This window comes from Ovis canadensis, chromosome 3 (genome assembly GCF_042477335.2).
Source record: "Ovis canadensis isolate MfBH-ARS-UI-01 breed Bighorn chromosome 3, ARS-UI_OviCan_v2, whole genome shotgun sequence".
NCBI lineage: Eukaryota > Metazoa > Chordata > Mammalia > Artiodactyla > Bovidae > Ovis > Ovis canadensis.
The window spans coordinates 95949714-96234230 of record NC_091247.1 but is presented as its reverse complement, the minus strand read 5'-3'; the positions used below and the strand labels follow the sequence as shown (position 1 = coordinate 96234230).

At 44.4% G+C, this 284517-nt stretch overlaps 4 protein-coding genes and 2 long non-coding RNA genes across 8 annotated transcripts; 2 read left to right on the top strand and 4 right to left on the bottom strand.

The window, feature by feature from the left end:
• The first annotated feature begins 25228 nt into the window (after nt 1-25228).
• MOB1A (MOB kinase activator 1A) lies at nt 25229-51080 on the top strand. Its single transcript, XM_069580512.1, has 6 exons — nt 25229-25574; nt 28476-28642; nt 40285-40378; nt 41775-41908; nt 46300-46463; nt 47400-51080. Exons 1-6 carry the CDS (start codon nt 25561-25563, stop codon nt 47475-47477), a joined length of 651 nt encoding a protein of 216 aa, XP_069436613.1. The 5' UTR covers nt 25229-25560; the 3' UTR covers nt 47478-51080.
• Nucleotides 51081-59733: 8653 nt separating this feature from the next.
• BOLA3 (bolA family member 3) lies at nt 59734-67714 on the top strand. The gene is made up of 4 exons (XM_069580511.1): nt 59734-59886; nt 62762-62885; nt 64658-64746; nt 67450-67714. Exons 1-4 carry the CDS (start codon nt 59833-59835, stop codon nt 67513-67515), a joined length of 333 nt encoding a protein of 110 aa, XP_069436612.1. The 5' UTR covers nt 59734-59832; the 3' UTR covers nt 67516-67714.
• A 35063-nt stretch (nt 67715-102777) lies between these two features.
• On the bottom strand, nt 102778-111239 carry LOC138437094 (uncharacterized). Its single transcript, XR_011255766.1, has 3 exons — nt 110182-111239; nt 109964-110078; nt 102778-105725 (listed from the first exon to the last, which is right to left on the bottom strand). It is a non-coding gene; the product is annotated as an uncharacterized lncRNA (long non-coding RNA).
• An 8859-nt stretch (nt 111240-120098) lies between these two features.
• On the bottom strand, nt 120099-226435 carry TET3 (tet methylcytosine dioxygenase 3). Of its 2 annotated transcripts, XM_069583715.1 has the most exons (12): nt 226210-226435; nt 224678-225405; nt 209327-209383; nt 172786-174907; nt 149653-149743; nt 142568-142661; nt 135061-135269; nt 133449-133599; nt 130801-130890; nt 130018-130155; nt 125435-125771; nt 120099-124885 (listed from the first exon to the last, which is right to left on the bottom strand). In XM_069583715.1, the coding sequence occupies exons 2-12, from the start codon at nt 224978-224980 to the stop codon at nt 123096-123098; spliced, it is 5382 nt and encodes a 1793-aa protein (XP_069439816.1). In that variant the 5' UTR covers nt 224981-225405; nt 226210-226435; the 3' UTR covers nt 120099-123095. The 2 variants fall into 2 exon arrangements, with proteins under 2 accessions (XP_069439816.1, XP_069439817.1); XM_069583716.1 differs by lacking the exons at nt 224678-225405; nt 226210-226435 and adding an exon at nt 209697-209764.
• A 16077-nt stretch (nt 226436-242512) lies between these two features.
• Nucleotides 242513-248919, bottom strand: LOC138437095 (uncharacterized). Its single transcript, XR_011255767.1, has 4 exons — nt 248775-248919; nt 247572-247813; nt 243537-243653; nt 242513-242942 (listed from the first exon to the last, which is right to left on the bottom strand). It is a non-coding gene; the product is annotated as an uncharacterized lncRNA (long non-coding RNA).
• Nucleotides 248920-250266: 1347 nt separating this feature from the next.
• Nucleotides 250267-284023, bottom strand: DGUOK (deoxyguanosine kinase). 2 transcript variants are annotated; one of them, XM_069583718.1, is made up of 7 exons: nt 283803-284023; nt 273394-273506; nt 261115-261302; nt 257128-257275; nt 251625-251740; nt 250939-251038; nt 250267-250506 (listed from the first exon to the last, which is right to left on the bottom strand). In XM_069583718.1, the coding sequence occupies exons 1-7, from the start codon at nt 283942-283944 to the stop codon at nt 250480-250482; spliced, it is 834 nt and encodes a 277-aa protein (XP_069439819.1). In that variant the 5' UTR covers nt 283945-284023; the 3' UTR covers nt 250267-250479. The 2 variants fall into 2 exon arrangements, with proteins under 2 accessions (XP_069439819.1, XP_069439818.1); XM_069583717.2 differs by having other exon boundaries at nt 250267-251038; nt 283803-284011.
• Between the last annotated feature and the right edge of the window lie 494 nt (nt 284024-284517).

Sequence of the window (284517 nt, the reverse complement as noted above, 5' to 3'; positions counted from 1 at the left end):
GATAAAAAGATAGGAAGACGGAATAGCAGCTAGTATATGTAGAAGAAAGGTGCAGTTAGAAAACAACTATTTGGCAAAATCATAGTAAAAATTGAGACATAAGTGAATGTCAAAACAACTGAAGTTGGATGAGGAACAAGTGATCTATATATAGATTTGCTAGATCTTGCAAACAAAAATACAAGATGCCCAATTAAACTTGGGAGGACGAGTCATACTTTACTAAAAAAGCTTTCATCTGGCAACTTCCCTGGTGGTACACTGGTTAAGAGTCTGCCTTCCCTGCAGGGTGCCAGGGTGCCCTCTCTGGTCCAGGAGCTAAGATCCCATGTATGGCAGGACAACTAAGTTGGTGCAGAGCAACTACCAAAGCCTGCCAGCTCTGCAAGAAGAGAAGCTAGAGCAATTAGAGAGTAACCCCTAGCTCACCTCAACTAGAGAAAGCCCTTGCCTAGCAACAAAGACCCAGCAGAGTAAAAAAAAAAAACAAAACAGTATTTATCTGTTATCAGGAATTCAGATTAAACTTGGCTTCCTGTATTTTATCTGTCTGGCAGCCTTATTTGCATAGTCTCAAAGTATCTCTCCCACAAAGTATTTTTATTAATAGCAAACGAGGGAAACGGCACATTTACAGTGGAGAAACCTGACAGTCATTACCTTAAACAAGTGATCAGAATTAACACCACCAGTAACAGGACAAGCACACATTATATGAAGGAGGACACATCACTTTATAAGTCATAGCCAGCCTGAATATTGAATGGAGTGATTTTCTTAAACCATTGAATTCCCTAAACTCATTACAGATTTCTTATTTACACACATAGAGGAGAGATCATAGACCTGGAATGTTAAAACAGGAAAAAGCCACAGTCCTGAAATTTTGGAAGGTATTAGTAAATCTAAACACAAGAAAGTATCAGACAAGTCAAAACTGAGAGAGGTTCCACAAGAAAAGCACCCGGTACTCTTCAAAAACGTCAAAGTCACGAAAGACAAAGGATGAGGTACTTTTCTAGATCAAACGACCCTGAGCATGATACTTAACTGTAACACGTGATTCCAGCCCCACCCCACCCCCAAAATTACTTTTCTTTTTCCTTCATTCTTCTTTTTCTCTCTTTTTTTTCCTATAAAGGACATAGCAAACTCTGGGAGATGGTGAAGGATAGGGAAGGCTGGCATGCTGCAGTCTGTGGGGTCTCAAAGAGTCAGACACAACTGAGCAACTGAACAAGAACCTCGATATTCCACATTCCAGGATCTACTAAGGCTTCTACTTTAGCTTTAGATTTTCTTCCTTTCCACTTTCTGTTAGAATCATTAGATGATGAGTGTGGTTCTCTCACCCATCCAGAAACAAAAGTGGCTCCTAACATAGTTAATAAACCTCTTCCCTTTAAAGGGATGGGACAATCAGGCACAAACAGCAAGGAATGTAGAAACCATTGGCCACTGATGTTGCACATAAGGCATTCCAGGAAAGTGAACCCCTGCCTCTTCCCTGACACCCCCTCACTCCTTATGATTGCTAAGGTTTCCAATTCTTCAGGTTAAGACTGAAAATGTTGCACTGTTACAGGAAAGAAAATCCTTTCTAGGGCCCCTGTGTGGGCTCTTAGCGAATACTCAGAAATTGTCTAAGGAGACACATGTACTGACAAGTCAAGAGACTTTATTGGGAAGTGTCTCCAGTCAGAGCTTCAGGGTAAGGGAACCCAGGAGAACTGCTTTACCATGAGGCTCACAGTCTTGGGTTTTATGGTGATGGGTTGTTTCTGGCCAATCATTCTGACTCAGGGTCATTCCGGGTAGCGCACAAATCGCTCAGCCAAGAGGGATCCACTGAGAAGATTCTGGGAAACTGGTAGGACATATGAACTAGTGTCTCTCCCTTTGACCTTTCCCGAATTCTTCCGGTTGGTGGTAGTTTGTTAGTTCTAGGTTCCTTACCAGGACCTCCTGTTGTAAGCGGTTAATGTTGTGTCCAGTCCAGGCAGACAGCGTTTGTCAGTGGCTCCCCTAACAGCACTAGTGTCTGTAAGGAATTCTTTCAAGTAGCCTGCTACATCAATGACCACCTGAGGCAAGGCATTAGTTATGTAGATGGTATCTCTAGGCAGAGTCTCTTTTGGCCTTGGGCCCCCTCAGTCTTCTGATTGCAAAACCCTCAATGGCTGCGGGGGCCCGGAGGCTCTCTGGTGTTTGAGGCATTCCCTCTTCCAACTCCCCACAGGGCATGTTTATTACTATCCTCCCTCCCATGCCCCTTTTGTCCACACAGGGTACACTGATCCTATCCAGGTACCCATGGGACTAAGGGTCTGCAAGGATCAAATCGGTCCTGAAAAACCAGTTTCCCCTTTGTTGGCCTTTGAGTGATCAAAACCACTGCCATCATCTGAGCCTTTTGCATATTTCTCTGGGTGTGTTCAGTCTTTTCAGCCAGATCCCTATTATTGAAAAACAACTAAGCCAATTGGAAGAAATCATTCATCAGGAGTCTGGGGATCAGCAGTTGTTTTCTGAATTTTGTGCCTAATGTCTGGGGCACTGTGGGCTATGAAATTCATAGCCAAAATATTTTGTACCTCAGGGAGGAGGGAGCTTTGTTTGTATGGGATCCTGACCCTGTAGGCTGGGTCAGTTAATATGTCCTCTGTGTCCTTCCTAAAGTTATACCTCTGAGCTACACATGCCTTAAAGTCCTTTTGGGTTCCATTGCCAAGATACAAAATTTGAATATCTCACTCCATTTAAATATCCTAACTCATATTGTGGCCAAATCAGATTACATAAGCTAGTAAGTTTTTTCTGTTTTAATTCCTGTTGTCTTAATTTTTCCCAATCCCATCCCAGAGTATATGGCCCAGAGGGGACAGGATTGATACAGCCTGACCCATTTCAGGCCTGAACCTGAGGTGATTTGCTAACTCCTGTGCTATCTAGAGGTTTCATTCTGCCGTCAAAACTCACCATTTCCTTCCCTGGCAGTCTAGTAGTCAGGACTCCACACTTGCAGTGTAGAGGGTGCAGCTTCAGTCCCTAGTTGGGGAACTCAGATCCTGCAAGCTGTGTGGTGTGGCAAAAAAGAAAAAAATCCACCAGGCACTTATGAGTTTAGATGTTATCCCTTCCAGGGTAGTCTCCCAATCAGATGTTAGTGCCCAAAAAGTTGTTGCAAAGGAATGGTACAGAAGCTATCACTCAGTGTGGATGATCAGCAGGAGTTGACCTAGCTGCAAGTTGGAAATAAAGGGTCAGCACTTGTCAACAGAGGGCTTCCCAGGTGGCGCTAGTGGTAAAGAATCCACCTGCCAAAACAGGAGACATAAGAGATGCGGGTTCGATCCCTAGGTCCGGAAGATTGCCTGGAGGTGTGCGTGGCAACCCACTCTAGTATTCTTGCCTGGAGAATCCCATGGGCAAAGGAGCTTGGGCTACAGTCCATGGGGTCACAAAGAGTCGGACATAATTGAAGCAACTTAGCACACATGCACTTGTCAACAGAAAGTACATCTTGGTAGCCACGCCAGTGTTCTGGGGTTAAGAAAAGAAAGAAACGGAATAGGAATGAACACAGAAGAAAAAGTTCAGAGTCAGAAGAACAGTATAAATTATCAAAACCTCCAGCAATATTTCTGTCCTAGACCTGCTGTTGAATGTGCATAAGCATAGCCATTCCACACCATCTTTCTATGATAAACCATGTTAATTGCCATCATTCCTCTAGTCTGGACCTAGGTTCTGCATTAGAGCCCCAAAGCATTCTCGGTTGACCAGTCTGATAAAATGGGTACACATCAGCAGAGCGTCCTCCCTGGTACACCTGGCTCATGTGTCCCACAAGCCCATCTAGGACCAACCCCCAATTCTCAATATTTTCTTATCTTATCATTGTCCCTTCATGGCTTGCCAGCTGAAAACCTGCAAGCTAGATTGGGACTTGAACCCATGGTCTTTTTTCTTTTATTTACTTATTTATTTTTATTTTTGACTGTGCTGGGTCTTCATTGCTGTGCACGGGCTTTCTCTAGTTTTAGCAAGTAGGAGCTACTCTTCATCGCAGTGTGCAGGCTTCTCATTGTGGTGGCTTCTCGTTTCAGAGCACATGCTCTAGGGTGTGCAGGCTTCAGCTGTTGCAGTTCAAGGGTTCTAGAATGCAGGCCCAGTAGTTGCGGTGCACTGGCTTAACTGTCTTGCAGCATGTGAAGTCTTTTTGGACCAGAGATTGAACCCATGGCCCCTGCATTGGCAGGCAGGTTCTCAACCACTGGACCACCAGAAAAGTCCCCCATGGTCCTTTAATTGAGATCACACACCTAGTCTCAGGATCTGATGAAGTTCAGGTTCTTGATATCTTGTCACAGGACAAATTCAGTGAGACACAAACTGATATGTAAGAAGAGGACTTATTTAGAAAGCAACAGACTCCACAGACAAGGTGTGGGCCATCTCAGAAGGCAAAATACAGCATGATTGGTTTTTATGGGCTGGGTAATTTCATAGGCTAATGAGTGAGAGGATTATTCCAACTATTTCAGGGAAGAGGGGATTTCTAGGAAATGGACCCACTTTGGGGCCTCTTCCAGTTGGTCTCAGAATTGTCATGGCACCTGTGGATGTGTCACTTGACATCGTAATGTATTACAATGACTATATAATGAGGCTTAAGTTCCATTGGAAGTCCAATCTTCTGCCATCTTGGACCTAGCTGGTTCTAACCAGTTTTTCTCATATCCTATGGCTATGTCAGGGCTCCCCTGGTGGCTCAATGGTAAAGAATCCACCTGCCTATGCAGAAGATGTGGATTCAATCCTTGGGTCGGGAAAATCCCCTGGAGAAGGAAATGGCAGCCCACTCTGGTATTCTTGCCTGGAAAATCCCATGGACAGAGGAGCCTGATAGCCTACAGTCCATGGCGATACAAAAGTGTCAGACAGGACTTAGCAACTAAACAACAACAGCAACATGGCTATGTCATTCTTTTAAAAGTTGTGCCGTGCCCCCTTCCCTCCTGTTTCAATATGATGTGGGCTTATTAAACCGAGACCATTCATATCTCCTGACTCATTTCATTTATGCAAGTACAAACCTCCTTTATAACCAAACAAATATCTATTAATAATCCTTCTAATAATAACTAAGCTTTACTGAATACTTGCAATGTGTCAGGCACTGTTTTATGACCTTTGCATATATTATCCTATTTAACTTTCACAGTAACCCTATGAAGTAAGTGCCATTATTACCTCCATCTTAAAGATAGGGAAAATGAGGCATAGGAAGTTTAAGGAACATGTCCAAGGTCAGGGAGCTAGTAAGGGGAGGGCAGAGATTGATGCCAGACAGACTGGCTCCAGAGCCCATGCTCTGCTATTAGCTACAATTTATTGAGCACTTCTTTGGTGTCAGACACTGGGTTCAGTCTCTTGGACTGCAAGGAGATCAAACCAATCCATCTTAAAGGAAATCAGTCCTGAATATCCATTGGAAGGACTGATACTAAAGCTGAAACTCCAATACTTTGGCCACCTGATGCAAAGAACTGACCCACTGGAAAAGACCCTGATGCTGGGAAAGATGGAAGGCAGGAGGAGAAGGGGACGATAGAGGATGAGATGGTTGGGTGGCACTACCAACTCAATGGACATGAGTTCGAGTAAGTTCTGGGAGTTGGTGATGGACAGGGAAGCCTGGCATGCTGCAGTCCATGGGGTCACAAAGAGTTGGACATGACTGAGCAGCTGAACAGAACCGAATTGGGTTCAGAAGCATCTTCTTTGATCCCAACAATCCTGTGGGGTATATATTATGCGGAAAGAGCTGAGGCTCAGCTCTTGCCTGAAGTCATTCACCAGCAAGATAAGCTAGATGGGCCTGACATGGAAGCCTTGCCTCTAGCCCTCCACTTCATGTGGCGTGAATATTTAATAAACAGATAAGGAGAAACCCAGACTACACCCAGGCAAAGTAACTTAGAACAATAAATGGGTGAGAGAGAACAGTGGGGCAGACAAGGCCATTGTGGTAGAACCCACAGAGTTGGTAGCTAAACTCTAACAGTGTTCCATGTCTAGAAGGAACCCACAGAGATTATGAACACCAACCCATTCCACCACCCATCAAACCTTCAGCGTAACTGATTTACTTGAAGAAATCAAGGACTCATTATCATCCCAGAGCAATTTCTAAGTAAGGATTATGCCAGGCATCCCTTGTGATCTGGAACTCATAATGGCACCAGAACAGCCACTACAGTTGTGAAACATTGAAATATTTCTGTATCAATCCGTGAAACCTGCTCTCCTAAGCTCTCTGATTGTCTACCACACCCTGGCTTCTCTCCCTAGGGAAATCAATATTGACACCCAGACCATGATCCTGTTTTCACAGTAGGCCAGTTTAGAACACGTCTATCCATCTCATATCCCCTGAATTTCTCTCATCTTGGAACATACTATTTTTTGGCCAATGTACCTTCTATTTTAATACCACTAAAGTAGATAGCACTAAGACAGGCAGACCAGTCTCTAGAACATTCGACCAGAGAGAGCCGTGACTTTTTTCTTACTATGACAGCAATGTGTGTTCTTTATTTAAAACACACACACAGGTGTAGAGTTAGGTTGTTTATTTGACTTTTTTCTTGTTTCTTGAGGTATGCCAGGATTGCTATGAACTTTCCCCTTAGCACTGCTTTTACAGTGTCCCATAGGTTTGGGGTTGTTGTGTTTTCATTTTCATTTGTTTCTATGCATATTTTGATTTCTTTTTTGATTTCTTCTGTGATTTGTTGGTTATTCAGTGGCGTGTTGTTCAGCTTCCATATGTTGGAATTTTAAATACTTTTTCTCCTGTAATTGAGATCTAATCTTACTGCATTGTGGTCAGAAAAGATGCTTGGAATGATTTCAATTTTTTTGAATTTACCAAGGCTAGATTTATGGCCCAGGATGTGATCTATCCTGGAGAAGGTTCTGTGTGCGCTTGAGAAAAAGGTGAAATTCATTGTTTTGGGGTGAAATGTCCTATAGATATCAATTAGGTCTAACTGGTCTATTGTATCATTTAAAGTTTGTGTTTCCTTGTTAATTTTCTGTTTAGTTGATCTATCCATAGGTGTGAGTGGGGTATTAAAGTCTCCCACTATTATTGTGTTATTGTTAATTTCCCCTTTCATACTTGTTAGCATTTGTCTAACATATTGCGGTGCTCCTATGTTGGGTGCATATATATTTATAATTGTTATATCTTCTTCTTGGATTGATCCTTTGATCATTGTGTAGTGTCCTTCTTTGTCTCTTTTCACAGCCTTTGTTTTAAAGTCTATTTTATCTGATATGAGTATTGCTACTCCTGCTTTCTTTTGGTCTCTATTTGCATGGAAAATCTTTTTCCAGCCCTTCACTTTCAGTCTGTATGTGTCTGCTGTTTTGAGGTGGGTCTCTTGTAGACAACATATATAGGGGTCTTGTTTTTGTTTCCATTCAGCCAGTCTTTGTCTTTTGGTTGGGGCATTCAACCCATTTATGTTTAAGGTAATTATTGACTAAAGACCTATATATAGAAAACTAAAACACTGGTGAAAGAAATCAAGGAGGACACTAATAGATGGAGAAATATACCATGTTCATGGATAAGAAGAATCAGTATAGTGAACATGAGTATACTACCCAAAGCAATTTATAGATTCAGTGCAATCCCTATCAAGCTACCAACGGTATTTTTCACAGAGCTAGAACAAATAATTTCACAATTTGTATGGAAATACAAAAAACCTCGAATAGCCAAGGCAAACTTGAGAAAGAAGAATAGAACGAGAGGAATCAACCTGCCTGACTTCAGGCTCTACTACAAAGCCACAGTCATCAAGGCAGTATGGTACTGGCACAAAGACAGAAATATAGATCAATGGAACAAAATAGAAAGCCCAGAGATAAATCCATGCACCTATGGACACTTTATCTTTGACAAAGAAGGCAAGAATATACAATGGATTAAAGACAATCTCTTTAACAAATGGTGCTGGGAAAACTGGTCAACCACTTGTAAAAGAATGAAACTAGAACACTTTCTAACACCATACACAAAAATAAACTCAAAATGGATTAAAGATCTAAATGTAAGACCAGAAACTATAAAACTCCTAGAAGGGAACATAGGCAAAACACTCTCCGACATACATCACAGCAGGATTCTCTATGACCCACCTCCCAGAATATTGGAAATAAAAGCAAAAATAAACAAATGGGACCTAATTAAACTTAAAAGCTTCTGTACAAAGGAAACTATAAGCAAGGTGAAAAGACAGCTTTCAGAATGGGAGAAAATAATAGCAAATGAAGCAACTGACAAACAACTAATCTCAAAAATATACAAGCAACTCCTGCAGCTCAATTCCAGAAAAATAAACGACCCAATCAAAAAATGGGACAAAGAACTAAATAGACATTTCTCCAAAGAAGACATACAGATGGCTAACAAACACATGAAAAGATGCTCAACATCACTCATTATCAGAGAAATGCAAATCAAAACCACAATGACGTACCATTTCACACCAGTCAGAATGGCTGCGATCCAAAAGTCTACAAGCAATAAATGCTGGAGAGGGTGTGGAGAAAAGGGAATCCTCTTACACTGTTGGTGGGAATGCAAACTAGTATAGCCATTATGGAGAACAGTGTGGAGATTCCTTAAAAAACTGGAAATAGAACTGCCTTATGACCCAGCAATCCCACTGCTGGGCATACACACTGAGGAAACCAGAATTGAAAGAGACACGTGTACCCCAATGTTCATCGCAGCACTGTTTATAATAGCCAGCACATGGAAGCAACCTAGATGTCCATCAGCAGATGAATGGATAAGAAAGCTGTGGTACATATACACATGGAGTATTACTCAGCCATTAAAAAGAATACATTTGAATCAGTTCTAATAAGATGGATGAAACTGGAGCCTATTATACAGAGTGAAGCAAGCCAGAAAGAAAAACACCAATACAGTATACTAACGCATATATATGGAATTTAGAAAGATGGTAACGATAACCTTGTATGTGAGACAACAAAAGAGACACAGATGTATAGAACAGTCTTTTGGACTCTGTGGGAGAGGGAGAGAGTGGAATGATTTGGAGAATGGCATTGAAACATGTACAATATCATATATGAAACGAATTGCCAGTCCAGGTTCGATGCATGATACTGGATGCTTGAGGCTGGTGCACTGAGATGACCCAGAGGGATGGTACAGGGAGGGAGGAGGGAGGGGGGTTCAGGATGGGGAACATGTGTATACCTGTGGCGGAATCGTGTTGATGTATGGCAAAACCAATACATTATTGTAAAGTAATTAACCTCCAATTAAAATAAATATTTATATTTAAAACACACACACACACACACACACACATACGCATGCACACTGGAAACTACCCAAAAAAAGACTAAGAAGGAGAGACAAAATAACACTCCAGCACCAATCAGAAACACTCAGGATTAGGTAAATGGCACTGTGCTTGGACGTAAGGATATTTTTTTATTTTTTTTAAGGATATTTTTTTAAAGTTGAAGAAGTTGCACACTGGTTCTAGCCCAGTGAGGTGGAAGACAAACGTGTTAATAGTTGAGTAGGTAAGTGCCAGAGGTTTGCCCAGGGGTCTTGAGAAGCTGAGTAGAGGGACCCCTGACTCTAGGCAAAGTACTATCCTTGCTTTTAGACTGGAGTCATCTTTATGGCCATCAGTAAAGTGTAGCCTTGGGGAAGCAGGCTGAGGAGCATGTTCAGCCTTTTTGAAAGGGCCATAGAGCAGATAGAAAAAAGGAGAGCTTACAGCTCACAGGCAGTAATTCACCTCAACTCATAAAAGCTGAGAACTTTGTACAGAAGACTGCACAGAAGGCTTCAGTGATTTACAGGCCCACTTTGTATATCCCCTTCATAAACCATTATGGGGTGAAAGGCATCTGGTCAAGGATCCTGTGGCTGGAGAATACCAGTCTCAGAATTTCCAGGATTTAGGTTCTTTCTTCAAGTCTTTTCTTTCTTATCTTTGAACGGGGGGTGACTTCTGTAAGGCATTCCAGATACTGGAGGAGTATGTTTCGCACCCTGACTATTGCAGAGAGGAGTCTATTCTTACTCTATGATGGATCTGTTCCTTTGACTTTAACCTTTGCTTTTTGTTGCTTTTGTTATTATAATCATACATAATAGCCTGCCTTTTCATACTGTTCATGAAGGGAACCCTGCCCCTTTGCCTGGCTGTAAACTAATTGTTCAGCTCACAGGGAGATGATCTGACCCTGCCACCTGTGAATGACTGTAAGAATGAAGAGATTAACACATCCTCTCCCTGAGGCTGGCCATTCCAGGAGGTATTGGCAAGATAATGGCTTCTACTTTACTTCCTCAACTCATCCCCCTCTCTGTTCTATAAGAGAAACTGGGATCCAGACCCCCCACAAGATGATTACCTTGAAACGTTTGTCTGCAATCTTTTTGGTCAGTTGACTAAAGCCGTACTACTTGCCTCAACAGCTCATCTCTCGGATTTATTGACCTGCTGAGTGGCAAGCAGAGCAAGCTTGGACTTGGGTAACATGAGGAGATGCAATTCAGTTTTCTTCTAATTTCAAAAGGAAGCAAGGGAACCTTATTTGACAGGATGGGAAAGTGGGCAGAGAGTCAGAGTGTGGAGAAAAGGGAACTAAATTTGTAGACAACCATGAGCAAGGAACTGTGCTAGAAACTTTTCCTATATCTACTCATATAATCCTAATATTTCTGTGATGTCAATATGTTATTATAACTATTATAAAAGAAGCAACAAACTCACAAAGTTAGTTTGTCCATGACCACCAGCTAGTAATGGCAGTGCCAGGATTAAACATAGGTCTGTCTCCATCCAAAATTCATGTTCTTTCAAAAAATGTGTCAATCACAGCTGTGTGAGGTCAGTTTGAAGAGAGGTCTCTTGTCAGAATGCAGTGGTTGTGTGAGAAGAAGCACACTGACTGAAACCATCCACCCTGGTCAGACACCATAATAAACATTTGTGTCAATTATTTTACTACAGGAGGTCCTGGTAAGGAACACAGAACTAACAAGTCACCACCAACTGGAAAAGTTCAGGAAAGGTCAAAAGGAGACACCACCTCCCACCTACCAGAATTCTCAGAGGCATCCATCTTGGCTGAGCAATGCGTGCACCACCTGGAAGGACCCCTGAGTCAGAATGATTGGCCAAAACAACCTGGAAACGAACCCCATTATCATAAAACTTGAAACTGCAAGATACATGGCAGAGCAGTTCTCCCGGGTTCTACTAGCCTACTGCTCTAAAGAACCCTTCCCAGTAAAATCTCTTGCTTTGTCAGCACGTGTGTCTCCTCTGACAATTCCTTCCCAAGTGTTAGACAAGAGCCTACTCTTGGGCCCTGGAAGGGGTCCCCTTTCCTGCAACAGTCGGAAGGGAGCAACTGGAACAAGGACGGCTGACAAGCTTATGGACCATTTAAGGACATGATCCTCCATGAAGGTTGTATTAGTACTTTACTAGCCTGCCTGCCCTCCCGACTTCTTCTTTTTCTTCTCATCTTTTTCCTCCTTTTTCTTCTTTTTGGCCTGCCAAAAAGAACTCTTACCAAATGTTTATCATTTACAAAAGTTTTGTATGGTTTTTTAAAGGAGAGAGATGATTTTTAATCACTTTAACCAAAGTGGTTAAAAATTCATGTTTCTGACAGCAGTACTAAAAATTGTTATGAAAAATATTGTTTTCCATTTTTTTCAGACTTCAGTACTTATTGCCAATTCATCATGTTCTTGTTTATCTCCTTATAATTAATTACAAATAAATCAAAACATTTTATCATGAAAAAAATTCTACACACTTTCTACTTGTCCTCATTTTATTACATTCAAGATTAAAGGTGGTGGTAATAATGAGGGAGATGATTAGCTGCAGACAGCAACATAACTAACAAGTAGCACTTACTATGTGCCAGCACTGTTCTAAATGCTTTATGCTTCATAACTCATTCAATCCCCACCATAATCCCGTAAAGCAGTATACTGATATTATCCTCATTTTGCAGAATATGAAACTGAGGCACAGAGTGGTTAATAACTTCCTGAAGATCACACAGCTAGTAAATGGCAAATCTAATTTTCAAATCCATTTTCTTTCTTAAGAAACTAGAAAAATAGCTTTTGAATCTTAGTAGAAAAAAAGTTGTCAGCAACACAATCTTTAGTTTCTGAGACTAATAATAATAGCCAACATAGACTAGCACTGTTCTGAGTATTTTACATCTATTGTCCAATCCTCTTATCAGTCCTATTATTGTCCCTATTTTACAGACGAGAAACCTGAGGTACAAAGAGATTAAATAACTTGCCCTAGGTGCATAGCTAGTAAGTGGCAGAGTTAAAATAGCAAACGAAAAGGGCAAAAATATACGAGAAAAGGCATTAAAAACTTTATAGAGTCATTGGGGTCTCTGTGACTGAGGACAATATGACCCAAATTCTTGTCACCTTTTCTCACTCAGGAGTACACTTTCAGTGGGCTTATATGAGACCATGTATATGAAATTTTTGAAATTGTAAAGAACTACAGAATTTAAAGAATCTTTCGTGTGATTAAAAAGACTGATGCAAAAAAGAATGCACTTTCAGAGAAGGCTGCTCTTCACCGCAGGACATGCCTGGGTGACAAAGGTTTTCATCAGTACATTTGGTTTCTGCCTGACTCTCTTCCCCCTCACTGATGGCATTTACACAGCCTCTCACCTAATCACCACAATGGAACAAGAAGATGAAAATGCACTCAAAAGATTTCCCCAAGGTCACCACATTTATAAACTCTCCCTTTGGTTCTCTTCCTGGAACTTTCAAGATTAGTCATAAGTTGGGATTTCTCTTTCACCACTTGTGGTCTGAGTCCTAAGATAACAGGTAGGGACAGCTTAGCTACTTCACTGTCTTGTCTTTTTTCATCCACTTGTGACAGGGACTAAAACACAGGCTGCCAAGAGCACAGACATGCTGGGAGGGGTAGGAACTTTGCTGTGACCAGAGGGAAGGCAGACCGGCTTGAGCAAGGTTGTGTTCAGGCAAAGCTGGAGTTTACCAAATGATGAGACAGGGCATGAAAATGCAAGGTTGCAAATCCTGCCCGAGGGAGCTGGAAAGGGGAACTGTGTGATGAATAGGGGTGGGCAGGGGAGGTGTGGGAGAGGTTCAGAAAAGGCAATACTGGCTGCGGTATAATTTGCTGCTTAGCTTCTGCTTTCAGCATCTGCTGTGACCAGATGGTGTGCAGTGATCTCTCTGGCTAACTGAGCCAAGAAAGGAGGAAAACCTCACCAGTATTTGTAAACTATAGACTGTGTCTGCGGGGAGCAAATTACCCTGTAGCAATTAGCAATTTCTATTTCAATATTTTACTCTTTCTCTCTCTCAGAAGTCTTATCATTTTTTTAAACTTTTTACATTTATATTTTATTATTTTTGAAATTGAAGTGTGATTGCCTTACAATTTTACATTAGTTTCAGGTCAATATTTTTATACATAAATGATCACCACCGTAAATCTAGTTACCAAGCAAAGTTATTAAAATACTATTGACTATATTCCTTATGTCCTGCGTTACATCTCTATGACAAAATAAATTATTTTGACTGGAAGTTGGTATCTGTTAATCTTCTTCATCTATTTCACTCATCTCCCCCTACCCTCACCCCTAGCCCTGGCAACCACCAAGTTGCTGTGTATATGAGTCTGTTTCTGTTTCATTACGTTTGTTCATTCTGAAATCTTATGTTCGGTCCCTAAGTGGTCTATATTGATACCCTGGTCAAAGTTTGACCTGGGATGTTTCCCGAATTCTTAAGGCTCCCCCACCTCCCCTCTGCTCTCAAATCTAGCTATCTGGAAAGGTTTTCTAATAAACGGCTGGCTTTTCATATCCTCAGTGATTCTCCAACTTAGAGAACAATTCCAGTAAAAGGGAGGAAAACTTTCATGAATTTCCTTCTCCTCATGTTGTCTGGAAATATTTTTAACAACAATTACATTATTTAAATAATACAAATTATTATGAAAGTATAAATTTCCAAATGTACTTATGTTTATAGCTTTTAAACAGTTATCAAATCACGCATTTATAAATTAAACACCAACAAAGCTAATAAAGGAAAGTTAACCAAATCAAAATAACATCTGTCGACTAAAAAAAAGGTGCAAAATGAGGACTGCAGCCCAGGAGACAGCACCTCAGATAGCTCTAAGAAACTGCTCCAAAGAGGCCGCCAGGGAAGGTCAATATCAATATAAGTGGTGAGGGGGGAGGTTCAGTGCAATCAAGCATATATCTTACAAAAGATTTTTTTGCTAGTCACGAGGAACAGATGTCACTATGAAGGGATTTACTGCTTTTCTACATATGAAGAAATGCAAGGATTGTGAAATCATGATCATGAAACTGATCATGAAATCAGTTCCTGAAATATCTTAACTATCTAAAGACCTGTTCCACCAGTTTTCCTGACACACAAAGTGCCTCATTCTCCACCCTGAACCCCCTTCAGGGCATGCCAAAGGTCAACAGCTGCAGCAGCATAGGATTCAATCCCCTAGAGGCAGATGGCGAATGTCCTTGGCAAGTGCCAATTTGTAGTTGACACATCATTACTCAATGTGACAGGTAATATTTGGGTGAAATAAAATCACCTGCAGTAAGAATGCAATAGTGATAGATACATAACAAACACTTTTGCACTGGACATCCAGAACCACTATTTGCAGAGCTATCCTTCAGTTCAGTTCAGTTCAGTCGCTCAGTCGTGTCCAACTCTTTGCGACCCCATGAATCGCAGCTCGCCAGGCCTCCCTGTCCAACACCGACTCCTGGAGTTCACTCAGACTCACGTCCATCGAGTCAGTGATGCCATCCACAGTTATCCTTTCTCTTGATTTCTTCATTCCATGGATTGTTATGTGGCTGTCCGTTGGTACTGAGGCATTGTTTTCCCATTGTTTGCTTCTGTTAATGTTTCATTAGGTCATAACAACTTGGTACTTTGGTACCAACAAAAGCAAGCACAAACCAAAGTATGCTATGAGAGGGTCAAGGAGAAGATCTAAAGCTTTCTTGTCCAACATGGCAGCCAATAGCCATATGTGGCTACTGAGCACTTGAAATGTGGCTAGTCCGAACTGAGCTATGTGTAGAGGTAAATACATCCATATCATGCTTGCAAAAAGAAAGTAAAACATCTTATTAAAATGATTAAACTGACTCCATGTTAAAAACAATTATTTTAGATACATTAGGCTAAATAAATTATCGAGATTAATTCCACTCAAGTTTTTTAATTTTATTTTTGCCTTGTATATATACATGTAATTACATATATATATATTTTTTTTTTCTACTAGAAAATTTAAAATTACATATGTGGCTCAAACTCTATATACTAGACTGCACCTTTCTAGAATAATTGTGTGTGTGTGTGAAAGAGAGAATGTGTACAACAAACTGAAAACACCATATTAAAAAATTCTCACAGAAAACACATGGGTAATGAAGAAGTTTCCAGTTTAAACCACTGCTCTACCATTTAATCCTTGCAATCTTTCTCAGCAGCCAAGGTTATAGAACCAGCATGGGAGTTTCCCACAGCTCTCACTCTAGTAGCTTACTGGTAATAATATCTCTGTTGTTTTCCCACATGGCTTCTTATAAAAAAATATTTGGGGGAAGGATCCAGGTACTTTCGTCCCTTCCAGAAAATATGTACCCCCTTACCTGGTTATTTCACTACCATTTGATCAAAGGTTGTTCTCCACTGAGGAAACCTGAGGTAGATAAAGAACAACAGAAAAAAGTGAGACTGTATTCTTTGGGCAAGCAGATGCAACTACTACTTCCCAAGGTACACAAGAATTGCTGCAATCTAGGGGCTGTATCAGTTTTTAAAAAAACCAATAAAGTAAAAAAAATAAAAAAATTTTAAAACGCAAAAAAAAATTGGTCTAATATAATATTTATGTACAGCAGAAACTAATATGACATTGTAAAATAACTATGCTCCAATAAAAATTAACTTTAAAAAAGTAAAATAATATTTAGCTGGGAATTCCCTGGTGGTCCAATGGTTAGGACTAAGCACTTTCACTGTTGAAAGCCCAGGTTGGATCCCTAGTTGGGGACCTAAGATCCCACAAGCTGTACATTCTGCCAATAAGTAAATAAGTAAATAAATAATACCCAAATATTCAGTTACATTATTTAGCAAATATCTGCTAAATACCTGATACACATCTCCACAATAGGCATGATTAAAATACAAAGATAAAGAACCCAGGGATTTGCTTTCAGGAAGCTGGTCATCCAATAGAGGTAATAAAACACGTAAAAATTTCTTCCTTTTTATGTAGAAAATATTGATTGAGTAAATCTATGTTCTAGAATTGTCTAGGGGCTTTTCAGGTGGCGCTAGTGGCAAAGAATCTGCATGCCAATGAAGGAGACATAAGAGACCCGGGTTAGATCCCTGGGCTGGGAAGATCTCCTAGAGGAGGGCAGGGAAACCCACCCCAGTATTCTTGCCTGGGGAATCCCATGGACAGAGGAGCCTGGTGGGCTACAGTCCATGGGGTTGCAAAGAGTCCGACACGGCTGAAGCAATCTAGCACACAGCATAGAACTGTCTAAGAGAATTCTATACCTTAATTTATTTAATTATCACAACCCTATGAGATTGCCCCATTTTACAAATAAGAAAACTGAGGCAAAAAGTGATGAAAATACTCAAGGTTATATGGTTATTGAGCAGCATTCAGGGTTCAAATACAGTCATCTCCAGAATACGAGTTCTTTAGTCACTATTCTATCTTTCATTTCTTTTCAGAAAAAAAAAAAAAGAAACTAATATCAGTATTGTCTTCTTAGAGAAAAATTAGAATTATACAGAAAAATAGAAAAGATACTCTCAAAGTCCTACCACCTAACACAACAGGTGTTAAATATGAAAATACTACTCTTTAAAAAATGTTTATTTACTTATTTGGCTGCACCAGTCTTGGTTGGAGCACCCTTCGACCTTTGTTGCTGCAGTTAGGATCTTTAGCTGCAGTGTGTGGGGTCTAGTTCCCTGACCAGGGATTGAAACCTGGCCCTGTGCACTGGAAGTTCAGAGTCTCACCTACTGGACCACCAGGGGAGTGTCCACAAATACTACTTTTTAACTTGAACTATAATAATATATTATAAGAAGGATATAGATAAAGGGCTACAAGAGTTCAGAGGAAGTAAAGAGGATTTCTGCTAGATCTTGAAGGATAAAGTAAGATCTGGATATTGGGGCATTCCAGGCAAAAAGAACTGCAAGAACAGGAGTGTGGCCTGAAGGAGGTCCAAGGGTTATTGGAGAAACAGCAAGAAGTAGTTTGGCTGGAAAACCACCTTGAACAATGAAGCTAGAAAACTAAAGGGCAAAAAATAAAGACTAGAATTCCACTACCTGTCATCTTATCAGTACTGGTAATACTGTACTAATTACCATTGATCCCTGTGTCTATTTCCTTTATTAGCCTGAGAATTCCAGTCTATATCTTTCTTCATTCACTGAGCATTTATTGTGTGCCAAGTACTGTGCAGAGCACTGGGGGTGACAAGAAAACAAGGTATATCTTTGCCTCCAAAGGAAATTCACAGTGTAGCAGTAAAGAAAACAGCTCTATTGTGAATATAAACAGTGTGGTTTTCTGTCAGTTGCTACCAAGTCTGGCTAAAGTAGACTATTACCAATGTATCTGGCCATGATCTCCTCTTCTCTGTACCCTACTTGTACCTTGTAGAAGCCTGGTTATGGGGAAAGACAATCAGATGCTTGGAAAATAGAATCACTGATCAAATCAGGAGTCTAGCAGAATGGGCTTGGAGAAGGCAATGGCACCCCACTCCAGTACTCTTGCCTGGAAAATCCCATGGATGGAGGAGCCTGGTGGGCTGCAGTCCATGGGATCGCTGAGTCGGACACGACTGAGCGACTTCACTTTCACTTTTCACTTTTATGCATTGGAGAAGGAAATGGCAACCCACTCCAGTGTTCTTGCCTGGAGAATCCCAGGGACGGTGGAGCCTGGTGGGCTGCTGTGTATGGGGTCCCACAGAGTCGGACACGACTAAAGTGACTTAGCGGCAGCAGCAGCAGAATGGGCCAGATAGAAGTGGCAAGTAAGTAAGTAAGTGGTAAGTAAGTAAATGGCAAGTAAGAGAATGACTGAAAAATGCCTATGGGATCTGAAAACTGACACTGGAGAGCATGGTGAGAAACATTTCCGTGGGAGGGCCGGCACTCTGCAGAATGTGGACTGGTTGGAGCTGAGGAACAAAGGAATTGGTAATGTTGTGAATGAAGACTGTGATTGGACCAGGACCCTTTTTCAGATGGTTTTTTGGGGGGGTCTAAGTTAAAGGACTTTACTCTCAGCACCAGACACATCCAAAACTGAACATCATTTCTGCTGTGGCTGAGCTGCTTCATTCTTTCTGGAGCTCTTAGTAATTATCCTCCACTCTTCCTCACTAGCAAACTGGACACCTTCTGACCTGAGGGGGCTCATTGTCCAGTGTCATATCTTATTGCTTTTTCATACTGTTCATGAGTTTTTCCTGGCAAGAATACTGGAGTGGATTCCCATTTCCCTCTCCAGTGGACCATGTTTAGTCAGAACTCTTCACTATGACCCATCCATCTGGGTGGCCTTGCGTGGCATGGTTCACAGCTTCATTGAGATATATATGCCCTTTTGCCATGATAAGGCTGTGATCCATGGAGGGAAAGTAAATTCTGATGCTATAAAGAACTACACTGCATAGGAACCTGGAATGTCAGGCCTATGTAGCAAGATAAATTTGATGTAGCCAAGCAGGAGATAGCAAGATTGAACACCAGCATCTTAGACTCAGTGAACTAAAATGGATGGGAATGGGAGAATTTAATTCAAATGACAATTATATCAACTACGGTGGACAAGAATCCTTCAGAATAAATGCAGTAGCACTCATAGTCAACAAAAGAGTCTGAAATGCAGTACTTGGGTGCAATCTCAAAAACAACAGAATGATCTGGGTTCATTTAATCCAAGACTATGCCCCAAACACTGATGCCAAAGAAGCTGAAGTTGACCAGTTCTGTGAAGACCTACAAGACTTGCTTGCTGCTGCTGCTGCTGCTAAGTCACTTCAGTTGTGTTCGACTCTGTGCAATCCCATAGACAGCAGCCCACCAGGCTCCCCCATCCCTGGGATTTTCCAGGCAAGAACACTGGAGTAGGTTGCCATTTCCTTCTCCAATGCATGAAAGTGAAAAGTGAAAGTGAAGTAGCTCAGTCATGTCCAACTCTCAGCGACCCCATGGACTGTAAGCCTCCAGGCTCCTCTGTCCATGGGATTTTCCAGGCAAGAGTACTGGAGTGGGCTGCCATTGCCTTCTTCCACAAGACCAAGTTAAACTAACATCAAAAAAAGATGTCCTTTTCATCATAGGGGACTGGAATGCAAAAGTAAGAAGTCAAGAGATACCTGGAGTAACAGGCAAGTTTGGCCTTGGAGTATAAAATGAAGCAGGGCAAAGACTAACAGAATTTTGTCAAGAGATCACACTGGTCATAACAAACACCCAAGAGATGACTTTACACATAGACATCACCAGATGGTCAATATTGAAATTAGATTGACTATATTCTTTGCAGCTAAAGATGGAAAGCTCTACACAGTCAGCAAAAACAAGACCTGGAGCTGACTGTGACTCAGATCATGTACTTTTTGCATAATCCAAGCTTATAATCACTAGGCCATTCAGGTATGACCTAAATCAAATTCTTTATGATTATACAGCAGAGGTGATGAATAGATTCAAGGAATTAGATCTGGTAGACAGAATGCCTGAAGAACTATGGATGGAGGTTCTTAAACTGCACAAGAAGGGGTGCCCAAAACCACTCCCAAGATAAAGAAATGCAAGAAGGCAAAGTGGTTGAGGAGGTTTTACAAATAGCTGAGAAGAGAAGCGAAAGTCGGAGGAGAAAAGGAAAGATAAACCCAACTGGATGTAGAACTCCAGAGAAGAGGAAGGAGAGATAAGAAGGCCCTCCTCAATGAACAATGCAAAGAAATAGAGGAAAACAATAGAATGGGAAAGACTAGAGATCTCTTCAAGAAAATTAGCGATATCAAGGGAACATTTCCTGCAAGGATGGGAATGATAAAGGACAGAAACAGTAAGGCCCTAACAAAAGCAGAAGAGATTAAAAAGACATGGCAAGAATACACAGGCAAACTATACAAAAAAGGTCTTAATGACCCAGATAACCACAATTGTGTGGTCACTCACCTAAAGCCTGATATCCTGGAGTGTGAAGTCAAGTGGGCCCTAAAAAGCATTCAGTTCAGTTCAGTCACTCAGCTGTGCCAGACTCTTTTCAACCTCATGGACTGCAGCAGGCCAGGCTTCCTTGTCCATCACCAACTCCCTGAGCTTGCTAAACTCATGTCCATCGAGCTGGTGAATGTTCATCGAGTCAGTGATGCCATCCAACCATCTCATCCTCTATCGCCCCTTTCCCCTTCTGCCTTCAATCTTTCCCAGCATCAGGGTCTTTTCCAGTGAATCAGTTCTTTGCATCAGGTGGCCAAAGTATTGGAGTTTCTGCTTTAGCATCAGTCCTTCCGATGAATATTCAGAATTGATTTCCTTTAGGAATGACTGGTTTGATCTCCTTGCAGTCCAAGGGACTCTCAAGAGTCTTCTCCAATACCACAGTTCAAAAGCATTAATTCTTTGGTGCTCAGCTTTCTGTATAGTCCAACTCTCACATCAATACATGACTACGGAAAAACCATAGCTTTGACTATAGGGACCTGTGTCAGCAAAATAATGTCTCTGCTTTTAAATATGCTTTTTAGGTTGGTCATAGCTTTTCTTCCAAACAGAAAGCGTCTTTTAATTTCATGGCTGTAGTCATAATCTGCAGTGATTTTGGAGCTCCCCAAAATAAAGTCTGTCACTGTTTTCATTGTTTCCCCATCTATTTGCCATGAAGTGATGGGATCGGATGCCATGATCTTAGTTTTTTGAATGTTGAGTTTTAAGTCAGCTTTTTCACTCTCCTCTTTCACCTTCATCAAGAGCCTCTTTAGTTCTTCACTTTCTGCCATAAGGGCGGTGTCATCTGCGTATCTGAGGTTATTGGATATTTCTCCCATAATCTTGATTTCAGCTTGTGCTTCATTCAGCTCAGCATTTTGCATGATGTACTCTGCATAGAAGTTAAATAAGCAGGGTGACAGTATACAGCCTTCTTGTACTCCTTTCCCAATTTGAAAACAGTCACTTGTGTCACGTCCGGTTTTAACTGTTGCTTTTTGACCTGCATACAGATTTCTCAGGAGGCAGGTAAAGTGGTCTGGTATTCCCATCTCCTGAAGAATTTTCTACAGTTTGTTGTGATCCACAGAGTCAAAGGCTTTGGTGTAGTCAATAAAGCAGTAGATATTTTTCTGGAACTCTCTTGTTTTTTGATGATCCAACGGATGTTGGCAATTTAATCTCTGGTTCCTCTGCCTTTTCTAAATCCAGATTGAACATCTGGAAGTTCATGGTTCATGTACTGTTGCAGCCTGGCTTGGAGAATCTTGAGCATTACTTTGTGCAAAGGACAAAGTTACTTTCCTTTGAGCATTACTAATGCATTACTAATTAGGAAGCATTAGTATGAACAAAGCTAGTGGAAGTGATGGAATTCCAGCTGAGCTATTCCTGATGGAGGTGATGGAATTCCAGCTGAGTTATTTCAAATCCTAAAAGATGACACTGTTAAAGTGCTATACTCAACATGTCAGCAAATTTGGAACACTCAGCAGTGGCCACAGGACAAGAAAAGGTTAGTTTTCATTCTAATCCCAAAGAACAGAGATGACAAAGAATGTTCAAACTACCATAAAATTTCACTCATTCCACATGCTGAGCAAGGTTAAGCTCAAATCCTTCAAGTCAGGCTTCAGTAGTATGTGAACTGACAGCTTCCAGATGTTCAAGCTGGGTTTAGAAAAGGCAGAGGAATCAGAGATCAAACTGTCAATATTTGTTGTATTATGGAGAAAGCAAGGGAATTTCAGAAAAATATCTACTTCTGCTTCATTGAATCTGTAAAACCATTGACTGTGTGGATCACAACAAACTGTAGAAAATTCTTCAAGAGATGGGAATAACAGATCACCTTATTTGTCTCATGAGAAACCTGTATGTAGGTCAAGAAGCAAGAGTTAGAAACAGATGTGGAACAAGTGACTGTTTCCAAATTGGGAAAGGAATATGACAAGGCTGTATATTGTCACCCTGCTTATTTAACTTCTTTGCAGAGTACATCATGTGAAATGCTGGGCTGGATAAATCACAAACTGGAATCAAAACTGCCAGCAGAAATATCAACAATCTCAGATATGCAGATGACATCACTCTAATGGCAGAAAGCAAAGAGGAACTAAAGAGCATCTTGATGATGGTGAAAGAGGAAAGTGAAAAAGCTGGCTGGAAACATTAAAAAAAAAAACACTAAGATCATGGCATCCAGTCCCATCACTTCACAGCAAATAGAAGGGGGAAAAGTGGAAGCAGTGACAGATTTTATTTTACTTTTGTTGGCCTTCAAAATCACTGCAGATGGTGACTGTAGCCATGAAATTAAAAGATGCTTGTTCTTTGGAAGGAAAGCTATGATAAAACTAGACACTGTATTAAAAAGCACGGGCATCACTTTGCCAACAAAGATCAGTATAGTCAAAGCATGGTTTTTCCAGTAGTCATGTACAGAGGTGAGAGCTGGACTATAAAGAAGGCTGAGTGCTGAAGAATTGATGGGTTGGAACTGTGGTGCTGGAGAAGACTCTCAAGAGTCTCTTGGACTGCAAGGAGGTCAAACCAGTCAATCTGAAAGGAAATCAACCCTGCTTATTCATTGGCAGGACTGACATTGAAGCTGAAGCTTTAACTGACTCATTGGTAAAGACCCTGATGCTGGGAAAGATTGAAAGCAAAAGGAGATGAGGGTGGCAAAGGATGAGATGGTTAGACAGCATCACTGACTCAATGGATAGGAATTTGAGCAAACTCCTGGAGGTAGTAGAGGGCAGGGAGGCTGGTGTGCTGCAGTCTATGGGGGGTCTCAAAGAATTAGACAGGACTTAGCAACTGAATAGTTAGACACGACTGAGCGACTTCACTTTCACTTTTCATTTTCACGCATTGGAGAAGGAAATGGCAACCCACTCCAGTACTCTTGCCTGCAGAATCCCAGTGACGGGGGAGCCTGTGGGCTTCCGTCTATGGGGTCACACAGAGTCGGACATGACTGAAGTGACTTAGCAGCAGCAACTGAACAAAACAAACTTGAAGATAAAAATACGCTTTTTTCAAAGATCAATAAACACATGAAGATTCTCAACATCCGGCAACAGGGAAATGCAAATCAAAAGCAAGAGAAAGTACTTCACACACACTGCTGCTGCTGCTGCTGCTGCTAAGTCACTTCAGTCGTGTCCGACTCTGTGCGACGCCATAGATGGAAGCCCACCAGGCTCCCCCGTCCCTGGGATTCTCCAGACAAGAACATTGGAGTGGGTTGCCATTTCCTTCTCCAATGCATGAAAGTGAAATTGAAGTCACTCAGTCGTGTCCAACTCTTAGCAACCTCATGGACTGCAGCCTACCAGGCTCCTCCGTCCATGGTATTTTCCAGGCGAGAATACTGAAGTGGGTTGCCATTCACTAGGCTGGCAATAATAAAAAAAATACATAATAGCAAATGTTATCAATGATGTGGAAATATCAGAATCTTTGGATATTTGCCAGTGGGAATGTAAAACGGTGCAGCTAACGTGGAGTACAGTCTGTCAGTTACCCCAAAGGTTAAACATACAGTTATCTGTTTCTGCATGACACAGCCGCTCCCAGGCATATACCCAAGAGAAAGGAACACATTCATCCACACAAAAACTGTAGCAAGAGTATTCATTATAGCCAAACAGTGGAAACAACCCAAATGTGCATCAATAGATGAATGGATTAAAAAAATATAGTATATTCATGCAATGGAATAGTGTTCATTTATAAAAAGAATAAAGTACTGATACATACTACAATGTGAATTAAACTTAAAAACATTATGGTAATTGAATGAAGGCAGTCACAAAACAACCACATATTGTATGATTCCACTTATATGAAATATTCAGATTAGGCAAAGTCATATAAAAAGAAAGTAGATCAGCTGTGCCTGGACTTAAGAAGAGGGAGGCACAGGGGGCAACTGCTAATGGGTACCTGTTTTGGGGGGCACGTATTGGGGAAAAAAAAACCTAGGACAAGATAGGGGTTGAAGGACTCTGAATACTCTGTGATAAAAAACACAAAAGTGTACTTTTTAGAAGCGTGAATTTGGGGCTTCCCTGGTGGCTCAGCGGTAAAGACTCCACCTGTCAATGCAGGAGACACAGGTTCCATCTCTGACCCTGACCCAGGAAGATTCCCATATGCTGAGAAGCAACCAAGCCTGTGTGCCACAACTATTCCGCTGTGTTCTAGAGCCCACGAACCACAACTACTGGGCCCAGGTGCTGCAACTACTGGAGCTGGTATGCCCCAGAGGCTATGCTCCCTCCACAACAAGAAAAGCCACCACAGAGAGAAGCCTGTTCATCACAACTAGAGAGGAGGCCCTGCTTGTCACAACTAGAGAAAACTGGTGCTCAGCAACGAAGCTGCAACACAGCCAAGAAATGATAAAATAAATAAAATTACTCAAAAATAGATAAAGAGTGAATTTTAAATCTCAACTTAAAAATCAAATTAAAATTTAAAACACTTTTTTTAGGGAATGAAGACTCAGGGCTTTCTACGCCTTGAGCCCAGGTTCCATCCCTGGTCAAAGAACTAAGAGTCCACAAACTTCACACCACAATGGAAAAAAAAAAATTAAGGTTTCTGCGCTCACAAAGGCCTCTTGCCACCTAGGGAGACAGGAGGCACACAACAGCGACAATCAGAACCAAGCGCAAGGTCAGCCATTCTTCCAGGCCAAGGACCGTGAACCCACCACGACTTCCGGAGCGGAAACCCGACCTTAGAGGCCCCTGATTGGCTGAGGTGAAGGAGCGGGCGGTGCAAAAGGGGGTTTGTAGATACGCTCTAGAGGTGGGGGGCGGCGCCTAGATGGGGGAACGAAACCTTAGATCGCGAGATTTTGCTGGTTCCGCATTTTGGGTCTGGAAGGTGGGGGAGGAGTACTAGGCGGGCTCAGTTGCTCACACCCGCTTGCACCGGCTCTGCCTCGGTTCCACCCGGGCTTGGAGCTGTGGCGGCGCCGGCTTCGGCTGTCCGCCGGCTTCGGACCTTCTGCTCCTTCCCGGTTCCGCGCGGACTCCGAGTCCTGACCGCGGCGGGGGCCAGCGGCCCCTCCCCTCCGAGGACAGAAGATGAGCTTCCTCTTGTGAGTGTGGCCGGGGCTCCGGGGCTGAGTGAGGGCCGGAAGGGGCGATGGGGCGCCTGAGGCGAGGGCAGCCCCCCGGGCCGGGGTAGGGGTGCCAGGTGCTTGCTCTCCTAGCGCTCGGAGTCTTGGGGGAGTCTAGAATGTGGGCAGAAGCCGACGGAGATGAAGGTCGAGGCAAAGGAAGCGGAGCGAGAAGGTTGGGGTGTAGAAAGGCCCCGAGGCCGGTAGCGCCTCGAAACTTTTCCGCTCGAGTGCACCTGAGGGCAGAGAAACGATCCGGGGCTCCCAATTTCTCTCAAGTCCCCAGCCTTTTAGAAACGATGCATGCTGACTAAGCTTTTTATTCCACCGTACGCCAGCTTTATTATCGTCAGGATTAAATTTCCCCCGCGGAAAAATGCCGCCCCTGGAAAATGTGGGAGTGTCTCTAAAGTTAAGCTGCGGCCTTTACAAACAGTTCTGATTCAGCCCACTTTGTGAATTTGTGTAATTAACTAACATCTTTTCAACTCAGTAGAATCCTGTTTTAGAGATAGCTGTTGGACCCAAATGAGCCTTCAAGTGGGAAAAGTTTGTAAATTCTCTGATGATTCTTAAGCACATTAACGTTTGGGAAACATTGCTGTAACACCTTTTTTTCCTCGAGTGGCCCTCTCTACCTAGTGTATTGCTTAAATATCTATTGTATGAGCGAATCCATTTTTAGTTATGGGCATCACCCACATACTTGATATCTAAGTGTATCATAACCAGAGTTCACCCCGTTTCTTATTGTGAGAAATTTGGATTCTTTTTTAGTATTTTGCTATTGTAAAATACGATTACAAAGCTTTGACTAACAATCGCTTTTCCCCTTTGGATTATTTTTTAAGCGAATAGCCTTCAAAGTGTGATTACCATGTCAAAAAATCTATGTGACCTATATTTTAATTGAAAGTTTCCTTATTACCAGAACAACCCCCCACCCCATAACCAGTCTTTTTTTCTTATGTTAATGTTTAGTTGGTGGTTTGTGGATGCACAGTTCTTATTTGTTTTTTGGATCTAAATATGGCTCTGTTTATTTCTTTTAAACTTTATTTTGTTGATAGACAATTGAGTTTGCGCTTTTTGGCTATTATGAATAATGATGCTGTAAAACTTGTGTATAGATTTTTGTTTTGGATTTATGTGTTAATTCTTTTGAAAATTTCCCCACAGCCTCTCTAGCACTTGTTAATTGAATTTTTGATTATAGCACATCCTAAGTGGATGTGAAATGGTATCTCATTGTGATTTTAATTTGTTTTTCCTTAGTGATTAATGATGTTGAGCACCTTTTTGTGTGCTTTTTGGCAATTTGTGTATATTCTTTCAAGTAATATCTATTCAAACACTTCGACCATTTTTTAAATTGGCTTGTCTTTGGTTTTAAGTTGTAAAAATTCTTTATCCTGGGTATGTCCCTTAATCACATGAGTTTTACAAAATTTTCTCCGATTTTGTAGATTCTTTTCACTGTCTTGATGGTGCCATTTGAAGCACAGACGTCTTCATTTACATGAAGATCATACAGAACCTTGAGACATCTTTTCTTGCTAGTTTTCCATATTTAGCTTCCTGTCATTCAGCTTGTTTTTATTGTAAAGGGCCATTCCCTCTAATGTAATACTTCCCTATTAAATTTAGCTCTTTATTATGTTAAACACAAGCTTCCCATGTTAGATTTTTATTGTTTTCATAACTCCTTTTTACTTAACAATCAGTCTTATTTAAAATTCAGATTACTCAGGTAAAGTGAAAGTCCTCAGTCTTGTTTCCTTCCCTTCCTGGAAGTAATCACGAGTATCAGTTTGATGGGTGGCATTTTCTATGCATTTACAAAATAGACTTCTGCTGCACCTTTCATACTGTAATATGTGTGACCATGTATTGAAATCTGTGTGAATTCATGTAGCTCTGTCTTGTTCCTCTTAATTGCCGTGTGGTATCCGTGATACAGATGTGTCATGCCCATTTCTCCACTAGTAAGCTTTAGGATTGTTTCCAGGTTTTTCACTATTAAAAACAATCTTGGAAAACACATCCTTATCAAGGACAGATGCCTAGAAGCAGAAGGGACGGATTGAGGAGCATTTCACATCTGTTCATTTGTCACTGTTTTTCTTTCTGAATTATATAATCATCTCTTTAGCCCATTTTTCTAAAGCCTTTTCGTAACCAATTATAAAAGCCCTTTATTATGTAGTTCATACTTTGTAATATGTTACAAGTCCTTTTTTTTCCTGAATTATGGAAGTTTTAATTGTTGTAGTTAGAAATCTGTCCATTTTTTTCTGAGCTTTGTGTCATATTAGGAAGACCTTATGAATGGTGTGAGAGAGGAATGAAAGCTTGCTTTTCCCCTCCAAAACCTGTTGTTTATTTTCCCTGCCATAAATTCCAAATGTTAGTGATTCTTCTGTAGTTTGCTTTGATGGCACCACAGTATTTTGATACAGAAAACTGGATTTTTAAGCTTTCAGAGCCTTAGAACTACCACTCTCGCAGCACTGCTTTCTGTAGATGAAAACAGGCCAAAAGGAGGTTAGGTTTCTCAAGTCATTCCAGAGTTAGTGGCAGATCAAGAACTAGAATCCAGGTTTTTTCTTCTTTTGGTTAGGTTGCCCTTTCTGTTATACCAGACTGCTTTGTGCAGCTTAATAAAATTGCCCTTTATGCGAAATTGTGCTGCTATTCCTGTTTCTGTGTAGGGGAAACTTTTTAAAAATTTTAAGTCTTTACTTTATTGTATGTCCCCCACCACCACATTGTCACACTTTTCAGGAAATGTTCTTTAATTTCAAAACAATTTATATGCCTAAAATGTTCATTCTGTGTCCGGTCCTAAAAATGGATATACTCTTACTTTTAACCTAACAGTAGTAGCCGCTCTTCTAAAACATTCAAACCAAAGAAGAATATCCCTGAAGGATCTCATCAGTATGAACTCTTAAAACATGCAGAAGCAACTCTAGGAAGTGGGAATTTGAGACAAGCTGTTATGTTGCCAGAGGGAGAGGACCTCAATGAATGGATTGCTGTTAACAGTAAGTTTTTAAATAATTTTCAACATTACTAGTTGATAAGATTTTGCTAAAATCTTTTTGTTAATGAATTTTCTTTTATGCATGTGAGTGAAAGTCACTTAGTCATGTCCTACTCTTTGCGACCCTATGGACTATACAGTCCATGGAATTCTCCAGGCCAGAATACTGGCATGGGTAACCATTCCCTTCTCCAGGGGATCTTTCCAAACCAGGGCTTGAACCCAGGTCTCCCGCATTGCAGGCAGATTCTTTACCATCTGAGCCACCAAGGAAGCCCCTTTGAGTGTTTAAGTATCATAATAAAACATTATCTGTGAAGAAACAGGTAAGTGCAAATATGTCCAAAGTGTTTTCTCTTCAGAGTGTAGTTGTGTGGTTGAGTAGAGAGACCTGAGGAGAAATGAAGTGTGCTTTGGGGTAATCTCTGAGAATGGTCTGAATTGCTGAGTAAGGGCAAATGAAAAATTGATAAAATACAAAGATCCTACCTGTGATGGACATGACTTTGTAGGGATCCATCTTCACAGTTGTGCCCCCACTCCCAGCACCTTTCATTTGCCTGTGTATACAGAAAAGTCAAGTATAGTTGCTTTGGTCAGTCACTTGATTATTGTGACTTTGGAGTAGTCAGAAGGAAATTGAGAGACTGGGAGAAAGCAGAGTGATCCATGAGCTGAAAGTCACTCTGAATTCAGGAAGGTAAGGGCATGACATGGGAGGATGTGCTGAGACTGGAGCATCATTTTGGAGTCCATCATTTTTGAGATGAGATCAGTCCTGGATGGTAGAGTTTAAGTCTACTAGGAATTTTTGTTGTTCCAGGGATCTTTAAAACTTTTTAATGGAAATTTTCAGACATATAAATGTAGAGAAACTAGTAGAATGAATTCCCAGGTGTCTGTTATCCAGCTTCAGCAATTATCAATACATGGCCTTATGCTGTTTCTGTATACTACCCTGATTATTTTGAATGAAATCCCAGACATATTTCTGTGATAATAAAAATGTGTATCTTCACTATGGCCATTTAGCACTTGAAATGTGGCTACCGGGACTGAAAGTGAATTTTAAATTTAACTTCATTTTAATGTAAATTGCCCTGTGTGTCTAGTGGCTACCATGTTAGTACAGATTGGGAGCTTTGGTCAAATTCAGGTTTGATTTTGTTTAAGACTACTTCTCAAGTGGTGGTACATACTTCCAACAGTGTAGATGCTTCTGGGTTGATAATCATTGCCTTGGTCAGTGTGGCCTAGTAGGAATATATTGTAAGTTATAAATGTAATTTAAAAATTTCCAGTAGCCACATTAAGAAAAATTTTATTTTATTCAACTCATTAAAAAATATTATTCATGTTACTAAGAGAAAAAAAACAAGGTGCAAAACTATATAATGTGTTTTCTTTTGTGTTAGATGGGATAAGGAAACTTACGGGGCAAGAGACAGAGAAAATTAGTAGTTACCTGTGTGTAGGGGGGAAGTTGGAATGGTTGGGATTTGATCTTTTTTAAAATTTATTTATTTATTTGGGTGTGTTGGATCTTAGTTGTGGCATGCAGGATGTTTCCTTACCACTTCTCTCTAGTTTTGGCGCATGGGCTCTAGAACTCGTGGGCTCAGTAGTTGCCCAGTGGCATGAGGGACCAGGGATTGAACCTGCATCCCCTGCATTGAAAGGTGAATTCTTAATCCCTGGACCACCAGGGAAGTCCCTAGATTTTTTTCTCTGTATATTTTTATCTCTCTTTTGTTATGTGAACCGTGTTAAGTATTATCTATTCGGAAAGGACCCCTTTTTTATAATGTTATTCAAATTATTATCTTATTCTTTTTTAGATTTTTTAATTGAAGTATAGTTGATTTACCATGTTGTGTTAATTATTGCTTTACAGCACAGGGATTGTTATATATACATATATTCAGTTATGTGTATGTTTTTTATATTTTTCAGTATTGTCATAGGATATTGATTCTCCCTACTATTAGTAGGACCTGTTGTTTATCTGTTCTGTATATAAGAAGCTTACAGATGCTAATCCCAGCTTCCTAACTGATCCTTCCTCCATCCCCTCCCCCCTCCCTTGGCAACCACCAGTCTGTTCTCTATGATATTTGTGATATCATATAGTATTATGTCTTCCTCTGAGTTACTTCATTTAGTGCGATAATCTCTAGGTCCATCCATGTTGCTGCAAATGGGATTATTTCATTCTTTTTTTTCGGGGAGGGGGCGGAGCCAGCATGCAGGATCTTAGTTCCCCAACCAGGGATTGCACCCATGCCCCCTGCATTGGGAGCACCTGGTCTTGACCGCTGGACAGCAGGGACGTGCCACATTTGTTCTGTTTTATGGCTGAGTAATAGCCCATTGTGTCTATGTGCCGCATCTTCTTTATGCATTCATTTGGACTTTTAAGTTTTTTCCTTGTCTTGGCTATTGTGAAGTATGCTACTGTGAACATAGGGGTGTGTGTATCTTTTTGAATTACAGCTTTGTCTGGACATATGCCCAGGAGTGGAATTGCTAGATAATATGTTAATTCTATTTTTAGTTTTCTGAGGAACATCCATAATGTTTTTCACTGTGGCTGTACCAACTTACATGCCCACCAGCATTGTAGGAATGTTCTCTTTTCTCCACATCCCTTCCAGCATTTGTTATTTGTTGACGTTTTAATGATGGCCATCCTGACTGGTGTGAGGTGGCACCTCATTGTAGTTTTGATTTGTGTTTCTTTAATAATCAGTGATGTTGAGCACCTTGTTTGTGGTTGTTTCTCATCTTCATCTGCGTCTGTTTCTTTGTTTTGGGCTGCCCTGGGTCTCTATTGCTGTGTGTGGGCTTGCTCCGCTGTGTGTGGAGAATGGGGGCTGCTTTGTAGTTGCAGTGCTCTGGCTTCTTGCTGCAGTGGCTTCTCTTACTGCATAGCACTGGCTCGGTGGCTCACAGCTTCAGTAGTTGTGGCACATGGGCTTATAGTTAAGGCATGTGGGGTCTTCCCAGATCAGGGATAGAACCAGTGTCCCCTGCATTGCAAGGCAGATTCATAACCACTGTACCAGCAGGGAAGCCCCAGTGTTGAACATCTCTTCATTTGCCTATTGGCAGTCTGTGTATCATCTTTCATTCTAAAGGAATCTGTTGGCCTTCTTCAGCCTTAGACTTTTCTTTGAGACTTACTGCTCTAATCAGCTAGTCTCAACCTTTTGGTTCCAGGATCCTTTTATTCTCTTAAAAATTATTGAGAACCCAAAGAGTTTTTAATTATATGAGTTGTGTTTAATGATCTTGTGTTAGAAATTAAAACTGAGCAATTAAAAATATTTATTTTAAAATTCATCTAAAAATAGCAATAATAAACCCATTACAATACCCATTAACAAATGTATTTTTATAAACATAGTTATTTTCCAAAATAAATGTTAGTGAGAAGTATGGCATTGGTTGCAAATCTTATTTAATATCTGATGGCTGGATTCTCATACTTGGTTCTGTATTCAATCTGTTGTGGTGTCACACCATGGAGCCTCTGGACAGCTCCACCGTGCCTCCTAAGAGAGTGAGAATTCAGAGCAATTAAAATATTTCTGACCTCACCGTTTCCCCTATGAAACAGGGAATCTCTGGACCATATTTTGAGAACAGACCAATATAACCAGCACTCCATCTAGGTGCATTCTTTGTTTTGAAAGAGTACTCAATGTATTACTTTCCTAGAAAACATGACTAATTTAAGAGGAAAGTTTATAAGTGAGGGGGTTTTGTATAAAACTCCTTTTGACGTGGTGCTTTTTTATGCATTTGTTTTTTAAGAAACTTGGAAAAGCCCTAGTTGCATTTAGGTAGTCTTTTAGACAGGGAACTGAGACATTTTAACAAATCTTTCCAAGGCTTATGTGGTTTTTTCTGTGCAAAGCAGTATGTTTCAGTCAGTTAAGCCTGAGTTTCTTACCCCTTCCTCTTCTGTTTTCTTAAAGAAAAGAAAAAAAAGCTGAAAAGAAAAAAAAGCTGAAGCTCTTTAAGAAAGTACTCCTTGACTGTCTCAGCTTCCCAAGATGTTACTTTTTCTCTGAATTCTTCTAGCACTTTTTGTTGGCCTTTGGATGCTCTCTTATATGTTGTATTATCCCTCTCTTGATTTTGTCCGTTTTGTTAGCTAGAGACTCTAGGACAAGGGACTTTATCTCATGTATTTTTTATGTCCTCAATATGTACTGGGTCTCAATTTTTTATAATAAATTAGATTTTTTAAATGCCTGATATAGCTGAAACACCTCCCTCACAGTATATTCACAATACTTTTCTTCTCTTTCCTAACACAAATGGTATTGTCTGGTCAAGACTGATAAGAAGGTATGGCTTTTCATTTGCTTGAATATCATCAAATTGTATATTCTAATGTAATAATTACCTTTACGTTAGAATTTTTGTTTTTAAATTTATTTATTTTTAAATGAAACAAAGATGAGTGTTTTTAATGATAAAAGGTACAATTCACAAAGAAGATAGACATCATTAATCATTAGACACCTAACAGCAAAGATACATAAAACAAAAATCAGAAGATACATAAGGGAAAAGAAAAAATATATAATCATAGTGAGACATATTAACATTTCTCTGAGAATATCAAGTGCAAAAAAAATAAGAATAGGAGCATCTTGAATAATGTCATTAATAATTTAAATACAGTAGATTTTATTTATATTAATTTGAACATTTCATACAAAGATAGGCACAGTAAAGGACAAAAATGGCAAGGACTTAACAGAAGCAGAAAAGGTGGCAAGAATACACAGAAGAACTGTATAAAACTCTTAATGACCCAGTTAACCACGATGATGTGGTCACTCACCTAGACCCGTTCATCTTGGAGTGTGAAGTCAAGTGGGTCTTAGGAAGCATTATTATGAACAAAGCTAGTGGAGGTGTTGGAATTTCAGCTGAGCTATTTCAAATCCTAGAAGATGATGCTGTTAAAGTGCTGCGCTCAATATGCCAGCAAATTTGGAAAACTCAGCCATGGCCACAGGACTGGAAAAAGTCAGTTTTCATTCCAATCCCAAAGAAAAGCAATGCCAAAGAATGTTCAGATTACCATACAATTGCACTGGTTTCACATGCCAGCAAAATCCTTCAAGCTAGGCTTCAGCAGTACATGAACTGAGAAATTCCATAGGTACAAGCTGGGTTTAGAAAAGGCAGAGGAACAAGAGATCAAATTGTCAACATACCCTGAATCATAGAAAAAGCAAGGGAATTCCAAACAAACATCTACTTCTGCTTCATTGACTGTGCTAAAGCCTTTGACTGTGTGGGACACAACAAACTGAAATATTCTTAAAGAGATGGGAATACCAGACTACCTTACTTGCCTCCTGCAAAACGTGTATGCAGAATAAGAAACAACAGTAAGAATTAGACATGGAACATTGGACTGGAATCAAGATTGCTGGGAGAAATATCAACTACCTCAGATATGCAGATGATAACCACGTTAATGGTAGAAAGTGAAGAGGAACTGAAGAACCTCTTGATGAAGGTGAAAGAGGAGAGTGAAAAAGCTGGCTTAAAACTCAACATTCAAATAACTTTAAGATCATGGCATCCAATCCTATCACTTCATGGCAAATAGATGGGGGAAATGTGGGAACAGTGTCAGATTTCATTTTCTTTGACTCCAGAATCACTGCAGATAGTGACTGCAGCCATGAAATTAAAAGATGTTTGCTCCTTGGAAGAATAGCTATGTCAGTACTAGACAGTGTTTTAAAAAGCAGAGACATCACTTTGCTGACAAAGGTCCATCTAGTCAAAGCTATGGTTGGTTTTTCCAGGAGTCATGTATTGATGTGAGAGATGGACCATAAAGAAGGCTGATCGCCAAACAATTGATGCTTTTGAACTGTGGTGCTTGAGAAGACTCTTGTGAGTCTCTTACATCAGAGATCAAGTAGGTCAATCCTAAAGGAAGTCTACCCTGAATATTTGTTGAAAGGATGAATGCTGAAGCTGAAGGTCTGATACTTTAGCTACCTGATGCCAAGAGCTGACTCATTGGAAAAGACCCTGTTGCTGGGAAAAATGGAGAGCAGAACGGGGCAACAGAGGATGAAGTGGTTGGATGGTATCATTGACTCAATGGAGATGAGTTTGAGCAAACTCAAGGAGTTAGTGATGGACAGAGAAGCCTGGTGTGCTGCAGTTCATGGAGTCACAAAGAGTCAGACATGACTTAGCGACTGAACAATAACAATTTTATATTCTAGACAAATGTATTTAAAATTTTGTATCTCATACATTGTTACTAGATGTTCATAGGACATTTAGAAAAACTGGTAAAAAGATAAATGTTACTAAATTTCAAAAAGTAGAATGTTTTTTGTGATTCAGTTATATATGTATACATATTAATTTTGAAATTGTTTTCCATTATAGATTATTTCAAGATATTGACTGTACTTTGCAACACAGTCAATAATCCCTGTGCTATACAGTAAACCTTTGTTGCATATCTTCTTTTTTTTTAATTAGAAATCTAGCATTCTATTCATGCTGAATCAAACAAGTAGAATCAAACTAAACCAAGTCAAACAGACTAAATTTTTTAGTTAGGCAAAAATTCAGAAGTTTTCTAAAATTTATATGTTATGCACATTATATATATGAATATAAGAGTTTTCTACTATGTTTGATAAAGGCTTAAGAAAGAAAAATTAAAAAAAAAAAGAACAGATGGAGAAATTGGAAAACATTAACTAAATGGGAGCACTGAATAAGAAATAGAAAAAGTGAAACAAACTAGATAAAAGTAAAATTTCCTCGTATGGTCCAGTTGTTTTTAAACATGGTTGCGCATTAGAAACATATCTGGAACTCTGGCGCAAAAAAAATCTATACCTATGTATTTGTATTTTTCAAAAAATTCCAAATTCTGATAATGCGTCTGGATTTTAAGAAGTGATTATAGGTTTTTCTATTAAATGGTAATTTTGGTAATACAAAATTCTGTTATTTTTCTTTTGACCAATCATGATACAGTGGTATTAAATAAGAGATAGTTACATAATCATGATAGTGGGAGGTGTTTATCAGTTTTCACACTCAATAGCCAGACAAAAACGATAATTACAATTGTAAGCCATGATGGGGACATGATTAACCTGAGAACATAATTACACACAATTTGAGGGGTCAAGCAGAGTGATGTGGTGAATGGAAGTGCATACATGCACACGTTTTCATCCACCCAGCCAGTCTGTCGTTTTGTTGGTGCATTGAATCCATTTACATTTAAGATAATTATTGATTGTGTATGATCCTGTTACCATTTTCTTACTTGTTTTGAGTTTATTTTCTGTAGGTTGGCCTTTTCCTTCGCTTGTTTCCTGCCTAGAAATCTTCCTTTAGCATTTGTTGTAAAGCTGGTTTGGTGGTGCTGAATTCTCTTAACTTTTGCTTATCTGGAAAGCTTTTGATTTCTCCATGAAATCTGAAGGAGAGTCTTGCTGGGTGGAGTATTCTTGGTTGTAGGTTCTTCTTTTTCATCACTTTAAAATATATCTTGCCATTCCCCTCTTGCACATAGAGTATCTGTTGAGAAATCAACTTGATAGTCTGATAGTAGTTCCCTTGTATGTTATTTGTTGTTTTTCCCTTCTTGCTTTTAATGTTTTATCTCTGTCTTTAGTTTTTGTCAGTTTGATTACTGTGTCTTGGTGTGTTCTTCTTTGGGTTTATCCTGCCTAAGACTCTCTGTTTTCCTGGACTTGGTTGACTACTTCCTTTCCCATGTTAGGGAAGTTTTCAGCTACTGTCTCTTCAAATATTTTCTCAGTTTTTTTCTCTCTCTTCTCCTCCTGGGACCCCTATAATCCGAATATTGGTGCATTTAAATGGGGAAGCCTGGTGGGCTGCTGTCTCTGGGGTCGCAGAGTCGGACATGACTGAAGCAACTTAGCAGCAGCAGCAGAGGTCTCTTAGGCTGTCTTCATTTCTTTCCTTCTTCTTTCTATATTCTGTTCTGCAGCAGTGATTTCCACCATTCTGTCCTCCAGATCATTTGTCCGTTCTTCTGCCTCAGTTATTCTGCTATTGATTCCTTCTAATGTATTATTCATCTGTTTGTTCTGTAAATCTTCTAGGTCTTTGGTAAACACTTCTTGCATCTTCTCAATCTTTGTCTCCATTCTTTTTCTGAGATCCCGAATCATCTTCACTATCACTCTGAATTCTTTTTCTGGAAGGTATCCTGTCTTGATTTAGTTGTTTTTCTGGGGTTTTAACTTGTCCCTTCATCTAGGACATAAATTTCTGCTTTTTCATGCTAATTAACTTCCTGTAATATGGTTTTTGTTTTAGTTGCTGGGGGACTGTGATTCTTCTTACATCTTCTCTCTGCCCTGTGATGGAAGAGGCTTAAGAGTCTTGTGTAAGCTTCCTGATGGAAGGGACTGGTGGCGGGGAAAAAGTGGGACTTGGTCTGGTGGGCAGGGCCTTGCTCAGTAAAGCTTTAGTCCAGTTATCTGCGGATGGGAAGGGTTGCCTGGGGAGACCTTACAAATAACTGTGAAAAGAAGAGAAGCAAAAAGCAAAGCAGAAAAGGAAAGATATAAGCATCTGAATGCAGAGTTCCAAACAATAGCAAGGAGAGATAAGAAAGCCTTCCTCAGGGATCAATGCAAAGAAATAGAGGAAAACAACAGAATGGGAAAGACTAGGGGTCTCTTCAAGAAAATTAGAGATACCAAGGGAACATTTCATGCAAAGATGGGCTCAATAAAGGACAGAAATGGTATGGACTTAACAGAAGCAGAAGATATTAAGAAAAGGTGGCAAGAATACACAGAAGAACTGCACAAAAAAGATCTTCATGACCAAGATAATCACAATGGTGTGATCACTCACCTAGAGCCAGACATCCTGGAATGTGAAGTCAAGTGGGCCTTAGAAAGCATCACTACGAACAAAGCTAGTGGAGGTGATGGAATTCCAGTTGAGCTCTTTCAAATCCTGAAAGATGATGCTGTGAAAGTGCTGCACTCAATATGCCAGCAAATTTGGAAAACTCAGCAGTGGCCACAGGACTGGAAAAGGTCAGTTTTCATTCTAATGCCAAAGAAAGTGAAGTTGATCAGTCGTGTCTGACTCTTTGCCACCCCATGGACGGTAGCCTGCACCAGGCTCCTCCATCCATGGAATTTTCTAGGCAAGAATACTGGAGTGGGTTGCCATTTCCTTCTCCAGGGAATCTTCCCGACCCAGGGATCGAATCCAGGTCTCCCACATTGTAGACAGACGCTTTACCATCTGAGCCACTAGGGAAGTCCAATGCCAAAGAATGCTCAAAATTCTCCAAGCCAGGCTTCAGCAATACGTGAACCGTGAACTTCCTAATGTTCAAGCTGGTTTTAGAAAAGACAGAGGAACCAGAGATCAAATTGCCAACATCGACTGGATCATGGAAAAAGCAAGAGAGTTCCAGAAAAACATGTTTCTGCTTTATTGACTATGCCAAAGCCTTTGACTGTGTGGCTCACAATAAAGTGTGGAAAATTCTGAAAGAGATGGGAATACCAGACCACCTGACCTGCCTCTTCAGAAACCTATATGCAGGTCAGGAAGCAACAGTTAGAACTGGACATGGAACAGCAGACTGGTTCCAAATAGGAAAGGAGTACGTCAAGGCTGTATATTGTCACCCTGCTTATTTAACTTACATGCAGAGTACATCATGAGAAACACTGGGCTGGAAGAAGCACAAGCTGGAATCAAGATTGCTGGCAGATGACACCACCCTTATGGCAGAAAGTGAAGAGGAACTAAAAAGCCTCTTGGTGAAAGTGAAAGAGGAGAGTGAAAAAGTTGGCTTAAAGCTCAACATTCAGAAAACGAAGATCATGGCATCCGGTCCCATCACTTCATGGGAAATAGATGGGGAAACAGTGAAACAGTGTCAGACTTTATTTTTGGGGGCTCCAAAATCTCTGCAGATGGTGATTGCAGCCATGAAATTAAAAGATGCTTACTCCTTGGAAGAAAAGTTATGACCAACCCAGACAGCATATTCAAAAACAGAGACGTTACTTTGCCAACAAAGGTCCGTCTAGTCAAGGCTATGGTTTTTCCAGTGGTCATGTGTAGATGTGAAAGTTGGACTGTGAAGAAAGCTGAGTGCCGAAGAATTGATGGTTTTGAACAGTGGTGTTGGAGAAGACTCTTGAGAGTCCCTTGGACTGCAAGGAGATCCAACCAGTCCATTCTGAAGGAGATCAACCGTGGGTGTTCTTTGGAAGGATTGATGCTAAAGCTGAAACTCCAATATTTTGGCCATCTCATGGGAAGAGTTAACTCATTGGAAAAGACTCTGATGCTGGGAGGGATTGGGGGCAGGAGGAGAAGGGGACGACAGAGGATGAAATGGCTGGATGGCATCACTGACTCGATGGACATGAGTTTGGGTGAACTCCGAGAGTTGGTGATGGACAGGGAGGCTTGGCGTGCTGCGATTCATGGGGGTCACAAAGAGTCGGACACAACTGAGCAACTGAACTGAACTGAACTCAACTGTGCTCCCTTCTTGGAAGCTTTTTGGCTTGAGGCAACCCAGCCCTGGGTTTTATAGACTCTATGGTAGGCTTTACTGGGGGATTCCTAGAGGGTTTACGCCAAGGGGGACCTGCCAGTGCCACCGACACTGTAGTGAGCCCCTGTTGACCTATGCCTCCTCAAGAGACCCTCCAACACCAGCAGGTAGTTTTGGTTCAGTCTCCTGTGGGGTCACAGCTCCTTTCCTCTAAGTCTGGTGCACACAAGGTTTTGTTTGTGCCCTCCAAGTCTGGAGTTTTTGTTTCTCCCAGTCCTGTGGAAGTCTTGTAATCAAATCCTGATGGCCTTTAGTCAGATTCCCTGGGGATTCCCAGCCCCTTTGTCAGATCCCCAGGTTGGGAAGCCTGATGTGAGGTTCAGAATCTTTACAACAGTGGGAGAACTTTTGTAGGTCACCCACCCAGTGGCTGTGGCATTTGATTTTATCATGATTGCGCCTCTCCTACCATCTTGCTGCAGCTTCTTCTTTGTCTTTGGACATGGGGTATCTTTTGGGAGGTCCCAGCATCCCCCTGTCTATGGTTGTTCCATAGCTAGTTGCAACTTTGGTGCTCTTGTAAGAGGAGATCTAAGTGCACGTTCTTCTACTCTGCCTTCTTGAACTGAAAGCTCAGTTGCCATTGTTATTAATATCTCTAATATTTTCCTGCTTACAGGCTGTTTAAAAGCTTAGTATATTAAAAATAAGTGTATATTAAAAGTTTACTTAAGGGAGTTCCCTGGTGATTTCAGTGGCTAAGAGTCTGAGCTGCCAGTGCAGGGGGCTCAGGTTTGATCCCTGGTCAGGGAACTAGATCCCACATACCGCAACTAAAGATTCCACATGCTGCAGCTAAGACCTGGCACAGCCACATAAATAAATAATTTTTTTTAAGTTTACTCTAGGTGTGACAATTAAAAAAAGAGAATTTATAGTGCCCCTGGATTGTTGAATCTCCTGAAGATTCTTGACTGAATCCTCCAGTTGAGAGATGTGATGTTTTATTGTGTTTACATAAACATTCTAACACAATTCTGCTATTAATTTTCCAGCTGTGGATTTTTTCAATCAGATCAACATGTTATATGGAACTATCACAGAATTCTGCACTGAAGCAAGCTGTCCAGTCATGTCTGCAGGTCCAAGGTACTTATACTGGCTATTATATAGGTGTTTGAATTACTAAATAAAGCTAATCATCAATTGATATAAATTAAATAGTAAAGACATTGTTTTTCTTGCCTGTTCGCTTGTGAAAACAAAAGCTTACCTTTAGCCTTTTAGTTATTGAATACTTTGGTATGTGTTTCCCAGTGTTTTGATTGTTTATAATTGCATTGTAGTAAGTATAAATGTCCAGTAGGATCGAAAGTAAAGAAATTTAGGTTTATCTTGCTTTTGCAAAAGTTATTTTTTCAATTTTGTTAAATTTATGGTTTTGTTTCTGTTTTTTAAATTAATTTCATAGAATTTTTAGTTGACCCTTTAATATTTGATTTTTCTCCTTGTGTTTATTTGGTATTAATTACTTCCAAATTGTGCTGCTTTAGTTACCTGGCTTAAAGATGCTAGATTAAAATTTTTTGACTGTAATAAATTTCTAGAAATATTGACAAAGAGGTAGAACCCTTTATCACCCACAAGATTAAGATGTTATAGAATTAACGTTTTAGTATCCTTCCAGTCTTTTTTCCTATAACAATTGATTGCTTTTATGTGATAATAGATGGTATTAAGATATTTACCTCTTGGGAAAAAATAGTCCTTTCTGAATTTGCTGTCGTTTTTATGTAAAGGTGAAAAAGGTCCCCAGTGAATTTGAGTTACATTATTTTAAGAAAGATGTGTTTTATTTTGTAAAGTGTTGCTTTAGTCCTCAAATTTCCTATTTTCGGTTTAAATGATTCGTAAAGTGAGGTTTTATTATTAGTCATTCTAGCTTAGCAAAGGTGAGGTAGAAAAAGATGCATGCATAAGATTTATTCTTTAGAACCCTCTCAAAGAAACAGGCTCTATTGATAATTACTTAATGGCCAACAAGCTCAGAATATGGAGGATCCATCAGCACCTTACCCACTCCTCAGCACCCTCTGTCTAACTGACAGGAACTCAGTTCCTTGGCCTTTCTCAGGGCTATGTTGTAAAACAAATTCCGGCACAACCAGCTGACATACTTTTTTCTTTTCCATTTATTACCATCATATTTCAGAATATTGTGTAAGTTGAGTTGGCCCTCCATATCCATGGTCCCTCTGCATCTATGGATTCAACCAACTGTGGATCGTAGAATTTACTATTGAAAAGTATCTGTGTATAAGTGGACCTGTGTGGTTCAAACCCATGTTGTTTAAGGGTCAGCTGTCTTTCTGCAGGGAGCTCCCAAGTAATCTTCAGTAGAACTTTGGTTAATTTACTAAAATTAATATGTGTGTGTATGTGTGTGTGAACACACTTAACAACGTAGACAAACTGTGAACCTACTATGATTATAAGTTGCAACATGTTTTTTAAAACTTTATTATTAAAACTTTTTTCTCTCCAGATATGAATATCATTGGGCAGATGGTACTAATATTAAAAAGCCAATCAAATGTTCTGCACCAAAATACATTGACTATTTGATGACTTGGGTTCAGGATCAACTTGATGATGAAACTCTTTTTCCTTCTAAAATTGGTGAGTTAATGTTGTAGAACTAATATTGTTTTTAAACGATAAATGTGTTATGTTCTTTTTAATGCTCTATTAGTATAACAAAATCTAATAAAGATTGCCAGATTTCTCTGCAAAAAGGTGGTAGATGTATACTCCTTCCAGCCATGTTTGTGTCTGCCTGTGTTTCTTCATCAGTACTAGTTGCCTCTCAGTTTTTCTTTTCTAAAATGGGTAAATAAATTTCTAGTATAATCTTCATTTTACAAAATATTGAAAAGATTGAGCATATTTTGGTTTATTGATCATTGTTTTCTGTTTATATCCTTTTTCTGTTTCTTTATGTTAAGGATATATTAGATCTTTGTTGTGCATGTTGTATTTTTCTTTAGGTTGTCTTATTGACTTGTTTTGTTTATGAGGGTTTTTTGGCTATGTATGTTATCTTGACATATTAATCTTTGCCTTTATGATGATTGGATTTCAATACAGTGATCAGAAGGGACTTTCCTACTTAAAGATCATAAAAATATTTGTCGATGCTTTTATTTAGTACTTTTGTGGTTTTGTTTTTAAATTTTTGTTCTGTCAGGAATTTTTTCCCAATTATAAATGCGAGTCAGTTTGTCCAGTACCATTTATCAGATACATGTGTCTTTTCTCCCCTGACTTGTGTGTGTACAGCAAATTGACATATGTTTTGGAGTCTTTAAATGTCTTTATTCTTATAGAAATTCCACACTGTTTGAACTACCACAGCCATGTATCTTTGAACATCTTGTAGGGCTAGTCTCTCTTCCTTGCTCTTCTTTTTCAGAATACTCACGGCTATTCTGGAAAGTTTGTTCTTCCAAAGAATTTATAAACATTTTGTCAAGGTAAAAAGAAGACCTGTGAGATTTTTTATTAAGATTTCATTCAGTTTCTAAATTAACGTAGGGATTCTTGTTCTCTAGACAATACTGAGTCTTTCTATCCAAGAACAGTCTTTTAATTATTTCTTATTCCCTCTTGGAGAAATTTTGTATTTTACTTTAGTCCTTCATGTTTCTTAAGTTTATTCATAGGCCCTTAATGTTTTTATTGATAACCTGGTTTCTAACTGGTTCTTGTTTAGTATATAGGAAGGCTGTTGATGTATCTATGAATTGTATAATTGACCATCAGTTTCTGACTATTTCTTTTGGATTGATTTTCTTGAGTTTTTAAAGTTTATAGTCACATCAGACTAAGATAATACTAATATCATCTATTCTTTTCTGATAAATATACTGCTTGTGTACTCTTAACTAATTGCAGTAACTAGTACTTTCAGAGCAGTGCTGAGTAAAGGTGATGAAGGCAAATATCCTTTTCTTTACTTTCATGTGAGTGCTTCTAGTCTTTTAGCATTAAGCAGGAATCTTACTTTTGGTTAGAGGTTTGTGAATTTTTATTTTTTATTTTTTTTTGCATGGTTATAGAAGGTTGTTTTATTTTATTTTATTTTTAATTTTTTTTTTAGTTTTTTATTTTTAAAATTTTAATATCTTTAATTTAAAAATCAAATTGATTGTAGGGTTTTATCAGATGCTTTTCTATTTTCTGTTGTTGATCATATGGTTTTCTCTTTTTTTCAATGTTCTGCTGCAAGAGTTTTTTTTTTTTTTCTGGATATTTCTATTAAGATTTTGGCATTGATATTCATAGATGTGATTGGTCCCTGTCATTTTCAGTATAAGGTATCTAATGAACAACATATTGTTAGATTCTGTCATATCTGTTTGGGTTGCTATAACAAAAAGTACCAGAGACTGGAGGTCTCATAAGCAATAGAGATGTGTTTCGTAACTTCTGAAGTCTGGAAGTCCAAGATCAGAAGCCAGCATGGTCAGGTTCTGTCATAGGTCCTATTCCTGGTTTACAGATAGCAAGAAAACGGTCTTTTTGTTGTATCCTCACATGGCAGAGCGGGAAACCATCTCTGTTTCTTCTTATAAGGGCACTAATTCTAGCCAAAGGGGCAGAGGCCTTATGGCCTTAATCACCCCCAAAGGCCCCACCTCTTAATACCATTGTCTAGGGTGTTAGAATTTCAATATGATTTTGAAGGAGGCACAAAGCCTGCAGTGTGGGAGACCTGGGTTTGATCCCTGGGTCAGGAAGATCCTCTGGATTAGGGCATGGCAATCCACTCCAGTATTCTTGTCTGGAAACTCCCCATGGACAGAGGAGCCAGGTGGGCTGCAGTCCAGGGAGCTACAAAGAGTTGGACACACCTGAGCAACAAAGTGCGTGCACGTGCCTGCACACACACATTCAGAACATAGCAGATTCCCTTTTGAAATCTAATCGGAGGCTCTTAGGAGAAAACTGTATGTCATGTTGTTAGATTTGGTCTGTTTGCTGTTGGTCAGTTTTTCTGTTCTATAAAGCCTTTTGTTTCCTTTCTCATAGATCCTTTATTGTGTATTGGCTGTGCTTGAATGTTAAATTCAGCTTGGAAAGTGCTTAGATTAAAATAAATCACTTGTATTTATTGAGAAGGCAATGGCACCCCACTCCAGTACGGAGAAGGCAGTGGCACCCCACTCCAGTACTCTTGCCTGGAAAATCCCATGGACGGAGGAGCCTGGTAGGCTGCAGTCCATGGGGTCTCTGAGGGTCGGACATGACTGACTGACTTCACTTTCACTTTTTACTTTCATGCATTGGAGAAGGAAATGGCAACCCACTCCAGTGTTCTTGCCTGGAGAATCCCAGGGACGGGGGAGCCTGGTGGGCTGCCGTCTATGGGGTCACACAGAGTTGGACACGACTGAAGCGACTTAGCAGCTTAGCAGCCCTCTTATGGAGGTAAAGAATACTTTTGTCATTATTCTCTTTTTTCAGCTTCCCAATTCTTCAATATTTTATCCTAATGTTCTGGAATTATTTCCCCCTTCATTAGACTATTATACAGATCTTAACTTACGCCATTATGTATTGTTTTAGACAAAACTTGATTGTCACTCATTTTTAAGCTAATATATCTAGCTTATTAATATTCTTTTTAATAGCAAGGTGCCCATTTGCTAATTCTGAGAGAAAAAGGATTTGACTTAAATATCCATCTCTTCAATACATGAATATAAGACCAAATCCAGAAAAACATGTCCATAACTCTCAGAATAATGTGAGAAAAGGCAAGCTGTTACAAAGACTGGGGATGAGGGGTGGAGGAACACATACGCATACATCAGCTTACAAGAGCAAAATACACTAAATTTCAAACTGTTAAGGACTGGTGGAGAAGTCAAGAATACAGAATGCAGGGAAGGAGAAAGTGTTTTAACTTTTGTTTTCTGAAAAATTAGAGAAGGGACATGTTCAAGAGTAGTATAGTGTTATTAGGCCAACTATTCTAGGTTATTTGGGAAGCAGTTACCTTCTTGTGTGTTTGTCAACTGTACTCCGTGCCTGTTGTATTGTCTTCTGTGCCTGTTTCCTAAGAAACATTGATCTTGTCAACCAAAATTCTCAGAAATGCAGCCAGTCAGATCCCCACCTGCACTGCTTGGAGAGAGATGACTACGATGTCTCCCAGTTCTTTTATGAGGAGATATTTATTTTCTTTGAAAAATAGGGAGGTGCCATTCTTCCCTTTTATTGAAAGTATTATTCCTCTTCTTACACTACAGGAAAATGGAGATAACACCTTAAAAATTAAATATAAAGTTGGGGACGCCTAGTCTAAGAAGGAAGACTAGATTTTCAGAGTACTTCAGAAGATAAAATAATTTTTATTTGTAGACAGTAGATAATAATGACTCAAGTTGTGCCTTTTTCTTTTGCTTGGGAAAGTTTCCAGTCCTGGTAGAGAGAGAGAGAGAGAGTGTGTGTGTGTGTGTGTGTGTGTGTGTGTGTGCGCGTGTGTGTGTAAAATCTTTTTAGAGTTATAAATTCCCAAAAGTAAAAGTTTTCTATTTATAGTCTAAACTGTAAATAGAACTTCCTGGGAGTTCCCTGGCAGTCCAGTGGTTAAAACACGCTTCCAATGCAGGGGCTTCGAGTTCGATCCCTGACTGGGGAGCTAAGATTCCCCACAGGCTGCATGACAGGGCCAAAAAAACAAGAAACAAACTTGTTGCTGTTAATTTTAGGGGGAAATTCTCCAGTGTTAAACAAGTAAAATTCAACTTTGATTTAGTGTCATCTTCCATAACTTGTCACTTGTGACTGCTATTCTAAGGCAGTCAGCAAAAGTGTGGTATAAAGATACCTCACATACTTAGGTTTGGGTGGTTTTTTCCCTTGCATTTTTGAAATATGTATATGGATAGAAGCTTGTATTTGTGAATTTGTGTATTGGAGATGTTCATGGCATTGTCTAAATTTTTCTGCTATTTATTTTCCTCTTACTGATAAAGACTGATTGAGACATATATATATTACAGGTGTCCCATTTCCTAAAAACTTTATGTCTGTGGCAAAGACCATTCTAAAGCGTCTGTTCAGGGTTTATGCCCATATTTATCACCAGCACTTTGATTCTGTAATGCAGCTGCAGGAGGAAGCCCACCTCAACACCTCCTTTAAGCACTTTATTTTCTTCGTTCAGGTAAGTTGAATTTGGTGTGTCCTTTGACATGGACGTATTTGAATCGGTAATTAATAAAGAGTATTTATAATGTCTTATTTATAGATATAGAGGTAAGCATGCAGAGTTCTTCTGTTTTATTCCCTTTTTCTTGTTTATTTCTTTGATGTACATAACAGAATAGAAGGCCTCACCCCCATTTGGGGCCTTTTGCCTCTGGAGAGACCTGCCCTCTGATTGGAATATGGCATGAAGCACCAAACACCCAGGGAAGCTTATAACACCCTCATGTCCCGTTGCCACCGCTGAATAAAGGGATGCCATGGGGAAAACATCTAGGGTTGTGTCATTTCATGAGATGTCTATGCCTGGAGGAGAAACTTTTGGAAAAACTCATTAGCTACTACTATCTTGAGTTAAGTTTCCAGAAGTCTACTTCAGGCCGAATCTTACAAAATTGGCAGCTAGAAACGTCACAAGGAACTACCTCCTTCAGAGGTGTGGCCTATTTCCTTGTGGGCCCTTAGTTGAAATTAGAACTTTTTAAAGTAAAAATAATTCACATTGTTTGAAAAAAATGATCAAAGAATAGGGACTCCTTAGCCTAACTTTAGAAATATCTCTCTATAGCTATTTTGATGGGAAAATCAGTAGCTTTTAGAGTAGATACTATATATCCAATTCTGTGTACCACACATAGGAGAATGTACTGTGGTTTCTTTTTTGTCTTTCTTAGAGATTTTTGCCTGATAGTATGTAGATGTAGGTATGGAGGCCACTGTCAAGTCCCTTGTATTTTAAAATAGGGAGTAAAAATGATCCTCTTTTAAAATATTCATAGAGATTACTTCATCATTCTTTTGGATTTCAGAAAGCTAGAGTTGGGAATCCTTTCTCTGAGTGACAGAGTTTTAATTTTAGATCTACTTTCTAATTTTATTTGTCTTCTTTTTTTAGGAGTTTAATCTGATTGATAGGCGTGAGTTGGCACCTCTTCAGGAATTAATTGAGAAGCTTGGATCAAAAGACAGATAAATTTTTCTTCTGGAACAGTACCTTCTTGCTTCATCTACTGCTAGAGCTATCTCATTGCTTTCTGTTATAGACTAGTGATACAGACTTTAAGGCAGGATAAAAAGACACCAATTGTCTCTGTCTACTGATAAAATTGTCCCAAAGGTAGGTTGGCCTAATACCTTCAGAGAGAAATTCAGGACATGGCTGAATTCGAGGCACTGTATGATCACTGCTGTTACTACCACAGAGTCATTTTTGGTTGTAGTATATGAGGACTAACTTGTAGTTTATTAGTTTACTTATTCATTTACTGAAGAAGATGACTGAAGTCTGATTCAAGTAACAGCATGATGGATATAAAATATTTCTACCAATTTGTTAACAAGCTTCAGAACAAATTTCCTAATAATGCAATCAGATCAGTTTTATTCTGCTTTTATTTTACAAATAGAAGAGGCATTTTGAAATTTTCTTTAGATTAAAAACATTTGTGTTACTTTGGATAACCTTTTAGTTTGAAGTTTGTATGCTCTTTTTTTTATAGGTTATATACATGTATTTTTTTTTCAAAATCCATGATTACAGTTTAAATCGTAGTAAGACATGGTATGGGAGCAACCAGAGTTATTTCTAAAATGACTTTATTTTTTAATCTTTATTTGGGATTTTATTTGCAGCCTATCTAGATTTTTAGTGTGTATCAAAGAATTTTTTTAAGGCATCTAAGAATTAATTTTCTTGCAGATTTTTATTTTGAAAAGCTTCATTCAGATTAATTTTAATATGTAGGTTTTGGCTGAGAAAAGGGAGACTTCCAAAAAAATTATAACAAATTTTGGTCTCAAAAACCATTATTTTCATTCATGTTTTTGGTTTTGGAGGCCTTGAAATTTGGATAGGAGAAGAGAAGAAAGTACTCGAGTACTTGATTATTTTGTTTTGAGTTTTCCATAAATAGAAACTACTTCTATGTATTTTTATTGTGTCTTGAAACTTAGTTAAGAGTAGTGTAGAAATGCATGAACTTTATCCCAATAAGGTTAAAACATAAGGAAAACCATAATTAAAAACCTTAAAGGTATGCACATTTTATAACCCAGCTCAAAGTTTGGTGTGCTACATGTTCTTTCGTGTGTGTGTGTGTGTGTGTGTGTGTCGGGGGTAGGGGGGTATATGTTTAAAGGACACAAAAATGGGATAAGTAAAAAAAACTTCATTCTGTTAATAGTCAAAGGATGGATTGGCATTTAATTTGTTTTAATTGTTTTTGTATCAAAACTTGAAATTATTCTGTTGGGGTAAAAAGAATCTCCTTAGTGAAGAAAAGATCTAAGTTTCGTTAGATTTTTCAGATCGAGACTGAAGTGTATTGAGGCACACATATTACTAAAGACTTGCCAGACTGGCAACACTTGAAGTTCATCAACATTTGTTTCAGAGCTATGATTTTTGCAAAGTACTCACCATGTTCCTTGATACCTTTGGTTAAGGTTAAATTTTGAAGGTTTTTTTTGTTATTTATTTTTATTATTCTACTAGATTGTAAAGAAAAAATGACTTAGAAACTCCATTTTTGTAATAACTCAATTTCAATAAATTCTTAAATATATATAGAATTTTAAAGGAAACAAAACATTTTATCTGATTTAGGCTGAAACCATACATCATTGTTTTGGGAAATAGTGGGAAAATCTCTTATTAAAAAAAGTCCTCCAAGAAACATTCCATAATCCTCATTTTAAGATTATCCGAAAGAATCATCAGGCATTCTGTATGTTTATGTTGATCATTTCCAAACAAGAAGATTTTTAGAATGTTAGGATGTTACTGCCTCTTGACTTTTAACATTATTGGCTTTAATTAAGTCTGCTAGGAATGAAATATTTCTCAAGTAAGATTGTATTTTTATCATTTCTAATATTTCAAGTATCATCAAATAAAAGTGTTCTTACTTTCCTTCATTTATTTTCAGTGGTAGAAATCATCCCTCTCTGCATGACTTAGAGCCCTAAAACTAAGTAACTAAAGTAACAGTAGTAGAGACAGCTTAACAATGGAACATAAATTTAAAAATTTGTTGGTAATTAAGAATTCAGGTAATTCAAAATGTCCCTTTTTTAAAAAAAAACTAAAAGCAATACCAAAAAAAAAAAAAATCATTCCAACAGTGCAACCAAACATCAGTGTTAACATTATTTATTTGTATCCAAGGCCAGTAAGTAAACAGAGATGGAGCAAAGGGCAGAGAACATGGAGAAGATAGCACCTTCTTGGCTTGGCTGGAAGGCCAGCCTTTGATTAAAGGTGGAAGGAGTCAAGTCTTTGACTCCTCTCAATCTTGATTTATCTCTCTGAGTAACACTCACTCCCCTGGCTCCTCCTAATCAGAAGCCCTCTCTCAGTGTCTCATCACTGCTCTTCATACCTGACTAAAATCATGGGTTGGATAGTACTTGCTGAATTACATGGTTAATCCTCTGGTGCTTTAATTTCCAGGCCTTAAAAAAAAAACTTTCGGACAATGATGTGCAGATTTTTGTTTAAATGGTAAAACTTCCTTGTTCTACAGTTCTTGTATTGACAACTGAATGGCTCCTTTATTCTTTGGCAAACTGTGAAAAAAGTGGTTTTTAGTAGGCTGCCGGTTAACAAAGCATTCCCTGTCATCTTAAGACCTGTAGATCCTTAGCTCATGTAGCTGCCTACTTGAGAAATGCACATCTGTATTCATCATGACATTGATAACAGCAAAAGGAAAGGTTTTCTAGTAGAGCAGAGGCAAGAGGAGCAGTCCTGGTGGTGATGTTAATTTTTCAGATATTTTTGAGATTTTATGATTATGCTGTTTGGCCCTCTCTCTGAGCAGTGAGGTCACATTAGAAGTGGAGAAGCTTCTGAACATTACATCATTACCTCATATGCATGAACAAACCAGTCCCAAAGAGTGTAAGTCCTAGAAATTTGTTTCTAAGCAGCTTTAGTCATGCTGCTGGTGTCACCTTTGCCTGATTATAGGAGTCTGTCTCTGCTTTCTGTAGAATTCTGGCCTGAAAATATTAGCTGGGACACCAAACTAAGCAGCTTCAACAGGGACATTATTTCCTCTTAATACCAGTTCAGTGACTGGTTCAGGATTTGGTTTTAACTAGTGCACACTTCTGGCAAAGAGGGAAAATAGTAGCTCCTCAGTCTTCCTGTGCTTTTGCGTTAGATTTTGACATTTCAGATTGTAATGGGCTTTGGGGGATGATATTATCTGTGGTAGCAGTAATTTTACTGAAGTAACTGTGTTGAAATTCACTTGGGTTTTCTCTCATCAGATTCTGTTTCAAACAAGTATTCTGTAAATCCAAATGGATTACCAGTGTGCTATAGATTTATTATAGGACAACATTCTGTGTTTGGTCTACATTGAAAATAACTTGCTTAAGTTAGTCTTGGTTATCTAAAGTATTTTTAAATGTTCTTTACATGAAAATTTATTTTGTATTTTTAAACCTTTAGGGGCTTTATCTATTTTTCTAAGTCGGTTAACTGTACTTTTTAAAAAAAGTGTTTTGTATCTACTTTTGTAACTTCATCAGAATAAAATATATTGAAAGAAAGAAAGGACTGATGAAAGTATGTCTCAACACATTTGTTTCTATTTAACTGTGAAACTTGAGAATTTTGCAGGGTCTGTGGAAGGTTACATTGGCTTATCATTTAGGAGTGAAAATGTTTTCTTAACTCTTAGAAGAAAGGGAAGTTCCTAAGTGAACCAAATATATTATAATACCAGGGCCCCACCCCCAAGAAACAAACTGCCTTGGGATGCAGTGGCTAAAACCCATCCCAGAGAAAAAATAAGTTGTCTCCTTACCACACTGGACAAGCTCTTGACCTCTTTTATACATTGCTGATTATGAGATTGAGAAAAGGGAAGAGGAAAGACTAGACTCATTAATTTTCTGACCTTGAAAGGAGTACTCAGCATATGTGTAAGATACTCCCCCACACCCTAAACAGCCATTTTTCATTATAGGAGAAATACTAGTTATTTTTAGAGGTTCAAATTACAGATGCCTAATTTTAGGTCTATTTAATATAGCATTGCTAAAATTGTTTTGACCTTTTTTGAGTGGAGTTAATGAAAATGAATGTGGCTAAATAATATGGCTTAACTCTCATTTTATATAGAGGTATGGGTAAACTAGTAATCAAAATTTGAACTTTCTTTTTTGATGGTTATATTTCTATAGGCTTGAAACCTGTTGCTAAAGTGTTGAGTTTGTAAAAGTGTCTAGTGGTTAAGTTTGAAAGCACTTTAAACTTCATGAGTGAGTAGAAGAACTCAAATGATATTTGGGAAAGCCAGAGTCTGACTTTGAAGCCACACAGCCAGAAACTGTCCAAACCATGCCTTGGACGTTTTCTAGCAAATACCCCAATGCTATTGGGGTAGATTTGTACCCTATAGCTTACCTTCCTGTTACTGGCCACTAGATGTTAGTGAACCGTGAAAGCGAAGTCGCTCAGTCGTGTTGGACTCTGTGACCCCATGGACTGTAGCCCACCAGACTCCTCCCTCCATGGGATTCTCCAGGCAAGAGTACTGGAGTGGGTTGCCAGTGAACCTTAACTCCTCCCCAAAGCTGGTCAAGCATCTGCCTTGACCAGAATAAAGGACTTTACTTAGTACCTCCTCCTGTTTCAGTCTCTTCCTAATCAACTTGAAATTGTCGGTTCTCTTTGGCAGACCCTCGGTCACATAGCTCTCTCCTGGCTGCATGTGGGGCTAGGAAAAGTTTCTGGATTTTAACTTGGGGTGCAGAGCTCATAGCAAACTATTTGAAAAATCCTGGATGGTACAGAAGCCTGGACAGTCTGCTGTTCAGTGAACTTTTGTTCCTGTTCTGTGAAAAGATGAGTTTTCACTCTGATGTAAGTATCTGAGTGCACTGTTTAGTTCAGCTGACATTTTTTTGTAGCAGATTTGCTAGTTGAAGAAAGTAGATTATTGATTCACAGATAAGGCCAAGCTCTTTATCTGTGGCTGACCAGTATTTTGAATATCACTTCCTTAGAGGAACTTACTTACCTGGTTTGTTTTTGTTTTTTTTTTTTTTTTTTTTTGAGCAGGGAGGAGGGGGAATACTTTGAACAGTTTTATTGCATTTAATCCTTACAGTGACCTATTGAGGGAGTGGCAGTTGAGACGTACATTAGGGATTTTCAGTATTTTGTAGAATATGTCACAAAAGCTCAGACTTCAAGTACATAGCAGGTGGGTCTTTTTCTCTTGGCTGCATTTGTAAAAGTTCTGTATGCTCAAGAGTGCTAGGAGGCTCTATAACATAAAATGACTGCAATTAAAAAGTCATGCAAATGAGTTAAGGGAAAAGTGAAAGCCCAAGATAGATTGTTTTGTTTTGAAAATCCTTTTCTAAAAAGGTTCAAATTCACCCACTGTCAATCAGTGCATGCTCTTTTTGTCCTGTGTCATGCTGGGCCTTTGACACAGGTTAATAAAGCAAGATCCTGTCATGGAGTTTATGGACCAGTGGATAAAAAAGACATTGGGTTGTCCAAAATGTTCCTTTGGTTCTTAAGTCAAAATACACATTTTTCATTTCTACCAAGAACTTGACTGTAGAATGTAGTCACCGTTTTGTTCCACTTCCTTTTGCCATTTTTCAGGCAACTTCATGATTCTATCTCTGAAAACTTTCTATCTTTTTGAGCAAAGAACTATGCCAGCTTCCTTTTACAGTCTTCCAGGGAATTGAAATTTTCTTCCATTCAGAGAATTTAGTAAAGACTGAAATACATGGAAATCTGAAGGTGCAATATGGTGAATATAGCAGATGAATCAACTTCCCAGCCAATCTGTAACATTTTTTACCTGGTTATCAAGGAAACCTGGAAGATTGAGTTTTCTGTTGACTAAAGTCCCGGTTGGTCTAATCATTTGGTTTTCCAGAAACCGCTCATAATAGAGGACTCCCAAGAAGGCTTTTTTTTTTTTTTTTTTTTTTGCTTATGTGGAACCCAAACATCAAAGTGATTAACCAAGCTCATGCAAATGATTTCCAGTGATTGATTTGGTATTTTGAGTATGTCAACTATGTCCCTCATGGTGTAACATTATTCTCAATTGATGTCTTGATCTGATCACTGTCAACTTCAACTAGTCTACCCAACTGTGGAGTATCGTCCAGGGAGAAATCTCCAGCACAAAACCTGACAGACCACGTTCAATATTAAAATTGCAAAAATTCACCAATTTTGATAGTGTTTTTTTTTAAATGCAAGCTACAGCTGTCACAGTCTAACAAAACTTTTGAATGAAGTTAAAGACAACTTCATGGGTTACATCCTTGTTGTGGCAAAGGGGCTTGCATAACTCAATGAAGCTATGAGCCATGCTGTGCAGGACCACCCAAGATGAATGGGTCATAGTGGAGAGTTATGACAAAACATGGTCAACTGGAGGAGGGAATGGCAAACCACTCCAGTATTCTTAGCAGGAGAACCATGAAAAGGCAAAAAGATATGACACCGGAAGAGTAGCCCCAGGTCAGAAAGTGTCTGATATGCTACTGGGGAAGAGCAGAGGACAGTTACTAATAGCTCCACAAAGAGTGAAACCGCTGGGCTAAGGGGGAAATGACTCAGTTGTAGATGTGACTGGTGGTGAAAGTAGAATCTGATAATGTAACAAACAGTATTGCATAGGAACCTGGAATGTTAGGTCTGTTGGACGTGGTCAAACAGGAGACAGCAAGAGTGGATGTCAACATCTTAGGAATCAGTGAATGAAAATGGACAGGAATGGAAGAGTTTAATTCATATGACAATTATATCTATTACTGTGGACAAGAAACCCTTAGAAGAAATGTAGTAACCCTCCTAGTCAAGAGAGTCCAAAATGCAGTACTTGGATGCAATCACAAAAACAACAGAATGATCTAGGTTCATTTAATCCAAGTCTCTCCCAACCACTGATGCTGAAGAAACTGAAGTTGACCACTTCTATGAAGACCTACAAGACCTAGAAATAACACCAAAAAAAAAAAAAGATGTCCTTTTTATCATAGGGTATTGGACTGCAAAAGTAGGAAGTCAGGAGATACCTGGAGTAACAGGCAATTTTGGCCTTGGAGACAAAATGAAGCAGGGCAAAGGCTAACAATTTTGTCAAGAGAACACACTGGTCATAGCAAACACTCTAGCAACACAAGAGATGACTCTACACATGGACATCAATGGTCAATACTGAAGTCAGTATTGATTATATTCTTTGCAGCCAAAGATGGAGAAGCTCTGTACAGTCAGCAAAAACAAGACTGGGAACTGACTGTGGCTCAGATCATGAACTGCTTATTGCCAAATACAGACTTAAATTGAAGAAAGTAGGGAAAACTACTAGGCCTTTCAGGTATGACCTGAATCAAATCCCTTATGATTATGCAGTGGAAGTGACAAGTAGATTCAAGGGAGTAGATCTGGTAGACAGTGCATGACAGGAGGCAGTGACCAAAACCATCCCCCCAAAAGAGAAGTACAAGAAGGCAAAGTGGTTGTCTGAGGAGGCTTCACAAATAGCTGTGGAAAGAACAAAAGGAAAAAGCCAGGGAGAAAGGGAAAGATATAGTCAAATGAATACAGTGTTTCAGAGGATAGCAAGGAGAGAGAAGAAGGCCTTCCTCAATGAAAAATGGAAAGAAGAAAACAATAGACTGGGAAAAGACTAGAGATCTATTCAAGAAAATTGGAGATATCAAGGGAACATTTCTTGCAAGGATGGGCACAGTGAAAGACAGAAAGGGGAAGGACCTAACAGAAGTAGAGAGACTTCCCTGGTGGCTCTCGCAGTAAAGAATTCACCTGCAATGCAGGAGACTTGGGTTCGACCCCCGAATTGGGAAGATCCCCTGGAGGAGGGCATGGCAACCCACTCCAGTATTCTTGCCTGGAGAATCCCCAAGGACAGAGGAGCCTGGTGCACTACAGTCCATGGGGTCACAAAGAGTTGGACGTGACTGAGCGACTAAGCACAGCACAACAGAAGCAGAAGAGGTTAAGAAGAGGTGGCAAGAATACACAGAAGAAGATACAAAAAAGGTCTTAATGACCTGAATAACCATGATGATGCAGTGACTCACAGAGCCAGACATCGTGGAGTGTGAAATCAAGGGGACCTTAGGAAGCTTTACTACAAAAAGCTAGTGGAGGTGACAGAATTCCAGCTGAGCTATTTCAAATCCTAAAAGATGGTGCCGTTAAAGTGCTACACTCAATATGTCAGCAAATTTGGAAAATTCAACAGTGGCCACAGGACTGGAAAAGATCTACAAGCTGGGTTTAGAAAATTGTCAACAGTTGTTGGATCATAGAGAAAGCAAGGAAATTCCAGCAAAACATCTGCTTCATTGACTACGCCAAAACCTTTGACTGTGTGAATCACAACAAACTGGAAAATTCTTAAAGAGATGGGAGTACCAGACCATCTTACCTGTCTCTGGAGAAACCTGTATGCAGGTCAAGAAGCAGCAATTAGAACCTTACGTGGAACAACTGACTGATTCAAAACTGGGAAAGGAGTACAAGGGTTTATACTGTCACCCTTTTTATTTAACTTATACCCAGAGTACGTCATACAAAATGCCAGGCTGGATGAATCACAAACTGGAATCAAGATTTTCAAGAGAAATATCAGCAACCTCAGATACGCAGATGATAGCACTCTAATGGCAGAAAGTGAAGAGGAACTAATGAGCCTCTTGAAGGTGAGAGAGTAAAAAAGATGGCTTAAAACTCATTCAAAAAACTGAGATCATGGCATCTGTGCCATTACTTTATGGCAAATAGAAGGGGGGAAAGTGGAAGCAGTGGCAGATCTTGTTTTCTTGGGCTTTGAAATCTTTGTGGACTGTGACTGCAGCCATGAAATTAAAAGATGCTTGCTCCTTGGAAGGAAAGGTATGACCAACCTAGACAGTGTATAAAAAACAAAGACATCGCTTTGCCAACTAAGGTCCGTATAGTCGTAGCCATGGTTTTTCCCGTAGTCTTGTGTGGATGAGAGAGTTGGACCAGAACGAAGGCTGATCGTGGAAGAATTGATGGGTTCGAAATGTGGTGCTGGAGAAGACTCTTGAGAGTCCCTTGGGACAGAAAGGAGATCAAACCAGTCAACCCTAAAGGAAATTAACACTGAATATTCACTCAAAGGACTGATGCTGAAGCTAAAGCTCTAATACTTTGGCTACCTGAGGGAAGAGCTGACTCACTGGAAAGGACCCTGCGTCAGGTGGCTCCCTGGAGAAGACAAAACTGGAACTGCCTTAAAAGATGGGTGGTTGCAGCATAACCATTTTCCCACAGTTTGTATAGGGAAGTGAAGCAGTCCAGTATTAGTGAAGGATATGTTTCAATTGGACAGATAGGTAGAGGTAAGTCAAATGAAGGGACTTGGGTTTTTTGCTTATAGGTGATGACTCTGAAAGATTTTAATTAAGCAAATAATGGACAATTTTCATTTCAGGTGGCTCCAACAGCAGTTCCAAAAACTGAGGGTAGAAGAAAGATACTAAAACGGATAGTCCAAAATCACTCCCCAGGTGATCCAGGGGTTAAGAAATTGCTTTCTAATGTAGGGAACATGGGTTCAATCCCTTGTCAGGGAACTGAGATCCCAGTTGCCATGGGGCAGCTAAGCTACTGTGCCTGCATGCTCTGTAGCAAGAGAGGTCCGTAGGCTACAATGAAGACCCAGCACAGCTGGGGCGGGGAAAAAAAGTGAGCCACTGTTAAGTTATGGGGTGAAGACTGTTGGAGCAAAAGTACTGATTTTCAGTAAGGGAAACAAGGAATTTTGCAAATGCAGTTCAGTGAATTTAACACTGGTCTCTTCGTTAAATAACTAAACCAATTAAAATTACTTTAGTGTTCAGTTCTGGCTCTGCTTGTTTCCAGTTACACAAACAATGTCAAACATGTGTCTCTTCTCAGCTCTCCTTTATTCTTTGCCTGCTTCATTTCCACTATGGCACTAACCCCATGGTTACAAAGATGGTCCCCAAGAGTACATCTCTACCAGTTTAGCAATCCAGGTGCAAATGATCCTTTATTTTCCTTAGTTCCCAAAAGTCTCTAGACCAATTCTGATTGGTCTGGCTCAGATCATGTGGCCAACTAAGCCAATCCCTAAATCTGATCAACCTGCCTAGGTCATGGGATATGGTCTGCCTCACTCAGACCACCCTGTTTTGAGTAGTAAAGAGGTGATTCTCCACTATACTCTGGAAGAAATATCTTTGGCAATTTAGTTACATCTCTGAAGAAAAATTGAAAGTTTGTAAATTATCCCTAATCCCACCAACCCTAATTGTTAAAGAATCAAGCAAAGAAAAAAAAAAAATGAGGCTATTAATAGTAATGCAAAGGAGAAACTGGGGCTTCCCAGCTGGCTCAGTAGTAAGGAATCTGCCTGCCAAATGCCAGAGCTGCGGGAGACATGGATTCAATCTCCGAGTCAGGGAGATCCCCTGGAGGAAGTAATAGCAACCTACTCTAGTATTCTTGTCTGGGAAATCCCATGGACAGAGGAACCCATGGGGTTGCAAAGAGTTGGATGCAACAGAGCATTAGCACTGATGAAAGGAAAAATTATGAGGGTCAAAATAGTAAAAAGACAGAATTCAACAGTAAAATTTAAATTTTTAATTGGCTTTATTGACTCTTAATTCAGGCAGCATCTCATCTAGCCAGTAAAGGGGAGTTCCAAAGGGCTGCAGAAATGAAAAGCCCTAAAAGCCAAGTAAAAAGGTTATTTCAGGCTTAGGCAACCTACCCACAGGAGACAAAAGGTTTTTCTGTGACAGATTATTTTATTGGTGCTGAACAGAATATGATCAGAAGACAAGGCTTGAACTGACTTTAAAAGATGAGTTGGTTACCACATAAGCCATCTTGTTGCACAGTTTGCATAGGGAGGTACACGCAGTCCAGTAATAAGGAAGGCTATATTTCAATTGAGAAGGCTAAGTGCCAAAGAATTGATGTTTTCAAATTTTGGTGCTGTAGAAGACTTGAAAGTCCCCTGGACAGCAACGAAATCAAACTAGTCAATCCTAAAGGAAATTAAACCCTGAATATTCATTGGAAGGACTGATGCTGAAGCTGAAGCTCCGATAGTTTGGCCACTTGATGCAAAGAGCCGAGTCGTTGGAAAAGACCCTGATGCTGGGAAATATTGGGGGCAGGAGGAGAAGGGGGTGACAGAGGATGAGATGGTTGGACGGCATCATTGACAATGGACATGAGTTTGAGCAAATCCGGGGAGATAGTGAAGGACAAGGAAGCCTGCCTGACATGCTGCAGTCCATGGGGTTGCAAAGGATTGGTGATGACTTAGTGATCAGACAGCAACAAGTAAGGAGAACACAGTATCTCCCCAAGAGCAAAAGTGGAGAAATTTTAAGCTAAGGTTATATACACATTCATGAAGGGTCTTGGCTCAGGAGAATTCAGTCTGGAACGGGGGCAAAAGTTGTCAAAGTTTTAGTTGATTCAAGTCAGGAGGGTCAGGAAAGGTCAATATCATTTCTTAGCTTCCAGTTAATGGGTTGGTTGAGCTTTCCAGGGGATGGGAGTGGTTGAATTTTGCAAAACAACTCAAGAGTTTGCCAGGCTATGCAAGATCTGTGGCTCAAGTGGCTCTTCTGCTGAGCCATTTCCTGCAGGCACCTTCAATTCAGAGACATCCAAAACTGAGTTAGTCGACCCTCTTCACCCCAAACCTAGTCCTCCTCTACCCATTTCATTGTCCAAGCCAGAAACCTGAGAGTCATCCCTGACGCCTTCATCCCCTCTCCCGCCAATACCGTCTTCCAGTCCATTCATTCACCTCCCAGGTGTCCGAGTCCACTCTTCCGATTCTTGCTGCTGTTCAGGCCTTTAGTCTCTGGACCACTGCGACTGTCCCCGCTCTTCGCAGGGACCAGTGATCTTCCTAAAGCTCAAATCTGAAAACGACTCCCCTGCTTAAAATCCTCCCCCGGGTCCCTCATGGAGTGAGAAGTCGAAGCTCCTCCGTTTAGCAGCAGGTTTTCTGGTGGAGAGTAGGAATGGGGGCGTTCCACCTAGGGCACCAGGGTTCTTGGGACAAGGGAAAGTCCGAGCACCGGCTTCTAGGCCGAGGCGGAAGGACCCACTGGGGGCGAGGGTTGGGAGGCCAGGTGAGACTGGGCGTCCTGGGCGTGCGGGGCGGCTCGCGGCCTCCGGACAGCAGGGGGCGGCCTCGCCTGTGCAGCGGCGGCTCTGGTCCCGGACTCCGCGTCTTTCGGGCGACGCGGCGACCTCGGACGGCGGGCCGCGTCGGCCGGGCATGGCGGCGTGGAGCCCGGCCGCGGCAGTGCCTCTGCTTCGCGGAACCCGCCGGGTGAGCGCGGACGGGGACCGAGCCACTCTCCCCGGGGCAGGAATTGCGCTGGGACCGCGGGGCGGGCCGGGTTTGGAGAGACGGCCTGCGGAGGGCGACGCGCCGGGCCAGGGGCTTCGCCTTCCTTTCTCTCATTCATTGATTTGCTGGTTCATTCATTCAGTGGCCCCGGCTACGGGTACTGAGAGAAGTGTCAGGGCCGGCGCGTGCTGGGGGAGCTCCCCAACGGGGTGGGGGTTGAGGCCGAGGGGAACGGATGCATAAACAGTCGTAATACAGCAGGCACGGAAAAAGCAATGTTGCTTTACCGAGCCGAAGACATGGAGTCAGAGCCTGGAGTCGCGGCGTGCGTGCTGGTTCCTGTGACTGAGTCAGGGCTCCGGAACGTCCTCCTGGCTTCTGTGACCTTGACCCTTTCCAAATCTCACACTCCTGTAGTAGGGAGCCAGTAGAGGGCACTCACCATACGCTCTCCTAATTTTCTCTCCCCTTTGCCGATTCATTCTCCCTTCACTCCATCCGTTTCTTTTGCTTTCCTTTCACATTCTTCCTTCTCTTGGACCTGCCTCCCCCGAGCATGAAGGGCACTGCTGCTGGAGACTTTCATTGTGGACAATCGACATTCCAGGGGTTTTGTCAATTGATTGCTGGTTTAAAGGCCGCTGCCTGCAGATCAGCAGAGATGAGGGAAAGACTTCTCCCAAGGAGTCATAGTGCTAACCCCACTGTCACCCTTTAGTGACTGCTGCGCTGCCTGCCACCTGGCTACCCTCTGCCTTTGCCCCCACCCCCACCCCCAGGGCACTGTTTTCAGAGGAGGTCTCCCGTCCACCCAGTCTTACCCAGGTCCACAACATAGGATTCTGTCCCTCTGAACAGCACTCAGTCTCCCTCCAGATCTTTCTCCTGACCTGCGTTTCAGCTGCCTGCTAGGACTTCTTTGCGGGTACCTAGTACATATGCCCGGAGAAGGCAATGGCACCCCACTCCAGTACTCTTGCTTGGAAAATCCCATGGACGAAGGAGCCTGGTAGGCTGCAGTCCATGGGGTCGCCAAGAGTCGGGTACGACTGAGCGACTTTACTTTCACTTTTCACTTTAATGCCTTGGAGAAGGAAATGGCAACCCACTGCAGTGTTCTTGCCTGGAGAATCCCAGGGACGGGGGAGCCCGGTGGGCTGCCATCTATGGGATCGCACAGAGTCGGACACAACTGAAGCGATGCAGCAGCAAAAGCAGCAGTACATATGCCGGTTTTCTCTGGTGGCTCAGCCGGTAAACAATGCACCTGCAATGCAGGAAACCTGGCTTTGATCCCTGGGTTGGGAAGATCCCTTGGAGGAGAGCATGGCAACCCACTCCAGTATTCTTGCCTGGAGAATCCTCAAGGCCAGAGGAGCCTGGCTGGGCTACAGTCCATGGGGTCGCAAAGAGTCAGACACGACTGAGCAACTGACCACACAGTACATATGCCCTGAATTGTGTGGATTTTCCCCCCTGCTCATTCATTCATTCATCCATCACTCAAGTTCTCCTGGGGGCCTGCCCTGGGTCAGTTCTGGAAGACTGCAATAGCAGGACAGACCCATGTCTTGGCCTCTAAGACCAATTGTTGAAAGAATCAGTGCACAAGGTATTTTAAAGACTGCTCTGAGGTTCTATAACACAGGACCCTGCTCTAGGCCATCAGAAAAGGCCTGAGGATGGGCAAGACTGAGGGGGTGAACAGATGGTACCTTCAGCACTAGCATGTGAGCAGCACTCCGCCCACCATCCTCCTCCAGCCAGGGAACCTGGTACTACTCCCTTTTTAAGGATACTCTTATCTGGGAATCTTTCCTGACTTGCTTCAAAAGGCATTGTTACACTGGCATCAGGAAGCCTGTGTAAAAAGTCCAAAGTCTTTATCCTGGCACTGAAGCCCTGCCATACTCTATTTTCTTTTTTTCAATATTTATTTTTACTGATTTGTTTGGCTGCACTGGGTCTTAGCTGAAGCATGCAGAATTTTTGATCTTTGTTGCATCATACAAGAGTCTTAGTTGCAGCATGCAAACTCTTAGTTGCTGCATGTGGGATCTAGTTCCCCCACCAGGGATCGAACCCAGGCCCCCTCCATTGGGAGTGCAGAGTCTTAGCCACTGGATCTCCAGGCAAGTCCCTGCCATGCTATTTTCAGTCTTTCTTTTCAGCATGTGCTTGACCTAGCCAAGGGGCTGCTGACATGATTTTCTGCATCTGCATCCCTAAGGGCTGACACATTCCCATCAGAAGCACTGGCTCCTTAGGGTAGCTATTGGGGGAGGGAAGAATGTTGCTTCCAATGGTAAATAGTCTAAAAATGTTCCTCTTTCAGGTCCTTTCATAGAATTCTGTTTCTTCTTTCCAGTAAGGATTGCAGAGAATAGCTGCCTTATTGAGCAGTAGGTCACAGGGTTATACCCCACTGGAGAGAATGTGGAATGTTAATCAGGCCTAAAGGGTGGGTGCTATTTGGTCCCATTAGTACATGGTCTGCAGCATGCTTGCCCAAGCAGGGCATGCCTGGCCTCTTCTGGTCTGCATCTTACTAAGGGATCCAACCTTGGGCATATCACTTGGTGCTTTAGGCACCTCACTAAAGCTGTCTTCATGATAGTGTCTCACTATCATGAGGAATAAACATCTGTTGAATTAACTTAGGGACCTTGTTATCTCTGGAGTCTAAGTTAGTTATTTACAATTCCACTCCTCCCTCAAAAAAAGTTTATTCTGCATCCTGAGGAACTTAAATGGGCATCCGATGCCATGCAGTGCCCCCGGTTTAGCCCAGGGCCCTACCTTGCAGGGGAGGTCAGAGGGGCCTGCACAGTGACTCTCGTCTGTTCTGTGGCAGCTTCCTCTTCTCCACTGGGCCCAGCGCATGTTTGCCTCACAGACCGAGGGGGAGCTCAAAGTGACCCAGATTCTCAGAGAAAAGTTTCCTCGAGCTACAGCTATCAAAGTCACTGACATTTCAGGTAAGGTTTCCTCTCATCTTTCCCACAGAGTTTGGTAGGATTTTACTTGCTGGAGGGGAAGAGGGTAGGGCACTTGGAGGATACCCACCACCAGTGGCTTTTCAGGATGTATGGATTTTGGACAGATAGACCTTGGCCTCTTCTCCCGGAAAGGGTGGAGATGGGAATGCAGAGACTTAAGCAGGGAACTACTTAAGGACTCATGGTTGCCAACCTGGCCCGGCTCAGATTAGATTCCTCTCAGTCACCGTGGGGCTCAGCTCCAGTCTTTAGTTTGACTTTGAGATGAGCCAGACTTTAATTTCCCCACATTCTTCTGATACCCTAGAATGCCAAAGCTGGAACAGATTCCAGGAAGAATGAGTCCAGAGAGGCCAAAGAACTTGCCTGGCCCTTCACAGGGAGGTGGCCGCAAAATCAGGACTCAGGGAGACTGTCCTGAGCCCAGTGACCAGCCCTAGCCAGGCCCTGCCTTTCTCCAATAACCCCTGGGGCCTCAGAAGTTCAGGCTGACTGTGTATTAGGAACAGGCTGGGCAATCAATGTCTGCCCCCTACTGGACAGGAAAGATAAGGCCTTTATCCAGACACGCCTGTGGAAGAGTTGGTGATTCCCACACTCAGATAGTCTTTATCACTCTCCATTGCTCTAGGGCTCACTGGCTTCTCTGAGAACATAACTTTTACAAGGATTAGGAGAAAGTTCAGAGAGTCCTTTTATCCTGGTCACTATAGGAAATGAACCAATCTAAAGATCTGTTAGAATGGCAGGTTGAGTGAGCCCTCTGCAGGGATCCCAGGGCAATGCTGAGGTCTTGGCGTCACCAGTCCTGTACCTGCCACAGGCCCAGTTAGGGCAGAGCTGGAACTTGACCTCTGGTCTGGCTCTGCCTAGTCCTGGGTAGAGTGCAGAAAGGGGATCAAGGCTGGGAACCTTGGTTTAGCCAAAGCTTAGTCTCCTAGAACATATAAGAAAAGCTTAACAAAGCCTATTGAATGAATGGCACTTTCTTGCTGAATTGTTTCATGCTAGAGCAGCACATTTCATCAGCCCTAGCTCTCTAGCCACATGGAGACAAAGATTGGTCTAGGGGTAGATGGGTCCACACAAACTCTGCCTTGAGAGCTGTCCCTTACCTGCCATAGCCCGGAGGGAAACCTTTAATTCAGCTTGTAGAGCAGGGGTGCTGGAGAGCCCAACTCTGTGATTAGCACGTCTTCACTGTCTATTGTAATGCTGTGTCCATATCATTCAGCTTTCTGCTGAATGATAGCATTCAGCTCATCTCTCACACTTCCTGATTCCTTTACTTTCGGATACTACTGCATGTGGTTTTCAAATCAGATTTTAATGTGTTTTTGCATTTTTAAAAATACCAATTACTGGTCCTTTGGGAAGTGGGACATTGAAATTCAGTCCCTCCCACCTTCTTCGATGGCATTTGCTGGCTTAATAAAAGGCACTAGTAGGACAACCGACATTTCTGAGGCTCTGCATGTTTTGTGCCTTATCTTTCCCGCCTGGAAGCAGTAGTGCTGGGTACCAGATACAGGTGCTTTGCAGAAGGAAGAGCACATTTGGGATTGAGGCAGCCTGCCAGGGGGAGGCAGGGTCAGATCGTAAGCCATGATTGTCTAACAATCTTAGCAGCTTTCTGCTGCATGATGACATTCAGACCTTCTTTGGATTGTGTGGTACTTATTCAAGGACATAAGTAACTGTGGCTGCTGTAACTTAATAACAGAAACACTTTCAAATGACATTTATTTCAGGAGGCTGTGGGGCAATGTATGAAATTAAAATTGAATCAGAAGAATTTAAAGAGAAGAGAACTGTCCAGCAGCACCAGATGGTGAATCAGGTCAGTAGAGGCAGCAGTGCTTCTTTGTCACGTTACTGCATCTGAGAGGGCCTGCGAGCGGAGACAGAATCGCACTGCCCGTCCTAGGAAGGCATAGTGCAGTACCGCGTCGTGTGAGCAGGACTCAGGACCTGAGAAAAACATAAACTGAAACGATCTGGGGTTGTATTGTAGGCAAATACGAATTTTATTCAAAATGGAAAACAGGCCACCCAATAGTTATTTTATATTCCCCTGTATATTACTATCAATGTTTACTGTTATTATTGCGTATTGAATAGTGTTTGTAAACATAAGACCAAAAAAGATGCATGTTCTTGTAGATTTGAAGGTTTCGTTTAAGCCTCTTTAAGGACTCCTTTACAGGTGGGTAAACTGAGGCATGGCCTGATTGAGAGCTGCTCCAGCTGTCCCAGACCCAATGACAACAGCAGGGGGCTGGAACATCAGATTTAACCTGACTAAGGCCCAGTGTATTCATTATCTATGCTTATTTCACTTGAAATTTATACCAGCCTTGACCCTTGCACCTGTGTCTGTAAACTCACCCCTCCATCAGTGTGTTTATCGTTCTGGAAAGTTGGACTTTGTAAACTAGTTTAACTTTTGTAAAGCACAGTTGTGGCCATGAAAGTCAAATCCAGGTGTTCCAAACGACTCTTCCAGGCCTTTCCCATCCTTCTTGGCATGGACCCTCCCTCCGGCCCCGGCCCATTGGTCTCTCCATGCTTCTGGCTCTTTGCCCAGATCAGATCTCCTGCCTGGGCTGCCCCTCCCTCACTTCTTTGCTGGGCTCAAATGCTGCCTCACTTTCCTAATTTGTAACAGGGAGAGTAACAGGATTTGCCTCTTTGGAGGCATTAGTGGTAAAGTCCTATAAAGCACTGAGAAGAGCGTCTGACATATGATGAGCCCTTCGTAAACGTCAGCTGCCATCACCATCACCATCTTACCTGTAAGCACTGCGAGGAACCTGCACCAAGTCCAAGGGGCAGGACAGCAGTCTCCTCCGCTTGGGAGAATGTCACCTGTATCATCTTGGGCTCAAAGTTTCCTTTGGGCCCCTGCTGAACACGTGCCTTCTCTGGTCCCATCCTTGCTGGGGAACCTTGCTTATTTGTCTGTCATTGCCCTAGGAAGCCGACTCTGCAGGCCAGCCCTGCGTCTGTTTTCTTTTTTCATAAATTTTATTTTATATTGGAGCATAGTTGATAGAGGGAAAGGAGAGCTGGCCTGGGTTTGGTTATTACTTTACAGAGAAATTAAATGTTTAATGCCTGAAAGACTTTCCACTTTGGAGAAGTCACCTCCTGGTACTGGTGTACTTTTAACCTGGAGCAGCTACATAGCAAGGCCCACACCACTGCAGCAGGGTTGGCAGGGGAGGAAGGCCTGAGCCTGACCTCTGGCCTCATTCAGGTCCTGGTGCTGCAGGGACTAAATATCTATTTGATTGTGGTTCCTCATTTATGCTGGGGCCCTGACATCATTTGTGGCCTTAAACAAACCTCCTATTTTACAACTTTATTTATTCTGATCTAGAGTAAAATTGGGGAATTGGTGCGGATGAGCATGGTTTTATTTAAAAAGAATATTTTTACATGAAGCTATATATATATTTTTTTTTCTTTTATTCAAGTAATTTTTAAAAATTTTGGCTGTGCTGCTCAGCTTGCAAAATCTCAAGTTCCCCAACCAGGAATTGAACCCAGGCCTCTGTAGTGAAAGTGCTGACTCTTAACTACTAGACCACCAGGGAATTCCCAGTGTGGGTTTTTTTTTAATATAATTTTTTTCATTTATTTATTTTTGGCTAAGCTGGGTCTTCCTTGCCCCTAGGGCTTTTCTGTGGTCATGGAGAGCAGGGACTACACTCAGGCTCTGGTGGGAGGGCTCCTCATTGTGGTGGCTTCTCTTGTTGTGCAGCAAGCCTCTAGGGTGCACAGGGGTCAGCAGCTGCGGTCCTCAGGCTCTAGAGCTCACGCTCAGTAGTTACGGTGCGAGGGCTTAGTTGCTCTGCAGCGTGTGGGATCTTCCTGGATCAGGGATCAAACCCACGTCTCCTGCAAGGGCAGGCGAATTCTTTACCACCGAGCCACCAGGGAAGCCTCCTCGGTGTGGTTTTAAAGAACAGCTGTTCTTTGCTCAAAGAGCAAAACACAAGGAGCAGTCTAGAAGCTCTTCACTGGGGCAGTCTAAGAAGTTAGAATATGTATAATGGAACACTGTGCTGATACCGAAAAGAACGAGGGTGTGCTTTATGCCTGAGATGGAAAGACCGTGTGTTAGGGGAAAATGCAGAGTGTGGAACAGTGTGTTTGACATGCTATCATGTGTGTTTTTAAAAGGTAGGGGGGTGGAATATATATTCATATTAGCTTGAATATGCATTTTTAAAATTCTCACAAAGATACACATGCAGGTAACAAGTTTTATATTTGGGAGGGAGGTGGAAATGGGGACGGCTGTGGAAGGGAGACTTCAGGACATGCCTTTTTATGCCTTTTGAGTTTTGAGCGAACTTAAATAGTGATTCCAAAAAAAAGTGTTTTCCAAAAAAAAAGGTGAAGATTGTTTAAAGGGAGTGTGTGTCCAAAGTGTCCTACAGAGATAAAGCTATTAATATATAAAACTATTCCAGTAGAGACTTACTGTAATCAGTGTCAAATACAAAACAATGACGATGCTCTTCTGCTTCCTTAGGCACTAAAAGAAGAAATCAAAGGTATGCATGGATTGCGGATATTTACCTCTGTCCCCAAACACTGACCATACTCTGGCTGCGTTGATGCTGCTGCTAAAACTTTGGATGAATCTTACTACCACCATTCTTTCCTCAGCATATGACAAAAAAAATTATCTATTTTGTTCATAGACATTTCCATATTGTAATTATAGAAGAATATGGTATCTATTTAGATATTAAATTAAAGGCAACGGATAAGTAAAAAATTTTTTCATTACAAAATATGTACTGAATCCTGCTGTGTGCCTAGGCAACATTCTTAACATGGGGATAATGTAATTAATAGAAGCAGACCAAGAAAGACTGTATGAAATTTTTGAAGGGTCATGAGTTATGCTTTCAGTTCCTTTATTTCAGAAACATGTCCTTTTATTCAAAGTGGTCTTGTTTTTTGAACAGTTCTGTTCTGATGCTAGAGGCAGAATGGACTGCAAGCTTCCTTGTCAAGAAACTTTGTTTTTCTTCTCTATGAAACTGCTCAGGTCCCTTAATCTTACTGAAAGGAAAGGAAAGACTTTGGTTTTGCTCTTCCCTTAGTTTACCACTCTCTTTCCCTTTCCCTCCAAACTTCGTACCAGAATGATCCTGGTCCCTCCAGCTTCTTACTTCCTGAGTAGACTCTGAGGAGTGTTGGCTGCCTGGGTCAGGGTCTAGAGTCTGAGGATCCCCCACCCTTCGCACCCCCACCTCCCATAACAAGCTGAAAGGCTTGCTTTCCTAAGCTCCTTGGCAAGCAAAGCAGAGGTAGATGATCTCGACTTAGCCAGTCAGATGGATCTGCCTTGAACTCGGCACTGGGAGCAAGTGACGCTGTGAAGCAGGGGCAGTGGCCTGTCCGTTTTGGCAGCTGTGGCAGCAGTGTCCAGTGTTCTGGGAGGTGTCTGTGTCATAGGCCACCGTCTCTGGAGTCCGCGGCGGTAGTCACACTGTCTGCAACATGATTTGGGCTTTGTCTTCCTCTTCCAGTCCATTTTCAGAAGCTGCTTCGTCAGTGTTCCCAGAAATTCTACGATTATCCCCATGTCCTTTCACTAAATTCTTTTCTGCTCACACTGGCCTAGTCAGTGTCTGATGCTTACAAACAAGAGCCCTGATGGGTTCACCTGCCCCGCACAGTGCGTGCAGCTCCTGCCCGCCTGCTCCCGCCTCCCCGCTGGAAAGCTGAGAAATCACATCCACTACACTGTCTTCCACGTGACCCATCACCACGGCGATGGGAGGTTGACCATCCACTCCTTCTTCAAAATCCTGTGTGTTCCATGGGATTGACCACCAGAGAAATCATTGGTCACTATTAGTTCTTAAGATTCCCCTTACCTCCCTAAGAGTATGTAGGTAAAACAACTTTGTGCTCTGGAGCAGCACAAATGTTAAATATTCCATTCATATACTGCACCCTCATTTTGTGGTTTAAAATTGTTCTCTAACCCCACAGTATAGGGGAAGGATTGGTGTCCTGCCAAGGCAGAACAGATTTTACAGGGAATAGATTCATTCAGTTCTATCAGAGTTGAGAAGGATAAAAGAGAACTCCTAAGGGCCCAAGGCACCCCTGAAAGAGCTACACCCTGGAGGACAGCTTTTAGGTGGTGTAGTGAGGAAACACCTAAGTCCCAGAGATAAGGCAGGGGTCACAGAGAGACCACGGAATTAGATACATGTTGATTACTTGTGTGGAGCCTAATTATCCTCTTGAGGGTGGGCTGGACACAGTGATCTGCTTCTAAAGAACAGATTAAGGTGGGAGTGACTGTGCAGCTTCAGAGACTAGGTCATAAAAGGCACTGTGGCCTCCTCCTTGCTCTCTAGGCCAGCTTTGCTCTGGGGGAAGGCAGCTGCCATATTGTGAGGACACTCAAGCAGCCTGTGGAGAGGTCCAGGTGATGAGGAACCACGGAGTCTCCAACTGTCTGAAGCAGGCCTGCCAGCAGCCCGCAAAGAACTGAGCCTTCTGCTAAGACAAGAGCCATTCATCTTGGAAGTGGATCCTTCCAAGTCCATTACAGTGACGTCTTCAGAAAACTACTCCCAGGTGACACCTTGACTGCGAACAGAACTACTCGGCTAGGCTACTCCTCAATTCCTGACCGATAGAAACTGTGAGATAATATTTGTTTCCAGCTATAACATTCTGGGATACACTTTTATGCAGCAATAGATAACTGATACACACGTGCATTACTAGGACAACCCTGGGGATTACACATATTAAAGGAAGGGCTGCAAAGCCAAACTGCAGAAAGGACAGGGCTACAGCTAAATGTCAGGACCACCGCCACCACCACTTGGGGCTCCTTGCCACTCCTGTCCGCTCTCTGCAGATCCGCTTTATCGTCTCTCACTGTAAATCAGCGTTCGCCACATGCTGTCAGTATACAACTGACTATACTGCCAGTAGCTCTTAGTTTTAAAACCTTAATGTGTACCTCCTGAAAAGGACAGGAGAAGGCGATGGCAATTGCAGGAAAAGGTGAGTGAGAGACTAGGGAGAGAAAGTCTGGTCAGGAGCATGGTGGCACTAGAGAAACGACGATCTTCCCTCTGCTTCACCACATCCCTGCCCCAGAGGACTCCCCTGCCCACCCCCAGTTGTTCTTACTCCCAAATTAAAAGGCAAGCTGGGAGAGGAAGCACAGTATTTCTTTTTAGCTGACTGAATAGGAAGAAACTGTTGAATGTTAGCAGCCACAGTATATATTACACTGCATCTGATACAGCCAATTCCTAGAGCTTAGATTAAGGGCTACTTATGGAAACTGCTGAATTAAGACGGTACATTTTCTGAGTGAAATGTCCTTTTAAAAACAGTGTATAGTTTTCCTGTGGAAAATCCAAGCTAACTAAGCAAGTCAGCCTAAGTAAGGGACATTGCCAGGTCCACTGGCCCTCCCTGTGTTGTTAAGAGGGGTTCCTGAGGTGCCCCTCTGACTGGGATTAGGGCGCCCAACTAGCAGTTGTGGGACAGACGGGCCTGCAACCTGGGAGAGGACTAGAGCCACAGAGTCCCACCCAGACAATGGCAGTGCCAGGGGGTCAACAGATTCAATTTCCTTTCTTGGGAATTCTGACTGGAAAAGGTAAGATCAAAGGACAGCTACTGGCTGATGGAAAACTCTGGGCAAATAAATCTGGTTCAAATCGGGAAATATGAAGAGAGTCAGTCAAGGAGAAGCGGAAATTGGAAACAGCGGCCTAGGAGCTGTCATGAGGGGCATGCTCCGAGTTAAGAGCAAGTCAACACTAGGAAGTAAAGACGGCGACTGTCAACCTAGTGCAAATCAGAACTACCTCGAGCAGTATTTTAAAAATACCCATACCTGGCCCCTCCCAGTCAAACAGACCAGCTAGTGGATGCCGGAGCCTAAGTTAAAGTCAGACTCGACGTGAACCGCCACGGACTCCTTAGAGGCTCGGCGTCGGCACCCACCCCGCAGCCCGTTTTGCCTGCTCCCACCCGGAAAGGCCCGCCCTACCCACCCCCTTGTCCCTCCAGGGAGCTGCTGCGCATGCGTCAGTCGGCCAGCTCGCCTCGCGCGTCCAGGGGCGCGACCCCCAGGCCCCTAACTGCAGCGTAGACGGCTGCAGTGCGCGCCCCGCGCCGAGCCCGGCGCAGCCCCGACCCGACCTGGGCGGAGGCCACGCTGCCCCGCGCGGAGTCAGACCCGGGGCACCCGGGGCCAACGGGCCGGACCTCCACTAGCCTCCACCCTCTCCGGGGAGCCGCAAAGAGCCGCCGGCAGTGGAGCCAGTCCGTGTTCCCGCCCTGCGCTCGCTCGCGACAACTCAAACCCGCCGCGCCGCGGCGCCCCGGGCTGAGGTCCGCGGCGCCCCGGGCTGAGGTCCGCGGCGCCCCGGGCTGAGGTCCGCGGCGCCCCGGGCTGAGGTCCGCGGCGCCCCGGGCTGAGGTCCGCGGCGCCCCGGGCTGAGGTCCGCGGCGCCCCGGGCTGAGGTCCGCGGCGCCCCGGGCTGAGGTCCGCGGCGCCCCGGGCTGAGGTCCGCGGCGCCCCGGGCTGAGGTCCGCGGCGCCCCGGGCTGAGGTCCGCGGCGCCCCGGGCTGAGGTCCGCGGCCACGGCTCAGCGCAGCCCCCGGGCCCAGCCCCACCCCCTCGCGCGGGCTCCGGACCTCTCCGCGGCTCCGGCGCCCCTCCCCTGGCTGCGGCGGGGTCTCCAGCCCTCGCCCGGGGGCCGGCTTTGGACGCCTCTTTGTTTGCTCTGACAGTGTTTATAGGTGCAAGTCTTCCGTTTGGCACCTCATTTCAGGGAACTGATCCCTTCTTAAGCTGTGATAAAATACTCTGATGCTGTGAATTTAAAGGAACATTTATGTACTTAAATTTTTTGAGAAAAATGTAATATTTATTAGACAGAAGAGGATACAAGTAAAAGGTGCCAGACGGTTTATTTCTTTTAGAAAAAGAATAAAAAGAAACAATCATCTTGACCTTTGTTCAAACGCAGTTTATTCAAAACCCAGTGTCTATGGTAGCCTGGCGTCTCAGTCAGCAGGCAGCTTCCCTGGCAGTTATGAAAGCAAAAAGGTTGTTAGGGAGCAGAATAACCAGATAAACAAATGGATAAACGTGTAAGAAGTTAAAACAACTGAAGTTCAATCAATCACTTTGTTGTTATTCAGTTGCTCAGTCGTGTCCAGCTGTTTGTGGACTCCATAAAGCGTTCCAGGCTTCCCTGTCCTTCACTATCTCCCAGTTTGCTCAAACTGGTGTCCATTGAGTCAGTGATGCCATCCAACCATCTCATCCTATGTTGCCCCCTTCTGCTCTTGCCCTCAATCTTTCCTAGCATCAGGGTCTTTTCCAAGGAGTCGGCGGTTGTCATCAGATAGCCAAAGTGTTGGAGCTTCAGATTCAGCACCAGTCCTTCCAATGAATAGTCAGGGTTGAATTCCTTTAGGATTGACTGGTTTGATCTCCTTGTAGTCCAAGGGACTCTCAAGACTCTTCTCCAGCACCACAGTTTCAAAGCATCTATTCTTCAGCGCTCAGCCTTCTTGTTTCTACTCTCACATCTGTGTATGACTACTGGCAAAACCATAGCTTTGACTGTACAGATCTTTTGTCAGCGGAGTGATGTCTGCTTTTTAATACACTGTTTAGGTTTGTCATCAGGCTTTCCTCGTAACTCAGTTGGTAAAGAATCTGCCTGCAATGTAGGAGACCTGGGTTCCTAATCCTGAGTCAGGAAGATCCCCTGGCAAAGAAAATGGCAACCCACTCCAGTACTCTTGCATGGAGAATCCCATGGACAGAGGAGCCTGGCAGGCTACAGTCCATGGGGTTTCAAGAGTCGGACATGACTTAGCAACTAAACCACCACCACCTAGGTTTGTCATGGCTATTCTTCCAAGGAGCAAGTCTTTTAATTTCACAGCTGCAGTCACTGTCCACATTGAATTTGCAACCCAAGGAAATGAAATCTGGCCCTGTTTCCACTTTTTCCCTGTCTATTTGCCATGAAGTGATATGCCATGATCTTTGTTTTTTTGAATGCTTGGTTTTAAGCCAGGTTTTTGCTCTCTTTCAGCTTCATAAAGAGGCTCTTTAGTTTTTCTTCACTATCTGCCATTCAAGTGGTATCATCTACATATCTGAGGTTGTTGATTTTCTCCCAGCAATCTTGATTCCAGCTTGTGAGTCATCCAGCCCAGCATTTTGTATGATGTCCTCTGCTTATAAGTTAAATAAGCAGGGTGACAATATACAGCCTTGTATATTCCTTGTATACTCCTTTCCCAATTTTGAACCAGTCCACTATTCCATGTCCAGTTCTGTTGCTTCACTTTAGGTTTTTGGCTTTTTATAAGCAGCTTCAGAAAACGAAGATCATGGCATTTGGTCCCATCACTTCATGGGAAATAGATGGGGAAACAGTGGAAACAGTGTCAGACTTTATTTGGGGGGGCTCCAAAATCACTGCAGATGGTGACTGCAGCCATGAAATTAAAAGACACTTACTCCTTGGAAGGAAAGTTATGACCAACCTAGATAGTATATTGAAAAGCAGAGACATTACTTTGCTGACTAAGGTCCATCTAGTCAAGGCTATGGTTTTTCCTGTGGTCATGTATGGATGTGAGAGTTGGACTACAAAGAAGGCTGAGCACCGAAGAATTGATGCTTCTGAACTGTGGTGTTGGAGAAGACTCTTGAGAGTCCCTTGGACTGTAAGGAAGTCCAACCAGTCCATCATAAAGGAGATCAGTCCTGGGTGTTCATTGGAAGGAATGATGCTAAAGCTGAAACTCCAGTACTTTGGCCACCTCATGCGAAGAGTTGACTCATTGGAAAAGACTCTGATGCTGGGAGGGATTGGGGGCAGGAGGAGAAGGGGATGACAGAGGATGAGATGGTTGGATGGCATCACCAACCATCTCATGACTCGATGGACGTAAGTTTGAGTGAACTCCGGGAGTTGGTGACACAGGGAGGCCTGGTGTGCCACAATTCATGGGGTCACAAAGAGTCAGACACAACTGAGCGACTGAAGTGAACTGAACTGAAGCAGTTTTTAGCACAGTTTATCCCTGGAGAAGGGAATGGCAACCTACTCCAATACTCTTGCCTGGAGAGTCCCGACAGAGGAATCTGGCAGGCTACAGTCTATGGGGTTGCAAAGAGTTGGACATGACTGAGTAACAAAGCACACACACAGCACAGTTTGCCTAACTTTCCTTTTGTTTTTTAAGCTAATTTTATCAAGACCTTTTAGAACTAACACCCCAAAAAGATGTCCTTTTCATTATAGGGGACTGGAATGCAAAAGTAGGAAGTCAAGAAACACCTGGAATAACAGGCAAATTTGGCCTTGGAATGCAGAATGAAGCAGGGCAAAGACTAATAGAGTGTTGCCAAGAAAATGCACTGGTTATAGCAAACACCCTCCTCCAACAACACAAGAGAAGACTACACATGGACATCACCAGATGGTCAACACCGAAATCAGACTGATTATATTATTTGCAGCCAAAGATGGAGAAGCTCTATACAGTCAACAAAAACAAGACCGGGAGCTGACTGTGGCTCAGATCATGAACTCCTTATTACCAAATTCAGACTCAAATTGAAGAAAGTAGGGAAAACCACTAGACCATTCAGGTATGACCTAAATCAAATCCCTTATGATTATACAGTGGGAGTGAGAAATAGATTTAAGGGCCTAGATCTGATAGATAGAGTGCCTGATGAACTATGGAATGAGGTTTGTGACCTTGTACAGGAGACAGGGATCAAGACCATCCCCATGGAAAAGAAATGCAAAAAAGCAAAATGGCTGTCTGGAGAGGCCTTACAAATAGCTGTGAAAAGAAGAGAGGTGAAAAGCAAAGGAGAAAAAGAAAGATATAAGCATCTGAATGCAGAGTTCCAAAATCTGGACTAGCAAGAAGAGATAAGAAAGCCTTCTTCAGTGATCAATGCAAGGAAATAGAGGAAGACCACAGAATGGGAAAGACTAGGGGTCTCTTCAAGAAAATTAGAGATACCAAGGGAACATTTCATGCAAAGATGGGCTCGATAAAGGACAAAAATGGTATGGACCTAACAGAAGCAGAAGATATTAAGAAGAGATGGCAAGAATACACAGAAGAACCATACAAAAAAGATCTTCATGACCCAGATAATCATGATGGTGTGATCACTCATCTAGAGCCAGACATCCTGGAATGTGAAGTCAAGTGGGCCTTAGAAAGCATCACTATGAACAAAGCTAGTGGAAATGATGGAATTCCAGTGGAGCTATTTCAAATCCTAAAAGATGATGCTGTGAAAGTGCTGCACTCAATATGCCAGCAAATTTGGAAAACTCAGCAGTGGCCACAGGACTGGAAAATGTCAGTTTTCATTCCAATCCCAAAGAAAGGCAAATCCAAACAATGCTCAAACTACTGCACAATTGCACTCATCTCACATGCTAGTAAAGTAATGCTCAAAATTCTCCAAGCCAGGCTTCAGCAATACATGAACCGTGAACTTCCTAATGTTCAAGCTGGTTTTAGAAAAGGCAGAGGAGCCAGAGATCAAATTACCAACATCCGCTGGATCATGGAAAAAGCAAGAGAGTTCCAGAAAAACATCGATTTCTGCTTTATTGACTATGCCAAAGCCTTTGACTGTGTGGATCACAAGAAACTGTGGAAAATTCTGAAAGAGATGGGAATACCAGACCACCTGACCTGCCTCTTGAGAAATCTGTATGCAGGTCAGGAAGCAACAGTTAGAACTGGACATGGAACAACAGACTGGTTCCAAATAGGAAAAGGAGTATGTCAAGGCTGTATATTGTCACCCTGCTTATTTAACTTCTATGTAGAGTACATCATGAGAAATGCTGGACTGGAAGAAACACAAGCTGGAATCAAGATTGGCGGGAGAAATATCAATAACCTCAGCTATGCAGATGACACCACCCTTATGGCAGAAAGTGAAGAGGAACTAAAAAGCCTCTTGGTGAAAGTGAAAGAGGAGAGTGAAAAAGTTGGCTTAAAACTCAACATTCAGAAAATGAAGATCATGGCATCCGGTCCCATCACTTCATGGGAAATAGATGGGGAAACAGTGGAAACAGTGTCAGACTTTATTGTTTTGGGCTCCAAAATCACTGCAGATGGTGACTGCAGCCATGAAATTAAAAGACACTTACCCCTTGGAAGAAAAGTTATGACCAACCTAGATAGTATATTGAAAAGCAGAGACATTACTTTGCCAACTAAGGCCCGTCTAGTCAAGGCTATGGTTTTTCCAGTGGTCATGTATGGATGTGAGACTTGGACTATGAAGAAGGCAGGGCGCCGAAGAATTGATGCTTTTGAAGTGTGGTGTTGGAGAAGACTCTTGAGAGTCCCTTGGACTGCAAGGAGATCCAACCAGTCCATTCTGAAGGAGATCAGCCCTGGGGTTTCTTTGGAAGGAATGATGCTAAAGCTGAAACTCCAGTACTTTGGCCACCTCATGAGAAGAGTTGACTCATTGGAAAAGACTCTGATGCTGGGAGGGATTGGGGGCAGGAGGAGAAGGGGACGACAGAGGATGAGATGGCTGGATGGCATCACTGACTCAATGGACATGAATCTGAGTGAACTCCGGGAGCTGGTGATGGACAGGGAGGCCTGGCGTGCTGTGATTCATGGGGTTGCAAAGAGTCGGACACGACTGAGCGACTGAACTGACTGACTTATTTGTCCAAGTGAAACCTTTTTTTGGAATGGCTACACTGGGTCTTCATTGGGGCCCTCAGGCTTTTTCCAGTTGCTTCAAGCAGGGTCTACCCTCCAGGTGCAGTGTGCAGTCTTGCTGCGTGGCTTCTCTTGTTTCACAGCATGGGCTCTAGACAAACAGACTCTAGAGCGCAAAGCTCAGTAATTGTGGCTCATGGGCTTAGCTGCCCTTGGGCATATGGAATATTCCTGGACCATGTCATATCCTCTGCATTGGCAGGTGGATTCTTTTACCACTGGACCACCAGGGAAGTCCTATATAACTGTTTTTAGAACAGTTTTAGATTTACCAAAAAAAAAAAAAAGATAGTATAGAGATTTCTATATCACACTTTCCCCTAGTATTAACAGCTTACATTATTATGGCACATTTGTTACAGTTAGTAAACCAATACTGATAACAGTATTACAAGTTAAAGCCCAAAGTTTATTCAGATTTCCATTGCTTTCCCCTGATGTCTTGGCCAGGTAGCCCCTCCACCATACCACATTATTTTTAATCATACTGTCTCCTTAGGCCTCTGTCCCTCAAGACAGTTTCTCAGAATTTCTTTGTTTTTGGTGACTCTCTGAATAGCAGTACATACAAATATATTCTGAGGGGTAAATTATAGATGTGCTTGATTGAAAGCAATTTGAAAACAAAAACAAAACCAGTCACAATCCAGTTGGCCAATTGAAAATTATTCTAAACATTTTGGCAAACGTTAGGTAATCACATCTTATACACCACACACACACACACACACACACACACACACACACATATACACACACAAGTGCTCTAACATTATTAAAAAGAAAACAAGTGCCCTGAGTTTCAGACCTTAGGAAGTAACAGCTTCACCCAAACAGGATGAGTTTAAAGGAAGGTGTTGTCTGGGGTAGGGTTTGATAGATTTATAAACAAGGTTCGAAAGGAAAGACTTTAACACACGCATTGTTAACCGTAACTGAAACTGCGGAACACATTTTGGGACTTAGAAGAGCATAAGTTCTTCTGTGCTGGTGCTGAATGAATTCAGTGACAGGCAGAATGACAGGTAAGAAAAGAGTTTATTAGTATAGGACACTCGTGAGGGGGTATAAATGGGGAGGCAAGGGAGTACCTGGCCGAAAGCTGGGTGAACTGCATTTCCATAATCAAAGGAAAAATGGGGAGAGAAGGACCACCACCAGAATTCTTCCTCATTCTTGATTAGATATAAAACTTCCATCATCAGCTTCTCCTCCTTGCCAAGTGGGGGAGTTTTCTAGTCCCTACATGGTCAAACTAGGACTGTCATGGTGCAAAGGAAATGGGCAAAAAGCCTGCAACATATACTAAAACTGGTAAATCATCTCAGGTTTCAGTATAATGTCATCTTTTCCCTATATTTTTGTTTTTAATGTTCTCAGAGGAGCCTGTCCTAGGAATCATCAACTTACTGACCTCACAGGGCAGGATGTGGGTCTCATTCCACCATTGTTTTATTGTTCAGGGGCATATCTCATGCTACTGTTGCCTGGTTTTGTTGCTACACAAGCCTGCTTTCTTGAGTGATCATTAACTTACAGGGGTCTCTCATACTTTTTTTTTTTTTTTTACCTATAATCCTCTAGCAGGATTAACTATTTAATCACCTACTTTGCCCCTTCACTCTGCACCTATCATAAATGTGTTACTATTAACCTGTAAAATAAAGGAAGAAAACTTTATATACAGGCTGAGATTTTCCTTTCTTTATTTAACAGAGAACTGTTGGAAGAAAATAATACCTTGGGTAGAAATGGAAATTCCTGATGCTTTGAAAATTGTTCAGTAATTTTTCTGACACTCAGGCACTGACCAAAGCAACTGAAGCTACAAAATATCTTGAACTATTTACTCACTGTCCCATATCTTCATCTGGTTTTGGTGCAGAGGCTACAGCTTAAAATAGTGACCATAAGTTTATGCACACAACACTTGTTCTGTACAAGCCAACTGAGCTATTTTCTGAATCAAATTTGCAAAGTCCTAAAGAAAAATAAGCTTCAAAGAACAGGATGTTTTTCAAGTCAGTCTCTTTGAAAGCTAATGTTAACTTGCTCTATTCTAGACTTTTTCTGGTAGTTAATAGTTTGGAAATGAGCTTATAATCTGATATAAGAAGGTCAGATTTTAATATTTTTGGTCTCCATTCATCTGATTAAATGCCAGAAGCAGTTAATATACTAGTTTAATGAGCATGATGGCTCATTAAAACAAATATCCATCATTTAAGTGTCAGCTGATTTTCCTTCTGCAAGACTTAAAAAAGAGAACTAAAACAATCCCCCGAAGAGGTCTGGATCTCTTTTATTGATAAAGTGGCTTTATCAATATCATGTCAGTAAAGGCATAATAATTCAAAAGAAATTTTAATTATAAAATTTTAGAAATTATATTAAACATAGTTGTAAGTTGGGCTGTCATTAAGTACAGTGCACTACATTTCACTTTGGTAGCCAGTGTAAAAGATAAGCGATTGCAACTAACTTACCTTGAAACACAGGCCACCCTGAGCAACAAGTCTGAGGTCCTCCTGACATCTTCTGGTCCTCTGATGTGTGCTTATGAAATAAGCCCATAAAGTGGAGGCAAAAAGGTAATTTTCCTATCTAAAAGTAAGACAGACATGAGTAAATATTTTTCAAAGCCAGAAAAAAAAAAAGAATATGTCTCAACCTAACCCTTCCTTCTGACCCATTTATAACTGGTTCTCTGTGATCTCTGGGTAGATCTCTTTATTGAAAATAAACACTGGATTTGGTAGCTGACTATGCATGTGACTATTTCACTATCCATCCTCCTACTTCAGTGCTAATTTAAGAATGCAAATCCTATGTGGTCAGATTTCTTTGAAGACAGTGAGAAATGTTTATTTTATCCTGGCTAAAGTTAATCACACTTTCTGAAGTGAGCCCTTACATTTACTTCTGTTTAAAAGTTTCAGTAAGCTAAAAAAAAAAAAAATTAATTTAGGTCTTAACTGTAGTTATCACCACACTGCATTCAAGCTGTAGCCCAGGCTGGGAAAACATGAGCTGAACACAGCTGCTTCTGCCGCCAAACTTCCAGCTGAAACAGCACCAAGGTGACTGAGAAGAGGACATACGCTGTTTCCATGTCTAGACTGTCTGATCTACGATTTGGTGGAGAGCTCAGCTGGTGCCATACATAAAACTCAGCAGGTTGATTGACCAAACTTTTACAGATTCCAGTTAGTCATTTGGGATCGCATAGACATGCTGAGAAAATCACGATGAACTAACCACGATCTTCACCACAGTTATCCATTTGGTACCAATGTAAGTATTTTCTTACTTTACTTGAGTAAGATTTCGTTTTGTTCAAGATTTCCTCCAAGTGAATAATGGCAAAGTTTAGCAAACTAGCATAGTTCAGTTTATTAAGTTACAAAAAGTAACATTCATGCTTCAATTTATGACAAACTCTGCATATAAATAAAGGAGCAGAAGCACCCTACTATGCTTTTTCATTCAGAAATAATGATTAAGAGGTAGAATCCAACTTTTTTATTATTTATAGATGCTGTCAAAGGTAGAAATGTTTATCAGATTTCAAATACTGTAGGTTGGAAATTGGCACTTGGCAGCTTTGAATGTAAAACTTCATCTTACCAGGAGAAACTTTACTAAGGGTCAAAATTTAGTCAAGGAATATTAATAAATATAATAATTTATTAATAATTAATAAAATATGTATTCCGATGCTATCCATCCATCCAGTATTTTTTAAAATTTATTAGTTATTTATTTAGCTGAGCTGGGTCTTAGTTGTAGCATGCAAACTCTTAGTTGGGGCATGCGGGATCTAGTTCCCTGACCAGGGATCGAACCTGAACCCTCTACATTGGGAGTGTGGAGTCTTAGCCACTGGACTGCCAGGGAAGTCTCTATGCAGTATTTTGAAGAACTTCCAGTAATAGACACAGCTGTGGGTAGAAAAAACTCCAGTGTTGTTGATTTTTTTAACCTTTTTAAAGTAATATTAAATATAGGCATGCTTTGTTTTTATCTCTCTTCACTTTATTGTGCTTTGCAGATATTGCATTATTTGCAGGTTGAAGGTTTGTGGCAACCTTGCATTGAGAAAATCTATAGGCACCATTTCCTAACAGCATTTGCTCACTTTGTATCTCTGTGTCACATCTGAGTAATTCTTACAATAGTTCAAAAGTTTTTTTTAATTTCATCATTGCTGTATTTGTTATGATGATCTGTGATCTTTGATCTTTGATGTTACTATTTAAAAATTTTTTATTAGAGTATAGTTGATTTTAAAATGTGTTAATTTTTGCTGTACAGCAAAGTGAACCAGTTATAGATGTAAATATGTACATTCTTTTAAAACTTCTTTTCCAATATAGGTCATTACAGAGTATTGAGAAGGGTTTTCTGTGCTGTAGAGTAGGTCCTTATGAGTTGTCTATTTTATATAGTAGTGTGTATATGTCAATAAACTTCTCCAGGTTTATCCCTTCCCCACCTTTCCCTCCTGGCAACCATAACTTTATTTTCTACATCCGTGACTCTACTTCTCTTTTGTAAATCAGTTTTTTAAAGGTTTCATATATAAGCAATTATCATATGAGATTTATTTTTCTCTGTCTGCCTTACTTCACTCAGTATGACAATCTTCAGGTCCATCCATATTGCTGCAAATGACATTATTTCATTTTTTTTATGGCTGAGTTGATGTTACTATTGTAATTGCTTTGGGGAGCCATGCACCTCGCCCATATAAGACAGCAAACTAAACAAACTAAACGTTGTGTGTCTTCTGACTGCTTACCGACAAGCCATTCCCCATCTCTCTCCCTCTCCTTGGGCCTCCCCATTTCCTGAGACGTAACAATATTGAAGTTAGACCAATTAATAACCCTAAGATGGCCTCTAAGTGTTCAAGTTAAAGAAAGAGTTGCACATCTCTCACTTTAAATCAAAAGCTGGAAATAATTTAGTGAGGAAGTTATGTCAAAAATCAAGATAGGCCAAAAGCTGAGCCTTTTGTGCCAGTTAGCCAAGTTGTGAATGCAAAGGCAAAGTTCTTGAAGGCAATTGAAAGTGCTACTCCAGCGAGCACACAGATGATAGGGAAGTGAAACAGCCTTACTGCTGACATGGAGTTTCAGTGGTCTGGATCGAAGATCAAACCAGCCACAAAAGTCCCTTAAGCCAAAGCCTAGTCCCGAGCAAAGGCCTAACTCTCTTCAATTCTATGAAGGCTGAGAGAGGTGAGAAAGCTACAGAAATAAAGTGTGAGGCTAGCAGAGATTGGTTCATGAAGTTTCAGGAAAGAAACCATCTCCATAACATAAAAGTACAGGGGAAGCAGCAACTGCTGATGTAGAAGCTGCTGAGTTATGCAGCTCTAGCTAAGATAATTCACTGAAGGTGGCCTCACCAAACAACAGATTTTCAATGTAAATGAAACAGCCTTATCTTGGAGGAAGATGCCATCTAGGATTTTCACAGGTAGAGAGGAGAAATCAATGCCTAGTTTCAGAGCTTCAAAGACTCTCAGTTCAGTTTAGTTCAGTTGCTCAGTGTCTGACTCTTTGCAATCCCATGAATCGCAGCACACCAGGCCTCCCTGTCCATCACCAACTCCCGGAGTTCACTCAAACTCATGTCCCTGAGTCGATGATGCCATCCAGCCATCTCATCCTCTGTCGTCCCCTTCTCCTCCTGCCCCCAATCCGTCCCAGCATCAGAGTCTTTTCCACTAAGTCAACTCTTCGCATGAGGTGGCCAAAGTACTGGAGCTTCAGCTTCAGCATCAGTCCTTCCAATGAACACCCAGGACTGATCTCCTTTAGAATGGACTGGTTGGATCTCCTTGCAGTCCAAGGGACTCTCAAGAGTCTTCTCCAACACCACACTTCAAAAGCATCAATTCTTCGGTGCTCAGCTTTTGAAGACTCTAGTTAGGTGCTAATGCATCCGGTGGTTTTATGGTGAAACCAGGGCTCATTTATCATTGTAAAAACCCTAAGGTCTTTAAGAATTTTGCTAAATTTACTCTACCTGTGCTCTGCAAGTGGAACACTTAAGCCTGGATGACAGCACATCTGCTTATTACATGATTTATGGAATATTTTAGGCCCACTGTCGAGACTTACTGCTATTAAGAAGAAAGATTCCTTTTGAAATATTGACAATGCACGTGATCACCCAAGAGCTCTGATGGAGATATACAATGAGATTAACATTGTTTTCATACCTGCTAACCCAACTTGGGACTTCCCAGGTGGCTCAGCGGTAAAGAATCTGCCTGCAATGCAGGAGGTGGGTTCAATTCCTGGGTCAGGAATATCCCCTGGAGGAAGAAATGGCAACCTATTCCAATATTCTTGCCGGGAAAATCCCATGGACAGAGGAGCCTGGCGGGCTACAGCTGGTGGAGCTGCAAAGAGTCGGACGTGACTGAGTACACACACACAACACAACACAACACTCACTCTGCAGCCAAGGGGTAATTTTGACTTTCAAGTGTTAGTAGTTAAGAAATACATTTTTAATTTTATTAGTCATAGTTGATTTTAACTAAACAAGAAAATCTTGGCAATATCTATTAAAGTTCAGATAGAAAATAAAAGGAATGCATTTTGTAAGGCCATAGCTGCCATAGTTAGTGATTTCTCTGATGGATCTGGGCAAAGTCAGTTGAAAATCCTCTGAACTGGAAAGGCTTTGCCCTTCTAGATGCCATTAAGAACATTCATGATTCACGGGAAGAGGTCAAAATATCAACATTAATAGGAGTTTGGAAGTTGATTCCAATCCTCACAGATAGCTTTGAGGGGTTTAGGATCCTGGAGGAAGTAACTGGAAACAGCAAGAGGACTGGAATTAGAAGTGGAGCCTGAAGATGTGACTGAGTTGCTGTAATCTCATGATACAACTTTTCACAGATGAAGGATTCCTTCTTATTGATGTAGGTATGTTGTTCTTTCAGACATAAAGCTATTGCACACTTACTAGGCTACAGTATAGCATAAACATAACCTTTATATGCATTGGAAAGCCAAAAAAAGTCTTGTGACTTTATTATCATATTCACTTTATTGCAGTAGTCTGGAACCAAACTTGCAATATTTGCAAACTTGCAAAGAAAGGGGTTTCCCGAGATGGAATCTGCTCCTGGTGAAGATATTGTAAAGACTGTTGAAATGACAGCAAAGAAACTAGAATATTACAGACATAGTTGATTGATAAGGCAAAGGCTGGTTTGAGAAAATTGACTCCAGTTTTGAAAGATGTTCAACTGGGGGTAAAATGCTATCAAACAGCATTGCATACTACAGAGAAATTGTCCATGAAAGGAAGAGCCAATAGATGTGGTTAATTTCATTACTGTCTTATTTTAAGAAATTTCCATAGCCATCCCCCTCTCAGAAACTACCACCCCAGTCAGTCAGTAGCCATCAATATTGGGGCATGATCCTCCACCAGCAAAAAGACCTAACTTGCTGAAGCCTCAGATGATGGTTAGTATTTTTTAGCAATAAAGTATTTTTAAAAATTAAGATATGTGTGTTGTTCTTTCAGACATAATGGTATTGCACACTTACTAAACTTCAATAGAGCATAAACATAACTCTTATAGGCACCAGGAAACCAAAAACAAAATCATGTGACTGTATTATCATATTCACTTTATTGCAGTGGTCTAGAACCAAATTTGCAATATCTCTGAGGTTTGCCTGCATACATCTTAGCACCTTTGCTATTTTTATCCAAATAGACTTTGACAAAGTAGGAAAATAATCCTTTTCATATTCATTTCTTCAAATGCAGAATCACTTTCATTTCTTCTATAACATACAACGTTTCTGCTTCAATTACCAAAAGAATTCCTTTATTCTGAGCTTCTAATATGTAGAACTTTACAAGTCCTTGTAGGGAGAAGAGATTCCTATCAAAATTCATGGCCAAACCTGGTCCATGGCCAAACCTGGCCCTCACTCTCCTGACTTTGCTTCTCTGTGTAACTGGTGTCTGTGTTCCTCCAGTCTTGTGCACAGTTATTTGGAACTGTGATTTATGTGTGTTCCACTCTGTTGTCAGGCCTGTTCACTTGGTGCTGGGAGCTTACATTCAACCTCAGTCAACCACACTTTAAGTTTCTGGGCCTCTAATCACAGTCTTCCTGTGTACATGCTTCATATATATATATATATATATATATATATATATATATATATATATACACACACACATACATACACTCTTTCTCTCTATATATAGAGAATGTGTTTCATATACATATATGCATATATTTAATATGTGCCCCAAACTGGTTGGGTCTCCCATTTGAGGATTTTTTAGACAGTCACTCTTCGTTTTTGTTAGGCCATTTGGATCTCCATTTGGATTTCTTTATTCAACTCACTGACTTTATATAGCTTTTTTCTTCTTTGTTGAAGGGAAAGATTGCTGGAACTCTCTCGTGTTGCATTCCTCCCAACCCCCCACTGCACCATACTTTAGGTTTTTAAAGAAGTGAATTTGAGGTTTGAAGATCATGAACTCATTGGAGCAATGAGTTCCTTTTACTGTATGAGAGATTTACTTAATTTATTTTTGAATACTTTATTATTTTATCAGCTGTGTTGGGTCTTTGCTGCAGCGTATGGGCTCAGTAGCTGCCTCGTGCAGGCTTAGTTGCTGTGGGGCGTGTGGGATCTTTGTTCTCTAGCCAGGGATGAACCCATATACCCTGCATGGGAAGGTGGACTCATAACAACTGGACCACTAAGGAAGTCTCATGAACAGCTGTGACTGTTCTTTGGATTTGCTATCAGATTTGACTTCTGATTTGCCTGCTCTGCAATTTGAAAGACTGTTATCAGACACATACCTGTCATTGGCTGAGTGTCATCCTCAGATGTCTCCAGGAGGCTCAGTCTCTGACTTGACAGTTTCTATTATCAACCGTGTCATTTATTTGATCATTGATTCAGCTGTCTTAACTATGGTATCCACAAGCATTTCACACTGACTGCTATTGTCTGTTGATCAATCTCTACATGTCTTCATTGATTTTCTAGTTCTCACTATTCTTCTTTCCTCCATCTCTTGTATTTTCTGAAATATATGTGAATATGGATATAAGAGGATAGGTATATATGGATATATGAGTATGATAATATTCATACAAGTCCTGGTCAAATTTCTCTCTTTTTAATTATCTGAAACTGGTCTTTATTTCAATTTGATTTGTGTGTGTGTGCGAACTATGGGTTATTTTTTTAAAATTATTTTTAATTGGAGGATAATTGTTTACAATGTTGTGTTAGTTTCTGCCATATAACAATGAATCAGCCATCAGTTCAGTTCAGTCACTCAGTCGTGTCCCACTCTTTGTGACGCCGTGAATCACAGCACACCAGGCCTCCCTGTCCATCACCAACTCCCGGAGTTCACTCAGACTCACGTCCATCGAGTCCGTGATGTCATCCAGCCATCTCATCCTCTGTTGTCCCCTTCTCCTCCTGCCCCCAATCCCTCCCAGCATCAGAGGCTTTTCCAATGAGTCAACTCTTCTCATGAGGTGGCCAAAGTACTGGAGTTTCAGCTTTAGCATCATTCCTTCCAAAGAAATCCCAGGGCTGAACTCCTTCAGAATGGACTGGTTGGATCTCCTTGCAGTCCAAGGGACTCTCAAGAGTCTTCTCCAACACCACACTTCAAAAGCATCAATTCTTCGGCGCTCATAAGCATACCTATATTCCCTGCTCAAATTTCGTGAAGATTTGGTGAGTAATCTGCCCTGTGTCCTCTGTTATTGAGGAGTTGTTTGTGTGCCTTTTAAGTTTGTTGGTGTGCCCTTTCAATACCTACCTTTTAAAATACAAATGGTGGTATGATTCCCCCCCGCCCCCGCCCAAGATACTGCTGTGTTCTGTCAGTCTTTGGGAATCTCACAGATACCGGCTTTTACTTAATTTACGTTGCTTACAGCAAGTGTCTAACGGTGGCTCTGCCTTCTGTGCACCGCGAAAAGTGCGATTTCCACTCTTCTCTGGTCGTCAGCACAGCGGACTAGCTCCACCGTGCCCTGCGAGGTCAGGTGCTCCGAGGTAAGTGCATGCTGTCCGGCGGGGCCACTCATTTTCTCACGGGATGAGAAAGGACGCTTTACATGAGAACATACTTGTTTTCTTCGTCCTCCTTCTAGTTTTGTGTGTGTGTGTGTGTGTGTGTGTGTGTGTGTGTTTTAGGTTGCTATTTCTTCAGAAGATTCCTGACTTGCTTTGTATAGCTGAGTTCAATCTCTGTCTGACAAATGTGATGTATTTCTTAAGAACACCAATTCCTCACTGCATATGTTTTCCTAAGTCAAACGAATGCCCGAGTTCGGTGCTCCAGTCCGGGCGTAGGGATCGGGAAGGGGCTCCGGGCCCGGCAAACGCGCAGCCTGCTGCTGGTCTCTCCGGGGACCCCACTCCCCGGAGCTCCGCACCGAGATGGCCGATCCACCGCCTGCCACGGTCCCTGCAGCCTCTTGCCTGCTTTTGTTTGTAAATGACTCGGTTGTTCTCCCAAGTCCAGAAGTGCGAGCTGAAGCTTTGTCCAGGCGAAGGGTCACAGGTTCTGGAAGGAAAGACTGAAGATAGGTAGGTATGGACGTCGCCTGTCAATGCCCTGGAAGCTTCGCCCTTGGCTCCAGAGCCCAGCAGGATGGAACGCCCCTGAAGGACGTCCTACGGATCTCTGGGATGCAACATCCTGGGAGGAACCCGAGGTCCAAGAGGCCCTCTTAGGTAACAAGGGAGGTGGTCCATAGGAGGCCCAAGGGAGGTGGTCCCAGGGCTCCTGGACCACTATTGGGCCTTCTAGCTGGCACTTCAAGCCTAACTAACCTCTACCCCATTCCCTTCTCTCTTGGCCACCCCTAAACCAGACTGTGTCTTGCAAGCTCCTCACCCTCTTCTGGGTAGAAGTGGACCAAACACATTCAGTCCATATGGCAAAATAAATGTTAAGTCAAAGACAAGCATAAAATGGAATGCCATCATTGGAAAATTAGCTTCAGAGATAATTATCATCAATAATCTGATACGTTATGGTTAAAAATTCAACTGAAAACTTAAAATTATATAATAGGGTGTACAGACAGGATCTCAAATGTGTCAGGCTTAGATTGTTCCTGTGGTCCTCATATTACACATTTTTGGAATAAAACAAATGTTTATGTTCACATCATAATATCACATCATTGATCTCATTAACCTTAATCCATGAAGGACTTTTTTTTTATGAAGGACATTTTTTAAGTAAAATATTCTAGAAGGAACTTTGTTCCTAGGATTCATAGCTTGAATTGAAGCTTTTAAAACCCTTCATTTTTTGCTAAAAAATAGTTGGCAAACTGTAAGTTATCTTTTGTTTATTTAAAATTTTATCTCCCACAAGAAGCCAGAAAAGGACTAATCAAAGAACAAACAAAGAAGTAAATCATAAGCATAAAAGCCTAATTAATGAGGTAGGAAACAAAAGATAGTAGAAATAATAAATCAAAATGCTGGTTCTTTTGGAAAAAATTAACAAGATCAACAAATCAATAGCTAAACTAATTAAGGGGAAAAGGAAGTAAACACAAAAAATACACAATAAGAAAGTGCATAGGGGAAATAACCATAGGCACAGAGGAAACAAAAAAAAAAAAAAGAGACTATTTTGTACAACTTTATGTAAACAAATTTCAAACTATAGATAAAATAAATAATTTCCAAGGAAAAAAAATTACCAAAATGTACCCTTGTGGAGGGAGAAAACAGACCAGTCTCCATAAAATAATAGAGAAATTTATCAAATAAATACACCTATATATATGATATATCAGACTTCCCTGGTGGTCCAGACCGTAAAGTGTCTGCCTACAATGTGGGAGACCCAGGTTCAATCCCTGGGTCGGGAAGATCTGGAGAAGGAAATGGCGATCCACTCCAGTATTCTTGCCTGGAAAATCTCATGGACAGAGGAGCCTGGTAGGCTACAGTCCATGGGATCGAAGAGTCAGACATGACTGAACGACTTCACTTGCAGTTTACTTGCAATATATACCATATATAGGGGAATTCTATTAAATTCCTCAAACACCAGATAATCCTAACATTATGCAAATTGTTCCAGGGACTAAAAAATGAAAAGAAAAAAAGCTAAATCCTTTTGTTAAGCAAGTATATAAATTAATTAATAAAATTAAACTTGTTTTTAAAATCCTGAGGGATCCACAAAGAACTATATTAGAACCAGTAAATGAGTTCAGTAAGGTTGTAGGATACAAGATCAATTTATCAGTTGTATTTCTATACACTAATAATGAATAATCTGAAAATAAAATTAGAACAATTCCACATACAATAGCATAAAAAGAATAAAATATTCAGGAATAAATTTACTTAAGTAAGTATAAGATTTGTACCCTGAAAACCATAGAACATATTGAAAGAAATTGAAGAAGATCTACAATAAATGGATAGATACCACCTCTTCATGAGTTAGAATATTGTAAAGACGGCAGTACTCTCCAGATTGATATATATAGATGCAACACAGTCTCTATCCCTGTGGCTTCCTTTGTGGCTCAGCTGGTGAAGAATCCGCCTGCAATGTGGAAGACCTGGGTTCGATCCCTGGGTTGGGAAGATCCCCTGGAGAAAGGAAAGGCTACCCACTCCAGTATTCTGGCCTGATAGTTCAGCTGCTTTGGAAAACAGTCTGACAGTTTCTCAAATAGTTTAATATAGAGTTACCATCAGTTCAGTCGTTCAGTCATATCCGACTCATTGTGACCCCATGAATTGCAGCACGCCAGGCCTCCCTGTCCATCACCAACTCCCAGAGTTCACTCAGATTCATGTCCATCGAGTCAGTGATGCCATCCAGCCATCTCATCCTCGGTCTTCCCCTTCTCCTCCTGCCCCCAATCCCTCCCAGCATCAGAGTCTTTTCCAATGAGTCAACTCTTCTCATGAGGTGGCCAAAGTACTGGAGTTTCAGCTTTAGCATCATTCCTTCCAAAGAAATCCCAGGGTTGATCTCCTTCAGAATGGACTGGTTGGATCTCCTTGCAGTCCAAGGGACTCTCAAGAGTCTTCTCCAACACCACAGTTCAAACGCATCAATTCTTCGGCACGCAGCCTTCTTCACAGTCCAACTCTCACATCCATACATGACTATTGTAAAAACCATAGCCTTGACTAGATGAACCTTAGTCAGCAAAGTAATGTCTCTGCTTTTGAATATACTATCTAGGTTGGTCATAACTTTTCTTCCAAGGAGTAAGCGTCTTTTAATTTCATGGCTGCAATCACCATCTGCAGTGATTTGGGAGCCCAAAAAAAGAGTCTGACACTGTTTCCACTGTTTCCCCATCTATTTCCCATGGAGTGATGTTACCATATGACCCAGCAATTCTAGATATCTACCTGAGAGAATTTTGAGCATTACTTTACTACCATGTGAGATGAGTGCAATTGTGCAGTAGTTTGAGCATTCTTTGGATTTGCCTTTCTTCGGAATTGGAATGAAAACTGACATTTTCCAGTCCTGTGGCCACTGCTGTTTTCCAAATTTGCTGGCATATCGAGTGCAGCACTTTCACAGCATCATCTTTCAGGATTTGAAACAGCTCAACTGGAATTCCATCACCTCCACTAGCTTTGTTCGTCGTGATGCTTTCTAAGGCCCACTTGACTTCGCATTCCAGGATGTCTGGCTCTAGATTAGTGATCACATCATCATGATTATCTGGGTCATGAAGATCTTTTTTGTAGAGTTCTTCTGTGTATTCTTGCCACCTCTTCTTAATATCTTCTGCTTCTGTTAGGTCCATACCATTTCTGTCCTTTATCGAGCCCATCTTTGCTTGGTATCTCTAATTTTCTTGAAGAGATCTCTAGTCTTTCCCATTCTGTTCTTTTCCTCTGTTTCTTTGCATTGATCGCTGAAGAAGGCTTTCTTATCTCTTCTTGCTAGTCTTTGGAACTCTGCATTCAGATGCTTGTATCTTTCCTTTTCTCCTTTGCTTTTCGCCTCTCTTCTTTTCGCAGCTATTTGTAAGGCCTCCCCAGACAGCCATTTTGCTTTTTTGCATTTCTTTTCCATGTGGATGGTCTTGATCCCTGTCTCCTGTACAATGTCACGAACCTCATTCCATAGTTCATCAGGCACTCTATCTATCAGATCTAGGCCCTTAAATCTATTTCTCACTCCCACTGTATAATCATAAGGGATTTGATTTAGGTCATACCTGAATGGTCTAGTGGTTTTCCCTACTTTCTTCAATTTGAGTCTTAATTTGGTAATAAGGAGTTCATGATCTGAGCCACAGTCAGCTCCCAGTCTTGTTTTTGTTGACTGTATAGAGCTTCTCCATCTTTGGCTGCAAGGATTTTAATCAATCTGATTTTGGTGTTGACCATCTGGTGATGTCCATGTGTAGAGTCTTCTCTTGTGTTGTTGGTAGAGGGTGTTTGCTATGACCGGTGCATTTTCTTGGCAAAACTCTATTAGTCTTTGCCCTGCTTCATTCCGCATTCTAAGGCCAAATTTGCCTGTTACTCCAGGTGTTTCTTGACTTCCTACTTTTGCATTCCAGTCTCCTATAATGAAAAGGACATCTTTTTTGGGTGTTAGTTCTAAAAAATGTTGTAGGTCTTCATAGAACCGTTCAGCTTCAGTTTCTTCAGCGTTACTGGTTGGGGCATAGACTTGGATAACTGTGATATTGAATGGTTTGCCTTGGAGACGAACAGAGATCATTCTGTCGTTTTTGAGATTGCATCCAAGTACTGCATTTCGGACTCTTTTGTTGACCATGATGGCTACTCCATTTCTTCCGAGGGATTCCTGCCCGCAGTAGTAGATGTAATGGTCATCTGAGGTAAATTCGCCCATTCCAGTCCATTTTAGTTCACTGATTCCTAGAATGTCGACGTTCACCCTTGCCATCTCTTGTTTGACCACTTCCAATTTGCCTTGATTCATGGACCTGACATTCCAAGTTCCTATGCAATATTGCTCTTTACAGCATCGGATCTTGCTTCTATCACCTGTCACATCCACAACTGGGTATTGTTTTTGCTTTGGCTCCAACCCTTCATTCTTTCTGGAGTTATTTCTCCACTGATCTCCAGTAGCGTGTTGGGCACCTAATGACCTGGGGAGTTCCTCTTTTGGTATCCTATCATTTTGCCTTTTCATACTGTTCATGCGGTTCTCAAGGCAAGAATACTAAAGTGGCTTGCCATTCCCTTCTCCAGTGGACCAAATTCTGTCAGTCCTCTCCACCATGACCTGCCCATCATCTTGGGTTACCCCACCCATCTTGGGTTGCCCCGCCCATCTTGGGTTGCCCCGCAGGCATGACTTGGTTTCATTGAGTTAAACAAGGCTGTGGTCCTAGTGTGATTCAATTGACTAGTTTTCTGTGAGTATGGTTTCAGTGTGTCTGCCCTCTGATGCCCTCTTGCAATGCTTACCATCTTACTTGGGTTTCTCTTACCTTGGCGTGGGGTATCTCTTCATGGCCGCTCCACCAAAGCACAGCCGCTGTTCCTTACCTTGGACGAGGGGTATCTCCTTACCGCCACCGTTCCTGACCTTCAACGTGGGATAGCTCCTCCAGGCCCTCCTGTGCCTGCGCAGCCAACGCTCTTTGGGTTACTCCTCCCGGCCGCCAGCCCTGGCCTCGGGCGTGGGTGGCTCCTCCCAGCTGCCGCCCCTGGCCTTGGGCTCTGGGTGGCTCCTCAAGGTCACTGCCCCTGGCCTTGGGCGCGAGGTGGCTTCTCCCGGCTGCCCCTGACCTCGGACGCGGGGTAGCTCCTCTCGGCCTGGCTTAGTGAGCCGGCTAGCAGCCGCCTGCGCTTAGTGAGCCAACTCGTGAACTCCCTGATGTTCAAGCTGGTTTTAGAAAAGGCAGAGGAACCAGAGATCAAATTACCAACATCCGCTGGATCATGGAAAAAGCAAGAGAGTTCCAGAAAAACATCTATTTCTGCTTTATTAACTATGCCAAAGCCTTTGACTGTGTGGATCACAATAAACTGTGGAGAATTCTGAAAGAGATGGGAATACCAGACCACCTAACCTGCCTCTTGAGAAATCTGTATGCAGGTCAGGAAGCAACAATTAGAACTGGACATGGAACAACAGACTGGTTCCAAATAGGAAAAGGAAGGAGTATGTCAAGGCTGTATATTGTCACCCTGCTTATTTAACTCATATGCAGAGTACATAATGAGAAACGCTGGACTGGAAGAAACACAAGCTGGAATCAAGATTGGTGGGAGAAATATCAATAACCTCAGATATGCAGATGACACCACCCTTATGGCAGAAAGTGAAGAGAAACTAAAAAGCCTGTTGATAAAAGTGAAAGAAGAGAGTGAAAAAGTTGGCTTAAAGCTCAACATTCAGAAAACGAAGATCATGGCATCTGGTCCCATCACTTCATGGGAAATAGATGGGGAAACAGTGGAAACAGTTTCAGACTTTATTTTGGGGGGCTCCAAAATCACTGCAGATGGGGATTGCAGCCATGAAATTAAAAGACACTTTCCTTGGAAGAAAAGTTATGACCAGCTTAGATAGTATATTCAAAAGCAGAGACATTACTTTGCTGACTGAGGTCCGTCTAGACAAGGCTATGGTTTTTCCAGTGGTCATGTATGGATGTGAGAGTCGGACTGTAAAGAAGCTGAGTGCCGAAGAATTGATGCGTTTGAACTGTGGTGTTGGAGAAGACTCTTGAGGGTCCCTTGGACTGCAAGGAGATCCAACAAGTCCATTCTGAAGGAGATCAGCCCTGGGATTTCTTTGAAAGGAATGATGCTAAAGCTGAAGCTCCAGTACTTTGGACACCTCACATGAAGAGTTGACTCATTGGAAAAGACTCTGATGCTGGGAGGGATTGGGGGCAGGAGGAGAAGGGGATGACCCAGGATGAGATGGCTGGATGGCATCACAGACTCAATGGACATGAGTCTGAATGAACTCTGGGAGATGGTGATGGACAGGGAGGCCTGGCGTGCTGCGATTCATGGGGTCGCAAAGAGTCGGACACGACTGAGCAACTGAACTGAACTGAACCTGAGAGAAGTAAAAGCATGCCAACACAAAATCTTCTATGTGAATGTTCATAGCTTTGTTTCTAGAAGTCAAAAAGTACAAACAATAGAAATGTCCATCAGCTGGTGAATGGGTAAACAAAATGCGCTATATTGAAAAGGAATGAAGTACTGATACATGCAACAATTGTGCATGAATGTTCAAATCATTATGCCAAACGAAAGAAGCCAGAGAAAAAAGACCACATAGGATTCTATTTACATGAAAAATCCTCAATAGACAAATTCTTAGAAAAAGAAAGTAGACAGGATTAGGGATAAGATGTGACTACTAATGGGTATGGAGTTTCTTTTTGTGGTGATGAAAATATCTGGAGTTATATAGTGTTGATCCACACACAACTTTGTGCATAAACTAAAAGCCACTGAATTGTACACTTTAAAATGGTGAACCTTATGTTTTATGAATTATATCTCAATAAAGCTGTTAATTTTATAACCTATATGAAAGTGGAGGTAACAGAATAGGAAAGAACTCTATAAAGTGATAAGAAATTCCTTCCAGTTGATGCTGTTAGAATATAAAAGTGCAATCAACTGGAAGCAAGGCCATGAACCAGTAGAAGGATAAGTAAATTGTTCTGGCCACACAGCAGAATAGTATACAGCAATAGAAAGGAAGAAACAACTCGTGCCGGAGTCCGGCTCCAGCAGCCAGGGATGCAACCTGAAGAGACGAATGGTGTCCGTGAATGAGACAGCCTCTCAGCTTTCTTTTGGACTGCCTATTTATTTCAAGTTTAAGATTCTCTTTTATACTTTTATAAAAACATTAGGTCAGAGGTTTGACATTTTCAGTTCCCCCTCACCCAGGTTTATTATCTCTACAAATCACTGTTGCTCTTCACACAGAGTTCCTGCTTCAGTGATTCTCTCAGAATCAGCCTTACCATCTATTATCTACTTCTTCTATAGTTAACTTGTGATTTCATTGTAACTCATGCTACATTCCTCAGTTTACTACTTATCTTCTGAAGTCCTGTTTGCCCCTAACCTCCTGAGCTCACTATCTCTTAATTAGGCTTCTAATAATGAGTGATGTTGAGCATCTTTTCATGTGTTTGTTAGCCATCCGTATGTCTTCTTTGGAGAAATGTCTATTTAGTTCTTTGGCCCATTTTTTGATTGGGTCGTTTATTTTTCTGGAATTGAGCTGCAGGAGTTGCTTGTATATTTTTGAGATTAGTTGTTTGTCAGTTGCTTCATTTGCTATTATTTTCTCCCATTCAGAAGGCTGTCTTTTCACCTTACTTATAGTGTCCTTTGTTGTGCAGAAGCTTTTAATTTTAATTAGATCCCATTTGCTTATTTTTGCTTTTATTTCCAGTATTCTGGGAGGTGGATCATAGAGGATCCTGCTGTGATGTATGTCGGAGAGTGTTTTGCCTATGTTCTCCTCTAGGAGTTTTATAGTTTCTGGTCTTACGTTTAGATCTTTAATCCATTTTGAGTTTATTTTTGTGTATGGTGTTAGAAAGTGATCTAGTTTCATTCTTTTACAAGTGGTTGACCAGTTTTCCCAGCATCACTTGTTGAAGAGATTGTCTTTAATCCATTGTATATTCTTGCCTCCTTTGTCAAAGATAAGGTGTCCATAGGTGCGTGGATTTATCTCTGGGCTTTCTATTTTGTTCCATTGATCTATATTTCTGTCTTTGTGCCAGTACCATACTGTCTTGATGACTGTGGCTTTGTAGTAGAGCCTGAAGTCAGGCAGGTTGATTCCTCCAGTTCCATTCTTCTTTCTCAAGATTGCTTGGCTATTCGAGATTTTTTGCATTTCCATACAAATTGCAAAATTATTTGTTCTAGCTCTGTGAAAAATACCGTTGGTAGCTTGATAGGGATTGCACTGAATCTATAGATTGCTTTGGGTAGTATACTCATGTTCACTATATTGATTCTTCTGATCCATGAACATGGTGTATTTCTCCATCTATTAGTGTCCTCTTTGATTTCTTTCATCAGTGTTTTATAATTTTCTATATATAAGTCTTCAGTTTCTTTAGGTAGATATATTCCTAAGTATTTTATTCTTTTCATTGCAATGGTGAATGGAATTGTTTCCTTAATTTCTTTTTTTTTTTTTTTTGAGTTTTGCTGAAAACATTTACTTAATTTCTTTTTCTACTTTCTCATTATTAGTGTATAGGAATGCAAGTGATTTCTGTGTGTTGATTTTATATCCTGCAACTTTACTATATTCATTGATTGGCTCTAGCAATTTTCTGGTGGAGTCTTTAGGGTTTTCTATGTAGAGGTTATGTCATCTGCGAACAGTGAGAGTTTTACTTCTTCTTTTCCAATTTGGATTCCTTTTATTTATTTTTCTGCTCTGATTCCTGTGGCCAAATCAAAACCACAATGAGGTACCATTTCACACCAGTAAGAATGGCAGTGATCCAAAAGTCTACAAGCAATAAATGCTGGAGAGGGTGTGGAGAAAAGGGAACCCTCCTACACTGTTGGTGGGAATGCAAACTAGTACAGCCATTATGGAGAACAGTGTGGAGATTCCTTTAAAAAATTGCAAATAGAACTGCCTTATGACCCAGCAATCCCACTGCTGGGCATACACACCGAGGAAACCAGAATTGAAAGAGACACGTGTACCCCAATGTTCATCGCAGCACTGTTTATAATAGCCAGGACATGGAAACAACTTAGATGTCCATCGGCAGATGAATGGATAAGAAAGCTGTGGTACATATACACAATGGAGTATTACTCAGCCATTAAAAAGAATACATTTGAATCAGTTCTAATGAGATGGATGAAACTGGAGCCTATTATACAGAGTGAAGTAAGCCAGAAAGAAAAACACCAATACAGTATACTAACACATATATATGGAATTTAGAAAGATGGTAATGATAATCCTGTATGTGAGATAGCAAAAGAGACACAGATGTTTAGAACACTTTTGGTCTCTGTTGGAGAGGGAGAGGGTGGGATGATTTGGGAGAATGGCATTGAAACATGGATACTATCATGTAAGAAATGAATTGCCAGTCTATGTTCAATACAGGATACAGGATGCTTGGGGCTGGTGCACGGGGATGATCCAGAGGGATGATATGGGGTGGGAGGTGGGAGGGGGGTTCATGATTGGGAACTCATGTACACCCGTGGCTAATTCATGTCAATGTATGGCAAAACCAATACCATATTGTAAAGCGAAATAAACTAGAAATAAAAATTTTTTTAATAAATTTTAAAAAAGCTTCTAGCTATAGTCTCTAAAAATTCCTAACTTCTATAAGCTATAGTAAAATATGCTAACTTTGCAACATTCCTTAAATCTTTAACTTCTAACTATTTTAATTATTTCTAAGTCCCAAATTCAGTAAACTCCTTTGCCATCAACATTCTCCTCACAAATAAGCTTCATATAGCAGTCCCTCCCATGGCCTCAAGCTACAGCCTATGTGCTCATCCTGGAACACTCTTTTGTAAAAGTCCTTAAACAAATGTCAACGATTAACTTTATGAATTATTCTCTGAGCACAGCTACAGAAGGCTTTGTGCCTTCTCATGCTCCTCTCAAGAACAATAAGCACCCTAATATTCCTTTTCAGTCGACTCAGCCAAGGAAAGGATAAGACAAGTCAGAATAACAAGGCCTAACTCTTTCATCCCGAGACTGTGCCTGTGGAATGAGGAGAGGGGTCTGGGGCCGTGCCTCCATTTTGTCAGTAATGCCTAATGTGTCTCCCAACAAACTAGTATTTTTAACAATTATGAATCCACATTCATTATGCTACATGAAAGAGGCCAGAGAATACAAAGGGCTAAATACCATCTGATCCCATTTGTATGATATTCTTTTTTTTTTTTTTTTAAGTAGCTCAATAGTGTCCGACTCTTTGCGACCCCATGGACTCCAATCCAGAATACTGGAATGGGTAGCTTTTCCCTTCTCCAGGGGATCTTCCCAACCCAGGGATCAAACCCAGGTCTCCCACATTGCAGGCAGACTCTTTACCAGCTGAGACACAAGGGAAGCCCAAGAATACTGGAGTGGGTAGCCTATCCCTTCTCCAGCAGATCTTCCCAACCCAGGAATTGAACTGGGGTCTCCTCCATTGCAGGCAGACTCTACCAACTAAGCTATCAGATAAGCCCATGATATTCTAGAAAAGGTAAATTAATAGAGAGAGGAATTAAATCAGTGCTTGCCAGAGGGTAGGAGTGGAAGAAGATTGACTGCAAAGGGCCAGGGAACTTATTGGGGTGATGGACATGTTCTGTATCTTGCCTTTGGTGCTGGTTACTTAGTGTGATACAGCAGTATAAATCAAACTATACACTTAAAAAGTAGTGAATATATCATACTTCAATAAACCTTCCTTTTAAAAAAAAGTTTGAAAGTATACTTTATATGCTGACTTTTGTGTGAGGGAAATAAAAGTCTATATACAACCCAGCAATCCCACTGCTGGGCATACATACTGAGGAAACCAGAATTGAAAGAGACACATGTGCCCCAGTGTTCATCGCAGCACTGTTTATAATAGCTAGGACATGGAAGCAACCTAGAGGTCCATTGGCAGATGAATGGATAAGAAAGCTGTGGTACATATACACAATGGAGTATTACTCAGCTATTAAAAAGAACACATTTGAATCAGTTCTAATGAGATGGATGAAACTGGAGCCTATTATACAGAGTGAAGTAAGTCAGAAAGAAAAACACCAATATAGTATATTAACGCATATATATGAAATTTAGAAAGATGGTTAACGACGACCCTATATGTGAGACAGCATAAGAGACACAGATATAAAGAACAGACTTTTGGACTCTGTGGGAGAAGGCGAGGGTGGGATCATTTGAGAGAAAAGCATTGAAACACGTATATTACCACATGTGAACTAGATCACCAGTCCACGTTCAATGCATGAGACAGGGCACCCAAAGCCGGTGCACTGGGATAACCAAGAGGGAAGGGATGGGGAGGGAGGTGGGAGTGGGGTTCAGAATGGGGGACACGTGGTGGATACACCCAAGGCTGACCCATGTCAATGTATGGCAAACCCCACCACAATATCATAATTAGCCTCCAATTAAAACAAATTAATTTTTTTAAGTATATTGTGTCTGTTTATTTTTGTAAAAGGAAAGACTGGAAAGATAGACCAGAAATTTAATGAGATTGGCTTACCTAGAGGGGCTAGGTGGGAATTCAGAGAGAGGAAGACAGGAAAGAATGAGACTTTTCTGAATACAAACTTTTTCATATAGTTTTGACTTTTTAACTATGTTAATATTTTACACATTCAAAAAACAAGAGTAAATCAATGAGGATGGGGGAAAATACTTAACATTTTAAAATGAACTTAGCTATAAGTCAAATTGGTAACAAACTCATAAAGAAAAAATGATTAGTTCAAGAACTTTGAACACAGTCCTCTTTTTTAAAAAAACCCTTTTTATTTTGTATTGGGATATAGTTGATTAACGATGTTGTGATAGTTTCAGATGTACAGCGAAGGGACTCAGCCATACTTATACATGTATCCATTCTCCCCCAAGCTCCCCTCCCATCCAGGCTGCCACATAACATTAAGCAGACTGTATAACACATTCCCTGTGTCATACAGTAGGCCCTTGTTGGTTATCCATTTTAAATATAGCAATAAACACAGTTCTCTTAATTGGACATATTTCTGAGAGTTTAAAAAATCTACAAAGAAATCTTGAATTTTACTTGATATTTTTGTGTTGACAGTGGTATGAGTGTAACAATTCTGAAATCATTTTGTGTGTATTGTAGGATTGAACAAATGACCTAAATATATTGATATTGTTGGGAGTGAATGTTTTCACTGTGGAAAAATGAAGATACCGAGAGAGAATTAGCCCCTGGCTCTGGGAGCTAAGCTGTGGAGTTTATTAAAACACTTATATTATTAAATTATTATAATTAAAAATTATAAAGTAAACAATTTAAATTAAAAGTAAACAATTTCACAGAACGGCAACATCAGAGAAGGTCACTCTGTGATGGTGATAGACCCTAAAAAAAGCAGAGTTACCTTATAGTCATGTCCACCGCTTCCCGGTGGCTCAGATAGTAACGAATCTGCCTGGAATGCGGCAGAGCCAGGTTTGATCGCCCTGGTTGGGAAGATCCTCTGGAGACGGGCAAGGCAACCCACTCTAGTATTCTTGCCTGAAGAACTCCCTGGACAGAGGAGCCTGGTGGGCTACAGGCCCTGAGGTTGCAGAGTCATACACAACTAAGCAAGTACACTTCACTTTCACTTATCATCATGTCCAAATACAGACAAAAAAAAATTAAAAAAACGTGAAAATTGTTTTTTGTTCTAGTTGGTTTTTAAAAATTATTTATTTATTTATGTTTTTGTCTGTGCCGGGTCTTGTTGCTGCATGCAGGCTTCTCTAGCTGCAGCGAGCAGAGGCTACTCTCTAGTTCTAATGCGGGGGCTTCTCACTGCGGTGGCTCCTTTTGTTGCAGAGCACGGGTCTAGGCCCATGGGCTTCAGTAGTTGCAGCACGCAGGCTCGGTAGTTGTGGCACAAAGGCCTGGTCACTGGCAGCATGTGGAATCCTCCTGGACCAGGGATGGAACCTGGTCCCCTGCATTGGCAGGTAGACGTCTATCTGCTGGACCAGGGAAGTCCTTGAATATTGTTTAAACCACAAAATGGCCTAACACTGTGATTGGTAGCCTTGTTCCCATGCTTCTCTCTTTCTAGATTAGAATTAAGATACCTGCCCATAGAATTAGTTTTGCCTCCTTATCAGCCATATTCAGAGCAAAACCCACTCCCTCAAACCTTTCTCCATAATAATGCAACACACACCCGAATCCTGCCAAGTTCTTCCTGACACCCTCCCCCGGGACATTCCATGGCTCCCCAAGTTGAGCGGTTTCCCTTGTCGCAACAGGTCAATATACGTAACTTTGTTCAACTACAGGAGGGTTTCTGGTGGCCTTTGGTTGATGAAGGAACTTTACAATACAGATGGAGAGCACAGAAATGAGAGGAAAAGTCTTGTGGTGTTAGAGTGAAACTAGGGTTATCCATTCGAATGCCATGATTTTTTTTTTTTAATGTGTTCGTGTATCTTCTAAATCTGTCCACTGGGAAATGATAATCCAGTAGCACTGGACATGAATATCTCTCAGATTCTGATTTCTAAATATTTCCCATTTAAAAAGAGCCAGGGCTTTTTGGAGAAATGGTCGATTCCAGGACTGGGGCAAGAAAGTGTGAGGTAAGCCTGGAATATGTTGTGTGACAGAAAACAAGAAAAACACGAGGACATGTCAAAGGTCACAGGCATGAGCTTGAGAGGCTGCCACTGGTTAAACATGAGACAACTTCTGTATCAAAAATGAATAATTTAAAAAAATGCAATTATAAATAATCTATGAGTTCACAGTACTAATAACATTAACAATATAAAAGGAGAAGGAAAAATGTTTTTTAAAATAAAAGAGTGCCAATCAATAAATGTAGGAATTATACCATTGAAAAATTACCCCTTTTGTAACAACTAGGCTTAATGATTGATTCACACAAGAATCAATGGGAAATAAAACCACTGGGTGGGTACCCTGGAATAAACACTGCATTTTCCTTCACCACAAACAAAACCCTACCCCAGGGCGCAAGATTGTTGGAGAACAGGTTACTCATACAGTTTCAAAGTATCTCCTCACAAATTACTGATGTATTACAAAGGGGAAAGTCTTCAGGCACTTCTGCAGCGGAGAATTCTCCTGGACACTGCCTGAGCTGAATGACAAGTCTCACAATACCATTAATAGGACAAGAGTACCTCCCCCTGTGAGGCATTGAAAAAGACACATTGTCTGGGTAAGATTCCTGTCAAATGGTCTTGGCTTGAACCTAATAACGAAGAAACAGACAAACCAAAATCGAAAGGCACTCTGCAAAGCAATTGACTTGAACTCTTAAAAGATAACAATATCACAGAAAAAAGGGATAGACAGGGCAACAGTGGCAGCAATAAAGGAGATGAAAGAAACATCACAACGGATGCACTGTGTGATTCTGGGTTTATGGGGAAATCGTAGTTACAAGGGACATTATGACAACCACTGGGTATGACTTAATATATGATGTTTATATTAGATAATATTATATTGACGCTAAATTTTCTGAGCGCAATAATTATGTCGTTACGAAGGATAACCTTATTCTTAGTAGACACAGGCAGAAGGACTTAGAGAAGAGTGTCCTGATGTTTGCAATGAATTCTCAAATGGCTCATCAAAAAATATGTATAGGTAAATATATGCATATGACAGAAACGGCAAGGACCTAACTGAAGCAGAAGACATTAAGAAGAGGTGGCAAGAAGACACAGAAGAACTATACAAAGAAGGTCTTCTTGACCCAGATAATTACCATGGTATGGTCACTCACCTAGAGCCAGATATCCTGGACTGTGAAGTGAAGCATGCCTTAGGATGCACTACTATGAATTAAGTTAGTAGAGGTGATGGAATTCCAGCTGAGCTATTTCAAATCCTAAGAGATGATGCTGTTAAAGTGCTGCATTCAATATGCCAGCAAATTTAGAAAATTCAGCAGTGGCCACAGAACTGGAAAATGTCAGTTTTCGTTCCAATCCCAAAGAAGGATAATGCCAAAGAATATTGAAACTACAGAAAAAGTGTACTCATTTTACATGCTTAACAAGGTCATACTCCAAACTCTTCAAGCTAGGCTTCAGCTGTATATGAACCAAGAACTTCCAGATATACAAGCTGGATTTAGTGAAAGCAGAGGAACTAGACATCAAATTGCCAACATAATGGCCTTTATAAAGGCCATTGTATAGAAGTCAGTTTAGTAAAACAAATGAGAACTTTTCCCAACAGTTTCTCTTTTTATCATATTCTTTATTATGTTTGGATTGAAGCTCACTGAACATGGATAATGGTACATAATCTTGGAGTTTTTTCTCCTCGCAATGTTTTGGAGGTAGAAATGTATATTGATGATGTTTTAATTCATCCAAATGTAACCTACAGAATTCCCAAATAGTATTTTCTCTTGAAAGCCTCATGACCTAAATGTGATTAAATAAAATTAATTTAGTTCTTAAAGATTAGCATGTCCAAAGTTACCAATGTTAGTACCAAACAATTCTATAAAGATTAGAATTAAGATTTAATCTTATTTTTATGCTTCACATTATTTCATGTATTTATTTTTATTTATGGCTGCTCTGGATCTGTGTTACTTCGGGTAGGCTTTCTCTAGTTGTGGCAGGCAGAGGGGCTACTCTCTAGTTGCGATGCATGGGCTTCTCGTTGCCGCGGCTTCTCTTGTTGTAGAGCACAGGCTCTGGAACACAGGCTTCAGTAGTTATAGCACACGGGCTCAGTAGTTATAGCACACGGGCTCAGTAGTTAGTTATAGCACACGGGCTCAGTAGCTGTAGCACACGGGCTCAATAGTTATAGCACACGGGCTCAGTAGTTGGGATGCATAGGCTTAGCTGCCCTGTGACATGTGGACTTTTCCTGGACCAGGGATTGAACCTGCACTAACAGGTAGATTCTTAACCACTGAACCACCAGGGGAATCCCACATTATTTTAAAATCATAAAAGTATAAATTTTTTCTTTAAAGTATTTTTTATAAAGACCATTGTTTGAAGTCAGATTAGTAAAATAAAATGAGTAGTTAATTTTTTTTTCAACAGTTTCTTTCTCATCATATTCCTTCTTAGGTTTGGATCGAAGCTCACTAAGAATATTCTTTCAGTTCAAAAAGAATATAGGTTCTTTCTAAGGTTATCCAATTAACACTGTCTTTCAGTCTTTGTACTAACTGTCATTAAATTTATAGTTCTTTGTAAATTATCAACAATTGATTTTATGTAATTCATAGCATTCACAACCATTAGTCATTATGGCATATTACTTTTGTAGTAATAAATGTACATTATTTAATCTGCTACATATACATACATTTGTACATATAAAACTTGGAAGCATTTTATATTTGGAAGAAAATGTAAAAAAGAAAAGTAAAGTTATAGCACAAAAAAGAAAAAATGGATTAATACTTTTAAATTATAGTAATATATGCCTTTTAGAAAGATGGCAAATTTATACCTACATGTTGGTCTATCATGGTAATAAAAAATAACATTACAATTTCTTTTTTATGTCTTTAATTTCTGCAAATTTGTCAAAAAGATTTTCTTTGCATTTTCATGTTCAGTTAACAGTATAGCCAGATATGTCATCTTTAGTCATAACTCATGGAAAAAGAATTCCAATAGGAAGAGAACAAACAAATGACTAAGTGTGGCGGAGATTCATGAAAGTGTCTTTCACAATGAATTCCAGAAATTGCAATTATATCTTTACCTATTTTTTTTTCAGGACTGATTCTAGTGGGTTTAATTTGTCTTCAACTGAAAAGTTCTAACATACAAGGCATTTCAAAGTGGCCACACAGAATGACAGGATTGAAATGTGTCTATTTCTTCATCTGTACATTTTATTGTGAGGATTTTATTTCAAATGTATGGTTTAAAGAGGTGTATGGTGGGAGGGGTTAGTTAGCAGCATGAAGGAGCTCAAAGCCAGAGCCAAAGACGCAGAACTCACAAAAGTATGTGGTTAATGAAATGTGGTATGCATATTTGTTGCGGTAAGTCATGTCCGACTCTGCATACCATAGAATATTATTTGGCCTTAAAAAGGAGTGAAGTATTGACACGTTCTAGTCCATGGATGTATCTCTAAGACATTACTACAAAGTGAATGAAGCCAGAAGCAGAAGGACAATCACTATGTAATTCCACCGGTAAGAGGAACCTAAGTAGTCAAGTTCATAGCGGGGGAAAATAGAAAGGCGGTTGCTAGGAGGTAGGAGGGAGGCAGGTGAGGAGTTATTGTTTAGTGGGCATGGAGTTTTTGTTTGGGATGATGAAAAAGTTCTGGGGATGGACAGTGGAGATTGAACTACAATATGAGGTAATTAATGCCACTGAAATATACATGCGTAAACAGTTAAAACTGTTAACTTTACTTGATGTACATTTTACGGTAAAAAAAAAAAGGTCTTAAAAATTGCTAAGTAGCAATATAAAAGATAAAACAATAAATAAAATAATTTTAAACTGCTAAGTAAACAGAAGCCAAGGGGGAAAACCACTGTAGCTCAAATAATAGTAATAATTAAAAAAAATAAAAGCATGCTGCTGAGCATGCATGTCATGGGCTGATTTGGTACTAATTTGCCTGCAGAGTGTAATGTTTATTAAAGAGTAAGTAATTTTAAAATGTGCTAATCTGAAGGTGCTTTATTGTTAAAAAGAGTAACTATAATTGTTAGACCAACAACGTGGGCTTCTCGTGGAAGAGTTCCCCAAGCGCTCGTTGAAAACAGAGACCCCGCCTGGAGACTCCAGGCCACCTCTGACTTGAAGTCTCTTCGCAGTGCTTCTTAGGGTTCCTCCAGCCGCCAGGAGCACGCCACCAGCACACAGACTCCGCGCCGCATCTTCTCGCTAACCCGCCCCTGCCCCACTCCTGGCTCTGCTCTTCAATGCCCCGAGCTTCCTCAGACCTGGCGCTCTGTCCACACCAAACACTTCACTGCACACCCACAGAAACCACTCTCTTCCCTCCCTTTTTCAACATACACGTTCATGCAATTAAAATATGTCGATTCCAGCAATAAAAAGAAATGAACTGTCAAGCCACAAAAACACACGAGGAACCTCAGATGCACACTTTAAGTGAAAGAGGCCAAGCTGAAAAGGCTGCACGGTGTGGGATTCCGACTGTACGGCATTCTGGAAGAGGCCGAGCTGTGGAGACACCAGTGAGAAAAGGTAAGAGACTGGCTGAGGCTGGAGGGGAAGTGGGGATGAACAGGCGGCACAGAGAGGATGTTTAGGGCAGTGAAACTATTCTGTAGGAAGCTGTCATGGTGCATATATGCCAGCACACAGTTGTTAAAGCGCTTTGAGTGTACGGGACAAAGAGTGATGCCTATTGTAAACTGTAGACTTTGGTTCATATTTTTATATCAATATTGACTCATCTGTCATAACAAATGTGCCACACTAATGCAAACTGTTAACAATAGGGAAAATAGCAGGGGATGAGGTGAGTATATGGGAACACTATGCTTAGTTTTTCTATAAACCTAAAACTGCTCTGAAATGCTAAAGCCTTTGCCTGTGTGGATCCCAACAAACTGTGGAAAATTCTTCAAAAGATTGGAATACCAGACCATCTTATTGATTTCTGAGAGACCTGTTTGTGGGTCAAAAAGCAACAGTTAGAAGCAGACATGGAACAACAGACTGGTTTCAAATCGGGAAAAAAGTACATCAGGGCTGTATATTGTTACCCTGCTTATTTAACTTATATGCAGAGTAAATCATGTGAAATGCTGGGCTGGATGAAGCACAGGCTGAAATCAAGATTGCCAGGAGAAATATCAACAACCTCAGATATGCAGATGATACCACTCTAACGGCAGAGAGTGAAGAGGAACTAAAGAGCCTCTTGATAAGGGTGAAAGAGAGTGAAGAAGTTGGTTTGAAACTCAACATTCAAAAAACTAAGATCATAGCATCCAGTCCCATCACTTCATGGTAAATAGATGGGGAGAGAATGGAAACAGTGACAGACTTTATTTTCTTCGGCTCCACAATCACTGTGGATGGTGATTGCAGCCATGAAGTTAAAAAATGCTTGCTCCTTGGAAGAAAAAGCTAAACAGCGTATTAAAAAGCAAAGACATCACTTTGCCAACAAAGCTATGGTTTTTCCAGTAATCATGTATGGATGAGAGAGCTGGACCATTAAGAAGGATGAGTACTGAAGAACTGATGTTTCTGAATTGTGGTGCTGGAGAAGACTCCTGAGAGTCCCTTGAACAGCAAGGAGATCAAACTAGTCAATTCTAAAGTAAATCAACTTTGATTATTCACTGGAAGGACTGATGCTGAAGCTGAAGCTCCAATACTTTGGCCACCTGATGAGAACAGCTGACTCACTGGAAAAGACCCTGATGCTGGGAAAGACTGAGGGCAGGAGAAGGGGCGACGGAGGATGAGACTGTTTTGGATAGCATCCCTGACTCAATGGACTTGAGTTTGAGTCGACTCCAGGAGTTGGTGAAGGACAGAGAAGCCAGGTGTGCTGCAGTCAATGAAGTTGCAAAGAGCTGGACACAACTTAACAACTGAACAACAAAACCTCACTATAAATGAAATTTATTAATTTAAAAACAAAATGTTAATTAATTTTTCCTTGTTATACCATAATATTACCTCGTTTATTGCCTTACCACTAGACCATTCAGGTATGACCTAAATCAAATCCCTTACAATTACAGTGGAGGTGGGAAATATACTTAAGGGACTAGATCTGATAGATAGAGTGCCTGATGAACTGCGGATGGAGGTTCATGACACTGTACAGGAGACAAGGATCAAGACCATCCCCATGGAAAATAAATGCAAAAAAGCAAAATGGCTGTCTCAGGAGGCCTTACAAATAGCTGTGAAAAGAAGAGAAATGAAAAACAAAGGAGAAAAGGAAAGATATACCCATTTGAAAGCACAGTTCCAAAGAATAGCAAGAAGAGATAAGAAAGCCTCCTCAGTAATCAGTGAAAAGAAATAGAGGAAAACAATAGAATGGGAAAGACTAGAGATCTTTTCAAGAAAATTAGAGATAGCAAGGGAACTTTTCATGCAAAGATGGGCTCAATAAAGGACAGAAATGGTATGGACCTAACAGAAGCAGAAGATATTAAGAAGATGTGGCAAGAATACACAGAAGAACTGTACAAAAAAGATCTTCATAACTAAGATAATCACGATGGTGTGATCACTCACCTAGAGCCAGACATCCTGGAATGCGAAGTCAAGTGGGCCTTAGAAAGCATCACTATGAACAAAGCTAGTGGAGGTGATAGAATTCCAGTTGAGCTATTTAAAATCCTGAAAGATGATACTGTGAAAGTGCTGCACTCAATAGGCCAGCAAATTTGGAAAACTCAGCAGTGGCCACAGGACTGGAAAAAGTGTTTTCATTCCAATCCCAAAGAAAGGCAATGCCAAAGAATGTTCAAACTACCGCACAATTGCACTCATCTCACACGCTAGTAAAGTAATGCTTAAAATTCTCCAAGCCAGGCTTCAGCAATACATGAACCGTGAACTTCCAGGTGTTCAAGCTGGTTTTAGAAAAGGCAGAGGAACCAGAGATCAAATTGCCAACATCCACTGGATCGTCGAAAAAGGAAGAGAGTTCCAGAAAAAACATCTATTTCTGCTTTATTAACTATACCAAAGCCTTTGACTGTGTGGATCACAATAAACTGTGGAAAATTCTGAAAGAGATGGGAATACCAGACCACCTGACCTGCCTCTTGAGAAATCTGTATGCAGGTCAGGAAGCAACAGTTAGAACTGGACATGGAACAACAGACTGGTTCCAAATAGGAAAAGGAGTACGTCAAGGCTGTATATTGTCAGCCTGCTTATTTAACTTCTATGCAGAGTACATCATGAGAAACGCTGGGCTGGAAGAAACACAAGCTGGAATCAAGATTGGTGGGAGAAATATCAATAACCTCAGCTATGCAGATGACACCACCCTTATGGCAGAAAGTGAAGAGGAACTAAAAAGCCTCTTGATGAAAGTGAAAGAGGAGAGTGAAAAGTTGGCTTAAAGCTCAACATTCAGAAAACGAAGATCATGGCATCTGGTTCCATCTCCTCATGGGAAATAGATGGGAAAACAATGTCAGACTTTATTTTTCTGGGCTCCAAAATCACTGCAGATGGTGACTGCAGCCATGAAATTAAAAGACGCTTACTCCTTGGAAGGAAAGTTATGACCAACCTAGACAGCATATTTAAAAGCAGAGACATTACTTTGTCAACAAAGGTCCGTCTAGTCAAGGCTATGGTTTTTCCAGTAGTCATGTATGGATGTGAGAGTTGGACTACAAAGAAAGTTGAGCGCCGAGGAATTGATGGTTTTGAACTGTGGTGTTGGAGAAGACTTCTGAGAGTCCCTTGGACTGCAAGGAGATCCAGCCTGTCCATCCTAAAGGAGATCAGTCCTGGGGGTTCATTGGAAGGACTGATGTTGAAGCTGAAACTCCAATACTTTGGTCACTTGATGTGAAGAACCGACTCATTTGAAAAGACCCTGATGTTGGGAAAGATCGAAGTGGGGAGGAGAAGGGGATGACAGGATGAGACGGTTGGATGGCAGTACCAACTCAATGGACATGAGTTTGGGTAAACTCCGGGAGTTGGTGATGGACAGGGAGGTCTGGCGTGCTGCAGTCCACGTGGTTGCAAAGAGTCGGACACGACTGAGCAAATGAACAGAACTGAATTGAATGATATTCTTCAGAATTGCATGGTGGCTCAGTTGGCAAAGAATCCGCCCACAATTTGGGAGACCTGGATTCAATCCCTGGGTTGGGAAGATCCCCTGGAGAAGGAAACCACAACCCAATCCAGTATTCTGGCCTAGAGAATTCCATGGACTGTGTAGTCATGGAGTTGCAAAGAGTTAGACGTGACTGTGCAGTAAAAGCTCATCTTTGGTTTCAGGTAACTCGACTTTATTCACTTTCTTGAGTAAAACCTTGTTGATCTTTTTATTCTTATTGATAATTTATTTGGAGTAGTTTTATAGTTTATGTAAATATTTTAAGGATTTCGAAATTTCGAAAGGAGTGAGCTCATGGTGGTATTATTTGCCCTACCATTAGCCTGAAAGCACCTTCATGTGTGAGAAGCCACTTGGCTCGAGTGAGGGGGGCCACTGAGGAGATCGTCAGACAGAGAGTGAGCTGGGGCCAGAGCCTGCAGCGCCTCTGACAGAGTTAGGGTGGTGCACCTTAACCTGAGAGCTATGCCAGGTGGAGAGCTTTGAGGAGTGTTATCGGGAAATAGTATCATCTCTTTTGGTTTAAGGAAGATTATCTGGATAAGGAGATTGTCTTCAGTGAGGTGAGTGGAAAGATAAAATGGGGGCTAGAATGCAGACTTTCATGTATTGATACCTGTCAAAAAGCTCTGAAAAGCTCGTCTTCCTGCAGTCGTCCTGTCCTATGTCTCTTGTGCTCGTCGACCCTCAGGCTGCCAGCCACGCCTTAAGCTCAGCTTGCGGGTAGATTCCTGCCAGCGAGAACAATATGTATCCGTTGGATACATGTCTCTTAAGGTACAGAAGAAGCGGGGGTATATTTGCACAGGGCACAGGCTTTTCTATCAGACATACCTGGTTTGAGTCTGGGTTCTGCCACTTCCTAGCTGCTGGTCTTGTGAAAGTCACTTAACTTCCTGCAAGTTCTCATTTTTTAGGCCAGAATGTGAGAGGCCTCTGCCTGGGCCCCTGGCTCTAGAAGGCCCTGCTGTGGTCCTCTCCTGGCCGCGGGGAGTCCATGCCAGTGATCAAGGCCCACATGTTGGTCTACGTCAGTGTGCAGCCTGGGCAACTGCGCAGTGCGGACCGCTAACAATCTTGGAAAGGGGAGGCCGGATTGAGGACACTAAGGTGAAGCCCAGCCTTGGCAGGTGTCAGGATGTGGCCAACAGAATGACGGGGCCATCAACAGCCACAGGAGAAAGAACATCACAGAGACTTGAGAGGTCAATTTTATTACTATTATTAGCAATTTAAAAAACCATTTGGCTGCGTTGGGTCTTCGCTGTGGCACACAGGCTTTCTTTCACAGCCACACACAGGTCAGTTGCCCTGTGGCACTGTGGCATGCGGGATCTTAGTTCCCCTACCAGGGATTGAACCTGCGTCCCCTGCACTGGGAGGTGGACTCTTCACCAGTGGACCACCAGGGAAATACGAAGAGGTCAGTTTCAGATGTGTTAAGACTTTGGCCCTGCCAAACAGCCATCCAGAGCTTCTAGATACAACTTTGGCATTAGGGGTCATAGTTGAGGCCTGGTGGTTGAACAAGGCCTCTGAGGGAAAGCCTAGTCATAGCAAGGCTTGAACCTGTTCTCCTGGGGGGGCATCTATGTTTAAAGGACATGAGGGGCTGTGAGAAGAGCGCAGGGCTTTAGGCTTCTGGGATAATGGGATGTCACCGGCAGTATTAACACATTCCAGGAGTGGAGGGTTTTGCAAGATCAGTGAAGACAGAATCACGGGCTTGGAAGACAGCATTTTCTGGAAGGACAAGGATAGAGTGAGTGAGTAGTGTGGATGCTGAAACCAGGAGGTTGTCTATACCTGCAGGAACATGCTGGCGATAGAAGTGGGGAGCAAAGTGGTGACTTGAAGGCAGAGAAGGATCAGGCTGATGGTCCTGAGAAGGCAGTGAGGGAGGAGCTGCAGAAAGAGGATAGTTGAAGACGCACGGCCCAGAGACAGAGCAGAAGATGCAAATCCAGAGAAAATGGCATGGTAGGGTGGGGGCGAGCAGTCCCAAGGAACAGGAATCAATGAGCATGAGGAAAAGACAAAATAGAGGATGCCGTTTGAAGGGGAGGGAAGGGAAATTGGGCCTGGGTTTGGGCTTCTTGGAAGGGGAGGACAGCTAGTATCTGCCAAGGCTTCTGCAGGTGGGAGTCGGGATGGCATTGAAGGACCTAGATTTTTATGGAGCTTTATGTCTCCTATCTGTGGTCCTCTTGTATCTCCTGTGGTGTCCTTGTGTCTCTGACGAGAATGTGCGCTGAGTTCCATGTGTTGAATGTGTTTTAGCTGATCCCCCCCCACCCCCCACTAAGGGTATTCATTCATTTGATGATGAGTGCCTATTGTTTTCAGAGTACACTGGGAGACATTAAATGACTAACAGCTCTGTTAGGTTAAGAAGTCTACAAGAGCATCAGCAGAACTGGTGATAAGGTTGTGAAAAAAGATTACGATTGTGTTAGTTCAGTTGCCAAGTCTAGTCTAACTCTTTGCAGCCCCATGGACTCTAGCATGCAAGCTCCTCTGCTCTCCACTATCTCCCAGAGTTTGCTCAAATTCATGTCCACTGAGTCAGTGATGCTATCTAACCATCTCATTCTCTGCTGCCTCCTTCTCCTTTAGCCTTCAGTCTTTCCCAGCATGAGGGTCTTCTCCAATGAGTCGGCTCTTCCCACCAGGTGGCCTAAGTATTGGAGTTTTAGCTTCAGCAACAGTCCTTCCAATGAACATTCAGGGTTGATTTCCTTTAGGATTGACTGGTTTGGTCTCCTTGCTGTCTAATGGACTCTCAAGAGTCTTCTCCAGAACCACAATTCCAAAGCATCAATTCTTCAGTACTCAACATTCTTTGTGGTCCAACTCTCACATTTGTACATGACTACTGGAAATTCAAAGGACCATCCCCATGGAAAAGAAATGCAAAAAAGCAAAATGGCTGTCTGGGGAGGCCTTACAAATAGCTGTGAAAAGAAGAGAGGCGAAAAACAAAAGAGGAAAGGAAAGATATAAGCATCTGAATGCACAGTTCCAAAGAATAGCAAGAAGAGATAAGAAAGCCTTCTTCAGCGATCAATGCAAAGAAATAGAGGAAAACAACAGAATGGGAAAGACTAGAGATCTCTTCAAGAAAATTAGAGATACAAAGGGAATATTTCATGCAAAGATGGGCTCGATAAAGGACAGAAATGGTATGGACCTAACAGAAGCAGAAGATATTAAGAAGACGTGGCAAGAATACACAGAAGAACTGTACAAAAAAGATCTTCACGACCCAGATAATCACAATGGTGTGATCACTCATCTAGAGCCAGACATCCTGGAATGTGAAGTTAAGTGGGCCTTAGAAAGCATCACTACAAACAAAGCTAGTGGAAATGATGGAATTCCAGTTGAGCTGTTTCAAATCCTGAAAGATGATGCTGTGAAAGTGCTGCACTCAATAGGCCAGCAAATTTGGAAAACTCAGCAGTGGCCACAGGACTGGAAAAAGTGTTTTCATTCCAATCCCAAAGAAAGGCAATCCCAAAGAATGCTCAAACTACTGCACAATTGCACTCATCTCACATGCTAGTAAAGTAATGCTCAAAATTCTCCAAGCCAGGCTTCAGCAATACATGAATCGTGAACTTCCTGATGTTCAAGCTGGTTTTAGAAAAGGCAGAGGAGCCAGAGATCAAATTACCAACATCCGCTGGATCATCGAAAAAGGAAGAGAGTTCCAGAAAAACATCGATTTCTGCCTTATTAACTATGCCAAAGCCTTTGACTGTGTGGATCACAATAAACTGTGGAAAATTCTGAAAGAGATGGGAATACCAGACCACCTGACCTGCCTCTTGAGAAATCTGTATGCAGGTCAGGAAGCAACAGTTAGAACTGGACATGGAACAACAGACTGGTTCCAAATAGGAAAAGGAGTACGTCAAGGCTGTATATTGTCACCCTGCTTATTTAACTTATATGCAGAGTACATCATGAGAAATGCTGGGCTGGAAGAAGCACAAGACGGAATCAAGACTGCCGGGAGAAATATCAATAACCTCAGCTATGCAGATGACACCACCCTTATGGCAGAAAGTGAAGAGGAACTCAAAAGCCTCTTGATGAAAGTGAAAGAGGAGAGTGAAAAAGTTGGCTTAAAGCTCAACATTCAGAAAACGAAGATCATGGCATCTGGTCCCATCATTCCATGGGAAGTAGATGGGGGAACAGTGGAAACAGTGTCACACTTTATTTTGGGGGGCTCCAAAATCACTGCAGATGGTGACTGCAGCCATGAAATTAAAAGACGCTTACTCCTTGGAAGAAAACTTATGACCAACCGAGATAGCATATTCAAAAGCAGAGACATTACTTTGCCGACTAAGGTGCATCTAGTCAAGGCTATGGTTTTTCCAGTAGTCATGTATGGATGTGAGAGTTGTACTGTGAAGAAGGCTGAGCGCCGAAGAATTGATGCTTTTGAACCGTGGTGTTGGAGAAGACTCTTGAGAGTCCCTTGGACTGCAAGGAGATCCAACCAGTCCATTCTGAAGGAGATCAGCCCTGGGGCCACCTCATGCGAAGAGTTGACTCATTGGAAAAGACTTTGATGCTGGGAGGGATTGGGGGCAGGTGGAGAAGGGGACGACCGAGGATGAGATGGCTGGATGGCATCACTGACTGGATGGACGTGAATCTGAGTGAACTCCAGGAGTTGGTGATGGACAGAGAGGCCTGGCGTGCTGCGATTCACGGGGTTGCAAAGAGTCGGACACGACTGAGCAACTGAACTGAACTGAACTGAACTGGAAATTCCATAGCTTTGACTATACAGACTTTTGTCAGCCAAGTAATATCTCTGCTTTTTAACATCCTGTCTAGGTTCATCATAGCTTTTCTTCCAAGGAGCAAGAATCTTAATTTCAGCTGCAATCACTGTCTGCAGTGATTTTGGAGCCCAAGAAAATAAAGTCTATCACTGTTTCCATTGTTTTCCCATCTATTTGCCATGAAGTGATGGGACCAGATGCTAAGATCTTGGTTTTTTGAATGTTGAGTTTCAAGCCAGTTTTTTCATTCTCTTTCACCCTCATCAAGAGGCTATTTATTTGCTTCTCACCTTCTGCCATTGTAGTGGTATTATCTGCACATCTGAGGCTGTTTATATTTCTCCCAGCAATATTGATTCGAACTTGTGATTCATCCAACCCAGCATTTCGCATGACGTACTCTGCCCATAAGTAAGCAGGGTGACAATATACAGCCTTGATGTACTCCTTTCCCAGTTTGGAACCAGTCCATTGTTCCATGTCCAGTTCTAACTGTTCCTTCTTACCTGCATACAGGTTTCTCAGGAAACAAGTAAGATGGTCTGGTATTTCCATCTCTTTTAAGAATTTTCCACAGTTTGTTGTGATCCACCCAGTCAAAGGCTTTAGCTTAGTCAATGAAACAGATGTTTTTCTGGCACTTCCTTGCTTTCTTCATAATCCAACAAATGTTAGTAATTTGATCTCTTGTTCCTCTGACATTTCTAAACTCAGTTTGTACATCTGGAAGTTCTTGGTTCAACCACTGCTGAAGCCTAGCTTGAAAGATTCTGAGCATAACCTTGCTAGCATGTGAAATGAAATAAATTTTATGGTAGTTTGAACATTCTTTGACATAACTCTTCCTTGGGATTGGAATGAATACTAACCTTTTCTAGTCCTGTGGCCACTGCCTAGTTTTCCAAATTTGCTGACATATTGAGTGTAGCACTTTCAAAGCATCATCTTTTAGGATTTTAAATAGCTCAGCTGGAATTCCATCACCTCCACTAGCTTTGTTCGTAGTAATGCTTCCTCAGGCCCACTTGATTTTCACATTTCTGGCTGTAGGTGAGTCACCACGCCATGGTGAATATCCGAGTCAGTAAGCCCTTTCCTGTATAGTTCTGTGTATTCCTGCCATCTCTTCTTAATCTCTTCTGTTTGTTAGGTCCAACCATTTCTGTCCTTTATAATGCCCATCCTCACATGAAATGTTCCCTTAATACCTCCACTTTTTTTAACAAGATCTCTAGGTTTTCCTATTCTATTGTTTTCCTCTATTTCTTTGCACTGTTCATCAGGAAAGGCCTTATCTCTCCTTGTTATCCTCTGGAACTCTGCATTCTCTTGGCTATTTCTTTTTCTTTCTCCCTGGCTTTTCATTCTCTTCTTGCCTCGGCTGTTCACAAAGTCTCCTGAGACAACCATTTAGTTTTTTTGCATTTCTTTTTCTTGGAGATGGTTTTGGTCACCATCTCCTGTACAAGAACTATGAACTCCGTCCATAGTTCTTCAGGCACTCTGTCAGATCTAATCCCTTGAATATATCTATCACTTTCACTGCATAATCATAAGGGGTTTGATTTAGGTCACACCTGAATGGCCTAGTGATTTTGCTTACTTTCTTCACTTTAAGCCTAAATTTTGCAACAAGGAGCTCATGATCTGAGCCACACTTAGCTCCAAGCTTCGTTTTTACTCACTCTATAGAGCTTCTCCATCTTTGGCTGCAAAGAACATAATCCAATTTCGGTATTGACCATCTGGTGATGTCCATGTGTGGAGCTTTCTCTTGGGTTGTTGGAAAAGAGTGTTTGCTATGACCAGCACACTTTCTTGACAAAACTCTGTTAGCCTTTGCCCTTCTTCATTTTGTGCTCCAAGACCAAACTTATCTGTTACTTCAGGTATCTCTTGACTTCTTACTTTTGCATTCCTATCCCCTATAATGAAAAGGACATCTTTATTTGGTGTTAATTCTAGAAGGTCTTGTAGGTTTTCATAGAACCAGTCAACCTCAGCTTCTTCGGCATCAGTGGTTGGGGCATAGACCTGATGATGTTGAATGATTTGACTTGGAAACGAACCAAGATCATTCAGTCATTTTTGAGACTGCACCCAAGTACTGCATCTTGGAGCCTCTTTTTGACTGTGAGGGCTATTCCATTTCTTCTAAGGGATTTTCCCACAGTAGTAGGTATAGTGTTCATCTGAATTAAATTCTCCCATTCTCATCCATTTTAGTTCACTGATTCCTAAGATGTTGATGTTCACTCTTGCCATCTCCTGCTTGACCACAGCCAGTTTACCTTGATTCATGGACCTAACATTCCAGGTTGTTCTGCAGTATTGTTCTTTACAACACTGGACTTAACTTTCGCCACCAGATACACCCACTACAGAGTGCCATTCCTGCTTTGGCCCAGCCACATCATTCTTTCTGGAGCTTTTAGCAACTGCCCTCTGCTCTTCCCCAGTAGCATACTGGACACCTACCGACTTGGGGGCTCATCTTCTGGTGTCATATCTTTTTGCCTTTTCATACTGCACATGGGGTTCTCCAGGCAAGAATACTGGAGTGGGTTGCCATTTCCTTCTCCAGTGGATCACGTTTGTCAGAACTCTTCACTGTGACCTGTCTTGGGTGGCCCTGCACGTCATGCTTCACAGCTTCACTGAGTTACACAAGTCTCTTTACTATAAGGCTAGGATCCATGAAGAGGACAGTATTATTGTTTTATTCCATTTTAAAAGTTATACATGCATATGGTTATATTTAAGTACTCTGAAAATGTTTGTGATCAATAATATGTGATTCTCTTGTAGTGGGATTTCAAGCTGTGGCTTTTCCAGTAGTTGTGTATGGATCTGGGAGTTGGACCACAGTGGGATTATAGGGAACCTTAAATACCACAATCGGGGCCCAATTCAAGGTGGGGAAGAAGAAGCCACACAGAATTTGAGTGCAAAAAATAAATATAAAATTTATTAAAACACCCACAATATTTTAAAGATACCAGGAGTAATACAGTTCACAAACCCAGTTGTTTGTGTAAATTATAATAAAATACAAATCAAAAAAGGATACATACTTGCAATTTCTAGGCACCCTAAATTAAATCTGCTGAAACACTGGGGGAGAAGGGAGGGCAAGGAGGGTAGCTCAGGAGGCAAACCAATAAAGTGGGAGGAAAAAATATTAACAAAAAAGTAAAAATTATACAAAATAAAATTATCAGCATAAATTTACTGTACTAAGAATATCTACAGTTTAATAATACACATCCTATTGCCTTGAGACATTGCAAAAATCTACCATTCATCCATCAACCCCAGATAAACTTCATTTCAAGTAGCCACAGTTACAAAGTCAAGACGGAATATTCAAGTATGGTTGTTAAGTTCACCTCCATTGGAAGCCAAGTAACCAAACAGGAATTCAAAGAGAGAAGAAATAAAACACATCAAAAAGCTACAGGGGTTCTAGATTAAGCCTAATGCATTAATATGCCACAATATGACCTGCCCTTGTTTCTTTAATTAGAACAGATGAAAAAGAAATTACATCACTCCTGTTTTTCTCCTCCTTTTTTCCCCTCAAAAGAAAAAAATAAAAGTACTGGAACCAAGAAAATTTGGATATTCAATGAGCCAAATAGAATTTTTAAAATCCTCATGTGATAATGATGAGTTATCCCTGAATGACAGGTAGTCAAAATGAGAAAAGAGAGCAAACAACACCACTACAAAAAGCATCCCTGATATCAGAAGAGGAGCAAACGAGGAAGTAGGCCAATTCTCACTGATTCTTAGGCAAAAAGCGACTGTAGACCTTGCATTTCTGTGCTGCAATCTCTGCTCAGGGAAGAAGCCTATTGCTTGTCTCTTGTTGGCAGCTCTGCTGAAGGAAGGGCTGGGAGTGCCAAGACGGGGCCTCGCACATGGAAAACTCTCCTTGTGCATGTGAGTGCGTGCGGGACTGTATAACCTATGCTGGGGGTACAAAACTCGAAAAATATGCAGGTTGGTCCAGGGTATGTTGAAGTTGGCCATGTACTACAGCAGATGCAGCTGGTTAATAAAAATAGGTTGTGAGGGAGTCATTTCAAATGACAGCAACAATGACTGAAAAAGCTCAATGAGATGGGCATAGGAAATTCACATTTTATTCAAAAGCAAAACGTAAAAGGAAACAAAATAAAAGTCAACCACAGTCCTTCCTCTAAGCATTCTGCCATTTTAACTGAAGAATGAAAAATAAAATGACCCCAGATTCTTCAAGGTCAAGTAGGTCATCAAATGGACAACCTGTATGTATCAGACCCTCCTGGAATCTACTTTACCAAAGTTGTCATGATGTCCTGTTTTTGAGGTATTTAAAAAAAAATTATTGTGACAGTGGATGACACAAAATGGAGCTTCCTGTTGAATTTTTAAAATATCAACTTTTGTGGACCCAAGAAGAAATTTAGAATAGCACCAACTAAAAACAGCCTCAGGGGCACCGAGTGAGCAAAGCTCCTTCCTTTTGAACACGAGGGGATACCAATGAGAGGCAGAAGCAATGCTGGGGCAAAGGCTGGGGGAGCAAGGGAATGAGCCCCCTGCCCACCACGGTCCTGGCCAGTGCTGGGGAGGAAGGAGGCCCATCCGGCCCACCCTGGCCTGCAGAGCACCTTTGGAACTCTCAGAGACATCTAGTCAGCACCCTGGACAGCGGAAGAAAACCGTGTCGGCTATGAGAATGCCTGCTATGTTAGAAGACGCAGGAGCACCCGACTCCTCTTCCTCCAAAGAACCCCCCAAGACCCCTTCACGTTTCCTTTCTTGATAGACCCAAGAGGACACATGTAAAATCAGCGTGCCCGCCACCTCCAAGACAGGCAGGCCCACTCCCCACCCCAGTAAGAGGGCTGGCTGCCTTCGAGACATGCCTTTCTGTCTGGCCAGCAAGGGAAGAATAAAACAAAACAGAAAAACTGCTCAGAGCAGGTTCTAGCACGTAAACAGAAGTCTAAGGAGACAGCACCAAAAGGGGGGCGGGGGAAGAAGCCAAGAGAGACTGGAGCCCACCTTGTTTTTGGTTGGTTGTGGTTTCAGAACCTTGATAGCACCTCAGCAGGACAGGATCAGGGACAGTCACATTAAAACACCATAGCACCATTTTATTTAGACTATTTCAATTCATAAAAATGCTTCCTAGTCCATAAAACACACTTCAGTAACAAAAGGAGAGAGATTGGTTGAGGCACGTCGGGGCTATCATTTTAATTTTCCGCAGCACTGCCCTGGTGTGAGATCTGGCGGTGGTCAACTTCATGAAGCCTAGCTGGGTTCTCTTAATGGAATCAGGTTACCATCTGCTCACTGTCACCCGTCCTCACATACCCAGTGCTGCCGGGTACAAAGCAATTAAGATCTGCTCCTTCTTTCCTTGCTTCAGCACTTTTAAAGTCCCCAAGCTCTGCAAACTACTGTTTCCAAAAGAGGCTGGTGAAAGGACCAAGAGGGGCGGGTATGATCTCTTTCCATATGCACCTGTCATCTCAGTGAGACGACAAAGCAGTACCCATGAAGCCAGAGTGTGGGAAACCTAGGCCCTGCCAGAAAACACACCAAACAACAACAAAAACAAGAAACCTCAAAAGCCATGAAACACTTCAGTCAAGATTTCTGATGGTTAGATAATGGTTTCTTGAGCTAGCACCAGTTATTTTGCGAGAACCTGCCGCAAAGCGATTTTTTAATTTTAAAAACTTCTTAGCACAAAACTTTGCAAGTACTTTCCTTGCACACAAAAAAGGCAGGGAAAACAAAAGAAGAACCAACTGTCTGCACTGCATGTGGATGGCATCTGTGGACAGGGCACACTGGGGGAGATGACTCTAGGACTCCATCATTTCTGTTGCTGTACTATTATTCCTAAAACTTGGTCATGCTGTTAGGTTCTTTAGTTGCAATGGCTTTATTTTTCTTCTCATGATAAAAATGTCTGTTAATCATCTTTCAGACTTAAAAAATGATAGTGCCAGTAAAAAATAAAAATTCGATTTTTCTCTTTAAGAAACCTTCAGCAGCAAGGGGGAGGGGATAAAGAGCTGTGCATAGTTACTTTTTAAACATACGTCTAAAGCATGCTAATTTAATGACTGAGATTTGAGGTAGGTTATACATGTAGTGTGTAAAAATCAGCATGGGCTTGAGCATGGCAACAGCACCACCTAATCTCTGAAACACCATTCTGGAGGGCATGGGGACGTCCAATGGAGACTGCCTCTTGACTCACTTCTCAGCAGCCTATTTGCTAATCTAGAATTTATGAACCAAAGGCTGTTTGGGCTGGGGTGGGGACAGACATCACATGCTTTTGGATTGTATTGGTTTCTCCTTTCATCTAATGGCTTTGCTACCAAAGGGTGATGAGGGGAAGAGTCTACTGAGCACACATCAAGGAGATTCATACATGCCAAGTATCAGAATCACCTGGGTTACACTCGGGACCTTCCAAACCAACAGCCAACCTGGGGCTTTCCCGGGTCATACAGACGGTCACATTCTCCAAATGTTTTGTAAAATATTGTATTTCTTGTTTAAGATAATTTAAAATGAAGTTTTCAAGGCACCCCCGCATCTACCTAAGCACGGAGTCAAATGAGACCTGCATAAGAGTACTGATGCGTTAAGCAAAATAGCATTTAAAGGACCCAACTTTTCCTCAAAACTAGAAAATCAGCATGCTCATTAAAGACTCTGCTTCCTTTAGCTTGTCAAACTGAAGGTCAGAGGTTTTCCTATAAATCTGAGTTCTGAATAATTCGAAATCCTGATAAGCTCTTGGGTATTTATTTCAAAAGCAATAATATTTCATTTTTGTCCTGTAAAATAAATGCAACTTTACAGAATATGGTAAAAGTGAAGGCTAGACAAAGCACGTTAAATATTCAGCTACTATTTACAATTTCTCCCACAATTACATGTTAAAACATACTTTTTTCAAGTTGCTGTTTAAATCTAGGCAAAAGTGCTTAAAAATTTTTTTTCACTATTTACAATTAAAACCAGACCACATAAATGCTTAGGATATCTCACAGCGACTCTCCGCCAGTGCTTCTGGGACAGTTACAGTAAACACCCAGCGGGTCAATTCTCAGCTCTTACACAAGGCACCTGGAAGCTCAGGAACTTGCCTTTAGCATCGTCATCTGATTGTTAAACTCATTTTATGAAGACCCACATCTGAATAAAACTGCTCAATAAATATCTGATGTTTATCTCAGGGTTTGGCTGTCAATCACTGTGTGGCCATATTCCCCTCTGTGTCCTTATGAAGCCTCTCACGCACCACATACATCCACATGGGTAGCTGGACATCATTTCTGCTAATACCACAGGAAGAACAAACACTCCAAGAAGTCTGACTTGCTGTCGACGGATGTTGCTTCCTACCTGTCAGGCCCAACCTCTCTTAACAAATGTCAAAAAAATTAAGCACCACATTCTCATTTCAAAGGACTGAACGAATGCACCAGAATTTTAGAGTGGGCATGTTCAAGTGGGTGGAGAGGGGAGGAAGGAAAGGAGAAAACGACCAAATAGAGAAATGGCACCAAATAGGGAGGAAAATCATAGCTACCTGCTGAAAATGTTTGACTCTTGCATTTAAAACTTGTTAAGGATAGGCCCACTCCTCAAATGATAGCATGGAGGGGGTGGGCTCAGGTGTGAGGCATGCACCATTGTCCAATGTGAAATCCAGGGATAAGGAGATGCGTTCCTGCTGCCACACTGCTGTGCGGGAGTTCCCGAGGGTGCAGCCTGCCCGACCAGGGAAGTCCCAGCACAGCACTACAGCACCAGGCTCTGCCGGCTTTTCACAGCTTGGGTTCGACTTCTTGTTCTTAAAGATACAGTAGCCCTTTTCAGTATCAGCATCGACTTTGGAGGCATTGTTTTTGTTTTAAAACCTGCCACTAAGACAAATTCCTTCAGCCAGTATTCATTGGCTAGTCAGCTTGGTGGAAAAAGGCTCCTGAGAACCTCTCGATTCCAGCTCCGTCCTGAGGTGCTGCCGAGGGGACCACGGTACCACGTGACTTGATAGCTAACGGACAGAGAGGATTCAGTGTGGAGACTAGCAAGCTTGAAGCTATCTACTTCCAACCTGGTTTCGGGGGAAATCTATGCCAGCATCTCAGGTGCCTGGCCTGGGGTGCGCCTGCCCCCCATACCCGACTCCAAGCCGGTGACTGGAAAAGGGACCCCAGGTGTTCCTCTACAGATTCTCCCATCCTGCTGAAGAGGATGGAAGCTGTCCTGAGGGCTCCCTCCCCGAAGGGAAGGGTGTCTGTCAGGGGGACGCAGTGGGTGGCTACAGCCTGCACTTGGCTCATGAGGGGCCGATGGCTGAGAGAACCTCGTCATCTCCCAAGAGGGCCAGGCTCACCGGGCCCAGCACAACTGGGCAGGAATGAGTGCTTCTGGCCTTTCCTGCCGATCGTTTACCATTACAATTGTCACTTAAAAAAAATCCAATAAATACACATTTTAAATGGAATTTAAAACTACTCCTTTGTGAAAGGACACTATAAACTTTCTTTCCATTATTGTGATATACAAGGATAGAGTTTTAAAAACAAGAGAAAATAAAAGCCCCCCAAACAAGGGAGGAAAAAAAAAAACCAATGTGGAGATATAAATATTAAGATCACGAAAAAAATCACCCGACAGCCGTAGTTTCTTCTTCAAAGTGCTGGGGAAGTTGGGGGGGTGGGTAAGGGTGGGGCGGGTCAGTTCTGAGGTTTGGACCATAAATACATATATATGCGTATCTATATATGTATATATAGATAAAAAGACTTCTGCACCCCCAACCCGCCCCCAGGCGTGAGGGCGAAAGCACCACAGAGGCAGCTCGGGCCGGGCCCGACGCTGAGGTACGCTGGCTCCCTGGCACCCTGGCACCTAGATCCAGCGGCTGTAGGGGCCGGTGACCTTCGTGTAGGCGTAGGAGGACACGGTGACTGCTGAGTCCGTGGGCACGGCCAGCGCCTGCCGGGTGGGGACCATCCCCTTCTTCTCCTTATGCTGGGACTCAGGGACCACGGCGCCCCCCCACTTGCGCTTCTTCCCGTAGAGCTTGGCCTCCTGATGGCCCAGGCCCAGCCGGGCGGCCTCCTCCTGTCGTGCCCGCGCCCTCTCCGCCAGCTGCTTCATCTTGGCCTCCCAGAGCGCCAGCCCGTGGTTGGGCTGGTTGAGGTTCTTGTGCTGGTAGAAGACCAGCGAGATGCGGGTGGGGTGGCAGCGGTTGGGCTTCTTGAGGGGCGTGGTGGCGTGCAGCTCCCGCCGGGCACACTCGATGAGGATGGAGCCGTGGGCGGGGGCCACGGCCACGCCGCCGATGTTCTCGTCCAGGAAGTTGTGCTCGCTGTCCGACCACAGCTCCTCCTCCTCCTCCGCCCCACCGGCGCCCTTCTCCTCCTTCACCATCCCCTTGTTCGGGGACCCCTCTGCCGTCCCCTCCTCCAGGCTGAAGGGATCCCACAGCTTCTCCTCGGACTTCAGGGCCCCAAACAGCTTCTCACTGGGGCCCAGGGGCATGCCGAAGGACTGCCAGGCTTTGTCCAGCTGGCTCGCCCCCGGGGTTGGAATCCGCCCCTCCTCCCCTTTCAAGGGGCTCCACAGCTTGTCTTGGAATCCAGGACCACCTTTCAGGGCGGAGCTGAAATCCCCTGCCCCTACCCCCCATGGCTTCTCAGTCAGGCCGGGCCCAGCCAAGGCCGAGGCGTTGCTTCCAAACTTGCAGGGGCTCCACGGCTTGCCTCGCAGCCGTCCTCCAGGCTGGGGGGCTGGCTGCTGTCCCTCGCCAGGAAACAACCCCCACTGATGCTGGCCATCAGGGAAGTGGGAAGGGGTCAGGCAGGCACCCCCAAAAGAACCGAGCTTATCAGGGATAACAGCAGAGCTCTCCACAGGAGGGAACACGCCCCAGCTGCCACCCACACCGTTAGTCCTCTTGGGGGACATGCTTGGGCCTCCTGAGTACTGTCCCCATAGATGACTGGGACCCCCGTTCTGAGATGCCTCAGGCAAAGGTGTTTTGCCCATCTTGCCAGGCTCTCTGGATACAGATTCAGTGTGGAGCAGAGGGTCTACTGGCTCTTGCTTGATGGATCTGTTGTAGCAATTGGAGCTCTGTGCAAAGGGAGACGGGTCCCTGGACACTGGGTGGATCTGGGGGGCCTTCGGAAGCAGATACTCCTTGGGGCCTGGATAAGCAGGCTGCTGGTGGTGAGAAGCGGGGTGGTGGGTGTCTGTGGGAACAGCCTGACCGGGCAGCTCGGCAAACTCAGCACCACCGTAGGCCGGGCTCAGGCTGTTGTGCAGAGCGTGGAGGTCTGGCTTCTTCTCAAAACTGCTGCTGCTGCTGCCACTGTGCCCCCAGGCACCAGCACCCAGGAACTGAGAGGGGAAGACCGGGTTACTGGATGGGAAGCCGTAGTAGCTGAACGCCGGAAGCGCGTACTTGGAGTGGAAGCCGTTGACGGCAGCCAGGCCAGGCTGTGCATAGTGGGAGTGGCAGGAGTACACGCTGTTCACGCTGTACGGGTCGGAGGGCCGGCAGCTGCCCAGCACCGAGTAGCTCTCCACCACCGTGTTGCCGCTGTACTTGAAGGAGCTGAAGGGGCTCTGCGGCTCCACCTTGAGGGAGGGTTTCAGGCTTTGCTGGGACAATCCACCCTTCAGAGAAAGGCCTGAGGAAGACAGGAGGTGAGACAGAGAAGGAGCACAGAGAACCACCGCCACAGAAGCTTCCTCTTCTCCTGAGAGATTTCCTCAGCCAGGCAGGCAAGACGTGTGAGGCTGGGCTTGCTCCTGGCACCGCTCAGCTTGGCCTGGCCCCGAGGAAGCCCTGGGAGAGCGGCCGGCAGAGCTCTCGGCCCCCCAGCCCAAGCAGACCCCCACCTGTCCTCACTGAAGCGCCCCTGTGCCAGCTGCTGCAGAGATCAGGGCTGCCCCACACCAAAGGCCCTGCTGCCCCGCTGCGAGGGGAGAGGGCGGGCTGGGGGACACTCAGCTGCCCTCTGGGAAGATGGGGGACCTCCGTACACTTGTGTCCCAGGTGCCTCCCATTGGGTCTGGGGTCCTCTGTTGCTGACTGACGAAACTGATGGTTCACATGGCTGAGAGATTCCAGTACTTTTCTGTCTGGAATTCTATCTCAAGGCAGGAGGAGGGGTCGTAAGGGGCCCCTGACCCGACGGCGCTGTGCCACCCCTGCTGGGCACCCTCTCCCCACACACCTGGGTCAGTGGTGATGCCAGCCAGCTCCAGGGCCTCCTGCTTGATCTTCTCAGGAGTGCTCAGCTTCTCCTTCTGAACCTTCTTCTTCTCGGCTGCCGCCTTCCTGGCTTCAAGCTGCCGCTGGCGGCAGGACTTGGCAGGCTCGGGCAGGCGCCGGACCTCGCGGGGGAAGGCGGTGAGCACCTGGATGGCCCCACTGCCCACCTTGGCGTTCTGGTTCTCCTCACTGCCGAACTCGTCTGTGCTGGCCATCTTGTACAGGGGGAGCACGTGCAGCTGCTCGTCCTCCGGGATCTTGCCCACGCAGCGATTGTCTTCCTTGGTCAGAGTGCAGACCTGCCTCAAGCAGAGAGAAGGGCTTGGGGGAGCCCGACACTGAGAGGGAGGGGCTGAGCAGCCCACATACAAGGCTGTCCCCTTCCCCAGACAGTCCCAACCCCAGCTATCCGTTATCACTTTTCAGAGTATCTAAAAAGCACACTTGTCTTGGTTTATGCAGTAACGGTATCACCAACATTTAGAGTTTGCTTGACAGTTTTCAACACACATCCATTCACTTTGCCTAACAAGGCTGAGAGGGGATGAGATGACTGGCTCTGGGTCAAACAGCCAGAAAGGGACCAGGTCAGGACAGGGAGACGTGCTCTGCCCTCCACTGTCATCACTGCCAGGACATGTTATTTCCCAGACCTTGGACCTTCAACCACTGTCCTTCTTGCCCTCAACACTCATCTCCTTTTCTTCTTAAAACTGAAAACTGTACGTGCTGGTGGTAGAAAATTTACAGCAACACAAAGGACATGAAAATTAGCTCCATAATCCCACCCACTAGAAATAACCCATACATATACTTGGTCATAGACGTGTTCACTGTTTAATAATTAAATAGGATCATTTATGCTATGTACATGCTGTGTGCTTAGTCACTCAGTTGTGTCTGACTTTTTGCAACCCCACGGAATGTAGCCCACAAGGCTCCTCTGTCTACGAGATTCTCCAGGCAAGAATACTAGAGTGGGTTACCATGCCCTCCTCCAGGGGATCTTCCCAACCCAGGGATCGAACCCAGGTCTCCCGCATTGCAGGCAGATTCTTTACTGACTGAGCCCCCAGGGAAGCCCATATTATGCACAGTTTTAGAATAACCTTTTCTTACACAGTATATCTTCTTACATGTTAGATATTCTTTCCCAATACGATTTAAGAGCCACACTATATTATTCCATTATATCAATGTGTTAATCTCCTTAACTAATCCCTCACGACTATTTAAACCTGTTTCTTATTTTTTCCTATCGTAAGTAATACTTCTATTCTTTCACTGAATTTTCTAAGATACTTAATTCCCTGGGATAAACACTATGAAGAACCCAACTGCCACATACTACCAAACTGTGCTCCAAAATGATTTAGCATCAATGCTTCACTCACACTGGCAGAATTTTCAAATTTCCTACACTTTTGTTGACATTTTTGCCATTCATTTAAAACTTTTCACTTGTTATCAAAATGTATCTCGCCACTGGAATATGCTTCTCTGATTACTAAGGCGGTCTGATTTCTTTCTGTTTACTCTTTTTACTCTCGTATTGACTATATTTTATTTTCTGAATTTTTGATGTTCTAACATTTGGGGCCTTGATCTTGAAGGGACTGACCCTCCCTAAGACTGCACGCTCAGTTGCTTTAGTTGTGCCCGACTCTTTGCGACCCTATGGACGTAGCCCGCCTGTCCATTGGATTCTCCAGGAAAAAATACTGGTGAGGGTTGCCATGCTCTCCTCCAGGGGATCTTCCCAACTCAGGGACTGACCTGCATCTCTTACGTCTCCTGCATTGGCAGGTGGGTTCTTTACCTCTAGTGACACCTGGGAAGCCTAGCTTACTCCTAAAGGCAGCAAATGACCCCTGCCAATGCAACTTTGATACATAAACCAACCTATCCCACCCCAACCATCTCCTTTATCAAACTCTCACACCCCAAATACTCCCCCCGTCTTAAATCACCCCATAGAGACCACCTCTACAGCCCAGAGCCTGAAGAAATTATTCAAACTATCCACCCTAAACTTACTCAGCTTATTTATCCTGCTTTACTCATTCCGCTTTATGAAATTCCCAATAAAGCTGTGGGCCATTCTCTCCCCTCTCTGCCTCCTGACCAACCCTACTGCTGCCCAGTAAGCTGCCAAATTAGCACGCCAAAGGCTGTAAGTGTCCTTATCCTGGGGCCACTGCACAAAGCTGTATTGAGGACACCCTCCCTGTGGTTTACGGAGAGGAGTCTGAAAGTACTGTCCATCCGCAGGGGACTGGCTAGTAAACGGTGACAGGGCCACACACAGAGCCTTAGAACATGCTGAAGTAAACTGATATCCACCAGCCCAGAAAGCTATCCACCGCATGCTCCTGAGTTCAGGGAAGCAAGGTCATGGAACAGCACATCCACCTGTGTAAAATGTATACAGCTGCGCACACACACACATATCCAGGTATCTGAATGGATGGCCATCACAATGCTAACACAGGTTATCTATGAGACGTCAGGCAATTTTTACTTCATACTTTCTCATGTTATTAAATTCTTTTTATAATAATTGTTCAGGTAGGAAAAAAAAACCCATTATTCATTTTGGAAAAAACTTATTTTTCACTTCATTCTGGAAGCGATGGGATCCAAATAACCTGACTGTGCTCTTATCTCCCAGTGGTCTGTCCTCCTTCCCTGCTCCTTTCCTAACCCTGAAGGGCGCCCTCCTTCTCTCTATTTCAGCTACAAAATCCTCATGGTGCAGTGTAGACAGAAGCCTGCCTCATCTTGCTTTTTGGTCTTGAACAGGGGAAAGGGGGACAAGATGGGGAAGTGAAATCCTAGGGTTGGGCCGTTCATCCCATGGGGGCAGAAGCTATACTGATTCTAGGAGTTCCTCTTTAGTTGAACATGCCAGCGCCCTTGTCTCTTCCACAGCCCCCTGGGGGCCCTGTCTCCCAGGGCCGAGGTAAAAAGCAGAGAAGAAAGCCACATCACTCCTTGCAGGGTGCCCCCACCCAAGCCCAAACCTCCTCCCTTCTCCATCTCGTGCTCACTCTTCTGGGACCTGCATCCAGGCTCATGGCCCTGATTATGCACTGAGTGCTCTCTAGTCTCACCTCCATTTCTCTAGACCCTTCTTTTTCCCAGCCTACTCTACATCTCCGCCTGGACATCTAGCAGGCGTCTCAAAACAGAATTTTCTAACTGTTTAAAAGAACTTTCTAGTTTTATATTTGAGTACAGCCAATTAACTATGTTGTGACAGTTTCAGGTGGACAGCAAAGGGACTCAGCCATACACATACATGTATCCAGTCTCCCCCAAGCTCCCTTCCCACCCAGGCTGCCGTAACATTGAGTAAAGTTTCCTCTCCTATATGGTAGGTTGTTGGTTACCCATTTTAAATACAGCAGTGTATACCTGTCCACCCCAAACCCCCCGACTATTCCTTTCTCCCATCCTTACTCCCCAGCAACCGTAAGTTTGTTTTCCAAGTCTGTGAGTCTGTGTCTGTCAAAACAGAATTCTTGATTTTCACCCCAAACTGGTCTTCTCCTGATATTCTACATCTCAGTAAATAACACTAACACTTGCCTAGTTGCTCAAGCAATTCACATAGCCCATGTCCAGGCCATGAGCAAAAAATACCCTCAGCTATGCCTTCAAAATCATCTCAAACCTGTCCAATTACTACCCACCCCAATTCTCACTTCTGCCCAAGCTCTGTCTGTCACCTCTGGACAACTGTCCCAGCCTCTACCTGGCCTGCTTGCTCTGGTTCTCCCCCACCCATCCTTACTGCAACATATTTTATTCTCCATCTGCAGAAGCAAGAGAGTGCTTCTGACTTTATAAGTGAGATCTTAGCATTCCCAGCTGAAAGGCCTTCCAGGGCTTCCCATCACACTCAGAGCACAACCCAGAGCCCTGCCATCCCCCCATGCTCCCTGCGACCCCAGCCCTGCCTGCCCCTCTAATCTCACTCCTCTGAGCCTTCGCCTGTGCTGGTCTTGGAGCTCCCCACCCCCACCCCCACCCATTCGGTCCCTTACCTCCACATCTCTGCTCAGGTGCCCCTTCCCAGACAAGGCTCCCTCCACTTAATCTAAAATAGCGTCTGTGCTCATCTCATCCCTTACCCTGCCGTATCTTCTCCTCACAGCCTTCATTGTTACTGGACATTATATCACATACTTGGGCAGCACACTGTCCATTTTATTCCCCAGCATCTAGAGCAGTACCTGGGGCACAATAAACATTTGCCCAATGAATGAGTCAAGAGACTGTTTGGACTTAAATCCAAGTGTTCAGAGAGACCTGGAACCACACTTCAGCTAACTGGGGCACACTAGGTGCCCAAGAGGCTGCATTCTGCAGCATCCACCCAAACCAGCCCTGTCCCTGCATTTCCCAAAGAAGCTGGCAGAAGCAGGCAGTGTGGCAGGGTCACGCCCAGCCTTGAGCCCACCTATCCGCACAGAGCAGGTGTGTGCCCCCTCCCAGGATCATCTCATAGGTGGGGCTGTGACAGCTCACAGGCTTTCTTACCACTGTGCACCCGTTGTAGAGGTTATGCTGGTCCTTGTGGGCGTGGGCACAGAAGTCCATGCAGGCTGTGACCCCTGAGAAGGGCCGCCCTTCCTTCAGCCCCAGACGGCAATCAATCGCTATTTCCTCATTGGTCACCTGTGTAGATTGCCAAGGAGAGCTGCTCAAGCGACCTGAGATGAACGGCCCTGACTTGGCACGGGGGAGGCCAGGGGCACAGAGGGAAGGACGGAGGGAGGAGATTAAGGAACACAGCTGTCTTGTACGTGGGCTGCAGGAGGGAAGTTTTATGGCTGAAGCCCCTGCAGGGGTTACTTCCTTCTGGGTTATCTCAAGTTCCCCTTCCCTCATCTACGGAGTGCAGAGGTGACTGGTGAGAGAAACTCAAGCCTCCTCAGTAGAAACCAGAGCAGAGGACATGGCGGATTATGAAGGGGACAGAGATAAAGACTAAGGACAGAGGAAAGACAGTCTAGGGGGTGGTGAGCCTGGTGTAAACAAGAGGTCTTAACAAAGACCTACATCGCTGCTGTAGCACTGGCTGGGCTTTTCCCGTCAGGAGCCCACTCTGCCACTGCCACACAGCAGGGAGCTGGGCAGAGATGGGGTGCCACGTGGGCAGAGATGGGGTGCTGAAAGGCCTTCCAGGGCTTCCCATCACACTCAGAGCACAACCCAGAGCCCTGCCATCCCCCCATGCTCCCTGCGACCCCAGCCCTGCCTGCCCCCACGTGGGCAGAGATGGGGTGCCACGTGGGCAGAGAACAGCCCAAGACCCAGTACCTGGTTCTGATAGGCCTGGGGCGCCAGCCGCTTATACAGGGGAGCAACTTCGGTGGCCAGGTCCTGGAAACTCTTCCGGAGCACTTCTTCCTGTGGAGATAAGAATAGTCACACACCCCCAGAGCAGCTCCGCCTGGTAAATTCTGTACCCTGGAAATCCACCTCCATTCTAGAACCTCTGCTGGGCTCCCAGTGGCAAGGTGAGAAGTAAGGGGCCATCAGGTATCTTAACAGTGTTTCCTCCGGGAAGGGTATGGGGCCAGGTCTGATTTAAAGCTGGAGATGCTGAAGCTCACCAGAGAAGACACTCCTAAGAGTCTGGTTGCCTTGACTACCAAGCACCTGCTCTGCCAGGCTCCAGCCCAGTGCCGCTCAGAACACCTAGAACAGGTTCCTGCTCTTACTAAGCACTCGCTCAACACCCCCGGTCAGAGGGGGGATGGCAGGCGTGTACGGGCATGAGCAGCAAGTGTGGATCCTTCCTGCAGTGGTCCAGACAGGTAAACAGAGGCAGGGAGGGGCGGCTGAGGCCTGCGCTAGGAGTCCCACAGCCAGCCAGGCCCAGCGCCCGTCATGAGCCAGGTACACAGACAGGCTCAACGTTCTGTCCTTTAGGACGCGCATCATGTCAGGTGTTTAGTTCACAAGCCACGTGTGGCTACTGAAGCATAAGTTAACTTTAATTAAAATTAAATGAAATAAAAAATTCAGCCCCTCCACTGTATTAGCTACATTTCAAATGCTCAGTGACTACAAGTGGTTCCTGTGGCTGGCTGTTCTCTACAGAGAACATTTCCATTATCACAGAAAGTTCCACCAGACAGTGCTGACCTCAATGAAGCAGCCCCCAAACACAGAGTTTAAGGTATTCACAGCCTTTCTCTAGCCCACTGAGGGTAGCAAGTAGGGCTACAGGGGCTCCGAGCCAGCCTTGAGCACAGGATGAAGAGTTTACAGAGAAGAACGAGGAGGAAGGGGGAAGGAAAAGGTCAAACTCACAGAATTAGAAATAGAAGGGTGAGACCAATGGCTCAGCTGTCTGTCCAGTGGGGCAGCAGAGCTACCAGCCAGCCTCACCGCACCTCCCTGGCTACCTTCCAGATGCTTCCACAAGCACAGGGGGCCTGAAGCCAGCTCAACATAGGGGTGAGGACTGCGAGCTCTGGGGAAACACAGGCCAGGGTTAAATGCTGACTTCACCATCACTGCCACACAGTCTCAGGCTGACTTCACCATCACTGCCACACAGCCTCAGGCAAGCCATCTGCCTCACCTGTAAAGGGAGCAGTAACAGTGCCTAGAGTCTCAGGTGCCGTAAGATTAACTGCAACACTCGTGAGCTTCTGGGCAGAGTACCCAGCACTTAGTAGGCACACAGGAAATGGTAGCTGATGGAACAGAGGAAATATTTGCTTTCCATGTACCGCTTTCATTCATGATAATTCCTAGTTCCTGGTGGCTCTGAGACTCCTTCATTCATTGAAGCAACTGCATTTGCTGCTTCTGAGGGAGGCAGGGTGCTGCCATAAATAAAAGTCTAGCATCAAATTAGACTCAGACTAGGTTATGTAACAGTCAAAAAAGCTGGCTTTGAGAGAAGAAAAAAAGAGCTTCTAAATTTGGACGTGCTGCTTCCTTTTATTTCTGAAAAGCAAAGCTTGGAAGTTTGAGCATAGAAATTTATATGTGGTTTAGGAAAAAAAAATGTACCCCAGGAGTCCTTGCCCCCTGAAAAGGGGGGAAGCCCTTCTGGTACAAGGAGCTTGGAGAGAGTTGGAAGGTAGAAAGTGGGATCAAGGTACTGCCCAGATCCAGGACCCCCGTCCTTGCAGTAGCAGAGGCAAGGAGGGAGGGAGGCTCGGCAGGGAGGCAGGATGGGGAGCCCACTGCAGCCTATGCTTGGCTTTGCCTCTGGACTTCTAGGGGAGAGCCCCTCAGGATGGCCTGCCCAACCAAGGCAACAGAGGGGAAGTGGCAGAGGAGGAGGCAGCCTGGCTGGACACTCCTGGCTCCCAGCCTACGCTCAGCCTCCGGAGGAGACCCTGAGACACTTGTCCTGTTGTTACTGGGTTGAGGAAAAGCTCCGGAGGGCAGAAGGAGGCCTCAGGCCTAGAGGCAACGTCATGTGGCTGCCAGTCCAGTGCCCAAGGACCACACCAGGTGTCCAGCAGGGGAGAGCAACGACCTGGACAACTGGACAACTGCACAGAGACGTGTCCCCAGCGGCCAAGCAGGATGAGGGAAGTCTAGCATCAGCTGAAAGGTGGCCTGAGGCCCCTCTTCCTGCCACACCTCACACCCAGGAAGATATCTTGCAAAGAATGGACGAAAGCGATAACCCTTAAGAGGGCCACATTCTAATGAGGAATCAGAACATTTACCTTAAGGAGACTTTTCTAACTGCAAGAGCCTGAGGTACCTGTAATTGGTAAGTCTAATTTTTCACTTGTCATATCCTTCCATATCACATCACAGAACTTATTTCACTGCAAGATAAGGTCAGTTAAAAAAAAAAAAAAAAGGAAGTTCCATTTTCTGCACATCTGAGCCTCAGTGCACTAATCCTGTGTGCCATCTGGACTGTTAGAGGCAGCAGGTGGAACAGGGTGAGTGGGAAGGTCCTGGGCTCCCTATGGGGCTCTGCTCACCTCTTTGGGGTTGTCCCCTGCGAGGCGGAACTTGCGAGGAGTCTTGCTCCGAGCATATTTGCAGCCATTGAAGTACATGCTCCAGGAACAACCGAAGGAGAAGGAGGCACCACAGGTGTTTGGGTCTTTGCCTTGGCAAGCGCAGGTCCGGCTGCAACATATAACACGTTAGGCATCCAAAGCACATTTTTTGTTCTGGAATTTTCCCCTCCCTGAGGGGGAGGCCCTGCTGTTGCCTGGCATCCGCCAGCCTCCCACTATTGGGATGACATCATTCCCTCCCCTCAACTCCTTTCCCAAGTCTCTACCCTTGTGGGCAGAGGACCAGGTCTGAGTAGCCTGTTGGGCTCCCACTCCTGAGTCTGAAGGTCTGAGAGTCTGCTGCTGGGAGAAGCACCTGGGTTGTGTGAGATGGCTGAAAGGACCTAATCAAAAACCCACTCAGGTTTACACTTTGCCATGACTTTAATATCTTGACCAGCTTCAAAACAGACCACTCAAAGAGGAGAATAACGCGAACCACAGAGTTTGAACATGCCTGTTTCCTGCAGGCCCAGGTGCTGACAGGCCTTTAAAGAAATTAACACTGACATTACCGTTCAACACTTAATAAAATCCAGAAATAATCTAAATACCCCTCAATTGGGGAATGAATAAACAAACTGTGATGCATCCACATGGTGGAATACTACTCAGTGGTGAAAAGGAATGAGCTCCTGATACACACATCCATAGATGAAACTGAGAAACACTGTGCTCAGGAAAAGAAGCCGGGCTCAGGAGGCTACCCGCTGCACGGTTCCCTGCATGTGACATTCTTATAAAGGCAACCCTACATAGACAGGAAACGACATGTGTGGTTGCCAGGGGTGTAGGGGAGCCCCAGGCTATAGAGGGCATGGTGGAGTTTGGGGCTGAAGGAGCTGTTCTATGTCTAGACTGTGGTGGTGGCTGCTGCTGCTGCTGCTGCTAAGTCGCTTCAGTCGTGTCTGACTCTGTGCGACCCCATAGACAGCAGCCCACCGGGCTCCCCCATCCCTGGGATTCTCCAGGCAAGAATACTGGAGTGGGTTGCCATTTTCTTCTCCAACGCATGAAAATGAAAAGTGAAAGTGAAGTTGCTCAGTCGTGTCCGACTCTTAGCGACCCCATAGACTGCAGCCTCCCAGCCTCCTCCGTCCATGGGATTTTCCAGGCAAGAGTACTGGAGTGGGGTGCCATTGCCTTCTCCATGGTGGTGGCTACACGGCTATAAACATCTGTCAAGTTCCTCAAACTGTATACCTCAAAGGATGAATTTTACTGTAAGTAAAAATACCTTAATTTAAAAAATGGGGAGGATCCTGTAAAGATAGGTCTTATGACTATCTCTGATGCCTTATATTAGCGGGACACTCACACACGTTTCCACACTTGTCATCGTTATTAGAGCCTCAGAGCCCATTTGGGGCAGAAAGTAGAGCTAAGCTGAGTCAAGAGACCCTCCCCAGCCAGGGTCAGACCTCAGGCCAGCTCTGTGGGTGAGCACTCTTTCCACCCCAGTCCTAACTCTGCGGAACACACAGGGTGCTGACCCCATGTCCCACCCCCACCACTGGGACCATCCACATACTCATCGTTGAGGCCGCATCTCCGGCTGGTGGGGTTCCCGTACTTCCGGAGGGTGTCGGTGAGCTCCTGGTAGAGGGTGTCTCCGAGGCTGCGGGGGATGCCCTCCCAGGCCAGGATGAGGATGACGATCACGGCATTCTGGCAGTGGTGGCCCGCCCGGTGCCGCACCAGGCAGAGCAGCTTCTCTTCTAGCGTGTGCCTGCGGATCACCTGTGGGGAGGCAGGGCGGGGCGCTGGGAACCACAGGAGCCAGCGGCTGTGCTTGGCCACAGCGAATGCCACACCCCCCTCCCCTCTGCCCAACAGACCCAGGGTGCAGCTCTTCCGGGCATGGTCCCAGGGGTGTCACACCCTGGTGACAGCAACTACACAGGCTAAAGGAGCATTGTAATTCAGAAAACAAAAACATTAAACTGCAAAATGAAAAATTACTACTATAAAACCTAAGTAATTGGTGATTTACAAAGACTTAGGAATAAAAATAAAACTCAGCAGTAGCCACAGGACTGGAAAAGGTCAGTTTTCATTCCAACCTCAAAAAACGGCAATGCCAAAGAATGTTCAAACTACTGCACAATCGCAGTCATTTCACATGCTAGCAAGATAATGCTTAAATTCTTCAAGCCAGGCTTCAACAGTACAAGAACCGAGAATTTCCAGATGTACAAGGTGGGTTTAGAAAAGGCAGAGGAACCAGAGCTCAAATTGCCAACGGCCGTCAGATCACAGATTAAGCAAGGGAATTCCAAAGAACATCTACTTCTGCTTCACTGACTACACTAAAGCCTTTGACTGTGTGGATCACAACAAACTGTGGACAATTCTTAAAAGAGATGGGAATACCTGCCTCCTGAGAAATCTGTATGCAGGCTAAAAAGCGTCAGTTAGAACCAGACATGGGACAATGGACTGGTTCAAAACTGGGAAAGGAGTTCATCAAGGTTGCATATTGTCACTCTGCTTATTTAACTTACATGCAGAGTACATCATGTGAAATGCCAGGCTGGATGAATCACAAGGTGGAATCAAGATTGCCAGGGAAAATATCAACAACCTCAGATATACAAATGATACCACCCTAATGGCAGAAAGCAAAGAGGAACTAAAGAGCTTCTTGATGAAGGTGAAAAAGAAGAGTGAAAGAGCTGGCTTAAAACTCAACATTCAAAAAATGAAGACCTTGGCATTGGTCCCAACACTTCATGGCAAACAGATGGAGAAACAACGGAAACAGTGATAGACTTTATTTTCTTGGGCTCCAAACACACTGCAGACAGTGACTGTAGCCATGAAATTAAAAGACACTTGCTCCTTGGAAGAAAAGCTATGACAAACCCAAACAGCCTATTAAAAAGCAGAGACATCACTTTGCCAACAAAGGTCTGTAGAGTCAAAGCTACAGTTTGTCCAGTAGTCATGTATGGATGTGAGAGTTGGACCATAAAGAAGGCTGAGCACCAAAGAAATGACGCTTTCAAACTGTGGTGCTGGAAAAGACTCTTGAGAGTCCCTCAGACAGCAAAGAGATTAAACCAGTCAATCTTAAAAGAAAATCAGCCCCGAATATTTATCAGAAGGACTGATGCTGAAGCTGAAACTCCAATATTCTAATTACCTGATGTGAAGAGCTGACTCACTGGAAAAGACCCTGATGCTGGGGAAGATTGAGGGCAGGAGAAGAGGGCAACAGAGGATGAGATGGTTGGGTGGCATCATTAACTCAATGAACATGAGTTTAAGTAAACTCTCGAAGATAATGAAAGACAGGGAAGCCTGATGTGCTGCAGTCCATGGGGTCACAAAGAGTCAAACACAACTGAACTACTGAACAAAAGGAATAAAATCTATAGATAAAATTATAAGCCAAAATTTCATAAATTTTTACATTGTCCTAAAACGTTTGCAGAGAAAATGGTGCATATCTGCATGGTTTTTGTTAAAAACCAAGGGCCTGGATGCTATGGAATACAGTTTTTGGTAGTTTCTTAGAAAGTTAAACCTATATGACCAGGCACACCTAAAAATACAACCAGAGTTTCAGGTTGGGATGATGAGAAAATTTTGGAAATAGGTAGTGGTGATGGGCTGCATAACAATGTGAATGTAATTGATGTCACTCGATTGCACATTTAAAATGATTAAAATGAAAATTTTATGTTAGGTATGTTTTAACAATTTGCAATACCACTGAATTGTATACTTTAAATGAGTGAATTTTATGGTATGTGAATTACATCTCAATAAGACTGCTAAAAAAAGCACAGACCATGGGGTACTGCTCTGCTCCTCAGGGTCCAGCTGTCCAGTCACCCAGGCTCTCACCTCACTCTTCACCCATACCCTAAACACTGTCCTGGCTCACACAAAGTGCACAGGGTCCAGGAGTGGGGGGTGAGATGGCTGAATCTCCCCTCCAAAAATCCCAAGGAATTCTGTGACTGGATCAGAGGTGGGGGCCTGTGAAGAAGGAAGACTGGGAAGGGCTCTGAGTGGCAAGTGGAGGGACAAGGACTTGAGACAGGACTTCTACAAAGTAAGCAGGGGGCTCCCTTACATTCATAGCTACATGCTTTAGAAGGGGGAGCAGATGGTTGGGAGAGGGGTGAAATGGGGAGGCCACTGACATAAGACAAGCAAAACGGATAAAGTCTGAACTAGAACAATGGGGAATGAACAGGAAAAGACACGGACTCTAGAGACTTTCAGGAGAAAGGGGACTTTGGGACCACCTCACTATAGGAGCTGAGGGCCAGGCACAAGTCTTAAATGACATTCCATGATGCAGACAAGTGCGTGAGTGTGGGCAGTGTTTCCTGGTAGGGTAGCAGGGAGCACCCCGAGGTGGAGGCACTTTGGAACACTGGGGTGGCTATTCTGGGCAGAATCAACAGAATGGGTCTGGAGGTCAGGAGGTATCTGGGCTGGAGGCAGGCTTGGTCATGAGTACATCAGTGCAGGCTGATGCTGAGGGAGCCACCAGGCAGGCACTATCAGTAAGGAAAGCAGGCCAGAGGTGCAACTAAGGAGTTGAGGGTACATGGGAAGCCAGACTCTCTCCCTGGGTCACTGCCAGGTGAGAATTCCAGCCAAGGGCACCTACCCCTTCCAGTTTGGGAAGAAGAAAACAGAAATCCAGATTTTCATATGAAATCTCTCCTTTTAAAGATATGAACACAAAATTCATTTTTTAAATGGTGGGAAATATATATATAATGCAAAATTTAGCATTTTAAGTATACAATTCATTAGCATTAAGCACACTGACGTTGTTATATAAACTATCACCAGAATTTCTTTCATCTCCAGAACTTTTAATTTTCCTAAACAGAAACTCTCCACCCATTTAATACTAACCCTCCATTCTCCCCTGAGCCCAGTCAATGGTGACAATCTTTTGCTTTCTGAGTCTATTAATTTGACTATGCCAGGTACCTCACATAAGTGGAATTGTACAATTGTCCTTCAGTGAGCAGCTTAATTTCACTTAGCATAACATCCTCAAGTTTCATCCATAAGGCAGCATGTACCAGAATTTCCTTCAAAATTTAAAGGACATCTTGTATACTGAACAAAACATATCTGGGCCAAGAGTTCCTGCTTTGAGCCATAGCAGTAATGGTGCCCACCACCTCCACCCTTTGTGGAAGCATTGATTGCAACATTATTTGTAAAACTGTTTTTGTGGATCAGTAAATATATGAAATGACAATCATCACATCCCCGTGCGGCTGGCTTTCTGCAGACTGAGCCGGGCATTTCACGGGCGTCTGCACACATAGCAGGTACTAGGGTTTGCCCCAGAAGAGCGCTGGCTAATTACGCTCACGTGTGCCACACGTCTGGAGAGCGCAGAGGCAGCTGCACTGTCATAGCTCGGACTGCGGCCGTGCCCTAGGGGTTTCCAGTCCGCGCTTGCCGGCGCGTGCGTACTCAGTCATGTCGGACTGCTTTCGACCCCATGGACGTGGCCCGCCAGGCTCCTCTGTCCATGGAACTCTCCAGGTAAGAATGCTAGACTGGGGTGCCACTTCCTCCTCCAGGGGATCTTCCCGACCCAGGGATCAAGCCTGGGTCTCCTGCACCAGCAGGCAGATTCTTTACCTCAGCCACCTGGGAAGCCCTAAATGTCTCTGCTGCTGCTGCTGCTAAGTCGCCTCAGTCGTGACCAACTCTGTGCGGCCCCAGAGACGGCAGCCCTCCAGGCTTCCCCGTCCCCAGGATTCTCCAGGCAAGAGTACTGGAGTGGGTTGTCATTTCCTTCTCCACTGCATGAAAGTGAAAAGGGAAAGGGAAGCTGCTCAGTTGTGCCTGACTCTAGCGACCCCATGGACTGCAGCCTCCCAGGCCCCTCCATCCATGGGATTTTCCAGGCAAGAGTACTGGAGTGGGGTGCCATCGCCTTCTCCGAGTCACACATAAATGTACTGAAGCACGAGCAGACAGCCCTGTGGCCACACCCTCACAGGCCTCAAAAAAGCTGCGACAAAGCGGAGCTCCCATACTCTATGGAGGGACCTAGCAGGAAGGAATACACAAAGTGCAGAAGTCAAAGGCCAACATAAGGCGCGAACACACCAACACCCAGAGCACAGCAACAGAGACGGCTCACGCGCCATCACAGGATCATAAACAAATCACCTGGACTTGGGGCGGGGACTCCCTGAGCACGGAGCCTAAAGAGCACCGGGCAGAAACCCCAGCCTGTGCCCCCATGACTCACCCTCGGTCCTAGCTCCAGCACTGGGGTTCCCCAGTTAAGTCTGCTCCACCATGCTGCCAGTGGGCCTTCAAGTATCTGCCTTCTGACTTGTTACCATTATAGGCTGGCCCGAGCAGCATCTCCATGGCTCTTCTACCAAAAGCCCATTTACGTGTCTGCAGCATTTGCGTCTGGTGTGCCTCCATTTATTCTGAGCCTTTGGAATGCTACCTGCATTGCTCCCTCATCTCCACGCTTGCTGACTTCCACACTTTGTACAGGCCACCTTAAAATCTGACATTGCCAGCAGGCTCTCTGAGGGGGGGAGTCCCCCACTGGTTTCTTAGATCATTCTCTGAACACACATCTGCTGGGCACCCATGATGCACCTCAGCTTTGTCACCCAAGATCCCAGCTGGTTAAATCTAAAGCTTGTCGGGCACACTGCTTGTAGCTGAAGGTAATGGCTACAAACACAGACACGAACCCTGGCTGGAAAGAAAACCCAGGACCTAGACCTGGGCTGGGGCGGCAGGGAGAGCACAGGAAGCGCTGCCCAGCCCAGGGAGCTGGACGCTGCCACCCCCACGGTGACGGACCACGGCCGTGCTGCCACGGAGAATCAGCTGTCCTTAGCATTCATGGGCCATTTCCACGCGGGGGCAGAGAAAGGGAACCTCTGTCCCTTCTCCAGCTTCCAAGGAGGTGGAACTCTAGATGAGCCCTACAATCGTAATACACAGGGTATTTGGTGGCTGTGTAGGCAAAAATTAAGGGAAATTCACCACACTATGCGATTTGGTTAGAAACCAAAAAACGACACAGCGGTGCCATCTTCTTGCCACCGTAACAGTTCTACGATCTACCACTCTACTCATCAACAAAATTTCCCTCCTCTCATTTCATCCTCACTCATCAGATGTGGAATTTCCTCACCTCTCCGTCACTGTGTATTCCCTTCTATATGAGCTTTTCTTTCAAAAAGAAAGAAGATGGGCGCTGGTAACGGGCACTCCACCAGGCTTGGTGATATCCACAAGCTATTCCAACCTCTGGACAAAGCACTGCGTTCATGTGCCCAGCTCTGGGCATCTGTCCGCAGAGCCTGGAGGGACCAGAGTTCTGAGGACCACGTTCTTCCTGCCTTCATTCCGCTTTCCTCTCACAGCCCCAGACACGGATCTCACACTTCACCTGGGCACCTCCCTCCCCAGCCCTCGGCAGACACACATGAGCGCTGGTCAAGAGCTAGAGTTTCACCATGGGTGTCTGAGGACTAAGATGCATATTCTTATCCTCAACACTGTCCACAGAGCCAACTGTTTTCTTTAAGGTGGCAACTGTTTCTGAAGCTGAAAAGTCTGCCAATGCCCCAGGGATCTTTAGTTTCTTGCCGGATACTTTGGAATTCCTCATAAATTACTACATAAATTAGCAAGAGGAAGGGAAAGAGACTACTTCCCTGATGGGTTCTCTGGGAGGGATAACACCCCACCCTGATCAGCCAGAGAAATAACTAACCTCCTACTGTAATGACCATCTTTCACAAGGGTGGGGAAAACATTCTTCCTGTGAATACTCTTATGTATTTCAGATTTTTCCAGATCATTCTGTGCTACTGTCTGAAAATTGCTACAAATAGATACGTGGCAGTTCAGGTTTGCTGCTGTTGCTGCTGCTAAGTCGCTTCAGTCGTGTCTGACTCAGTGCGACCCCATAGATGGCAGCCCACCAGGCTCTGCCATCCCTGGGATTCTCCAGGCAAGAACACTGGGGTGGGTTGCCATTTCCTTCTCCAAAGTTCAGGTTTAGATACCTGTTATTTTCATTAAACGTAAAGGTGCAAAGGGATGGGATATAGACCAGATAAAAACAGAGTCTGACAAAGCTCATGTTACTACTATCCTTCACTCGGTGAGCTGAGTGCATGTTCACCCTACCTTTCTGCCTTTGCCCACATGAGTCTCCTCACCAGGAATGCTCCCACCTTTCTCCTTGCCCATTTAATGTGGCCCCATGCCTATCCATCTTCTCTGGAAGACCCAGCCTGAACTCCTCCTGCCCCTCACATCCCTTGCCCCTGAACTCAACAGCACCAAGCCTGCCTCTCAATGTTAAACTTTGATTATTCAAGTCTCCACGATCTTACTTCCTGCTGTCTCTACATTACAAGCAGTTTGAACACAGGGACAGAGCCTTCTATTTTCCATGCATAGTCTCCCTATCAAGCAGTGAGCAAACAGCTGCCTGATAAATTTGCTGCTGCTGTGGGCACAGGTTCCATAGTGGTTCTAAAGTGCTCTATGAGGGCTGGAAGGACGGGTCAGAAAACTTTGGGTGAAACTGGGGTCTGAGTTACTGGTGCTCCCTCTGCCATGAAATGCAGGCTGCCTACAGGAAATAGTGGCTCAGAAGTCAGCAGATGCAATGCTGTCCTGATTGTACTCAGAGGCTTAGATCTTATGGACGAGAGACAGGGACACCCAGCGCCAAGGTACACGGAGGGGACAGAGGAGTCACGGTGGGGCCCAGCCTTGAGCAAGATGATCTCTCTAGCTAGCTTCAGCATCTCCTTCCCCTGCAGCCCTGAACCACAGGGGCAGTACAAGTTGAGCATAACAACTAGAGAAGCTCCAAGGCCAGCCTTGGACATCAGGAGCTGGCATTTAAACAAAGTGAGGACCAGCAGCTGAGGCTGGGGGAAGATAACCCTGACAGCACCAGATGCTGGCTCATAGCTCCCCGGGTAGTGCACACGTCTGCCCCCCACTCCCCAGTCCAGTTTGGGCTGTGGAGCTTTGACACGTACCCACTTTGCGATGGGGCAGCCACGTGAGCTCTTCCCTTCCTTCCCCGTGTAGATGACCTTCTCGATCCGGATGGCTTTCCCCTTCTCTCCGTACCTGGAGAGCAAGACAGAAGCCACCATTAGCACAACTGAATCCCAAAGGAGTCCTGGTAAGAAGGCAAGTCTCAGGGTTTTTCTGCTTGGGTTTCTAGTTACTATGGGGGCAACAGAGAAGGGAGAGAAAGATTTAAAGGTTTATTCTGAGTTCGAGCCTCTGAGAACACAGCTCCACTTACAGACCTCAAGGCCTCTAGCCTACCTGGCTCCATCCTGCCCCAGGGCACAAGTTCTCTGATGATTCTCTCTGAGCACTCAAACCAAATGCTCAACACAGGCATTTGCATCAGCCCTGTTAGCAGTCTTAGCTACTTATGAAGTCTATAAAATTCAATAGACAAAAGAAAACAAACGGGGAAATCCTTATTACTCTCTTTCAACAATCCCCAAATGACATCTGAACAGATGAGGAAAGATAGCTGAGGCCAGGGGGAAGTGGCCTCCCAGTACAAACTGCCTCCGAGATCCCCTTGGACTTACAGTAAACACGTCTGGTTCCTGAACACACCCCTGCCCTGGCTCACACACGTGTGCATACACTCAGGGATTCGCCATGTTCAGAGGTGAGGAAACTGTGGCCCTCAGAGCCGAACTGACTTGCCCAAGGGCACACAACTACCCCGGGGGCAATGCTTGCTACAGCACAGCCTCGGGGTCAGAGAGCTGCGGCCTGAGAGCCCACGCAGCCCTTCTGTTACAAGACTATGGCCAAACAGCTGAACTTCTCTAAGCCTCAGTTTCCTCATCTGTAAAATGGACATAAAAATGGTTCCTGTCTCCTAGGCTTGGGAGTGCCTTAAAGCACTGCCAAAAAGTCCATACGGGAACAGGGGCTGGCAAACCTGAATGAACTTCCTGGCCAATCCGTCAGTTTCTGGCACAAAGGAAGAGCCCGTAACACTGCAAACATCCATCTTACTAAATTGTCTTATTTTTAATAGCTTCTAGTTTCTAATACAATATTGTATCATCTGAGAATAACAGTTATTTGCCAGCTTCTCCTTTCCACTTTCCATGGCTCTACTTCAGGCTCCTGTCTGTCTGTACCGGCTAGCGCTTCCGGAGCTTCTGCAGGCATCTTTGCTTATTTCCTGACTTTCCTGGAAATGTTTCCAACTACTTACCCCTGAGCATGCAGCTTGCTAACTTTGGGCTACAGACAGAGACTCCCTTATTTTGAAGAGCTCTATTAAGGGTTTCCTGTTCTAAGAATTTTTAATCAAGAATTGATAATTTTGGTGGTCCAGTGGTTAAGAATTCACCTGTCAATGCAGGGACATGGGTTTGATCCCTGTTCCGGGAGGACTTCACATGCTGAGTGGCAACTAAGTCCGTGCGCCCTAAAGCCCATGCTCTGCAACAAGAGAAGCCACTGCAATGGGAAGCCCATGCATGGCAATTAGGGAGCAGCCCCTAGTCACGCAACTAGAGAAAGCCCACAGGAGGTAATGAGACCCAACACAGCCATAAATAAATTTTTCAAAACCTTTAAAAAAAGCATTGATCAATTTTATCAAATACATTTTTAACAACTAAGGACATAGAAGAATGGTTTTTCTCCTTTGGTCAATTAACAAGGTATGTTATTTTAACAGACTGTCTAAATCCAACAATTGTATTTCTGTAATAAATCCAATTTGGTCATGGCATATTATTTCAGTATATTATTTAATAGAGGGTAATGTTATCATAACTACTAGGCATTTGTATCATAACTATCATAACCACTACTGTTTTACATATTCTTTATACACATACATATACGTAATTATCTTATCCACTTCACTTCTAGGACTCTCTATCTCTGACATAACTTGTACAAATACACCAACATTTAGGAACAAGATATTGTTGCATCAACAAGAAAATTTAGAAACAACGAAAATATGCAGTATTATTGTTGTTTAGTTGCTGAGTTGTGTTCGACTCTTTTGTGACCCCATGGATTGTCACAAAACCCCGCCAGGCTCCTCTGTCCACAGTATTTCCCAGGCAAGAATACTGGAGTGTGTTGTCATTTCCTTCTCCAGGGGATCTTCCTGATCCAGGGATCGAACCTGCGTCTCCTGTGTTGGCAGGCAGACTCTTTACCACTGAGCCACCAGGGAAGCCCAAATATCTAGTATAGGACTGACTAAATAAAACATAATTAAATAAATGGCCATGTAATGGAAAACCATATAGCTATCAAAAAGGATTCAACCGGATTATATGTACTGACGTGAAAAAAATCAAGTGGAGAAGAAAGTATCCACCAACATGGGTATAGTATTCTTGGTCCCATTTTGTTCAAAATTTCTCTAATCACGTACATGTATCTTTGCAAATGCTTAGAAAAAAATTAAACTTGAACAAATTTTTTCTTCTCGGAGGATAATTAGCTTTATTCACTATAAGCTTTTTAAAAATGGCCTTTTATAGACATGTTTTATTTTTGTAACTGGAAAAGAAAACAAGTACTTTTGAAAATGCTGATCTAAGGTTTCTCTGAGTTCAATGTTTTCTATTTCACTCAAGATCTCGGGAATGAAGTGAAAAGCTGATAACTGCTACATTAAAGTTTTCAGGCTATGCTATAGAATGTGTTTGCAGACAGGACTCGGGGAGTTTATATATAGCGTGGTCTGGCTCAAGAGGAAAAGACCAGATAGTCCTGCTCTTGTCTGACTCCTGGAAAACTTTCAACCCCACAAGCATTTATCCGGAAGAGGCCCATGCGCGCAGAGCCTGGGCATTCAGCGTGTCCTGGGGCCGCTGTGGGAAGAATGACCCAAAGCAACCATACTGCTCTCACTGAAACCCACAGGATATCGTTCCCCACAGAACGGTGAGTTGAGGACACAGACTCGGGCTTTCTGACCAAGACCTTCCCCACTGTGCTATCCTCATGAGAAATGCTTCTTGCAGTGAACTTTGTACTTGAGAGCAAATAAAAGAGCCAAGCACTGTCTGATCAGGCAGGATTTTTTTTAACCAGGACTGTCTCTGTGTTTAAAGACAACCAACAACTCTGGATTTAACTCTTTTTTTCTTAAATGTCTTAGTTTCTGGCCTATCATTAAGAGGTTAGGATAGAGGTGAACTCCTAGACCATAAAGTCAAGTCTGCAAGGATAGGCTGAAAGTTTATTCTAAAGGGTAACTTGATCGTCTTAGCCAGTGATTCTCAAAGGTGGTGCTGGGACGAGCATACAGACTCTCAAATCCCATCCCAGGCCTGCTGTTTCAGAAACCCTGGGCTGGGGTCCAGCCATCTGCGCTTTCACAAGTCCTTTGGAAACCTGAAGCATGCTCAAGCTTGATAACCGCTGATCTAAAGTTGTGATTCTTTGGGGTTACCTCCATCACACATTAATGAGACCAGTTCCCCCCAAACTCAGAGGATTTGCTAGCAGGGTGTTGGTGCTTCATTCCTAGAATGAACATGTAATGAACTGCTAGGCTGCAGAGAATCCCCTTCCCAGTTATAGGACACATGTCCCTGTGCAGCAGGCCCTTCTCAGACATGGGTTTAAACACCTGACTCCAATCACCTATGGTGACAAGGACTTGGGTACCTGGAGGTATGGAACCCATTAATAAATTGTATAATATTTCAGGACTTGCTTTGAACCTCCCCCTCCTTCCAAAGTCTTTACCAGATAAGCTAAAAGCACCAACATCCCCTGGATTTCAGTTTTCTTCCCTCCTCGTCTTGGCCAACTCCTGGCTGTAGAGTGGTCCTGCAGAGAAAGGGTGGGGTGGGGGGCGGGGGAGTCTAGAGAAAGAGATAGCTCAGATCATTCACAAACTAGACTCCCATCAAGGTGTGTTTCAGCAATCATTCATTCCCCTCCTTGTTGCAGAAGAAGCTTAAGAAGATGTCTATGTGATAAAAATAACAGGTGATAAAATCAGAGTAAAGGGGGAAACAGACAGACATGACATTTGTATGCAAAATGCAAACAGTGGGATCTTATGCATATTTTAAAGAGATGAGTCTAGAACATTTCATCGCATAAGAAATCAAGGAAGCTAATGAAGGCTCCTTAGGGTTACGTATGAAGGACTCAGGGGTGAACCTGCATAGACTTCCATGGGCCAAAGATGAGAAATTACGTTCCTCTTAATGAGGATACACAAATCTGGTGCTAAGCTTACTAACAGCCAACATAAAGATGGAAACACAATCTGTTCCATGATTTACAAGGTCCTTAAGATAAAAATAAACCAGTTGCTGAGGAAAAACACAAGTATTCCTGGTCTTGAGAGGAATTCCTCCCTTGGATCAGTTTCTGAAGAATCTACACTTGGCTGTTATTTTTAAAGCAATGAGAAAAAAGGAAAGGACAAATCTCAACTGTATCATTATCTCTTAATCCTTCTTTCAAAGCATACTTTTCTATAACTAAAAGTTATTTAGAGAAGTGTCTAGAAATCTTATAAAACTGTTACCAAGAAACAAACAAATATAAAAACTATCTCAGATCAAACTTGTATATCTGACTCCAGTGCAGCCCTCAACCTGTAAACAATGGTGTCAAAATTCCTCACAAAAATCACTGGCCAAAATAATGCCCACTCCAGCCTCAAAGCTGCAACACATATGCATGTGGGCACATGCAGGGGTGCGTGTAAAACCACACACACTGGTCTTCTTTTAGTATAATCGCTTTTCAAGGTTGTGTTAGTTTCTGCTGTGCAATGAAGTGAATCAGCTGTAAGTATACACACATCCCCTCCCTTTGGGACCTCTTTCCCACCCCACCCCCGCATCCCACCCCTCTAGGTCATCACAGAGCAGGGAGCTGAGCTCCCTGTGCTACAGAGAAGGTTCCCATGAGCTCTCTATTTTACACACGGTAGTGTATATATATATATATATATATATATATATATATATATATATATATATATATACGTCAACGCTACTCTCCCAATTCCTCCAACCCTCCTCTCCCCATCTCCTCCACAACCCCTGTCCATACGTCCACTCCTTATGTCTGCATCTCGATTCCTGACCTGCACACAGGTTCACCAGAACTGTTTTTCTAGATTCCACATAATTTGTGTTAATATGATATCTGTTTTTCTCAGCAATCCCACATACTGTTTTGAAAGTGAAAGTCGCTCAGCCGTGTCCGTCTCTTTGTGACCTCATGTACTACACAGTCCATGGAATTCTCCAGGCCAGAATATTGGCGTGAGTAGCCTTTCCCTTCTCCAGGGGATCTTCCCAACCCAGGGATCGAACCCAGGTCTCCTGCATTGCAGGCGGATTCTTTACCACCTGAGCCACAAGGGAAGCCCAAGAATACTGGAGTGGGTAGCCTATCCCTTCTCCAGTGGATGTTCCCAACCCAGGAACTGAACTGGGGTCTCCTGTATTGCAGGCAGATTCTTTACCAACTGAGCTATCAGGGAAGCCCACAGACTGTTTTAAGTGTTCCCTTTTCTCCACATCCTTGCCAGCATTTGTAATCTGTAGACTTTTTGATGATTTTCATGGACTCAGAGGTGCTCTTTCAATCAGGCTTGAATTTACAGACTGGGTCTTTAATCAAATGCTTTTCTGATGGGCTACTATGAATACAAATGTTTCCAGATGCTACAGGATAATTAAGAGTGTTTACAGTAGATCACTGTCCTCCGTCCATCTTACCTTTTATTCATTCGAGGACATCACTATAGTTATGCAGTTCAAAATCATGTTTTCTACTGATTTATCAGTTTAGCTACACTGGGCAGATAAAATCTGGTCCCCAAATTTCTGGAAATTCTAAGGCACTCAGCCCTTGGCCTTCCACATCTGTATGCATATGTATGAGCCAACATGTTTATGTCTTACATAATCTGTGACTTTACTATTAAAATATTAATAAACATTAGTTATAAAAAACCCACAGTCCATGTGGATATGATGTAGACCCCCCGTATGTAATATTTACTAGTAAGCACCAGATGCTTTCTGGACATCAATTCCATTTATGCTCATAATTCTCCTTCAGTGTACATACTTTTATCATCCCTATTCTGTAGATAAGAAAACCGAGCCACACAGAAGTAAAGCAACTTACCAAAGAACTCAGCAGTAGTGGAAGGGCCAGGACTGGACCTTAGTCCAGCTCCAGGGTCCCAATGTTCTCAAGCACCAAGCTATTTTACCTGCCTACACTTTGGAACTCACAGTATTTAGTATCTACTATGGACACACATGGATTTAAAAGTTTCTATTTATATAAAACTACTTTTACTGGTAAAAAAGCAAAACAGAGCTGCTAAGTAAAAGCCCTACAGTCTTGTATTGAATTGTAAATGTACATGAACTCAAATGTATTTAATCACTAAACAATAACAAAAATAAAACACCTACACATAGATCTTGGCTCTTTCTACTTGAAATGGCCTAGAGAAATGAACACTCCCAGCACCTGGAGTCTCTTTTCTAAATAATCTCTCCCCCATAAAAATACAAGAAATCAAGAATTCCTAGGATCATGTCAAAATGACTCAGGAGATCATCTAAACAGGTGCCACTGGCCAAATATGAGGCATACATTCCTCCCAGTGGTGGTACAAAACATCACCTAGGAAGTAGTTTTAAAAGAAAGAAACAATCAGATTCTGATCAAGCCTTTAGATGTAACTGCCGATTTACAGGACACAGGGCAGAAGAGCCTGTTGAACAATGCCACAGGAAAGGTAGTGCAAAATTCAGCCCTGGGGACTCCACAGGACAGACAGCCACTCAACCCCATTCCTTAAAGGAAAACTGTCAATTATGAGAGAGAAAGCGGGGACAGAGGGATATACGAAGGGCAGACCTACAGACAGAAAGAAACCCAGACCACGAGCGGGGGAAAATCCCACATTCAACTTTCCACAGTCTGGGTATCAGGGATTCCTTTCTGTAGGCTGTCTAGGGTAAGGCAATGAAAATGAGAGGTGCTTAAAATGCACGTTCTATTGACAACTTGCCCATTTCTCCTTGGACATCTGTGCGTCACTCACCGCTCCTCCATGAGCTCCCGGATGGAGGCTACTGTGGGGCCAGATCCCAGATGAGTATAATATGGACCTTCATCTTTCTCCACTATTTGTTCTGCAGAAACAGAGTAAACATCATTTGGAGACATCAATTCACCAACAGAAATTTAGGAAGGCAAACCACCAATAGGAAAATGAATGGCACATTATAAAACAGGAAATTCAAATGGCTCACAAACATGTGAAAATACACTCAAACTCAGGAAATCAGGATACAAATTAAAATAGAAATCAGGAACTACAAATTAAAATCACAGTGAAACACCGTTATACATGGACCAAGTTGGCAAAAATCTTAAAGTCTCATAAAACTACATACTATCAAGACTGAGGTCTAACCACTTTGGCATTTAGTTTATCACTACATATAGTCTAAACCAGAGGTTGGCAAAGCACTCCATTTTAAGGTACGGATCCCAAACAAACTGAAAACAAGGACTCCAACAGGACCTGTACGCAGTGTTCATTGCAGCATATTCACGAGAGCCAAAGGTGAAAACCAGCAGATGCGTCCATCAACACAGATGAACATATATATCCATACAATGGAATCGTATGTGACCATAAAAAGGATTTATTCTGATACATGCTGGAAAACATTCTGCTGTTCTTGTCCAGTTGCTCAGTCGTGTCCCATCTTTGTGACCCTATACACTGCAGCACGCCAGGCTTTCCTATCCTTCACTATCTCCCTGAGTTTGCTCGAACTCGTCCATTAAGTCCATACTGCCATCCAATCATCTGATTCTCTGTCACCCTCTTCTCCTCTTTCCCTCAGTCTCTCCCAGCATCAAGGTCTTTTCCAATGAGTCAACTATTCACATCAGGTGGCCAAAATATTGCAGCTTCAGCATCTGTCCTTCCAATGAATACTCAGGACTGATTTCTTTTAGGATTGATTGATTTGATCTCCTTGCAGTCCAAGGGATTCTCAAGAGTCTTCTCCAACACCACAGTTCGAAAGCATAAATTCATCGGCACTCAGACTTCTTTATGATCCAACTCAGATCCATCCATGCCTCCTGGAAAAGCCACAGCTTTGACTGTACACACCTTTGTCAACAAAGCGGTGTTTCTGCTTTTTAATATGCTATCTAGATTTGTCATAGCTTTTCTTCTAAGGAGCAAGTGTCTTTTAATTTCATGGCTGCAGTCACCATCTGCAGTGATTTTGGAGCCCAGGAAAATAAAGTCTGTCACTATTTCCATTCTCTTCCCATCTATTTGTCATGAAGTGATGGAACCGGATGCCACGGTCCTAGTTTTTGAATGTCGAGTTTTAAGCCAGCTTTTTCACTCTCCTCTTTCACCTTCATCAAGAGGCTCCTTAGTTACTCTTCTTTTTCTGTCATTAGGTTGGTGGCATCTGCATTTCTGAGGTTACTGATATTTCTCCGAGCAATCTTGATTCCACCTTGTGATTCACCTGGCCTGGCATTTTGCATGATGTACTCTGCATAGAAGTTAAATAAGCAGAGTGACAATATACAGCCTTGACGTACTCCTTTCCCAACTTTGAACCAGTCTGTTGTTTCATGTCTGGTTCTAACTGTTGTTTCTTGGCCTGCATACAGGTTTCTCAGGAGGCAGGAAATGTGATCTGGTATTCCGATCTCTTTAAGAATTTCCCAGTTTGTTGTGATCCACATAGTCAAAGGCTTTAGTATAGTCAATGAAGCAGATGTTTTTCTGGAATTCTCTTGCTTTTTCTCTGATTCAGTAGATGTTGGCAATTTGATCACTGATTCCTCTGCCTTTTCTAAATCCAGCCTGTATATCTGAGAGTTCTCGGTTCATGTACTGTTGAAGGCTAGCTTGAAGGATTTTGAGTATTACCTTGCTAGCATGTGAAATGAGCACAACTGTGCAACAGCTTGAAAATTTTTTGGCATTACCCTTCTTTGGGATTGGAATGAAAATTCTTTGGCATTACCCTTCTTTGGGATTGGAATGAAAACAGATCTTTTCATTTGGCCACTGCTGAGTTTTCCAAATTTGCTGACATATTGAATGCAGCACTTTAAGAGCACCTTTAAGATTTTTAAAAGCTCAGCTGAAATTCCATCATCTTCACTAACTTTGTTTGTAGTAATGCTTCCTAAGGCCCACTTGACTTCACACTCCAGGATGTCTGGTTCTAGGTGAGTGACCACACCATCGTGGTCATCCAGGTCATTAAGACATTTTTTTGTACAGTTTTTCTGTGTATTCTTGCCACCTCTTCTTAATCTCTCCTGTTTCTGTTAGGCACTTACTGCTTCTGTCCTTTACTGTCCCCGTCTTTGCATCAAACATTCCCTTGTGACCTCTAATTTTCTTGAAGAGATCTCTAGTCTTTCCCATTCTACTGTCTTCCTCTATTTCACTGCATTGTTTACTTAAGAAGGCTTGCTTATCTCTCCTTGCTAATCTCTGCATTCAGTTGGGTATATCTTTCCCTTTCTCCTTGGCCTTTCACTTCTCTTTTCTCAGCTATCTGTAAGGCCTCCTCAGACAACCATTTTGCCTTCTTCCATTTCCTTTTCTTGGGGATGGTTTTGGTCTCCACCTCTTGTACAATGTTATGAACCTCCATCCATAATTCTTCAAGCACTGCGTCTACCAGATCTAATCCCTTGAATCTATTTGTCACTTATATAATCATAAGGGATTTGATTTAAGTCATACCTGAATGGCCAAGCAGTTTTCCCTATGTTCTTCAATTTAAGTCTGAATTTTGCAATCAGGAGCTCATGATCTGAGCCACACTCAGCTCCTGGTCTTATTTTTGCTGACTGTATAGAGCTTCTCTATCTTATGCTGCAAAGAATATAATCAATCTGATTTTGGTATTAACCATTTGGTGAAGTCCACGTGCAGAGAGTCATCACTTGTGCTGCTAGAAGGTGTCTGCTATGACCAGTGTATTCTCGTGACGAAATTCTGTTAGCCTTTACCCTTCTTCATTTTGTATTCCAAGGCCAAATTTGCCTGTTATTCCAGGTATCTCTTGACTTCCTACTTCTGCATTCCAATCCCCTATGATGAAAAGGACATCTTTTTTTGGTGTTAGTTCTAGAAGGTCTTGCAGGTCTTCACAGAACTGTTCAACTTCAGCTTCTTTGGCATTAGTGGCTGGGGCACAGACTTGGATTACTGTGATGATGAATGGTTTGCCTTGGAAATGAATTGAGATCATTTGGTAGTTTTTGAGATTATACCCAAGAACAGCATTTCAGACTCTCTTGTTGACTATGAGGGCTACCCCCTTTCTTCTAAGGGGTTCTTGCCCACAGTAGTAGATACAACAGTCATCTGAATTAAGTTCATCCATTCCCGTCCATTTTAGTTCACTGATTCCTAAAATGTCAATGTTTACTCTTGCCATCTCCTGTTTGAACACTACCAATTTACCTTGATTCATGGACCTAACATTCCAGGTTGCTATGCAACAATACTCTTTACAGCATTGAATTTTACTTTCACCATCCAGACACATCCACAACTGGGCATTGTTTCTGCTTTGACTCAGACTCTTCATTCTTTCTGGAGCTATTTATCTGCTCTTCTCTAATAGCATATGGACACCTACTGATCTGGCCGAGGCGGGGGGCTCATCTTTCAGTGTCTTATCTTTTGCCTTTTCATACTGTTCATGGGGTTCTCAAGGCAAGAATGCTGAAGTGGTTTGCCATTCCCTTCTATGGTGGACCATGTTTTCTCAGAATTCCCCATCATGACCCGTCCATCTTGGGTGGCGCTGCACAGCATGGCTCATGGTTTCACTGAGCTACACAAGGCTGTGACCCATGTGATCATTTTGGTTAGTTTTCTGTTCTTGCTCCTTCTGTCTGCCCTCTGATGGATGAGGATAAGAGGCTTGTGCAAGCTTCCTGACGTGAAATAAGCCAAACACAGAAGGACAAATACTGTATGATCCCACTTATATGAAATACCTAGAATAGGCAAATTCATTAAGGAAAAAGTTAGATTAGAGGTTACCAGCAGCTGGGAGGACTGAGGAATGAGGAGTTATTGCTTAACGGGTACGGAGTTTGTTTAGAGCGTTGAAACAGTTTTAGAAACAGATAGTGGCGATGATTGCATAATATTGTGAATGTAATTAATGACACTAAGCTGTGCACTAAACAATGATTAAAATGGCAAATTTTATACTAAATATATTTTAACACAATTTAAAAAAAAGAAAGGAATAAATTACTGATACAAGCTACAACGTGGAGACACCTTCAAAAACATTATGCTAAGTGGAAAAGTCAAGACACAAGATATCACATATATTGCATGATTCCCTTCAAATGAAATATCCAGAGTAGGTAAATCAGAGAAACAGAGACGGGAATCACAGTTGCCAGAGGCTGGGAGTGGGGAGGAATGGAGAGTTACAACTTAATAGGCGCAGGATTTTATTTTGGAGTGATGAAAGTGTTTTGGAATTAGACAGAGGTGATGATTTCACAACACTCTGAACGTGCTGAATGTCACTGAACTGCTTACTTTAAAACGCTTAGTTTTATGTTATATGAAGTTCACCACAATTTAAAAAAATTGATCCATACAACAACATGGCTAAGTTTTATATGAATTTTTCTAAGAGAAAGAAAAAAAGACTATGTAATAGTAACTCTAGAAAATGCTATATTGACTGGATACTGTAAGGCTATGAACAAAAGAACTTTACACAAATACTGTAAAATACTGTACTACGGCTGATAACTTTGTGTCACGTCTAGGGAGACACACAACTAAACACAATGTGGCATTCTGCGATGGTTCCTACAACAGAAAAAGGACATTAGTGGAAAAACTGACAAAATCCAGAGTCTTTAGTTAAAGCACTGTACCAACATTAAAGCATTAGTTTTAAATGTACCATAATTATGTAAGACATTTATAGTTAGGGTATACTGGGTAAAGGGCATACAGGAACTCTGCATCAACTTTGCAGCTCTTCTATAAATGTAAAATTATTTCATAACAAAAAGTTTTAAAAACAGAGCTTCCCTGGTGGCTCAGTGGTAAAGAATCTGCCTGCCAATGCAGGAGACACAGGTTTGATCCCTGACCCAGGAAGACCCCACATGCCACAGAACAGCTAAGCCCGGGCACCATAGCTATCGAGCCTGCGCTCTAGAGCCCGGGAGCTGCAACCGCTGAGCCCCCTGTGCCCCTGAGCCGGCGCTCTGCATGAGAGAGGCCACGGCAACGCCTGCACGTTGAGTAGCCCCCGCTACTCAGAGTAGCCCCCGCTTGTCACAACCACAAAAGCCCGAGCAGCAATGAAGACGCAGCACATCCGATAAATAAGGTAAACTCCTTTAAAAAAGAAAAGAATTTCTCCAAGGAAAAATGTTTTATTTATTTTTATTTTTTTTTAAATAAAACAAACCACACACTATACAGGGGACCCTAATTTGCTTGTCCTAGAGGAATTCTTGGCCACACACATCAAAACACGCACAAGGATTTTCACAGCAACATTATTCACAGCAGTCAAAATTGGAAGCAACCCATAATCCAGCAACAATGAAATAGACACAGAAAACAGAAGAGTCATGTAACAGCACACATCCTGCAATGAGAACTGACAAACTGCAGCACCACTGTTGCGTACCACACCACCACAGTCAGCGAAAGAAGCACAGCACATAACACATACAGTAAGACTGCATTTAAATAATATTCAAAACCAGGTTCCACCAACAGAGATCCATACCCAGGTCTAAATTAGTCAATGATTTTTTTGCCTACAAAAAACTGGCAATTTCATATAGCTCAATCTTAATATAAAGAAAAACTAAGAAATCATTGTCACAAGTCAAGCGAGTGGTTGCCTCTGGGGGATGGGGGAGAAATGTGACTGGGAAAGGCATACAGGGGATTTCTGGGGAGCTGGAAATGGCCTACTACTTGATTCAGACAGTGGTTACACAGGTGCTCATTTCATAAATGTTCATTAAACTGTACATGAATCTTTTGCGTACTTGCCAATATATGGAATTCACAACTTTTAAAAGGTAAAAAATTAATGTTGCACCTATTCTAGGTAGAACATTATGCTCAGTTTCAGGGGGAAAGCAAGACAGAACAATAACTAACTGGGCCTTTAAAAAGTTTATGGTCTAGCTGGGTGAGATAAGACCCACATATAAGAAGATCGGGGAAGGATTCATTTTTTAATGCATAGTGTTGGAACTGGGGAAAAATCTGATCCGTACTGAATACCTTACCCCAAAATGCATTCCAAATGGTTGAAAGATTTAAATACAAAAAGTTAAACTATACAAGTTCTAGAAGGAAAAAAAAAATGGATGAGTTATAAAAAAATAATCATGGAAATGGGAAGGTCTTCTTTAAGTATAAGATGAAATTCTGAAGCCAATACACACAGATACTCCCCAAACTCTGATAAATATAACTAAAGAAAAATTTAAGTAATAACTACCAAAAGTCAAGTCAAAAGACAAAACACCACACTGGGGAGAAATACTTGGATCTCACACCAGACAAATGGTTGCTTTCTTTAACAGTATCAAGTGCTCCTCCAGCGAAGAAAGGTCAATAATACAAGAGGTAAAAGAAAAAAGGATAAAACTGGTTCTTTGAAAGGGAATGAAAACAGGTCAAACATATGTAAGGGTATAATAAACTACCAGTTTTACCTTTCAGATGGGTCACCATCAAAGTCTGATAACTCCTCATGTTGGTTAGAGTACAGGAAAACAGGCAGTATGGAAGTAATTTAGCAATATATTAAAATTACAAATGCCCAATCTGCTTGCCTCAGTAATTTCAAAGAATGTCAAATTCTTCTAAGAATTTATTTCTAGGAACTCAGATATATGCACATATGTACAAAGTGATATGTATATAAAAGAATGCTCACTGCATTATTTGTAATGGCAAAATATCAGAAACCTAAATGTCCAGAATACATTATGTGTAATAAATACATTATAGCACATCCATATAATGAAATACTAAGCATCTACCAAAAGGAATAAGCAGCTCCAGATTTACGGACCAAAAAATGACCTCCAAGATATTTCAAATGGGAAAACAAGCAAATTTCAGTATAGCATGTATAATGTGTTAGTATGCACACACAATCACACATACATCAGTATATATGCACACATAAAGGTGTTTATGTCATTACCCACACTAAGGATAAGACTAGGTTTGTGAAAATGAGTTCAGTTGTATTTGTGGTTGAAAACAAACAAATGGCTGGCCATGGTGTGTCCATCAGTAGAGGAATTAACTGATGGAAGGTGTCTGCTGCTTACGGTTTCTGCTCATGGAGACGCTTCCTCCCACTCTGAATTAGTGTCATGGTCTCCTAACTGGTCTCAGTCCTCCAAAGACCATCCTACCCAATACCAGTTAGACTCAAAACAGAAATGTGATCAGACCAGTTCCATGCCAGACAGAAGACAGAACCCAATTCCAGAGCACAGTAGTCCACAAGGCTCCCAAGGAGTCATCCCTGCATACCTCTCAGCCTTGCATCTCCTTTTTACACAACCATGCAATACTCCTGTGTCTTGAAACACCTTTTTCCATTGGCAACAGTGCCTTCATTTCTTTCTTTCTTTGGAAAACTCATCTCTTAAGGCCTAGTTTAAATGCCACCTTTTCTGTGAAGCCTTTTTAGACTTCTTCTTTCCCTCTGGACTCCCAGAGCACCTTGCATACAACAAAAGTATCAAAGCAGGGATCACATTTTTATTGTTACCATGTCACAGCAGAATGAACACAGATTTTACAGAGACCTGGGCAACTGTGACGAATTATCTTCCTAGCCTCTCTAATCCTCACACCTTCTTGGGTAAAATACATAAAGGGCCAAGTGCAGTATTTGGAGTATAATATGAACTCAATACACAGCTGCTGTCTAGGCTCTGCCAAACAAACTGTATGACTGTGCCCAAGTCACACAATACGTGGGAGCTTTAGGCAGTGAAAGTAATGTTTCTATATTTTAGAATTGTTGAGGATTACGTGAGATGGAAGGTACCTGGCACAGTCCATAACCTATCAATGTTTAAATGTATTAAAACAATGAAAGGATTGAAACTGACTTGCTCCAAATAGACACAATTTTTAACCATAAGACAGAGAGGATTAAAGAAGGATGTATATATGGAGTGGGGGAGGGAAGAGACCAAGTTAACCTGGAAATTAGATGGTCAGGATCCTCTGGGAAGGCCACTAACACACAAAGGCAGACACAGCTCTGAGTGCCAAGCAAAACCAAAGGCATTCTTTTCCTTTCCTATAAGGAAAATTCTCTCCCTTTTCCTATACGGATGCCTTGCAGTTTACAAGGCATCCAAGTAGTCCTTTAGAAGTCTTATTTCTCTTAATTGCATCCCTTTCCCTGATTTTATGTATATATATTTAAAATATATTAATACACATATATTAAAAACATACAATACATACATATTAAAAACGTATGTATGTATAATACACACATACTATGTATCCTATGTATACAATATAATGTAAACAAAGACGACATTGTAGACAGACGCTTCACCGTCTGAGCCACCAGGGAAGTCCAACATGTATAATACGGGATTGGGGGCAGGAGAAGAAGGGGACGACAGAGGATGAGATGGCTGGATGGCATCACTGACTCGATGGACGCGAGTCTGAGTGAACTCCGGGAGTTGGTGATGGACAGGGAGGCCTGCCGTGCTGCGATTCATGGGGTCGCAAAGAGTCGGACACGACTGAGCGACTGAACTGAACTGAACTGATAAATATATCTAGATCTTTCCTTTGATTCGATGCCTTATGGGGGAGAAGATACTCTGTGGGAAGAAACTGGACTTAGAGGCAGTTATACGCTTAGTTATAAACTAGTGCTGTGCTGTGCTAAGTCGCTTCAGTCGTGTCCGACTCTTTGCGGCCCCATGGACTGTAGCCCGCCAGGCTCCTCTGTCCACAGGGATTCTCCAGCCAAGAATGCTAGAGTTGGTTGCTGTGTCCCCCTCCAGGGGAGCTTCCTGATCCAGGGATCAAACCCTCGTCTCTTACATCTCCTGCTTGCATTGGCAGGTGGGTTCTTTACCACTAGCGCCACCTGGGAAGCCCCATAAAACTAGTATATATTCTCGAATTTAATTCTTCTAGTTTGCAAACATATTTACATACACAAGGATATATACCATTATATATGTGCGTCTTTTGTGTGGCAGTGGGCTTTCACTTAGTTACAGTGCCAGACGGGTGACAAGATTTCACAAGGTTTATAGAATATAGTATATGCTTTGAATCAGTGACAAATGGATGCTTCTGTTTTCCCATAGTCAAATAAGGTTTGTTAGTATTCTTGGTGTTGTCTAATGCTATTACTCAAATCCAGTAGTGAGTTGATTCTATTTATTACTGTAACATACGCATGGTCTTCTGTCATTTTATGTTTTCCATGTTTCCTGGTTTTCTTTCCTATCTTTTAAAATGGATTTTGTGTTTTCCTTTACTTCCCCCTGCCCCACCGATCTACAGTATGCTTTCAGTAATGCTAACAGTACTTTGGGAAAAAAAGAAGTCAGCACCCTTACACAATTTCTCATACTTCTTCCTTCAGTTTACCTCCTGGTTTTTGTTGGTATCGCTGTGAACATGTTTTTCCCCTCTATTATAAAAGAGATATTTAATATAAAACAAAGTTCAAGTATAGTATAAATAAATACATTACCTTTTGTTTCAGAAAAACAATACATTTAGTGTTTAGTGCCAGCCCCTTCACACCACAGATCTCACTTCCCTGATCTGCCACTTATTTGATTCACCTCCAAAACATTTTGAGTTCTAACATGTTTGGAAATGTTTTTATGAAGCCTTTACACATGAATGGCAACTTTACTGGGCACAGAATTCTTAAGTCAAACATTTAATCTCAATATCCCAAGAAATGGAATTCAAACGTCCAACAAAGAACTCATATCCAGAAAAAAGAACCCTTACTGATCAATAAGAAAAAGAAATACAACAGAGAAATGGGCAAATGGCTTGAACTTTACAAAAGAGGAGATACATTAATCACGAGGGAAATGCAAATTAAGGGCACAACGAGATATGATTATACACCTACCACAGTGGCAGAAAGCCCATCGATACCATTTGCTGGTTTAGATGTGAAGTACTAATGGTAGGAGTTTAAACTGCTACAACCACTTTGGAAAACAGACAGTATCTACTAAAGCTGAACACATACAATTTCAGTCCTAGATATACACCCAACAGTAGCATGTAAGTGTGTACATGCATGTACCAAGGGATGTATATAGGAATGTCTTACAGCAGCATGACTCATAATAACCCCCAACTGGAAACAACCCAAAAGACTATCAACAATCTAATGGATTAAGGGCAGTATATTCATAAAATGGAATACTATAATACTAATACTATAATAAATAAATACTATAACATTTAAATGTATACTATAATACTAATAAACGGAATAGCAATGAGCTATTGCTACACACAAACAGATGAACCTCACAAACACTGAACCAAACAAGCCAGAATATAAAACCATACACACATACGAAGTTTAAGAGCGGGCAAAGCTGATCAATGTGGTTAGAACAGTAGCTACCTTAGGACAGGAGTCAGCAGACTTTTTATGTTAAGGGCCAGATGGCAAATATTCAAGGCTTTTGCAGGGCATGCAGTCTCTACAGCAACTATTCATTTTTGCTAATGTAGTGCAAAAGCTGGAGAAGGAAATGGCAACCCACTCCAGTGTTCTTGCCTACAGAATCCTGTGGACAGAGGAGTCTGGTGGGCTGCTGTCCACAGGGTTGCACAGAGTCGGACACAACTGAAGCGACTTAGCATGCATACATGGATTGGAGAAGGAAATGGCAACCCACTCCAGTTTTCTTGCCTGGAGAATCCCAGGGTTGGAGGAGCCTGGTGGGCTGCCGTCTATGGGGTCGCACAGAGTCGGACACAACTGAAGCGACTTAGCAGCAGTGCAAAAGCAGCCACAGAGAGAACATAAGCAAATGAGCATGACTGTGTCTCATGAAGACTTCACGGACACTGAAATCTGATCATGTAATGTTCATGAGTCATGAAATACTATTCTTTTGATTTTAAAAAGCGATATAAAAACATTTAAAAACATTCTGTTTTTAGCTCACAGCTGTAAGCCAGAATTGGTCTGCAGGCCAGTTTGATTCAGGGAGTCAGGTGTTAAGTGACTAGGGAGGGGTATACAGAGGTTTCTGATGTGATGGTAAAGTTCTGTTTCTTAAAAAAAAAAAAAAAAAAACTTATTTATTTTTGGCTGCACCGGTCGTCACTGCTTTGCGTGGGCTTTCTCTAGCTGCGGCGAGCGGGGGCTACTCTTCATTCAGAAGCTGCAGTGCACAGGCTCTGCAGTGTGGTGCACAGGCTTAGCTGCTCCAAGGCATGTGGGGTCTTCCCGGACCTGGGATCGAACCTGTGTTCCCTGCACTGGCAGGCGGATTCTTTATTACTGAGCCACCAGGGAAGCCCTCAACAGTATTTTTTAAAAAAGAATCTGGCTACCAATAGAGAAGATATGAGTTCTATCCTTGATCCGGGAGGATCTCCCACGTCTCGGGGCAACTAAGCCTGTGTACCACAACTACTGAGCCTGCACTCTGGAGCCCGTGAGTCGCAATTATTGAGCCTGCATGCAGCAACTACTGAAGCCTGAGCACCCTAGAGCCCATGCTCTGCAACGAGAAGCCGCCACCAAGAGAAGCCTGTGTGTTGCAACTGGACAGCAGCCCCCGCTCACTGCAACTAGAGAAAAGCCCGTGTTCAGCAACCAAGACCCAGTACAGCCCCAAATAAACACAATTATTTTAAAAAAGAAAACCTCGCTGAGATTACTCCACTTTTTAAAAAACATTTATAGTTTTGGCTGCACTGGGTCTCAGCTGCTATACACAAGCTTTCTCTAGTTGCATGAGTGGGGGCTACTCTGTGTGGTAGTGTGCAGGCTTCTCACTGCAGCAGTCTCTCCTGGAGCACAGGCTCTAGGCACACAGGCTTCAGCAGCTGCAGCCTGCTGGCTCTAGGGTGTGTGGACTTCAGCAGTTATGGCACATGAGCTTAGGAGTCGTGGCTCACGGGCTCAGCTGCCCTGTGCACGTGGAATCTCCCTGGACAAGGAACTGAATCCATGTCTCCTCCACTGGCAGGCAGATTATCGTCCACTGTGCCACCAGGGAGATAATAAAGTTCTGTTTCTTGATCTTGATGTGGTTACACAAATACATGCTTTTTGTAAAGCTGTATAGGCATTCCTCATTTTATTGTGCTTCACAGATACTGGTTGTTTTTTTTTTTTAACAAACTAAAACTTTCTTGCAAACTTAAGATGAGCAAGTCCATCAGTGCAATTTTTCCAATAGCATTTGCTTTCCTTTGAATTTTGGTAATTCTCACAATAGGTCAAACTTTTTCATTATTTTATATGTTACGGTCATCTATGATCTTTAATGCTACTGTTTCAAAAAGATTACAACTCACTGAAGGCTCAGATGATGTTTAGCGTTTTCATCAATAAAGTATTTTTAATTAAGGTATGTATATATATATATATATATATATATATATATATATAATGCTATTACACCCCTAACAGACTACAGTATAGTGCAAACATAACTTTTATATGTCCTGGGAAACCAAAGATTCCATGGGACTCACTTTAATGTGATACTCACTTTATTCCAGTGGTCTGGAACCAAATCTGCAGTAGCTCTGAGATATGCTTGAGATTTATATACCTTCCTATATATGTTTCAATTAAGAGAATGTTTTCTCCCCCAAACTCCCCTCCCATCCAGGCTGCCACATAACATCAAGCAGAGTTCCACATGCTATATAGTAGATCCTTGTTGGTTATCCACTTTACATATATTAGTAGTAATGCGTACATGTCCATCTCCAACTTCCTAACTATCCCTCCCCTCCAACCCTGACAACAGTTAAGCTCATCCTCTAAGTCTGTGAGTCTCTGTTTCGTAAGTTCATTTGTATTATTTCTTTTTAGATTCCACAGGGTATTTCTCTAAAAGGTATAGAAGAGGTATTCCTCCCTCTCTCTCTGACTTACTTCACCAAATATGGCAATCTTTAGGTCCACCCGTGTTTTTTTGAATGGCATTTCATCCTTTTTGTGGCTGAGTAATATTCCACTGTATATATGACCCACATCTTCTTTATCCATTCCTCTGTCAACGGACACTTAGTTTGCTTCCATGTCTTGGCTGTTGTAAACAGTGCTGCAATGAACACTGGGGGGCATGTATCCTTTTGCATCATGTTTTTCTCTGGATACACGTCCATGAGTGGGATTACAGGGTCATTTAAAAAGTATATCTTAAAAAAAAACAAAACAAAACAGTTACAAAACCAAGTATGTATAACCAACTTAATTTTTGGTTACTTTATTAGTAGGAAATCCATCATCCTTGAAATGCATCTTGAAACTCATCTAGATCATTACTTGTTGATTTTTATTTATTTTCTTTCATTTCAAAAACATTTTCTATTTTATTTTTGACTCCTGCCTTTGTTCAATTTGATTTCGTTGGGAACAGCAGCAAATGTTCCCAATGTTCCTGACAGAACTAGTCTGTGTAGAGGATCTCTTCTGTCTCTCTTCTGTATCCCTTATCTCCACTCTGATTCTGTTCATTTCTATTTTCTGTTCTCACTTTGAGCGATCTTTCAAGCCTGTCCCTCTTCCTCACTGGTTTGCTTTTTACCTCTGATTCTGCTTTTTGCCACTTCCAGTATATTCTAAGTGCTTTGTGAAACGTTATGCTTCTTGCACAGTTTAATCCATTCCTCTTGTGACTTCCTTGTAATTTTAATCTAGAAGCTCATCTTTCATTTCTGGTTTCACAATGAACTTCCCTGAAGGTATAATTCAGTTCTTCAAACTCTTACTTCCTAATGCAAGTCTTCATTTGAATATTATATTTAATCTTTCCACTTTCCCCTACAGAATCTGAATGGGTTACATATTGGATTTTTTACTTATTAATTAATCATTCAATGGAGGAAGTTTACCTCCTGGCGTTCTCACCCTTGGTACTACTGACACTTTGGACTAGATAATTCTTCATTGAGGGGCAGGAGGTGGGGGTGGCTGTTCTGTGCATTGTAGAATGTTTAACAGCATCCCTGGCCTCTGTCCACTAGAGGCCAGTAGAACCTCTCTGGTTGTGATAACCAAAACTGTCCTCAGACATTGCCAGGTGTCCCCTGGGGTAAAAAGGAGGTAAACAGCACTCAGCTGAAAGTCACCAGTCTAGACTCATTTGCCTAAAAGCAGAATGGGTAGAATCTCCTTATTCTTCTGTATTTACCTGGACACTAACTCAAATTCTTCCCTTAGAAACTAAGCTTGGAGAATTAGATGTTGCAGAGGTTTCAATCATTAGCTCAAAAGTTCAGCAGCCCCGGAGGATCTGGATCTGGCTGTGAACAGCTGCAACTGGGAAATTTCACCTCTATGCGCTCTGTTCACTGGGGCCAATGCCTCTCAATCTGTATGGGCTGTGCTCTGGTCTGATGCTAAGATTCTGGTTTATTTTCTCATATAGGACTGGACTGGTCACTGTGATCAAGATAAAGTCCTATGGTCGGTTAGGTGGTTCAGTAAATATTTTTCTCTGCACAATGGCCTTTGTTTGGTGCTGCTGGCCCTGGGCTACAAGGCTGGCTTCTAACATATGGTTCCTCAACTCTCCAGCCAACCATCCTCACCCCAGACCTTAACCCCATCAGAAACTGGAATAGGCTAGGAAACGGAGCCTATCAGCATTCCGACTTCCCTAAGTGCTTGCCTTCTACATGGGTGGTTTTAAGCCCACCCTTCCAAGCTGCGGACTCCTGACCTCCACTCTTTTTTCCCCCGACACTGGGAGTTGTATACACCTCGTGTCATCATTATTTCCATTCAAATTGATTGTCAGCTGGCAGATAGCCCTTGGAATTCATAGTTTAAGACTGGGGCCATTTTCAGATTTCAGTTGATAAGATTGTCTCTTCTAGTCTTGTTTGTCTTGGTTCCTTTCGCCACATTTCAGAAAAGGAATATTTTACCACCTTGCTATTAAGTCATCACTTTTCCTTTTAGTGCCCAGCGTAGTATGCCTTCCTTCTTCACAGAGGTAAAGTGACGGGGCAAGGAAACGGCTCAATTCTTCTTAAAGTAAAATCTCTTATGTCTCACTTTGAGCAGTGAGAGAAATGATGTTTTTTCCTAAAATACACAGTGGAAAGCTCTGGGGTAGAGCTCAGGAGAGCAAAATCCAATTTTCGAGAATATGCTAGTTATGTGGCTCTAGGTGCGTTTGTTTTTTTTTTTTTTTTTTTGCCCTGTGCACTTAATTTTATTCTCAAAATAGAAAAATATGCTCTGTTCCACTTTTGCACTAGGCTGGGGAAAGAATGTAATGTATCCTTTGCGCTATCAGGAAGAGAGATTAAACACAAGAAACTACTCATTACTGCCTAACAGAAAGAGGAGTCCTTAAATGCTAAAAGAACCTTCTACCTTCTCTACCGCATTCTACACAGAGATCAGGGCACCCACACTTTTCCACTGGGGAACCTCATAGCCATGTAGAGATACAGGCACAGGCGTTTCTTTTCTTTACAACACTGACGGTTGATAACTAATGCACAGGTGTCAAGATCACAAGAAGGTTTTATTGTACCCATCTTTCCCAAGCAATCCTATGCAACACTTCAGCTTCCTGATGTAATTTTAGTAGACATAAAGCCAAATACCTTAAGTTTATGTAACTAATTCCATTTGCATGAAAATCAATAACTGCTAGAATGTTGCCTCCTGGTAATTACAAATTCTCACAGGCAGATGGTTGGGCCCCATCCTGGATCAGGTGTGCCAGATGAACATTTTTAAAATTAAAACCTCCATCATCTGCCTGTGAATTCATGAGCAGCAAACTAGGCCTGCTGGTAGCAGACAGAAATGCTTCCATAACAATGGGCACACTCACTGATGATAAAGATTAAAGGTAAAGAGATTATGCCCAATTCTATCTGATATCTTTGTAGAACTTAATATAGAGATAAAATAAGGCCAATCAGTTGAGCACAAAATATGTGGAGCACCACCATAAAATCAGCAGCAGTCTAGATGCTTTAGAAATACAACATTCAGTTCCGGTTCTTAAGGACCCTGCGATTTAACTGAAAAGACGAGCACGCCTATTTAACAACAAATCATGTAAGACAAAGAAGAACCTGGCATGAAATCTTGACCCATCTTCAGCAGTGATGCTGTTAGCTCTCCAAAACTATCTGTTTGTTCTAACCTAATCTCTCCTCAATTATACTTCCCACATCTCTTCCACACTTCCCTCAGGGCCTCCTGTGTGAGAGTCTCTGCCATAAAAGTTAGTATCCTCTGTTCTTGATCTACATAGTCAGCCTGGTGAAATGTCTATAACTGCGACTCCAACTACCATCACTGGAAGCTGAAGAACTTCCAATTCACAGATCCAACTAAGTGCACCCCTGCTGGTCCTACAGACATCTCAAAGGCAGATGCCCCAGCTTCCTTCCCTGCCCGTATGTCAGATCCTGGTGAACGGCACCACCATCACCCAGTCACCCACCTGGAACCTCAACGCTCCTCCGTCCGTGGGATTTTCCAGGCAAGAATACTGGAGTGGAGTGCCGTTTCCTTCTCCAGAGGATCTTCCCAACCCAGGGATCGAACCTGGGTCTCCCGCATTGTAGGCAGATGCTTTACTATCTGAGCCATCAGGGAAGTCCCATTCTTACTTTAGGCACACATTATTTCTTGCCTGGGCTTGCAAACTGGTTTCTCTGCCTTTGGTATCATCCCCTCTTCCCCTGAAACTCTCCTCTCCAGCCACTCCCAATCTTTCACCTAACACACCAGTCATACCAGAACTTCTTGTATTTCTCCATGCTTTCTCATCTCCACATCTTCACGTGGTTTTTCATCTCTATAATCTTTATGTCCCTCTGCCCAGAACACTCTACCTTCTCCCTATTAATCTACTAAACTTCTACGTATCCTTTAAAATTCAGATAAGACAAAACTTCATCCAGAAGGTCTTTCTGAGTCCTTCCGACCCACTATACAGTCAGATTCCCCACCATATACTGGTATACAAATATTCTATTGCCAAAAAAAAAAAACAGTAAAAGACCCCATGGACTATAGCCTGCCAGGCTCTTCTGTCCATGGAATTCTCCAAGCAAGAATACTGGAAGGGGTTGCCATTTCCTTCTCCAGGGGGTCTTCCTTACCCAGCAATTGAACCCCGGTTTCCCACACTGCAGGCAGATTCTTTACTATCTGAACCACGAGGAAGACTTTTAAAAGAGATGAAGTTCTTTTTCATATCAAACTTCATACAAAGAAGGGAACTATATTCTCATAAAAACCGTAGGTAATGGGGACTTCCCTAGTAGTCCAGTGGTTGGGAATCTGCCTTGCAATGCAGGAGACACGAGTTCACCCCCTGGTCGGGGATCCAAGATGCCACAGGCTGCAGAGCAACCAAGACCTCACACTGCACTGCCGAGCACGTGCGCCACAGCTCTAGCGTCTGTGTGCCGCAAGGAAAGCTCCCACACGGAGCAACGAAGATTCCCCCATGCCGCAGCTGAGACCTGACGCAGCAAAAAACTTACAGGAAATAGACTTCACTGTAGACAGAGATACGTCTCCCATTCAAAATTGCGGCTCACACTGAAGTCACCCCGTGGATACTGCGATCAGCCACATCTGCTGGACAACATTCACCCCTCATTCAAACTTTCAACATGTTCCAAGCAAAGCAGCAGCTTTCCTTTTTATAATTCTATTTATTTATTTGTGGCTGCCTTGCAGGCTTTTGAGCAGGGGCTGCTCTGCAGCGGCGGCGTGCGCACGTGTCACTGAGGTGGTTTCTCTGGCTGCAGGGCATGGGTGCCAGGGTTCCCAGGCTCCCGAGCTGGGGCACACGGGCTTAGCTGCTCTGGGACACATGCGATCTCCCTGGCCTACCTCCTGCATCACCACTGAGCCACCAGGGAAGCCAAGGAGATGTTCTTCTTGTATTGATCTTTGGCCATTACTTTAGGGCAAGATGATCAACTGAACAGAACACAGCATTCCTATGAAAACAGCCTCTAAAATCCGTCTCAACTTCTGCCTTCACTGCCATTCTATGTCTCCAGCGACCTGTGGACTGCTCCTCACAGACAGCAGGGCAAGATGTGAAAGCTGATACGGACCTGTCTCCTCACCTATAAAACGACGGGCAGATAACCTCCAAGAATGTTTTCCCCACAAAAACATCGTCTGGACGCATTCCCTGTCCTGTGAATGTCCCCATTTCTGAGACGAGATAAAATACATAAAGGGCCTAGCCAACAGTCACTGCAGTGAGCCATCCTGCCTCTGACAGGAGTGTCACAGGAAGGTTAAGCTGTGGTTAGATGAGTCTCCAGTGTGTGCTTCCAAATACTACAAATGCATCCATACTCTCTTCTCCCAATATTTCAATACAGAACTTCAATTTGGGCCATGTTTTCCCAAGTCTGTACATATCATAGTACCTTTCTTGCAAAATTAGAAAGGTACTCCATAGTACCTTTTGGAGTAAAGCATCTCCTTTCAGGTCTTTTAAATTTATTTTTTTGAAGCCCCAAAAGGTACCTTTAATTGCAGTATTTCAAGATTCAGAGAACAAGTAGAGATGAATCCCAGGCATGCCTTCAGAAAACCTGTAATCTCCATACAAGTGCAAAACGATGCTCTTGGTGCTTGGCTTACTGGTTACCTGGTGGTGCCCATATTGGCCAAAGTTGCTTATTTAGCAAAAATCACCATGGAGCTTGAACATTAGGTTTCTTTTGCTATGCTCTAAGACCTTTTCATGTTTTATAAAGTTGTTCCCATATGTAAATCATCTGTTATGAGAGCTTAATGGCATCCCCCAATTTCACTGGCACTTCTACAGAAAATGCTTCCTGCCATCTGCACCTTTCTACATACCACTGTTGAGAGGCTGAGCTTCTGGAATATGAGATGGTTCCCACCTGATATTAATTCCAGACTGAACAAGCTTCATTCCTAGCCCTTGTCCCAAGCTTGAGTTCACAGAGATAAATTCCACCACACCAGCTGAATTCTGCCAAACCACCTGTCCAGGCTTTAACAAAAACCTCAGCACCTCCAGAAACTGTTTCCAAGTGAATCCTTCCTTCTTCGGCCCTCTCCATTTCTCACACCACTATTTTAGTTGGACTTATTTCTCAGTGACACAATTTTAATCACAGTAAATCACAGTGGTCCAGCTGCCTAGGTTCAAATCTTACTTCCACCATGCTAGCTCTTTGACTTGGCAAAGTCATTGAATCTAATTTTGCAAGAAAGCAGGAAACATCAAGAAATGAAAAAACATCATTATGATGGAACTACTGATAGTATCTATCTCATATAGATGCTACAGAGGATTAAACGAGGCAGTGCCTGCAAAGCAGCACTTGGCACAGTGCCTAGAATAGAGCAAGCTTCTCCTCTGCCACTTTATTACTACTGTTGTAGCTCTTATTGTTGTTCTCAGCAGCTTCCTAACTGGTCTCCTGCCACAGGGTTGTCACTCTTCACCAATCCATCTTCTGGGCCCCTTCTAGGAGGAGGCATTTTCAAAAATATTTCTTGGTTATAACATACATATTTCATTACAAAAAAGTCGGAAAACATAATGAGAGGAAAGTCCCTCACAGTCTGACCAGAAGTGACTTTGTGGGCCCCTTATTTCCCAGCAGCTGGGGGACACTTACTCTGATCATAGGAATTGGGGCCCCCTCCCTTTCTCTCTTCATGTTTGTAGACATGTGACCTGTCTTCCTTGTGTTTAGGGCCTCATTTGCTGTTTCTCCTCCTCCAGGGAAGGAAATATTCTTCTGTGGGGCTGAGGACATAGTTGATCCATAATAAATATTCTAATTGCGGAATTCAATGATACAGATATTGGGATGAGATATCATGTTTGGTCAAACTAATTTTTTTAAACTTGAATTTTAATCCCACTGTTGATGTAGTTCTTCCTAGGCTTTTCTCTATTTTTAAAAAAATGTTGATTTATTTGCTGTGCCAGGTCTTAGCTGTGGCATGCAGGATCTTTAGTAGCAGCACATGGGATCTAGTTTCCTGACCAGGAATCGAACCCAGGCCCCTTGCATTGGGAACATGGAATCTTAGCCATTGGACCACCAGGGAAGTCCCCTCTCTATTCTTGTTTTAACCCTAGGTGAGCTGATCATTTAAATATCTTTGTATCTGCTGTTTTCATTGTCAGCATTTTTCCACAATTTAACATTTAACAACACAAGGTGGGTTTGGTTCTAATTGTTTGTTTAGCAATAGATAGCATACAAATATTTTATCCGTATTACATGCAAATAAAATACAAGTTGGAGTAATGGAGAACTAGTGGTGGTGCTCCCCTTACCTCTTGCCCACTGCCCCTGCCACCCCCAAACCCTGCCCGGCAACAGGCTGCCACCGTTGCCACGCTGGATTTCTCTGACGCCGACTCTCTACTGTCCCTGCTTTCGCTCAGGAGCTTCAAGCTGAATCTTGTCCTATCCACTGGGGGGCTCCTCTGGCCTAAGAAATGCAGGCGCACCCTGAGGGCTCAGGTCTACCGTGTGCCAGCGGCTTGCTCCTTAACCACACTCACGAATTCCTCGGGCTAGGGTGGCTACCTTCTCACGTCACCCCACCTATGTTCACTACAGTCTTCAAAACCCAGCTCCGAAAAGTAGCTTCCTAAGCAAAGCACTGCCCTCCAAGATGACAACCAAGCCTAGTGTTTCAGAGCACAATGGCAGTTCAACCACTTCCACATAACAGCACAGGCACCCAGCAGATACCTGCTGACTGGGCCGCTGGGTATTTCATTGTTTACATGTCTCTTTAAGCAGACCACAATGTCCTTAAACCATTTCTCTTAAATTTTATCACACTGGTCACTAGGACTGGGTTAGGTAAACAATAAATGACGGATCAATAAGGTAACAGCCAACACTTTTTTTCCTTCGTAATATTTATGTTTTTACATCCTTCTCTTGCTTTTTTGCACTTGATAGGCTTGATAATAGCTAAGTACTCTTACAGTGCTTCTTACATGCTAGACACAGTCCTAAGTGCTTTACCTGTATTAATTAATTTAATGCTCAGATAAACCCTGGTGACAGGGTACTACTATCCCCTTCATCTTAGGCATGGGGAAGTGATGGGATTAAAATTCAAGTTTAAAAAAAATTAGTTTGACCAAACATAGTATTTCATCCCAATATCTGTATCATTGAATTCCACAATTAAATATTTATCACGGATCAACTATGTCCTCAGCCCTATATAAGAATATTTCCTTCCATGGAGGAGGAGAAACAGCAAATGAAGCCCTAAACAAAAGGAAGACAGGCCAGACATCTACAAACATGAAGAGCGAAAGGGGGCCCCCCCACGTCCTATGATCAGAACAAGTGTCCCCCAAACGCTGGGAAATAAGGGGCCCTCAAAGTCACATCATTATTAGACCCAATAATGAAGAGGGTCGGCCCTCAGTGGAAACCACAATCTCAGGGCACGTTTGTGAGCCTTTGGCAGGACGCTGCACATCTGTGCACCCCTGGATGGAAGCACTGAGGCCAACTTTTCCTTGTTCTCCAAGAGATTCTTTGTCGCCAGCCCCACTCACTGTCTTGTACCCCAGGAGTCTGGGATAGCTGGAGCAGGCAGGACAGCCCAGCTTCTCCTTGTCAACTGGGATACAACAGCCCAACAAATCACACAACTGACCAAACATTACAGTGTATTTAAACAAGCAGAGAAGACAGCCTTCTCATAAGATCTATCAGTGTATCATAAGATCGCAGCAATTCAACATGCTCATCATCGGTCTCAATGTGTTTTTTGGCCAACATCTGAAACGTGCACATCTTTTACGGAATGCTCAGTAAGTAGCAGATATCCACCTTCTATAGTGGACCTGGAGTTTCCTGAGGCATCCATGACCTCCCCCGAGACAGTGAAGTCCCCCAGAGCAGCCTTCCAGAGGCCCGGTGCCCTGCTTCTCTTCCAGAAGGCAAGGCTTAGAAACAGACCCAATTCCTCAGTGCTCTCATCCACACCAGGGCTTCAACCATCACCTGAAATTAACTACGTCCAAATGCATAACTCAGGGCCCGATCTACAGTCTCTCTGCCCTTCAACTCAGGCTGTCCAAACAGAACTCGCCACTTCTCCAAACGTGCGTTCTCAGTGCTCACTGCCACCAAGCCGGAGACCTGAGCTGTCCACGCCCCCACAGCCCCCTCCTCAGAGGCTACTAACTCTGCTGCCTCTCCCCACCTAGTGTTTCAGCCCAGGCCTGGCTCACAAGAATACCTTTCCTACAGGCCCCCCCAACCACCGTCTTTCCTCCCCACAAGCCGGAACAGTCTTTCAGAAGCACAAGCTGATGATTGGTGCTTTAAAACCCTCAGGAGCTCATTACATATTACCAGTAAGACTAAGCCAAACTCCCAAGCGAGGCTCCCTGGGCCCTGCATGTGAGACCTGGTCCCTGCCTGCTTCTCAAGCCGCCTTTCGTTCATCCCCACACAGACTCCTTCCCTTTTGCTTTCTCAGGCCAAGAGCCATCGAAATAGGCCCTACCCTGTCACGGGCACCAAGCTGTTGCCCAAGCTGTTCCCTCTTCTCAGCACATCTTCCTTCCACCGGACAGCCCTGCAGGCCTCAGCACAAGCACCACCTCCCGCAGGAAGGCTTCCACGACGCCTTCGCCTCAATCTGTACGATAAAGCACCACCACTGACACACGATATACCACACAGCATCACCATCAGTTTCCTTCAATGTCTTCTCCACTAGCCTGCGTGCTCACTTCTGCGTCCACAGCCCCAGTGTGGTGGCCGGCACACAGCAAATGTTTCCCAAATCAAAGTCAGAACCTAGAAATCCAAGCCCACCGGGCCTCATCCCCTTGCCCTTCCCCGCCAGCCAGAAGGACTTACCCACACAATCACAGGTGGGGAACTCGGCCTGGGCTCTCTTGGCGGGTGTGTCCAGCAGACTCTTGGTGGGTGTGTCCAGGTACTTAAGAGGCGACTCCAGGAAGCCACTGAGGGTGGGTGTGAGTGGGTTCTCGGCCTTGGTGGGTGTGGCCTCCTGGCCTCCCTCCTCTGAATGGAAGCAGGTGGTTGAGAGCACAGTCACAGCCCCGGAAGATTCGATCTTGATTTGCTTGGGAGAGCGGGTAGCAAAAGGGCTCTCGGGGGCTGGGAGACAAGTTGGCTGGTTCTCAGGGTCCTGAATGGGCACAGACGGGGGGCCAGGAAGCCCAAAGCTATCCCCAAATTCAGCCTCAAACTGCCGGATGAGCTCTTCCAGCTTGTCATCAGCAGGGGGAAGAGGGCCAGTGGAGCCTGGCTGCAGGGCTGCCACGGGGCTGGGAGACCTCATTTCCTGAGTAGGGGCCAGCAGGCTGTCCCCGGAGGGACTAGGTGCAAATAGCGCAAGAGAAGGTTCTGGGGGCAGGGGGACGACAGAGCCCTGTGAGGTGGGGACGGGGGCAGGTGGGTGAGCCTGCACGTCCTCAGAGGCTGGGGGCCTCAGCCCTTCCAGGACGATCTGCCGCAGAGGCGGGAAGAGGGGCTGCGCTTCTCGTGGCCTGGATTTCTTGATGTGAACGGGCTTCCGGACACCGGGCTTGATCCCAGGGCCAGCTCTGTCAGCTCCCACAGGACCTCCAGCTAGTGCCAGGGGCTTCTTCTTCTTCTCCTTGGGTGGTCTGTCGGAAGGCCGAGGGGCAGGTGAGCTGGGTGGCGCCCACCAGCCAGGAGCAGGAAGCTCCGGGGGCAGCGGGCGGGAGGCGTCGTGGGCCTGTTCCAGGAAGAGACTGCGCTTATGGTGGAGGTGCTGCTGCAGGGCCGTCTGGGCCTTCTGGTGGGTGTCGGGCTCCGAGGACGGTGTGGGCGCCTCCCTCTGGAGAACGGGGGACGGGGAGGACGAGGGCACCTCGACCTTGACCTTGGGCTTGGTGGGCAGGGCCTCGGGCCGCTTGAATACTGACTGGATGTAATCGCTGGCACTGCCCAACAACTGCTCCAGTTCAGCCATGGGGTCAGGGCTTGGGCGAGGCATGGGCCACGAGCTCTGGGGAGTTGCCGGTGGCGTGTCGGTGCCCCAGGCTTCAGGAAACTCTGTTCTCGGAGTTGCTGCAGGGAAGGCAGGGCCGTCAGGAGCAAAGGATGGGTGCTCTTCAGGAGGGACCACAGGCCATGAGGGAGCCCGGAGGTAGGACTGGGGAGATCTGAAAGGGGCAGGAGGGGACAAGGCCTCGGGAAGGGGGCAAGAAGCCTGGGAGGTGGCGTGAGAAGGTTGGGGGAGCGCAGAGGAGAGCTGTGTGAGGGCCTCAATGGCAATGGCAGTCTGCAGGCTGATGTTCTTTTCCTTGGCGATGCTCAGGGCGCTCTGGGACAGGGGCAGGCCCTCCAGAGGAGGCATCTGGGGGACCTCGGAGTTGAGGAGCGGCCCGGTGACTGGCGCCGGGAGGCCAGCGTCACCAGAAGGCAGAGTCCCTGGGAGCCTAGGCCGCTCCTCCCCTCCCTCCACGACCACAGACTTGATCTTCCCCTCCAGCCACTCGAGGTAGTCGGGGCACTCTGGGCCATCGCAGTTGCAGTTGGGCGGTTTCATGCCATGCCGAGCGAGGGCCAGGGCCGTCTGCAGCGTGTCAAGGTCTTCACTGCTGGCAGAGCAGCTCTCGGGCCCTGACCTGGGTCCCCTGCTGTTGTTCCCAGCCTCACGACTCATCTCACGGTTGAAGGTTTCATAGAGCCGGGTGCTAAGGGCTCCATAAGAGGACACAGCTTCGGCCACAGCCGAAAAGGCCACCAGATCGTGGGCATCTTCCAGGCGAGCGGTGTGAGCTGGTCCTGGGGCCGTGTCCCAGTCGGGCTTCTGGTCTGCTTGCCAAGGACTCCCGGCGCCCAGCAGACTGGGTCCAGCAGGTTCTCTAGCACCATTGACTGGCGCCCCTGAGGCGCTTAGCTGCCGTGAGTCCCCATGGTACACTGGCCCTGAGTCCATCTGACCTGGAACAGGTCCATCAACTGGGCTGAGCTCTGAGCCTGTCTGAAGAGAGAGAGAGGGGAGGAGGAAGAAGAGGGAGAAAGATGAGCCACGATACATGAAACACACTGTCCTGTGCCACGTCAGTGAGAGGCACACCTAGCCCTGCTCTCCCTGTCTCTGACAGAGCCTGAGCCTCAGCGCGTCGCCCCACACCTCCTCTCCCAGCGGGCTGCACCACAGAAGCGGATCTCTAAGAGAGCCTAACGTGGACGTCTGAATGCTGCTCAGATCCTCGCTGGGTCTCATACTGATTACACTGATGAGAGGCCCCTGAAACCAAGCATCTGTTGAGGACACACGTAAAGGTCTTCAACGATGACCAAAGTGATGCCAGAACCTTTGCCTTCTGCAAGGAGGAGGAGAAAGCTAACTAAGCAGCCACACAGCAACGCGCCAGCAGGGCCAAGTGTGTGTGACGGGCAGGGGACGCGCACCTCTGACTAACAAATTCAGTCTGCGCAAGGGCCCAGCACGGCTTCTCGTGGGAAGGAATCCATGGTTCTTTTCTTGGCCTATTACTGTCCTCACTCGAGCCCAGGCTGAGCACAGGTAGCAGACAGGACGACCTTCTTAGCCCAGCCCCAGGCCTGAGGAAGCTCTGATCATCCCATACAGCCCGTGTTTAGCCCCGCACCGAGCCATTCATGCCTATGAAAAGCGAGTTCTTGCTGGGAAGAAGATCCACGCTGCTTCCCAATCCCCAGAACCACCATTATTCAGCTGATGTCCACCCGAAGGACACTGAAGGGGGAGCACACAAGAGGAAGTGGGCTGGGGCTCCAGTCCAGCAAGTTAAAAGTAAGGCAAAGAGGCAGAAGCGAGTTTGCATGAATTCATCCCGCTGGAAGGGAAAGCTCTTCCTTACAGTAGAATGTGAATAAAACATAGAAAAGGCTAGAAAAGGATATAAAAACTCATCAGTGGAGGCTACGAATAGCAGATGAAGGCTTGGCGAAACATCTCTCTAAAAATGACTTAGTTACAACAGCAACTTAGAAATCTGGCAGACACCACTTTTACCAAATGATCAAAGTCATCACCATACTGGGACAAACCAACATCATGTGCCTCTTGATACACTAATTGAGGAGAAGGATATAACACACAGACCTTCAACCAGAACATATAAGCTAAACTTAATCATGCGGAAACGTCAGATGAACTGAGACTAAAGGCCAGGCTAGAAAGCATCTGGGTTGTTCTCTCCAAAAAGTTTCAAAGACAAGAGAAGCAAACACCTCTCCCAGCTGACGAGAGACTAAAAGACAGGACAGCAAAATGCATGATCACCGACTGGGGAAAAACAGCTATGAAGTACATGACTGAGACAACGGATGAAATCTGAATATGGATGTGGATAAGAACATATCATAGCAATCTCTGTGTTCCTGACATGATGATTATTCTATGATTGTATAAAAGAATGTCCTTGTCCTTAGAACACATACACACTGAAGTATTTAGAGACAAACGGAATCTCCAACTTAATCTCAAATGGCTCAGAAAAAAATCCACGCATATATTAAAATATCACACACAGACAAAATGATAAAGCAAATAGGGCAAAATGTGAACAATTTGGGTACATGGGAGTCCCAGGTATTCTTCTTTAATCTTTTCTGGAAGTTTTAAAATTCTATCAAAATAAAAACTTAAATTAGTCCCTCAGGTAGAACATAAAGTATATTGAGCAGACGTTAAGTGATACGAGTCTAGATGGTCAAGCAGAGCCATCATGGGCTCCAAAGCAGTGCTGGGAAGCTGGGATGGGACAGCTCACTTTGGGAGGTGAGCAGAGAGAAGACCCAGCCTAATGGTTCCCACCTCATTCTTGTCACTTGCCCAGTTCTGGCCACAAAAGCCCTTCCTGCTTTTCTAATATGCTTTTCTGAGCTTTGCACATGCAGCTCTAATTCCCAGCCTCTCTGGGGTCTCCGGCTTCTTCTTCCAGCATCAGCTCGGTGTCACCTCCTCTTTGACCTGGCTGGCAGACTGACCAGTGCTCCCTTCCTGAGGCTCCCACAGTAACTTACACATGCTTCTGTCAGCACTTACCACACACCAAGTAGCTGCCTCCTCCACTAGATGGTAGTTCCTTCAAGCCAAGAGCCATATCTTACTAACTTCTGTGTCTCCCACCTAGTCCCCCATACACGCCCACAGGCCATGGAATACATCAGCCTCTCCCTGACCCTGGTGGAAGACAGTCTTTCAGAACTAGGAACTAGGAACAAATACCTCTCCTCTAGCAATGGGGCTGAGCACCCTGTTCGCCCCTCCTTCCTACTTTAAACCCTACATTCATGTGGCTGCAAAGGCTACAGAATTTGAGGTGGTCAAATTTTACATGTTTACCTCTAAAAGACAGAAGAAGTATGTACGACCAAGGAGAGACATGAGAGATTAGCATGGATTTACAGAAACAGTGGCAGGAAGACTAACGCTGTATGAGCAGAGGCTTCTCCAAAATAGTCAAAGCAACTAAAAGGATTTTAAAAAGTTACTCTGGGTGTGTGAATAAGAAGAACAAGGAAGAGTTAGGCCCACTCTCGTGCCTATGAATTCCCAGGGAAGGAAAATACTCTTTGGACCAAAAAGCAAAGGAAGATTTGCTTTTTTTTATATTTATTTATAGATAAAAGTGAAGCAAAGATAGGTGGGAGACTTTAAGAACCTCTAAATTTCAGTTTTCCCAGCCAAGGGAGCCCACTGACACACTCTTGACACCTGCCAGTGATCCCAGAAGAAACTTGCCATCAGGAAAAGGTGCCAACAGGTGAGCAAAGAGCAAGCGTCATCCCCAACTTGCAGTACACTGGGTGAGATCAGTCCAGGTCAGAGTCCTGAGTGGATAACTGAAGGGACCTCAAGGAGTCAGGTTCAAGAAGAGCTATCAACCCATCTACACCCAAGTAATCAGTGCCTTATTTTATGTGGTCACTAGACCAGGAGATGAGGAGGTCACAGGTCACAAACGCCAGGGCTGCAGGCCAAATCTGCCACGGATCTGTTTTGTTCGGTTTTTGTCTGGGGAAAAAAAAATCAAATTTCACAAGAAGCCCAGATATTCTGGGAAGACCCACACTCCTGTCTGGCAACTTTGTCTACAACTGAGCACAGACTACTTCTCCACCTCACACCAGCCACATTATTCACATTGCCTCCTTTAAACCAAGGCCAGGAGTCAGGGGTTATTTATTAACTGCTCAAATTAATTAGCACTTCATTCATTTGTGTTATTTGCCAGGGCCCTGGGTTTGCGAATCAGGCTGCAGACATCCAAGTTCCACGAGGTTGGCTGTGATCCCTCTGAGGGCCAGCTTCGGGAAGTGATGGGCTGGATGGGCTGGCTCACTAACAGCTGAATAACCATACCCAGAATACAAGTCGGGGCTGCGGGGGCGGGGGGGTGGGGGTGGGGAGGTGTCTTCAGTGGTCTGCCACACGGCTCTGTCCTCAGAACTGCCCTGGCCAACATATTTATTAATAATGATAGTGAAGGCACACTTATTAAATAGACAAGTGACAGGACCAGGCCAAAAGGTCATCAGGCAGGAGAGGAAAAGATCTAACAGGGTAAACAAGGTCCTGCAACACATCTGTGCAAGTCAAAGATGGAAGCGGCACAGAGCAGGAGCGCACGTGAAAACATCTTAGTAATCAGGAGGGGGAAAGGTTTACTGATTCCGCATACTCAATGTGACGCGGTTTGACAACTTCAACAGGTCTTATTACTCAAGGTGTCTCCAAACTTCTTCACTATTGATGCAACCGACAGTAAGAAACACATTTTACACTGTGAGCCATTAGATTCTTGTATACATATGGCAAGTTTACAAACCAGGATTTCGCCTTACTAGATACCCAAATCCCTCCCTCCCTCTTCCTTGCAGGTTGATTTCACAGTCCACTGGCCTATCTGCAGGTGGACACGCACATGGGACCTGCCTGGAACAGGACCTTCAGCACAGAGAGCAACAGCCCAGCTGTGCCTGGGCAGTGAGGGGGCACAGAGGAAAAGCAAGCAGAACAGCTCAAAACCACACGAGAAACAGGTCCCTTCTGGTTCTGAAGACGACGAAACTCAAGAAGATCTTTAAACATCCAAGGGCCTATCATTTGGGAATAAAATTTAACTCGTTTCGAGTGGCCCTAAGAGGTGGAATCAGAAAATGGGGAAACCTTGAGAAAGGCAGCTTCGGCTCAATTTAGGAAAAAGTTTCAATACTTCAATAAAAAATGCACTGAATCCTGTCCTCCGAACAAGCAGGGGATATTGAAAAGGAAACCAAGCTATTACTTGACAATTACTAGCAAGACACAGGACAATGTGGGAGGAGGATGGAGGCCCTTTCAAAGTCCCAGCTAGACATGCCCTAACCCTAAAGCCCTCCACACTTCCCCCCTCATTTCTCATTCCCCTCTGGGCTGTGGCAAGCACTGCTCTGAGGATGCTCCTTAAAGTTTGGCCTCCAGCTGCTTCCAGCCCCTGGAACATGCTACAGGCCCACTGAGAGCAGCCTCTCTCAAAAGGACCAAACTCCCTGTCCCACCTCCAAAAGCTCTGTCCCCAACCCCTATTCTCGCAAGTGGTCCCAACCCAGACATCACCCATGTTCTTCCAATGTGCCCAGCCACCAGGTCCGCACAATTCTAAAAACAAATGTCTCTCTACTCTATCTCCTTCCTCCCCTCCTAGTCGGGGTCTTGCGTGTACACACGTTTTAACTGTCCAACTTGAGAGTAGCTCCCTAGTCCCCGCCGCTGCCCCCCATCTTTTCTCCACTCTACAATCTGCTGTTGCTCATACCCCTCCCTCAAGACTCTTCCTCACACACCACCCTTGTTCACCCTTCAGAATTCAAGTGTGCCATCTGTATGCACCCAGTGCGTCACAGGGGGGGCAGATTTTATTCTCCGAAGATGGCCATCACAAGCCCTCCACCCACACACACTTCTCCCATGGAGAAGTGGGGTCTCTTTCCCTCCCCTTGAAATGGGGTGAGCCTCTGATAGTGGTGGAAGCCCCATTGTCGTGGTTTTCCAATCTGTCATAAAAGACAATGCAGCTTCCTCCTGGCTCTCCCGGACACCCACGCTTGGCACCCGCCACCGGGCTGTGAGGAGACGCAGCCTGTCTGGAAAGGCCGCATGAGGGTGTTCTGGACTTTTCTGGCTGAGGTTCCAGCCAAGAGTGGGCATCAACGTGCCAAGTCAGTAAGTGAAGGAGCCCTGCGAGAATTCCAGCCCTGTATCGAGTCACCTCTAGCTTTTGAGACCTCCCAGCTGAGGCCCCAACGTCAAAGAGCAGAGACCAGCTACCTATCCATGCTGTTACCTTCCTGACTTCCAGGTCCAAGACTCCATGAGCATAATATTAATAAAACGATTCCTGCTTCATGCCACTTAATTCTGGGGTGGTTTCTTACCCTACAATGGACTAAACTATATATTTCAGGAGCATCAAGAAGTTTACAAGGCAAAAGACAGGAGACAGGCCCACAAACAAACAAATGCCCTTGAGAGCACTGGTGCCACGAGAACAGTCTCTCCAGGGCCTGGGGCACGGGAGCCACTTCTCTCTGGGAAGACAGACGTGTCTATCAAGAAAGGTTTCCTCTTGAAGAGACCTTTGGGCCGAGACTCAGAAGATGGGCAGGTATTTTCAAGGAGGGGAAGGAGGAAGATGGAGGGACTCTCTGTGCAAAGGCACAGAACCATGAGAAGGCCTGGCAGGTGAGCAGCTGGGCACATCCTGAGTGCAAGGCATAGGGAGGGCACACACCATGGACACGCAGGAGCAGGTTTACATTTTGGGGGAGGGCATTTAGACGATCCCACAGAGCACTGACTGCAGACGGAGCTGAAGGCTGGTGACCCGAAGGCCAGTTAGGAGACACGCTGCTGTCCAGATCAGGGATGATGAGGGCCTGAACTAAGGCAACAGCAGAGAGATGGGAATGAAGTGTGATTATGGAAGCAAGTGATTAGACAAAGGCTGAGACAAGGAACAGAATCAGCCCCTCGTGATAAAGTCTTCCTGGACCAGTCCTGCCCGCCACAGGTGGAGCCAGATCGTACACACGGCCACCTGCTGTTGCAGACCTTTTTCTAAGAGAGGGGGACCGATTACCCCATAAAACCTCCAAGGGGACACAGCTTCCATGACAGCTTCAGAATCTGACAGAGTGCTCAGTATGTGTTCAAATAATCAGCTGCTTCTTCCTTCCTCCCAGGACCTGGCTGGTGCAAGCCTCTACAGCCTCGACTTGCAGGCGGCCTGCGGGGTCTCCGGGCATTCTGGGACCCTCCTCTGTTACGACACCTGTCACAGTGCACAGACACAGAGGTCTGCAAAGCCGCCAAAGCCATCGGCTCCTGAACAGCCTGGCCCACCCCTCCATCTGCTTCCACGGGGGGCGGGGGGGGGGTCCCCCGAAGGTCTTGGTGCTGCCCTTCCCAGAGCCACCTTCCAAGCACAGAACACAGCCCTGCCCTCACGGGGACCCACACACCTAGTCTAACCAGGTCTCTTCCCTGCTTTCACTAGAAAAACTCAGGCCCATCCCACTTGGCCTGGATAGGCCAGGGGTATGTGCTCCCCTCACCAGGCGGTGGGCAGCAGGGCATTGTTACTGAAAGACAGGCAGAGTAAGTGCCCTTCTCAGAGCAGAGAGACCTAACCCGCCACCTACTTCAGGAAGGGCTGGCATGTATGCATAGCATCGTCTCCTGCAGTTGCCACGCTCACCTGCAGAAGACTCCAGGGGCCCAGGAAGCCCGGTCAGAATTCGGCCCTGTGCCCTGCTTGCTCGGGACTCCCGAGGCCCAACGCCCCTCCTCCTCTACAGCCTTCGCCTTTCTCCCTCCCTCAGACGTCCCTCAGACGTCAGGCATCCAACAACAACCTGACCCCCAGCCCCACCACAGGGGCTCCAGAGCCCCCCGGATGCCAGGCAAGGCTGCAGAAACATGCACTGCCACCCCCAGACATCTCTTTTCATCCATAACACAATGAAAGGCGTGGAAATGGCATCAGGTTTTCCAAGGCTTTCCTGACACTCAGAATATCAACACGTGAAAGCAGATCAGCAATCCTCCATTAAAAGGAAATGGAAGGAAGGCTGGAAGATAAAAACTGTTACTGTGAGAGATCAAAGTCCTCACTGGCTATCTTTCTCAGGGCCTCTGGGAAAGGAGGCATTAGAAGAGCCAAGAGTCCCGGGGGCTGTCGTGTCGCCCAGCAGTTATACACCATGTCGGAAGAAACGTGTCCAAGGAGGTGTTTCGAGCCAGAATGGATAAGCCTGTAGGCAGGTTCCACAAAGGCCAGCAAGTCCTAACCCCGCACTTTCCCAGCTGCCTACACTACCAACTCAGCTCCTCTACTCTTCCAGCAGCTATTCAACAGCGGCTTTCTAGCTGCATCCTTTTCCCCAGTCCTAGGGTTCAGCAGCCACCTCCAAGCAAAACCAATTCTCTCCTTCCCTCCCCCATACGGACGGCCCCACTGCCTCTGGTAACCCAGGGGTCGCATTCGTGGCATGTTCTGTCTAGAGTTGATCGGCTGGTCACCTCTCTAGAGAATTCTCCCCTCCAGGGATCTATTGATGACACAAATTTATAAGTAGGGAAAGAGACTTTCAGGGAAACCCTTTCAGAGGACGTACACATTTGCCTCTTTTTGTAGGAGTGAATGGTGTGTGTATGTGGGTACACTGGCTAACCCAGTCCCTTGACTTCACGCTCCACATCCAAGTTCTCTTTGTAGACAGCAAATCTCAGAGGGTTATGCCTAACTTCCAGAAACTCACTGGACAGTGTAAAAATGAGTGTCCCTGTGTGAGGCGCTGGGAGGTACTATTTCTTGTGGTTACTATGTACATACCAATAATATAGTTTAAAGCCTAACTTTTTTCCTACTATGAAATGAACAGATACAGCGAATCTCTCAATGGTTGGGGTGATACTCAGAGAAGAAGCTGAAACAAGTCCTAATCCCTTGAGGTCATCGTATCTGGCAGAAGCACGGGACCTTGATTGTTCATGCCTCCTGATCGAATAGTAATTACTGTGGTTTGGGGGAAGAAAGGAAAAGAAGAGGACTGACTAGGAGAAGTCTCTACGTAATAATGATGGAATAGTCTTACGACAGGCCGAGTACCATGCTCATCACTGCATACTCATTAACCTCCTCCAATCATCATAAACTCCTAGAAGGTAGAGGCTTGCCTGCACAGATGAGGGCACGGTACCACACAGCAACCCAAAAGAGCACAGACATTTTAAGCAACTCTTAAACTCTAATACAGAAGAGGAAAGGGCAGAAGCAGTGACAGATTTTCTCTTCTCAGGCTCTAAAACCACTGCAGATGGTGACTGCAGCCATGAAATTAAAAGACGATTGCTTTTTAAAAGGAAAGCTATGACAAACCTAGACAGTGTATTAAAAAGCAAAGACATCACTTGGCTGACAAAGGTCCGTGTAGTCAAGGCTATGGTCTTTCCAGTAGTCACATACGGACACGAGAGATGGACCATAAAGAAGGCAGAGTGCTGAAGAACTGATGCTTTCGAACTGTGGTGTTGGAGAAGACTCTTGAGAGTCTCTTAGACAGCAAGATCTAACCAGTTAATCCTTAAGGAAATCAACCCTGAATACGCATTAGAAGGAATGATGAAAAAGCTGAAGCTCCAATACTTTTTGGCCACCTGATGCGAAGAACTGACTCACTGGAAAAGACCCTGATCCTGGGGAAGACTGAGGGCAGGAAGAGAAGGGGGCAGCAGAGTGCAAGATGGGTGGACGGCATCACTGATTCAATGGACAAGAGTTTGCGCAGACTTGAAAAATGGTGAGGGATCGGGAGGCCAGGTGTGCTGCGGTCTGTGGGGTCACAAAGAATTGGACACAATTTAGCGGCTGAACAACAACAACAAACTCACTTAAGGGTTTCCCAAGTGGTTCCATGGTAAAGAATCTACCTGTAAATGCAGGAGACTTGGCTTCAATCCCTAGGTCAGGAAGATCCCCTGGAGGAGGAAATAGCAACCCACTCCAGTATTCTTGCCTGGAGAATCCCATGGACAGAGGAGCCTGGTGGGCTACAGTCCACGAGGTCGCAGAGTCGGACAGGACTGAGTGACTCAGCATGAGCACTAGCAAACTCACACTAAGGAAATGCAAACAAAATGAATAAAACAACAGAAGAAATGCTTCAATTACATGTTTTAAATTTTAAAATTACAAAGATTTTCCCGGAAGCATTAATAGTAAAAAGTTTCCCAACAATAAGGGGATGATTTTTAAATGTTTCTTTTTATGAAGCGAATGGGGAATGAACATAGGTAAAAAATATCCAACTTCAGTAGTAAACAAAAATATAAGACTGCTGTGAGAGTCTATTTTATAACCATGTTGAAGAATTTAAGAGCAAGAATGTTCAGTTAAAATCTTACCCCCACTGCTTACTAGTTGTGTGGTCTTGAATACATTAATTAACCTCTCTGTTTCTCATTTTTTAATCTGGGCTTCCCCGATAGCTCAGTTCACCTGCGACGCAGGAGACCCCAGTTCAATTCCTAAGTCGGGAAGATCCAATGGAGAAGGGATAGGCTACCCACTCCAGTATTCCTGGGCTTCCCTGGTGGCTCAGCTGGTAAAGAATCCGCCTGCAATGCGGGAGACTTGGGTTCGATCCCTGGGTTGGGAAGATTCCCTGGAAAAGAGAAAGGCCATCCACTCCAGTATTCTGGCCTGGAGAACTCCATGGACTCTACAGTCCATGGGGTCACAAAGAGTCAGCTACGACTGAGCCACTTTCACTTCACTTCACTTCACTCTGTCTGCCTGAGGTTAAAAGCTGACCTCCCTCTGCCTGGATTAATAACAGGACCTAACTTCACAGGGCGGTCACCTGAAACCAACATACGAAGAACACTCACAACAGCACCAGGTACACAGTAAGCACTGCTGCTGCTGAGTCGCTTCAGTCGTGTCCGACTCTGTGCAGCCCCACAGAGGCCCACCAGGCTCCCCCGTCCCTGGGATTCTCCAGGCAAGAACACTGGAGTGGGTTGCCATTTCCTTCTCCAATGCATGAAAGTGAAAAGTGAAAGAGAAGTCACTCAGTCACGTCCGACTCTTAGCGACCCCATGGACTGCAGCCCACCAGGCTCCTCTGTCCATGGGATTTTCCAGGCAAGAGTACTGGAGTGGGGTGCCATTGCCTTCTCCCAGTAAACACTAGGAAAGGGTATTTTAGTTTGATACCAAGTGCTGGTGAGATTTAGCAGAAACTTTTTTCTTATGATCCACTGTCAGAGGGCAAAACAACCATTTTGGAAAGGTCTGTGGTACCATCTATTAATGTTAAATAAACATGCATGTACCCTATGATTCTATACTCCTAGAGAAACACTGCACACGTGCCTCAGGAAATGTGTACACAAATGTTCACAGCAGCATTACTCATAATCATGGTAATAGTCTAAGGGCTCACCAACCACAGCATGGACATGGAATATTACACAGCAGTGCAAATGAATGAATCACAGGAACACGAATGAGTCTCAGCGACTACACTGAGTAAGGTGAAAAAAAAAAAAAGCAAGCCTCGGAAGACGATATATAGTCTATCAACTCCAAAAAGCTTAAAGAAAAAAAGGATATGTAAATGTATTGTGTAAGAATACAAACATATGTAACCAGAACTTTTTTAAAAAGCATGGGAATGATCAACACAAAAGTCAAGGTAGTGGCTGCCTCTGGAGGCGAAGAGGGGGAGGGTGGGGAAAATACCCACGTAGTCTCAGTGACGTTAGCAACATCCTAGCTCTTAATGCAGGTAGGGAGTTTACATGCGTTTGTTATTATGCTTTATATGTTTAACATATACAAAACCCTAAGTGCGTTTCAAATAATACATGAGAAAAACTAACATATAATATTCCATCAGCAGATATGCCTACTTAAAGTGATAAAGAATAAAAACATATTATTAATAAAACCACTGGGAAATGTCTTCAATGAAAAAATGACACTGAAGAATGCACTTATAAATGGATGCTTTCTGAGGGTTTTTAATGACAGGGGACGTGTTTACACTATTTGAAGTGGAAAAAAATAGGATTGGAATTACTGCTCAATTTAAGAATCCAATTCTATTAACAATGCACATCTGTGCACACACAAAACAGCAAAGGGAAATCTGCAGGGACGCAAACGGTGCTCATCGCTGGCTAGCAGAGAATGGGTGCATTCTCTTGTTCACAGGCTCCAGAATTTACTACAGGTGTTATATTTTTATGGGGGGGGGGAAGCTTAAGAACAGAGTAGCTACAACACACCTGATACTCTACATAAACGATGCAGACCTCTAAACAAGCACTACAGGGGAGTCTCAGGGAGAGGAATTCGTGCGTGCGTCTTCTTCTTGCTATTTCTGTTGCTACCCACACACACGCACACACTCACACACACACTCACACACACACAAGCGGCCCTCTGGGAGGGAGACTGGGTCTGGCTGAGGCAAGGTGCCAAGCCTGAGATTCCCCACCCATCAGAAATCCTCTGTAAGTCACTGTGCCCAGCACAGCCCTACCACGCTGACCCCGCAGCAGCTCGCTCCTCCCCCATGACGATGACCGTGGCAGGGGCGGGATGGAGCCAGCTTCGCCGGTTCTCCAGACGGAAGCCCCTGCCTCAAGCGGCGGCCAGCCGAGGCCAGCGGGAGGAAATGGAGCCGACCACATCTGAGGCCTGGCGAAAGGAGCAACAGCTGCCTCGGAGGCCGCCAGCACACAAGAACCAGGTCAGGACGCAGAGGCGGCTCCTCAGCCAGACAGCGAGAGAGCGCGCCTTCACTGACACACACCACACACACACACACCTCGCACAACCCACACACAGCGCCACAGCTGCCGGGGCCATGGCCCAAGCCACGCAGTGCACGTCCCACAGCCAGAAAAGCCCCCATGAGTCCCCAGCCAGGCTAGGCAAGCCACAGCTCCACCCACCCAGCTGCTCATATGCAGTTCTCACCACCCACCTCCTACCCCCAAAGTCTAAAAAGCGAAGGAAATGAGAAACTTTGCCAACATCACAGTCCATTGACAGAGAGCCAATCCTTAACTAGTAGCCCCATGCACTCTCCCTAAAAGTGTCCCAAACCCCACAAAACATAATGACAGTTCCAGCGTGTCAAAAGGACCAGCACTAGGGAACAATGACGACGAGAGAGCAGCTAATAATAGTTCTGAGTGCTAGGTGCTAACCTCTGGATTAAAAAAGCACTTTCCCTGGTGTCTCAAATGGTAAAGAATCCACCTGCAATGTGGGAAACCCAGGTTCCAACCCTGGGTTGGGAAGATCCTCTGGAAAACGGAATGGCTACCCACTCCATTATTCTTGCCTGGAGAATTCCATAAACAGAGGAGCCTGGTGGGCTACAAGTCTATGGGGTTGCAAAGAGTCAGACACAACTGAGCAATAACAGTTACTCAGTAACACTTACTTATTTCATGTTTAAACACAACCTTTTGAAGTCTTCCAACAACCCAACCCCCATTTTAGTGGATGAGCAATGGAGACACGTGCTCTGAAGCCTCGAAATTGGTGAGTGGCAAAGCCCAAATCTAACATCAGGATGACAGTGGATGCCCATGGCCTCCTAACCACCAGGGTTCTAGTCTTTTGGAGAAGGCATGCCCACATTTGCAGAAGAGTCTAATAACTATGAATTTCAGCCTCCTACTTGAACCCCTGTTGAGTGAGTTTGCTCTCATCCATTCCTTTCTCAAAGACTTGAGAGGATTTCCATGTTTGTTTGTTTTTTTAATTCAAAAAAAGAATTCTTAAGCCACCACTCAAAAACCTATAGGAAAAGTAACTTTTGGCAGAGGAGCCTGGCGGAGGCCAGTCCTAAGACAGACTTCACACAGTGGGTTAGGAAATGGAAAAGGGGGAAACTGGGGAGTACAAACAAGTTTTATTTATTCTAAAGCCCTGGGTGTTGGGGGTGGGGGGCGGAGGCCAGGAATCACACAGCACATCTCGATGTAAAGTCTCATTCTCTGCAGTCACTGCAGGTCTGTTAGCCCAGATAACTGAAAGATGCCAGTAATCTGGGGTCCTGTGCACGTTTATCTCAAGGTTCTGTCTTCATTGTTGGAAAAAAGGGCAATAGAAACCTCAGCCCCCTGTTATCCATTGTCTCCTCCATGAGGTTAGGGGTGACAGGAAGTCAGCAGGAGTCCTCCCACCGCTCTGTGGCAGACCCCCACCCCCACCCCCATACCTCCCTCCCTAGATTTTTGTGACCTTGCTGGTTTCCGGTCCTCCTTCACTCCCTCCACAGAGGTGCTCCCTGCCCTCCTGGAAACCTCACCTACACCTAAGGCTGCACTGCTCAGCCTGCACCAATAACCTAAAAGCATCCTTTCTCCTGGACTGTTGTTCCTCAAGCTCCCGGCCTGCTCTCCAACCAGCACATGTTTCCACCTCGGTACAACTTAACTCCAGCACATTCAAAACCTAACTCAGCACCTGTTCCCTTTTTCCAGCAACTCTTCCTCTGAACATTCCTTTATTACAATTCGTGTAAAGAGTCACTATCTTAGGGATCCTGGCTCAAACCTTTGATGTCCAGTCACCTTTGATGTCCTCCTCTTGATGTTTCCATATGCAATCAGACCATAGTCCTGTCGACTGCTCCTCTTGACAGTATTCCAGATCTACCTTCTTTCAATTCTCTCCTTACTTCTCTCTCACAGGGACAAATGCAGGAGGCTCCTTGACCAGACAACCCACCTCTGCTTTTGCCCAAGTGCACTAGCTTCACAATCATGTTCAATCCACTAAGCCTCAAACCCACATCCCCCAACTCCCAGGCTAGGGTGCTCGCTAATTCACTACTTCAGTCTTCTCTCTTGACATAAATGACAGAAATAAATGAATACGTAAGCAAATAGATAGATAAATGTATCGAGGGCAATAAAGAACTTTCCATCTTGTCATGCTGCTTCAAGGAACTTAGCTTTGTAACTATGAACTTCAAAAAATATATTCTATATATTAATGAAAACTGCAAACTCAAGATAAGGATAACAGTTTAGGAAATTATGATATAATTCAGTGGAATATTACAGAGTCATTAAAACCCATAAATTATGAACACCAAGGAAATATACTGGGTAAAGTGGGAAATGAATACCATACTGAATGAACTATGTAAAGCCATGCATGCAAGTGATAAAAGAGGAAAAGAAAGAGCTTTTTAAGTGAAAATAGCTGTAGTAGCCCCAAAGAATTATGAAATTTCACCTGTGGATACTATCAACACATTTTAACAATCATACCTTTCATATATCAATATATATAATTAAGTATTTATTTACCTATGCCTTCAACAAATATATACAGAGCTTTTACTATCTGAGCGTCAGTTTCAGGCACTGGGCATAGAGCAGTGACTGAGCAGTCCCAGCCTCATGGACAGACATTATAGATGTTGGATCTGTCCTGGGCCCCATTCAAAGGTAAGCTCCTTGAGAGCAGACAGGTACCACTATCTCTACAGTGTGTGTGGCAGCATAAACCTGTGATGTACTCTGTGACTTTGAGTATGTGATGAAACCATTAAGAACTGATATTAACTGTAAGTTTATCTCTGAATGAAGCTGCCCTTTGTGTAATTACTGAGAATATCAAAGGCATGCATGCTAAGTCACTTCAGTCATCTCCGACTCTTTGTGAACCCATGGACCATAGCCCACCAGGCTCCTCCGTCCATGGGTTTTTTTTTTTTTTTTTTTTTTTCGTCCATGGGTTTTTCCCAGGGAAAATACTGGAGTGGGTAGCCATTCCCTTCATCCAGGGGATCCTCCTGACCTGGGGATCAAACCTGGTCTCCTACACTGCAGCCAAATTCTTACTGTCTGAGCCACCAGGGAAGCCCTTGGGATGGTAGAAATGTTCTTAGATAGTGTTGATAGTTGCACAACTCTCTGAATATACTAAAGCCACTGAACTGTACACTTTAAATGGAGAAATTATATGTTATACAAATTACATCTCAATAAATTCAAATCTAATTTTAAGAAACCTTTAGAGAAAATCCTCATTTCTATCTCCCTAAGAAGCTGGAGAAAGAAATGGCAACCCACTGCAGTAATCTTGCCTGGGAAATCCCATGGACCGAGGAGCTGGCAGGCTAGAGTCCGTGCAGTCGCAAGAGAGTCAGACACGACTTCGTGACTAGACAACAATGAGAAGTTTTAAAGCAGCAGAACCCTTGCTCCAGGAGGGGAGGGCTGAGCTGCTGAGCCCAGCCCAAAGGCAGAAGGAAAGGATGGAGGAACAACAGGAGTATCATTTAAAAACTCTTCTCAGTAACTCCTTCACACAAGCGTTTATCACGCCTCTTAGTTCCTCATTGGGTTGCGAGTGAAAGTGATAACAACATGGCCCTTACTTAGCTCAGGGAAAGTGGTGATCAAGATGGGGAGACCATCTCCCACTCCACTGCCAAGTATTGAAGGGACGGACCCCTGAGGAGAGCAGGGCTGTAACTTCTGAGAGGAGATGCGAGCAAGATTGTGTGGCCATGAGTTCTGGGTTGAGGAAGACAGACATGAACTCTGAAAGTACATACACCAAGGTCCCCAAAACCAAGAATCATGGACATAAATCCTGCTGAACAGTTGAACATAGTCACAGACATGAAATGTAGGATGGTTCAAAACGTCCCTATTATTTAAAGGGGGAGGGGAGAAGTTTGCAAGAGATTCAGTAAAATTATAACAAGTGAGACAAAGAATATGTATTAAGCAATAAGCATGGCCTTAAAAAGCTACACTTTGTTGAAAAAATGAATCATGTTTTTAATACCCATTATACAAGAGGGTGCTGCCACTGCAAGATAACCTTACTTACTCTCAACTATCTGTTCCACACACACGACCACTCCAGAACCTCCACAGAAGGACCTGGGGCAGGTGGGCAGGTGGCCTGCTAGCTCTGCCCCAGCCTTGGGACATACCCGGGGCTCCCACTTCTGACTGTCTGGGTGCTACCACAACATTGCCAAGGGGGGTTAATCCCACATTCCCAGCTGAGGCTTCACTCCTCAGAAGAGGGCCACACCTTGCCCAAGGCTGAGATACTTGCTCTTCAACCCTGTTCTCAAAAGGGAGTGGCAGTGGCTGAACCAGTTTTTCTGTTTGTTTAAAATTAGAAGTATATTTTTATTTGGCTTCAGCTATCAGAATGTTTTAGTATGAATTACTCATTTTTTCCTACTTGACTCGGAGGCTGGAGAAATACACATACACATATATACACACACATACACACACACACATATAAATAACTTTCTATGGATTTGCTCCATAACTATGGGAAAACCCCGAACAAAATTTTTGATCAACCAGTACTTTCCAGGTATGTTCTAAGAGTTTTACATTTTTCATCCTCACAAGAGAAAACTGAAGCATACGAAGTTAAGTAACTAACTTGCCCTGAGGTAATGCTGGCTGGACCAGTTTTAAAGGCTCTCTCTTTCACCACCTCTGGCAGTGATCCCTGGCCAACACCAACCATCTAGGGAAGGGGAGGGAGGGGTGCTACGGGCAGGCAGTGCAGACAGGGGCCAAGGGAAATGCAGAAGAAGGCTGCTCCCTGGAGAACTGGGCCTGCCCACCTCTCAGCCTGGGGACTTGGCGAATGAGAAAGGAGTTAAGTGTTCACCTGAGCTGGACGGTGCGTGAGCACGTGAGCAGAGGGACCAGACTCCCAGCCCCCAGCTCTCCTAAGATGGTTTGGCTGTTAAGTTTTGGACAAATCGTTTTATCTATCTGGGCCTCAAATTTCTCACTTGCTTTAAAAAAATGTCAGGAAAAACTGAGAATCCATTCCAGATACAAAGAGTCTAAAAAGACCTGACCAATGAATATGCGTGATCTGGGCTATCTCCCCCCTGCAAGATAAATTGTGACAACTGGCAAAATTCGAATAAGGTCGGACAGATCCGTGTTACTAGTGTTCACGAGGTCTGTAGATTAAGTCTGTATTGGTGTTGTGTCTGTTAATTTCCTGATTTTGATCATTGCACTGTGGTTATTTATGTGATTTTAGAAAATCCACATTCAGTATTCAGAAGAAAGGGGTGTCACATTTGCTACTTACTTTCAAAACATTATAAAGAGACAGAAAAGGAATATGGCGAATGTAGCAAAATGTTAACATTTGGGCATCTGAGTGAGAAGAATTCTTTGTACTATTCTTGCAACTTTACTAAAATTGCGCCAAAATCAAACTATTTGTTAAAAGAATTATGTTACTAGAAGATCTCTAAAACTCTTCCAGTTTCTGTGAAAAGGTAACATTACCCACGTCTCACGACAAGGAACAGGAAAGAGTTAAGTACCGCTCCTTGGTAGCAGAAGAAGGGCTTTAGAACTCAGGGTGTCTGACTCAAGAACTTGCTCCCCACCAGAGCCCAAGCTCTCCCAGCCACTGACAGCCACTGACAGACATCACCCTGGGCACTGGATGAGAACAGCAGGGCAGAAGTCCAGTAAAGAAAAGGATTCTTGGGCAGTTTCGGGCTGGCTGTCAGAAGATTTAGAGAGTCTCAGGATGTAGACCACTGCCCTCCCCACTATCTAGACCCTCTCCTTCCTCACATACAAAGCACACCCCAAAGGGCTAGCCTGAAGCTTCAGCAACACATACAACACACACAAGCACCAACAGAACACACAGGCCCCCCCAGAGTACAGAATCGCAGCCCCCCTGCTTGCCAAACTAGAGAAAGCCCTTGCACGTCGATGAAGACCCAGCATAAAAAAAGAGTGGCAAGAGTTTTGTTTTGTTTTTTTAAGGTGAATTAGACCAATGAAAACAATAATATTACCAGAAAAAAATGTATGCTTCTATAATACCTTCGTTAAGTCAGAAGAAAACAAAGATTTCAATCCAAGAAGCTAGAAAATAAACACTAAATAAAAGGCAAGAAAGAGAAATTGGTAAAGATAACGACCAAAACAGTTGATCAGAAAACAAAAAGTAGTGGTATCTATAAATAAATCTAAGAAACGGGAAATCAAAAGGCCAATAAAATAAGCAAACTTCTGGCAAGGTTGATCATTTTTAACAGAAAACATAAAAATTTACACTAGACATGTAAAAAGAATATAACCAAAATCAGTGATTAAGAATTGTTTTACTAAAAACTTGGAAAACATGGGATGAAAGGATGATTTTCAAGACGTGGAAATATTGAAAATACTAATCATGAAACAGGCTGCCCTGGTGGCTCAGATGGTAAAGAATCTGCAATGCGGGAGACCTGGGCTTGATCCCTGGGTTGGGAAGACCCTCTGGAGGAGGGCACGGTAACCCACTCCAGTATTCTTGCCTGGAGAATCCCCATGGACAGAAGAGCCTGGCGGGCTACGGTCCATCGGGTTGCAAAGAGCTGGACACAACTGAGCAACACAGCACAGCAATCAGGAAACAAGTAGAAATTTGTCAGAGAGCTACCCTTGAAAAAAGGTACCAGGCCTACTAATTGTTTATTACATTATTTTTCTAGGTCATAAAAAATGATGATCTTTCTTATTCATTAATTATCCCAGATCCCTGTGAGGTAAGCACTACCTCTCTATTTTTATAGACAAGAAATCCAAGGGCTCTGAAGGGCCAAGGCACTGTCTCTAAGGAACCCAGCCAGACATGCTCACAGCCTGACATCTCCAGCAGAAGACCCAGAAAACCGAGTGTCTTAAAATGTTCCTTAAGTACCTCTGTGATAAGCCAGGCTTGGAAAGTTCTGGCCCTTGCTTCTGACCACACTTGAAGTGTGGTCCAAGGAATACCCTGGTGGTCCAGTGGTTAGGATTGTGTGCTTTCGCTGCCGAGGGTTCAGGTTCAATCCCTGGTCAGGAACTAAGATTCTGTAAAACTCAAAGCAGGGCCAAAATAAAGCATGGTCCAGTAGCATCTCCAGAGAGCTTGTCACAAATGCAGACTCTCAGGCATCACACCAGACCTGCTGAGTCAGAGAATGTATTGTACAGAAACATCCAGGTGATCTGAATGGACATTAAAAAATGAGAAGCACAGGAATGGTCTCTATCAGTTTGATCTTAAATTTCTCTTAAAATATGCAAAAGCAGTGCTTGTTCTCTTAGGAAAAAAACAAAACAAAACAAAAAACCAACTGTTAAACTATTAGAATTAGATTTAGTTATATAAACATGTAAAAAAAAAAAAGGTATAGCAAACTAAAATAAAAACATTAAAAAATTAAGACATCTGTAGTATTTGCCAAAGTACAATGAAGCATTAATACCATTAACATATAAAGTTCTCTTATGAATTCATAAGAAAAATCACACACAAGAATAATAGGCAAAGCAAATCAAAATATATTCACAAAGAAGTGCAGATCACACCTAAATACAGCAATAAAAATTTTGCAAATCAAAGTATTTTATACCGGTTTTTATACCAATTAAAAATAGATTATAGTAAACATACTATTTTTATAATCGGGGTAAAAATCACTAAAGATATTTAAATTTTTTAAAATATGACTTATAAAGACTGTAAAATTTTAAAAGCTATAACAACATTAACAGGAGTTCTGAGTGGTAAAATTACAGACGTTTTCTCTATTTGCATACCTGAACTTTCTGATTTTTCTATAGTGAATTTGCACTCTTTATAATCAACAACAAAAAAGTTAACTACTCCCTAGAGTTTGATCTTGTCTAAAATTTAATAGCTTTTACACTTAAGTCTTTCTTGGTTTTTCATAAGTGTTTGCATAACACTTGGCCTTTTCACAAGCCATCACAGTATTTAAAGGCATGTCTTTTCAGTTATCATCAAGCACTGGGAGCCCCCAAAAAACAGAGCCCCTTTTACATTACTCCACAGACCAGCAGTTTCTCAAACTCCTGGGGGCAGAGGAATTGCCTGCAGGAAGCTGGCCTCTGATGCAGATTCCCAGGGCCCACCCACAGATAGCAACCCTGTGTGTCTATGGAGGGGATTCACACACAGTGACCCTCAAACTACTCTTTGAGAATCACCCTCCAATAAGCTTATGGGAGTGAGGGTGAGTGTAGAAAATGGGAAGTCCTAGCTAGTTCAGAACCTGGGTAAACTGAGGGTCTTAACTGGTTGGCAGAGAACAACAGTTTCTTTCCACCCACCAGGCACACACCCAGCTCCACCCGTTGGCAGTCTTGTGCCTCTACTTCTGGAAGAGGGCGACAAGTAGATGGGGGCAGGGCTAGGAAAAGGCTTTCTCCAACAGGTGAGCTGAAGCCCTAAGCAGCCCCACTTTGCAGCTGAACTGCCAGAATGCACTCTGCTCTGGGAGAAGGCACTTGGAACAGCTCCATGGGTTCACAGAGGCCCATCTGTCAAGAGTTCCTGCTCAGGACCCAGAGAAGGCAGCTCCTTCAGAGCTGGGAGAAATGCAGCCGTGGCTGCCCCAAGAAGCCTGAGGACTCAGCATGGCCCAGGGAGGGCCCATGGCAACCTCCTCCTGCCTGGGTGGGCACTGGAAGCAGGGGTAAGACTCAGCTGGGGCAGGCGTGCAGAGCAGTGCTCCTGCCTTCTTCCCAACCTCATGGGTGTACCCTGGGGTCCACTGTTTCTGGGGGATTTAAATGAATTAGCAGAAAGAAGAGCCAGAGAAAGGGTTTCTATCTCCTCTGCGACCTGAGCATCGAAGGGGAGGGTGAGCACAGACCACAGGGTGAATGAGAACCATTCACTGCTGTAGTCAATGCAACTCCGTGACACACTGAACCAGATGCGTGCCAGCACAGAGTGGTTGGGAAGCAGCTCAGAGCCCACCTCTAATTGCCATTTCTTTTACATGCACAAGCCAAGTTGATTCCCTCTCCCACTTTCTTTTTTCTGCTAAGAGGGAGAAATCTCAACTTCTGCTTAAAAGCAGCAGGGACTCTCTGTCTTTAGGTCTGTAGCACCCATACCCCAGGGATGGGGGGGTGCCTCATTCATGGGCCCTGGTGGGTCCAGCCTTCCCAGGCAGCAGCGATCAGGGACCTGTGGTTATGGGAAGACTGGCAGGGGAGCGAGGCAGAGTGGCTTGCACTGGACAGCTCCACCAAGAAAAGGTGACTTCCATTTCCCAATCATAAGTAAAAGCTGAAAATGAAAACATGGTAAGGAGGAGTAGCACACTGATAGGAATAAACTTCACCTAGAAATCCTGGGGGTGGACGGGGAGGAGAGTGTCATAGACTCTGGAGAAATAGCAGACAGACACCACATTTGAGAAAGGAGACCAGCCACACAGATGCAGAGCCAGTATCACCAGTGAGTGGTCTTACAAGCTCTGTGTTCAGCCTTGATGAATCCTCACCCCCAGTGAGCAGTTAAGTTTGTTCTATGCTGTCTTCAGGTATCTGGGAACCACGAAGGCAGCTCTCTCTATTCTTTAGTGCTAACGAGGATTAATGAGCAGTGGGCTGTCAGTCAACGGTTAATTATGAGGTGTGGGTTCAGAGGGTTCCTCCCTGATATCAGCCTGTGGGAAAATGGCCCAGGACCTTCTTTTTATGTGGGGACAGAGCAGGTACCCCATTTTTTGCTATCCACCTCACAGCTTGCAGGCCTGCTTTAGATTCTGCTCCTTACGCTGGCCTAGGTTGTCACACTTTGAGGAGGTGAAGCTCATTGTCTCTGTCATCAATTTGATTTCACAGCATTTACTAAAAGGATTTACTGCGTGCCAGGCTCTGTGCCAGGTACTGGGGAACAAAACTGAGTGAGACGAGCACCTCATCACTAGCCACTCACACCAGGCACTGAAGCATCGCTGCCCTGGTACAGCCAGCGCAGACAGGGAGTGAGGAAACAAGGGGATGTTTGGCCATCACAGAGCAGCTGACAAAAACCGCAGCATTTCTAGTAAACCTGTGGTGACAGGCTAGAAAGTGTAATGGCAACAACAGCAGCAGAAGCTACAGTATCCAAAGCAGCAGCTTAATAAGAAACATGTAAGACCTATCTGAAGAAAATGTTAAAAAGAACTTTGACACACAAAAAGACTACGATAAATAGATACACTTCCTATTCCCTGGATGGGAAGGCTCAATATGAAGCTGTCCGTTCTCCCCCAGATAATCTATAAAGTTCATGCATTCCCAAATGAAAAATCCCAACGTTTTCCACGGAGCTTGACAAATTGTTTATAAGCCTATTTCGAAAAGGAAATTATTCGGCAAAAGAAAAGCCAAAGAAACATTTGGGGGAAAAATGAATTTCTGTTCTTGTTTAAACCAAATCGTTGTATAAAAACTCCAATAATTAAAACAATGAAATATCGACACAGAATCGGAAGGGAGGCCCTAAAATGTTTGCCCATGAATATATGCATATTTATAAAGCGCTTATGGTAGAATTACAAATCATTTGGAAAACTATAAATATTTAATAAACAGATTGAAGATAACAGACTTTCTATTGGGGAAAATTCAATCTCTATCTTATATCATATACAAAAATAAATCTCAGCTTAAAGAGATCTAAATATGTAAAATAAAACTATACAAACTTGGATGCCAAAATACTGATGAATTCCGACTGTACAAAAATCAAATTCCATTTGACAGACACAATGAAAGATAACTCAGAGGCCAAACTGTTTTCAAAATATAAGAGGCTAATACTGATAATATATGAATAAAGGATCAATAAAAAGACAGTCTAGGGACTTTCCTGGTGGTCCAGTGGCTAGGACTCTGAGCTCCCAACAGGGAATTAGATCCCACCACCATAACTAAGACCCAGCACAGCCATGTAAATACATAAATAAAAATGAATGAGTTAATTTAAAAAAATTCTAAAGTAAAAGTGGGTTCCTGTATATAACAGGTAATTCACAGAATAAATACAAAATGGTTAACATTTAAAACATTCTCAGGAATTCCCTGGCAGTCCAATGGTTAGGTCTCAGTACTTTTCATTGCAGTGGCCTGGGTTCAAATCCCTGTCAGGGAACTAAGATCCCATAAGCCATACATCACAGCCTAAATAAATAAATAAATAGAACATTTTCAAGTTCACTAATAAACTAATATGTTAGATCCTTTTTTCACTTACTAATTTGCTAAAAATTAAAAACTGATCATTTTTCGTTCCGTGTTAGTAGGAGAGTATATTTGATAGATATTATCAAATTACCTGTTGGAGGGTAACTTGGTGATGTCAGTTAAAACTTCATTTATATGATACTGTCCTATACAAATACTTGAACAAATAACCCCAAAATATACGTACAAATATGTAAACTACTAACATTATTTATAATTGCAAGAAATTGGAACTACAAATGTCCACCAAAAGGAAATAATTCATACCATTAAAATCAAAGAGTCCACAGCCATTTAAAAGGTTAAGATAAGTGTACTAACATGGAAAGATGGCCTCAGCATATTATGAGCAAATAAAAAATGACCCCATATGTATAACTGATTCACTTTGCTGTACATCAGAAATTAACATCACATTTTAAGTCAACTATACTCTAATAACAGAGAAGGCAAAGGCACCCCACTCCAGTACTCCTGCCTGGAAAATCCCATGGAGGAGGAGCCTGGTAGGCTGCAGTCCATGGGGTCACTAAGAGTTGGACACGACTGAGTGACTTCCCTTTCACTTTTCACTTTTGTGCACTGGAGAAGGAAATGGCAACCCACTCCAGTGTTCTTGCCTGGAGAATCCCAGGGACGGAGGAGCCTAGTGTGCTGCCATCTATGGGGTCGCACAGAGTCGGACACAACTGAAGCGACTTAGCAGCAGCAGCAGCAGCATACTCTAATAAAAATTTTAAAACAAAACATAATGCTTGTTATAAACGTTATTTAAAACATTTGTTTTAAACATTTGATTTTTAAATCATTTTCCATTTGAAAAAGAAAACATAACCCCCAAAACAGGCATGGTACAAACACGTTATTGCAGGAAAGGCAATAAGTTCATGTGCTCATTTTGGAGTCATGTACTCATTTTCAGTTGCAAACAGAGGTTATACTGGGATGGAAAAGATGTAGGGATTTTCATTTTCTGATTTACATACTTTGACATTATTTTATTTCTTTAAATGGGCATGTATTGTTTTATTTAAAGTTCAAAAATTTCTTTTCCATTTGGAAAAAAAGCAAAAAGTAGTAATATTGCCACTGGTTTCTAGGTTGAACTTGAAGTTCATCCCTTCTCTGTCCCCTGCCCAAACCCTCCCCCTGGCCTTGACTGTTCTCTAGGGAGTGAAGATAAAGGGTGAGAAACTCTATGGACCAAGGTACTGCACTGTCTCCCTTTAGCGTAAGCCCCAGGCCCGGCCCTTCTCTGCTGGCTTGAACAAGTCTAGGCTGGGTACAGAGGCCTCCCCGCCTCACACCCTGCTGGTCTCAGAGAGCGGAGGATCCACTGTCCCAGCGGGGACCATTGTCATCAGCACCCTTGAGATGGATTTTCAGTGGACCACCGCTGGAGACAGATGCCCACCCTGTTTCTCCTAGCACTGTGGATGCTTCACTTGTCTTCCACTGTCCTCTCCATCCAAGGGCGATATTCACAGCCCAGGGATACCAGCTGGGCCATAGTTTCTTAAGGTGCATGAAAGAAGCAGGAGCAAGGCTTGAAGCTGCAGCCTAAGCCAGCTCAGCTAGGCTGTGAGCTCTGGGTCAAACATTTCTCTCTTGCTCCTCTCAGCTTCTAAGTTTCTCTGGCGCTAATGTGTGAGGTTTTTCTAAATACTACTGAAGCTTCCATCTGGGTTTAGGATATGCTTTGGTCCTAGTAATTCAAACCGATACTGCTTATTAGGTTTAAAAACAAAGTTTTCCACAGGTTCTGTCTAATAAGCTGATAAACTATTACTAGTTCCCTTCCCAGGGGTTTGGAGACAAGTAAGCAAGCGCTGCATTGTCTGGTCTTGCCATTTTCCACATACAGGGATTCTTTGCTAGGCCCATGTTAGGAGGAAGGTAGTCAGGCTACATTGGGACTTGCTATTTTCCCACAGGGTAAGCCATCAGCACCTCCCCAAGAACGCCGGCAGACATAAAACAGCAAAACCTGGAGAATGAGGCCACAGTGCAACTTAGAGAAAAGGTCATATTTTTAAATGTATTTGTGATCAAAGAAGAAAAAAGCAGAAAAACACAGAAAAAATAGTGTCCTAAGGCTCCAACTGAGAATCTAGAAAAAGCACATACCAAATAAACCTAAGAAAAGGACAATTAATAAAGACTAAAGTAGAAATTAACACTCCAGAAAACAGAAGGCGCAACTGACAAATCTACCTTCTTTTATACAGAAAACTGGCAAAGCTGAGAAGGAAAAGAGAAAAGATGAATATGCAACATCAGAAATTAAGAAAATGAAAAAAGTCACAGCTACTGAGGAAACTGAAAAGCAATAACTATATATGCATCCTAGGAATAAACCTGAAAAATAGACCTCATGGAAAGACAAAGTACATGTACCAACAGCCACAGAGGGAAAGAACTCTGGAAGCTGCAAAGACCCAGCCTTCAAAAAGGTACCAGGCTCAGGCAGTTTCATCAGATTTTTTTTCCAAAAAAATCTTTTTTTGGGGCGGGGAACAGATGGAATAGTTGACTGTTTCAACTATTTCAGAGCATAAAGAAAGAATAAAAGTTTCACACTGTATTATATGAAGTTATCATTACTCTAATACCAATATCAGACAATGAAAACACAAAATGAAAATTATAGGTCGATCTCATTCACAAATATAGATTCCAAACTCCCACACTAACAAATCAAAACAGCATGTTTTTAAAAATTCCCCATTTCCAATTATGGTATATTCAAGGAGTGCAAAGACAGTCCAGTATTAAGAACTGTATTAACATAATTCACTTTATCAGTAGGTGAGGGAGAAATATCTTTTATCTTCAAACCATGTTGAAAATATATCCCTGGGGCGGGGAGAGGGGGGGATGAGGAATATCCCTGACCTTGATTCCAGTTCCACCCCATTATGAAACATTGGCCCTTGGTCATACTACTGTTCCGAACTGCAGTTTTCTTATCTGAGAGGTGGAGCTACCACCTGCCTTGGAGCTGTAATGAGAATTGCAAGAGACAGAGAACTATGAAAACTTCACCCCATGACACACACACAGTAACTGCTCAACAGGTAAACTGCAGTTAGTTATCATGTGGGGGGAAATAGGTTCTAATACAGCATGACTCTTTGTAAACGACACAGAACAAGCGTCTAGTGTGCATACAGTCAAGGGTAGAGGGATACTCCAGTTTACAGTAATTAACCAGGTTGTGAATTATGGACAAATTCCTTCCCTTCTATTTATTTCTATTTTCTAATGTTTCCAAAGAACATGTAGCATCTGTATAAGCAAAAAAGTGAATAAAAGCCCCAAAATGTTATAGACTATTGGATTTAGCCAAGATTGAGGACTGGCAAGCCTAAAGGCCAAAGTAGAAAAGGAAGTAAAAGGGAGACAGAGTAAAAAGGAACATCAGGGAGGAGCCTGCAGGACTCCTCTGCCCTGCACCCTATCGCCACAAAACCCACTCCCATTCAGGAACGCCCACACAGGCGTGGAAAGGTGCTCCTGGCAGAGGACAAGCTGAAGCCTGTCCAAAGCCAGTATACAGTCTCGTACTAAGCACAGCCTCACCTGCTCATACCACAGAAATACTGAACAATGGCAGGGAGGTGAGGGTACTCATTTCTCGGTTCAGGCGCTGGTCACACAGCTGTACTTACTTTGTAAAAACTGACCAGCTCTACACAGTATGTGCTTTTGTGTATGCTATACTTCAATAAAAAGTTTTTTCAAATTTAAAGTTGAGAGGAGAACACTTAGTTTCTGTTATCAGCTATAGAACTACCTTCTAAAGTTCTGGCTTTAATATGAACTTATGGGTCAGTTTCATGGAAAGGAATATTCCACCCAGTATTTTGTCTGACATGTCTCACTGTCTTAATAGAGTCTGCAAATAGTCTCACTAAAATTATCAATAGATGAGAAAAAAAAAAATTCCAGGGCAACCCAAGGATATAGGAGACACAGGGAAAGCCAAATCAAATGAGGGCCGCAGCTCTCAAGCCTGAGTGCACATTTAAATCACCTGGAGAGCTCTGAAAAACGCTGGTGCCTGGGCTCCACCCCAGACCAGTTACTTCAGATTCTCAGGGGCTGAGGCCTAGACACCAACAATTTCTTTTTTAAACGCTCCACAGAGGTTCTAGTATGCAATAAACTAGCTGGACCAGAGGGCCCAGCCACTGAGGCAAGTTGAAGCCTGGCCCCTGCCCATCCTGGTGGAGGCTGTGGGAGAGGGAACAAGTGTATAGGGCTGAGGTGTCCTGATCCACCCAGGTCTTCTTCCATTTCCAGCTTCCCTAGACCTCAGCAGAGCTCCAGTGAGGAGGGATGCCCCCCACATGAAGGAAGCAGCCTCTGGAAAGTAAGAGGGAGGGGCTTCCCAGGGATTGGACACAGAATCCTGGGCTCTGGCTCCCTGCTGGGTGTTCAGACTGTTCCGGACCACTTGTCAATACCGTCCCAAGACATACACCACTCCAACCACACAACCCAGAACCAAGCCCTAACTACTACCCAGGGTCCAAATGACACCACTGGGAACCCACAGCTGGAAAACAGGAAACCGAGGAGAGGTAACAGCGGGGAAAAGGGCCACAGGGCAGAGGTCAGGGCACAGCCCAGTCATCGGGTAGGACCCGGCTCAGGGACAAGCGGTAGGGGCAGTAAAGAGGATGCTACGAGACACACCTGCTAAGGGGCTCACACACGCACCTCCAGGGGCCCCACTCCCACCCATCCTGCATCCACTCCACCGAATTATGTGACAGGAACCTAAGGTGTGACTCCAACAGATGGCTCTCTGGGCCTAGCAGTCCCAGAGCATTTTTACAAGCGCCTAGATAATTTCAACACAAGGAGTCCTTTGCCCATATTCTGAAAAGCGGCATTCTCGGAGGCCCTCTGTTAGTCTACAGGGCTAAGCTCACAGGACGAGGGGTGAGAGTGAGGATGTGCTGAGACCATGAAGAGCATGCCAGGATGGAGAGCACAGAGGGAGGAGAGAAAGGCATGGGCAGTGCCAGCAAACAGGGTGGGGATCTCTCAGGCACAGCCTCCAGCACTCCACTGAAAATCCATTTCTGTATTCCCCCACTGGAGTTCGGGGGCACGGCAACAATGATCCCAACTGGGAAGGCACAGTCTCCCCTCTCTGGGTCCAGCAGGGCCTGGACAGTCAGGCAGCGTCCTCTTCACCCAGCCTGAACTTGTTCAAGCCAACAGAAAAACGAGTGAACCCAGGGTCGCGCTTCAGGCGGAAGGTGCAGCAAAGGGAGTCTGTCTGGGGATTCAGATGAGGCCATCAGCTTGAATCCCTTTCAGGGTTTCTGCCTGTCTGGAGTTACTAGCCTCCCGGGGTTCTTCCGCCTTCTGTAGAGTGGCCAGCAGTAATCAGAGGTAGAACCTTCCCCCTAATGCATGGGAAGGTGGACTGCAGGGAACAGCTCCTGCTGGAAACTCCATCTGTTTGGCAGGGCTGGGAACCAAGACCCGCAAGCTAAGAGCAGACTCCCGGGGAGGAGGACCCTGGGAGTGGTGTGGAGGCTGCAGAGGCAAAGCAGGAAAACTCAGTCAAGTGGGCCGGGAGCTCAGCAGCTCACTGTCAGGGACAAGCTAAAAACCCTTTCAGTGTCTTTGTTTCCCTCACAAGGTCCGTGAGGTTCGGATTACACATGGAAAATGCTTGGAGGTGGGACTGAGAAATCCAATTACTTAAGCACCAAGGGCACAAGAGTTCCAGGTCATAGAGGTAACCAGGATTTGCTCAGACCCTAATCTCACTGTCCTTGGAATGTCTGCCTCCTAAGGAATATTTCTGTGGCATGACAACATTACACCTTAGACCCTCCGCCCACCCTCCTCCAGGATGAGGCAGCTGGCATAGAAGGCAATTAATATTTTAACTTTTTTCTGTAATCTTCAGCGTCTTAAATGAAAAGGTCAAAGATCTTAAGCAGAAGAAAAAAAAAAAAACTTTGCAGAGTGTGGGGGGCTAAAGGGGTGACATAAAGTAGGAGGGAGCTTCCTGAACTCAAAACTGTCAGAAATATTAGGAGACTCATCCTTAGAGAAATCAGGGCAGAGGTTGTGACCAGCCCTCAGGGGAAAGGGGCTGAACCTCTCTATGTTATCAAGAGCTACCAAATGGAAGAAACTCAGAAGTCAAGGTACCCGCCAGGGCAATAGAGCCTTAGAGTCTGGCAGGGCCCAAGTCTATTCTGGCAACTACAGAGGCCTGGCCTCAACCTTAACTGTACGTGCACACACGCGCGCACACACACACACACTCAGACACAGACACACAGAGTCCCGCCAATCTACCATCAGAACTGAGACAGAGATAAAAGGACAGACAGGAGGCAACCTTATCTACAGAGGCTATGATGCAAGTAAAATCTTTTGAGGTACTCCAAGAGAATTCTGGGGTAGCAAGATCTCTCCTCTTCCTAGTGGCTCTGTCCCCAAGATGGAGAGTACGGAAGAGAGGGGTCAAAACAAAGACCCTCTGCTCTTCCAGAAGCAAAGTTCTAAAGTAATGCCGTTCAAGGAATGACCCATAAACGTTCTCACCAGTTCATCACAACATAAACACAGGAACCAAGAGGAAGCCTTTAGAAACTAGCAGAGTGAGGTGAACTTCCTGCTCCATCCCGGAGTGCATTTGCCAGACCGCCTCGTTCAATGGCTCACAGATTGGTATGGACGGTGCTGAACCCCTGAAGGGAGCTATGCATGGCGAGAGCTGCCAGCTCTACATACAGAAGGAGCTGTTTTGGTCCGCAATATTTTGGAAATTAGGAAAACTGACCCTCAAACCCATTAGTTTGAGAACAACCCCCTCAGTTTACAGGAAAGACTAAAGTCCAAGGACTGCCAAATGGCTAAAGACAGAACCCAAGAACAGGAGAGGTGGGATCAGCCAGGAAAAGTCACTGCATGACTGCACGTCTCACCCTCCTCTTCCCGGTCAGCGGTCTCACGGGAGCTCCTAAACCAGTGAGGGCTGCTTACTGCTTCGAATGAGTAGAAGACAATTTGGGGTTCAAGGTAAATGGCCCCAGCACAGCATTTCCTTCCAGCTTTTCTTGAATCTCAAACCCAACGCAGCTAAAGCCAACATCTTCCTTTCAGAATTAAGCTATTGTCCCAGCTGGTCCATTTCTTGACCCCACCACCCTAATCTGTATTTGCCAGATCCCAGAAACACCAACTTACTGAAAACACAGTTGGTATGTTGATTGTTCCTTCAAAGTCCCCTGAGGTCCACTGAGTCTGTAGTGAAAGTAGATGTAAAGAGCTAGGGCTGGTGGGGGGCGAGAGGCTTCCTCTCTCTTGGGCAAGTTCACAACCCCAAACACAAAGATCAAAAGCATTCACTGCATTGGGGGGGGGGGGGGAACTGCCAGAGCTGGTTTTCCCATTCAGTGTTACAGTTTTAGGCAATTTAGTCAATGTCTTCTGCTTCCAGTGATACTGTGACTATCACATCATAATGATGTCTCCTATTTTTCAGGACCTAGTGTTGTACATAGAACACGGCAAACAGTAAATGCAGAAAGACAAAGGGAGAAAGAAACAGAGATAAGGTGAATGGGGACAGGGTCACAGTTCTGGACAGCATGATAATCTGTAGATTTTAATTGTCTCAGCCACCCCCATCTCTATTTGCCCAAAGGCTTCCTCAACTAATCTGTAAGGAAGCTACCTCCTCTTTAGAAGCTACAGACAGCCTTGTAACAAGGGGAGTCCTCAGCTGACTGCCAGATGCCCGAGGACAAGAGAAAATGAGGCCTAAAACCTAGGAGGTCAGGATGGGAAAGACAAGAGGCCCCAAAACTAAGCCAAAACAAGGCCCCTCCCTATACTGCCTGCCCCCATCCCCAGCCAGCCAAACCATTTGCTACAGCCTCAGGGGCATGGGAGGGGACTTGGCAACACCACAATAACCATTTCTAGCAGAAATGTCCATCTGCAGCTGAAGGGAGCCCAGCACCTAGGCCGCTCCTCAGCCAGCCCAGCCAGGGGCCTAAGGAGCCATCACAGTGGCCATCAGGCAGCTCAGGGGCAGGAAGGCTCTCCTTTGGACTCACTCACCCATCTGTACTGCAAAGTTTCCCCCATCTCCCACAACATTCAAAAATGGCTGGGGTCACAAAGGAGGTGGATCTGAGCTCTGGGACTCTAATACTGTACTTATTATGCACGGGGAAGCCCTCTCTTTCCATCCTCAAACTCAACTCTGAAATCCCCTTGGTTGGTTCCTTTCCTAGCCTAGCTTGATATGCCCACCTGCTTCCATATCTGCCCAACTTCATTACCGCTTGTAAACAATACTTCAGAGATAAAAGAGTTCCTGCTGGACCCTCACAAAGGGCTGGAGAGTGGGAAGAGCAGGCAAGAAAGAACTAGGAGGAGTTCCCCACGGTGTGTGGAAAGTTGAGGATCACAGATCCTTGACAAAACGAGCAGTGGTCCAAAGGAGAGACAGAAGGCAGAGATCCTAGGCACAGTCCCAAAATAGTTTCCACACATCCTCAGCCAATGGAGGGTTCCCATGGGGCAGAGCGTGGGAGCAGCGTGGGAAGCCCAAGAGCCTGGTGCTTGCGGCTCTGGGCACTCACTCTTGTCCAGGCTGCCAAGAGGCAGGAGGTGACAACAGCTTGTGCTACGGCATGTTCCTTGGGATATCATAGGTAGACATGCAACACACCCAGACAGCACAGTGACCAGCTGCATTCATCAAGCTCAACTTTATGCCTGTGCTGGGCATGACACACACTCTGTGTCACGGATATTCTTGAAACCCTGTCAGGACTCGGCACCTGCTAGACGTGCACAAGCCCACTGGCTGCTGGATATTCTCCACCCAGCGAGCTTACCCACCCTGGGCCCCTCCCATGGGAACCCCCAACCCGGGAGACCCCCTTTGCCCTGTGTCCCAGAATCTCTGACTGCTCTGAATGAGTCCACACACCACACACATCTTCCTAAAGCACCACCTTCTGACAGAAGAGGATCTCACAAAACCACTCTCTGAGGGTATATGTGAAACACCACACTGAACTATGCGAGAGAACTACACGGCCGGGGGGGAGGTGGCACCAGGAACAGACGGCTCAGATCCGAGTGCTTGCTGGCAGTGCCCAAGCTGGGCCAAGAGGAAGCTAGGACTTTCCAAGAGACAACTCAACAATAAAAACAAGCAGAGACACCTCAGAGCTTTAAAAACACCACCAGTTCAGGCCCCACGCTGAGAAGCGGGAAGGAGGAAGACACGGGTGAAGGGCATTCTCTACTTTCCCAGGCAGCCCTGCCCCATGCCCACAACACTAAGGACGGAGATATTAGGCTGGGAGATCCCAGCAGGGTGGCAGGGCCGGCACAATGCAGGCAGGGAGGAATGGAGAACACACTTGGAGAAAGCTGAAGAGAAGCCATCGCTAGGCAGGAGGGGGTGCTTTCCGGAGTAAACAAACCTGCCAGCAGTCCCTCTTCTCAGCAGAAAGGGAAGCTCTGGCAGACAAGGCCAAAGACACAGAGAAGGGAGGGAGCTGCCTGCTCCTTGGGCCCATCTGTCCTCATCCCCTTGTCCTGCTTTCTCTAGAGTTGGGGGCAGAGCAGGCGCACAATCTCCGTGTCCACAGCCCTCAAAGCACACCGGTGTCTATAGCAGTGGGCAGTCAGGGGCACAAGTGGAAGTGGAACCTGTGGGTTCTGCTCTGGATAAAGGGCATGGAGTGAGCTCACAGCTCTCTCCTCCCCACCCACAGCAAAGCCAGTATCAGCCACCTCTGCTTGCCTCAGGGGCTGCCACGGTCTAGTCCCAGGCAGTCGCCCACTACTTGCAGCCCCACCAAGGCTCGCCCAACTCTCCAGGGCAGCCAATGCCACCTGGCTCTTCTCCTTCCCCCAGAAGTAAATTTCTTGCCCTCCCTCAGGCACTTCCTGCTGTAAGTTCCTCTGGGAGAAGGCCAGGGAACCACCCTGGTTCCTGATCCACCCCACAGCCTCACCCAGGAACCCCCAAACCCCCTGAGAAAGCGGAGGCCCTCCCGGCCAGCATCCCGGCCAGGCAGTGACGGCGGCACTTTCAGCACCTCCAGGGAGCTTTCCATAGTTTTCCCAGGAAGTCAGAGGAGGATTTCCCAGGAGGAAAATCTAAGAGCATCTGGGGACATGAGCAGCTTGCCCACCTGCTACCCAAGCAACCAGACTCCGCCAGCTCCTCACAGGCTCCAGGGGCTGAAGGGGAAGATAGAGCTGAGGCAGGGGCAGGAAAGGGCTCCACTCTCCTAGAAGTCCCATCCAGTCCTGCCTCCCACCTGTCCCTACTCTCTTTCCCCAGCCTCTCTCTGCTCTTGACCTGACAGGCAGCCACTCTGAGCTGCCTCTTGCTCTGTTTTCTTCACTCTGGGCCAGCAGAAGATACTGCTGAGTAATCCCAAACTCACAGCAGATCCTCAGCCCTGAAAACAGGGCAAAGCCCAAGGAAACCTACTGATCCTGGCCTTTGCCAACCGGGGAAGAACATCTGTGTTTCCTTATAATGGCTTATATTCCACAGACTCTGCCCTGCCCCAAATACCCCAGCCCTGGCCTGAAGACAACCACATGGAGAAGCTCAGTGTCCCCTTCTCCACTTCCCACGCACCTGGTAACATTCCCTTCCGAGTCCCCCAGACACCCATCTGCAGAGAGTAACAGCAGCCCACCGCCTGCAGGATTCCCAGTCATGATGTTGCATCAGCCCCCACCCTACCCAAAATATCCTCACCCCCACCACCTCCTCTCTTCTCCAGCCATCTCCATGGTGACAGCAGCATGACTAATGACACCCTATCAGCTTCAGACTCAGGAGCGCAACTCCCCCCCCCTCTCCGCAGCACCCCCCCACCCCACCCCGGGGATTTCTGCAGATTGGATGCAAACCAACAGTGCCAGGGACATTCTCGAGAGATTTCCAGAGGCAAGGGTGGGGAGTGGGTTGTGTGTCTTAAAGGAAAAAAAAAAAAAACAGTTCAACCAACCCAATCCCAACTGCACCCAAACCATCCAGCTGAGAAAGCAAAAAGAATCCAAACAAAACCCACACAGGCCTGAGAATTCATTGGCCGCCTACACCCCCGCCGCCCCTCCCCCTCAGCTGCTGCTACACACACAGTGGGAGATTAAGGGATCACCAGAGGAGACCCTTTATTTTTATCCAATCCAGTCAAACACTTCACCTCTACCACACACACACACACACACACACACACAAGGTACCTTGACAGCAGCTCCTTGTCCCCACGGCCCGGCTCCTTCACCAGCCTTTATTTCCACCTGCAAAAGAAGCCGGAGAGACGGATAAGCCAGGCCACCACCGGGAAAGCAGCAAAGTCCTTCTGCTGCGCTCCCAGCACGCTGCAGGGGAAGGGGGCGAAGGGAAGGCAGGGGGGCCTCTGAAAGAAAGGATAGCAGGGACCATCTTCCTGCCTCCAGCTGCCACCCAGACGCGCGGTGGATGGACTCATTCGCCTTCAAGAGTGTTTTTGTTTTCATTTCTCCCCTATCCACCCTCCCAAGATCCAGGAGGGCTCGGCCCCTCCTCCTGTGTCCGGTCTGGCCTCGTCCCTCCCCGCCCTGCCCGCTCTACCTCGGCCGGCCTCCTCTGGTGCATCGGCCGGCGGGCCTCCCATTATCCCCGCCGGAGCGCACGGAGGGAGACACTGCAGAGGCGGCGGCGGCCAGCTGCCGGCCTGGCTCCCCTCCCCGCCGCCGGCGAGGCTGGTGTGGAGGGGGCGGCGCGCTCGCCAGCCAATCCCCGCGGCCGGCCGGGCGGGGGCAGGGCCGCCGGGGGCTGGACCTGCCCGGCCGGGAGGCGGGGGCACCGCCAAGGGTGCCGCGGAGCCGGGCTGGCTGCGGCCCAGGCCCTCCGCCGCTCCCCGGCAGGCTGGGGATCCCGGGGCACCCCCGTCTCCTTCCGAGTCGAGGATCCGAAGGTAATACCCACAGGCATCCTCTGCATCTCCAGGGTCAAAGACTGACTGCGCTCGGGGTCGAGCAGACGCTGGCGGGATTCCCCTTCAGGCCGCTCTCTGGCCCAGCAAACTGCCTCATCCTAGCAGCAGCTAGGACCGTGCCAGGCACTATGATAAAAGCAACAGTCCCTGCAATCCTCCAAGGAAAAGAAAAGCCTTGGAGTATGAACCTTTTACCCCGTTTTGCCGATGAGGAAATAAGGCCGGATAAGTGGAGTAACTCACCCAAGGTGACACGGCTAGAAAACAGCAGCTCTGGGACTCCAAGCCAGGTTGTCCCGCACCGAAGACCAGACTCTCAACCATTATGCAGTCGTCTCCTCCCCACCTCCCATCAACAGATTTCCTCTTGAAGCCAGCACTGCCTGTGGCTCAAAGCCTCACCAAGTCAGACTTGCCCTCCTTTGCTCACAAACACCCACACCTCACCCTACTATCGCTCATCCCTGCCACTTGAACATAGGCCACCCCCTCCAGGCAGTATTGCCTCCACCACCATTCGCAATGTTTCCTCCTCTTTCAGAAAGGCCACGGGAGGTGGCACACCCAGACTTCAGGACTCCCCATGAGGAGAGGAGGCAGCCCAGACTCCTAGCCTTTGAAGGCTGCAACGCCCAGGAGACTGAAGGAGAACAGAATGGGGAGAGGAAAGCCCTGCAGTTCCTAGGCAACCCAAGAGACATCCTGCTTCACCCCAAGCCCTCCCTGTAGCCAGCACCCCAGAGTTTCCACCGTCTAGGAGGGGAACCGTCATAGGGACTCTGGTACTCATGCATCTGGGTCAGTTCCTGGCTCCGCTATCCAGCTGTAGGACCTTGGTGGTGGTACCTTCTCTCTCTCAGCCTATTTGTAGTTCTATTTTATAGATTAGTATTGCTCATGAGCAATAGCAGCTACCTCATTACACAGTTATGAGGAGGCTGAAAAAATGCCTCACAGTGCCTGCCACACTGAAGATGCCCCACTACCACGCTTTGTTTCTCAGCGCTCGTGGTGTGCTACTTCTGTCTCGCAGATGTGGCTTGCGGGACTAGCCAGGACGTGTGAGAGCGTTCAGCGTTGTGCTCTGCTACCAACTCCACCACGTCGCCCAATTACACCCGTCCCTGAAGCTCCAAGGGGGCACTCAGAATGGGACAAGCTGTCCTAGGAGAGACAGCAAAGCTGGTCTCTGGTGAGGAGACTCCAGGAGGCACCAGGGACCACACCTGCCTCACCTCTGGGGACAAAGGGCAGCCCTGCTGGGCTCCTCCCTAGGGCAGGGAGGAAGGCAGGTGACAAAGCAGGCCAAGGGGCACTGTCCTGAGCCGTGTGCTTCTGCTCCCCTTAGCTTGGCCAGGCCAAGCGAGGTCCCCTCCTTTATCCTGGTCCCCAGAACCCCTGCCCCACCCACCCACCGCAAACACAGTCTGCTGCTGGATAAGAGCAACTAACACCGCTTGGATAATAACGATCAATACTGTTGCTGCTCCGGCTGCCACAGTTTATCAAGCCCCTGCTACGCACCAGGCCCTCTGCCAGCACACTGTGGGAGCATCTCATCTGACTTACTCCACACACGACCTTACGGGGAAATGGGCTTAGAGATGTTAAGTGACTTGCCCGTCAACACACAGCTGGTGAGTGGTTAGCTAGAATTCCAAGCCAGGCATGTCTCATTCCAGTTCTTTAAGCCCTCTCTCCCAGCCTACCTCAGGGAAATGCAAAGAGGGATAGGGTCACTTGAACCACACTACTTCCCTTTAAGCTATGGGTCTGAGAATAGTAATATTTTCATGCCTCAGAGACTTGGCAATGCTGCTCCTTGCCTAGGTTCCCCTGCCTCTCCCCCACCTGGCAAGCTAATACAGTACAAGGCTTAATCCAAACGTCACCTCCCACTGCTGCCTTCCCAGCTCATCTAGCCCCCATGAGCTTCACCCCACTCCTCCCGGGGCCTCTTCTAGAGCAGTCACACCAAGTACAGTTATTTATTTACACGGCCGTCTCTCCCACGTGGGCAGGGGCCCTATCTTCCCCACTCACTAGGCTCTGCACAGAGCTGGAATGTGCTGAGCTGAGTTTCTATACAAGGAGGGTGGAAGGGCAGGGGGCTGGGCACTGAGATGCAGAAGCCACTCTCCAGGTTGGTCTGTTGTCTGAGGTCCCCAGAGATCAGAGGAACACTTGCTCTCCTGGGAGAGGACCTGCCACCTGAACTATAGCCAAGACCCAGCCTTGTTCAGCCAGCACGCGTTTTCCTCACAAGGCTGCAAGCCACCCTGACTCTCTGCTTGAACCATCCCTCTCCCAGTGCTAACTAAATCCCACCCCAACTGCAGGTCCCAGCCCACCCCCTGGCAGCCTGCAGACACACTAGCAGAGCCCATGGTCCCTAAGGCAGCGCACCTGCAACCACCTCCATCCCACGCTGGCCTCCTGCCCTGTTCTGAAGCACCCAGAATGCCAGGGCTCCAAGGAGTCACAGAGGCACATACCGGGACCACCCTGCCTCCAGCAGGGACACTCCCCACACTTCACACCTGACCCCCTCTCCTCTCTATCAGGCCCTCTTTCTGTATTTGGGGCTTCACAGTGACCAACCCAAAGGTCACTGGGACCCCTCTCATAGGGGCTGAAGGTCTCTCCACACTTTCCATCATGACCCCTAGACCCCACTGCACTCCCAGCAGGAGAAATGGGGTCACAGCCCTCTCCACTAGGCAAGAGGTGAATGGATTAACTCATTCACAGAACCCACTAAATACCCCAACACAGAGAACCTCAGAAATACAGATCCTCACAGGCCAGAACTCACACAGATATATAAAGACTAAGAAGTGGGGATGCATCCAGACACAGATTTGGGGGGCTTTATAGGAGAATCAACCAAGCAGCAACCCCATGCCAAGCCCCATAACTGAAGCATGATGTACCGTATCTTATTTACCCCTCAGAACAAACCAATGACATAGGAATTATTAATGCCCATTTTACAGACAGAGAAATTGGGAGACTGAGTAGGGCCCTCTTCACTCCCTAACTGGCAGCAATACAGGTGGTGCTGCTCTGTGTAGCTCTATGATTTTATCAACCTACCTCCTCTTCTAGAGTTGGCAGGGGGTAGACGGGCGACTTCTCTTCCCTTGCCATGGCTGTGTCCTGAACAAGGTCACTCGCCACAGGGCTTTACTTCAAAGCTCAGTTCAAGCCCCACTTCCTCCAGGAAGCCTTCTCAGGTTACCCAAGTCCTCTGCCAGCTGACAACACTTCCAGTGTTTCTCATTTGACACTTGGTACTGCTATTTGTCTGTGTATCCTGCTTCTCCAACCAGAATGGCTAGAGTTGTGCCTCTTCAAAGCCCTGGGTTTTTTTTTTCTTTGCCCAGCATTCCACACACTGAAGGCACTTGGAATCCAACGTGGGGGAAGTCTGTGACCTTCCCTTCCCTCTCCACTGCACAAAGGATCCTGCCAAAGAAACCCAACACCCCCTCCACCTTCGGAGCCTATGTTTGAAGTCACTGGTGTCCACGCATCAATTTCCACCCAAGTAATTGCAGCCCATCACACACACATCATCCCCTATATTTGAAACTCTTTGCGGTTGTCATGGGAACTGCCTTTGCCTTCATTCACTGATCAGGCCTCACAATTAGCTTTGGCAGCGGAAGTCTGTGTCAACGGCAATCGTGGGGAGGAGAAAGCCGAGGAGGTGGAAGAACAGCAGCAAGGGAAGAAAAGGTGTTCCTCCTTGGAGATGCAGGAGAACCAGACTGAACTCGGGCACCCGGTGATGTCAGAGGGGAAAGCACAGCCAGCCAGCAACTCCACCTGCACACTTCTATGCCAACAAACAGGACGCACCCAGACCCCCCCCCCAGGCTGGCAGGCAGCAGCCATGCCTCTGCCCACAACCCCCCATGCTGCGCTAAATGCTTCTAAGAAGATCTTACATTCTGTGAACTTCGTCAGGGTCTCCCCACTCCATATTCAACAGTTTTGGACCATCAAATGTCCCAGGATCCAAGCAAATAATTGGAATGACAGAATAACAGAAACTTAATTGGTTATTGAGAAGGTGAGACCGGAATACTGAGTGGTTTAGAAACCTGGGGACAGCCCCAGGGGAAGCCTTCTAAGAGTAATTAACACAAAGCGTCTTACCTTCCACCTTGAAGATTCATGAACACCCTCAGCTGGTGCCTTGCGGTCTATGTCCTTTCACACCCCTGCCACCAGTCTCGAGCATTTGAGTAGCATATCTGTACAACTCAGCTTCAGGGGAGATGCCTCCCTCCTCCCGGAAGCCCCACCTCATCCTTCACATATCACTCTGCTGAAACTCTCAAAACAGGTCCCTTTCCTTCCATGATGGGCTCTCTTGGCCTAACAGTGACTAAGACTGGTCTCTGCCCTCAAGGCATCCCTCCCTTGTAGCCCTACCAGACTGCTCTGTAATTATTTGTTGCCACGCTTGTCTCCCTGCCCAGACTGTGAGCTCATTAAGGACAGAGTAAATGCTGCCTCCCCTTTACCGCCAACTCGGGCTTAGCGCAGCGCCTCAAACACAGCCGGTCCCAAGCGAGATGTGCAGGAGGCGGCCGGGAAGGCAACTTGCAGGTCTAGCAGTCAAAGCAGGTGACATCCTGCCTCCAGAAACTGAAGTGACGCCAGTGCCCTCCCCCAGCACAGGGGACACAGGAGGTCCAGGGACCGAGGAGACACTCCAGGAAGCCGCCTCTCCTCCGTATCCCTCTAGCAGCGGCTCTCCTCTCACTGGCTCTCAGCACCCCACCCCATCCTGCACTGTCAACAGTCCGGACTGGACCCAGCCTCCCCATGAGAAGATGCCATTCTCTCTCTTCTCCAGGGCTCCAGGGTCATTCCCAGCATCAACCAGGGAACCAGGACACCCAGAGCTTACCCTTAAAAAGCAGAGCAGTCAGTCAAAAGATTGAGACTCCCCCAGCAGGCCAGCAGTTAAGACTCTGTGCTTCCAATGAAAGGGGTACAGGGTTCCACCCCTGGTCTGGGAACTAAGATCCCACATGCCATGCAGCACAGCCAAAAGAATAAAATAAAATAAAAACAATAAAAAAAACAAAATGAGATCAGAGAAAGCCACTCAAGTGTCCTTCCCACAAGAAAGACTCAGAAGGGGACAGACTCTAGTCCGGTACATTGTCACTTATTCCTGAGCCAGCATCTCCACACCCCTTCCTGAGGATTCCTCTGGCAGTAATTAAATGGGGTGGGGGCCTAGGGGGTACATGCACTCTGACAAACGGGCCCAAATGAATCTACCTCACGCAACTCCCTTTTCATGTGCAGCATCAAGATTTGCTCTGTACCAGTAGTGGGAGGCGCACCATTCTGTCCACAGACGCCCTGGCCGGCTGTGGAGAGGTGGGCACAATGGAGTTGGAACGCGTACAGGTCAGAACCAGCAGTTCAGGAACAGAGCTCGCACGCCCTGAAGCAAGCAAGCAACCCCCCAGCGGTCACCAGAGGCCTGGCCAGTTACCCCACACTGAGTGCCAACTTTTCCTTTCCCCTCCCCTCAGTGACTAATAAAAACTCGGGTTATCAGATCTCTTAGGCAAATGACAGGAGACAAGGCCACAGGGGGGTGCGTCCACCCCAGGTGTGCCAGCAGGCTGGGCCCTGCACGGACACACTCAGGCTGAGGCCTAAAGCCACCCTAAAGGACTCTCCCAGCCAAAGTGCGGCAGAGCTCAAGGCACATAAAGGAGTCCTATCCCTTTCCAACACCTTCTGTCCTGCTGAGCATGCTGCCCTCAGTCCACAAGGGAGCTGTAAAGAAGGGATGGGGGAGGGGAATCAGTGACAACTCCTGAGACCCCCGCCCCCCCAGAGTGGTCTTTCAGCTCACCCAGTCCCCACACTGCCTCCTCCAGTACAAGAGGCCCAAAGCAGAGAGGCAGCTGCTGACTCAGGGTGGGGTCCGCGCCAGGGCAAGAACACTCAGACAAGGTTCACCAGGGCTGCTGGGCACGAGTGAGGGTGGGAGAGTCATCCCCCCAGGGAGTTTCAGAAAGTGTCTTTGAATAGGAAGCCACCCCGCATTCCTGTTGTTTTTCCCCACAGCAGATAATTTAAACATGGCTCAAGCCTTCAATGAGAAGCAATAAGCTTTGCTTTGGATTAGGGGGAACAGGGACCCTAACCCAACTTCCCTATCCCTCTCACCACTTGCCTTGGGGGGGAACAAGGACCCTAACCCAAAAAATCCTCCCAAGAATAGCCAACCAGGACAGCTACTTCCCCAACCCAGAAACAGGCTTCAGTGAGGGTTGAGAGACCATGGAGGACAACTACATGTCCAGCAGAATTACCCACACAGATACAACACACACACACACATACATATAACACACACAAGCCACTTGAAAGGCAGCCAGTGTGACTGAGTTACTGAATTTCATGTTAATTACATTTAATTTTTGTAGCAACACAGGACTAATGGCATCCATATCAGACAGCACAGGCAGAGCATGCTTTTTAAATCTGGGATGTCATGAACACTCCTGAGGATTTGCTGAAAACCACGAACCCTCTCCCCTGAGAAAATACACCCCTGCACACACTCGGCTGAAACTTTCAGAAAGTTCACAGACCGTATTCCCACCCAGCTCTGAGATTAGGTCTAGAGATTGACCAAAACCTTCATGGCCTAAGAACAAGGTTTTATCTGCAATGTAGTTGTCTAAGGGATACGCTACACTTGACATAGTTTGTGCAAGAGACCACCACATGAGGAAGCCCCCACCTGATAGAGGACATCTTCGTAACATCCCAGCCTCTACAAAGACCCATGCAGGCACAAGACCGGGTCTTCAGCCTTGGAACAGCTATAAACGTCAGACAACTCTTTTTCTCACACATGAACTCAGTCTGCCTGCTTATAATTGCTATGCTCTAATACTGTCCCCCTGCTTATTTAACTCATATGCAGAGGACACCATGAGAAACGCTGGGCTGGAAGAAGTACAAGATGCAATCAAGACTGCCGGGAGAAATATCAATAACCTCAGATATGCAGATGACACCACCCTTATGGCAGAAAGTGAAGAGGAGCTAAAAAGCCTCTTGATGAAAGTGAAAGAGAAGAGTGAAAAAGTTGGCTTAAAGCTCAACATTCAGAAAACGAATATCATGGCATCCGGTCCCATCACTTCATGGGAAATAGATGGGGAAACAGTGGAAACACTGTCAGAGTTTATCTTTTTGGGCTCCAAAATCACTGCAGATGGTGACTGCAGCCATGAAATAAAGACACTTACTCCTTGGAAGGAAAGTTATGACCAACCTAGATAGCATATTCAAAAGCAGAGACATTACTTTGCTGACTAAGGTCCGTCTAGTGAAGGCTATGGTTTTTCCAGTAGTCATGTATGGATGTGAAAGTTGGACTGTGAAGAAAGCTGAGTGCCAAAGAATTGATGCTTTTGAACTGTGGTGTTGGAGAAGACTCTTGAGAGTCCCTTGGACTGCAAGGAGATCCAACCAGTCCATTCTAAAGATCAGTCCTGGGTGTTCTTTGGAAGGAATGATGCTAAAGCTGAAGCTCCAGTACTTTGGACACCTCATGCGAAGAGTTGACTCATTGGAAAAGACTCTGATGCTGGGAGGGATTGGGGGCAGGAGGAGAACGGGACGACCGAGGATGAGATGGCTGGATGGCATCACGGACTCGATGGACGTGCGTCTGAGTGAACTCCGGGAGTTGGTGATGGACAGGGAGGCCTGGCATGCTGCGATTCATGGGGTCACAAAGAGTCGGACACGACTGAGAGACTGAACTGAACTGAATAAAAGTCCTGCACATTCCCCAACACGAAGGAACTAACTCCCTCTTCCACACAGGATTCATCTTAGCCTGAGTTCCCCTACTTACTCGTTTCCAAGCTGAACAACCATCTTTTTCAGTTGCCTTCCATGTGACCACTTTGACAGAGCTCCTAGAGACAGGCTTTCAACACACCTTTTAGAGTTTCAGCTCTTCCTACCTGCTGGGAAGCCAGGAATCCTTACTTGTACATTTCTCTCTTTTTTAAAAATATGTGCAGGACTTTGGATTTACCCCGATTCAATTCCACTGAGTTTTGCTGAATCCCACTGTTCCAGACTGCCCCCATCTCCTTCACCCATGTTTCACCATTCAACTTCAATATCGCATCACCACTACTCCTGCGACTGCCATACACCTACCCACGGATCGTACCTGCTCCCACCTACATCCGAGGGCGAAGGCGCACATCTCTTCTGCTCCTAACCCTCCAGGCCCTTCCATGAAACCCAGAGTTCTATGGATGTGCTCCTGCTATTCACAACTACCACCAGCTACCACTCCCTCATAGGGCTCCCACGTCCCAAGTCAGGCTGCTGAGCAGCAAACATCTTCTGAGAGCCCTTTCCCAGCTGTTCTCAGAACACACAGATATACACACTCATACACACACACACACACACATTCTTAAAGGGGTTACTGATAGCTCGTAAGACTAGACTGAAATGGACTCCAGAAAAACAAGAATAAACATGGAGTAAATCTCAAGATGTTCTTGTCTCCCTGGCCTACAGGGTAAAAAATAGGTTGGGTCACCCTCCTTACTCTTGTTGGCAATGGGAATACCTTACCTGTGTTCATCAAGACTTATTTCTGTTCCCTTTTCCACGCCTCACCCCCTTCTCCACTCACAGAAGTGCCGCAGCCTGGCTTCTCAAACTCTCAAGGACATACAAATCACCTGGGACTGTGGTTCAAGTGCAGGCTCTCATTCAGTAAGTCTGATGTAAGGTCTGAGATTCTGTGTTTCTAACAAGCTCCCAGGTGATGCTGATTTTGCCAGTCCACTGATCAGCAAGGTGGAAATATGGTTGTAATCCATTCAGGTCCCCTAAGATTCAGGTGAGCAATGTGCAGTCCAAGTGAGTGCCCATCAAATCAGCTTTCATCTGTATCAGAGGAGTTCCACTCTAACTACACATTAGATATACCTGGGGAGCGCCAGCCCAATTGGAGTCCTCCCCAGAACAATCAATCTACTGACAGAATCCCTGGGAGTGCGATCCAGGTGATCCCAACATGGAATCCCTGATCCACACTGGCTGGTAAAAGTTCTGAACAGGGTAATTATACCTGTGTCCTCTTCAGAATGCTGCTGTTGCTGCTAAGTTGCTTCAGTCGTGTCCGATTCTGTGAGACCCCAGAGACGGCAGCCCACCAGGCTCTGCCGTCTCTGGGATTTTCCAGGCAAGAACACTGGAGTGGGTTGCCATTTCCTTCTCCCACGCATGAAAGTGAAAAGTGAAAGTGAAGTCGCTCAGTTGTGTCCAACTCTTTGTGACCCCATGGACTGCAGCCCACCAGGCTCCTCTGTCCATGGGATTTTCCAGGCAAGAGTACTGGAGTGGGGTGCCGTTGCCTTCTCCGCTTCTTCAGAATGACTTTAAATAAAAAAAACTGGCCCTCTGATCTATGATGCTGGAAGGAAGCACTATCATTTATTTGCAGAAATCCAGGCCCACTGGTTTGACTTGAGTTGCTTTGTAGAGAACCACAGGTATCCCCGAGCCCACTGTTTGTCTTTCTAAATGTCATGAACCACCTTTTTAAAAATCTGCTCTAGGACCTGGTGGTCCAGTGGTTAAGAGTCTGCCTGCCCATGCAGGGGACAGGGGTTTAATCCCTGATCTGGGAAGATTCCATATTCCACAGAGCAACTAAGTCCATGTGACACAACTACTGAGCCCACAGGCCCTGGAGCCCGTGCTGCACAACAAAGCAAGCCACTGCAGTCAGAAATCCATGCATCGCGACTGGAGGGCAGCCCCCGCCCACCACTGGAGAACAGCCCGCGTGCAGCAGCAAAGACCCAGCACAGGCAGAAATGAAAGATGACTAATTTAGAAGTCTGCTCTAGGATGGGCAAAAACGGACACTGGTTTACAATTTTCAGCATATCTTTGAAAAACTGAACCTTCTACCTGTCTCTGGTCTTCTGGCTCTCTCCCAATCATCATCTAATTCCACAACGACGCCATTCCATGGGCATACCTGAAGGTGTGTAGTAGGGACTCAGATTCACGTAGGGTAGCTGGCTCTCCCTCCCTAACCACACACGCCATGGTTTATCCTTTCCCCAGTTTATACTCCATGGCAAAACAGGGACCTAGAGGCTTCTCTCGGTCACCAGTTCTGCTCCAAAGCTGTAAGACCACCCTTTCCTTCTATGTTCTTACTGGGAACATGTAAAACACTATCATTGTCTTGAGCATCTTCCACCACCTCAGCAGATTCTGGCCACTGGACTCTCTAATATTCTTCTTAAAGGGTCAGACTACCCTTGACTCGCACCCCCTTTCCATGTAAAAAGCATGATCTTTCACCATCTGCACTCCCTAGACAGCTGCCCAAGCAGCCACACAGATGGTCCGGCTCTTAGCCCCCACCACCTTCCTCCTTAGGGCCCCCATTTAGAACTGCAGAGTCAGCATTTTCTTTTTAAAAAGCAATCCTATCCCTCCAGCTAACTTCCCTTTTAGAGTCTGTAGCCATGGGGTTTAAAACTGTTTACATCTGAAAAACAATCTTCTGAGGTCTATGGTCAACACCTCTCCTTGCCCAGGAGTCTCCCTGGATTCACCAATGCTGAGATGGGCTCCCTATCTCTAAAGTCTCATCACTTCTACTTTACCAATCAATTCTCCCTTCGCTGGTGGAAACTGCTACCCTCCTGATAGCATCCCCCACCCCACCCACAGCCCATCTTCAGGAAGACAGAACCAGGAGCAGGTGAGGCAAGAATTGGTCAGGTGTTCCGATACTGTTGAGAGACCCCAATTTTCCAAAGTATCTTTTCTCAACACAGGCATGGAGCTTTGTTTCATCCACGAAATCTACCTGGCTGAGGGCTAGACACACCATATATATTTCTATTTCTCACTCATGCTTCTAACCTCATGTATACATACTTCCAGAAAGTTTTTTTTACAAGGAGTTTTTCTCCTACCCTCTTTATCAAACCTTCATTTCCCTCACCCATGGGCAGCTTTTCAGTCAGGCCCTGGGCCACACCAGCTCCTTGCTCCTGGATGTCCAAGGAAAGAGGCTGGCAAACTCCTCCCTCCTGTTGCCTGGCCCCACAGTTCTATGAGTAAGCTGGGATGTCTTGAAATAAACATTTAATAAACAGTTACAGCTCAGAGACGAACATATATAATTTTTATGCATAAAGATTAATTCTCTTCTAGATGTTCTAGGAATGTTTTGTCACCATGCACTGATTACCTACCATGTACTAGAGATTCTGCATATTTTTCTCAATTAATCCTCACAAAGAAGGGTTACCCCATCTGACATGTGAGGGGGAAAAAAAAAAAAAAAAAACCAATGCTCCAAAAAATAAGCAGCAAGCACTTCCTTTGGGCTCTGCATCTCCACACTCACCAAAACCTACTTTTCTAGTCAGCCATCTCCACTGTGCTACAAGCCACCACACAGGTGAAAAAGGATGTGGAAGTCAAACAGCCTCTGACATCAGCCTAGGATCTAAATCCTTCCTGGAACTAGGGAGGAAGACCACAGCTGCAGAAACGAACACCTTCAGGTGTGTTCCCTCTCTTTAGGGCCCAGAGAAGTAAGTAGTCACTTACCTCTGTGGTGGACAGAACAGGCCCGGGAGTCGCCTCTAGTATTAAAATATGGAATGTCTCTGACCAGGGGGCTCTGTAGCACCACCTACCCACACTGGGTAAAGAAGTGAGGAGCAGGGAAGGAGACAAGAAAATCAAGATAATATTCCCCCTCTTACAGGATGACACAAAGCAGCTGCCAGCAGACAGCTCTGCGGAAGTCCCAAGGGAAGCTGGAGGAGGTGGAGACAGGCTGGACGTGAAGAAAGGATGCCCAAAGAGGAGATGCTGAGAGGCACAGATGCAAGGAGAGGGCCTGACCCTCAGGAGGCTCCTGGGATGCTCTTCTTGTCCCACCTGAAGAGCAGGGACTAAGATCTAAAGTTCTGTTTCCAACAGTCAGGTTTCCTCCTTTCCCAACCTCCCAAATACTGGGACATGTCCCCTCTTTTACACGGCTGCTCAGACCTGGTGGTGAAGGTCCAGCAGTCCCCTAGGGGCTGTAAATGCCGGGTGGTTCCCTGGGCTCTCACTCAGGAACAGCCTAGAGGGCCTGTCAGCTCTGCCAGCAATACGTTTGTCTAATGCAGTGTTGCCTGGACAGTGGTTCCCATGCTCTTAGCCTTCACAGACCAATTAAAAAAAAAAATTATGGTGAGAGACACTAGTTACTATTCTGTATTTTGCCAAGTAAAGACTCTTTTTTAGAAAAAAAAAAAAATAGATCTACATTCTATCAACATTTCCATTCCATAAAAGAAAGTATATTTTCAATCATCAAAAAGTAGAAAGTACCTATCCCTAAAACAAAGTTCTGCTCTTTAAGTCAAATAAAGTTAACTTCAAGACAAAGCTCACTCCATTGTCCCCTTCCCATTTCTGCAGAAACCCAGAGAACTTGTCATGGGGCCGCACTGGTCCACAGATCAGCATGTGGACCCTCTGGCTGGGGGAACCACTGGACACCAGCCGCGTTTTCCCCAATCCTGCAGGCCTTGAGAGCCAGCCGGCCATGGCAAGGTCCACAGGGATGTAAACATCCAGGGGCTTGACTCTAAGCCTCAGCCAAGCCAGATTCCTCCTCTCTTAACTGCGACCACTGGCAACCCAGGGCAGCAGCTTACACACAAGGATGACAGGCCCCTGGCTACACTCCCAGCCCCTTTCACTCAGGTGCACCTCCTTGCTGCCAAAAGAAGAACTTAAACACGGTTCACAAGAGCCACGCACTCTAGGAACATCCAGCCCGGAAAGCTCATCCCCCAGGGTTTGAGAGGAATGAAGTGAGAGGAAGGCAGCAAAGAAGGAGATAAACCCTAGAAGGAAGCAAGCAAAGGAACCAAGCCTTACAAAGTAGACGGGGCATGTCCTCCTTATACTGAAACAAAAGCTCTCATGCCCCGGACTGAAGCCTACCCTTGGTCCAACCCCCCTTTCCGAAACGACCCACAGGGCACTGGGCCAGCAGGATACCAACTCCCCCGTAAACAGCAGCAACATAAAGGGGCTGCACACAGCCTCCCAGGCTGGGGTGGGGAGCTACAGATGTGATCCAGATGTCCGCTTTAACCTTAGACTGGGGAAACAGGGCACCCATCGCTGTCCCTGGCCCGTGATACGCAGCTTCCGCAGGGAGCAGACAAGAGGAGAGAAGGGGCAGAAACGTCCCAGCAACGGCCACTTTCCTGACCAAAACACTTGGATCTGTCTTCCCAGCCACAAGACCACAGCCCCACCAAACTGGCGGCACAGCTCCGACACTCAGCGGTCAGGGAAATCCCAAGTGCGAGGCGCCAGCCCATCGAAGCCACAGGTGCCCCAGCTCCCAGAAGCACAGCGGTTTCCAGCCCAGCTGGAAAGGGCTTCAAAGGCCAAGAAGCACAGCCCCTCCACATCCCCAGGGAGAAGACAGACTCAGAGAGGGGACCTGAGTCGTCCGAGCCCTTGGACAAATCAGGGGCAAAGCGGGGAAGCCCCACGGACAGCGCAGGCCTCGGTCTCTGTCCAGCGCGAGTCCCGCTGCCTGAAGCGACCTCGGCCGCTACAGCGCTCCTCCCAAGCTGCTTCACTTCACTCGTCCCTACTTCTGCCAGCTCTCCACTGTGGCGGCTGCCACCAGCCTCACGGCCGGCAACCCACCACCGGCATGCAAAGGAAAGACGGCCGGTGCAGTGCCACTGCCTCTCCTTTCCCCCCTCTGTTCTCATTCCAACTCCTCCTCCCCTCCCTTGCCCTCCCAACTCCCAATTAAGGGAGTACTCCTTCCTGGGGTTGACAGCGTCTTAAACACACATCATTCATTCATTCATTCATTCAGTTAGCATCTGAGGGCTTCCTACACTCCAAAGACCTGAGCCAGGTCCTAAGAACACAAGGCATAAAAAGTCCTTGACCTCAAGTACTGTCTAGCATGGGAACTCAAACCATGGGTTTCTCATTAAATTCCCAAACATGTTTAAGTACCATCCCCAAAAGGATGGAGCTCAAAAAGAGATTTAGGGAAAGAAACATCCCACTCCATCAGGGCAGCATAAGACCATCCTGTCACTCCAAATTTTTCCTTCCAAACCCATCAGCCTCCAACCCTTACCTGACACCATCACTCCCATATCACCCAAGCATTAGCATGACCTTGAAATATATCTGAGGCTTCAAGCAGACAAAAAACTTCTAAAGATAAAGCTGGATACCATTGTCCCATGTCAAATGCAAACATCCGGGATGAGAGCGCTAGCTCAAAGCCCTGTGCATCCTGGTTACCCTCCCACCAATTATAAGCGCAGCAAACTAGCTCGAACCAGCTTCTAAAGACAGCTATGTTCCTATTCGCAGCCCCACTCAAAGTTGGACCAGGAGGATCAAAACGGGATAATGGGCTTAACGGTCTTCAGCAAGACTCTTGTGAATGTAGCACCCTCAAGGAAGGAACAGGGCTGTCAAGCAAGACCCAGCTTACCTCCTTGAGAAGCCCCACTTTCTTCTTCAGCACCTCACACTTGCGCAGTTTGCAGATTTGGTGTGTGCGGCGGTTGGTACAGCTGGTGCAAGCCCCACAGTTTTCCAGCCGCCGGCAGGGCTCACAAGTACCACACCGTTTCCGCTTCTTCCGCCCATCTCCACCCCCTCGGAGTTGGGGTTCACTCCCGGCCACTGGAAGCCCAGGCCCCGGGTAGCCCGCTACCATCACCTGGCCCTGAGGGAAGTCATAAAGGCCTGGCAGGTCCGGCTGGACTGCCAGGGGCACCTGAAACTGACTCATGACGTTGCCAGAGGTGGGGGCATAGGTGCTGGGGCAGAGCCACAGTCCAGCTTCCTGCCTGCAAAGGCCACCAACAAGTCCTTCTTCCTAACGCAGTCAAAATCTACAGAGCGAAGGCAAGTAGCTCCAGGCCGCGGGTCGGGCACCTCTTCTCAACCCCTCTTCACCTCCTCTGCAGCAGTCTGACAGGACTCAGTTGGGGGCCACTCTCCCACCTGCCGGGGCCCGGGATCTGGGGGAGGACATCAGCGGCAGTCCCCAGAGAAGGGATCATCTTGGCTGGGTGGGCTCTTCACCCTCACCCACCCTGGACCCAGGCATGAGGTGAGCAGGTGGGTGTGTGACGGGGGCAGGGTAGGGTGAGGAGGTTCTCCTCCTGGCTTTTCCTTTCCCAGGTCAGAATGATGGAGAAGGCAGCGCGCAGCCTGGAAAAGAGACAGAAAGGGGAAGCGCATCACTCGGGGCTGGGGGACAACTTTCACTCTTTCTGGTACCTCTTCCTGCTTCTGGGAAAAGAGAAGTTGGGGGAAGAGAACGGGCTTGCTCTCATGAAATTCTGTCCAGAACCTCTGGCAGGGCACACTGGCACCCGCTCCCTGATGGAGCAGGACGAGGGCCTGACGAGGTGTTAAGGAAACCTGGACGGCGAATTTAAGGGGGCGGTCAAGGTGAGATGTCCAAGAAAGTTGTCCTTTTCCCCACCCCCACGGGCTTGGGAGAGTTTTGCCTAAATTCCCACACGCCCCTCACTGGAGGTCGCTGGGCCTTCCCCAAGGGAGCACAGCTTTCAAAATAAAGTTTGCCGAGAGCTTCACTCGGCGGGGCTGCCCGGACGCCCCGGGCACTGAGGCGGCCTGGAGTGGGGCGCGCCCGGGGTAGCCCGCGCCGGCCGCCCAGCCAGCGGGCCGGACCCTGGAGGGCGGCCCGCTCCAACGAGGGGGCGCGGGGAGGGGGGCGCGCTCCGGCTCAGGCCCGGCCGCGCGCGCGCAGCCGCTCGGGCTCCTTTGTTCTGGGGCCTCGGCCGCTCGGCTTCGGCGGCTCCGCAGCCCCCGCCCCGCCCCGCCGCCCCCGCCCGGCTCAGCTACACTGGGACCCGCAGCACCCCCGCCTCGTCTCCCGCAACAAAGTAGCGGGGCGCCCCCCCCCCCGGACCGTCCCCTCCCCTGCGGGCCCCCCCCCAGGCCTCCCCTCCCCCACCCCGGAGCCGGAAAGGCACCGACTGCACCGACCTGCCCGCCGCCTCCGGGGCGGAGCGCACAAAGGGGCAAAGTTTCCCGGCCCGCGCCGCCGCCACCACCGTCGCGGCCGCCGCCGCCGCCGCCTGGGGCGCCCGCCTCCTGGAGCGCCTGGCCCGACCGAGCTCGGCGCACGGAGCCCCCCGCCCGGGCCGATGAGGGGACGGCGCAGGAGGAAGGAAGAGGAGGCGGCGGCCGCGGCGGCAGCAGCAGCAGCAATGAAGGCGTCCGCGGGACTCCCCGCCCCCCGCGCGCCGCGGCACGTGCTCGCCCGGGGACTCCCCCGCCCGGGAGGGCGCGCACGTGCGGCCCCGCCGAGCCCCGCCGGCCCCGCCGCCGCCCCCTCCGCCGGGCTCGGGGCTGCGCGAGGGGGGGCGTTCCGTGGAGGGGGAGGGGACGGCGCGGGCGGTCCTGAAGCGGATGGGGGCAGGGCCCGGCCCGGACGCCGCGCCTTTGCACCTGCAGTACCTCCCCTCCGCCGCGGTCGGTCCTCCCGGGACCCGGCCGCCCTCCTCGGGTTGGCCGCCCCCGCCCTCCGGCGCTTCTGCAGCCGAGCGGGCGCGGCGGGCGGCGCGGGGTGGGGCACGCGGAGCTCCCAGCCTAGGCCCTCGGCCGAGCCGGCCTCGGTGTCCCCACTTCCTGCCACTCCCTGCGGGCCGAGCGGCCTGGGACGGCCCCGGTGCCCCTGGGAGTCCTGAACTCCGGGCCCCACTGACCCCCCTCTCTTGGCCGCCGCTCGCTCATTCCGAGGCAGGACAATGGGGGACATCGCGCGTTTGCGTACCGAGTCAGCCTAGCGGGCAAGGAGGGGATACCCCGCGAGCAGAGGCCAAGGGCCAGCCCGCAGGAACCTGCGCCGGGATCGCAGCCCAGCGCCCTACCCAGGCGGACCCCGGGGCCCTGCCATCGCGAGCCTCCCCTGTGCCGCTCTCGGCTCTTTCGCGTCGAAAACAAAGACTAATCCGATACCCCCGCCCTGCCTCCCAGAGGAGGGGGAACGGGCGCGTCGCGGAGGGTAACCGAGGAGGACAGCGTTCAGGAGGGGCTCGGACAGCCTCCGAGGGATCGAGCCCTATAACCCATCGCAAAGACTTTGAAAAGTCACCCCGGGCTGTTTTCCAGCCAAGGGGCAAGGGGCAAGGCATAAGAGTATTTCTAAGTTGCCGAACTGCCCGTTCTCTCTGCTGCTTTTTTCCTCTCACCTGTTGTGCAGGCCAAGTTGAAATTCCAGGTTAGATTAATTCAGCTCCACCCATCTGGCCACACTGCCAGGCTGGTCCCCGAAGCTACCTTCCACCTACCTAGGTTGCTGGGGAGAAGGGTGGGTCTCTAACACAACACAACACACACACACACACACACACACACACAAACACAGGCAAGTCCTGGCAGAAACATCCAGGGGAGGACTGGCCTGACCAGTTTGGGCGGTGTTCACCGAGCCAGGTACCTGGCAGGCGTCACCACTGGGCTGAAGCTAACAACTCAGCCAGAACTGGAAAAAGAGCATTCGGCCGCTTATTTAGAAGAAAAAAGTAATTGATCTCAAGCAGCGCTGTCCAGAAAGCCCTAGGCGGTAGAAGCCCGCGTTCTGTCTGGAACTTCCCTCCCCACAGACCTGATTTTGACAGCCTCCTGGAGGGGCCAGGTTGTCAGCTGTGCGGAGGGTGGTGAACACCGCTGCAATACCTACTTCCTACTCTGGCCTTTGAGAGTAGGAAAAAATTTCTGTTCAGGGAAGTTAAGACTGGAACTGAGAAGAGATACCAGTGGAGTGTAACTTCCAGTCAAACAGAACAGTTTGTGGACTTGTAATTGTTTTTAATGTAATGAATGTTTAATGTTTTAAATATTTTATTTTTAGTAAAAATTATATATATTGAAGAAAACACAGGAAATAGAAAACTAGAAGACAAAAATAACCTCAATACAACATTTAACCGTTTGCTGTATTTCCTTCTAGCATTTTCTAGTTTTGAGAGTATTTCCTTTTTTTAAAAAATGGCTGCACTCACACTGGTTATGCAATTTGTGGTCCACTTTTTACTTAACATTATATTGTAAGTATTTCCCTATTTGATAGACAATCTCCAGATAGTGTGACAATGAAGAAGGGAGCGAACTGTGGGTTCCAGACCTGGCTCTGGCTAAACTCAGGTGGCACGTAATAGCAGAGTGACCTTGGACTCATCAACTCTGAAGGAATCCATATAAAATACTTAACAGTGCTTAATAAATAACAATTATTGTTAAATCCGTATAACAACCTTGTGAGGTAGGTCCTGTCTTGAAACCCACTTTACAGGTAAGGAAATAGATTAATTTGCTCCAGGTCACTCAGCTAGTGAATTGTAGACAGAATTTGAGCCCGGCATCTTTCCTCTTGTTTTCTATCTTGATGAATGGCACCAGCAATGCACTGTGCCAGTTCACTCTTCACCAGCTATATATGGAAGAGGCATTTCACAAAATCCTCTGGCTTAGGTAACAAGGTGGATGAGGGCCCCACTCACCAAGATAGAGTACAGGAGGCACCGAGGACATCTGTGTGGTGCTGAGGAGGCTAGGCCTGGGCTGGAAACACACGTGGGCCCCAACAGGGAGCAGCTCAGGAGGCTTCACATTTGGAGGAGTGGACATGGAGAGCGAGAGGGAAAGGCAGCCAGGCCAGAGCCCTGGCCAACACCAGCTCGTGAGGGACAGCAGCCGATGAGAGGCCAGCAAAGAAAGGAGACAGAAGCGCAACCAGAGAGGTGGGAGGGAAACCGGGCCCACCAGACAAGCTCCCAGTCTCCCTCTGGAATCTTCTATTTGAGCAGTCTTGTCTAACCCTTCCCACTCTAACCCCTTCCCAGTTTCTCCTTCTACCTGCCAAATCCCCATTCATGCTGCAAGTCTCTGCAGAAATGCCAGTTCTTCCGGCTCCTCAGACTCCGAGTCCAACCCACTCTCCCTCCCCAGAAGTTTGACGCTGCCTCCCTAGAAACAGTTATCTTACCTGTATTGTAATCGTTTGCACGTTTCCCTCCCAGTTACTACGAGCCCTTGGCGGGTTGGGACCCTGTCTTTTCACCGTTGTGACCCTAAACCTAGGCAATCAATATGTGTTCAGTGCAGAAAGGAGGTCAGGAGAACCTGATGAATGAAATATCCTGATAACACCGAACACCCACAGGCTTCCGAGGTTTATTCCTGCTTGCTTTCCTACCTGCAGGAAGCCTTCAGGGGCCCCTAAGATAAAATCCAAATTCCTCAGGTCCTGCCTACCCAGGGCTGCAGCCTCCTGTGCTGCCGGGTTATTCCTACTAGACCAGCGCTCAGGGCAGCAGCGCAGCTGGGACCGGCGTGGAGGTGGCCGGCGAGCCTCTCCGTCTCCAGGCAGCCTAGAAGCTAAGTGCGGTCCCTGATGCGCAGCGTCACCGACAGTTGGACACTTGTTAGAAATGCCAGCTCTTGGACCCCACCCTAAACCTACTCAGGCAGAAACTCTGGGGGTGGGGCGCAGCGCTCTGTTTTAACAAGCCCTTCAGGTGTTGCACCCTCAACTTTGCGAAGCGGACGAGAAGCTACTTCAGCACCTAGGCGCCGGCCAAGATCACGCCGGAGGCGCTTAGAGGAGGCGGACCCACGGAGGCTCCATTTATAAACCGGCTTGGCGGGCCCTACCCCTAGGGGCCGAGGGCTGAGCCTTTTAGGCAATCGCTCAGATATGGTCAGGACCTGGTTGCGCCGCTGGCCCGAGGGCTAGAAAGGGAAATACCGTCTGGAGAGGGAAAAGCCTAAAGGACTGCTGGCACTACATAATTGGCAGGGGGCGTTTCGCTGGAGAAGGATGGAGGTGGGGCTGGGGAATAAGTAGGGCTTCCGTTGATGAACTGAACTTAATTCCGCACTGAGCAAAGGGCACAAGAGGTATAATTGGATGTGCGCGCGCGGTTCTTCCGGAAGTCACTGCGTGGAAGCGCCACTGCTGGGTGTTTGCCCAACCAGCAAATGATTGAATGTGACTGACCTCCTCTGAGGCATTTGACACCACTCGTTCCCTTTTAGGTAATAAGCAATTTGTCCTATTTGAAGAATGAGCTTTGTATTATGGGCCCTTTTACAGAAATGTAAATACACTCCAATGTCCGCACTTTCGCTTGGTTTTAAAGACTGAAGGCACTGGGGAGTTCGTTTTATGTTTCTTCTTTGGTCATGTGTTGGTTAAAAACGTTATCAGCTTACATTTGCATAGAGCTTCCCTTTCCATACCCGTTCTCAGTCTGTTTGAAGAGTATGCCAAATGTGTAAATGTAACTTTCCTTCTCTTTCTATGACATAGTTATTATTGTTATGTGTGTGTTTTAGTCACTCAGTCTTATCTGACCCTTCGCAACCCTATAGACTGTAGCCCGCCAGGCTCCTCTATCCATGGAATTCTCCAGGCAAAAATACTGGAGTGGATAGCCATTCCTTTCACCAGAGGATCTTCCCAACCCAGGGATCCAACCCTAGTCTCCTAAACTGCAGGCAGATACTTTACTATCTGAGCTACCAGAGAAGCTGGTTGTTACTATAACCATTTTCAGATAAGGGAACTAGGCCTCAAAGAGGTAATTTTTCCAAGGTCATCCACTGCTAAATGGCAGAATTAGGCCTACAGTCTGGGACCTTTGAAATTCGCCTACTAGTGCTAGGGCTATTCCGGGGGAAGAAACTGGCATTTTGCTCTTGGTGAAAGGGAGATGTGTCAGTGGGTTGCTTTTAGATGTGCGCTAGTCAGTGTGACATACGCAGGATGTCTAGACTGTGCTTTTGGATAACAGCAAATGCCTTCGTGTTTTTTAAATTAACTAATGGCCGCACTGGGTCTTCACTGCTTTGTGCATGCTTTCTCCAGTTGCGGGGCCTACTCTTGGTTTCCGTGCATGGGATCCTCATTGCATGGCGTCTCTTGTTGCAGAGTTCAGGCTCTAGAGCGTGGGCTCAGTGGTGCATGGGCTTAGCTGCCACACGACAGGTAGAATCTTCCTGGACCAAGACTCGAACCCGTGTTCCCTGCATTGGCAGGCGAGCTCTTATCCACTGTGCCACCAGGGAAACCCTGCTTTTGTATTTTACAGCTATTTCTGTGACTTCATTTTGAATTTAGGTTCAGTCAAAGAGACTCCTTGTTCTACTATTACAAGGAACACGCAAGGGTCCCCTTCATAATGGAAAAGAGATTAAATAACCTAAAAATATTCCAACCTAAGGGAACTGAGCAGGAGAATGGGAACTTTGATTGACTCAGAGACTCAAGATGCTGAATACCCAACAGGAATAAAGGCCTTGGTGCCCCCAAACCTTGGTTTGACTGCGTGTATCAATCAGGATCAGTTAGGTTGTGGTCGGGTAACAAGCAATCTCCAGGTCTCACTGGTCTGACACAGTTTTCTGTCTCCATCGTGAGATATATCTTCTGGAGATCAACAGGAGCTCTGTTTTCCATAGCCACTGAGGGGCTCTGGCTGCAGCAACTAGACGTGCCGCCTCCTCAACTCAGAAGGCAGGAAATGAGGGTGGGGCAAATTGAGCGTGGACTCTTAAAGCACTTACCTGGAAGTAACATAGATCACTTTTGCTCTGATTTCATTGGCCAAAGCAAGTCACAAGGGGGCAGGGGGACGCCATAGGTGCAATGCTTTCATGTGCCTGGAAGGAGAAGCAGAAATACTTGGTTAATAACACTAATAGCTAATATATGGGGGAAAGTATGTGTGCGATGTGTGGGCTAGATGTGTGTGCCTTTGAGGTATGTGTTAATGCAATGAGTGCTGCCCATTTCTAGAGCATTTCTGCCTCCTAGGAACATATATTTGAGATTTCCACTCTAATGGTTTGTCGTTCCTCCACCTACGCATGTTCAGAGATTTAGGCTAGGGTGAAAGAAACCTGAGTTGAGGGAAGCATGGTGGGAGAGGTAAGAGACAGTGGGGCAAACTCAGTAGAAATTAGTGTGTAAATAGAAAAAGAATCCAGAAAAGGAAGAGATTCATGATATATGTGTCATTAAAGGCCTGCCTCGTAAAACTACTAAGACAGCATAGCTTCAGCAGAAGCATTTCCTGCTTCTTGCCATTCATTCCCCCTCATCCTCCCTGGCTAAACTCAGGTGGCAATCCAGGAAGCCTTTGATCTTTCAAGATTGAGCCCACCAATCACATCATGAGTCCCATCCACAGTGCACTGGACAAGGACCATATCTTGCCCAGTGCCAGCTACAGCCTGGGGTCTTGGAACGGAGGCAGAGAAATGAGCTGGAAGGCCGTTGCAGGATCCCAGGTGACAAAAAAAAATGGTCTCCCTTAGGTTAGTGGGAGTGGGGTAAAGAGAATTATGTGTAGGAGAGATTTAGGGAATCAAATAACAGGAAGGGACTGATTGGAGGAGAGGTGGCAAGGAAGTTTCTGGAAGAGTAGCAGGGTAGACAGTAGCATCAAGGGGCCCAGAGGAGGAGCAGGTTGCTACATCAGGTCAGCAAGGACATGTTCTATTTGGGGCCCCTGTGGGACTAGTCCGCAGAGAGACCTGGAAGCAGTGCACACAGGGGCCAGGGGTCAGGAGTAGCGAGTGGCTGCACCCAGCTCCTAGATCTACCTCTTGGTTAAATGTCAGCATCGAATCCTCGAACACGGGAGGAAGCCACAGAATATATGTGTGGTATAGAAATCATGAAATTCCTGAACTACAGATCCTGAGAATCTAGTTAGAGAAGAGCAAAGGTTTCACAGAAGGAGCTGAGCTGGCTCAACTTCCACCAGTTTGTCTCATTAACTATTTCTGTATGTTCCTCCCATCCCACTTCCTGCTGAGCAGGGGCCTACTTGTCCCATTTGAGACGTGAACTTGATATCAACTCCTTTTGTTCTTGAGACACCCCTTCCCCAAATCCTCTTATGGGTGAAGGTCAAGCCCCATTTGCTCGAACTGTGCAATGCAGGGGGACAAATCCTCAAAACCCCTACCAGAGACCACATTCTTCCCACTCAGCCATTGCGATTCATAGGTAAAGATTGAGAAGCTCTGCCGTATTAATAGAAGTCTGCAAGGACTAGGGATAAGAAGGTTAGAGAGAAAAAGGACACAGGTGTCCCTCAAGCTGGGCGAGGCATTCTTTGAAACACCTGTACTAATGGATTGAGTCATTCCAGGTCACTCTAGCCTCATTCCTAGGGAGCTATTCTGTGTTCCCAACATTGCACTATTTATCTGCTAAACCAGGCAGGGGGTTATCAGCTTATGTCTCAGTCTTCTTGCCAATCTCTAGGACTGTCTTAATGGTGGCATGACTAGGTCACCACCTACATCCACCTGATGATATTCAGCCATCTCAAACCACAATAAAACTTGAATTTGAATATCCAGCCTTTGGAAAGCAATCAAATTATTTATAGTGACTCAAAAGCCTATAAGAGAGAAAATGAACATTAAGGCAAAAGAAGCCACAGGGAACAAACAGATTGCCCATTCAAACAGGGATGTGTGGCGGGTGAAGGGCACCTGAGTGAGGCAGTGGTGGGCACTCAACAGGGCCTGCCCAGAACCACAGGCCCAAGAGGAGCCTCAGAGCTGCTGCAAAAAGGAGGAAGAACAATTCAGTACGGGAAGTGTGGACACACCCCCCATCCCCACCCCGGAGGCCTGGCTTAGAGCGCAGATTTACAAGCAGATGCTGATCTCTGTAGAAAAGTCAATGAGCAGGGTTTCTGGAGAACATCTCTGGTGCCTCTTGGCTGTGAGAGCCCTCTTTAGACACAGGCAAGTAAATTCCTTCATGTGTATGCCAGAGATGCCGATTTATCTACTGTTTTCTGTGGGCTCTCCTGGGAGTTGGGCTCCAATATCAACACCAAAAGGAAACCTCAGGATTAGGGTTGCCAGATTTAGCAAATAAAAATACAGAGCATCCAGTTAAATTCAAAAGTCAGAAACAACAAGTAAGTTATTAGTATATGTATGCCCCACATATTACATGCCCAAGCAACTCTGCCCAGGATTAGAGTCTGTACTCAAGGCATGGGGCCAGGGGAGTGGGCAGGGTAGAGGTATAGGGTTTGGCCTGAAAGAAAGTTTCTACCTGAGGCCCAGTTTCTATCCTAAGACCCACCCTGTTTTTTAATACAGAGTGGAAATGGGCTTTTGTTAGTTTTGGGGTGGGGCAGTCTTAGTTTTGCTTTTTAAAAGTTTTTTCCTACAAAGTAGGAACTACCAACATGTTTTTTTTACATGTATTGGTGAGGTGGTTCAAGGAATGTATACCATTAAAGTAGTTTTGATACTTCCAAGTCTGGTTCCTATAGGAGATGGACTGTTTCTTGTGTGAAAGTGTTAGTTGCGAGTCATCCCTGTGAACTGTAGCCCACCAGGCTCCTCTGTCCATGGAATTCTCGAGGCAAGAATATTGAGTAGGTAGCCATTCTCTTCTCCAGGGGATCTTCTCCACCCAGGGATCCCGAATTGGAGGCAGATTCTTTACTGTCTGAGCCACCAAGGAATCCTGGGCTGCTTCTTAGTCTAGACCAATAAAACCCTGCTTAACCAGAAAAATTGCTCTTACTTAAGCAGGCATTTATTCATTGAGACCTGTAGCAGAAAAATGGAACTATTTACCTGATCAAGCAATCAGAAAGTATTTCTAAGCATAAAATCAGTGACTCCTTCTGCATGTCAACAACCCAAGTTAAATTATAAACTCAGGGAAAATACTTACAAGACAAATGAAAAGAAAAAGTGTTATAGTGTTGATATATAACAAAAAAGACACCCACAAGGATGGGGAGAAGGCAACATTCACAAAAGAAGAAATGCAAATGGCCGGTAAAGAGATAAAAAGTCCAGCAAACTGACAGATCACAAAGTGAAAATGCATTTGACCCTTGAAAATACAGGAGGTTTGAATGAATCAAGTCCACTTAACCTACATTTTTTTCAGTAGTAAGTACTATAGTTTTGGGCTTCCCTAGTGGTTTAGCAGTAAAGAATCTGCTTGCAATGCAGGAGATACAGGAGACCCAGGTTCAATCCCTGGGTCAGGAAGACCCCCTGGAGGAGGAAATACCAACCCACACCAGTAGTCTTGCCAAGAAAATCCCATGGATAGAGGAGCCTGGCGGGTTACAGTCCATGGGGGCACAAAGAGTTGGACACGACTGAGCAACTGAGCGCGCGCGCACACACACACACACACACATACACACACACACACACGCAGGCACGCAGTACTATAGTATAGCGCCATCTGTGGTAGGTTGCGGAGAAGGCAATGGCAACCCACTCCAGTACTCTTGCCTGGAAAATCCCATGGACGGAGGAGCCTGGGGGGCTGCAGTCCATGGGGTCGCTAGCAGTCGGACACGACTGAGCGACTTCACTTTCACTTTTCACTTTCATGCATTGGAGAAGGAAATGGCAACCCACTCCAGTGTTCTTGCCTGGAGAATCCCAGGGACAGGGGAGCCTGGTGGGCTGCCGTCTCTGGGGTTGCACAGAGTCGGACACGACCGAAGCGACTTAGCAGCAGCAGTGGTAGGTTGAATCTGAGGATGCAGAACCAAGGATACAGAGGGTTGACTACACTATATTGTGATTTTGGACTTCTTAACCAGGGTGTCAGTACCCTAACCTCCCCCCCAGCCCGTGTAGTTCAAAGGTCAACTGTACTCAATTTTGCAAATATTGTTAACAGTTTCATCCCCAAGATATGCCACTGATGGGATCATAAACTCACATGCCCTTTGGGAAACAATTTAGCATGCTTATCAATAATCTTCAAAATGTTTACACCCTCTCAATAATCCCACTTCTAGGAAAATGGGGCAGAAAAATCAAGATACAAGAGTCTTCATGGAAGGCTTATTTATAACAACAAAATTAGGAACAACCTAAATGACCAACTTTACAGAATGATTAATTCATAAGATATAAGCACAGTATAACATGATGCAGCTATTATAATTTCATTAACTTAAAAATTCAAATTAAACACAAGTTAATTATAGAATAAGAATACGCAAATGAGCAAAAAGAAAAATCTAAGAAGAACCTGCATTAGTCCAATATTAATCACCATTAACATTGTGGACTATCTCTTTTAAAAAATTTTTATATCTTAATATTAAAATAGTGTTTTGAAAAATATTTGGGAACATTGGAAAATATTTACCATATGAAGTCAAAACAAAATAATCAGTATATATTGAACTATTAAGAATTTGTAAGTAAATATGCATAAAGATTGGAAGGGAATACATAAAAATATTAACAGTGGGTCTCTGGATGATTTTTGTTCATACTTCTAAAATTTCTACAACAAATGGATATTAATCCTGTAATTGAGAAATATTGACAGAAAACTATTTCTGTAAAAGGACAAGTGAAGCTGCCTGAAAGCAGGTTGTTGAGAGAGCAGGATGCAAATAATGGCAATTAACAGAATGGTTTTGACTTTCACACTGGAGTTGCCCTAGAGATCTTAAGGAAGCCGTTGCCTGGGCCCTACTCCCAGAGATTCCAGTGGGATGGGCTGAGCCAGGTCTGGGCTTTATGCCCTTGGCAATATCTAGTGACTCTTGGGTGGGCGTATAATGTGCAGCCAGGCTGGGATGCACTTGCATAAGTCATCACAAGTTTCCTCAAGAGTTAGGCCACTGTGGTCTGGTGGAGGAGGAGCTGCCGGTCCTCCTCAGGAAGACCCATGTAGCCTCTCTAGCTGTGTGCGTTAGCTGAGTCATTTAACTGCATCTTAGTCTGTCTGTAAAATGGGAATATTTAATGCAATATTTGAAGTCTGGCTTCAAGGAAGAAATAAATGAGAAAGTGCTGTGTGAAATAGAAAGCATATTAGAATGTGCTCTTTGTGAGAACCTGGAAACTCAGATGATAGCAATTCTCTTTGATCAATGAAATATCCTTGGCAACTCAGGAGCTCATGCAAATAGACAGGTTTTTTTCCTAAGCTATATCAGTCTTGTAATTTGATTTGATTCAGAGATGCTATAGAGAGGTGTTTTCAAATGTGGATGCCTGGGGCAGTCCTAGCCTGAGGGCTCATGGGCTGTGAACAGTAGCCAATAGTTTTGAGTTGGTTCAGACAATTTGGTCATCTTGCTTTGAAAGGTGGCTGGCCTCTGGAAGCTAAAATTTTGTTCTCATGAAAATGTGCCTGCCCCTTTTACACAAATACCCCAGACTGTCACCTCAAAATAAATGTTCTTATCTAAACCATCTCCTTGGGAGATTATGTGGCTATTGCTTAAATGTCTTAGTAATTCCTCTTTTGAGACTGGTTTTGTCTAAGATACATTATTTTCTGAGTATTTTTCAATCAATGAATTCATTCGCCATCCTTTAAAGATAAGTTTAACTTTTTAGAAAGCAGCCAGAAATATAGTTCAGAACCAAACCTGACAAGTAAGAAGGTTTTCAAGCCTAGGTAAGACTATTTTTATGACTCTTAAATTTCTTTTAATTTGCAGGTTCACTGTTGACCCACTCCAGTACTCTTGCCTAGAAAATCCCATGGACGGAAGAGCTTGGTAGGCTGCAGTCCATGGGGTCGGGAGGAGTTGGACACGACCGAGCTACTTCGCTTTCACTTTTCACTTTCATGCATTGGAGAAGGAAATGGCAACCCACTCCAGTGTTCTTGCCTGGAGAATCCCAGGGACGGGGGAGCCTGGTGGGCTACCGTCTATGAGGTCGCACAGAGTCTGGACACAACTGATGTGACTTAGCAGCAGCAGCAATCACCATTTATTTGTTAATGAAATCAACTCATTCTCCCTATAGAATGTTACATTCTGGATTTGGCTGCTTGTATCCAGGAGTATTATGTTGTTGTCATAAATTTAAGGCACTGTTTCCGTGTTCAGCTAGTTGGCTATAGGCCTGGAGAGGGTCTGGAGTTATACCCAGCAGGGTAAGTGAACATAAAAGGACTAGAGCTGCTTTTCATAGGTTTCCCGGGTGGTACAGTGATAAAGAATCCACCTGCAAGGTAGGAGACTCAGGAGATGTGGGTTCAATCCCTGGATCAGGAAGATCCCCTGAAGGAGGAAATGGCAACCCATTTCAGTCTTCTTGCCTGAAAAATACCACACGATCACAAACAGTCAGACACGACTAAGTGACTGGGCACACGCAGAGCTGCTTTTCATAATGATGGGTCAAGGAATCAAAGGTAGACAAGGGGAGAATAAAGGCAAGAAAAACATTATAGAGAATTTTTTAAAAAGTAGTGGGGTCAGTGGATTAGAGAAACTGAGGTGTTAGATAGGAGACGATTTGGACAAAAATGATGAGTAGGGTTGAAGGGAAAGATGAGCAGTGCCAAGACTTCAGTGAATGAGAGGGAGTGACTGGGAGCTTGGAGGTCACTCAACTGTAGAAACAAGGAGGTTCAGCTTTTGAAGAAAGAGTGAAGACAGTTTATTCGTTAAGTGAAGCCGTCACTTGTAAGTGTGTGTCTGTCTTGCTCTCCAGTGTTATTCCCAGCACCCTCTACGGCGCAGAGTCTTCTGAGTGGTGAATAGAGCCTGGTTCTCTACCGGGACCCAGAGACTGACTCAATAGGTAAGTCTGAAAAAGGTTTTGAACAAAGCCGCCTGTTTGGGATTAATTTCTAGATTGCATGCTGATTAGAAATCTGTCCCTTTCTTTTGATAAGTATGCTGTGGGTATACCTCACGCATTTGACTAAGGAGAAAATGGTGCAGTTCCTTCCCCTTATTGGGGCTAATACTGGATTTAGTCTCCTAAGACAACACTAATCAGCAACACTGGGCAAATCCAGGCAGTTTTGGAATTATTTTTCATGCCAACCCAATCCACAAAACACACAAACGTGGTATTGTCAATAAGGACAATACCCAAAATACTTTCTCACAAAAGAATTTCAAGACACTGACATGAATCCCAATTAAGACTTGCAGATAAGCCGAGGTCCACACCTCGACACACTAATGAATTTGAGAAGTACAGAATTAAGCAGCTCACAGCCAGGACTGAGAGCATTGCCTGTGAGTCAGAACTCCTGAGTTGGTTTTGCTCAGTGGGTAACTAGCTGTGTGGCCTGGGGGGGTGGGGGGGGGAGGGGGCTTCACACCTCCCCTCCTTGGTCTTTATCCATCAGTGATCTCACACTCTAAAAGCCATCAATCCGAAGAACAATGGAGGAGGACAGGAAGCAAGGAGGGCAGGTTGCTAACAGCAGGCACCCTGCTGGCAGGGCAGTGGAGGGAAAGCTGGGTGCTGCCGAATGAGCAGAAGAGCAGACTGCTGAGACCAAGTCCCTGCTCTGGAGGAGAAAGCAAGCCAGACAGAGCTCAACTGCTCCTGGCAATGCAACTGTTTCCAAGAAGGGAATACACAGGTCATCTGAGGTCAAGTTCAGGGAACGCAGCCAGCCGCCAGGCGGGAAGGAAGCTGCAGTGAGTGCCCGCCTGCTCTCCCAGCCCTTCGCCTTCTGAACACGGAGTCTCGTGCCAGCCCCTTGGCCAGGGCGCCTCGGGAGCCTCAGAGCCTCCTTCCAGACCCCGGCCACCTGGCTTGGGCCTTGCGGACACAGCCCTTGCTGAGGGCTGGAGAGGCAGGCGCGAGCACCCACGCGGTGCCGGCCGGTCGAGTCTTGGCCTCTTGCAGCGCTCTCCTGAAAGCCTTAGAGAGTTCGTCGTCCACTGCTGTCCTCCTCCAGCCTCACGGCCTCCCCTCCCCCAGACACAGGATTTTCTCTCAGCTCCCTGCCTTTGCCATTGGTGTTTACCCCAAAGTCATTCTCATAACTTTTGCTCTGAAAATCCTACTATCATTTAATGCCCAGCTGGAAAGCCACGTGACCCATGAAGCCCCCAGAGCTGGAAGCAGCACTTGTTACCGTCTGTTCTGCATCACAGGTGGGCCATGCTGTCTCTCTCGCCCAGGTTTGGAGTCGCGTCGTATCCACGCCTCACCATGGCATCACGTGACTGCCTCCTAGCTCTGGGCTGCCCACCTGCCTACACATCTTTGAGGTCCTGCCACCAACACACCCCTCACCTCACCCTTTGAGGCTCAGCTCAGAAACAGACTGTGAAGGACTTCCCAGCTCTCTCCATCTCTCCACCCACAGACATGCTGGCTCCATTTTTTGAGTGGCTACTCAGTGCCCAGAAGTTTATCTCTGGTATTTCTAATCTTTGGAACGTCTCTGCAAAGTAGGTGCAGAGTCTCACTTTCAGAGGTAAGAAAAGAAGCTCCGAGAGGTTAAGAAAGTGTCTGAGTCGCACTGCTACCTTGTGGCCCAGCCAGGGTTAGACCCCAGGCTCGTGTGACACTGGAACCCAAGCCTTCCTTCCATTCCATGCAACTTCTTCATTCACAGGGCAAATATTTTAAGCATAAGACTGTTAGGACCTTGAAGATTATCTTTGTTTTCAATGCAGGAAGCCTAAGGTGTCATGACTTGCCCAAGGTGACACAGTTTCTTCCTACTTGCTTTCCTCATATCTCCCAGAAACCATCTGTCAGCTGCAGTGGTCCCTAATACCAGGTAACATTCCCCGGGGTCCCCAGTTGCAAGCCATCTGACACAACTGCCTGGCAACAGGGCTCCAAATTAGACAGGAGAGGATGTTGCAACAAGTTCAGAGTCACAGCTGTACATAGTGATAACATCCCAAACGACAGTCACTTAGCATTTCTTTCTTGTCTGAGGAGGGCTTCATCAGGTTCACAGTAACCTGCTCCTCATTGCAGTTCAGGACCATGATGGAGTCTTCGGCTGCCATCAGTCCAGCAGAGGGCTGGGCTATGGCAAACGTGGGGACCAGGAGAGGGTGGCTTTGTTCAGAGGACAGTGAGTAAAACCATTGAGCTGGCACAGAGAGTTATTTCATAGAGGCAGGAGAAGATGAGGTTGGAGGACCTCAAAATCCCAGTTAAGGAACCTGGTCATCATCTTGTAAGGAGCACCAACATTTTTGAAAAATGAATTTGTCCTTGGGAATAATTTTGGATTTACAGAGAAGTTTCAGAAACTCCATAGAGAATTTCCATATATCCCTTACCCAGTTTTCCCTAGTGCTAACATCTTATAGTGTATGGCACATTTGTTAAAACTCAGAAGCTGACATTGGTGCATTACTATTATTCAAACTCCAGACTTAATTCGGATTTCACTAGTTTTTCCACTAAAATTTTCTTTTCTCTTCCACAGTCCTCTCCAGGATACCATTCTATATTTAGACAGCAACCTTTTTAAAGGAGAATATTAACATTATTAAAGGCATTTTAGGAGAACCATCTGACAGCAATGGTCCAGTAAGTGAGATAGGAAGGCATTCCAGAACCTTTGAACGTCTAAATACATCCCACTGCCCAGCATCTGAAGGGGCTCACCACCTTGAAAGTGCAGTTGCCAGGAAGAGCAAACCTGGGCCACTGGAAGCATCTCTGTGCCTCTTCAGGGTCCAGGGGCCAAATATATATTTAGGATATACTTGGGAGCCAAAAAAAAGAAAACTCGTTCCTTGGGAATTCTCTGGCAGTCCAGTAGTTAGGACACCATGCTTTCACTGCTGAGGGTCCAAGTTCAATCCCTGGTTGGAAAACTAAAAAAAAGAGAGAGAGAAAGACACCTGGGAGCCTCCGCCTAGCAGTGAGGCAAGCTAGAAGGTCTTCCTACCTAGGCACCCAAAGTTGGCTGGTAACCCAGACAGGTAGCCAAAGAAATGAGTGTTTGCCTTCTTTTCTGAAAGTCTAGACTTGTCTCCCTTACAATTCAGTTTGATGTTGTGGAAAGAGAACAGGCTCTAGGATCAGGATGGCCCAGGATTTAAGTCTTGACTCCACCACTTATTCAGTAACTCAACTCATGTGTGAGTTACTGAACTCTGAGCTTCAGTTTCCTCACTGATAATAACTGGTATAGTAAACTTCCTTCATAAGATTATTTAGAGGATGATTAACATTTACAAAGTGTTCAGTAGGGGGCCTGGCACACAATAGGCATTCAGTAATCAATTGGCTCCCTTGACAACAGGAAGGTGAGGGCTGAGCCCATAATTTTCTTGCATATCCTCAAAGTACTTAACATTTGCAAAGCAATTCATACATTGATGATTGTGATATGGAGCTCACAAACCCAATGACTTATGAAAGAGCAGATCATGACTCCAACCACAGCATTCATTTATTGAGCAAGTCTCTATTAGTCACTCACTGAATATCAATAAACAGGTAACTGTCAGGCTCTGTGCTAAGTGACTAAGATGGTTTGCGTCAAGAATGGCAAAGCCCAGGAGGGAGAGAGAACTTTATTCAGGTCTGATACATAGTCTGACATAGTTTAATAAGCAGAGGGCCCAAGGTACAAAGGCTTGGTTACTTGTGTGAGAGGTGAGGGAAGAGCCTCACAGAGAGAGGAGGAAGAGAACTTGGGACTGGCAAAATAAGTAGGTCTTCCAGTAAAAAAAGACTGAGGAAAAAGCGAGAAGGAGAGAGAGAGAATTGCATTATGTGGGAAACACAGGTCATATTGTGGAACCTATGTTAGTCTTGTATGGAATGAGTGGTGGGAATGAGGTTATGAAAACATGGCAGCTGGAATACTTCTGCACAGGAACAGCTGTGTGGGGGCGGGGCCTGAGACCCAACTGGAAGCTGCCTCTTTAACACGTGGTTTAGTTCAGGGGAGGGCTTCCCAGGTGGCTCAGTGGTAAAGAATCCGCCTGCCAATACAAGAGACACAGGAGACCCGGGTTTGATCCCTGGGTTGGGAAAATTCCCTGGAGGAGGAAATGGCAACCCACTCCAGTATTCTAGCCTGGGAAATCCCATGGACAGAGGAGCCTGGCTACAGTCCAGCGGGATCACAATAGGTCAGATATGACTGAGCGACTGAGCGCGCACACACACACTTCAGTTGAGGTATCTTGGGCAAGAGATGATTACTGGCAGTAGTGAAGGGCAGGGTCTGGGCAGGGAGTGGGCATTCCAGCCACTCCTGGCATGCCCATGCAGGGAAGGAGCCATGTAAGCGCCATGACAGAGCAGGCAGAGTGGATGAGTCAGCCGCGATACCCACTGCACCTGCGACTAGGGAAACTGACCGGGGTGCAGAGAAGACCTGCACTGTTTCGGATGAACAGGTAGACTCTGGTGAAAAAGCAGGGCATGATGGTAGCTGGAAGGGGCCAAGACGACTCCAGAGAGTCTGGTGAGTCAACTAGGTGAATGGAGGCGCAGGAGAAGTGGGTTTTGTTAGCTCAGGTTGTGGGTGGGTGTAGCGCGTGGGTGGGGATGAGATGCTGTCTCATACACACTGAGCATGATGGATGTCCAGGTCATGATATCCAGAGGTCGATATAGCTGTAGCTTTAGCAGTCCTCTTCCTGCCTGGAATTTGCTTCAAAACCATGTGTCAAAACCAGGTGGGTAGGCTATAAGTGAAACAGAATTGGCTATTAGTAGATAACTGAAGTGGGTGAAAAAGTAAAAATTAGCTCATACTAAGGGAAAAAAAAGCTGCCCTGCCATTCATCAGGCTGGGAGGACAGACATCTGCAAGGCTAGATACAAAGTTACCATGAAACAATATTCCCCCCAAGGGCACGCTGCAGCTAAAGTGTCATAACCACCCCCTCCTTTGTGTGACTACTGCTTTCTGATTCACTGGGAAACCTTGTTCTCTAAAATGATGGATCAGAAACTTTGCTGTTTGAAATTTTATCAGTAAAAATGAAACACCCTTCTGTTGCCAGGAGGATCTAAGTCACTTTGACACAGGGAAGCAGTCTTGATTTGCAACCCAGGTTCAGAGCCTCAGATAAGGGGCTTCTGAACACATTTCATGTTTAGCTTAACTTTGCACTTCCTAAGGAAATGAACCTGGCTCTAGTGTGCAGTTCAGACCAGATGTTGACTCCTGCTTTGCTTTGAGTCTGTCAAAACATGGCTTCTTTTAAATTTTACCTAAATTCTATCCTTACCCTAAATCCTGTTAACTCTTTGTCTGCTTGGTGAGACAACCCATAGTTTCCCTGGTATGTGGGTTCCTTCGTTTGAGTGAGTTAATAAATCTGATTTTGCCAAAATATAGGTCTGTTCCCAGTGATCTTAGGCTGATTGATTATGTCATGAGCAACTGGGATACAGGAATTCTCTATACTATTCTATTGTAAATGATCCACGTTTTCCATAACATTTCCAAGTTTTTAAAGAGTCCTCACCCCACGTTAGTAGTGTGCACCATGACAGTGTTTGAGGTCTAAGGCAGAATGATGCCCCGCCCCTCAATGTACAGACCCTAATTCCTGGCACCTGTGAATCTTACCTCACTAGCAAAAAGGACTCTGAAGATGTAGGGAAGGCTAAAGACCTCGAGTTGGCAGAGTATTCTGGACTATCCAGATGAGCCCAGTGTACTCTAGTGGGCCCTTAAAAGCAAAAAACCTTTTTTGGTTGTGGTCAGAAAGAGATGAGATGGTGGGAGAGTCAGAGATGCAGCGCTGCTGGCTTTGAAGAGGAAGGGGCCACAAGCCAAGGGATGTGGGCAGCCTCTAGAAGGACAAAAAAGGTAAGGGAACAAGTTCTCCTCTAGAACCTCCAGAAAGGAATGCAGCCATGTAGACAATTTGACTTTAACCCAGTGAGACCATGTAAGAGTTCTGACCTTCAGAACTGTGAGATAATAATCTGTACTGCTTTAAATCACCTTGGTGGTAATTTGGTATGGCAGCAATAGAAACCAATGCAAGATCACCCAGAAGAGTGAGCAGAGATAAGGGATGAGCCAAGGGTGCCTGGGGCAGCACCAGCATTTCAGACTAGAAAAAGAAAGGCGAGGCAGTCAGAGACAGAAAGGGTGATACAAGCACTGGAAAAGCCAGAAGAGACCAACAAAGGAAAGTTTCAAGAAGGAGAAAGTGGTCCAGAGACTGAAACTGCCTACTCTTTAAAGTGACAGCTGAAGATTAAGTAGTAGTCTTTCAAAGTATATGTTATTTCTTGCTTCATATTCCCAGTGATTCTTGTATTTGTATATAACAAACAATTTTCACCTGAAACTATCACCTTCTCCCTCATGTTAAAAGCCAGAGAGTTTGAGAATTTTCACAACCTCAATCCGCATTATAAACCCATTAAGGTAATTATTCTGGTTCCAGAAGAGCAGGTTTTACCACATGGTAATGATCAGTGCAAAGAAATAGAAGAAAACAATAGAATAGAAAAGACTAGAGATCTCTTCAAGGGAACATCTCTTCAAGATCTTCAAGATCTCTTCAAGTGAACACTTCATGCAAAAATGGGCACAATAAAGGACAGAAATGGTATGGACCTAACAGAAGCAGAAGATATTAAGAAGAGGTGGCAAGAATACACAGAAGAACTGTACAAAAAAGATCTTCGTGACCCAGATAATCACGATGGTGTTATCACTCACCTAGAGCCAGACATCCTGAAATGTGAAGTCAAGGTGGCCTTAGGAAGCATCACTATGAACAAAGATAGTGGAAATGATGGAATTCCAGTTGAGCTGTTTCAAATCCTGAAAGATGATGCTGTGAAAGTGCTGCACTCAATATGCCAGCAAATTTGGAAAACTCAGCAGTGGCCACAGGACTGGAAAGGGTCCATTTTCATTCCAATCCCAAAGAAAGGCAATGCCAAAGAATGCTCAAACTTACCACACAATTGCACTTATCTCACATGCTAGTAATGCTCAAAATTCTCCAAGCCAGGCTTCAACAATACGTGAACCGTGAATTTCCAGATGTTCAAGCTGGTTTTAAAAAAGGTAGAAGAAACAGAGAGCAAATTGCCAACATCTGCTGGATCATGGAAAAAGCAAGAGTTCCAGAAAAACATCTATTTCTGCTTTATTGACTATGCCAAAGCCTTTGACTGTATGGCTCACAATAAATTGTGGAAAATTCTGAAAGAGATGGGAATACCAGACCGCCTGACCTGCCTCTTGAGAAATCTGTATGCAGGTCAGGAAGCAACAGTTAGAACTGGACATGGAACAACAGACTGGTTCCAAATAGGAAAAGGAGTACGTCAAGGCTGTATATTGTCACCCTGCTTATTTAACTTCTATGCAGAGTACATCATGAGAAACGCTGGGCTGGAAGAAGCACAAACTGGAATCAAGATTGTTGGGGGAAATATCAATAACCTCAGATATGTAGATGACATAACCCTTATGGCAGAAAGTGAAGAACTAAAGAGCCTCTTGATGAAAGTGAAAGGAGAGTGAAAAAGTTGGCTTAAAGCTCAACATTCAAAAAACTAAAATGGCATCTGGTCCCATCACTTCATGGCAAATAGCTGGGGAAACAGAGGAAACAGTGGCTAACTTAATTTTTTGGGGCTGCAAAATCACTGCAGATGGTGACTGCAGGCATGAAATAAAAAGATACTTATTCGTTGGCAGGAAAGTTATGACCAACCTAGACAGCACATTCAAAAGCAAAGACATTACTTTGCCAACAAAGGTCCATCTAGTCAAGGCTATGGTCTTTCCAGCAGTCATGTATAGACGTGAGTTGGACTACAAAGAAAGCTGAGTGTGAAAGAATTGATGCTTTTGAACTGTGATGTTGGAGAAGACTCTTGAGAGTCCCTTGGACTGCAAGGAGATCCAGCTGGTCCATCCTAAAGGAACTCAGTCCTGAATATTCACTGGAAGGACTGATGTTGAAGCTAAAGCCCCAATATTTTGACTACCTGATGTAAAGAGCTGACTCATTTGAGAAGACCCTGATGCTGCAAAAGATTGAAGGCAGGAGGAGAAGGGGATGACAGAGGATGAGATGGTTGGATTGCATCACCGACTCAATGGACGAGTTTGAGGAAGCTCTGGGAGTTGGTGATGGACAAGGAAGCCTGGCATGCTGCAGTCCATGGGGTTGCAAAGAGTCAGATGCGACTAAGTGACTGAACTGAACTGAAACCACAAAGAAATGTAGCTGTGTTATGTGTTTTATGTGTTAATCCCAGTTACTTGACTCTGGGGGCCTGTCTAATCCAAGACTGAGAACAGCCCACCCAGTCTGGCCTGCCAGTGAAGACCTAATCTCCATATTTAAGCACTTCACCCAGACCTACCCCTACCCACATTCTTAAAGTTCCAAACTACTCCTAATTAAAATATATACTCTCACCAAACCAGCTCAGCTACCAATTTGGAAAATGACAAATTGTTTCCGGTGAGACTGTTGACAGCTTTGATTATTTCAGAGAATATTTACAATCTAAAGGCAATGTTTACAAATGGAAAGAAACACTGTATTTGCAGATTTTCAGACTTTAAGTGTGTAGAGACGAAGGCATTCTTAAATAATAAGCTCATTAACCTCAAGTTTTGTCAGCCTGGGCCTAATGCCTTGCTCTCACACGAAAGCCTTGGCACAGGACGTTTTTCTCTGCCTGGACACTTCGTTCTTCAGGGCAGTTGTCGCTTTTGTAGGGGGCTGTCCCGGACTATGTGGCTCCTTCTGCTCCGGCCGCCGCAGCGCACCTGCACGTCTTTTGAAACAGTCACTGCGTCTGCACCGCTTGGTCCGTGGCTGTCACCCTCTCCATTAGCTGACAGTTCCTGTGAGGTGAGGATGAGGTCTGCTTTACCTTCCTGGTCTCTAGCATATGGGAGATACTCAAATATTTGTTGATGACCGAATAAATCACTAGGCGGGGACCTAGTGCTCTTACTCCGGGTTTACAGGTGATTTCTACATTAGCGGCTCCTGGAAACTTAAATAGGAATGAAACATTTGAGACCCTCAGAGCTCAAATACCAAAACCATTGACTTTCCAAACACACCTAATATCCTGTATTCATCCCTGGTCTTGTCCAAAGCCCAAAGCGGCAAATAAACACACAAACAAGTGGGACAGATTTCCAAGATGGTGCCAAGACATTTTTTTTTTTTTTTGGCCATGACAATTCAATGGGAGAAAAGTTATGTTTTCTACAAATAGTGTTGGAATAACTGGATATACGCATGCAAAAGAACGATGTTGAATCCCTTCCTTAAACTCTACACAAAAATTAACTCAAAATGGATCACAGACCTAATGTAAGAGCTAAAACTACACAACTCTTAGAAGAAAACATGGCAGATATTTGTGACGCTGGGTTATTCGAAACTTTCTTAGACATGGTGCCAAAATAAGTTGATAAAAATAAATTTGACTTCATAAAGATTAAAAACATTCATGCTTCAAAGGACACTACCAAAATGAAAATATAAGCCACAGAGTGGGAGAAAATATGAATAAATTATCTATGTAATAAGGATTTGTATCCAGAATACAGACTCTTACAACTCAACAATAAAAAGCCACAAAACACAATTGAAAAAATGGATTTGAATAGACGGTTTTTCCCAAAGATATACAAATGACCAATAAGTACATGAGAGTTACATTCAACATCATTATCCGTTAGTGCAATGTAAATCAAGACCCCAGTGCAGTGAGATACAGCGTCACTCCTATTAGGATTGTCATAATCAAAATGACAGATGGCGATGACGTGAAGAAAGTGGAACACTCACACACTGCTGGAGGGAACGTAACACGGAATTTCGGAAGTTTAGCAGTTCCTCAAAAAGTGAAACGTGGAGTTGTCATCTGACCCAGTAATTCCATTCCTCAGTATATACCCAAGGGAAATTATAACATGTGTCCACACAAAAACCTGTAGATGAATTTTCATAGCAGCATTATTCCTAATAGTCAAAATGTGGAACCCTCATGTCCATCAATGGATAAATGGATAAATAAATGTATATTTACAAAATACTTAGCCATAAAAAGGAATGAAGTACTGATATGTTTTATAACTTGAATGAATCTTGAAAACCTTGAAAATGAAAGAAGCCAGTCACAAAAGGCCACATATTATGTGACTCTGTTTACATGAAATGTCCAGAATAGGCCAATCAGTAGAAACAGAAAGTAGACTGCTGGCTGCCCAGAGCAGGGTATAGGTGGGTGGGGATTGTGGGAAAGTGGGGGATAGAGGGTGACTCCAATTGGCATGGCATTTCTTTTTGAGGTGATGAAAACATTCTGGAATTGACTGTGGTGATGGCTGTACAACTCTATGACTACACTAAAAACTCCAGAATTGAACACTTTAAGTGGGTAAATTGTATGGTATGTGAATTACCTCAATAAAGCTGTTAAAAAATTTTTTTAAGTAGCATAAAGAAATGCTGTGCTATCTCAAAACATCACACATCTATTAGAAACCAGTCTCACATTTGTTTTCCCCAGTATCAGGGAAACGCAGGTTTGTGTCTTCTGGGACACTCTGGGTCCCAAGCTCATTCATTTTCTCGTGGGCCTGTGCAGCTATTAAGGGCTCAGTGCAGGAATCCCGATCCTGATGAATCGTGGATCTGCAGGCTTCTTTCAATGAAGCACTTCAATTCTAGACAGTCATGTATTTTTCTCTCTTTACAGTAAACTGTCCTTGAAGCTTGAACCGCAGCACACACAAAAAATTTTCTTTCTTTCCAGCATGGACAAATTCACTCCATGAAGTTAACCTGAAACTTACTTGATAGGTGTTTGGAGGAGGCCAGAGTGCCAGGAGGACCAAGCCCTAAATGTCATATGCTGAACTCCTAAGCTTGTGATTTATTCTCTTCCTCCTTCCCTCCTTTTCTTTCATCCAGGTTCTTCAGCTTTGGGACAAAGGTCTAAGTACCCACCCCACCACCCACACCAAGAGTGCTGGATGGGGAGACACAGGGAAGCTTCCTGGAGTTTGAGCTCCATTTCCTAGCTCTGAGGGCTCTCACTTCACATCCATCCACTCCTGAGTCATTTTATTCCCCTTCTTCATGCCTAAGGCAGAGCTTGGTCAGGGTTCTGAAGTAGTCCCTGCCCTGGCATGTCAGAAGGAACCAATGAACACACAGGGAAGTCTGACAGGTGAAGGATTTAAAAGCAAGCAAGGACTCTTCTCAAGTGAAAATGGCTAGTCTAGAGGGGAGCTCAGAGCAGTAGATAAAAGATGAAATAAACGAACAACTGGACTAACAAAATCCACAGAAGCATAGATTTTATTTAAGAAGTCCTTGAGATACAAAAGAAGACTAGGGCTAGGTCTATAGCTAACAGAAGCTTAACCCCCTGAATGTCAGAGTACTCTAGGGGTGGGAGCAGGGGACAGAAAGGTGGGTGGCTGGGTATTCTCTGGCTTTAGAAAGTCAGAGAGCCCAGATCCCAGCTAGAACATCCCAGTCCTGGTTATAGATTCTTTACAAAGGTGTTTACCTGTGGGAAAGAGAAAAACGAAAAGTTAAATTTCACATTTTCAGGAGACTATACACTAGTCCATCCATAATGCATGTGTAGCCAAGCCTTCGAGTTTTTTTGTGAGGAAGAGAACACAGGTATGGAAAGGTAATGTGACCTGCCCAGGGTATCAAGTGGCAGAGCTGGAGTGAATCCAGAAGTCTCATTTCCCTAGTTTTAGAATACCTCAGACGAGGAAGTCAGCTGGAAAGCACATCTTACAAGGCAAGTATTTAACAATTATTAGCCCCCAATACTTTAGAGAATAGAGATTATATTAATAACTTATCCAAGGCCCCACAGGCTTTTGAGTGTGACATGCTATTTGAGGCGCAAGGCATAGGACCCATAGTGAAGTTCTGAAGTGACAGAAGTGTAAAGAAAGAAAAGCAGGCTTAAGGTCTTCCCCACCCTCCTCATGAGCTCTTCTTGTATGGTTACTTCTTCCGAAAAGTCATCATTGACATCCAATACGAGCACTGGAATGTTCAGCAGAGCCTCAGAGTGGAGCCTGTAAGAAGCACGAGTATTTAGGGAGCAGAAAAAAGACGGTAAGCTTCACATTCTCACCAGTCTTAATAATTCAGAACAGCTCTAAGGTCACAGGGCTTCTCAGGGAAATTTCATGTAAACAGTTTAAAAAAGGAATTCAATAAAGTTGGCTGGAAAGATGAGACTGAAATTTCTCTTAGTCTGAAGACTGATACTGAAGGTCGGAGCCCCAAACAATTTAAATGGACAGCACACCAAGCCTGAAGGGAGGAAAGGCTGAAACCAGGAATGTTAACTTAGTACACACTGACAATTTTTCAGCCCTTTACCCTGAGCCAACTACTTCATCATCAATCACCAAGTTCAGTCTAGGGGCATATCGAAAAATAAAAAAAAACTGGGAAACAATCTAATAAAAAAAGTTTCTTGGAATATATAGATTATATCCAGTATTAAATTTCTGCTGGGGATAATGCTTGACAATTCCAACCATTTCCAGGACATTCTGAACCTGCTTAAGGGGCTGCGTGTTCAGCTGCCTGTATTTTAATGACTGGCTGCAGGAGGGCAGGCCTCTGTCCACTGGCGCCCTCTTCTCCACTTACGGGGTTGTCTTGTGGACAAGCCAGGCTTCGTGTTGACCATGAAGCTGCTCCAGATAGGCCAACTCAACTTCTTTCTCCTCTTGCCTGCCCCTCCGGTGTAGTCTCTTTAAACAAACCTGAAAGACAGTCCCCAGGCTCTGCTGAGCTGCTGGGTTATCTCGGCTGTCGCAGAAGCTGGGGGCTCTCAGGCCTCCCTGCTGCGTCTATCCCGGGCGCTAGTGCTATGACATCCCTTCTGCTGCCTTGTCTTCTTAGTGAATCACAGGTTAATGGCAAACATCATCTACCCTAGGAACCTGGGATTATTATTTTTTTCCTCCTCTCTGCCATAGCCAGGAAGTCACTGAGTTCTCTTTCATCTCTCTCCAGCTGGTTCTCTCCTTGCCCCTTTCTCACCCCTGCCCTGGTCAGGGCCCCAGCATTTCTCACCTGGACCATGGAGCAAGAGCCTTCTGACTCTCTGCCTCCTGGAGGCAGTGAAGTGTATGGAAAGAGCACAGGCCTTAACGTCAGAAAGTCCAGGATTAAATTCCCATCTTCGCCAGGCACCAGGGGCGTAAGCTTTGTGGGCTTCTACATCCTCTCATCAACCCCATGGGTCACTGTGAAGACTCACGGAAGGGAGCCCATCAGTTCCAGGCAAATGCTGTCTTTTCTCCTACTTGTCCTGCTCACTCCACCCTTCCAGACTACTGCAATATACAGCTGTCCCTCAGCATGTGCAGTGGGGGCTTCAGGGGGGTTTGTTCCAGGACCCTCTGTGGGTACAAAATTCCAACGCTGCTAGAGCCCCTTATGTGTATGAAATGGCAGTGGGCTCTCCACATCAGGGGGTTCCATGTCTGGACCCGGAGGGCTGACTCTAACGGTACGACTCTCCTTGCTTAAAGTACCTCACAGGGTGCTTATCGCCTTTAGTCCCAGGTGCAAGGAAGTACGAGTAACAATATTTACAAAAGGGTAAGTAATTTGAAGTCATGTCATATCACACATTCACTCTGGGGCAGAATGCAAATTCTGCATAGGTCACAGTTCAAAAAATAAAAAAGTGAGGCTTGAGACTCACTTTGTCCCTCAGTCCTTCCAGAGCGTGCATAATTCCAGTCTGTCTTCATCTGATCAGAAAATCTGAAGCACAATGGCTCAGGGAATGTCACCTTCTCCTTTACTGGTCACACAGGGCCATTCCCAGAGTCTGGCCACTGCTCCTAACTCTCCGCTCTTGACATCCTTAGCTCCTTCCTCCCCTGAAGCTGCATGTGACCTCTTGTCTGCAGTACAGACCAAGCTCTTTCTCATCTCAAAACTTTTGTTCTGAATGTCTGCTTTGCTGAATTGCCTTCCTTCCTCTCTGTGCGTGGCAAACACTTCATTATTCAGTGTCATCTGTCCTGGGAAGAACACGTAGATTAACTCACTGATTTAGGACTTCTCTCTTTCAAATAGTTGAGTTTTATTCCCAAATGTAAACTTTTATCCCCAAATATAATGTATAAGATTCCCAAAGGTGCAATCTTCACTGTTTCCCTCTTGTACCATCTTTTCTCTAGGGAAAGAAAACCATATAAACAAATTTCATTTATGATCTTCTGCCCAACTTTTCAAATTGATTAACACAGGTTAACAGTCTAACATGCTAATACTTTTAGCACTTATCCCTTCTCATCTCTTTCCCTTGAATCAAGAACTGTTCTAGAGTTAGATGAAGCCCTTGTCCTAGGCAGTCTATAATTTAATTGGATAACAAGTAAAACAACATATGCAAAACAGCGAATCAGGTGCTCTGCTGTGAGGCTTGGATCTTAAGCACAGAAGTCAGATAAGGAAGACAGCAACTGGGCTGGAGCAGTCAGAAGAGCTTCCTGGAAGAGGCAGGGGCTCCCCCTTCATCGCTGGCACCAGCTTACTCAGCACCACTCTGAAAGCAGGCCAGGATCTGTCTGGTTCAGGGCTGAGCACAGGGCCTGGCAGGGCAGGTGGTCAATACATATTTATTGCACATACTCAATTGAAAGTTTTCATTTCTGACCCGGCCTATCTCTGTGGACCTCCTACTTTCACCTTTTTCTCTACCTTCCTTCCCTCTGAACCTTCTCTTTTTCCTTCTGTCATTCTGTCCCTACATCGTTTCCTCATTGCTGACTGCTTCCAGACCTCTTCGCCATTCCCTTGCCTCCCCATCACACGCTTTACGGCCCTGACTATCCACAACCCAGTGCTCCACCCCACTGATGACAGATGTTAGTGACTGTTGCCTACTTTCAGAAAGATTTTACACATATAGTCTTACCTCCACTTAAAAAATATATATAAAAGGTCTCCTATTACACACTTAGTTCTTATTTTTCTTAAGAATATATTTTGAAGATTGTTATATGTCAGTATAGTACCTTCCAGTTCTTTTTCATGGCTTCAGAGTTTTTCAGTGCATCGATGGAGCATAATATATTTAACTGGCCTCTACTGATGACTATGTGGGTTGTTTATAATAATTTGCTATTGTAAACAATGCTGCCCTGCACATGAGCCATTTTGCCTATGTGGGAGCATATTTATGGAGTAAATTCCAAGAAGCATGATTAATAGGGCAAAACTATGTACCCTGCTAGTATACACTGCCAGACTGCCTCCTTAGAGGCTGACCAATTCACATTCCTGCCAGCAAGGTAGCTTCAGGGTTTCTAAACATAGCAAAGCTACCTAATTTTCCTGAGAGAAAAATATTATCAGAATTAATGAAAATGCGTATTTTTCAGAATGTGACATTATGTTTTCAATTATATACTAGGGCAGAGCAATTCTTTTTATAAAAGCTATAATTATTCATTCATTGCTGGCAGGCAAACCTGATGCTAAAGTCTCTCCTGTTAAAATAGGCTAACATTTCCCTGTGCACTATTAATTTACTTAAGAGAGCAAACTTTTCTTCCCCCACCCAGAAGCCTAGGTAAACTTCTATTTTGAACATTTGGTGTAATTCTTGCTGTACTGATATGGTTACAAGTTCTTTAAAAAAAACAACCACCTTGCGCAAACAGTGCTTTAGTCTGGTTCCTCTTTACCTTGGTCCTCATGGGGAGGACACGCTGAATGTGAACAGGAAAGACAGTGCGGCTGGAAACGGCAGCCGCCTGCTTCACTCCACCCCACCCTCCTGGAAGAGCTGCTGTTTGGACTGCCTGAAGTCAGAGGCAGCAATTGGACAGGGATTGCTAGTGGCTCTGACCACTGCACTTCCCAGGCCCCACACCCAGGTGCCACTTGTCCCAGGTCTTTGCAGCACTCGCTGTCCAGGCTGCAGACATGGCCTGGCTCTTGGAGGCACACTGGCCAGCTGCACTCTCTCTTGCTGATTCTTTGGGGCACTGAGGCCCAGCCATTTCTCTTCTGATTTCTTTCTTTCTTTTTTTTTTTTTTTTACTGTTGGCTAGCTTGCTTTTTACAGGTTAGTGAAGAGTAGGTAGGAAGGAGCAAAATGCCCTACTCAAGCTCATCACATGAGCTCTAAGCCAACATCTGCCGGGACTCTGCACTGGGGACTGGGCGCTCACACCACTTTCTACATAGAGATGTTTCACTTCTGTTCTGCTCTCTCACAGTTCCTCTGGGTCTCACAGCAGAAATCAGGAGTGACTTCAGGGGAAGGATATCAACATTCTCGGTTCTGGTGCCATCAAAATAGCACCAAAATCCCCATCCAATCCCAAAATAAGTACTTTTTTTCTACCATCAAGTTGCAGTAATCCTTAATCCTTCAATCCTTATTCTACCCCAGCTGAAATACCTCAATTCGTCTCTCCAAAAAGATGTTATCAGCCACACCATAATAATTACAATCATCACCACCACTGTTATCATCATTGTCCCATCTCACAAAGTCATTCCAAGTACACAAAGACGTGAGGAAGACTTTCTTCCTTCCGTGCTGGGTCCCGGTGTCCCAGCAGGTTAGGTCAGGAACCAGGAAAAGGTTAGATGTCAGTACTTTCAATTCTTCTCTTAATGCTTAGCCCTTCAACCTACAGCTGCTTTCAACTCTCCATCCCATGAACGCCTACTGGAAACCTGTCACCTCTTCAAATCCAACCACAGTCTTCACTCAGTTCAAGTCCACAATGCTCTTACCTCATCCTTGGCTCAGGCCATGAGCCTTCCTGGGGGCCAGGACTTTCCTCTCACCATGAACCCTACATTCGGCTACCTCAAACCATCCTTTTGACACGGCTCTCCTTTTCCCCTAAACACTGGCACCAATGCCTGCCCCTACAGTCCAGTCACCTTCATAACTGGTCTCTTCTATTCCTGCTCCCAGGAAACGACAACTACTTCAAGAAGTGATAAACATGCGAGGCTGCCACCTTCAGCTTTGCTCTTTTCACAGAAGGTTCTCAGCCCTCTGGCTTCACTGCATCTCCAGTTGAGTTTCACTTAAACCTGAGACCCTATTTACTTCCGTGGACTCTCTTTATTTCCTAACAATCTTCAGAAGCTCCCGACATAAAGAGCCCCGATGCCTGGTCCCCTTCACACCCAGGGCCCTCGCCTGCTGCCACCCCTGCTGAGGCCAGGCCCTCCCATCCGGTCCTCTCCCCTCTGGCTCCCGGGGGTCTGTGTCATGGGGGCTCTCCCACCCATTTTCTGACCCTGGCCAGCCGGCTCTCAGGCTCCTTCCTTCCACAAGACTTGGTCATAAACCTAAAAGCCTGGCCTCCAGCCTGAAGAGAACGCTCCCTCCTGAGACTATGTGCTATACGTGGCATTTGACTGTATGTCAGATATCTGTCTAAAAAGGTGAGAGCAACACAGCCCTCAAAAATACCCCCCAGCTTGACTCCCACTCCAGAGGAGCCCTTTGAGATCACGTGTCTGCGACACTGGACTGGACAGACAAGGACCCTTCCAGGGAAGGGTTTCCAGGGCCTGCCCGCGGTTGGCAGAGCCAAGGACCCCTGCCGTCTCCAGAGACTCCACACCACCACCCTACTGTGTGCTGGGCTGGCCCCATGGTCCAGGTCGGAGGTCATGGGAGGCAACTCCCACAGTCCATCGTGCCTTACCAGTGGCATCCTTCAGGTTCAGAAAAGCAGACAATGAATTAGGAGAGCATCAAGATGAGGTGAGGAAAGCCTCTTCATCCTCCTGACATGCTAGTCAGGAAACCACCAAGACCACAGTGGACTCTGATGGCCCAGTTAGAGGGAAGGAAAAGCTGAGGCAACTGGCTACAGGTTTGCTGGTCAGAGGGTCGAAACTGTGGATCCCAGTGATAAAGCCCAATCCTCTCTAGGCGGTCGCTACATTAAGAGGAACCCTTCAGCCCCCTGCTGCAGGAAGCCTATGGGAACTGGGTCCTTGTGCTAGAATGGGAGGGTGCTCACCCACTGCTCTCCATGCTCCAGGTAATACCCACAACCTTCTCCAACTGGAAAATCAGAGGCTCAGAGAATGTCACCTCTTAAGTTTCATATGGTCCTAATGTTTAAGGCTTTAAATTCTGTCTTACCTGGGGAGCAGCCTGGAGGTAGATGAAGCCATGTAATCTGAGCCGGCTGGCAAACTCCTGCAGAAGAAAATAATGCCAGTCCTGATAGATATGCCATTCAATGTCACTGAGGGACCCATTTTCAAAAAGAGTCTTTGCAAAGATATACCTGGTTGGAAATGTAGGTGGGATGGGTGAGGGGAAGAGAATGGGAAATGGAATGAAAGGCAAAAGAAAGCAAAAAAAACATTAATAACAACTTGTTCCATGTCTGTCCAAACCACTTAACCTTTTTGGTTCCTTACTGATTTTTAAGAAGTCTGAATTCTTTACCTACATCTTTCGCTCAATACTGAGAATAGCATTTAAACTTTAGAGGCCAAAATCTCTGAGTGGATTAATCCACTGGAAGAAAAAGGGCACTGAAAGACAGTCTCACTGGTCACTAACAATTTCCCCTCCTGGAAACCAGTCAAAAGATGTGCAAATGGTGCAAGTAGACTCAGACTTTTAAGATTTCCTTATTATTACTGTAAGTAAGCCCCCAAACAAAACAACCTAGTATAAAGCACCCACGACTTACTTTAAGGACTCAAGGGTTCTGAGGCTGCAGAGCCATCCTTCGGTCTAGCTGAGAAGCAGAGCAGGAACTGTATTTAAGTCATGTCCCCTATGGAGCAGGAAATGCATTTCCTACTAACTGCAGTATCACCAAGAAAACAAACTCGCTTCCAAAGCAAGCCTCCTCTACTTCTGAGCTTCTAATCCAGATATGAGAAGGCTAAATCTAAAATTCAATCTCATTTTGCCCCTTGCTTACTTCCATAACTAAAGGAGCATCTGGTAAATAGGAAGTCGGAGCTTACTAGAAACCATTGTTTCAGGAGGGGCAATTCTGCTTTCCAACCTCAGGCATCTTGATACAAAACACAGTTTACATCAAGCAATGAATTCCAGTTTCTAAGGCAATACTCAGCAACTGGCTACTTCTGGAAAAATGAAATTCGAAAGCCTTGTCTATGAATGGCTCAGGGAGGTATACACCCCAAGTCTGCGAGTGCTGCATAAGAGAAGGGGTTGAAGAGTCACATTTCTGAGTCTGACCTGGCTTCAAAATTCACTAGCTGTGTCTCTAGGCGCAAGTCATCAAACTCTCAGGCTGCTTCTTCCTCTGTACATAGATAACAGTTGGACCTAATTCTTAGAGTTGTGAGAACTGTAATACTTACAAGGCGCTTACAACAGTGACTGACAGATACTATTAAAGACACCTTAGTTGTCACTGTAACTACTTCATTGTTAGGCTATGAAGGCACTAATTTGGGAACTCTAGAAGCCAACTCTTTCAGTCTGAAATGGCTTACCTATAGCCTAGCTGAAGGCAACAAAGAAAAGAGGTGAATTTCTAATTCAGTATCTGAAAAATGTTTTCAGCTTTTTCATAAGTAACATGGAAATGAAGATCTTACAAAGAGCAAGTAAATATCTGTTACTTAGTCTTATAAAAGGCCGTGGCCCTTTTCTGAGGATGAGCACTTCTTTATTTCTCCAAAGCTGGCTGTGAAGGGGCCAGAGGATGTAGAGGCCACGGCGGGCGGTGCTAAGTGCTGAGGAGGGTGGGGAGAGCCCCTGCAGCCTGAAGGAAGGGGCTGCAGGAAAGAGCCAGCTGAAGCACCAGGGCATCAGGGTCCCTGCTCTAAAACCACATGCTAGTGTTTTCTTTCAACTCAAACAGGAAAGATTTAGATTCTCTCTCCTTGTCATCTACTCTCCCAAACAGGCTATGTTGCTCCTTTGGAATACATATAACACACCTGAGGAGGTGTGCAGTCTCAGAGTTCCCTGTCAGACTAGGGTCACCATGAGGGCAGGAACTAGGTCTGCTCTGCTTACTGCAGCCCCCAGGTCTGACCCAGTGCCTGAACACAGGTGGCATTCAACAAATCTGCTCATTTGCTGAGCCAAATGAATACATGTTTAAAGGAGTGGAGAGGCTCTAAATTACCATCAGGGTTAGAGTGTGTAATCAGTTATCCTCTCTGTCTCAAAAATGTCCCCTCTGAAGAAAACATCTAGGACGCTGTAGCTGCCTACAGCACCATCAGCTGTCTCCCTTTACATGTAAATGTCAAGATCGTGTACCTTTTTTTTGGCCATGCCACGCTGCATGAGGGATCTTAGTCCCCTGACCAAGGATCAGACCCACACCACCTACAGTAGAAGCACAGAGTCTCAACCACTGGACCGCCAGAGAAGTCTGGAGATCTTCTAAACAGATCTTCTAAAGTCCGTGTACTTTCCAAACAAAGTATTTCTAAGGGGTCTCTCACATGTCTACCTCACTAAAGGGCTGAATATCAAAAGACCAATGGCAAGTATGTTTCCAGGCAGGTAGCAATATGTAATTCATCTTCCTAATTCTAGAGGCTAGGCTTGGGAGAGGGGAAAGGAAAATAAATAGTAGTTTATCCAACAGTTGAAAAAACAAAAATCTATAGCTCAACCATTTGCAATTCACATATTTAGCTTTTATAAAAAACAGGCTCTCTCTTGGGGTCCATAGAGAAGGAGTGCCTAGCCTATAGCATTTGTATTACATACCTTGAATGATTTTTAAGTAATGCTTAAAAAAAATCGGAATACATTACAAATATGCCCTTATTTTTCCCCCTCCAGGAGGCTTTATGGGAAGACTAAGAAGTAGAACTAGTTTTTGTAATCTGGAAGTAAACAGGTAATCAATCTAGCGTCTTGAGAAGTGAATGGACAGGGCTTCTCTGGTGGCTCAGTGGTAAAGAATCTGCCTGAAGGAGACATGGGTTCAATCCCTGATCCAGGAAGATCCCACACGCCCCACAGCAACTCAGCCCATGAGCCACAATTACTGAGCCTGTGCTCTGGAGCTGGGGAGCTGCAGCGACTGAAGCCTGCAGGCCCTAAAGCCCATGCTCCCCAACAAAAAAAGCCACTGCTCCTCTGAGCACCACAACGAAGAGCAGCCCCCACTCTCCGCAAGCAGAGAGAGCCTGGGCAGAGCGAAGACCCAGCACAGCCAAAAACATATAAACAAAATGATGTGAATGGACAACAGAAGTGAAACTTTCCATTCTGATAATTCAAAGGGGCTTCAGAGCTCAACATGCTTTGAGCCACCATCTCACACTGACACAGGTCATTCATAGCCTTCAGATAAAAAACCCTCAGTAATGTCCAGATCGAGGCACCCTCACTTCTTCAAATGGCTGAAACACAAGTCTCAGCCTGGTCTTGTGGCAGAACCAGGAATTCTGGAGTATAGACGGACTAGCTCCTCTAGAATCGAGGGGCTGAATTCCCAAGCTAGCCGCTAGCCTTCGTGAAAAGTGACTCCCCACCTCACTCCGTCGGGTAGATAGGACAATGCCCTTCCCTGGACCTATGAGAGACTGGATCTCTCTTATAGACTCTGGCCAATAATAAATCCTCTCACACGACAGAGTCAAAAATGGTTAAATCCAAGACAGAAGTCAATTTTTCAGATGTGCTTCTGCTCAGAAATCCTTTCTTGAAGAATAAAACAAGGATAAATGTATTTCTCCTATCATTTTAGAACACAGATTTTAATTCCATCTGCTTTTTTCTTCAAGGTGATAGCCAGTCACTGACTCATCTGGTTTGCTAGAACATACGCTGCTACTTAAGTGTCTCTTTCGTGCCTTTCTGCATGTAACGGTTATACTAGGTAGCCACCAGCCTGCTTCTATGACAGAAAAGAAGAAGACAAGGTAACCAGTGCCAATGTGAGAAATTAAATGCATTTAGTTTATGAAAAACACAGTTTCCTTTCTTGACATATGTGGTAACTGAAATTTTAAGTCTGAACAAATCTCTACAGTGTTGTCTTTAAAAAGAAGACAATTTTTTCAAGGATAACATTCAATGACAACAGCAGTACAGGGTCTGCGCAAGAAAAGAAAACCTGTAGTGCTGAGCACAGAGCCTGTGGCCGGCAGAGGCTCGGGATCTTACCTGTCGCTGTACACAGACCTCTCAAAGATCTGTACTGCCTTCCCAACCTCCAGGAGTTTCTCAGGGAAGGGCTCCAGCTGTACTTTCAGGCGGCTCAGGAAAGAAAATGTCTGGAAGGTGTAGGACCATCGTACTGGCTCCTGGTACATCATATCCAGCAAGTTTCCAAGACTGGTGGCAGCGCCGGCCTAGAGGCAAATTACAAAAGAGGAGAATTTCCTAGGAGGCACATTTTCTTCTCAGTGTTTACCACCCTTCTACCTTGTACCTTGTAATCACTGGGAGAAGCAATTACAGAGGCTTCCTCCCACTAAAAAGATACTGCATCCCACACCAGTTGTGTAGTCGAAGCTACACAATCAAGGAAGAGACTTTCCTACTTTCTTAGGTGAGAATCTGATAGAGTGAGATGACATGCCACCTTCAACATACCAAATAAGAGCAGTGGCAGAACCACCCATAGAATTAGCACATTCATGGATAGATGTGTTTGCAGAGGGGGGCCAGAGGAGGTAACAATCACAACCATCTAAAACTCTACTTGCAACCATATTACTCCTACCACAACACTATGTTGCTTCTCTCTGGGGCTTCCATTTGCGGTTCTTTCGTTCTAAAACTAACCTAGACAAGAAAGTAACTGACTATAAAATCAACCCACAAAATAAAGAGTGCTGTCTGTCTTATGGCAGAGCTACACATTGTTAAAAACAAACACAGGAACAAACAAAAACACACAAACCCCTCCTCCTGGACTCTAGACACTTTACGAGAGGCACGTGAAGACCCACTTACTCAGCATGTGCAGGGGGAATGTGTGAAAGATACTCAGGAAGCCTAGATTCTTCCCTGGGCTCTGCCACTGACTCAGTGCAAAAGTGAGTTTTGCGCAAAGCACTCTCACCTGTGTTCATTTAGTCACCATTAACTGAAGGCATGTGTGGATGAGGTGCTACATGAGCTAGGTGCTGTAAGGGGTACAGAAAACAAAATTAAGATTTATCTCAACGTTCACTGTGCTATGCTGTCTCATTTAATCTTCAAAACAGCACCATGAGGTAGGTACCACTGTTACGCCCATTTCCTCGAGGAGAACACCCACTCAGAAGGGTGACAGAGCTTGTCTAAGGCTTCATGGTTCAGTGCTGAACGGGGACTCAAACCTGGCTTCCACTAACTTCTTCATTCTAATGCTTCTCCATATAAAAGCGAGCAAGACATGGTTCCTAAATTTAAGGAGCTCATAATGCAAACAGAAAGGCGGTGACAAAAATATGGAAAACTAGACTAGAAAGCAGAACATGCAACAAAGGGGCGCTCACATGTGGTGAGAGAATCTGGGGAGTTTCTGGAAAAAAGCAGCATTAAGCAGGGAAGTTAAGTAAATGGTACATGGAATCTCCATAGACGGAAACGGAGATTAAGAAGAAAGAATTTCACGTAGAGACAAAAACCTTGGTGGGGGTGGAGGGGGTGGGGAAGGGGAGGTTAGACAACCATAAGTGGTCCGGTTTCACAGAATATCAACCCTGGATTCCAAAGAAGGGTCTTACCCTTTGGAAGGTTTCATCAGGAGCAATGCAGGTAGAGCACAGCAGGTCACAAAACAACCTCCCTCTTTCCAGTCCCAACCTACAAACACACACCAGCCTCACAAACGGCCCCTGGCTGAGAGCTGGAGGTTGAAGCAGGAGGACAAATTTGGATCTACTGGGGTCTCTGGCAGGGTCACTGGAGACTGTAGGGAGCCCATGGTGCGTGGCACAGTCCTGAGATGGCAGGGAAGCCAGCTGACTGGAGTGGGGCACTGCGCTGGCAGAGGCACCAGGCTGACTGGGTGGGGGCTTCTACCAGCAGGCTTTGGGCTACCAAAGGGAGCCTGTTGTAGAATAAAAAACTGTACAGAGGGCTACATGATTTCTAAAGAACCTATCTCAACTACAGAACATGAAGCACATATCCCTTTAGACATAAAAACAAAAAAGGGGACAATCAGTGGAAATAAAAATACTCAGCAATTCAAAAGGAGTGAACTCATCAATGTGCTTGGGACAAGCAGCCTCTCAGGAGACAGAGCTATTGCCAGAAAGAGGAGAAAATGGAAAAAGCTCCATGAGATTCAAGAGACTGCCACACTGATAAGAAGAGGTTATCAAAAAAAGGAGCCAGAGACTTCCCTGGAGGTTAAGACCCCGCACTTCCACTGCAGGGGCAAGGGTCTGATCCCTGGTTGGGGAACTAAGATCCCACAGACTGCATGGCATGCCCCTCAACAAAAGAAATGAAGCCATGCTCCAAATGGAACAATATGAAAAGAACATTTTTAGAGGAAAAAAATGCAATTGCCAAAACAAAACTCCCAATGAAGATAGTAACCAGCAGACTGTAAACTGCATGAAACCTGATTAGTGAGTATCAAACAGAATATTGCTTTCCTCGTGGCTCAGACTAGTAAAGAATCTGCCTCCAAAGTGGGAGACCTGGGTTCGATTCCTGGGTTGGGAAGATCCCCTGGAGGAGAGCATGGCAACCCACTCCAGTATTCTTGCCTGGAGAATTCATGGACAGAGGAGCCCAGCAGGCTACAGTCCATGGGGTCGCTAAGAGTCGGGCAGGACTGAGCAGAGTCGGACAGGACTGAGTGACTAAGCACAGCACACAGCACATAGAGTATCAACTCAAGAAATTTTTCCTAAGAGAAAAAAGCAGAAAGTTAGAAATAAACAGAAACAGTTTAGGAGATCCAATATACACTGTTGCATAGTGGTAGGGTATCTTTTTTTCTTCTGGAAAAATACATCAAGATGTAATGTCACCTTCTCCCACCCCACAGCAGTTAATACAATTTTGTATCAACTAACTTCAAACAAGAGCTAAAATAATGTGCAACTTTGCAGTACCCATATTTCAGATAAAACTACCTACCCAAAGTAAACAATCTTCTTTCTCCAGTGATGAGCCCTATACAGAGAGGTGAAATGCCACTCCCCTCCCCAAAAGAAGAGATGAGCAGAGGAAGACCACTGCTTGGAAGGTCTGTGTCTCCCTCTCATCAAATTTCATTGTCACTGAGAATCACTGTCTAATAGAAACGTGACATATCTCTAGCTATTTTAGAACACAAATAGACTCAAACAATGGTACTTTTAATATGGTTTTAGTTCAGGTGAAAGAGAAGCCAAAACCAAAGAAAAAAATTAAAGAATATCTCTGAAGACGTGAGACTTTCCACCAGAGAAATTTGCTGAGTACCAGAAAGGATTTAATACGGATTTACATATGTGGCTTTCATATTCTCTCTCTCTCACATACACACACACACCCAGACCTATCCTAGCAAGATGCCAATAATTCATAAAAACAAAACAAAAACCTAAGGAGGGGGGAAATATTAATTTCTTACATTTAAAAAAGGATCAGAACCACATAACACTTCCCTACAGCAGAAACCTAGATAGTTTATTAAAAGGCAGAGACATTATTCTGCCAACAAAGGTCCCTATAGTCAAAGCTATTCTGGTATTCATGTGTGGATGTGAGAGGTGGACCATAAAGAAGGCTGAGCACCAAAGAATTGATGTTTTTGAACTGTGGTGTTGGAGAAGACTCTTGAGAGTCCCTTGGACTGCAAGGAGATCCAACCAGTCCATCCTAAAGGAAATCAGTCCTGAATATTCATTGGAAGGACTGATGCTGAAGCTGAAGCTCCAATACTTTGGCCACCTGATGCAAAGAGCCAACTCATGGAAAAAGACCCTAATGCTGCGAAAGACAGAAAGCAGAAGAAGGAGATGACAGAGGATGAGGTGGTTGGACGGCATCACCAACTCAATGGACATGAGTCTGAGCAGGCTCCAGGGTATGGTGAAGGGCAGGGAGGCCTGGTGTGCTGCAGTCTGTGGGGTCACAAAGAATCAGACACGACTAAGCAACTGTACAACAACACAACAGAAATTAAAGACATTTTAAAATAAGCAATCACTCAGAGACTGTATTAATATGACCTACATTCTTAAAAAAAAATTCTCTAGAATAAACTTCAACCAATTGAAAAATGAATCAAAGAATCAAGAAATGAGAAGTGGCAGTAAGAAAACAGTGTTCAGTGAATGAACAGCAGAAGAGAGTTAAGTATAAATTATTATTAATGTGGTTAAGAAGTTTACTGCCAATTTCTATAGTTAAAAGAGAAATTTCCAGGAATTCCCTGGTGGTCCAGTGGTTAGGACTCAGTGATTTTACTGCTGGGGTCCAAGTTCAATCCCTGATTAGGAAACTAAGATCTTACAAGCTGTACAGCCTGGCCAGAAAAAAAAAAAAAAGAGAGAGAGAGACAGAGAGAGAGAAATTTCACTATGTACAAATATTCCAGAACTATAAAATTACAGATTTCTATGCTTGGGTGGTAGAGCCTGGAGAATAAAGTAATAAAAAAGTAATAAATTTTATTTTTTTCTTTCATGAAGACACCATTAATATCAATAGGTTTAAACATGAATATATACATTTTTATTGAAGTATAGTTGAGGTACAATATTATATTAGTTTCAGGTGTACAACACAGTGGTTCTGTATTTTTGCAGATCATACTCCACTATAGCTTATTACAACATAAATGGCTATAGTTCCTTGTGTTGTATAGTATATTCTTGTTGCTTTGTCTATTTAATATGTAGTAATTTGTATCTGTTAATCCTACATTCCTGATTTGTTCCTCCCTCTTCCCTCTCCTCTTTGGTAACCACAAGTTTGTTTTCTGTATCTGTGAATCTTAAACATATATATATATATATTTAACATGTATATTTTTAGTTTAAATGTTTCCATTAGCAGAGTAAAAATAGTAAAAATTTCCACAGGAATGAAGGGGAGAAAGATGAAAGAAATACTTAAATACAGAAAAAAGGGGAAAGAAAGGAGATGAAAGCACAAAAATAAGGTGGCAGGAAGAAGTTAAATATAATCATGATCAAAGAGAACAATTCCCAGGAATGGGAAGCAGACCCTCCAAATGCGTAAAAGCTAAAACTCCTGTTCCTAAGAGAAACACCAAAACAAGACGACATAGACTAGCTGGAAACAAAGGGGCAGAAAAACCCATCGAGTAGGTGCACATAAAAAGCAAGCAGATGTGGCAAAGATGTGTTAAGGAAAAAAGCATTAGGGACTTCCCTGGTGATCCAGTGGGGAAGAATCTGCCTGTCAACGGAGGAAACGTGGATTCAATCCCTGGTCCAGGATGAGCCCACATGCCTCGGAGCAACTAAGCCTGCGCTCTGGAGCTGCGGAGCCACAGCTACTGAGCCCCGCACTGAAGCTACTGAGGCCCAAGTGCGAGAGCCTGTGCTTTACACGAGCGAAGCCCCCACAAGAGGAAGACCACGCACTGGAGCAGGAGCGGGGCCCCCTGCTGCTCGCCTCGGCTAGAGGAGGCCAGTGTGCAGCAACAAAGACCCATTTATTTTATTTAAAAAATAAAAAATAAGTAAACAAATATTTTTAAAATACAAGGAGAAATGGGTAAAACATAATAAAAGCATAAAACTTTAGTTCACTTCTCTTAGAATTTAATAAAAAAAAAACAGTAGAGAACTCAGAGGATTAGACTCTAAATCATTTTTTTCACATATCGGAAACTGGGATACATAGTACAATGCTTACTAAACATAACAGACATTTTAATTATTCCTTAGGAGCATCACTAAATTGATGTCTCATAATCAATGGCATCTTAGAATGGATAAAATATGTCACACCAAACTACATAGAATTTACAGGAAATACATACTGTTCTTAAAAGTCCACGGCAAACTTATGAAAACTGACCATACACAGGCCATGAAGAAAACCTCAGTAAGTTTCCCATGAGAAACTGTATAAGCCACACTGATCATAACAAAGTAAAACTAGAATTAACAAAATAATAAACATACAAAATCTACTCAGAATATGTAAAACACTAAAAATAATTCTTAGGCAAAAAATAAGTTAAAACTACAATTACATATTTTTTTAGAAATTTCAGTTACAGTCTCATATGTAAAAATCTAGGAAGACAGGGCCAGAACTTATTCTATGCTTTTATCGGGTTGGCCAAAAATGGGTGAAAAAAACCTAACGAACCTTTTGGGCCAACAGTATTATTAAGGCAAAAAAAAAAGGGAAAAATACACAAATTAATCATTAGCTTTATTAAAGAGTTTTAAAAATACAAAAATTCTGAGAAATAAATTTAAAAGGAAAGAGTAATGAACTAGAATGCAAGCCCCAACAGAATTAAAAATTACAATCTATTAATTGCACCTTTTAAAAAAGAATAATCACCTACCAGGTCTTCTCCTTTCAAAATAGTCACACAGATAAGCAACATCGGACAAACAATAAAACAACTCTCATACAAAAGAATTTAAAGCATAAAAGACATGTACTAATTTTACATTATTAAATTTGAAAATCTTAAAAAAAGGCAATTCTTTGGAAAAAAATTGTCAAAAGTGACTAAAAACACTGAATAATAATTGAGGGAGAAAGAGTTGTCCAATATTTCCCCCAAACGACACTAAGTCCATGTAATTTTGAAACTAGTTTCTATCATACCTTCAAGGAATAGACAATTTCTATGCTAAATACAGTACAAAGCTCCTCAATTCATTTTCATAACCTTAATGGTAAAACCTGTCAAAAACTGTATACCCAAATAGTAATACCAATTAAATTTATAAATACACATGCAAAAGTCCAAACAATGGATTAGCAAATTAATGCAACAGTACACCATGATCAAAAGGGTTCATTCTAGGAATGTGAGGATGACATCATTATCAAATCTATGACTAACACTAAGAGAAAAAAGCAAAAGAAAGAAAAATCCCATGGTTATCTCACTAGATGCTAAAAAAGGCTTCTGATGAAAACTTAACATCTGATACTGATAGAAACAGTTACTATCTTAGTGACAGAAGGGTACCTCCTCCACAGAGTCTACTGAAATGAATGACAAGCACAGAACTTAATGATGATGCATTAGAGGTAGTTTCACTCAAGACGGAAAAGATAAGGGTGACTACCATCACTGCTGTTATTTAATATTATTCTGGAACTTCTAGCTAACAGAAGAAACCAGAAATGAGGTTTGGATATTGGAAAGCCCTTACAAGTGATTAGGATTTAGAGAAAACTATTATTTTCTAAACCTCAAGTAAATAAAGCAGAAAAAGAGAGAGAGAATTAAGTCACACAAGACATATACAACAATCAACTGCTTTTCTTTAAAACAGCAATAACCAGTTTGAAAAGGACGATGGAAAAATACTTCCCAGTCACAATAACCACGAAATAGATAACCACTCAGGAATAAACTCAACAAGACCATTACTGGAAATGCAGGTAACAACTGGGGGGAAATTAGACTCCTGTAACTTTTAAAGTCACATAAAGGGTAAAACCTTAAAAGCAAAAGAGAAAAACAAGTGCATGTTTTTATCATCCTGGGCTTGTAACAGGTTTTTTTAAACTTTCACATCAAAGGCAGTAACTACGAAAAAAATGTAGATCTGACCACATAAAAACTTAAAAGTATTATATTGCAAAATATACCATATAGAAAAGGAAAGAAAAAAATGACAAAACTGGGGAAAGAATCGACAGTATATGACAAAGAGTTAAGATATTTAACAAGACAATGAGCTCTTATAAAGCCATTACAAAAACCTAAAGATCTCAATGGGGGGAAAAATGGCAAGAGGTTTGAACAAGCAGTTCACTAAAGAATACTAAAAAATATCCAATAAACATTAAAAAGTTGCTCAATTAATTGGTACTTAGTTCAGTTCAGTCACTCAGTCGTGTCCGACTCTTTTCGACCCCATGAACCGCAGCATGCCAGGCCTCCCTGTCCATCACCAACTTCCAGAGTCCAGCCAAACCCATGTCCATTAAGTCGGTGATTCCATCCAACCATCTCATCCTCTGTCATCCCCTTCTCCTTCTCCTGCCCTCAATCTTTCCCAGCATCAGGGTCTTTTTCAATGAGTCAGCTCTTCACATCAGGTGGCCGAAGTATTGGAGTTTCAGCTTCAACATCAGTCTTACCAATGAACACCTAGGACTGAACTCCTTTAGGATGGCCTGGTTATCTCCTTGCAGTCCAAGGGACTCTCAAGAGTCTTCTCCAACACCACAGTTCAAAAGCATCAATTCTTCGGCACTCAGCTTTCTTTATAGTCCAACTCTCACATCCATATATGACCACTGGAAAAACCGTAGCCTTGACTAGATGGACCTTTGTTGGCAAAGTAATGTCTCTGCTTTTTAATATGCTGTCTAGGTTGGCCATAACTTTCCTTCCAAGGAGTAAGCGTCTTTTAATTTCATTGCTGCAATCACCATCTGCAGTGATTTTGGAGCCCAGAAAAATAAAGTCAGCCACTGTCTCCACTGTTTCCCCATCTATCTGCCATGAAGTGATGGGACTGGATGCCATGATCTTCGTTTTCTGATAAAGGGATGCAGCCAAAGCAAAAACAGCACCCAGCTGTGGATGTGACTGGTGATAGAAGCGAGGTCCGATGCTGTAACGAGTAATACTGCATAGGAACCTGGAATGTCAGGTCCATGAATCAAGGCAAATTGGAAGTGGTCAAACAGGAGATGGCAAGAGTGAACGTCGACATTCTAGGAATCAGTGAACTAAAACGGACTGGAATGGGTGGATTTAACTCAGATGACCATTATATCTACTACTGCGGGCAGGAATCCCTTAGAAGAAATGGAGTAGCCATCACAATCAACAAAAGAGTCCGAAATGCAGTACTTGGATGTAATCTCAAAAATGACAGAATGATCTCTGTTTGTTTCCAAGGCAAACCATTCACAGTAATCCAAGTCTATGCCCCAACCAGTAACACTGAAGAAACTGAAGTTGAACGGTTCTATGAAGACCTACAAGACCTTCTAGAACTAACATTCCCAAAAGATGTCTTTCCATCATAGGGGACTGGAATGCAGAAGTATGAAGTCAAGAAACACCTGGAGTAACAGGCAAGTTTGGCCTTGGAGTACAGATTGAAGCAGGGCAAAGGCTAATAGAGTTCTGCCAAGAGAACGCACTGGTCATAGCAAACACCCTCTTCCAACAACACTAGAGAAGACTACACATGGATATCACCAGATGGTCAACACCAAAATCAGATTGATCATATTCTTTGCAGCCAAAGATGGAGAAGCTCTATACCGTCAGCATAAACAAGACCGGGAGCTGACTGTGGCTCAGATCATGAACTCCTTATTGTCAAATTCAGACTGAAATTGAAGAAAGTGGAGAAAACCACTAGACCATTCAGGTATGACCTAAATCAAATCCCTTATGACTATACAGTAGAAGTGAGAATTAGATTTAAGGGACTAGATCTGATAGACAGAGTGTCTGATGAACTATGAACAGAGGTTCATGACATTGTACAGGAGACAGGAATCAAGACCATCCCCAAGAAAAAGAAATGCAAAAAAGCAAAATGGCTGTCTGAGGAGGCCTTACAAATTGGTAATCAAATAAATGTAAAATAAAATAACATACCATTCATTTTCTTCACTGTCAAGTCAGAAAGGATAAAAAAAATAACACCCTGTGTTGCTAAAAATATGAGAAAAATAGTAAAACTTTTCTGAAGGAAGATTTTACAAAATGTAACAAAAGTCTCAACAAAACATGTAATTTTTGGACATCCAAATACCACTTCTAGATTACCCTCAAAATTAAGCCATTAAAAAGAAAAAAAGATATAGGTACAAAAATATTCATCATTGTGACACTTTATAATAAGCAGAAATTGGAAAAGTAAACATTCAAAATAAGGCTGGATAACTAAATGATAGCACACCACATCATACAGTATACGGCAACCATTAAAGTGACATTACTGTGAAAGGAAGGAGACCTTGTGCATCAAGTGATGTGCAAGCGACAATCACAATTTTTATTTTAAAAGAGGAAATGTGGGCATCCCTGGTGGCTCAGTGTAAAGACTCGACTTGCCAACGCAGGGGACACTGGTTGGATCCCTGGTCCGGCAAGATCTCACATGCCTTGGAGCAAATAAGCCCATGCGCCACCTACGACTTAGCACACACATTGCAACTAATGAGGCCTGCTCACCTAGAGCCCGTGCTCCGCCACAAGAGAAGCCACCACAATGAGAAGCCTGAGCACTGCACAGAGAAGTCCCTGCTTGCTGCAACTAGAGAAAAAGCCTGCGCAGCAACGAAGACCCAGCACAGCCATAAATAAACAAATAAACAAATTTTTAAAAAAGATGAAATGTGTGTATGTTTCCTACATTTATATGTGTTAACATACACATTTTCTTCTTTCTAGGAAAAAAATTTTAAAGGACAAAGATGTTAACTATTTTATTTCTAGACAATGGGATTATGAGAGTAGCAATTATCTAAATTATGCCAAAATTTAGTGGCTTAAACAAAAAAGACATTCACTAAATCCACTTCTGCAGGAAAGGAATTTGGGATACAGCTTAGCCAGGTGGTCTACCTCAGGGTTCTCCATGAGATTTCAGTCAGGATATCGGCCGAGGCTACAGTCATCTGAAGACTTGACTGGGGATTCAAGGATTTGCTTCCAAGAAGACTCTCACACGGCTCTTGGCAGGACCAGTTCCTTGCTTGCATGGACCTCTTCACAGACAGGTATGTTGCATCACAGGGCAGCTGGCAGCCCCAGAGCCAAAAGTGATTGAGCGAGAGCAAGATGGAAGAGACAATGTCTTTTACCACCTACCACAGAAAGGCACACACTATTAATCCTGCTACACTGTACTCATTAGAAGCAAGTCACTAAGTCCAGATCACACTCCAGGGGAGAATTAAGAATAAAAGAATTAATACTATTTCCTTCAAGAAGGAAACAGTACCAAATCTGTGGATATATTTTTAAATCCCCAAAGCAGGTGCCCTGTGGCATACTCAGAAAAAGATTATTTATTTACTAAATAGAAAAGTTAATTTCACAAATACACACACACATGCACATACATAGATGGAGACAGTTAAAACAAGTATCCTCAATAAGTGTCTGCCAAAAAAGGTGACACGATCCTAAGTCGGAAGAACAAGAAAAGGGCACGGAGAACCAGTTCTATGGTATTCTGTACCATGTAGACTACCTCCAAGAGGTCCTGTTCAGCTCTGAGTGCTACTCTTACTAACATCTGGTGGAAAACCAACAAACAGGAGTGCATCTCCTACACAAAGTTACTTCTGCATGAGAAACAGTCTGGAGGAAAACGGTATTTGGTTTCAAAGAGAAGACTCTAGGGGGCAAAAAGGCAAGAAATCATTGCCTTAGAAATGAATGATGGGGAAGGAGGTGGGAGGGGGGTTCATGTTTGGGAACGCATGTAAGAATTAAAGATATTAAAATTTAAAAAATAAAAAGCTAAAAAAAAAAAAAAAAGAAATGAATGAAGAGTTGCCATGTGGAAAAGTTAAAGGACTTAAGAGTCAGAACTTGAACCAATGAATCAGAGTCACAGGTATGCCAAGTGGCTCATACAGGAACTTTCTAACAATAGGCTGTTAAAAGCAAGAATGAGGCACTCATGACTGCTCCTGGAACTACAGGAGTCTGCGGAGATGCTGCCACTCAGTTGCTTCTAAGGTTCACATCCAGTTGGTTGGTCCCTACTCACACTGATGTGGCTGGTGAGAAACCAACCCCGTGGCCTCTCCCACAGCAACATACCTGACAGGAGGGCTTCAGCCACGAGGCGTCTGTGAAACGTACAGTGTTTGGGACGGGACAGTGCCTGGCACGTAGTATGCACTTTGTAAATGCTAGCTATGATTTCTGCATTGACTCAAAATGTGACAAGATGTTCTCTAAGGTTCCTTTCAATTTCTAAGACTCCAAAACTAAGCTAAAATCACTGTAATTAACTACTAATCCTGATGGTCAGTTTCAACAAAATACTTAAGGGTAGGAATGACAAACTTAATCTTCAGTGCCAGGATGGCTGGCCATGCTTTGGGAAACTGGAAAGAACAGAGGCAATCACTTACACAGAAATGTAAAAACTACAAAAATCAAAACTAAACACATTCAAACAAGCCATCCCTCCCTGATGTACATGGTCTGCTTTCTGAAATGAAGCTATTTCAAAAAGGAGACACAAAACGGACTACTTTACCTACTCAGAGCAAATTAGATTACTACAACTAGTTTATGAACCCAAGCCTGCCAACTACCCACCGCAACTGAAAACTTACTTTTTGGGAGCCAGCAGCCTGGACATTCTGCCATGTTGCTACAGGTTCTGTAGCTATGTGCCACTCTGGGTAAGTTTTCGTGAGTAACTTCACAAAGGTGGATTTTCCCACAGCTGCAATGCAAACAGCATGTATTGGGACACTTCCCAAATCAGGGTTACAGGAGAAGGCTGCTACTCAACTCTTCCACAAATGCCCAACTCAGCAGCCACATCACTGTCAGACAGATGATGGATCATGCTGTGCTAACCAGATGAATGCAGGTAACAGGGAGGAAAAATACCCCTAACATTTGATTTGTAATTTTATTGCCCCAACCTCCCAGAGGAATATTTAATACCAGTTAAAAATGGAATAGACTCTCAAAAGTAGATGAAATCAACTACATATGTTATAAACCTTGAATCACAGTCAGTTATTCTTTGACAGTATAAAATTGTAAGTTTTTCTGTAGAAAATGAAGACAATGACCCTCATTCATTCAACAAATCTAACCAATACTCAGGGAGTGCTATTATGTGCTCAGAACTGTCTGGCACTGGTGGTTCAATGGTAAACAAAACACAGGATGGATTCTGCCCTCACAGAGCTTGTACGAGAGACAGACGCCAAATAAACACATGAGTAACTAACTGCAGTGTTAAGTGCTGGGCAAGAAAAACGCATATTGACTCAAATGCGGCTCAAAAGATCAAGGAAGGTTCCCCTGAAAAATGTGACCTGAGGTGCAACCTGAAAGACGAGGACTGATCAGGTCACAGGTGGGGTAAGGGGAGAGGGAGCAGCCAGGCCAAGGGTGGGGGGAGAGGTCAGGAAAAGAGAAGAACAGTGCACAAGAAGACAGAAGAGAAATCTGCGGCCTTGAAGAAGGCACTGCAGCAACAGTGTGGTCCAAAGAGGGCGAAGGACGGCTCAAAATGAGTGTGGAGAGGGCAGCAGGCAGGGCGGGGCCAGGCCACATGGGGCCTTGTACCATGCGAAGAAGTCTGAATTCTGTTCCAAGGGCAACGGGAAATCACTGAGGAAGAGTTTTAAGCAGGAAAATAACAAGTTACCATCTCATTTTTAAGACACTCCACCAGCTAGGTAAGAATGGACGGATGTAGACACAGGCCAGTTGGAACGTAACAGGAGCTTCAACCAAAGCAATAGCAGAGGAGGTGGGAAGCAGTGAGTGCTATGAGGAATATTCTGGAGATGAAATGAACCCAGCACCGCAGCATTTAAGTTCTCTTTTCCCATTTACACCAACATCTAGCCCACACCTTCCTAAATTCCAGACTCACTATCTAAGAGCCCTCCAGACATTTCCACTTGAATGTCCCACAAGCACCTCAAAGTACTGACATTTGCTAAATGAACTCACCGTCTTCCCCACCAAACTGAGCTTCCTCCCATATCCCAATCTCAGGGCACAGGAGCACCACTTCTTCCTCCTCTGCCAAACCTCAAGTGGCCACCAAGTGCTTTTGAAGATGCCTTCTAAAATTTCCCCATCTGTCCTTCTCTCTATTCCCATTTCCCACTCAAGACCAGGCTCTCATTTCTTGCCTCTCAAACTCTGGCCTTGCCCTCTTCAATGCATTATTCATACTGCAGCAGCCACACCACACAAAATAACCCTGCTTAAAATCCTGTGACAGGTCCCAACTCCCTTCATGACAAAATTCAAACCCTTTAGCATATGGCGTATGATGGTGGTGGTGACGATCAAAGTCTCTCAGTCATGCCCAGCTCTCTATGACCCCATGGACTGCAGCCCACCAAGCTTCTCTGTCCATGGAATTCTCCAAGCAATAGGTTGGAGTGGGTTGCCACTTTCTTTTCCAGGGGATCTTCCTGATCCAGGGATCAAACCCAGGTCTCCTGTATTGCAGGCAGATTCTTTACTGTCTGAGCCACCAGGGAAGTCCAGCATGGCATATAAGACATATCAAAACCTGGCCCCTGTATAGACTGCTCTGCCTCAGCTTCTCTTCAGACATCCTGAGCTCCTGCTGGACCAAACGCCTTGCAACTTTAATCAGGCCGTGTGGTCTGCTGCAAATGTCACTTCGCATACGCTTTCCCATTTCCTGGAGCGCCTCCTCTCCTCCTCTGACCATCTACTACTCAGTCTTCTAGATTCTGCTTAGATACACACCCTGTGTGCAGCCTTTCAGGACCTTACACCTATAAGCTGGATTGGCCCGCCAATGCTTGTGCTTGGCCTGGCAATGTGGATAAGACTCCATCACTGCCACTGTAATTCTGTTTCTCTAAGTAGAAGACGGGGTTCCTCCAAGGCAGGAACCAAAGCCCAGACTAATGACCCAGCCAAGTGAATAAAACAGATTATTAATTTCAGTTCCCTACAAAACCCACATCTGTTAAAAACCAAAACATGAACCAAAACAACTGAGCACTTGGGGCTCAATCTCCCCTATCAGAGATGAGCTTCCTCAAGTGAATTCTACCCTTAGGAGGAACCCAAATGGAACCAAGAGAAGGGAAGGGGAGGCATCCTTTAAGTTGATTCTATCAGCCATTCATGGTTGATGACTGGGAGTAAAGAGATGTCTCAGCAGGAGAGCCCACACATCCAATATGTGACATTTATTACACACTGCTCCAACTCCTCTCTGAACACAGGGGGTGAAGAACAAACACAGAAATCTGTGCGTTTTGTACAGTCATGCTCATCTCTCAATCCCACGTCCACTGAGCTCGTGTGCGCCTCTGCCCCTCCCACACTTCAGTGAATAAATGCCTTCCCCTGCTCTGCTCCGCCTGTGTCTAAATCCCTTCCCCACCATGCCCAAGGCCCACCTCTTCCACAAAGTTCAGGACATCTCTAGCTCACACCAAATTCCTACCATGTTGGGCAGTTGACGCAAACAAATATTTATTAACTGCCTCTGATACATTTAGCGTTTAATTGGTTTGATTTTTCATGGGTCTCAATTTTGGTTTTCTAACAGGATCTGAACCTCTGAAGTTGGATCCCTAGGAATCCACATTTTTAAAGTATGCCCCAAGTGACTGTGATGTAGACTTACATTTCAGATTGTATCCAGAACAATCTGATCACAATCAACAGAAGTGGTTTTTAAAAAATATAGGTTCTAAAACCACATCCCAGACTACCAAAAAGACCTTCTGGGCTTGTCATGGAGTGCCCAACAGGGTCGCAGGAACTACAAACTGGTTGAATTTCTATTATCAGACATCTGCCTGCCCTGAATCACCCCTGGTTCAAAATATTTGGCAGAGATGGTCAATATTTAGATTGCAGGTTTTTGATTAAGGCTAAAACATGGTTCCTGGCTATGGGCTGAAAAACTATTTTAATTCACATCAAAAGATGAAGGTAACTTATTTCTTACATGGGTGGGGTAAAATGGTTGTTAGAATTAAATTTTTAAAAGTTAAAAACAACTACCCAAGGAACAATTGCAGATGGAAAGGAAGGGCCCTGAGGAGTAGGGCGTGCCAACTTCACCTCTGAGATCAGACACTATTAGTTCATCCAAGGGCAGTCAGTACTCTGAGACTGGTGCTATTTAAACACACAAAACCCGGAATGCCAATAAATGAGATGTAATGGGAAATATACAGTCCCAATTATTGGAACAATCATACCAGTGCAACACCCCCAACTTGCCCACCACTCCCTATTCCAAAAATTTTGGAAAGCCACTTTAAAAATGAGAAGCTAGACTTTCAGCAAAGAATAACAGTGGATGCTGATGGACGGTCCTAGGAACTTTGCCATCCATGTCACTGTAGGGCTTAGAGCCTGGGTAATTTACCATAGAATGAACACAGAACTGCACTCCAGTGGAGCTCAGCTGTGCCAAGCACCACCCACCAATACGGAATAATTATTTTTAAAAATAATTCAAAATTATGTATTTATAATACTTTTCTGGGGGTTACGATACTTGACCATAATAGTTTTTTCCTTTTAAGTTTTTTTTATTTTTTTAAGACTTCGGTTTTAAAATATTCCCAGGGGTTTCACAAGAACGGTGCTGTCTGGTTCTCCAGTGCTACACTGGTTTCCTCCTGGTGACCAGAACATCTGTGTGCAGAAGTTCTCTTCTTCAGAATAACACTGGGCCAACTGAAAAATGCCTCCCCTTGTCTGGTCTCTATGCTGGGCACCAGCGTCTTCTGATATCATTATCTCAGACTTAGCACAATTACCTGTTCTTTTTCAGTATACTTCTAATATCATGAAATTTGGGCGGTTTCACCTCGTAAGAAGCATTAAACCTTCTCTTAGGGCCTTGGCTATCGCTGTACTTTATTATGCGTGTCATGACCTGAGAAAGGGTGGGAGGTACTCTGTTATTAGAGTACATTACATCAACACGTTGACTTTTATTAGCACCAGTATTGTCATTCCACAGGATGGATCAAACAGTTCTGTTGTTAACATTCATCTTTTCCTAAATCATGTTTTTTTTTTTCCCTCCCTCAAGTTTTTCTATAAACTAGCAATACAATGCCTGTTACAGCTACATTATACTAAAACCTAGTAGTTAACATAGTATCTTGATGTAACACTCAAAATGATCTATCATTTTAAATATAGCCAGAGTTCATGGGAGCCTCTTAAATATACTATCATCTCTAGGCATTTTCTTCTGAACAATAGGTAAAATCCTTTACCAAGAAGCAACCAAAAGCAGTAAATATAAAACTGCCTATCTTTAAGCAAAAAAATTCTGCCAAAGAAAATTTAAAGCCTTTATTTCAGGAACCATATCTGATGCTATATTCATTCATTCACCAACAGATGTTTACTGAGTAGCCACTAACGGCGGGTACTATAACTAAAATGAAGTAAGCTGAGATGCTGCCCTCAAGGAACTTATACTGAGGCTAAGTACACATGATCAGACAGGCTCTGAGCCTAAAAGCATTCTGGGAAAAAAAATCATCAGCTGACTTAAAAGAAACTTGATATATTTTAGCCCTGATTACTTCCATCTTCTTTTCAGGAGAAGAAAAAAAAAATTCGTTGTTAAAAAAAGGAAAAAAAAAAAAACATTCCTCACAACTTCCAAAGTGGAAATTAAGCTTCTGCATTCAGCACAAGACCCTCGCTGATCCGGAATGTCCTCCCCAGCTCTGCCCACCAGCTGATTCATCCTTTCACTGTCTCCTTCTCAGTGAGGTCTCCTTGAACTCTTTCCAGCTCCACTTTATCCCTGGGCATAGTTAATTACTGCCTGTTCTGGTTTAAAAGGCATCACAGTGTAATTATTTGTTGACTCATCAGTCTCTCCAGCTAGACTGGGAACTCACCTTTTGAAGACAGGGACTAACCTTACTTCCTTTGCATCCTGAGTATCTGGCCAGTGCTAAGAATGAGATGGATGGATGGAATGATGTAAATCACAGAAACAGATAATCCAGTTTATTCCTAACATTGTATCCAATATACAAAGATTCCTTTTTTTCCCTAGGAATCTTGCCCAAATGTTTACACTTAAGGAAAATAAAAGATGACACTAGTGATGTTAAATCACTAATTTTGAATGCTGGAGGATATGTTATTAGGAAGGCTCTCCACTGCTTTACATAAAAGCCTCTAAATGGCAAAAGGGAGGTTTCTTCTTCTCTGTTGGGTCTTTGGAAATGAAGATTAAAAAAAAAACATGAGACTACTCTGAGATGACTCACTAACAATAGTTCCTACAGCAATCCTTTTTCAATTTAGGTTTGTAAACACAGAATAACTGACTTTGGAAGGTGATAATACACTTTAGTGATGGATACACTTATATAAAAAAGATAGGTTAGGTATTTTATTTTTTAGATTTTAAGGGATTCTAGATCCCAAGCTTTGACTTTTAATCATAGCATATGGCTCACAACTCATGCTGGATGCCATTACTTGCTGCTTCACTGATCTATTTTCCTTCCGTGCTACTGTCTGTACCTGCAGGATCAGATTAACAAGATTTAGAGCAGCAAAACAAGTCCCTCTAAACCTATCTAACTCCAGCTGGGACAGGGGTTCACCTTCCCCTGTTCAGGTTTCCTGAATGGATACTCTGATTTTTGTGGGGGCGGGGGAATGTCACCTGTGGTTAGAGAACAAGGTAACTGTTTGATTGTAAAAGCAGTTTATTGCACTTCCTGTGTGGGTACCAGTGACTAACTTGCACATGGCTATCACAGCCCAGGATTCAAGCATCTAGCAAACACTGGCTGAGTACCATAGGCCACACGTGGGTTAGATGCTGGTGACACAATGATGAACAAGACACTCTGTGGCTAATCCAGGGAAAGTACCAAGGGTGTCAACAGTCTCAACAGAACTCAAATGCAGCAGCAGTTGTGGGTACAAAATGTTATGTGAGCACACAGAGGAGGCAGTGCCCAATTCTGTCTGGGGAGAGTCATCACCATGTGGGGGTGATGGAGACTAATATAATGGGAGATAAAACTAGAAAGAGCCAGATTAAGATCCCCCAGTCCACTTTGCATTAGTCACACTTCCTTTGGGCAATTGCATTCACTTCCAAGACTTCAACAACTACCCTGACAAGTCAACAACTTCCATGTCTGGGATTGCAGCTCCAATCTGTCTATGCACTTCAGGCACTTACTCTCATCTACCTCAGGTTCTCTAATCTACCTCAGAACATCTATCTCTTGTCTCAGAGGCACCTCCTCTAAATATCACTCTTACATCCCCAGACTACTTCTTCCTTCATTCCCATCCTCAGTTTTCAGTCAGTGTCTAAATTAAGGCTCCTTCTCTCTCACCTCCAAGTGGTCACCAGGTCCTGTCAATTCCACTTCCAAAACCTTCCTCACGCCATCATGATGTCCGGTGATGCCCACCATTCTCTCTGTTCAGGCCTGCATCCTCCCTCCCTCCAACAACTACAATGGCCACAATACCTAGTCTACTCCAACATTCATTCAACAAACTGGACGCAAGGCACGATGGGTACTGCAGCAAATAAGACATACAAAATGCCCACTTTATGAAGTTTTATTTTTATTTATTCATTCTAGTCCACTTCCTTTTAAAAATTAATTTGGCCATGGCACACACTAGCTTTCAGTAGCCTCCCACAGCCTATGTGAGAAACTCCTCGCTGTCCAGCATCTGGCAAATCCTACCCTTCCAGATTCTTGTTCTGCTAACCTCTCACAGGCCCTTCAAACTCCCGGCACAAGCTTGATATTAAAACTGCGTGTCTCCTGAGGCTCTGTGTTGGCAAATATTACTTCCTGTGCCTAGAACACTCTTTCCTCTGGGGGAGGAATTCCTACCCCAGAGGTTCCAAGTCTCCATGTCCGAACATAGCACTCATCATTTGGTACAGAAACTATGCTTAGAAGTCCGCTCCTCCCACTTAGCCGTGAGTTCCTTACAAGAGAAGGCCTCGACCACATCTGAGCCTACCTCCACAGCAGGCACCCACTGAGCTTTGGCTGCAGAGAAAGCAAGGAGGCGGCACAGAAATCTGGAAAGGATAAGAAGAGAAGCAAAAGGCAGGAAAACTGGGATAGGCACTTCAAATTTCACTAAATCATCCGTCCAAACCACTGATTTTGTGAAGTACTCTGTACCTCTCTGGGCTCTGGGGACAAAGTTTCCTTTAGCGGCATGTTTCCCCAAGGATAGGACAGAAAATCTTTTTTCAAAAAACACCATGAGGCAGGTAGCCCCTCTCATTCCCTTCAATGTTTCTGATTTAGCTGGAGGACAACACACATCTGTGGTGACTGGTCTCACTTAAAATTCAAGACCGCTGAGTCCAAATGGGTCCTTAATGCCGCCCAGCGGTTCTACACTTCTCCTGCTCACTCGCTGGACTATTTCATGTCTTTCCTCTCTCCCCACACTCAGCTGATCCTTCTTCCTATTCTACTGAGACACTGACAGAACCAGAAGATGTTCCCCAAGTCCCCACGGTACCTACTCAAGTCGGTAATCATTTATGTTGCTATTCTCCCTGTTTATTAGGGGTAAACTGCTCCTAGCTAAAGCCAATCTTTCTTAACTTGGGCAGGAGATTCCATTCCTTCCTGCTTACTAAAATCACTCTGGCAAGTCTATTCTCTCTCCTGTTTCACCAATCTTCTCCCTTTCTATCAGCTTATAAATATGATCTAATTCCTCTTACAAAAAGAAAAGAAAAAAAAAATCTAACTCTCTCAAACCCTTGTCCCATTTCAGCTATTACTCTACATCTCTCCTTTCAAGGAAAACTGCAAACAGTGGTCTTAACCCACTGTTTCCAATTCCTCACCTCCCATTCTCCTTGAACCTCATAATCAGACTTTCATGCCCCCACTCCTATAAACTGTTCAAGTTCACCAGAGTTCCATTATTCAAACAGCAGTATACAGTTGATCATTTCTTTCCCAAACACCTTCTTCATTTAGTTTCCAGCATATCATGTTCCTGGCTTTCCTCTCATCTCAGTGGTCACTCCTTCTTTGTCTCTTTTGCTGGTTCCTTCCCATTGTCTCAATCTCTCTTAACATTTGCATGCCCAGGACATGGTCCTCTCTATCAACATACATAGGCTCCTGGCTTTAAATACCATCTACATGTATAACTACAATCCAGAGAGACTCTCAACTCTAGACTCATATATCCAACTGACTATTCAGCAGCCCTACTTAGATATCTAATAAGCATATAAAAATCTAACGTGCCTAAAACCAAAAACTTGAAATCACCCTTCTGTCCCCAGACTGTTATTCCCACTTTTCTCTATCTAAGAGAATTGGAACTCCATCTTTCAAGTTGCTCAAGCCAGAATGATTTGAGTCATCACTGACCCCTTTTATGTTATACTCCACAATTTCCTGTTACCAATTCCTGTGTGCCCTACCCTAAATGAAATTAGAATCGAATCACTTCTCACCACCTCCACTGTTAACATCCTGGTCCTACACACCATAACTCATCACTGCAGCAACTTCCTGACACCTTCTATTTTCAACATATCAGCCAGAGTGATCTTTTTATAATCTTAGTCAAATCAAGTCACTTGACTGCTCAAATCTTCCAACAGTTTCTCATCTCAGTCAGAGTAAAATTCCATAATGGACTACAAGGCCTATACAATCTAGCCACCCCTTACCTTCTGACCTCATCTCCCTCACCTGCCCCCTTGCCTCACTCCACTCCAGCCACAGCAGCTTTCACCTTGTTCCCTGAACACACGTCCCACCTCGGGGCCTCTGCACTTGATCTTCCCTCTGCCTGGAAGATTCTTCTCCACATTATCCACATGGTTCACTCCCTCATCTTCCTCAGGCTTTCGCTCAAATTATCACCCTCTCAGTGAGGCCTGCCTTGACAACTCAACTTAAAACTGCAACTTCCTTCAATTTCTCAATCCTGTATTTCCTCCATCACACTTTTTAATATCTAACATACTGTTTATGTTGTTTATTGTGTATCTCTCTCTACTAGAGTCCCATGAGAGCAGAGATTTTTATTTGTTCTGTTCACTACTGTATCCTCAGGGCCAACAGCAGTGCTGAAATACACAAGTTGCTCAAAGGGCTGTTTGTTGAATGAACAAATTGAGAAATTGTCAGTTTGCTGCTAAAAGTCTTCAATACTTAAAACTTCCTAATCCTTTTTTAGGGCTCAGCACCCTACAGGTAAAAGCCTCAAGTTAGACGTTAGCAACATTAGTAACTAACAGTTACTAATTGAATATTTTGCTTTCATTTTATTTTGAAATATTTTTAAGGTACTGGACTTCTATTCACTCTTATAACAGTTATTTTTAATTTAACACACTTTTTTAAGTTTAAAAAGTGAGCTGTTCTAAGAAAAATGTTAAGAAACTATAGTGGGACCAGCAGAGACATGGCAAAAATAGTGAAAGTGATATCTGAATGACTGGAGTTTATAAACTTAGGGTAGGGTTGCCAGATAAAATAAGGACATTCAGTTAAATTTGAATTTAAGATTTGGGGGGGGGGGAGGTGGTATGTTCCAAATACCGCATGGGACACACACTAAAATATTATTCGTTATCTGAAATGCTATTTTAAATGGACATCCTTTTTTCCTCCCCTCAATCTAGCAACCTCATCTTAGGAGAACAAAGAAATTGCATCCTTCTCTTTGTCGCTTCCGTTCTGATCTACCAAAACAAGCTAGCTCTTGTCCCATTAACAGATTGCGTGGCTTTTATGCCTCAATAAACGTATCCCTGTGGGAGAGTACGAAGGCCTGACGTCTGAAAAATCCAAGAGGCAAAGGCACACAGCGCACCTTGAGTGGGGAAAGGTCTGGGAGCTGAGAACAAGCAGCCTGGCCGCATCAGATCGAAAAGGAAGGGGTTCTGGGCCCAACTCCCTTTCCTAGCCTCTCAGGAACCTGCTCTGCAGAGGCCGAAGCCTGGCAACTACTTTCTGGCCCTTACCAATGTTGCCTTCGATGGAGAGCCTTCGGGGACCACACCCCGCGTGTAGACCCCTGGAAGGGGGCACACCCTCGAGTAAGCGCTGAGCCATGAACTTCGAGGATGCGCGCAGCAACCTTAGATAGAGCCGGCAAGCGGTCATCCCACCCACGATTCACGCAGCGATCACTTCCGTCGAGAGCACTTCCGCCCCCGATACTGCTGTTCAGACACTCCGGCGCACCTTTGACGTCAGGCGGGAAGTAGGTGGAGTTGAGCTGGCTCGAAGGGAGGGGCCAAGGGGACCTCTCTGTTCTCGCGATAAGTGTAGGAAAGTGTTGCAAGAGAGACTTCTAGAGTGGGGTACTGGAGAGTGTACTGAAAGTTGGAGTTGCTGCTGCTTTATTCGCTCATCTGTTTGTGTTCACTGGAAAAGCAACATTTAAAAACTGCCTTAAGTTCAACAATTCATCACCTTTGCATATTTGTCTCACTTTAGAATAAATTTCGTAACTAAAGACAAATAAAAATAATTGTAATTTTAAACGAGTTTTTCCCCCAAGTGTTTGTTTTTTGGCTTTTGTTCTAACGTGGGAAGAAATTGGACAGTTTTAAGTAGGAAAATGATGCAGTCTGATGATTTACACACGTTAACTTCACATTCCGTATAACTTCCACCGCAAGGCTGGCATCTTATTGAATAAATTAGCAAGTTAGTGTGTCAGTTACACTCCAC

Coding starts and splice junctions, on each gene's coding strand:
- DGUOK (XM_069583717.2), bottom strand. CDS start 283,944: ATGACCGCTTGCCGGCTCTATCTAAGGTTGCTGCGCGCATCCTCGAAG. Junction 273,507..283,802: donor CTCCATCGAAGGCAACATTG/GTAAGGGCCAGA, acceptor TTTGCATTGCAG/CTGTGGGAAAATCCACCTTT. Junction 251,741..257,127: donor ACCTCCAGGCTGCTCCCCAG/GTAAGACAGAAT, acceptor ACTGTCTTTCAG/GTTTGTTTAAAGAGACTACA.
- BOLA3 (XM_069580511.1), top strand. CDS start 59,833: ATGGCGGCGTGGAGCCCGGCCGCGGCAGTGCCTCTGCTTCGCGGAACC. Junction 62,886..64,657: donor CAAAGTCACTGACATTTCAG/GTAAGGTTTCCT, acceptor CATTTATTTCAG/GAGGCTGTGGGGCAATGTAT. Junction 64,747..67,449: donor AGCACCAGATGGTGAATCAG/GTCAGTAGAGGC, acceptor CTGCTTCCTTAG/GCACTAAAAGAAGAAATCAA.
- MOB1A (XM_069580512.1), top strand. Junction 40,379..41,774: donor GTCATGTCTGCAGGTCCAAG/GTACTTATACTG, acceptor TTTTCTCTCCAG/ATATGAATATCATTGGGCAG. Junction 46,464..47,399: donor ACTTTATTTTCTTCGTTCAG/GTAAGTTGAATT, acceptor TTCTTTTTTTAG/GAGTTTAATCTGATTGATAG.
- TET3 (XM_069583715.1), bottom strand. CDS start 224,980: ATGAGTCAGTTTCAGGTGCCCCTGGCAGTCCAGCCGGACCTGCCAGGC. Junction 133,600..135,060: donor AGATGCGGCCTCAACGATGA/GTATGTGGATGG, acceptor TATATGTTGCAG/CCGGACCTGCGCTTGCCAAG. Junction 130,891..133,448: donor CAGGGGACAACCCCAAAGAG/GTGAGCAGAGCC, acceptor TTATCTCCACAG/GAAGAAGTGCTCCGGAAGAG.